This window comes from Rousettus aegyptiacus, unplaced genomic scaffold, assembly GCF_014176215.1.
Source record: "Rousettus aegyptiacus isolate mRouAeg1 unplaced genomic scaffold, mRouAeg1.p scaffold_m13_p_1, whole genome shotgun sequence".
Lineage (NCBI taxonomy): Eukaryota > Metazoa > Chordata > Mammalia > Chiroptera > Pteropodidae > Rousettus > Rousettus aegyptiacus.
This window is the reverse complement of record NW_023416284.1, coordinates 153947656-154236013: the sequence shown is the minus strand read 5'-3', so window position 1 is coordinate 154236013 and position 288358 is coordinate 153947656. Positions and strand designations below refer to the sequence as shown.

The 288358-nt window shown below is 34.3% G+C and overlaps 4 protein-coding genes, 1 long non-coding RNA gene and 1 pseudogene across 12 annotated transcripts in view; 2 read left to right on the top strand and 4 right to left on the bottom strand.

Moving 5' to 3' along the window:
* Positions 1-61918: 61918 nt before the first annotated feature.
* SMPDL3A (sphingomyelin phosphodiesterase acid like 3A) lies at positions 61919-74277 on the bottom strand. 3 transcript variants are annotated; one of them, XM_016153957.2, is made up of 8 exons: positions 74079-74277; positions 72402-72615; positions 71322-71466; positions 67197-67293; positions 66251-66420; positions 65614-65794; positions 64216-64340; positions 61919-62436 (listed from the first exon to the last, which is right to left on the bottom strand). In XM_016153957.2, the coding sequence occupies exons 1-8, from the start codon at positions 74188-74190 to the stop codon at positions 62119-62121; spliced, it is 1362 nt and encodes a 453-aa protein (XP_016009443.2). In that variant the 5' UTR covers positions 74191-74277; the 3' UTR covers positions 61919-62118. The 3 variants fall into 3 exon arrangements, with proteins under 3 accessions (XP_016009443.2, XP_016009453.2, XP_016009463.1); XM_016153967.2 differs by lacking the exon at positions 74079-74277 and adding an exon at positions 73256-73804; XM_016153977.2 differs by lacking the exon at positions 72402-72615 and having other exon boundaries at positions 74079-74176.
* Positions 74278-79679: 5402 nt separating this feature from the next.
* Positions 79680-83309, bottom strand: FABP7 (fatty acid binding protein 7). The gene is made up of 4 exons (XM_016153988.2): positions 83144-83309; positions 82524-82696; positions 81800-81901; positions 79680-80024 (listed from the first exon to the last, which is right to left on the bottom strand). Exons 1-4 carry the CDS (start codon positions 83214-83216, stop codon positions 79974-79976), a joined length of 399 nt encoding a protein of 132 aa, XP_016009474.1. The 5' UTR covers positions 83217-83309; the 3' UTR covers positions 79680-79973.
* Positions 83310-87117: 3808 nt separating this feature from the next.
* Positions 87118-121105, top strand: LOC107515345. The gene is made up of 5 exons (XR_004951008.1): positions 87118-87392; positions 116277-116488; positions 119049-119077; positions 119444-119617; positions 120614-121105. It is a non-coding gene; the product is annotated as an uncharacterized LOC107515345 (long non-coding RNA).
* On the bottom strand, positions 112668-206010 carry PKIB (cAMP-dependent protein kinase inhibitor beta). Of its 6 annotated transcripts, none has more exons than XM_016154001.2 (6): positions 205898-206010; positions 188393-188490; positions 158002-158062; positions 121104-121223; positions 116265-116441; positions 112668-114089 (listed from the first exon to the last, which is right to left on the bottom strand). In XM_016154001.2, the coding sequence occupies exons 4-6, from the start codon at positions 121126-121128 to the stop codon at positions 114013-114015; spliced, it is 279 nt and encodes a 92-aa protein (XP_016009487.1). In that variant the 5' UTR covers positions 121129-121223; positions 158002-158062; positions 188393-188490; positions 205898-206010; the 3' UTR covers positions 112668-114012. The 6 variants fall into 6 exon arrangements, with proteins under 6 accessions (XP_016009487.1, XP_016009510.1, XP_016009517.1 ...); XM_016154024.2 differs by having other exon boundaries at positions 121186-121223; XM_016154031.2 differs by lacking the exon at positions 158002-158062 and having other exon boundaries at positions 121186-121223.
* Positions 132283-132401, bottom strand: LOC118605023 (annotated as a pseudogene).
* Positions 206011-267453: 61443 nt separating the features above from the next.
* The window catches only part of SERINC1 (serine incorporator 1), a 23357-nt gene continuing 2452 nt past the window's right edge, over positions 267454-288358 (top strand). The window contains exons 1-9 of the mRNA XM_016153927.2: positions 267454-267624; positions 273633-273794; positions 276104-276273; positions 283380-283459; positions 283670-283807; positions 285443-285612; positions 285722-285812; positions 287132-287276; positions 287386-287616. Coding sequence (XP_016009413.1) covers positions 267586-267624; positions 273633-273794; positions 276104-276273; positions 283380-283459; positions 283670-283807; positions 285443-285612; positions 285722-285812; positions 287132-287276; positions 287386-287616 — 1226 coding nt within the window. The 5' untranslated portion in view covers positions 267454-267585. The remainder of the gene's footprint in view (positions 267625-273632; positions 273795-276103; positions 276274-283379; positions 283460-283669; positions 283808-285442; positions 285613-285721; positions 285813-287131; positions 287277-287385; positions 287617-288358) is intronic.

The following is a 288358-nucleotide window of genomic DNA, read 5'->3' as shown; positions in this document are numbered from 1 at the left end:
TTTATCTTTGCATCTTCCACAGGCACAAATAAATGGTACTCTCCAAAGAGACAAAACTCAATATATTTGTGTCTAATTGAACCGAGTTTACCTTAACCACTTCCAAAGTAATCTTACTTTTTAAAAATCATTTAGGGAAAAATACAATTTCTTGCAAACTGCCAGTCACTGTGGTTACCATGTAAGACCAATGATCAACAAGAGTCCGTGTAAGAGATCCATTTAGTCACCAAGTGAGGCAGCAATGTGCCCTAAACACACAGGTTATAAACCAGATGCAAAGATCTGAGCTTTAACCTAAGCAGTAATATGCAAAACAGCATTTTTCTTGCTAATACTACATAATAATAAAACATCTAAATCAAAAATAAAAATGTCTGTCAGTTATATGGTGTTTTATTGACAAAAGACTAAAACGTCAAGTGGTCTAAAGGCATACATTATATACACTATATTCAATTACTATTTCTAAATAGCTACCTGTTCAATGTCAGCTGAGCAAAATATTTGATGAAGTGACTCAACTTTATATTTTTCATACAACCTTGTATTTTTTACATACTGTCCTTCCATTTAACACACATTTATTTGGTGCTTACCAGGCTAAAGTCTCTATAAAAGGTGCTTTAATACTTTCTATTTGAGGTTTACAAAGTCAATTTGCATTCTTTATATATTGCATCCTTATCACAACCCCATATTTGTCTCTGAGGCGAAATGCATTTTAAAATTCCCGCTTTAGAAATGAGAACTGAGGGCACAGAAGTTAAGATGCATGACCAAAACCCCATTGTCAATACGTGCCTGAGCCAGGACCCGTAACTCAGAACCAGAAGCTTGCCAAGGCTCCTTTCCACTCTACTACACAAGCTTATCTAGAGGGATAGCTGTGATTGTTATATTCATTTGAATATTTTTCTTGCATAATTCTTACCCTTTAACAAGGGCTCCATGCAAATGAATTTATTTACAGGTAAAATGACATAATATCTGGGATTTACTTTAAAACATTTTCGGTGGGGTGGGGGAAGGGGGAATTGAGTATAGTGGAAATTTTAAAGTCAGTTGGTAAAATGTTGACAATTGTTGAAGCTGGGTCATGTATGTTTGAAAGTTTGTTACACTGTTCTCTTTGATTTTGTGTATGTTTGAAAAGTTAAAGAAAATACAGAGAATTTTAAAACACTCATTTGAGGGCATAGCTAATAAATTACTTCTGATGCTGGCAGGAGGTTAATTCCAGAGGAACCCAAGATACAATTCTTAGAGTTTTAGACCTGGAAATTCTAAATTCATATCCATTCAATAAACAAAACTTACATTTTTCAAAAATATTTACTGAGTATTCAGATTCTTCTATTGACTAACCAAATAAACAACCTAAGGGGAAATAAAGCATAAATAAAACAAAATTAAAATACTTTCTCAGAATAATGAGTAGAAGAACAATGTGAAAGGGGGAAATAATAAGAAAGTACCATTGAATATGTTATTTTCAAATTCTGTACAATATGACTTAAAACACTTTAAGATTTTTATGAAACTTGGAGTATATTACTATAAATAATACAAGAATAAGACCAAAAATATATACAAATTAAATATAATTTAAAAAATAAAAACAAAGTTTGACTTTGAAAGTCATGATGTTGGACTAATACTTTACTCTGATATGGCAGTACAGCAGAATGGTGACACAAGATAATGACTACAGATTCTTTATGAATGCACCAGAGTGTAGGTGTGACAGCCCTGCCTGTAGCATGCCACATGTGAGATCACTTGGGTTTAGGCCGCTGAAATTCGAAGATAAGGTTGCTTTTGTTGGAGGATTCTGGAAAAGTCTGTCTTGTTCTTCTAGGAGATCCTCCAGAAGCAGCGCTCTTTCTCACTCTCTCCGTATATAAACGAGGAAGCATGAAGCTCAGTCATCACTGGCGGGCATCCTAGAGCCGTGGGGAGCTTGTTTCAGGTTGAAGTCCAAACTATGTATGTTTGCACAGAGAGACCAAAGGAGCCTGAGTCCTTCATAACATATTTGGTTCATTGACTCAATCAGTGCTAAGCCCACCTTTAGTTTTGGATTTTATGCAATGAGAATCCTTATGTGTAAGTTTAAATCACATTTTCTGATAGTTCCAGATCAAACAAAGCAAGTGGGATAAAACTGGAGAATGTCATTAATATCTCTAAAGCTCAGTTCCTTGATCTGTTAGATTCTTGTCATGGTTAAATGTCATGTTTGTAAAGCTTCTATCATAGTGCCATACACATTCAGTTCCCAATAACTTTTAGTTCCCTCTTCTTCCTTGTATACTGAGACTCAGCATTTTTTCCACATATCCTAGACTTACCAAGGAAAGTGCTTTCTGTTTCTAATTTCCTAAGGTAAAAATAAATAAATTTCATATGGTTCCCAGGAGGAAAGAGTATAATTCCACCACCAGAAAAATGTTTTTTTTTCCCTTTTGTTCCCAGTAACAAGACTAGACCAAATCCCTTATTAATTTCCACACACCTGGCCCAACCCCAAATTTTCTATAAGATTTTAAATTTACATGCCTGAAAGAGCTATTGTTCATTTTGGTATAAGAAAATTAGAATATAGAAATATAGGATTGAGAGCAGACAGTTCATGTCCCAAGTCTAAGACCAGAAAGAATGTTTCCTCAGTAAACTCTATAGGCTATATGTAGGCAGTAAATTTTACATGAAAGTGAAGGAGGAAATGTACTCTATGGTAGGCACTAGACTTTGGTTTAAGACAGTAAAAAACATATAAATGCATATGCAAAAGTAGTGGGAGACTGGAGGTTCTGTAGATTACTATTTGTAGTTCAAGGAATCAATTGGTTCAGTAACTTCCACTCTGCAAATTGTGATCTAAAGGTTCATCTATTTTCACAGAGACCTTGGAGTATCAATCAGATGGACACTGTGCTGGGTAATAAGCTAGACAGACTTAAGCTGATACAATAAAAGTTTAGTATTTCATATCCCCTTGAGAAAGATTTGTACACTTATGAACTATATCATTTATGTGGTTTGTAGAGTCATTGGATAAATGACAACGATAAAAATAGTGCCCATTGTGTAACATAGAGAAGGTTTTAATTTTGTGTGCTGTCAGGCAGTGTTTATGATACTTTAAAACTTTCACACAGCTAGTGACAAACTGTAATTTCAGAGACAGCTAGTTCTAATATAACTCGACTATAGTTTTTGCACTCAGAACACATTATCAAAGACATTTTTTCCCCAACTTAAAACACATCACTGCCCTTCACTAGTGGATTTAGCTTCCTTTGAGCTGTTTTCACTTCTCCTGCTTGCATTTTCTTTTAAAGCAGCAGTTAGACTACTTTAAGCAGCTTCAGTGATGCATGCAGTTTGGGACTACATGGTTTCAAGCAATATTGACCACAATGTTTTTAATCCATCAATGTCCATAGCTTTTAAAATGGACCAAAACCCCTGTGGAAAAGAAGCACAAAATCTAATAACACGGAAAGTTCTGATTCAATAATACATGGATCTAGCTACTTCTTATGTATAACCTTCATTGCTAATAAGGCACTTTAAGAAGTTGAAATCTATGAAACTGCTTAATCAAAACTCCCAAAAGATCGTATACTTGTCCTGCATGCAAATAGCTGTTCTGGCAATAAATTATTGATTTATATTTGTACCGCTTATTTTACTATCATACCTGTCTTCTAGATCTCTGATATAAGCCTTCAAATTAGGAACAAAAGGTTACAATGGTTAGTAGGTAAAGAATTAATATACCTTAAATAATTTTACAGAGATTCAGTATTTATTAAATACTTTAGCATCAGGCTAAATTGGAAAAGAGTAATAAATTATAAGGCATACTTTCAATTTTAGAATTTAGGTGACAAAAGACAATAAAAGTTGTATAGATGTATATATATTTTTATGTACACATATATGTATTATATAGAGTTATATAGAGCTATAGTGATGTATTATATAATTGTACATAATTATGTATTATATAGTTATGTAATTATATTTTTGTATATTATATAACATGTTTAAATATGCATCTAATATACATATAATGAATATTACATTTACATACATATGCATTTAATATACAATGTATATTGTACAATATATATTATCTTGTCTATAATAATATAACTACGTGATAGAGTACCAAAATTGAGTTGTTTTGTTTATTCGTTCAACAAACATTTTTGGAGTAGAACAGAGATTGGAAAACTTTTTCTGTAAAGAGACAGACAGCACATGTTTGAGGCTTTGAAGTTCATATTGTCTCTGTTGGACCCATTGTACATCCAGTTCTGTAATTCATAAATAAATGAATGGGTGTGGCTGTGCCTAAGAAAACAGCAGTTTTTCCTATAACCTACAAAACTCTATATGACTTGGCCTCTTTTCCGCTCACGGTCATCATTGAACCCTTGCTTGCTCATAGACACAAGGTCTCCTTGTTTGTGGCCACCACCACAGGGCTTATTATTTATTTCCACCTGGAATTCTCTTTCCATACATATCTCTATGGTTTGTGTTGCATCTCCAAGATTTTACTCAAATAACACCTTCTGAATGAGGTCTTTCTTACCATGTTATTTACTATCATGGTATGCAATATTGAGACCTCCCCACAGGCTTGTCTAATACTTTGTAATTTGCTCCAAGGCATTGATTTAACCCAGCAGCTGGGAAAAGCATAGACTTTGGAGCAAAAATGTCTGGGTTGAATTCTGGTTATTTTACTTACTGACTGTGTGACTTTGGGCTAATTATTTAATCTATGACTAATTTTCCTTTATTCATAAAATAAGCATAGTAACAGTATATAACTCATAGTGCTATTTCAAATAGTTAATATACATTTAGTTTAATACATATATAATACCAAATTAATATTGAACTGAATGAAATTTCTAAAATAATATAGAAATAAAAAGTAATATTCAACAAAAAATAAGGAAGCAGAAAAGGATATATATATATATAAAGCAGAAAACAAAATAAGTTGCAAAAATACATATCATTAGTCATTAATTATAATCATTAGTTCCAGTATATGTAAATGGATTATTTCTACCTATCGAAAAACATTGGTGAGATTTTTTAAAGAAATACAGTTCTATGCTGTTGAAAAAAAAAAGCACCCAGAACACACACACACACACACACACACACACACACACACACACACATAAAATGATAGCAGAACATATATTTTGCAAAAACTAACCAAAAGAAATCTGAAGTAATATATTAATTTTAGACAAAATGTAAGTTAAGGCAAAATCCATTAAAAGAGATAAAGCAGTACATAAAAATAAGTACAACTCCATTAGTAAGATATAATAATGATGACCTAGTATGCACCTGTCTCAATCTGTTGAGGCTGCTATAACAAAATGCTACAAATGGGTGGCTTATATACAACAAACGTATTTCTTACTGTTCTGGAAGCCAGGAGTCTGAGATCAGGATGCCAACGTGGTTGGGTGAAAAATTTCTTGTATCTTCACGTGACAGATGGGGCCAGGAAGCACTGGAGGGTCTCTTTTATAAGGGCACTAATCCCATGACACTGCCACTCTCATAACCTAAGCACCCCCTAAAGGTGCCACCTCCTTATACGATCACATTGGTGTTAGGATTTCAGCATACGAAATGGGAGGAGACAAAAACATTCAGATCATAACAGCATCTAAGATATATGTGCAAGAATTTTTATTGTAGCACTATTTATAATAGCAAAACGTATGACATATTAACTTATTAAAAATTGTGAGATAAGAAAAAAATTTACATTGAAAATATAGCCTATATGCCACACTTGTAAAATCTGTATATAAGTTTATATTTTCATAAACAAAGAAAATAGAAAGACATTCATCAATCATTTGCAGTAGTTATTTTGGATAGTAGAATTCCAGGTGATATTAATTTTTAAATTTTTTTCTTAAAAAATGGTTTTCTTTTATTTTATAGAATGGACATTACATTATCGCATAAAAATTTTAAAACCAGGGAAAGAAATAATTTGTTATTCAAAGGTTTACCAGAAACTGACAGAAGTTTAAATATATGTGCATCATGACATCAACATTAATTTATATTTTCTGGAACAAACTGCTCATTAGAGTGCTTGCAAAACAATTATTGTCAGTTGAATGTTGGTCACATCCAGATGTTTTTATTTCCTGTTGCTCTAACCTTATTTCAGTACAGCAATTTAGCCATACAACCATAGTGAAAATTTTTCACACATTTATTGAGAACATAAAATGCATTAGCATGTCTTATTTCTCTCTAGGGTAACCTCAATCCATATCATGACCCAGCAACTCCAAGTTCTAGGTTTCCACACTTCAATTTTCCAAGGATGAGGATATATCATTTATGTGTTCACACATACATTCTAAACATTTGAGATGATACGAAAACCCCCTGCTCTCATCATCGCTCATTTAAATCATTTTGCACAATGCCACAGGAGAAATAGCTTCAGAAGAAATAAAATAGATTTCAGTTGTTACATTTTAAAGCTCCAACCAAAATTGTCTGGCCTATTTAAAAACAAAACAAAACAAAACAAAACTATATTTTATAGGCCATTCTATTGTCATACTAAAGGGAAATTTTCTGCACCTATGTGTGGTGCTTTCTTAAATAGTGACTTCTACTCATGTGCTTGCCTAGGCGCTCTCTCTCTCTCTCTCTCTCTCTCTCTCTCTCTCTCTCTCTCTCTCTCTCACACACACACACACACACACACACACACACACTCTCTCTCTCTCTCTCTCTCTTTCCTATCCCGGTTGTTCTTAAGCCTTGGTTTAGGCTTAAACTAAGAAAAAGAGATAAGCATCAAATTATAGGTAAAGTTAGAATTTTGATTTTACTAGATTTTATTTTTAATATCTAAAAATGACTAAAAAATTTGGAATCTTTTCAAAATTCTGAGAAGGGATAAAAAAGATTGATCCTGAAGAGTGTGTTTGAGTGGTGATATTGAGGGGGAAGGGGGAACCTGTTTCCTGCTTGTACTGTACCGAGTCGAATCCATTTAAATAACCGATTACAATGTATTCCTAAAGTCTGGATTATCTGTCATCGGCCCAGTCCAGGCCATGCTCACTGTGCTCCATTCACATTTTTGCTTCATGAGTGCTTCCAAGTTGACATGAGCTCTGATGGCCTTTCCTGCAGTCTTAAAATAGCTGATTTCCACTTAGTCTCCATCAAAGGAGCTGCCTGCCATCTTCAAAATGCCAAAGTTCCACAGTAACCTGATGTAACATAAAGAAAAATTTACTTACTTTTTTTCTTACTAAGTCATTTCTTTTATGCATTGTTCCTTCTTCTTAGAATAAATTACCACCTATAAAAATGGACTTCCATATGATTGTTCCACCAATCTCCAGAAATGTCCATATATGTCTGCTTCTCAGATATGAATATAGTTTGAGCTCAAGCCAGAATTCCCATTATATCGGTCAAAATCAATACCTCATTAAGTTACTCAAACTGGGTGTTTTTATACAAAAGAAGTTACCAAAAAATAGTTCAATGCACACAGTATGGCTAAAATTATAATTGAAATAATTAAGCATTTAAATATATGCACACATGTCAAATTATAACTATCTCATCTCACTAGGTTATATACCATATATAATTATGATTTTTAAATTTGCATCTTTCTAGAAGTGATGTCAAGACAACTCTTTCAAAGGACATCAATAACACTAGTTCTCTTTCAATTAACACCAACAACAAATACTCTTTTCTTTTTTTATTGACATTTTTTATCCTTGGGACTAGCAACCAACATATTTCTTTATTTCAAAACCTCCCATTTATAGTTCTGTGACAAGCACTTGATAGGCTGTAATAGAAAATGGGATGTCCCAGGTCATACAGGCATAAGATTAGCATATAAACTGAAAATCAGTTATATGTAGAAGTAGATAGAATGCACAGTTAAAAACAATTCCAAAATGAAGACCTAGATCTATCTTTTCAAAGTACATGCCTGGTGACATCTGTATTGTAATAGAAAAGTGATTCTTTATTTAACTTTCAGCCTTTGATACTTGATTTTCTGCTCATCTTTGGTTCTCACATTGTAAAGAAAACTTCTTATTCCTGTCTTTCTACCTATTCAGTTATTTATTCATACTCATAAAATCCTCCTCAAAAAATTGAAGTGCATATATTTATGTCAGAATTTGCATAATTTGGGTATATTTTTGTATACATATAACTGCAACAGTGTAACAACTGTGCCAGAAAAGACTGATTTCCAAAGAGGAGAAAATGGGTATTTTAAGAATCTACTGTCTGATAAGACTAAAGTACCATCAACACATTATCTCATTTAATTGCATAGTCTATTAAGATTACTAATATATCCTTCTCTTGCTAATAAGGAAACTGAAATTCAGAGACATAACTTGCTAAAATGTACACATTAATTAATTACAAAAATGGGATTCAAGCCTAGGTCCAACTCTAAAGTTTCTACTTTTTAAATTATGCAGCAATTCTCTTTTGTGCTTTTATTTAGATACAGTATGGGATATGTGTGTTTGCCTGAATGCGTTTTTTTAAAAGACACCGTAATAATAGATGTTTGCGCAAACATGAACTATGTGATCACAAAGGCTGACAACATTAATTAGTCTGTCTGAAAACACAAGTCTTATCTAGTACAGCTATGTTTTGGTTCCATGATAATGAGTTAACTGAGGGAAAATTCAACTAAAGGAAACCCTTTGGCTTTGGGGTTTGTGCACATGTGTATCATGCTAGTCATGGAGCTCTGCTCTGGCTATATAACTTTCATTCTTCAGTGCAGCTCTGGCCCATATATTGCAAATTCGTTTACAATAAACAAACTGAACAACCAGATATACACTTCAAAATGCATTCCTGGGTCAGTAATCAATACATAACACATGCAACACCCTTGTTTAACTTCTATCTAATACATTCCTTTAATCAATATTAGAAAGAACTTTAAGTTGTAGTCAAAATGGTATTAGATATTTTTGAGAAGGAGAGAAAACCTAAAGTGTAAGGACTCCCTGTTAACTCTATGTCTCTACAGACTTTATTGTGTAGAGATTGGTATAATTTGTACCGAAATCTTTAAAAAAAAGAAAAAAGAAAAAACAGACAGATATATACCTACCTGCCTAAAAAACAGAGTATAGTTATGTTTATCTAATAATGTATATGTAGATTTATAGCAACCGAATACACTTACAAATCACTTTTGGCATTATAAAATTTCTTCAGAATAAAAGCATTAAATTGCTGATTACTGCTCTGGTACAGACCTTTGAGACTCTGCCTAGAGAAAATAAGAGGCCTTGGAAGGGCTCTCAGAAATATCTCCCTTCTTAGTTATGCCAATTAAAGATTAAATTTTCAAGACCTCTCTTTAAACCATCATTCACATCTAAAAACAAATTAGCCCATTTATTTTGATATGTTTCTTACTATAGATTAGTATATTTATTTATTTTCCCCCCTCTTTAGTTCCTCCCTCCACTTCCACCCCTGACCTACAGATGTTGCTGTCTCCCCTCAAAAACTGGATCTCTGAAGGTGGGGCATCTCCTCCCACATGCTCATGGCGTGCACCTGGGGCCTGGTGCACCCAGGGTATGGTCCATGGGTCCACCTGGGGCACGAACCCAGAACCTTCTGCATGTAAAGCAGACATGCTAACCATTACACTATGGAGACACCCCTTAGATTAGTATATTTAATAGAAGAAGAACAGTATGAGTAAACTAGATGAAATTTGAGGAAAGAAAGGCTTAGTAGGATCTCAGAGTGGGCACAGTGTGAGAACAGTGACCAATTTGGGAATGGAGAAAATTGGAAAAATGACAATACAGAATATATAAGAGAAGAAAACTAGGAGAATGCTCAACACAAATCCAGCATCCTAGTGATTTTGACAATGGCAAATTTTGATGTCAACTGGATGTCACATGTTTTTGGTCCTTGCATACATCATTCTCCATTCTACCTGAATCAGTCTTATCAGCCAAGGAGTAATAACTTTACAGTCAATATTTCTGTATTGAAATAGAGAAATTAAAGTTTTCCTTAGATCCTTTTGTCAATTCAGAATCACAGGAAATACATCATTTGCCTATTCATAGTAAATAATGAGAAAAGTCTTTAGCATAAATGCAGTTTAGACTGGAGGAGATATATTGCATTTATAACTGAAACAGAACACTCTGCAATGAGAAAGGAACAATGTGAGTAAATAAAAAAATTATGAGAATTAAAAATTAAATAAAAATTCAACTGAGAATTAGATGATAAAATGGAGATCACCAGTGAGAAATCAGAACAATTAAAACAAGGTGAAAATGGAAGAGAAAATATAAAAAGAATCTTAGAAGACCAATTTATGCCATCAAACATGTAATTAATAGAAATTCCAGAATAAGAAAAAAATCACATTATGAAACTGTAGCATACCAAGAATGAATAGTATATCCTTAAAACCTCCAGAGATTAAACTATTCACTTACCAAATTTTGTATAAAAATTCTCATCACTGGAACCTGATAAACATAGAGCAATCCCTTCAAAGTTCTGAAGCAATACTTTTTCTTTTAAGGCATCCAAACTAGATGATTAACGATCTTTCTGAAGATAAAATTGAGACGTTTTCACACATGAAGGAACTCAAAAAATTTGCCTCCACAGCCTTTTTCTTAGGACACTACTTACAGCAGTGTGCTCCAGATCAACAAAGGCCTCCACCAAAAAAAAAAAAAAAAAAAAGTACAGCAGACACATATCGACAGCCAATCTTTCCATTCTTGTTTGTTTGTTTGTTTGTTTGTTTATTTATAGGAGGGGTCATGTCTACCTCTCAGATGATATTGGAATGTTGATCTTAGCTCCTACCTCATGGATAAATTTTTATATTAGTTTCACTATCATTAACAATAATTGGTTTAGGAGTGAGACAAGAGGAAAGTCTGCACAATGGCTTCTAGGGAAGGTTTTGTTAATTTTCGAATAAAGAAATTAAAAGAGGCTCTGGCATTTCCATGTCTGTGTGTGATGCTTAGAATTGTGGCAGTGATGTTGCCGCACTGACAACAGCAAGACAGTTGGACAAAGATGATGGGGCGAGGTTGGCAGAGCAGAAAGACGGAAAGTAATGACATTCTTGTTTTCATTTAGTTGCTGAATTAAACAAACCTGGAATCACTACATCTCAGGTTTTCTCTTGTGTGAGTAAGTAATTATTTTGGTAATTACTTAAGTCATCTGGGTGTGGTTTTCTGTTACTTACAGTCCAAATTATTCTAGTGATATAAAGATAAAGGCATGGGACTCAAGGAATTGTGGGATGAAATACGGAAAATAGAGGAAGTCTCAAGATAGTAGTTGTGTAATAGGTGTACATAGCAAACAAAAATAGAAAATATTCAGCAAAGAGCCTCTAGGGAAAAGGAGAAGTTAATAGAATGCTTGATTGGTAGAGAGATCAAAAAATGAAAATATCATCAATCAAATAGTGCACAGAAAGGTAAAGAGAGAGAGAGAGAGAGAGAGAGAGAGAGAGAGAGAGAGAGAGAGAGAGAAACTTAAAGAAAAGCAAACAACTGCACACAAAAGAGAAAAAGCTCATGGCAAACCCCTCGTTCTTCAAAGAGGAAGATTTTGCTATTCATAAATAACGTATGAAAATACTGCTTTTCTTTTGAATAGTTAGAACTAACTCATGGAAAAATTAAATGAATTAGTTTTGGCTACAGAGCATAAAAAGATATTATTAACATTAACAGTATAAATGTTTAGATAAAACACTCTAATACGGACAAGATGGAAAGGAAATTTGAAAACACCAAAATCCTTATCTTATATATTGAAAAATTAAAGATAATAGCTATCTGATATAAATGGAGCAAAAACAATTGTACAAATATATAAATGTATCAAAATTTATGTAATAGCTAACTGATCTGGATAGAAAATTCTCACCTTAGGGCCTTTGGCTCTGCTGTCCGTACTGTCTGGAGTGTACGGCCCAGATTTTCACATGGGCGTCCCTCTACGTAGGTCCCAGCTCAACATCTCCCCACTGAGCCTTCCTTTACACACCTATGTAAAGCTGTACCATGATTCCAAACACTTTTCCCTTCTAAATATCCATGTTTTATTGTCTTCATTAATATTTGAATTGTCTCTCTGTCCACTGGACAATAGACTCTTTTTGAGTAGGGACCTTAGATGCTTGTTAATTTCTGTATCTGCACCACCTGGGTCACTGGATTCCCTCGGTAAACCCTTCTTAAATGAATAGATGAGGGAAGTGGATGAAATTTTGTATATAAGCTAGCATAGCAAAAAAATTTAAAATGAACCATAAAATTGATAACATAAAACATATCAATATGAAGATATGATTTAAAAGACAACCAGAGAAGAAACAGTTAAAAGATTTAAAAGTGATTAAGCTGCTTCTGGGAGGCATTATTAATAGTCAAATATGGATTTTCTATATTTAGTGTTTCAGACTATATTTATAATATTATAATATTTTCTTTTTTCTTTGTAATAACATTTAATATCCTCAATCTATTTTTTTTTTTAAGCACTGACATTTATCTTTCTAGTCCTTCAGGTTCTGTGCCTTCTCCCAAACTCACATAGCTATTCTGGGTACAACAAGCCGCCTGCCCCTTTTCTTTGTTCTTAGCTGCCTCTATCAGTATATGCAAGTTCTGTCAGTCCTTCAGGCGAGGCAAGGCAGAATCTGGCCCCTCGGCAATGCACTGAAAAGCTAGGATCATAGAGGTATGCACCAGGAGTTTCTCCCCTCCAGGTTCTCCTGCCTCCTTTCAATCTCACAGAGCCATGCCAGCCACAATAAGCCACCTGCTCCTTTTCCTTTGTTCTTAACTGAACCGAGTCATCTGAACCCTGTCAGTTCCAATAGTTCTTGTGAGGTGAGACAGAAACTGGCCTTTGGGCAGTGCACCAAAAGACCGGGTTGTCCGAGGCCAGTTCCACTCCTTTCCCAAGTGCCGAGCTGTGCCCTTCTCAAGGAGTGGCTAGAACAGGTAAAATGGCTAACTCTTTGTTGCTTAAATGCTTACCTTTATTTAAGCTCATCTAATACAATTACTATTATAGTATTTACTTGTGTGAGTTATGACAATAAATAAAAACTCTGCTTCTTAAAAGCATAACTTACTGAACAACATACAATTCAAACAAGTGCCAACATCCAAACAACTCAATTCAGAAGGCTAAACGCATATGCCAATGATACTACAACCATTTTTAGAAATCCTCCTTTGAAATGTTCTTCCAAGTCAACTTAGAAAACTGTCTTGACCATCGTATAGTTTCATATTTTATCTGTAAATCAGAATTCCACATCTAACAAACATAACATGAGATGCAGGAAACTATTGCCACTGTCTTAAAGTATAGAATCAACAGCAGCACAGATGATATGGATAAACGCATATTAGACAGATGGAGAGCAATAGGTGGTCACTGTACCTGGAACGGTTCAAGGAACAGATGGTATTTGTCTGTGTTTTTGAACAAGAATGGAGAGACACATTTATCTTATATGAAATGATCATCCAGAAAGATATGAAGGGACAGAAAATCACCTGAAAAATGGCATGGTGAGCAAACAATGAAGATAAATTTATTTTATGTGTTACAAAACAAAATGTCACTTTTTTTTCAGTTAAAAGCAGTACAATCTAAAGAAGGTTGATTCAAAGCCCAAATAAAAATATAGGAAATACATATTTTGAGATCTTAATCTTTTTATTAGATCAATTACACAAACACAGATTTATGTACAACTTATGGTAGAATCTATTATGTTTCAGAATGCCTTTTACTTAGCATTCAAAATCTCTTTGTCCTCTCATTCTCTCTGGGTTGCGTAAGTAACAGAAATTAATATGATAAGCTATTTGGGCTAAAGCTGTAATGATGGATATACAGTGTTATTTATCCTTAAAAGCCTTCCAGAACTAATAACAAAATAATAAGATATTTTTTAATGCCAAAATCTTTTACATGAAATTAAAAGTTATCTTTCAGAGTTTCTTCACCTTGGAAAACTACAATATATACCCATTTCAGTGAGACTACTGTCAGTAGAGTAGGAAGAAAAAGAGGGACAAGTCAGAAAGATTTTTATGTCCAAAGTAAAATACAAGTAAAACATTAATTTCATTGTTCAAGTGTTATATTGAGAACATTAGATATGGAGAGTGTAAATTCAAATTCAGCTGTCCATGTGCACTGAGAAGCAGAAGAAGATAATTTACAGAGAGTAAGAATGAAGCTCACCTGCTTGAGAAGCCACCAAGAGACAGAGAGAGAAGCCCCAGGTCATCACTGTCAGGTTCCTGGCTTCGGGTCATCCTGAGGATCACCTGGTTTTAGTTAAGCTAATTTTAATGAATTTTTGTTCTTTGAAACAAAAGTCTCCAGACTATAACAGAAAGACTCATAGAATGCAAGCTTATTGGAATTTGTAACACACTTTTGGATTCAAACATACTTGAGTTTTAATCATAGATCTACCAGATATCATTTTTCTAAGAACAAACCCAGCATGATAATACTATTTTCTAAGGCTCTAGGTAATGAAGGTGGAGAAGTAAGCAGAAGTCATACCTTTTAAGAAAGACCTGGAGAAGTCAAGCAGGATAAGTTTAGGAAACCCTACACTGACTTTAAAGGAAGGAGGGAAGGAAGGAAGGAAGGAAAGAAGGAAGGAAGGAAGGAGGGAGGGAGGGAGAGAAGGAGGGAGGGAGGGAGGGAGGGAAGGAAAGAGCTCAATGGAAGGGTAGAAGGAGAGGGCTGAGAGCAGAAGAAAATATTTAAAATGGCACCTGTAGAGAAAGAGAGTAAACTGACAAGAGAAACATAGTGGAATTCTTGGACAACCTTGAAGGCCTGGGGGCTACGATCCCCAGGGCCATTAATTTATAGTAACAATGTCTGTTTGATAGTGTGATTATTTTCAACAATACTGCACAGCCCCTATGCAGACATAAAAAAAATATAAATAAATTTGTTCAACATTAGGTTTGTCTAGGTGACAAAATAATGGGTCAATGGAACTCAACATACACGTAAGGGATTGATTAATATTGTGCACCACGAAATCTAACCTAGCTTGGAGATGATACGAAAATGAAAAATGTATAAATACTGTAGATGTAGAGAAATCTGTACTAGAATTCATGATAAGGCAGAAATAATAAGAGTGGCAATTAATATAGTAGTTATTTGTAATATTTTCTGGCTTTTAAACACCTATGTAATATTTGAGTACTTTCTGCCTTATGAGTCCTGCTTACCCAAGGTAGACACCAAGAAACTTCCTTGGAAAACTTTTCTACCAAAGTATAGGTATATGAACAATTATCAAGTGCATCCTCTTAGAATACCAATTTTAAGAGGTGAGCAATGTGAGGAACTGGACAAGAGCAGTTCATTTCCTAGCAACCATATCAGCAAAGATGCCTGACTCTTCAAGAGAACTGTCTGGGAGCTTTGAGCATCCAATGACACCAGTGGCATCAATGGTACTGAAGAATGACAACAGGGGTATATTCACTAGAGTAGCCTCTAATGAGGTCAAACACCATTCCTGATTTCTGGCGTTTAGGCATGGCTCTCTGGTTTCCTTGAGCTAACCAGTATACTTTAATTTTATTTATTTAATTTTTTTTTTTGCCTAAACTATCTAGGTCAGATTATTTTGTTTGCAATTAAAAATCCTGACTGATACTCTGAGTGAGATAGGAAGAAGGATTAAAAGGGGGTGATAAAGTTGAACAGTTCTGAATGATGTTCTGATCCTAAATATGGCTGCGGAAGTGAATGACTGAGAAGGTAAAGAGGTCTGAGAAGAGACACACAAAGGATAGGGCAGCCTGGATGTTGGCTGTTCTTCCAGAGACATTGATGTCACCTTGACTCCTGAAAGGGAGTGAGAGTAGAACATAAAAGAAAAAATGATGACAACATCTACAGATAACACAAAAACACAACTTACTGCATGACCCTCGAAGAAGGAAACTTACATAAAGGAGGCTGATTTATGGTTCCAACATGATAGTGTGGACTTAGAGCCAATTTGTTTACCCTAAGATTTGGGAATAAGATTTATAGTTTTATTCTGAAAGGGATGCAGGTGACAGGATGTCCTCTGGGAGAGATAACTTTCAAGACAGAAGAGGAATTTTGAGAAAATGCCAGCAAAGAAATCGAGGACATAGGATATTTGTTAACAATTGAACTGTGGTTTATCAGTGCATAATCAAAAGGTATTCAGGGGGAAAAAAAAGAGTAAAGAAAAAAGAATAAAATGGCTAAGAATAATGTGGACTTATGTAATCAAAAATATGCATGAGGTTTAATTTCCATCTCCATTGGCTTCTGGTATATAGGGCACCTTCAGCTCTCATTAGGTACAAATAAAGTCTAGACAGACAACCCATCTGAGGGTAATTGTCTACCATCATGTACATTGTATGTGATATCATCCTGAGTATTCATGTGTACTGAAGTCTGGCTTCGAGAGAGTTGAGGTCTCTGAACACTATAGGCTTCTCCAAACTACATGAATGGTATATGAACTGAAAAAATAAAATAAAATAAGAGGAGATACTGATGGCTAAAAGGTGTCGACATCCAGACTTCCAGGGCTTATTTATAGGCTATGTTGGGAGATGAGAGTCTGGAGGATGGATGAAGACCCGATGGTATCTAAGGTGGCATGGCTGGAGGTAAATCCTTCCATGTGTCATACATGACAGTCAGAAACCTCACACTTATATTAATAGAACTTTGTTTCATGATCATTACAGTTATTGGTAATTTCAACCTGCGGGGTCCTATAAAAGTCACTTTACAATTTCTTTTAAGCAGGAGTCATTTCAAGTATATTAAGACAACCTCTGTCTTCCTAGAGGCTCCTTTTCTTTCATTTTTATATCTCATTTTCTTATACTGTTTCATAACCAAATTTCTTTATTACCACCCCCAGTTTTGTTGTATTTCTTTTTTAAAAAGCTAAATGAAATAGTCATGTTTTTAAATTAAATTTATTGGGATGACATTGGTTAATAAAGTCATATAGATTTCAAGTGTACAATTCAATAATACATCATATGTATATTGCATTATGTGTTCACTATCCAAAGTTAAATTTTCTTCTATCACCATATATTTGACCTCCCCCCCCTTTACCCCTATGCTTTATCTTACCTCCTTTGCTCATGGGTCTAAACTGTATAAATGTAGCCTAAGCTTTTTAGCCAATCATATCCACTGTCAATTCTTATAGTTTAGTATCAACTGAAATTCTTAAGTCTTTCTGACAAGTGTCCCTAAGCTTAAATTATGTTTGTTTATTGGTGGAATAGACCTTAAAAAGAGAGCCTTATATTTATTCTTTTATTTGAAAAATATCTATTGAGTACTTACTTTATGGCACTTCACTAGGAGCTGGGGATTCAACAATGATCAGAACAAACCCAAACCTCTAATTAGATGAAGCTTAAATTCTACTTGGGGGAAGCCAAAAATAAATAAGGTAAATATACATCAATATTACATTAGATAACATTTGGCATTATGAAAAATAAGACATGAAAAAAATAGAGACCGCTAATAGTGGGAGGTACAATTTTAAATAGAGAGTCAAAAAAGAATCTTACTGAAAAGGTGGAATGTCAACAACGACCCCAAAGAGTTGAAGGAATAGATCATGATTGTACCTGAGGGATGAGCATTTCAGTATCAAAGCTCTGAGGTGGGGCTCACCTGGCCAGTTCATGAGACAACAGAGAGGCCAACATGACAGGTGAGGCAGGAAGCAGGAGATTAAAAAAGAGAAATAACAGAGTAGCATATTGGATAGGGCCTTCTAGACTATAGTAAGTACTTTGTCATTTACTCTGAATGAGATGGGAACTGTTGGAATGTTTTCACCTGAGGAGTGATTTGATATTCTTTCAAAAGAGATCCTCTGACTCCACTATGTTTTGTAAAAAAGTTTTTTGAAAGAACGAGGCCAGTTAGGAGGAGATTCCTCCAATTCAGAGGCGATATGATGGTGGTTTGTTCAGGATCGTAGGAGCAGAAATGATGAGACAAGGGTATATATTTTTGTTAATAGCCTGAGCATAGATGCTATGGATTGAACTTTTGTGTTTGCCCCAAATTCACATGTTTAAATTCTAACCCCAGTATGATGGTATTTGAAGGTAAGGGCTTTGGGGAGTCATTAGATGATAAGAGTGGAGCCATTTAACAATGCATTTGTTCATGTGTGTATTTCCATGCTGTATTTTCCAATTTAACAATTTAAAAAATAAGAGAAACTTCAAGGATCTTCCCTTACCGCTCCAGCCTCCTCCTTCTTAATATATACACAAGGTCTGAGGAATTTACAAAGTAGAGTAGGAGATTGAAGGAAGGTGAAAAAATTAGAGACCCAGCCCAGTTTGTTTTTTTGTTGTTGTGGTTGGTTGGTAGAGAACGTAGGGAAAAGAGGAGGAAGAGGAAAGAATGAGGCATCTGACCTACTCTATGAGATTCAGGGAGAAAAGAATAACATTCTGCTGTGTATCAGGTGGTACAATTCTTCATTTGAGCAATTTTAGTAAATAATCAGATAACTTTTCAAGGGAAAAATATTAAAGTGTTAGCAGTCAGCATAGTAGTGTATTCTTCACTGACATTTAGCTGAAGGGAGAATTACTGGAGTGATGAAGTTAAGAGAGAGAGGAAATGGGATCTAGCACACAGAAGGGAGGTTTGCCTTCAACAGGGCACAGAGAGTTCTGTGATAATGGGGCAGGGTGCAGACTCTAAGAGGACAGAAGCTAAGAGGTGGGAAGATGTGCATGCATGTGGCAGTTTGCTGAAATTTTCTTCTGATAGAATCAGTATTTTTACATATGATTAGGAAAGCAGGATCATTAGCTGAAGTTAAGATTGGGGTGAGGTTGTTGGAGGTTTGAAGGCTGGGTAAAATGCGTATTTTCCACAATTTCCTAAAGATCATTAGACATTTTATTCTATGATATAATTCAAAAGTTAACATCTATAAGCTAGAATCTCAAGGAAGAGGGTTTATAACAAAATCAATGAGAAGGAATAATTTAAAGTTTTAAGAATATATACCTATATAACCATACCTCCATATTTTATACTAGCATAAATATTCTTATAGATAACTCAGATAATCTTCAATTATAATTTAACTTATTAGACTAGAGTCACCAAATTCACTAGGCCACCTAGAAGCCCCCCACCAAATCTTGGTCAGGGAAAAATACATACATACATATATACATACATGTGTAATTTAATTTCACTGTGTCGTTGTCATTGGTTCATTACCTGAGCTTAAATTTTATATGAAGAACATCAAAAATCCAAGGGTGTAAGATAGGGGCTCAGGAAAAAAAAAAAAAGGAATAAAGTAAAAGCCCAACAGAACCTTTTTACATCAGAAATACTAAAGTTTCTTTCTCCTTTTGTCCTCATTCTGAGAGTTTCCTGAGGTTGACAGTCTCAGTTTTATAAGATTTTATATAATATAGTGTCAGCCTAACATTCAATTTAGAGATCATAAGAATGTGCACTACACCAGTAAATGGGTGATGTGGGATTTATGGAAAAAAGAAGATCACTATTACTTTCCACCAAATAAACTTCTGTATTGTTTGCTGTTTCCACAATAAGTATGTCTAACTTTTTAAGTTAAAAAGCCAGTAAAAGGTTTATCGTCATTTGTTTCTTTAAAAGAAGCAAGTCTTTTCCTCAGGAATCAGTAAACTCTAATGATGACAGCTTTGGATGGGAGTGCCTGGGTTTGTAGCCTAAGTCTGCTACTTCTACCTATGTGAACTTGGGCATGTTATTTAAACATCTGATGCCTTAGTTTATTAACCTACAAATGAGGTAAATGCTCTTTTTCCTCCACAATTAATAGAGATAACATATGCTGAATGTTTAGAAGAATGATTACCATGTAAAAACACTTAATAAATGTTAACTATTATTATTATTCCTTTGAAAAGTGATACTTCTTCATTCGTGGGTTGTTTGTTTGTTTGTTTTGTTTTGTTTTGTTTTGTTTTGTTTTAAGCTCAATCTCCTCAAGTCTCAAAATAGTATATTTAATGTTTATTTTTTCTATATTCATATGTTACTTTTTCTGTTCATGTATTAGGACATTTTATAAAAGTCCCTTTTGACATAGGTTATGAACACTTGTACTTTTTTAAACCACCTATCATTTCAACTCTTTCCTATAATTTGGGAAATTAATTTATATCTTACTAGTCTTAGTGAGAAACAGAGCAGTTTCTCTGTGATGAAGCTGAAAGCTCGTTTCCCAGCTTCCTTCGTAGCTAGGGTATGCCAAATGTAACCCAGAACTGATCAGTCAGATTTATCCAACTTAAACTATGAACGGGAGTTAATGATTTTAAGATGCAGGAGCCACGCAAACTCTATCTGGTGGCAGAGAATGGCAACAATGGCAAAAACAGTTTTGGGGGACATCTGGGGCAGCCAAGCTGGGTAGTGCGTGGTATCTGGTGCCTTAGTCTGGTGCTGTGAGCCTTGACGGTCAGTGTCAGCGCCAGAGGCAGCAGTGTCTCCACAGGACTCTTTTGGCGCATGCTACTACCTCCCTAGCTGATGCCTGGCTTCCTCATTCTTACTTTTCAAATCCTACAGTCAGTAATATCCCAAATATCCTCTCAGTAAATTAATTTTCTGCTTAAATCTGTCAGTTGTTTTCTGACCTTTGCAACTAATGAACCTTGACTGACACAATTTAGTTTCATGTACATACAAATGCATGGTTAAATGTATACTTCCTTAGCTAGCCTTTCTCTCATAGCACCCTGCAAATATCCCATATGGAAACAAATTATCCTATACTAGATTTATAGAAAGAAGTTAATTAATAGAAAACATACAGAATACTGTGTTAGTTTCATATCACTGCTGTAACAAATTGCCATAAACTTAGTGACATGAAATGATTCAGGCAGCAAAAGTTGAAAATGATTTGATTTCACTCATATGTGGGATATAAAACTGAAAGCAACAAACAGACATGACAAACAAACAAACACTCATGGACACAGACTGTGTATTAGTGGTTACCAGAGGGAATGGGCAAGTGGGAGATAGATAGAGGCAAAAGGAGTCAAATATTTGGTAACAGAAGGAAATCTAACTTTGGGTGGTGAACATGCAATGCAATATATATATGATGTACTGTTGAATTGCACACTTGAAACTTATTTGATTTTTATTAATCAATGTAACCCCAATAATTTTTATTAAAAAAAAATTAACCCATAAATTAATTTTCTTGTAGTTCTAGAGCTCATAAATTCAAAATGTCTTACAGGCTACAATCAAGGTATTGGAAAATTTTGTTTCTTCTGCAGGCCCCAGGGGAGAATGCGTTCCTTGCCTCTTCCAACTTCTAGAAGCTACCTGCATTCCTTGTCTTATGGTCATACCCCTTGAATCTCATGCTTCCTTTCTCACATGTGCTACTACTGATTCTGATCTCTTGCATTCCTTTTATAAGAACCCTTATGATTATATTTAGGGCCCACCAAGATAATCCAGGAAAATTTCCCCATCCTAAGATTCTTAATCAAAAAAAAAAAAAAAAAAAAAGATTCTTAATCATATTTGTAAAGTCTCTTTTGCCACATAAGGGAAAGTTTACTGGTGCTAGGAACTAGGATGTGGACATCTCTAAGGGGCCATTATTCATTCTATCACAAGCACCTAGACCACCTATTACTGAATACAGCCTAAATTAAGTAATCCTAGGTTCTTGGGGAGCCTTTGACCTCCTCTGTATTAGAAGTCCTCAGTCTCTACCAGCCCTCAGTCCACTTCCAGGGATTAAGAAGAGTCAACTTTGCCTAAAAGAAGGCCAGTGTGGCTGCATAATGGTGGACAAGGAGAGAAGAAATGAATCACACAGGTACCTGTAGACCATAGACATCAGTGATTCTGGTTCTTGGGCTTTTGGACTCAGATTGTGACTTACACCATCAGCCACCCAATTTTCAGGACTTTGGATTTAGACTAAATTACACCATCAGCTCTCCTGGTTCTCAAGCTTGCAAATTAGAGATCATGGGACTTCTCAACCTTCATAATCATATGAGCCAATTCCAAACCTCCTCTTACATAAAATAACAACAACAACAGCAATTATAATAATAGACAGAGACACTTCCTGATGGTCTCACTGGTCATATAGTTGCCTTTACACGTTGGGTGCCTTTACCATGGCAGGACATCTCTTCTTGTGGGACAAACAGACCTAGTATCATTAAAACAGTGGCTCACGCTCTCTATGGTCACTTTACTCTACCTGGTCACCTTTGCTTTCCCTTAGACATCTCAAGTAGCTCTGCAGAGCTCCACACAGCCCATCCTTCTGAAGGTCAAGTGTCATTCAGTGAATTTAAGAATTCATACTGTTTTTTTGGTTTCAGTGCATCAGAGTATCATCTGTCTTTATTCTTGCTCTGAAGCTCATTCCTTTCCTTTCTTTTGGTTTGTCAACTCATGCCTTTGTTTCCTTCCAATTATTAGTATAAGGTACCTCCTTGTTTTACATTATTATATTTCCTTTGTTTTCTCTAGAAATGTGAGTTATCTTCAAATATTTGAAGGGTGATCATGTGATCGAGAGATTCAAATCATTAAGGATAGCTCTAGGGGAAGAAGTAAGGAACTAGTCACTAGAAATAATGATGAAATAGATGTTGGTTTATTTAATAAAAAGACTTTCAGACAGTCCTCTTTAGAGGTAGAATAAGCTGTCTTACAAGTGAATAATTCATTAGAAGTATTCAGGCAAAGGCCAAGTGATCATCCAGCAGGAACAGTGTTTTAAATAAATGGCAGTGGTGCCACCATTAATGCTAAATAAATGGTTGAATCCAATGATCCCTGAATTCTTTCAACTGTATATTTTATTATTCCAAGTCATATGGTATAGGTATTAAAATGTGGTTTTTCTTGTGTTTGATACTTATTTTATATTTACAATACTTTTTTTATGTTGGTAGTGGCTCTTATTTTGTTTAAAAGTAGATATAAGCATGAAAATAAAAGTATATGTTCAATTTGAAAGTAAAAGGATAAGAAGACAGAAAGAAAAAGTAGTCATTTTTATCCAGTGTGAGATTTTCTGTGAGGGCACTTATGAGACTAGAGTTGCATTAGTGAAAAGAACCAGGAATATATACCTAATGTGTGCTATCTAAGACTTTTAATACCAATTATTGTGTGATAATACATATACTACCAGGAGCTTGGATAAAATATGTGTGATATTTGAGTCCTAGTAAGTCTGCCCCTGAGAAAATGTAGGTGCAGTAAGTTGAAACCTGAGCACAAAGAGCCAAATTTGACTAGGGAATTGGAAGGTAAAGAAGCCAAGAGAACAGATGGCAGAAGAGGCAATGAGGGTAGCAACAGTTTCTGCGATAGGGAAGCTTCTGCCAGTGGTGCCACCATTAATGCTCGCCACCCAGAAAGGTGCACTATTAGCTTTTATTAAAGTTAATTCTTGAAATTCTATCACATCATCATAAAAGATCCAGTTCTACTATCACTCATTTTACTTGGAATGCTATTCTAGTAAATATGCCTGAATTTAACTTAATAAAGTTAAGATTAGGGAACTTTCTAAGCCATGTGCAATAATCAGAGAAGTGCTTATTGAGTGGATTATTCACTTGGCCAGAGTTATATGTGTTCCATCTGGAACTGGTATGAGGCATAGGATTAGTTCTTACAGTAGGTGTTAAAGAGAGTTCGGAGAGTTTAGAAGCTAAACTTTTATTGGAAAAACCTATTTTAAAAATAGAGCAAAATAGATGTTAGGCCTCTGGAGAATGAGGTGGTCTCCCCTGATGTCCCTTGAGAATGACCATCAGAGAGATACCTCTTGTAATCCTGTTACCAGAGAATTCATACTGTATTCTTTGAAATTAAAGGACATCTATCATTTTCAGGAAGTTCTATATGTTTGGAGTTCTGTCTGTTTTTAAAATTCAGTTTTTTCTAACATTTTCTTATTTTCTGGATAATTTCTTTAAGTTAAGATAGTCATTCAAATACTTACCTATGACTAATTTTCAATACTTTATAACCAATTAATGGTCTCTCATGTTCAAAAATCTAAAGAATCAAACTAAAAACATATAAAATACATCAAGAATATCCTTCTATTATTAAACCCAACATTAATTATTTAGTTTCTGCCAAATATCATCATTGTATAATATTAATGTTATTTGAATTCTCTGGCTTTGTATTTGATTTATAAATGTTTTAAGGTTTTAATTTCTAGTCATGTTAAAAGCATTAAATATAAGAAATATATACCTAGTAATATGTTTATAGATTTTTTAAGTAATATTTTGATAATAATCATAAAGTCAACATGGGGAAAATCTATTTTAAAAAAGAAATCTGTGTATTCATTATGTGTGAGTAATCTGGATTTGTGCTTGTTATAAATTATAGATATTAACTTGCTTTTTATTGATAAGGAAAGAGAATCAAAAGAATAATCTTAAGGAATAGAGTCCTCATGAGCGCTTAGGGCTCACATGTTTGATGCTCTGGAGAGAGATTCAGAACAGCTCATACACCTCAGAAGAGAACCACAAGGGCCCAGTTGAATGAAGATGAGACAGAAGAAAGTATGAGGGAATGTGGAATTTCCTGTAGACCCATCCCTGATTTTTGGTTTCTTCTATTCCCTCTTCTTATGATAACAACAAGAACGAGAAAAATTGCGACATACCTAAAGAACGTGTCATGCTAAATATGTTTTCATAAAGTGAAAAAAGAAATCAACCAGATTGTTATTTTCTATAGAAAAATGTTCTACCAGTTCCTAAACAACTAATTTATACAGAAACTTTGGGAAAGTAACATATTAGTGAGTTAGAGACTACCTATAATGTTTTATTTGTGTCCTTATGTGTCTCAGATGTCTTAATATCTAATAACATGTATATATTACATGATATGTAATATAACATATAATTGATATATACTAAATAATACATACGATCCTGTAGGTGTTATTAGAAAGACAAAATTCTCAAACATTTCAGCAAAAGTTCATTTTCACATAAAAGCATAGCACTGTCTACTTTCTACTAACCTATGTGTTTCATGAGGGGTAAACAGCATATTATTCAAATAATGGGAAATGATGAAAAATTATTATCCAGAGAGATCATTCTTATGGCAAGGCAGAGGAAGGTGCAAGCAACCTTTGCTTCACAGTGAGAGAAGTATCTAGATTACTGCTCCAGTTCAGTATTTTACCTTGGAAGTAAAATTCTGGACTCAGAAGGCTCTAAGGCTACAGCGACTCTACCTTCAGACCCAGAAACCATGGTAACCAACCACCACAGTGAAGATAACTTCCTGTGTCGCTGTGTATTTTTTAGATATTTACAGCTGAGACTTGAAACACTGCTGCACAATCAGCCAGTCCCACAGAGTCTGCAGTGAGCTTGTTGCCCTTTATTGATATGACTGGTATCATTAGTTTCTGGATGGATGTGCAGATAAGGCAACATTGTGAAAAGAAAAGATTAACTTTATGCTGTTCTGTTTTACTGTAATCATTATGTGACAAACTATGGTAGCTCTATTGTATTATTTTAACTAAATTCCCAAGAGGCAGAGAAAAGTGAGGAGATGTAATGTTTTGAACATAAAAACAGATGCTCTTATTTTTTCAAAATATGACATTTATATTTTTCTCATAAAGAAATATCCCAGATATTATCTGTCTCATGGACTATAAATAAAATTAAAAGCAGGCTTCAGGATATGTTGCGTGTATATATGTTGGAGGATAGTGGTAAAAGCTAGAATACTATTAAATCAAAAACCATTGAAATGTAGAAAGCTTTATTATTTTGGGGTTTCACATTTTTTAAATGTATCATTAAGTAAACAACACTAATTAGCATGTAAGTCTTTCATTCATGGCACCTAAATTAATATACTGAAAGAGTGTTATAGTTTACTTCAGTCTTCTGTCACAGACTAGCTGTGTGACCTTGGGCAGGCTACTTACCATCAATACCATGTCTCAATTTCATCATCTCTAGAATGGAGGTAATAATAGTTTCTATTTCTTTAGACATTCGTAAAGAGTAAATGATTTAATATATGAATATAATTCATAAATACACCTAGAATTTAGTGTTTCATAAATGTTAGCTATTGCCATAATTATCATAATTATTTTACTATTATTGACCTATTTAATATAAAATTGGATTTTAAAAATAAAACAAAAAGTTGAAGACCAAAAAGTTAAATAAATAAATACTAGAGAAAAGATCATAGATACATAACTGCTTCGAATTATTAAAAAAATAAAATTATTGTCTTTTTAACTAGGAAGGGTCTTAGTGATCATTCAATGAGAAAGACACATTCAGTGTACAATTTTAACACTAAATACAAGAGGAGTAGTCACTACACCCAGTGTCTTGGAGCTGGTCTGGGAAATAGAGAAAAGTTGGGAGAGGACATTGACTCAAATTTCCTAATTCCTAGCCCATTTCTACTCCACTACACTAAATTCCTTTATAATTCTTATACTAGAGATGAACTATATTAAACTCGGCTTTTAGAAGATACAACTTAACTTGAAAAGTTAAGAAATCTAGTAAATAAGGTTTTTCTATTACTGGGTCTGTTTATGTGTGTGTGCACGCCTAAGTGTAAGTGTGCATAAATGTATATGTTGTGTTCTTTAATAGCTGATAATGACAAAGTAACTTCTTAGCTTGCTAATTAATAGTGTTATTACATGTTTCAAAGTTATCAGTAGGTACATTTCAGAGGTTAAGTACATTAGCTTCTAATCCTGACTCACATTTTAATCGTTATGACTCAGTTTCCTTATTAGTAAAATCCGGGTAATAATAACTCCCTCATAGCTTTGTTGTAAGGGTAAAATGAGATAAAAAAGATATAGCTCTTAAAGTATCTACAACAGTAAATATTAGCTATAATCATTCTCAAAACTGAGGACTTCTGATTACAGATCTGTTGGTAATCAATTCCTTAGTGCTTTCCTAGTATTTCTATGTCCAGTTTTTCACTGCTAAATATTACACATGGGTGAAACAAAATCAGGAATATTTGGTAAAATCTAAGGGTTTTTGGAAATACCAAATTTTCTAGAGCTCTATTCACTCCTGAACATCTTAACACATGCAATGTCTAAATTGATAACAGAGTCTCTTTCTTAGTTACATAAAGAATCATCTGGGGAACTTTTAATTTCCAAGTCCTCCTGCCAATTAAATTGGAATTTCTTAGGTAGGACCCAGGCATGAGTAGTTTGTAAAGCTCTTTGGGTTTCCAGTGTCTAGCCAAGGATGAGAACTGTTTATGATATTAGGTATGATTGCAAGTCCTTTGGATGGCAGGACACAACATGAATTCACTCAGATAGATGAAAAGCAAATTCTTTTTCACTTACTGCTCCAAACGAGAGAAGGCTGTCATGCAAGGCTACATTGGGGGTTGTCCCCAGTGACGTGGTAACAATAAACTGGAACTGTAGGAGGAGTTTTATATATGGTAAGTGGTGTGGGATTAGCTAGGGTTGGGGGAGATTAAGAAGGTTTCATGGGGTTCCTGGAGATTGGCCATTTTGAAAAATTCCTCAGACCCAAGGAAGAAGGGCCATTCCTAGAAGTTAGGTATCTGGGGCTTTCTCATAGTTGGGCATATGTGTACTGTAACGCCATGGTGTTAGAACTTGACAGGGGAAGTAGTTAAAGTGGGAGCTTAACAAATTGCCTGCAAAGAGAAATTGAGAGTTTTCAGCCATGATTTCAAAACCGAATCAAGATATTACTTGTGAAATATTACAAGAACCAATGCTCCAGACCCTTATATAAAATGCTCTGCTCTGTCAATGTACTCATACAGTAGTGCATTAAAAGATGACATCATAAAAAGAGCACCGTATTGTTGATCAGAAGACTTGGGTGCTGGATAGGGCTCTGTCACCTAGCAAATATGAGACCAAATCAATTAATCTGAGGTTTTGTTTCTTTATCTATCAAATAAGTAGGACGTCTGCCCTGTCACCCTCACAATGATGTGATGAGGATCAAATAAATCAATGCCGATGAATAAGAGCTTGGTAATCATTAATGTTCTCAATGTAAAAAAAATCATTTTTTTATTAGGTGTTAGTCTTCTTAGCACGAGATAGGAGGGAACTGAGATGAGCAGGTAAGCGAAAGCAGAAGAAAAGAGAGAAAGAAGTTGGTAATTGAAAATAAACATAGCCTTTTGGCCAAGTCTAATGCTAAAAGCAAGCCCCTTTCTTTTGTCACATACCTGGGAGGAGTTAAGGGTCCTTTCCAGTACTGTAGGAAAACAAGCATTCTTCCCTCAAAGTGGTTTTCCTAATCCATTCTTTCCTTTCAATGCCCCTGCATTTTCCCAATCCCAAAATACAGCAGGCAAGGCCTCAAACTGCCCTTTACAACCCTTCTGGAGAATCCTGTCCATTCCTCTCCCTTAACATGCCCTCCCACCTCATAGCCACACTTCTCCTCACTTGCCATTTGGAAACCTCCTGACGGACCTTCCAGCCTCTAAAGCTTCTTCCAAACCAGCCTATCCTTTGGCCTCAGGCTGATAGTTCTGAAGTAGAAATCTGTCCAACTCAGTTCCTGACTTAAAATTTTTACTTCAGTTTTGTGAGAGGTACCACTCAGTTTCACTCGCGATACCTTCTACGTGTTGCTTCCTCTGCCTTGGAATCTCATCCTACCCTACCTGTGAGAGAACCTATAGTAAATAGAAAACAATCCCTTACTTTAATATTTATAGGAGATGAAGATCAATTACTCTTTATACTTTAAAAATTAAAATAACCGACTTTATTTTATTAAAGAAATTTGCTCTTTATTCAGCATACACGAAGCCTTTTAAAAATACTGCAATGCTGCTCTCAGAATTACAAATGGAATATGAAATAAAAAGCTTCCAAACCAAAAATGAATCTTGAATAAGATGTAGTAGACAAAATTTTATGATAGCTCTGAGATTCCCAATCCACAGTATACACACAACTTCTCCCGGTTAGTCAAACATTAATCTAAGTACTGCTATGAAGGGATATTGTAGATATAATTAAGTTCCCAAGTCAGACCACCTTGAGATAGGATTTATCAGATGAGCCTGATCTAATTGCATGAGCCCTTTGAAAACAGAACATTTTCTTTGGCAAGTGGCAGAGAAAGAAGTCAAAGACCTGAAGTGAAAAAAGGATTTGACCAACATACGATTACTGGCTTGAAGGTAGAGGGAACCCAGGTAGCAAGGAATGCAGGTGACACTTAGGAGCTCAGAGCAGCTCCTGGCTGACAGCCAGCATGAAAATGGGAATCACAGTCTTACAGCTAAAAGGAACTGAATTTTGCTAATGATTAATTAAAAATGAGCTTGGAATATTTTTCTCCAGAGCCTTCAAATGGGAATTCTACCTAGTGGACAACTTGATTTCAGCCTTGTGCTATCTTAAGCAGAAAATCCAGCCATGCCATGCCAGACTTCTGATCTATAAAACTGTGGGCTATTAAATGGGTGCTGTTTTAAGCCACTGAATTTGGTAATTCATTACACAGCAATAGAAAACTAATACAAGGGGCTTTTCAATATATCGACAACTGTTCTCTCTTATTTTTTCTTTAATTTCCTTCTTTTCCCTTTGTGCACTTGGCCTAGCGAGCCCTTGTTTTTGTCATATTAATTGAAAGTACATAATTTTATTTATTAGTAAATTTATTTTAAAGATAGCAGGAGCGACCCCTAAAAAGGCAGTAAGACTTTCATGCGTGACCACGTATCCTTTTGGTCTCCATCGTGCCAACTCCCACCGCTTCCCAGTGAGAGGACAAGGGGTAGGTATAGTGACTCAGGACCATTAAGAAACTTACCTTAAGTAACACAGCAAATGATAGAACCTAGACTTAAATATAATGCTAAATTTAAATCCAGCCCTGTTTCTAACTGTTTGTACTTGTGTAGTCAATTTACAGAAGGTTTAGCAAAATAAACAGCTATTATTATACCCTGACATTGAAATGTTCTTCGGTTCACTATCAGGGCTACATCACTATCTATTTCTCTGTGTGTGTCTCTCTCTCTCAAAATACACATGTAATTTTTATGCTTTCCTTTTTCTTCTTCCCCTACCCTGTCCCCACCACACAAATATATAATTACCTTTCCTTCCTTTCATCATGTACTCTATCCTTCTTAAAGTCATGCACTTAGAAGATTAGTTTTTACATCTCATGTGTTCTATTAAGGTGGTTGCTAAAATAATAAAATGGACGTAGCCTCTGGATTGAAATTATGCCAACTCACTTAGGAAAATCAAGAAAAAAATAGTTGTTTTTCTTAGCTTAGTAGGCAAAAATTAAAAAAAAAAAAACAGCTCTTTGAAAGGAAATGCTATTAAAATTAAGATCTTTACAAAAAAAAACATAAAATTGGGCCCAAAAGTTACCATGTGAAATTAAGTTCTTTGGAATTTCTGGCAATCTTGAGGGGAGCATTGGCATTTCCAGAGAATATGGGTTGAGAGATCTAGAATTTATGTCACTCTTCTTGGTGCTTCAGTTTCCTAATCTGTAAAATGGATTCAATAATGGGATCCATGTCATAGGTTTATTTGAAGAGGAAATGATTTAATAGTTATAAACCACTAAAAATAATGTTTAGCACATAGTGTTATATAAATGTTTATTAGAAAAAAATGAATAAGCTGAAATAAATAACAAAAGATAGTTAAAGCAATATGCAATTGGCAGAGAACTAAGTAGATAATCAGTAGAACATATTCAAAACTACACAGAGATGTGGATATGTAATACGTCAGTATGTGATGAAGATCACATTTCACCTCAGTAAGAAAAGAATGGAGTGTTCAATAAGTGGTGTTGGCACAACAGCTCCCTTCTGATTTTTCTTCCAATTTCTTGGTGAACCAAAGCTGCGAAAAGAAGACACTGAGTTCATACTGACCTTACTTTTTCCTTCTCTTAAGCATTGATCTAGCTGAATAATTTATAGTTACAATTCAGTGTATGGATTGTGATATCTAAGCTCCCAAACTACATATTTCAACATTATTAATGTCTATAGCTCTTTCCCTTGTGTTTTCTCATAGTTGCCTTTAACTCTATCTTTAGAAGTAGAAAACTGCTTTAGACATAATTAAATATGTGACTGTATCAAGACATATTTCTACACAATATGTCCCTGGTCTGGTTGTTTTTAGTGTGTTTAATGTTCAGATGTTTCAGTGTGAGGAGTAAACATTCTTCCTTACACAGTCTTGCTTTTTCTAGTGTGGAGAAAATGTAGCTGGTAACTGAGCAGTTTAAGCTGACCACACATTCAGTTAAGCGGGGTTAGTGGTCTGCTGAGAGCATCTGCCCTAAGCCAAGAGGAGCCTGTACAGTGCATGGTTTGGGAGTGTGTTCCCTTCCCCTGGCCTCTTAGTGCACCCTGCTGGACTCCCTTGGGAATGCCACCTGCTCTTACAAGATTCTAACACTCACAAATGAAACATAGCGTCTAATGCTATGATCCCAAAAATACTTTCCTCTTTTTCCTTGGTTCACAGACTGACTCAAATAATAAAGATTTGGGCATCAATAGTTTCTGAAAAAGATTTTTTAAAAAAATATTTTAAGTACACTTATTTATTTAAATTAGTTTCAAATATACATTGGTTAGACATCTATATTGTTCATAAAATGATTCCCCCAGCTGCTCCCTCCCTTCCCTGGCCCTCCACCTAGCCAACATATTAATGCTAATTGCATTCCCTATCAACTACTAATTTGTATTTCTTTAATCCTTCACCCCATTATAACTATTTTTTAATTTATTTTTATTATGGTGACATTGGCTAACGAAATCCAGTAAGTTTCAGGTGTACAGTTCAACAGTAAAAGGCATGTATATAAAAATCTAGTGTTCAAATTGGTTATGAGCTTAGTCATAGAACTAGTTAAATGTCAGAGTCTGGATTCACATTCTGACTTCTAATCTTTTTTCCTTCTTTTTCCTGATATAACCAAGGTGATCTTGTTCCTTTCATCTACATAAACTCCTGATCTTTATTTGAGTTGAGGTTAAGGACCAAGACTTTTAACCAGCACCAAGGAATTGGTCCAGATTCACACTTAGTTCACTCCTAGGCCCAGGTGGGTTATTAATTGTTTCCATAGGTTAAATTAGGATATCCTGGGCTTTGGTTTTCATTTGTAAAGTACAGTGGTGGGTAACAAACACATGGTGAGCACTCTTCGTAATGAGATATCCAGTGCAATCTCTGCACAATTCAACAACATACTGCTAAATGTATCAACCCCCTATTTTTTAAATTTTCTTTAGTGTCTAGAAATTTAGAAGTATAATCTATGTGTTTATTTCACAGAAACTTTCTGTCACTGAGAAATAAATTACTTTCTGAGGAAAGCTAATAAAAATATTCTGCAGGTATTTATTTTTACCCATGAATTTTTAGAAGGAAGATTATGTAGGACACAGAAGGAAGCCCTAATACAAATTCTAATTGTGACATTTAGAAATTTCGGTCTTGCCAAATAAGGAAATGTCATGCTAACATAATGTTTTTATATGTATGCTCTGGCTACCGATTTTTATAATACATTTTATGAGGGAGAGAAAAAGTTCTCCCTGTGTTTTCATAGACAGATGCCCTAACTGGACATTACAATAAAAGTAATGTCAGCAATGACGGAAAATATTCTAATTCCAGAGACAACAAATAGAAGAAGGAATGCCCAGGCACACAGAACCATGTTGGTTGGGCAATAGACAATACAAAATAAATTTTAACCATATTTTATAAATTAAAGGTAACTGGGTTGTGCATAGAACTTTTACACCTAAAAAACTTGTAATTATAAAAAAAGCAAAATTGATTTTCTAAGTCACCCTAATCTATTATACTTTTTCTTATTGAATAAACATTTTTATTCAAGTTTAACACATCAAAGACAGAAATCACAAGTCAATAGCTCAATGAATTTTCACAAAATGAGCATATTAATGAAACAAGCACTAAGATCAAGAAACAGTATTCCTGGCAACTCCAAAGACACCTTGTGCCCTTTCAAGGGATATACTACCTTCCAGGGGTAGTTGTTCTAACTATTCTACCTTCTAACACCACAGAATAGCTTTGCTGATGCACTTTTAAATAGAAACGGCTCTTCCATTTTATATTAGTAGTATTATTACCAATTAGTATTAAATCAAATATACAATAATTAGAGATATTTGTTTTCCTGAGGTCTTCTTAAAGAGAACTCTTTTTCTGAAAGTACATTATTTTGAATTATCAAAATCTGAAAGTGCCAGGTCTGAAAAGATGACTTTTTATCTTAAGGCCCTGAGACAGAAGAGGAATGATGCTGAAACAAGTCATTGTCAGGTGAGCAAGAGCATCTTTACCGCAACACAAAACACAGTATGGCTTCAGCCATAAATTCAGAGTAAACTTCTTTTATGTGTAACACTTTATTATTTTATTATTAACAAGAAGAAATATAACTTTGCCTTTAGCCATATTCAAATATTCTGAGGGAGAAATATTAAATATATAAACATGTGAGGAATAAACTTCAGCATTGTAATACATTATGAATATAGTTGAGGCATAAAATCTATAATAGATGGATAGAAACAGCACTAGTACATTTCATATTTAAAGAATGCCTTCTAATACTTCATTCTGGCTGAACAATTTATAGATTGGGGATTTGTTTTCCTTACTCTTCACTCAAATGGTCCATCAATTTTCATGTTCTTTAAAAGTTGGATGATGAATTAATAAGATTTCCCTATTAGCAATTTTTTTCAAGGTAGAGAATGGGAAAAATAAATTGATTTATAAACCATCTTTATCCCTTGGTAGTTTCTTCCATGAACTGAGGCCCTTATTAAGCATAGCATGAGAAAAAGGGAGAAAGAAATATTATTGTATATATTTACTAAGCAATTGGGTAGATATAGTACTTTATTGGTAGCTGGTCACCTTACAAAATAAATATTCCTACTTACTACAAATTTAAAGTTCGGACTTAAATTATATCAAGCTTTTCTTCTATTGTAAATCCATAGGCGGTCATGTTTACATTTGTGTAAGAATGGAAAGGAGCAGCCACATGGATAATTCTGAATGATGGATATTATTCAAGCTTTTATCATTGAACTCGCTTCTGCCTATGTTTATATGTGGTTCTAATAATTAAGTCACAGCACTTCTAACAAAAAAATGAAATAATCTTGTAAAGACCTAACTCATCAAGATGGAGAAAGTAACCACCATTTCTAGTAGATCCAATCTCAACTGTTCCTTAAATTCTACTTCAAGCTAATATATGTAGTCACTTCTCTGACTAATAAAAATGTACCATTTCCCATTTCTTTGAAGTTTTCACTGATGTAAGAAAAACAAAAGTTGTAGCTTCAAATTATTTATTATATAGTACAGGAATGGGGTCAAGAGCTATAAGAGTAAAACAAAAGGAAAAGATATTATTGATTAGAGTAGTTGCTAATTCTTAAAAAGAAGTGGTTGCCAAATTTTTAACATATTTTACCTCAGGACAACAAGAATATCATCAGGCTTGTTTTTAAAATAAATTTCCCATCTTAAAGTCCTGAGCAGAGAGGGAGAATGCAAAGAGAAAGCCCATAGGTTAAAATGAGGTTTTATGAGTAATATAGTCCAAGCCGAGTTAGAAGCAGAACCTGAAATAACCCCTTGAACCTGTAGCGAAGGCAGTTTTTGCTTTAATCCAGACACAGATGTTCTGAAGGCTTAAATTTACTATGAAAAACAGTAGTTCTCAAAGTGTTGTCCCTGGACCAGCAGCATCAACATTATCTGGAAACTCATTAAAATGAAAATTCCCAGGCCTCACCCCAAACCTACTGAATTAGAAACTCTCGGGTTAGAACCCAGCATTCTCTGTTTTAAAAGCCCCTCCAGGGGTGTTGATGTGAACTGAACTTTGAGAACACCTGGTCTAAAGCAGAAGTCAGCAATTTTTTTCTGTAAAAGTCCAGAGCATAAGGGTTTTAGATTTTGCAGTTTGTACTATCCTGTCATAACTATGCAACCATGCCATGTAGTGAAAAAACAGCTATAAGCAATATGTAAATTAATGGGCATGACAATGTTCCAAAAAATTTTTGTCCACAAAAACCGGTTGTGGGGTGGATTTGTCCTAAAGGCCATGGCTGAAAATTGGTGGGAAGAGGAAGCAGCAGGTTGCTCATTACTTCTCCACTTTTGCTGGTCCTGACACCTAGTGGTGAGCCTGTATGGCAACAAAGTACCTTCCAATGAGCGTCCATGTCTCTGCTTCTACTTGAGAACTTTGCACAGGAAGTACTCAAGCCATCTAGTAACTGCCGGTAAGGCACAGAAAGGAAAACAACAGAAAGGGATGAACGTAAGCCACCAGTCAGTCAGTTCCAAGGCTAAGAAAGAAAGAGTAGCCATCTGAAATATAAGCTCCATAGCCATCATTTATTGTGTCACTTTCCTAAAGGAAATGTTCCCTGTGATCCTATCTGTTATTCTCCAGAAACAGAAAGAAAGGAAGAGAGAGAGAGAGAGAGAGAGAGAGAGAGAGAGAGAGAGAGAGAGAGAGAGACTCTTGACATCTTCATTTACTAAAAAAAATATATATGGATGACTGACCACAGTGAGACTGATAGTAAACTTGCCGCTTGAACATCTCCACGTGTATGTCCTACTGGACCACTCATTAAGTCTCAGATGGAAATTATCACCTTCCCTTCAAAGCAAAGTCTCTCAAATTATATCAAACATCAGAATCATTTGGAGGACTTGTTAAAACAGATTTCTGGGCCCATGCCCAGAGTTCCTGGTTCAATGAGCTAGGTCAGGGCCTGAAATTTTTCACATGTTACAAGTTTCCAGGTGATGCTGATGATGCTAGTCTGGGAACCACGCATTGAGAACCGCTCCTCCAAACCATGCTCTTCTCACTGTGTTCCCAGTCTTAGCTGGCAAAATAATCACTTTAAAAATCTAGGCTCCTGAGCTCATCTGTCCTTGACTCATCTTGATCTCTCACCCTCACAGTAATTAATTGCCAAGTCTAATCGAGTGTTCCCCTTCAATATTTTTACCATCCTCATTGTCAAGAAATTCATTTAGTCCAGCGTCCCCTACTTTTCACATATTTTACATTAAAAACAAACAAACAAACAAAAACCCAAAACCTATATCTGTAAGGCTATGGAGTAACCAGATCTAATTGCAGTTTGCTAGGGACGGCAGACCTGGGGCCTCTTCCACCCATCCCAGGGTTGAGGGATTCATCTTCCTACACAGCTATTCCCATTTATTCCATGGGGAAAATTTATTCTAGGCCTTTGTAATCACATCATGAATATATCTGTAGTTGTCTAGGCATTTTACTTAATTTCACCTTCAGCACTTCAAACACACCTTCTACTAGCCAAAGTGAGTTTTTAAATTATAAGCTAACCAAATACTCTAAGACCAAATACTTGTTATCTCTCTTTGCACCTTATAAAATGAACATTAAGTTCATTTAGCTTTGCATATACTGTGTATCAATCATAATCCCAGCAGGACACAGATATCATACTCAAAGTAGGATAATTCAAGGAGAGTTTATTTATAAAGGTGAGGATGTAGAGCAATGATTCTTAAATGGCACTGATTTTATTCCTGGGGACATTGGGTGATGTCCATTAACATTGTCAAAACCGAAAGAGGGTGAGGGTAAATACTACTGGCAACTGATAGGCAGAGGCTGGGGATACTGCCAAACATCCTACACTGTGCAAGACAATGCAGTACAAGAAAGAATTAGACAACCCAATATCAGTAGCGCTAAAGTTGAGAAACCTGGTCATGGACTCAGTTCTCATTAAATGTTTGTCATATTGAACTAAACCTGAACTGAAAACACAATTTGCTAGTGCAACTAACTCTGCTCAAATCAACTAAAGAGGCTGACTATCACCTATGATAGATGATCTGTGTAGAATGATGGAATCTGTCTCATGTGGGTTGTGATATCTAGGTTAAGTTCAGCTTTTTGAAAGACTGATCTGCCCCAGTTAGTAGCTTTTATGTAGCTGAAGTTTCCCAACTTCCCTGAGATGCTTTGTGAGTCCAGTATGTCAACATTTTGCCCCAAGGAAAATCCTCAAAAATAAGTTTACACATCTATTTAAGGTAGAAAATGAAATAGTCACATTAATGCATTTGTTCACAAAATACTCAATGAGAGCTTGCTATATTCCAAATACTATTCAAACCAAGCTTGAAAATATAACTAATATAATCAAAAGAAGGTTTACCTAAACTTACAGGTAAATCTTTTCTTAACACTTAGGTTAGAGAATGAGATTTGTTCTTTTTACTTTGCCCCTTATACAAGAAAGACAGTGAAGTCCCAGTGATAAGCCCCACACAATAGAAAAGAGAGAGAAAAGATTTCCTTAGCCTGTTGGCACCACCGTCTATTATGTCAAATATTCTATTTTCCAACCACATGATACTAATGAAAATGGAAAGGCATTTCTGTTCTTGACTAATTAGAGCTGGAGGTATATGCTTATGAGTTATTCCTCAGAAATAATTAACTAATCTCTATCTCAATGAAAACAGGATAGCTGATAGTCTGTATTGTGTCATTTGTATGTCCCTTGCCCAAAGTATATTCATTTACTATTTTACGGTAAGACAGGTGGGGTAAACACATGGCACAGTCGCTTCTATTCTCTCTCCTGCTTTCGCACCAGAAATCAGTAATCAATCATGGCACTCTTTCCCCCTGAGCCCGGGCCTGGTCTCAAATTCCTTCTGTATATGACACTTCAGGAGGCTACTATTAATGGATAGAAACTGGCATTTCAGGTAAAATCTGCTTGTGCTTGCTTGGCTAAGATATTAACCTGGGCAGCCTTATTAATGTGTAAATATATACCTAGAGAGAGTAACTCAATGACACTATGTTATTTTATTTATTCTGTCTCTTCCTTAGTAGAGAACTGATAAGATAGAACATGGAATAATTTAGTTCTGATGAGAGATGGAGCCAAAAGTGGGGAGAAATTATCTAAAGCAATAGGTGATAAATTGATATTATAGATGTATATCTCCAATCTGAGTCTCTTTCCTGAATTCCAAACTCGTATATCTGATTACCTACTTGGCATCTTCACTTGCATGTTCAATGGACACGACTCAAAATCAAAATTCCGTAGACTCTTCTGCTTCCTGCTCAGATAAAATGACAGGGACTGGATTTAATCACTACCAGTAACAGCCCTCCATCACTAGCATTTCAAACAAAACACATGAAACGACAGTTTTCAGGCATTGGACAACAGGCTGTGTGGACAGTGACCCCCAAGAGAAGAGAAACAAACAAAGCAAGCCCTATGCTGTCACCAGCTGACTGTCCAGAAAGAGCCTCCAGACTGTAGAGCAAGGAGAAGGAACCTAAACAGAGTCAGTGTCTCACTGCATTGAGAAGACAGAGATCCGAGTTCAGAGAGTCAAGGAAACTAGAATTTATAAGGCAGATCCCAGAGAGAAGAGAGCTACACAGAGAGACTCTAAGTACTGCCATGAGCATAGGTGAAAGGAAACTACCTGAGACTAGAGAAAAACATCTTCCAAAAGCAACAGCAAAACAATTCTAGTAGAAAAGGACACATAGTGTTAGGAATAGTTGATATTTCCACCAGCCAAAGGAGAAAAACCTTACTATACATGAAGCATTGGGTAAAATCCTCAGAAGACTATTATCTTAGTACGAGATATAAATTAGACCTTGACTAAAGGGTGCTCTGGACTCAAACTAATAAAACTTAAAGCAGACCTCAAAAGGATCAATCTGATCTAAGGTAACTTAACAGTATGCCAGAACAATGTCTACACCATTTAAATAAACACAATAAAATCTAGCATTCAACAACATAAAATTCATAATGTCTGTCTTCAAATGAAAAAAAAGCAGGCTTCAAAGAGGCAGATTATATGAACCATTGCAAGGAGAGAAGTCAATCAGTAACCAGAAATTACAACAGAACCAGAAATTAAAGAGATGGTGAAATTAGTAAACAATGAATTTCAAACACTGTTATGTTTCTACTCCACTTACTCAGGGAGGTAAAAAAAAAGACATAAATATTATGAAGAAAAAAATAAAAGCTATAAAAAGAGTCAAATATAATTTGTAGAGATAGATGCGTGATATCAGAAATGAAAAATGAGAAAACATTAACCACGAGTTAAACCCTCTAAAAGAAAAGATCAATGAACTTAAAAGTGTTGAAGTGAACTTAAAGGAATAGAAAATGTCCAAAATGAAGCATAGAGAAAAAAGTCTTAAAAAAATAAATGCACCAGTGACCAGTGAGACAATATCAAGCAATCTAACATTGTATACTTGGAGACCCAGAAAGGGGAACTGACAGAAAAAGTACTTGAAGAAATAATGGCCAAAAATGTTCTACATTTGATAAAGACTATAAAACTACATATTCAAGAAGCTCAAAGAACCTCAAACAAAAGAAACATAAAGAAAACCACACCAAAGCACATCAAAATCAAATTGCTAAAAACCGGAGATTAAAAAAAAAAAAAGATTTAAGAGAAGCTAGGAAGAAAAGGTATAATAAATTCAGAGGACTAAGTCTAGCATGACAACAGAATTGTCAGAAACTATGAAAGCCAGAAGACAATGAAGCCACTAAATGCATTGGGAGGAAGGGCAAAGACTGCCAACATAGAATTTTATATCAAGTGAAAATATCTTTCAAAAATAAAAGTGAAATAAAGATTGTATGAGACCAAAAAAAGTTGAGGCAACTAATCACCAACAGATATGTACTCAAAGAAATATCAAAGGGCGTTCTGCTAGAAGGAGAATTATACCAGACAGATACTAATTTGGCTCTACATAAGAACATAAAGAGTCCTATAAATTATAAATATATAAATATAAAAATTAAAATGCCCAAACTGAGTTCCTGAATTTTTTCTCAAAATCACCTTCCATCCTAAGGTCAAAAATTCTGTAATCGACATTGACTTGTCTTTTTTGCACATTTGCTACAGCAAATCATCAGCAATTGCTCATGGCTCTAACTTTGGAATATGTCCGGAGTCTTACCTGCATGGCTATTTTTTTGGTGCTCACCTCCATCATTTTGCCTCAAATTTCTAATCGGCCTCTCTGCTTCTACCACCAGAGGTATTCACAGTGAAGTAGTCAGACTAACCCCGTAAAAACATGATATACCATGTCACACCTCAACTCACAAAGCTCCAGTAGTTCCCTAGGAAAGCCAAACTCTTGCTATGGCCAACAACCCCGATAGGGTCTTCCTTTTGCCATCTTTGCACCTCTCTGTCCAGTCTCCTGTGCTCCCCTGTCACTCAGGTCAGGGTGCACTGACCTAGGTACTAGAAGTACTCTCTACCTTTGGCATATTTGCATTTCCTCTGCCTGCTCCACTTCTCTCCATACACTAATGTGGTTTATGCTCTCACTTCTTTCAAGTCTTTTCTCAAATGTCCCATATTCACCAAGACCTTCCATGAACACACTATTTAAAGTTGCAACTTTCTGCCCACACACTCCTACCCTCTTCCCTGATTTATTGATCTCCATAGTCCTCATGTATTATATAATGTGTTTACTGTCTTGACTCTCTCCACTAGTACACAAGTTCCCTTAGGGCAGAATACTGTCTTTTGTTTTTACTGTTGCAACTACAGCATCTAGAGCAATGGCAGGCATTTAGTAGACCTTAATAAATATATGTTGAACGAACGAAGGAGGGATGTGCTTGATCAAGTCTGCAGCTTTAGTTCATAACCTCTGTCACCAGAGGGCAGCACGAAGAGCCTTAAGGTTTTAATGATGCAAGCTGGAGGCACACTGATACCTAGGTGCACACATAGATGAGAGGATTTTTCAAATCCAGGTCATGTAGTAGAGCCTACATAGAAGGGGAAATCTAGTAGTTGAATCGACATCTGTTTTGTTACATGTGACTTTGAACATCACTCTCTGAGCTTCAATTTAATCATATTTTAATTCAAGAGCTAGCACTATATTTGTTTAACTCTAATTTACTTCTGGCCCTAATATTCCATGATTCTAATTCAAGCAAGACCTCACACGCACTATTCTATCCCACATATTTTAATTTTATATTCAGACTGGATGGAAAAGCAATGCATTTCCCATAAAGTTGTGCTCATGCTATTGGGATTCAATTAACTACCCACGAGTTCAAAAGAAAGACCCTTTTGTGTGAAGTAAGACTATATCAAGTTGTGAGCTTGACTCCATTTATCTATTCCCACATCTATTTTTCGAACGAGACCGAATAATATTTCCAGAAAGGGAAGAAAGTTAGCACCACTCTGGAGATCACAGGGCTCTGAGATAGTGTCAATTAAATGCTGTGGTTTTGTTCCTTGTTATTACTTTTGGGAAGAAGCTAATGCACAGTAATTTGAGACATGGTTGATATTACCTGCTGGAAAACAGGACATTTAAACTTATCCATTTGAGGAAATAGCTACATTTATTTTTTTAATGATGGAAGAGTTTAATTTTCTCTGTAAGAAGCAGCATTTCTAAAATTGAACAGGGGAGGGCAGTAAAGAGTTACATACTGCTAGGCAATAAAGTACAATAATTACATTTATGCTAATTTACTTTAAAATTTTTACTGTCCCCTGGCAAAATCACTCACCATTTTGTCAGTTTGAATAAATTAAAGTGTAATCAAATGGTTTGTGAAGATTAATTTAATCATTGAGTTAGCGTAGCACCTCAGAATAAAAAATTCCTCAAATTGCATGTTACCATTGCATATGATATCTACTACTGATAGCAAGAGAAATCATTTTTCATGATCGAATACTGAAGTGACGTAATTAAAGCCATCCCTTTTACGGGATTACATGCAGTAATTTCTATTTTAGGGTAATTTCTTTCTTCGTCCTGACATTTGACTTATTTCAGAATGTCTAATCCACATTCGTGTCTTACGGAATTTTATTTTCTCATTGGAAAAAGAAGATATGAAAAGATTCAGGTTGTGCTTCTTAGTACTTGTTATTTTAAAGCAAAATCAAACGTAGATCTTGATTTCTTTGGCCTAATTCCACTGATCTATGTGGGTATCTCTCATTGGAAATACATGGGGCTGCTAAAGGAAGAAGGAGAAAAAAGTATCCATACCATTTGTCTGAAGAGCACTAAATAAACACATCTCATTATCTAATTTTCTGACAGAACAGTACATAAGGATATCCAAAATGTATCAAGCCATCCAACCTAATCCTGGCTGTGTTCTCATGATACCTAGTACTTTCCTTTGTAGCACTTACCAAAACTGTAGTTATCCAATGATTTGTGTTTTTTATTCTCTGTCTTCACCATCTAAAACTGTACCACAGCCCCAAGCCCTATCAAATCTCTCCTCAGTTAGGGTTTTGTCCCTGGCAATGCACATAATATTTATTGATACAGCAGGGACTCAGTAAATATTGGTAAATAAATAAATAGATTCTGCTAGATTATAAACCCCAAGGACAAGGATTGTCTCATAGTAATCTTCAAATTCCTAGTATTTAGCACATAGCATGATAGAACATGTAAATCTAATAAATGTTTCTTGAATAAAGAGTAGTCTAATTTCTTATTCTTTATAAGATACCGCAATGAATGGAACAAGTTTTATGCTCTCATGAAATTATTCTAGTAGGAGGTGGGGAAAGAAAGGTAGCAGACATATTTGCATGAATAATTAAATAATTAAAATATTAGACACTCTTAGCATGTCAAGAAAGTCGGCTTTGGGTAACTGACAGCCGAGTGCAGAGCTGAAGGTGCCAAAAGAGTCACCCAGGCAAAGGACTAGCTTGTGCAAAGTCCCTGCATGGAAGTTTGGTAGGTTCAAAAGGTCAGTGAGGCCATAAGGAATCGCTGAATGTAAGCTTGGCCACCTTATCCATGTGACCTTGGAGCTGGGACTGAAGAAAAGCAGCTTAAAAAACATGACACAAGAAATGCAGTAACAGAACAACCATTGAGTAACACACTCAAGGGAATCCTGTTCTAAGTACTCAATAGCATAGTGCTCGATTCTCTAAGCATCTGATTTTGTAACCTTATATGAAGAATCCCTCATAAAAGTTTAGTGAAATATTATGTTTATACAAAATTGCTTAGACAGGATAAGTTCAACTGGGCAAAGAAATAAGATGATATTTATGCTCATTTATCAATGCATTATTTTACAAATATTCGGTGAGTGCCTTCTAATTCCAGAATTCCAGGTATCATTCTTGGTGCTGGGGATATAACAGTGAACAAAACAGAAAAGCCACCTGTCCTTGTGGAGCTTATATATATTACTGATGGAGAGATAGCCAAAAATAAAAATTACACAAAGGATGTGATCATTTCAGCTGTGACAAGTGCTACAAAATAAAAGTGTAAGGATCAACTTGGATGGTTGGATGCCTTCCCAGGTCACATTCATAAATGATCTGTCAGGCAACCAATAAGGCAAACATTAAAAGAGGTTTTCTTTAAGCAGTAGACTGATAGAATGATGGAATGCATTTTCTAGGTGGATATTTTTTGCCATGAGAATGTTATTTGACTTACATAATCAAATTAATAACATAATATATAATACATGAAGATAATCTCATTAATACTTTAGCTATTAAAAATAAAGTTAGAAATTTCTTTTGCCAAAGGAAAGAAGACAAGTATAAAATAATATTAAAAATAAGCTTTATTAAAAGAGATAAAAATTTGTAGTCTGTAATTTGGTGCCTCTGCTTCTTAACTGAAACAAGTTTTCTCAGACACCAATCTCACACAGACACTTCCTTCTTTAATTTAGAAAGAGTGTTATCACTGGGAGATCATTGTTCGTCCCATGTGATCAAAGAGATAATTCTGCAATTCTTTCATGGATAAGCAGCAAGAAATGCTTTCAGGAGTTTTGTCCATGTGTTATGGAGATATTAGTGGAGTTCAGCAGAAGGAAGCTCCTTTTTTAAAAAAACTTCTTGATCAAATGTTCAAATTCAGAGTCAAAACACTGTTAATTGCTACAAAACTAACTACAGAATGAGTAATCAATAGTGACTACAATTGCTTCAGCAGGACACACAACAGGTTACTGCTCCACATATCTGAGAAAAAGGAACTTCTGTGTTACAGCGCTCAGACGATGGCATTGGTAAAACCAATGTGTCAATAACTTTAAAATACACCTCTCCTGACCAGCACGTGACATTAATGAGACATGATACGAGTGAAGGGAATAGGGACTAGGTCACTGATTATTTAAAGCATACAATCTGCTGGAAGAAATGAAATACAAGGTCTGAAGGGATAATATTCAGAACAGGAAGAAACATCCTGTTTAATTTTATTAAAACCAAAACAAATAGAAGTGTTGTTTTCTTTGTCTCTTCTCTGTTAATGCACACACACATTTCTAGATAAAAATCAATATAACCACTAGAAACCGTACCAAAACAGATAAAGCTGATACACTGGACCCAAGTATCACTAAACTGTAAATTATTTTTGCCTCCATCTTCCATCTTGCTTTAGTTCCTCCCTCCTATCCTAGAAACAATTTTAAAAATTGTTGTTATAGTGAATAGCATTCAGCAATTCTCAAGGAAAAGCAGGCATCTCTTGCCATTTTCCCAGGCTTTCTTCTCTTTCCTTGAAAGACAAAAGAAAAAAAAAAAAGGCAACAAGGAGAGACTGTTTGGCACTGCCTTGTTCCCCACCACGCGATGCTGATGTAACAGGCTGGGGCCACACTGACTGGCTGCCTGTGAACTGGTCATGCTCTCTTCACACATGGAGCCACAATCAGATTACAACTAAATCACATCTGAGCTCAAGCTGTCGCCACAAAGGCAACCGAAGAGGCAGCATTCAAAGTCTGACAAAGCATCCCTAAAGCATGAAAGAGAAGGAGACTCCAAGGCTTCTGAAGGGAGGGGCTTCCAACATTCATACCCACTGCATTAGGGCTCTCTGCAGACTCTGGGAGAATGACTGATGGGACACCCTCGGAAGATCATACTTGAAAAAAGTGTATATTTAACATCAGGAGTGAGAGTAAAGTGCTGATATAGACTAAAAAGAAAATAAAGATGAATAAAAAGAATAGAAGGGAAATGCAGTGTCATGTGGTTAACTCAGAACTGATCATGTTTGTTACATCTTAGGCATCCAGTGAACATTCTTAATCATCCACAACCAGAAATTTTGTGATGCATATATTTTGCGTATTATTTATTTTATAATGTAAACATTAGGAAGAGAGTTATTTCTTGACAGTGCAAATACTTTTTGTTAGAAACACTTTAAAAATTATAATTCTAACCAAAGATCATTAAATGATATCTAAAACATAGTTAAGTATAATAAATTTGTTCTTCTTGGATATTGTTAGTTAATATTCTACAAGTTATTTACAATCATATCACTGGTGATCTCAGAAATGGGTTATACCGGAAGAAATCTACCAGTGCTCACTTCAATCTGAAATGAGATCCGAACCACCTCTTATGGAATAGCATAGCATCTCTTACAGTACATCTACCTATGTTACTGACACATTTCTCTACCTATCCTCAACTATGCGTCTTTCTATGCATCCAGCACTCACCAAACAGCTCACACATTGTTTGACTATACTTATCTCTTTGTTACCATCTTCCTCTTCTGAAATAACTTCAACAATACCAAGTTGCATTCTTTTATGATAGACATGTTTATATTGACAATTGGTAAGATCCATACATGGAAACTCACTTAATTCCAGGTTGATAACATGTATATGTTGATTTCCTTTTAATGGAGCTAAATGGGATAATCAAAACATTGAGCCTACTAAAAACTGAATGTGGGGAAAAAAATTAATGTATAATATTGAAATTTTAGAATTAGACGTGAATGAAAAAGAAACCTAAGAGATTAGTTAACATGTATGTATAATTTACCCCACTTATGTAACAAATGCAGTTATAAGCAGTGCTTACTTTTTATCACTTTTCTAAGCACTTAATGAGAATTAATTCCTTTAATACATAAAACAGTTCGTGATATCAAGTCTACTAGTAATTGTATTTTATAGATATGGAACCAAGGCCCAGAAACTAGCAAGAAAGTAGTAGAGAGGAGGTTTGAACCCCAGTAATCCGGATCCAGAAGCTGAGCTTTAACCTCTTCATTACACAGCCTTTGTTTTAAATTATGTTTAAGATTTATTTTACCAGTCCTTTCAAGAAGTTTTAACACCTATTTTTAATTAAAAATAAATGTCAGTTGATTAACTTGCAAAAACAAACATAAGCATTAAGCTGATCAAAGTGCTTTTTATCAGCTTAGACAGTATGCAATTCCAGCTACCTAGGAAGTCAAATCATAAGAAGGGTGCTTAATAAGGAAGGGATTAGAAAAAAAAATGGGGTTCACTATGTGTCTTAGTCAATTTGAACTGCTAAAACAAAAATACCATACATTGGGTGGCCTAAATAACAAATATTTATTTCTCACATTCCTGGAAACTTGGGACATCCAAGATCTGGTACCTGATGAGAGCACTCTTCTTGGTTTGCAGACGGCCATTTCTCACTGTATCCTCACATAGTGGAGAACAGAGGGAACGAACTCTCCTATTTCTTCTTATAACAGCACCAATCCCATTCATGAAGGCTCCACTGTCATGGCCAAATTACTTTTCACCATCCGCTTCCCACCTGCTAACATCATCACAGTGGGAATTAGGATATCAACATAGGAATTTTGAGGAAACACAAACATTCAGTTCATAATACTATTTCAAATGTAGAACAGGATCATATACCAACATCCTGAAGCATCTGCACCAAAGGTGGAATTAAGCCTTGTGCCGATCTGATTCCAGAACCCAAGAGTTGGCCTTGAAGAGTCAAAATTATCCTCTGAATTTTGGATTGGGATATTTCACATACTAGCCTTTTTATTTTTATTTTTTTAATTTTTTATTAGGTGACTTTGGTTAACAAAATCCAGTAAATTTCTGGTGTACAATTTAGCGTAAGTATGTAAAAGTATATATATATATTCAAAACAATGCAATATATATATATTGTATTGTGTTCACTACCCATAGTTAGATTTCTTTCTGTCACCACATATTTGACCCATTTTACCCCATTTTCCTCCCCTCTCCCCTTCAACCTCTGGTAACTGCTAGTGGATTGTCCATGTCCATGAGTTTCTTTTTTTTTGTTCTTTTCATTTGTTGCTTTTAGATTTATATCCCACATATAAATTATATCATGTGGTTTTCAACTTTTTCTCTCTGGGCTATTTCACTTTTTATTAGGTAATTTCACTAATTATTAGCATGATTATCTCAAAGGTCTATCTACATTGTCGCAAATGACTGTATTTCATCTCTTCTTATGGCTGAGTAACATTCCATTGTATATACATACCACAACTTCTTTAGACAATCATCTATCGTAGGGTGCTTCAGTTACTTCCACGTCCTTGTCACCATGAATAATGCTGCTATGAACATTGGTGGGTTTTTTTGAGGAACTTCTATACTGTTTTCCATAGTGGCCATAACAATTTGCAGTCCCACCAGCAGTGTATGAGGGTTCCTTTTTCTCTGCATTCTCTCCAACACTTGTTATTACTTGTCGTATTGATAACAGCTATTCTAACAGGTATGAGATAGTATCTCATTGTGGTTTCGATTTGCACTTCCCTAATAGCTAATGATGTTGAACATCTTTTCACATGTTTGTTGGCCATTTGTATGTCTTCTTGGGAGAAGTGTCTTTTCAGGTCCTCTGCTCATTTTTTAATTTGGGTTTGTGATGTTATTGAATTCTATGAGTTCTTTGTATATTTTGGATATTAAGCCCTTATTGAAGGTGATGCTTACAAATATCTTCTCCCGTTTGGATGGTTCTCTCTTTACCTTGTTGATGGTTTCTTTTGTGCAGAAACTTTTTAGTTTGATGTAGTCTCATTCATTTATTTTTGCTTTACTTCTCTTGTCTTTGAGGTCAATTTCATAAAATCGTCTTTAAGTACAAGTTTCTTGAGTTTAGTTCCTATGTTTTCTTCAATGCATTTTATCGATTCAGATCTTAGATTCAGATCCTTAATCCATTTTGAGTTAATTTCGGAGTGTCGTGATAGACAACAGTCTAGTTTCATTCTTTTGTGGGTGGCTTTCCAGTTTTCCCAACACCATTTATTGAAGATCATATCAGCCTTATTAAAAGTAAGCACACTATCTTCATGTGTGTCGCATTTTCATTTGGAGGCCATCATAAGACTTATGAAGGCAGGATGCATATTTATATTTAGAGTATCTACAAAAAAGATATTGAGGGCAAACAAATTAAGGACATACTAGAGTATAGCTTCAAGCAACATGGACTATAATTTTAATGCTCTGAAAGTATAACAGTAATTTCAAAATTGATTGTATTTTAATTGAGACTAGGATAAATTATTTTAAAAGACTGTAGTTATTGTTGAAATGCCTAGAAAAGTAACAATGACTATAACAATGCTATTATTGAGAAGTAGAAGCTGAATCTATGTAGCGATCAACTGTGTTTCAGGTAATTGTGCCTACAATAACTAGTGCAGTTGAATTGAATGTGCAAAAAAGGAGTTAGATACTTTCTGTCCAATTGAGAAATGGAGGGTGGGAAAAGAGGTTACCTCAGGATTTAGAATTTATAATCCTTCTAATATATAATCTAATATAATCACCAGATGCAGACAGCCTTCTAGTTTGTGTATGAATTTGATATGAAGACACACTTTGCACAACATACACAAATTTAACCCAAAGTAATTCTTCTTTTTTAAAAGAAATTTACTACTCAATATATAAAAAATTTAACATTACTACTCAATATTCAAAGAAATGCCTAATATGATTACATTGTCATCGATCACATGGTTGAAAATCTTTAAAAATGATAATAATCATTGTCTGGTAAAGTGTGTACTCTCTGCTAGTGAGAGTGTAAATTGGAATATAAAATCTTATATGGAGAAAAATTGATATCAACAGCCCTAAAACTTTTTATATTGTTTGATCCAGTCATTTCATTTCTAGAAGTTGATGGTAGGAAAATAACAAAAAATCTACTCTAAGATTGATATGCAAAAATATCCCTCATAGCATTATTTATAACAGTAAAGTATTAGACATAACCTAGATTTCTAATTTTAAGAAATGGTTAAACTATGGTTATATTATTCATTTTAGCTGATGTGTCAATGGTTACTTATGTTTTAGAGGACATTCACATCCTCAAGAGGTTGTGCCAGTTCTTTCCCCTCAGCTGTGTGCTAGATGGGCTGCACTCAGCTTAGTGATCTGGCACTAAGCCCTGTGTCCTGTCTCAGGCCGTTGCCTAGTCCTGTCCCTCCAGTTTCCTACAGTGACTCAGATTTGCATCTCTCCTCAGAATGTTATGCTGCAAAATCTGCTTCCAGTACTGAATCTCTCAGCTGTCTTCCTCTCCTTTACACACCTCAGGAGGGAGCAAGGTAACAAATTTCTCAGTCCTGAATCTGAAAGTTATTGGTACCTAGAAACCCAATCAAGGAGGTGGGGTATGTCATTTGGAATCCAAGCAGTATTTGACTATTGCAGAGCCAGACATACAATAGGGGTCACTTCTGTCTGCTGGGTGCAGAACCCCCACCAAGGAGGTAAGGAACAAAATTGGGTCCAGAAGAATTCAAAGCAGCTGCTTGGAGCTCTGTCGATCTTAATAATCTGTCTGTTATTTTTAATAATCTATCAATATGTTGAAAAAATATTAGAAACCACCTGACTTACAAAAATATTTGTTATCCAGTCATTACAAGTATTCACTTTTTCAACATTATACTATTTCTAAGTGTCTCTTTATTTTCTATGTAAGAAATTTTTATATAGTGGATAGATCCTTGATGTATGAGAAGCATATCTTTCTTTGTAAAGTCAGAGGAAAGTAGTTATGAAAGGGGCAGTAGGAAAAAAATGGCTTGATGCTTTTATCATAGATTTTTCCTTTCAGAGATAAATTTTGGAAAGAGTGCACCTCAAAAATTTTTGTCAGCATTATCTGAGCATGTAACTACTACTGTTTTCAAGCTCTGAAGTTGCTATAATCACATATTTCTGGAGATAGAATAAATATTGGGAATTTAATCAATTCTTCCATCTAAATTCAGACAGACAAACAAAAGTAGAGCTAAATATTAAAAAAAAAAAAAAAAAAAAGTCACACCATTCCTTAGGCTTTGGAGCAAGTCCCCAACTTCTTATTACAAATTACAAAGTAAGTCTTTTTGCAATTACCCCCACACCAAAGAGCTTCATTTGCAACAAAAGCCAGATTTTCAAACTTCCTCCTCCAAATATAATAGCATAAACCACTATTTAAAAATAAATTCAAGATGCTTGAAAGAGAAATACAATCAAAGAGAAACATGCTTGCAGAACTTTGATAGTAAAAGAGAAACAGTGAAGCTGATTAAATCTGGCTTAAAAATCTGCATCGATAAGCAGGTATGACAAAACCTCCTATTGCTAAATTGCTGTTGTTCTTTCAGTGATAATGACTTAATAACAGCAAGAAGCACCAGGTAATTATGTGAATATTAATATTATAAAAATATTATTTACAGTATTGCTGGATTATTTCTTTAATTATAACCTTCTAGTTTTTAATCAGTAAAAACTTAAAATTTTGAAAATATAAAATTGAGTATTTGATCAATTTTGCATAAGATTTAAGGTAATCACAGCCACATACACAAAAGAGCTTTATGTTTTCTTTCTCTGAAAGCTTCAAAGAAAAGCATGAGAGAAACATTTTCCTCAGGAAAATGTAGCTTACAGTCACATAGCTTCCAGCTACTCAGTGCTGAATTAATATATGAAAGAAGTATTTTCTTCAGGACCATTTAAACAGAAAGATGAGAATGCCTTACAGAGATGTTGAAAATGGAAAGAAGCCATACTAAGAAAAATTATCCATTTTAAAGGCTCAGAAAGGAACTAAAAATGGCTGTGGGAAAGTAAGAAAAATAATTCATACAGATCTTGAACTTGGCCTTTTGGGAGAACAGATATATTCTGCCCTGTGCTTACAACATCTAATCCCCATCACCTCCACAAGAAAGCCTGTAATGAAAGCCGATTACCTCACAACACACCACAAGAAAGAATGATCCCTCTACTTTCTGTTGCTTACTGAGTTACAGGGGGTTACCATGGTTCAGGCAGCCTCATTACGAGCAATGCTAAACATGCAGAATGTGAATGGAGATTACATAAAGGCATCAGGGAACGGTGCTGTAGGAAATCCAATGGTTCCTTGTTTTATAGCAACAAAACAGTCCGCCTAAATGGTGAGTACAGTAAGAGAGAGAAAAAGTTCAAGAAGACATATTTAGATCATATTTATGTAAAATTTCATAAACTAACTAAAACAATCAAGAAATAGTGTATGACGCTTAAGTAAAAAAAAAAAAAAAAAGGAGGGCGTCATTTTAGAGAGCAAATAAAACACATCTCACAATATTATCTCTAATCTTATCACTTGGTTAAAGTATACCATTATTTCTCAAGCCGCATACTGCAAGGAATAAACCATTGTTGTTTTGATAACTTTCACTTTTGTTTTGTTTTGTGATCTCATTTACTTTTATTATTTATTTTTTTATTTACTTACTTACTTACTTATATTTTAGGCTAGGCAACCCTTGGTTGACCTCACAGATTGCAAAGACCTTGTCAGTTTACAATCCCTTATTTTTTTTACTCCTACAGCACTTAGTCTTCGTAAGTGGTCTCCCATCCAAGTACTAACTAGGCCCAACCTGCTTAGCTTCTGAGATCAAATGGTATCAGGCTTGTTCAAGGTAGCATGGGCGTAGACCTTGTTTTGTGATTTTAACTTGAAATTTTCCTTGAATTAACTTTTTCATATTTTATTTACTTTTTAACATTTTATTGCATTTTATCCATATATATGTATATGTATATGTATATACATATGTGCGTATATGCTAGTTTTTTTCCTAAACTATATGACAGTTAGTTGCAATCATCATGCATTTTACTCCTAAATACTTCAGTGTGCATTCCAGGAATAATGACATTTTCTTACATAACCACACACAATTATCAAATTCAGGAGGCTTTACATTAATGCAGTATTAAACAATATATAGCTTCTTTTCAATATTCATCAATTATCCCAATAATGTTATTTATGAAAACTTTTGTCCCAATCTAGGATTTACATTGCATTTACTTGTCAGTTCTCTTAATCTCCTTTAATCTGAAATAATTCTTTAATCGTCATTTTTTTTTTTTTTTCAATAACATTAACCTGTCTGAAGATTGTCGGCCATTTGTTTTATGGAACATCCGTCAATTTATCTGATGGTTCCTTAAGTGTATGTTCATTTTTCACATTTTAGTATATCATTAGCACATCACAACAGGAAGCTGTTATTTCTTAGTGATATTAACTATAAAAACTTGGTTAAGGTGGCATCTATCAGATTTCTCTACTCTTGTTACTGTTTTAATTTGTATAATTAATTTGTCATCTCTAGGGAGATATTTTGAGATACTGTAATATACTGTTCTTCATCAAACTTTCTACCCAATAGTTTTAGCATCCACTGATGTTATTTGCTTGAAATAATTATTATGTGATAGTTGAAAAATAATTTCAGTATCTTTTGAAAAAAAGTTATATTATTAGAAACTAAAAAAGAGATTTGGATTTTGTCATTTCTTATTTTTATGTCCTTAGAAGAGATAGATACCTGTGCAATTTGATCAAACATGCAATTTCATTGACTTCTTAAAACACAGATATTTCTTTCCCACTCACATTTTCTTTGAGTGAAAAGTCTTTCCTCTCATGAGCATACTTTACTGTGTGCATAAGTCCTTGTGTGTATAGCAGTTATTATGTATTGCTTCCTAAGAAGGTTTTGCGGCATAATATATAAAATACATTGGTGTGGTTTTTCCAACACGATTCTTAATTTTTTCATGCAATTATAGAATTTTTCCCCTTCTAAGCAAAAGGACTGGTGAATAGATTTCTCAGGGATGCATTCTCTTTGAGTATCAGGTGCTTAGAGGGCCCAAAACCATTCAAGAAACTTGAAAACCATTCCATCAACTGAAGTAATCAGATATATAGGAACTGATCTTGTGTTGTGCGTAAAACTGATGCACAATAGACCATGTTAATAAATAATTAACTGAGCCCCCATTAAGTATATGATGAATTGTTAAAATAAAAGATAAGAGAAAGCTTTCTAGCAACATATTGAAAGTAATGATGCATTTACTATGTGAAAATGAAAATTGAAAAAAATTATCTTATATTTGAAAAATTACATTTTATCTACTCTGATGTAGATAAAGAGATAAACCCTTTCTTGCATGATCCCTAAATTATGTCTTGGTCAAGGGGGGGGGGGAAGAAGTCAAGATAATAAACAGAAGTTTCAATTTAATAGAAGCCAGTGTTGATTGTGTTGTTTTCAACTCGAAAACAATCATGTGAGTTTTCTTATGAGGAGACATGCAGTATCATCAGATGAGTGTAGATTCTGAGCTCTCAGAGCAGGACAAAGAGGCAAAGAGGCTATTGTATTTACTGAATAAACATGTTTTGAAATATTGACAACCTTAGAAAAAATTCATTATCTAACTCAATTGTGAAACACATAACTAAAATTATTTTGGTAGAAGAGCTTATTATCTGCCATTCTGTGAACGTATTGAATTATATATCTATGCAGAAAGTGCAGAAAACTGCAAACTTAACTAGTATAATGGAAATAGTACTGAACTTGAAGTCAGAGACTTGGGTTTGAGTTTCAACTTCTTTACTTAATTATGTATATCCCTTAAGAAGGTTACTTAATCTTTCTGAGTCAACTCTGCCCATAAATAATGTGATAGATAGGCTAAAATGCTTTTGAAATAGTAAAGTACTAAAGGAATTATTATTTTGAAAGCCCATGTAAGAAATTCATGCAAATGCTATACAGTTTTATTCAATAATTTCAATTTCCTTAATGGACAATTTATAGATATTAAAATAGATTGAATAAATAATGACCCTAAGAATTGAAGTTCGCTAGATAAGCCTAGAGTGTTTTAGGTTGAATTTAATGTTAAATGACATCTGTCTAGCAGTTCATCATACTGATATTCCATGAATTCACAGAATAAGCACAAAAGGCACAACAATAATTTGAGCTCCATAAATTCTGGGATATTTTTTCTTATATCCTCAGTGTCTAAAAGAACATCTATCATGTGAGTGGAATTCCATAAATATTTGATAAAAGAATAAATTTCATAAATACTTGATGAAAAAGAATAAAATTTATAAGTTTTACACTGGGACTAGGAGTCATCTTATTGTTAGAATCTGAAAAGAATTTCAACTAACAACTCTGTGGGAAGAACGATTACTGATTTCTCCATAACATACAATCAAGCAATGCAAATCTGCTGACTTTAAAGAAGAGAAACATTTGTACGCTGGTTTTTATTAGCTCAGAAGCACAAGGCATTGACCAACCAGAATCAAGGCATTTACCTCTTGGTATGCAGAGACCTGAGTAATTGGTTTCCCTCATGTTTAAAAGGTCTATCTATCTCTACAAAAAAATTAGACTAATACTCCCAGAAAATAAGTAGGCAAAAAATAGGTAGAATTCTAGGAGATGTAGTCCTCATAAATAAAATTATATGTACATATGGAGGTAGAATGAATCCAAATTCTACCACATGTGGAAAATTATGAGTTTCTCCATAATTTTGAAGTATTTGCATCTCAAGCAACCAACCAGTAGAGACAAAATAAGATATCAGCTCATGTTAAGCCAAGCCCTATTCACTATATGTCTGGCATATATTTAAATTAGCCTGGGAGTAAAGCAACAATTCATAATCTAACTTTAGATCTAAGAACATATTGATTAAAATTCAGTGTTGCACTGTTTGCAACTTACTCTAAAATAGACCATCAGAGATACTGTATTACATATGTGCAAGTTAGAGCACACAATCTTAAAAATAGATTTTTAGGGGTGGAAAAAATAGCTTGTGGACTAGCATGATGAATATTGAAAATGGACTCTCAAAGGTGAAATTAAAGAGATGCAAAATGTGTAGATTAGCTAAAGTGGCATGGATAGACAGATAAATGGATAGAGAGACAGATCAATAGATTGATAGGTAGACAGATAATAGACAGACAGACAGACATAGGCATATACAAATTTTTTAAAAATATATTTACTCTTCCTAACATGCAAAATAGAAGAGTCCTCAAAGGGGATATACTTAAGGGATGATGCTTTAGACTAAATCTCTGCTGTCTCAGGCTCCAGAGGTGAATTTCTGAGGGCTTGGAGCAAATCCTGCCAGCCATATTGAAACTTACGCTCAGCAAAGGAAAAAAAAAAAAAAAGTGTGTGTCCTTTGATATACTTACCAAAATGTCTTCCCATATTTTGAACCAAATGGAGAAAATTAATAAAATATCATGAAAAATGCAGCCACATATAAAGCTCTGCATTACACCGTGTTGCCCCATGGGATCGATGTCATTGTTCAACTTTATAAACTGTTGCGGCAGGCCAATAACAACCAACTACATGGAATCAACTTTTCTAGTTGCACGATGATGCAGGAACATAAAATAAGCAAACAGCAGTTTGTCTTTATTTCAAATTCTGACATTTTGTTCAAGATAAACTATTTTGCATTTGTTTTTATTTTTTTTAATATAACTTCTCTTGATTACTATGTTTTTTGGTGCCCCCTCCTCAAATTTTGCACCAGAGGCTAGTGCCTCATTGCCCTGATTTTGAGCATCTGAGGTTTTTCCAAGGCTGAAATATCTGCATCTAGAATGTCAGTATTTGACTCCAACAAATCTTTCATTCAAGGTAGTGCTCAAAGTACCTCAATGGATGATAAATTGTATATTCTAGAGACTATAAAATAAATAGCATAAAATATATGTTTCATCTTTATTTTTTGTTATTTTATTTATTATCTTACTAATAAATAGTTAATAAATGTCCCTATGTGTGGTATAATTTAGCTCAAACCTACTTTGATTTTAACTTGACATCCAAGAATTTCTAGAGGGTTATACCCTATCTGCCAAAAAAAGCCAAGAGTAAATTGATTTAGGTCAGTCAGTTCACGACACTCAATGAGAAATGAATGGGATCAATGTTAAAGTATATTTAATTTTATTTACCTACATTTTCGTAGCACTTATAATGTGCTGGACATTATTTTACACCCTTTACTAACATTGACTCACAACGACTCTCTATGTAAAGTATTATCACCTCTGTTTTACAGATGAGAAATTTCTCTCTCTTGGTAAAATTTAGAACTAGGTTTAACTCATTTAAACTGTTTGACAAAAAAAAAAATCCACCATGGATATTGTACAAAACTAATACAGCAAAAAGAAAGAAAACACTGTCTTCAGACAGAGAGGGGGTTATATGTTTAAAATAATTCATCATAAAGAAACAAACAAATAAATAAATTTAGAAACCTTGTTTAAAATCCTAATCGAATGTAAAAATGGGAACTCATAACTACAAATGATCAGGGAAAATGAGACAGCAAAATCAATAAGATTTATCTACTATAATAATTTTTTTGAGGGAGAAGAAAGTTTTAGCATTAAGTGAAATGTAATTCCTCTAAAATCCTTCATTAAAAATTCTTCTATTCCACTCTTGGTTCAAATCCACTTAAAACTCAATTGCAGCACTGATTGGCATAAAAAAATCTGGTTCAGAAAAATGTCTCAAAAGACATTTTATTCTGCCCATTCTCAGAGTTTGTGATATGAATTCTAAGGATTGGTATAGTTTCTGGATTGAGATTCTCTTAGCCCGATAATCTGTTTTTACCTCAGCTTTATTGAGATAAAACTGACATATAACATTGTCTAAGTTTAAGATGTACATGTTAATTTGATATACTCATATATTGCAATAAGATTACCACCTTAACATTAGCTAGCACTTCTATCATTTCACATAATTACCATTTTGTGTGTGTGTGGTCAGTACAATAGTTTTTAATTAACCATTTATTGTGTGTCTTCCATTTTGTTCCATGTTTCATTTACCTTTGTAACTCCATACCTAGCACAGGCCCTGTACATAATAGGCGTTAAGATAGTGTTTGATGAATCAATGTATGAATCCATTCCTCTCTTTTCCATAAAATAAATGAACATGTGAGTAACTTAAATAAGCACATCATGACTTCTAAAAAAAGGAGCCCCTAATTTAATACTTATTATTATTTTCAACTGAAGAATAGCATCTTAAATATACTCTTATTAGAAAGATCCTGTTTTGCTTCTAAAGCATAAAAATTCCAAAGGGAATATTTTGGTTCTTTCTAGTGTAGCAAACATATCTATTAAAATATAACAATGCATAGATGGCATTTTAAATTTTTTAATGATTTCTTAATTTTCAAAGATTTTAATATCTACATGTTCTAAATTTAATGCTACCAGCCCTTCCCAAATAAAAGATTATAAGAAACAACATATATTTCAGCTAAAGATTCCAGCTAGATTTTAAGAGAAAAGGTGACTAATGAATTTTCAGGTGAATAGAAACTATCTCAGGCTGCTGCTATGGCTCTTTGACATCACATGGCAGCAATAAGTAAGCTTAACAGGAAAGAACACAAATGAACACTAGAGCAAAATGCTCCATGTAACTATAGTCATTGTTCCAAGCAAAATTCAATTCTGTCTGAGTGATCTGAGAATAAATGCTTTTAAAACAAGTGCATAAAAAAGGATTTTGGAAGTGTCTGGCAGGCACCTTAATATTGATCACCTAAACAAGAAAGTCTACCTGATAAAATAATCAGTTCTTTTTCTGTATTGTGATGGTCATTTCCATGTTTATGTAAGTACATAGTTTTAGACAAAGCCATCATTTTAATGACTTCATCATTCTTCCCGAATATTGAGGGCTTAAGTGGATCTTTGTAATATTGTTGTCAATATTTCTGACACTTGTTTTGTGACATGCGTCATGGTCCTCCACTAATTAATTCTCTGGAAATGAAGTCTATTGTAATAAAGGTAATCTTGTTAAATTTATTTTAATTGTTAAATATGCTTTAATTATATGTGATGTAGTTCAAAGGTGATCAGTGTTCCCAATGAGATGTAGACATGCATGCGCACACGCGCACGCGCACGCGCACACACACACACACACACACGTCACACTAATGAGTGTGCTAGAATGAGCTCCACAATGTCTTGCCTCTTAGTGCATTTTGTTCACTGCTGTAACCCCAGCACCTCTCCACTGCCATCACCTCAGCCTGCCTACAATTACCTCTCAACTGAACTACTTCAAACCTTGCCAATGTCTCTATGCTTTTGTTATGAACGTTCTCTACAGAAGAGTCAAAATAATCAACTTTCAATGCTGGATCTCTATGTCCTCTTACAGAAAGTGAATATGTAATATTTAACACATAAAAAAATGTATTTAAAAAGTAGAGAAAACATCTATAGAGCCACTGACTACATTAAGAAATAAAACTCTATCAACATATTTAAATCCCCTATTTCTCACCCCTCTGTTAACTCTCATTCACTACCCTCCAATACTCCTATATTTGATATTTATTTTAGCAACATACCTCTTTTTGTTCTATTACATATATCTCTAAGAAACATATCCCATTTCTACATTTTCAAAATTTGATACAAATGGTATTACTTTGTATTTATTCTTTAGCAACTTGTTTTTCACTCATTATTATGCTCATGACATTTATTCATGTTAATTTTCACTTCAGTATAATATTACACATTCTAAATAAACTGTGTTTATTTATCCATTTTCCTGTCGATGTATACTTCAGGAGTTTACAGATTTGCTATTGTTATTACAGATAATGCTGCCACAAGTATTTCTATACATGATTCTTATTGTATACTTTTGAGAGCTTATTCTTAGGTATAGTCCTAACATTAAAATTGTTAATAGAGAATTTCATCTTCAACTTTGTATTGTAGAATTGACCCAATGTAGTTATTTGCAGCGATTTGGATTTTGGGGAAGACATAGTAGCTCCAATAGTTAGAGGAAAGTAAAAACTATAGCCTTCTGCCCCCACAACTTTATTTGATGATATTAACAGTGAAAGCAAGTCTCAAAGATTTTATTGAGCAAGCAGGTCCAGAAACAGTCATGTTACCTATATATACTGTTGGCCCAGTGAAGTTCCATCTTCCTCCTTGGGGCATAAAGCTCATTGTATAAAAGAGTCACTCAAGGTAGATGTGACAATGTTCTAGAGACAGGATTCAGGCCCCCTTGGTAATTCAGGATTCAGGTGATATCCTAGAACTAGGCACCAATAAGAGGGCTGCTGAATTCACTAAGTAGATTTTCTACTGCACAAATGCAAGACGGGAGATGTCTGTTCAGTTTAGCCAAACCATCCATAACATGTGAGTACTAGTATTGTAAATGGAAAAAAAAAATCATTTGAATGACTATTTCTTAATATATATAGGCAGGTATGTTTTACCCCTAAATATCTCTACCCACTTAAATAAGTGGCTCTTATTTAGGATTCTCTTGTATTTCCCTCGCTTTTAGTCCCCGACCTTCCTATTTATGTGTGGCCGAATGTTGAATCAAAACTGGTTTCAAAGCAGCAATTTTTAAAATGTGAACAAGATGTATTTTATGAATTTACCAAAGCACTATCAATAAACAGAGGTAAATCAAGACAACTTTTACTGTGGACATAATAATGTTTATTATATAATTGAACATAATTTGAAATAAACCACAACAAATAATTGTAACATGCTCTGAAAAATTCTCTTAACTACTGATAATGTATTTAAATGTTACTAGAACTCTAAGATCATTTATTTCTATTTTAAAGTAAAAGTAAATTTAATACAAAAAGTTAGCATTAAAATGTTAAACTGTAGTAATATGAGAAGGACCCTAAATGTTCACTACCATAAGTCCCCAGAAGATGCAAGACTTTGATCCACAATGATTATGTGACCAAGCTTGTTCACTTTCGGTGTTGAGATGCATTGTCTGAGTTAGCTCTGGCCATCTTTGGTTTCCAACAATTTTCCTTATTTGACGTAAATGCATTTTCTTAAAACTTGCATCCATTAAATATAAGAATATATAAATACATAATGTAGTCATTTGACAGTACCAACTTTAAATAAAATTACAGGTAGGATGATTATTAAAGATCGTGATTGTTTTATAACAATGAATTTTTGCTTCGTTTCAGCCTTCTTACATCTAAAACATACTAATTTATTTCTTAAACCTAAAAATTTTTTTAAATGTTTACCTGAAAATATTAATGGTGTCTTAGAGATAATACTTTTATTTTGTAATATTCACGTTCTCAGACCTCTGGAAATCAAGATAATTTGATTTCATCATGTTGTCTCATGTCATTTTTTACATGAAGTCAAATCAGTCACAAGTATGAGTTCCACTCTCTTACTGATTATCCTAAGGCTGCTGATTGTATGTCTTCTCCAGTAAACCAGTGTACTGGGGTGTACAATCATCTCTTTCCCTAAATCTCTCAGCCTCCTCCTCTTCTTTTCTACTTTAATTCTCTCACTTAGCCTGGAAGCAAACAATAGCTTAAGAGAAGCTGGTCAGAGGAAAACAACCATGAGAGAAGCCTAAAAACAACCCCATGGAATGAAAGCTTATTTTTATCCTAAGAATATTCTGACCAAAAAAAAAAAAAAGCCACTGCTGTATCCTAATATACTTCTTCAAGAAATAGTCAAACTTTTTCAATTCATTTCAATGTGTATTTACCAAGTGTCAGGCACTGGACTAGGACCTACTCCTTGTTCTAGTGCTGCAGTTACAATAAGTGCAACTGCGACATTGTCTTTCTTAAAAGTTAGCAGTACTAATGAGCACTCCTATTCACTCGAAGAGTGAAGATGGGACACGAGTCCCATGATATTTCAGACTCAGAGGCAGCCCTAAAGAGACCTCGTTGTTTTCCCAAGAGGAAATAAGACATGTAAATAGTGTTAACCTCAGTTTACACATGAGATTTAAATAGTTTGAACGTAAGTTTACACACAAGGTTTTAACATGAGTTAATTAAAAGACTGAAAATTATCTTATTAAGAATAAGTCATCATACTAGGAAGAAGTTATTTGCTTTATTGTAAAAATGACAATTTCAACAAGAGTATAAATTAGATATATAATTATATCAATTGAAAGATAGAAAATTTATATCTGAACATTATCCCAGTAATGAGAAGTTTAAATACATTCATAAAAATTTAGAATATTAAAAATATCTACATTTGGGCATCCTAAAAAAGAAAGCAAAAAAAGGAATTCTGGTCCCTCTCAGTGCCTTTACTCTGTCTCGCACTGTCTCTCTCACTGTCTCTCTCAATCTCTGTCTCTGAGAGGAGACCACACTCTGTGGAGTGTTACCCCTTTTCTAATAAACTTTCCTTTTGACTCAAAAAAAAAAAAAAAGAAATTAAGAAAGAAAGGAATTCTGCTTGCCCACTCAGTAACTCACAAAGATGTAACAATTCCCACAGCTGATCAGAAACAGAGCTATGTTACATTTTCCATGAACACAAATTGTGAAATACTATAGATGATCCTCCATATAATATTGTTGGAGGCAATCTGCATAGGAATTATGATCAAGGCTCGTAATTGCACAAATTTGAAAGGGCTTACATTTATCATCGCAAATTACACTGTCGTCATAACTCACAAAGAAGTAATTGTAGTATTTTATAAATTTCTTACTGTCTAGAATTGCAAATTGTTTAGCTAATCCGTATAAACTTTCAGGTTGCAAATCTTCAATGTCATAGGTCTGGGTCAGGATATATTCCAGTTTCCAGTTGGATTCTCCCTTTAGATTAGCATCTGTCAGGTTCAAATAATACTGCAACATATCCTATAGTTAAAAATAGTAATAAACCCTAGTTCATTTTTTGGCATATAATACTGCACAGCAAGAAGAGTTCTTATTGGGATTTATGTAACATAAATTAAAGTCATAGTCATTTTAAAAAGTGAGCATTGGTTTTAAAGAAAAAGAGTCCTGGTAGAAAATCCATGAAAAAACATAATAGAAAATCTAAACTATACAGAGAGATGTACAAAATAAAAAGCCTTTAATTCACACAACTCAAAACTAATAACTGTGAATAGTGGTATGCCAGAGGTGGCTCATACCAGCTCACAAAAGCCAGTTGTCATATCTTCAGGAATCTTGTGAGTTAGATGATACTATTTTGGCAGCCTGAATAGGTCATGATAAGAGTATTTACATCATGGAAATCGGCAAACACTACAAATCAAAGTGACTTTTCCCCTAGTGAATAGGTCGTTAAACATTTACCAGCACTCTGGAGTATGTGTGTTGTTCTAGACTTTGTGTACAAAACGAATATAAATATTTAAATATATACAGCTATTTACTGTTTTTTTTGGGGGGGAGGGGGCTTTTTTAAAACAATAAAGTTGTACTAAGCAAACTGTTTTGTGCTTTTAAAAATTATTTAGTGTGCTATCAGGGACATTGTTCTATGTCAGTTCTTATACATACATATACATATGTGTACATACACACACAAGTGTGTGTCTGAGGTTTAGATCCAAAAATAGGCAACAAAAAATTGTAAAAGAATTCCTTTGGACTAGGTTATCAGTCAATTCTTTTACTTCCTCATTTAATCTAATGTCCACAGATTAAACCACATTTCTCTAGCCCTACCTTCTTTGCAAACATATGCTCTAAGGAATAACAGAGCTACCACCAATTCAATTTATCTGGGGAAAAAAAAATGCAGTTAGATCAAGAGAGACTTTAATTCAGAAATTCTTTTCAAATTATACTTGTTAAAATGGGCTTTACTAATAAGCTAAATGCCCAACCTTTTGATGCTAAATTGATCTAAAGCAGAGTCATATACAAGCTCTACAGAGCTTTCGTTGCAAAGATAAATGTTCAATTCGGCTTATTTTCTTTACAATTTTTTTGCCAACATTTATTCATTTATTGAGTACTTACTACGAGCCAAGCATCTTTCTAAATTCTTTACATGTATTTGTTTGTGTAATCCTCACAGCAACTCAGTGAAGTCAGTGATATTTTAATCCTTATTTTGCAGAGGAATAGACCGAGACAGAGAAGTTAAGCAACACAGTTCATGAGAGAGTATGAATTCAGAACCTACACTCCTTCACAGCATGTTCTGAAGAAGAATATTTAATGACAAATATGGCTTAATGGAAAGTTTTAACATATATACAAGACTACAGATAAAACACTACCCAATGAAACTGTCATCTTAATAAATGTAGTTTTCAGAAGAGAAGCTTTAGAGAAAAAGACTTCCAATGGCTGACCTCATAAACCCACATTTAAAAAATACTAACATTCCAAATATAAAAAAGAAGAAAGACATCATAAGATTTTAACATAAAATACAACTCACATAGCTGCACTAAAAAGATTTAATTAAACTAATGAAAACTACAAAGACATCCATAAGTATGGGGTCAATTCTGAAATTATTCCAGTCTACTGTCATGCTACCCTGAACGAGCCCAATCTTGTCTGATCTCTGAAGCTAAGCAGGGTCAGTCCTAGTTAGTACTTGGATGGAAGGGAGACCATCTAGGAAGACCAGGTGCAATAGGCATGAAAAAAAAAATTGTTCCAACTTACCAATAACTTATAATCATGAGGATCATACTGGAATAGTCTGATACCTGGATTGTTGGTTTGTTTTTGTAAAGCACCCTTCACTGGGGTAACAGCAGGAGCGACAAACAAAGAATTTATTGGACTACCTGGACAAAACATGTGCACATAAACATATTTTTTTTTAGAAACTGAGTTTGGCTATATTAAAATTATGAACAAGTTCCAGATTAAGAGATTAATAGACATAACAGCTACATGATATATGATCCTTGATGGATCCTGACTTGAAACAACTGCAAAGAGACACTTTTGAGAAAATAGGAGAATTTTTGTTAAGAACTGGTATTAAATGATACCAAAGAATTATTGTTATGTTTAGGTAAGTTAATGGTATTACAATTATGTAAGTTACCTATATATTTTAGCAAGGCACACTGAAGCATTTAAGGCTGAAACTAATCTGATGTTTGAGATTCACTCTCAAATAGTTAAGAAAAAAAAAAAAGACTAAAAAATAGACAGGTAAAGCAAATGTGGCAAAATCTTGATAGATGTTAAATATAAGTGATGGTACTTGGGGGTTTGTTTTATCATTATCTTTACTTTATTACATTTGAAATTTTTCATAATAAAAAAATCAAGTTATTACAAATACACACACAAAAACAAAAACCTAGTTTGTTCTGTAACTCTACTTGAGACAATATTCCAATTATTACATTTTTACATAATAAAAATTTGATTAAAGTGTCATCATTCTTTATATGTATCATAGAACCTAATTTCTTTCTGAGTAAAAAAGCTATCGAATGCTCATTTTAGATAAAAGAGGTAAAGCAAAATTGTTCTCTTATTACTGAAAAATATATATACATATATTGATTTTTCTCCCTGCTAACTACTATAAAATCAGAACTCTCATTTTGTTAACGCTCAGTCTCTGCCCTCGTGCAGAAGTAATTTTTAAACAGATAATCATTTTTTGTTTGATGTTAGAGTTTCTTCTATTTTTTTCGTTTAATGATGAGTAGATGGCAATGTCAATAGTACTTAAAAGAGCATAATATGTTTTCTTTTACATCAATGGTAAATTGTGCTTTGCTCTTTACATTCAGAGAAGTAAGACAAATTATATCAAAAGAAACTTGAGTCTAGCAGGTAAATATCAAACAGTAATATTTCTCTAAACTCGATGACAGTGGCCCTGTGGAACTAACAGGAAAAAAACCCAACTTCAAGCCTAAATATTATTTGGCCACTCACCATATAATTATGAAAGATAATTAAGTAAAAGTTGGTGTTGGGAAGGTTGATTAAATAAAACATTTAATTTTTATTCAATCAGTAAAAATTATTGGAGATTCTTTGCTTTGCTCTAGAATCTTGAATTGGAGAGATACAAACAAATATCATTATTACCTGTTTTATTTGAAAGAACCATAATGCTATCTCTGTGAGTGTGTCCATAAAATTGTCCTGCGATGACATTGCTGTATTTTCTAAAAATATCTACCAGTCTCTCATTATAGTATTCCCTTATGGCTGTAGTGCTCATTGAATAGGGCAGATACCCCACCGGAATATGAGCTATGATGTATACCTGAGGAAAGAAACACAAGGACTAATGAAAATCTTCTTGCACATTTGTCATAACTAAATGACATTTACTCAAGATAAAAAGTATATTAATTATAATTTAGAAAGCTAATATACTATCTCTCTTATTTATTACCAAAAAAATAAGAAATTAAGGAACAATTTCACTATATTTGCACTTGTCTCATTTAAATTACACTGTTGATGATATAAGGTAAGTCTGACACCAGCCACAATTTGTTTTTATATCAGCTTATTTTTATACGAACTGATGTCAATTAATCCTTAAAACATTAAAAACAAAACAAAATAAACAACAGAGATAAAATATAAGGTGTTTCATGTGAAAATATCTTCAAATTTTAATACATTTATAAATACCTGAACCCCTTCAAATTTAATAAATACATGAGTTTAGCCCTCTGTTTATCCCTTGATAATTTTGATCTATGAAATCTACCTTCTCCTTATTTTGCTGAGAGATATTCAGTGTATTTTCCAGCCATTCAAACTGATTTGCTGGGTCAGTCTTATTCAGGGTCAAAATATCTCGGCTGTAGTACAAGTTTGTGTTTAGACTGATGATCCTAAGGTTTAGGTTAGTTGAAACTTTCTGCGTATAAAAGCCACCTACAAAAACACATATAAAACATATTCTAGAAAACACACACACATGGATATGCAGTCACTGTGAAAGCAAATTCTTAATTAAGGTTTATAAACCAGTCAGGATGGTTATATTTATTTCCTATTGTTTTGTCTGCACATACATAAGTTGTCATTAGATGAGTCAGTTTTAACAAACATTTATTGCAAACCTAACCATGTGCCAAGTCCAAAGCTGGCACTTCCATATACAGAGGTAACAACATGGTATCCAATATTCAGATGAAAAAAAAATAATGAAATATTTTGCACTAGGCATCAAGGTACTGAATTCTGGAAAAGAAAGAGTAATACATTGACTCCTACTTTTGTATGATTGGGGAGTTAATAAGTACACGAATTTAGACCTCAGAGAATTATTGTAAAATACAAAATCTAAAGAAGGAAACACACATGGATCATGCCAAGAATGACTGAAGAAATGGGAGACAAACCAGAGCTGCTACAGTCTCCATCAGGATGTAGCTTAAAGACATAACCCCACTCACCAATGAACCAGTAGTGATGGAACACCCAGGAGTCTACTGTCATCGCTGGCCACTGAGATCTTGGCCTCGCTTCATTTACCCTGGGCCCACTCACCCTCCATGCCTCTCCTCAACATGATTTATGGCCTCCAAAAAATCTGGGTACACAAGCATTCCAGAATTGGCACACACAAATAAACATTAAAGATCTAAGTCTAAACAACATGAATAAAATAAGAGGCAAAAAAAGGAATGAGTAAATCTTTCACTTACCTTTCCTTAAAGTATGAATAGCTTCTTCATCTAGCCATGGTTTCCAGAGTTTTGCTACTGCATTGTACACCTTGTTGGTGACTGTAGGCAGTTGATCCTGGCCACAAACAACATCAATCACCATTGAAACTCTAAAGATATGTGGGTTAATTAATTTAAACTGCTGTGTAAAGCATCTGGAAATGCAAGGATGAATATTAGATAGACTTAATCTTCAAGGAATTTATAAATTAATTGGGGAGACCGGGACAAAATATAACTAATCACCTGTAAGACAACATGCTAGGTGCTACTGCAGAGATTCTAAGAGTATAGAAGCAAGAACAATTAAGTCTGGTCCAAAGAGTCAGTGGACCAGAAGAGAGAATTTGAACCAGCCCTTGAATAATGATTCATCAAGTCCTTTATTAAATACAATTTCTTTATGAAGTCTTTCCAGTTCACCTTACCAGATGCAATTTCTCCCTCTCTTAAATACACAAATCATTTTTTCATTACATGTCATTTGTCTCTTTTCCCCTATGTTATGGTGAATTGAGTACTTCTCTTATCCCTCCAGTATAATATGGAAAATCTAAAAACCAAAACAAATGAACAAAACAAAACAGAAATAGACTCATAGGTATAGAGAACAAAATGATGGTTGCCAGAGGGAAAAAAGGTGGAACGAGAGAGAAAGGTGAAAGGAAACAAGAGGTACAAATTTCCAGTTATAAAATCAATAAGTCACAGGGATATAAAGTACAGCATAAGAAATACAGTCAATAGTACAATAATCTTATACTGTGTCAGATGGTTACTAGACTTATCATGGTGACCACTTTGATAGAAATATAAATGTTACCCGTGGGAGTAATATAACATTGTACATTAACTACATATTTTTCTAAAGGCATCAAAGCAAAAACAACAGTCACCACAAACACAGTGCATATACAGAAAAGAGAACTTGTTTTAGTGTGGCTCAGGTACAGGATGGATGTGGGAGTGTGCTCATTAAAGAGACATTGAAGGCAAGTTTGGGCCTGAACATGTAGGGCCTAGTTTAACTTGTGGAAGGAATGGGGAAAATTTTATCATTTCAGAATTAAACCAAGTCCTCCGAAATGTTAACACTAACATAAAGCTTCTTAACTTCTAGAATGAAAATTTATAACCACAAGCTTTTGATCTGAAGAAGTTTTTTATATCAGCCTAAATTATATCAATATGTTCTTATTTTTTAATACTATGCTAGATATATAAAACATTATTTCTATTATCATAAAATATCTTTTATCATCCTATTTTATCATAAGACAATAAAGTATCTTTATGGTGATAAAAGACTTGGGAAGAAAAAAACAAAACTTTAAGAAAATAGATACTGAATAAAAACCCAGAAATTATTTGTAAAATTGGATCACTCCTATTTTTTGTTTTAAAAAGTTAAATTAAAACTCTAAAGCCATTTGTCTCACTTTCCTCATTTCCATCCATGTATTAGTGATAGATACCTATTTCTTAAAGGAGTTTCCCTATTGGCATTAATTAAAATGCTTAGTTATTTTTCAAGATGATACTCAAGTTGCATTAGTTTCTAATATATATGCCTAATACATGATGAAAGTATAAATACATTATGGGCAAGTAATAACCAAATGATTTGTTTTAACTGGAACTAATTATCCAAAGAATATTTTCAGTTTGTTAGAGACCAGTCATCTGTCTGAAGATTACACAATGGTTTAGGCCAATATAGATTCTGATTTAAAATAGGTCATCGTCATCATCATCATTATCAAAAAATTTAAGTCTTAGCCATTTGTTCACTTTGGGATATATGCCAAGATATTGGTTAGTTATGTAGAATCTTAAAATTATATAAAAATCATTCTAGACTTTTCTATTTTAAATATGAGAACCAGGGAAGTTAAGTGATTAGTCCAGGAACAACTGGTTGGTCCCAAAGCTGGGTCTTTGCACTATTACTCTTACATCCAATTATCTATTGCGCCATACTATCATCTCAGTCTTTTAAAGCTGTGACATGACCACTGATGAGACATAAGGTATACAATGTAATGGGAGGTGACCCACCCCTAAGTTTCGTGGCACCTACCTTACCAGTTCAGGAGTAAATGAAGACCCTAGCCCAGACTGCTTTCTTGGGTGGCAACTGGAAAAAATCCGTGGGCTGCCCACACTTCTGATGGAATGGGTGGAGGCATACATCTGTATATGCGTGTTTATGTAGCTATGGTTATACATGTTTATGGAGTTTTAATGGAAATAATACTTGTCATATGTATTTGTTATTGACATTCACCAGTATTTGATCTCAGATATCAGTCTTTAGTAAAATTTGTTGTGGGGCTTTCATGTTACATTTGATAGTCCTGAAATATAACATGTGGGGTGGAAGGATGGCAGTAGAATAACATAAAGATTTTCAGACATAAAGTCATAGGCAAGAAAGAGAAAAAAATTAACTGTTTAAGGTATACAGGCTACACAATTTACTTTAGCTGTACATATAATAGGATATAGTTTAGAAGGTGGATAGTAGCTATATCTTTTAATTATGATTAGATGTGACTTCATAGAAAGAAGATGGAGATAAACATAGAGTGAAATAAATCCTCAAAGGAGTTAGGAAAAATGTACCATATGTCACAGCTTAACATTATAATAACCACCATTCCACTTAATGAGGGCTTATTATGTGCCAGGTAGGAAGTTATGCCTTTTCAATACAGCGTCACTAATTCTTACAAACTTTGCAAGGTAGGTATTATTGCTCCTATTTACAAATGAGTGGATCAGGGACATTAAGTGAATTTCCAAATTGTTCATGTTTATCTCAAGACTGGAGGCCAGTGCCAAGAAGTCACTTAAAATTTAAGCTCATCATAGAGTATAACTTTTCAAGATCACTGTATTTAAATTAGATTAACCATTATAATCAAGATTTTCATAAAGAATCCTTTTGACATGAGCTGGAAAAGATTTTCTAAGCAAAAAGAAAAATGCATATAAAGAGATCTGCTAAAGTAAACATCATTGTTGGAGATACTGATTATGTTATTCTGGCAAGAACAAGGGGTGTGAGAAAGAATGTTGATATAATTGAACACAAAGGATCCAGGACGTGGGCTCTACCTCTAAGTGGTTGTGGGCACTTAAATGAACAACTTAACATTCCCAGGACTCAGTTTTCTCATCTATAAAATGAAAAATAGATCTAGATAAGAGTCAGCAAATTTTTTTCTATAAAGGGCCAAATAGCAAATAGTATAGGCTTATGAAAGATATGATCTCTGTCGCAGGTATTCTACTCTGCTAATACAGTGCAACAGCCATAGGCAATACAGAAAGAATAGCCATGGCTGTGTCTCAATAAAACTTTATTTACAAAAACAACTGATAGGCTAAATTTGGACCAAGGGCCATAGCTTGCCAATCCCTGGACTAAAACAACAATCTCTGAGATCTCTTGCATCTTTATAGATCTAAGATTCTATGCTGTTATAACAAGACCCTGCAATCAGGCTGCTATCTGGCTGTTATGCACAGGCTGCTTAACAAACAGCCACTCTGATAAGTTGAAGCCCAGGTCTATATCAGGCATTAAATATTCCAAATACAGTTTCACATCTTAATTGGATAAATTGGACTTGAACATGGACCTCCCTCTTTAGGTCTTATGATAGTTTGCTATGTTTTTAAAGTTTTTAATTACAGTTTACTTTAATGTGTAATTACCTTAATGAGCTTTGTATGCTTCATTGAAATTCTGAAAAACTTAACATTTGTCAACATAAACTTTCCTTGCTAGCCTTATCATGGAAATGCAAATAAATGACAAAATTATTCAAAAGAAAGGAGAAATTAAAGATTACAAAAGAAAACAAAAATAGTTCACAAACTAGGTAAAGTGCTTCCAAAAACCCACTATGGACATAACAGTTAATGGATTGTCACTTTAAAGTCACCTTGCCATCCTCACTTGTTAACATTAAGAGCACACTCTGCTTCGATGAGTCCCACTCACTTGTCCCATCATCAGCTAGTTATTGTCATTGTTTTGACACTACTGATGGGAAAAGTCCTTTTAGCGCTTTTGGAAGTTGAGGTCATATTTACCTGTGGCCAATAGTCGTGATTACCCAGTGCAGGGAAAACCTGGAGATTCGGAAAGAGACTCTGGATGGTGGTTGTCATATTAGTAATCACATTTATGACGATGTCTGTTGAGAGTTCAAGCACTGGAACATGAGGTGGGCTGTCCCTGAAAAGGACACAGAACCACAGAGAACAAAATTAGTTTCTATAAAAAGTCACTAGACTTATGTCTGCTATGTTGCTGTACTATCATTGCAGATCTCCAGCAAAAAAACAAAACAACTACAACAACAAAAAAAAACAGATGATAGTTTAAAAAGTTGATAAACTACTCTTCATTTATCTTTCTCCTACAGGGAATTCTATGAAAAATTTTGTGTAATTATAAAAGGTAAACTAGAAATCTCAGACAATTTCACTGAATGAATGAAGATTTATGAGAAGTAAAACATTTTAGTGATTAAGCAGGGATTCCAGAGCCAAAATTGCCTGAACTCAAATCCCAGCTTTGTCGCTTACTAGCTGTGTGCCCTTGAGCAAGTTAGTTAGATGCTCAGTGCCTTCATTTCCTGCACTCTGTAAAATGAGAATAATAATAATTAATAATAATAACAAAACATACACTATAGAGATTAAATGAGTCGCAATATATAAATTAATTAAAATAGTGCCATAGGCATTATTGCAGGTACAGGAAGTATGAGCCTCTTCACTCTATCGTGATGGAAGGAATTAATTATGCTACCAGAAGATGATGTTTACAAAATTGCTATCATAGGTTAACTCTCATTGTTGCCATTTGTTTTCAATTATTTAATCATTTATCACATTAGTAAATACCTCAAAACACTGATACAAATGTGGTGTTTACGGATTCACGTCTTGGTTAACATCGATATATTTCTAAAGCTTATATTCTAAAATAAAACAGACAAAATTTTTATTACCTTTAATAATGTTGATTAATTTAACCTAGGATTTTTTTTTAAGCCCAAATAATTTTTAAAACATAATTAATCTTATGGAATTCAGCATTCTGATGAAGCTTAAGACACTGTAGATAAACACTGAATAACTAATGGTCTTTATAAAATCACTTACCCTGTCCATATCATGAAAGATGCTTCCTGTCCTGAATTTTTAATAAAATCAAATGCTGACAGAATAAGATAAAATGGAGAATCACACATAACATCTCCGAAAGGGCCCGGATTGGAGGCATTTGTGCCTTTGGATGAAGCACACACTTTTGTGTGGTCATCTGTGATGTGGTAAGTAGGGTCTAAGTGTAAGTCAGTCACGTGCCAAAACTGTCCTGTTGATTAGAAAAGAAATGGTGTTTAATCCACCTTTTTGGTATTCCCATGCAAATATTTACGGTAAGACTACACACAGTGATGAAGGAAAACCTTAGTAATTTAAATGTTTATATGCCCTGAAGTTAAATATAATCTATTCCTGTAAGATGAGGATTCTAAAGTCAGTAGGAACAATGTACTAGAATTTACTACTTATATGTGTCAGAACTGAGAAACTCAGTGATAGTATGACTATATAATAAACATAAATTGCATAATGATATATATGGAAACATCCTTCTGGGAGGCCAATAACAATATTCTATCGCCTTAATAGAATGCCACCTTTCTTCCAAAATTTTCGCAGAGAATTTCCTAAGTCGCGTGAGAAAGCAAGAGTGACAGAGAAAAGGTTTCAGGACTATGCACTGCGCTGAGTTTCAGAAAAGTCTTTGCCCAAAACACAGGACAAGAACCCCACCTACCTAACTCTCCCTCCTCTAAATAACAGAGCAATTACTTTGTAAAGAGAGTCTGCGAGGTGCAGGTATCTTGATTTTTGAAACTGAAGTCTCAAATGGCGTCGTAAAATCTCTCATCTAACATTTACCTATTCTGCACCAGAGGTTCTCAAACTCCAGCGTCTATCAGAATTACCTTGAGGGTTTGTTAAACATCTTGTTGGGCCCCAGTTTTCAGATCTTTGGATTCGGTAGATCGGGATAAAGGTCGAAAACTTGCATTTGTAATAAGTTTAGATGACTCAGATGCTGCTGGTCCCAGACCACACTTTGAGAAACACCACCGTAACAGACACTGTGTTAAGTGTCATGAACGGGGTCGGGAGGCCGGGGGGCTGGTCCCGCCTGCTGAGAGTTCAACATCCAGGTAAAGTGAAAGGAAGGCCCCCATGAGTTCTACCATAGAGTAAGGGGTGGGTAGCACCGAGACTGTGACTGTACTCTGCCTAGTGGAGTAGCAAGAAAAAGCCACCAAACTCGGTGAACAGGACAGCAGATACTCTGTGTCCTAATGAAATTTACACCCCTGAAGTGTGCCGGGAAGTTTGCTGCTCCCCCTCCGCTCTGGGCAGCTTCGAGGCCGCTGGTAGTGCGGGACATCCCACTTCCAGCTTTGTTCCTGGAGGCATGCAGCTTTCCCTCCCCCAGGAACAAACATCCCGAGACAAAATGTTAAGCCACTGCATGGGAGGCGGAATCCAGCTGCCGCGCCCTCTGCAGGCGAGCCTGACCTCCCCGAGGGTCGACCTGGCTGGCTCCCTGGCCCCTGCGTCGCCCTCGCCCTCCGGCTCCCGGCGCCCAGCAGCGGGAGCTGGCGCCCTGCGCGTCTGGGGTCCAGTTCGCCGGAGTGCGGGCCAGGGCGCTCTGCTGCCCTTGCGCTTTTCCTGACTTTGAGCCGACGCTTCCGCCCCAGCGCTCTCCGGCAGGTCCCAGGAGAGAAAGCGTAGCGTCCGACTCACCCACTGCCGGAGCGGGGCTCTGGCCGCCAGCGGGCGCCAGGGGCAGTCCGAGTCCGGGTTGGCAGTGCCAGACGGCCAACAGGCAGCAGAAGAGCACGTCTAGCAGAGCCATCGCGGGCCACGCACAGCCGCAGGCCTGGGGGAGCCTGGGTTTCTCCTGCGACTCTATTCGGCGGTCAGGCCCCGGGGATGAGGAGGAGGCAGAATACGCAAAGAGGTGTAGACGCCCAGCGGTCACGTGCGAGGGCAGAGTCTGAAAGAACTCGGTTAGCCTGACCTTCAGCCGCTGTCTAACGATTACTTGCCTTTTGGCTTCTTGGCGTCAGTGATTAGCCTGGGAAGGAATGTGTTTGGGCCAGCCCCAGGCAGATCATCTTTCCCTAAATGCCACCTGTCTCTAAACCACAGAAGTGATGCAGAGAACTTTGAAGTATCCCGATTTGGAGGAGGTAGGCAGAAATTTTGGGTAGCACTGTGGCTCTCAAGCTGTTGTCCCTGAGCTAGCAGCAGCAGCATTACCTGTCTCCCAGCTCCATTGAATCAGGGGGTGGAGCCCCGTAATTTGTGTTTTTACAAGAGCCTTGGGGTGTTGCTAAAGTGATGATGATGTTCCATAACCACTGCTCGAATACACTAGGTTTCGAAGTTTTGTTTCTAAAAAAAAAAAAAAAAAACAAGTAAATCGAAGATTAAATTGGTTTTATTAAGTAATCCATCAATTGGGCAGCGTGCTGTCTAACAATTAGAAGGGACCCGGAGGAGTTGTACAAAAGTAAAAGTTTTTATTAGAAGAAGGGTAGGGCAAGGAAGCTAGGAACAAAAGAAAAGAAAGGATGATTTTTTAGAATTAAATTGGGATAGTGGAGAAGAGCAAGGGTTTTTATCATGCAGATTGCGTCTTCTTTCTAGGGGTAGGGTGGGGTGAAGAGAGTTTAAACGACAGATTACCTCTTTGGTGTTTACCAGAAAATTCCAGATGATTGATTAAGAGTGTATTTCCAGAGAGACTGAAACAATAATGGGTCTGGTATTAAATCTAAGCTTGGTATCATGAGCTTTAGCGCAAGTGAGGCCATTTTGGGCCTGTGATTTTTTTTTTTTCTATTTAACAGTTTATTTGTTTTTAACAACTGAATTAGAACAATAACTCAGAATCATGCTTTATGCATTCCAGAGATGCATGAAAATCATAAATAGAGCCTGTTGATTTCACTCTTCCAAGGAATTTTTGAAGATACTGTTAAAGACAAAACCCAGGGCCCAAAGTGGTGTCTCATGATAAAAGCCCATGATACCAAACCTAGATTGATATCTGATCTAATTGCAGATTCAAACTCTCCTAGAAACAGAATCTTAATCAACTAGTCTGGAATTTTCTGGTCAAGCACCATTAAGGTAATCTGTCACTTGGGCCCTCTCCACTCTTCCCCATTCCCCGCCCTCAAACCCCTAAGAAAGTAGAGAAATCTACATGGTAAAACAAAACAAAACAAAACAAAACAAAACAAAAACCCTTGCCCTTCCCCACCCTACTAAAGAAGTCTGCTCTAAAAAGGATCCTTTGTTTTCTTTTGTTAATAGCTCTCTTGCCCCACTGGTATTCTTATAAAAGCTTTTTGTTTTGTACTGCCCCGTGGAGAATGCTTCTAGTTGCTAGGTGTGGTGCTGCCCAATTTATGAATCAAAAAAGCTAATTAGAGCTTCAAATATACTTGGTTAAATTTTTAGTTATTTGTTTGTTTTTTTTTTTAACAATATTTAGTCTTACTAAGGAGCCAAGATTTTCGAGCTGCCTCGAATTCTGTGTACCTTTCAATACCATTTATGAGAATGCTAACCCCTTTAAGTAAAGAAACACATAGTTTACATTTTTAGGCTATGGAATTCCTCTGGAGAAGAAAATACCCTCCAGAATAACTAACCTCGTCATAAAAGATGTTGTAAAGTGTATTTGTTTCCTATTAAAGAAAACCTTATTCTGTGTCCTGTGTAATAAAAAAGGAATGTGTGTCATGAAAGGGACTTTGAAATGGGAATCAATGTACCTGTGTTTTGTTTCAAGTCCTGCCAGGTTAGTTCAAGTCCTGTCTCAGCTTTAAGATGACTCAAAAGTCTTTGGAGAATGAAAGTACTTTCCAATAGTGGACAAAATGGTCCTTGTGTAACTGCAGAACCAGCTCAAACTGGTCCTAGTCTGTTTCTAACAAGATGCTGAGCTGCTTTTCAGAGATGACAGACCAAAATTGCAAGTCATGCCAAAAGTGAAGCCTGCACAGAGGAGAAAACTTTCACCTGAACCAAAGTCACACTCCCTGCCCCCTCCCCATGCCATGGAACCAAAGGACTGGGACATGACAAGAACTCGAACGCCAGAACCCTTTCAGAAGCAAAGTGTCCATGTCCACAAGATCTGGTGCAGAAGCCCCTTACCGTATTTTACCATAAACCATAAACAGTCAAATTCCCAAACCCTCAAATTGAAATCAGCTCCGCCAGCACTTCCGCATACCAGCCTGTCCCAACTCACTGTTTAAAATTCACCCTGAGCCCTGGATCAGGGAAACCAATTTGAGCCTTGCCTCACTGTTCAGCCTCGCAATAAGGCCTTTTCTCTTCTCAAAAACCGATGTCGTAATACTGGCTTCTATGAGCGATGGGCAGTGAGCCCTTACTAGTTTCTCAGTCCACAACCACAAGAGTATGGAGGAAAACAGCAGGGGGGAAAAAAATGATGGACGGATGAGAGAAAACAACTGTGAAGACAGCAAAATAACTTGGTTCTAGTCCAAATATTTTGAAAAATAGAAAAACTGTAAAAAATAACAATTTTCACTTCCCAATAAGCCAGTAAAAAAAAAAATGCTTGTGAAATAATTCTTAAGTAAGCCTAAAAATGGCATACATATGTTGAAATAATCTAAGAAATGCTTGAAATCCTGAAAGTACAATATACTGAAATTAATGGGTAGGAACACCATTCTCCCTTCTACTCCCTCTGCTTTTTTTTTTTTTTTTTTTTTTTTTGCTTTTCTTTATACCCACTCTCTAAGAAGCACAGTACCTCAACATCTCTAGGTATCTCAAACTTGGGTTTTTGTGGGTCCTTATGTTCTGGGTGTCTTGAGAGTATATATCTGGGTGAGAGAGAACTCCTGTGAGAGTGGGGAGCTGCTCCTTACTATCAAGGTTCCATAATTAAATGTCACAAGATAGCCTTTAGCCTAGTTTCTATATTTGGGATCTTGGAGTCTCAGAAATGTTCTTCCAGAGCCTATTGGTCAAATTGCCTTTGGTCTCGCTTTTTTTTTTTAACAGAAAAGGAAAAAAAAAAAGTGAAATTAGCACATTGACAGGTTACTATATGAGATAGAAGAATATGGCTTGAAGAAAAATGATTTGCAACTGTCCTGTGAACATTTAGGAAGCAAATGTATCTGTTAATTATCTTCCCAGAAAAATACATTTGTCCCATCACTACAACTCTTCATCTTTCAGCCCATTATAACTTTTTTTCCTATTTAGGCCACCCAGAAACCTCCATTCTTTATTCCGTGAGACAGCTATTATGGAAATAAATGCCAGAAAGGTATTATTTAGCCTAATTATAATGCCCTGAAGCTGAATCCCCATCCTTGGCCTTGTATCTTTAAGAATTAGGCAGGCCAAAATCTTTGCTTCTACCAGAGCATAGGCTGAAATCAACCAAGAGAAAGTAGTCCTCTAGGAGAAGTGGTACTGCATAGTGGTTAGACATTTATATAACTTAAGAAGTGATCCTTCATAAGTCCAGTATCCACCTTGCACTATGCATAGTTCTTATAATATTATTGACTACACTCCCTATTCTGTACCTTATATCCCCATGACTATTCTGTAACTGCCAATTTGTACTTGTTAATCCCTTCACCTTTTTTTACCCAGCCTTTCAACCCTCTCCCTTAATCTGGCAACCATCAGTTTGTTCTCTGTAGCTATGAGTCTGTTTCTGTTTGTTTGTTTATTTTGTTTTATAGATTCTACATATAAGTGAAATCATATGGTATTTGTCTTTCTGACCCATTTCATTTAGCATAATACCCTCTAGGTCCATCCATGTTGTCACAAATGGTAAGAGTTCATTCTTTTTTATGGCCAAGTTATATTCCCCTATATATATATGATATATGTACCACATCTTCTTCAGTCATCTATCGATGGACACTTTGGTTGCTTCCATATCTTCGCTATTGTAAATGATGCTGGAATGAACATAGGAATACAAATATCTTTTCAAATTAGTGTTTTAGATTTCTTCAGATAAATACCAAGAAGTAGAATTAAAAGGTCGTAGCTTTCAAAGACAACAGTAGGCTATAATTTTAGAAATGGAACCTTAGCTAGACAATCCTAATCTTGGCATTCAGTAATAATTTCACATTCCTATGTTAAATCCTATAACTGCAATTTAGATTTTTCTACTCTCCATTACAGTACTTAAAGTAATAAAGTATCATTGTGGTGGGTGAATTGTGTAAATTAAAGGAAGTGTACATATATATATGTTAACATATACATGTTATGTTAATTAACATAACATAACATGTTATGTTAATAACATGTATATGTTAATTGGACTTTGAATTAACTTATAAAAATTTACTGAAATCACTGGGTTGATTGAAAAATTAATGTTGCCTATTTGTCCTGAAAAATATTTACACTTTCCCAACCCCCTACCCCTGGAGGCTAATAGAGAAGACTTACTAAGAAATTATCAGAGAATATAAAATCTTATATTTTTATTTCAGAAAAAAAGCTGAAATATTAATTTTTGAGAGAAAATAAAGGGGAAAATTTCAAGATTTCCAGTTCTTGGTAATCACTAGTCATGAGAACTTAGGCATGTAAAGCTAATCTTCAGCTTCCTCATTAGTAAAGTAAAAATAATAATATCTGCCTTACTTGCTTCACATTGTAGGTTTGAGAAAATATATAATAAGCATTTTGTAAATGATGCAATATAAAATAACATGTTTGTACTTTACAAATGCAGATCCTAGCTAGTTACAGATATTTACCTGATTCCCTTTGGTTAACTCAGTTCCTACAACTCCCACACAAAAGGAATGTGAATGCCTTCACGCACACTCTACATACACTCCATTTGAGCATTCTTATGGACTTAGTTCACCTCAATGTACTTGTCTGAAGACACATTTTCATAATCCATGATAAAATTCACTCCCTTTTCCTATTTACCTTTCAATAAGAAATTTAAATTATATGACACTTTAATTACATGATACTTTGATTATATTTATCTTTTACTAAGACATTTTCATGTATATCATTTTGCTTCTTCAGGCTGCCCTTTTCTGATGGCAAGAAGTCATTTGTGTTATGCAACCCACCATAACAATGTGTCTTTGCATCCTAGCCTAAAATTGTGGCTTATCCACACTTCTAAGTTTTCTGCTTATTTTTTTAATTAGTATTTTAAACAAGGTGCTAACTTTTCCAGCCTCACTTTATGCCAGAAAAAAAAAAGGTTATTTTATTTAAAATTCTAACATACAATTTCCAGCTAGATTAGTGATACTAAAAACAACAATATTTCTCAGGAGTATAAGATTTTTATTCCAATGAAAATTATAAAATGTATTCACTTTTTAATTTTAAAAATGTAGCTTAAAATTTTAATACAAACTATAAAACATGAGAAATTTGCAGATCAAAATTGAGCTAGTTGCTTAAAGTAACAGGTTTTTAAAACAAGTTTTTAAATCACCATTTCCACATTCACACCAAGGATAACCTTCCAATTAGTAATCAGCTGTGCTGTAATTGCAGGATAACACTGAGTCTTGAGTAAACAGAAAAATTGTAGAGCTTCTCCAGCCGGGAACAGGAACCTTGCTATGCCTTCTCATAGTGGCGAACAGCAACCACTTCACCAAAAGTAAGAGTCTGAAAGATTCAAAAGATAATCAAATCTTTTACTCAGGAATATACGTAACTGAAATTTTTAAAGGTTTTCATATGTATGATTTCAATATTATGCAAAAGAATAATGGCATTTACAAATACTAAATGTTGCATTCACTCTTTATTTCTTAAAACAAAAATAAAAAACTTTATATTTATACAATTCATGTCTCTAAAAGGGAAATGAAACAAAAACTTCGATTAACTATCTAGATTCAGGTCAAAAGAATTCATTTTGCCTTAGATTATCAGAGTAATTAGACCAAATAAGCTAACTGCTTCAAAAGTGAAAGAAATTTGTAGTAGGTTTTTCTAACAGTTTTCAATTTATGACTTACATAACTTTTGAAAAATTTTTAGAAAATCCAAATCATCTGAGCAAGTGGTATCTGCAATAACCTATTCCAAAATCAGTGGGAAAAGGTAAATGCACGTGGCCGTCATGCTTTTGCCTATGTGAACTTTGGTAGTTAGGTGGTGTATAACATGAAACATGGGTACTTATGTAAAATTCAACTTGAAGAATTGCTGTAAAGCCTCTTTTAAATATTTTTGATTTCTTTAGTGTTCATTATTTTCATATAGTGATGAGTATACTGAGCTCTTATCATACATTGTTTTAATCTCCTTTTTTGAACTTAATCCTGCCTGATCAGTCATATAGCCAAAACTGAGTTACCCAATTTTGTGTATCAGGGAAAAAATAGAAGTTAAAGCATAAAGGAAAATTCAGATTGAATCTTTTAGAAAGGAATCCTTTCTTTTGATTATCACTGAAGAAAAATGTGAGCAAATATTTCCTTTATGAAAGAAAAACTGTTCCTCTGCACCCTACCACACTTCCACTCGTGAAAAGACGTATGAATATGTAAGCCCTACATCTCAATCTACAACAGCTCTGGTTGCAGTAGTTGAGGGGAAGAGAGGAAACAAGTCAATTTTCTAAAATAACAAAAGCCCTTTCTGCTATTTTTCCAGTTTATGATGTTGCTCATATCATTAGAGAAATTATTTTTAATTATTCTCTATTTTATAATTTTTACATGACCATCAGTGTTGATAGGTACTTGGAAAAGGTACCTTATGCATTAAACAAAAGACTAGAAGGAAATAATATCAAAATTGTTCTCTTTGAGGGGAAATTAAGATTTTTATATTTTTGTTATACTTGTATGTTCTATTCTAAGTTATCTACACTTCCATAACTTTTATAAACTAAAATATAAAATGTTTCAAGATATCCTCTTTATTACAGGAGCTATAAAGTAGTTTTTCTGAGATCCAGCAATCTTGATATTCTTATAGGAATATCAATTATCTTTATATATTTTCATGATTATTGGCTTTATATTTAGATTTCATTTGAGGATTAGCATTTGCAGTAATCCTATAAACATTCTTCTTTTGACACACAAATTCTAGCTTAAATTAATGGCAACTTTTTAAAATTGCACTAAGAATATTTTTTGCTATAATTAAAGAAACAGAGCCGAGGAAATAATTAGCTAAGATCTTTTTTATCTTTTGTTTTACACTTAAGGAATCTTGCTAATGAGTTAATGTTATTAGAAGGAAGGGAGAGAGGGAGGGAGGGAGGGAAGGAGGCAGAGAAGGAGAGGGAGGGAAGGAGGCAGAGAAGGAGAGGGAGGGAAGAAGAGGAAAGGGAGTGAAATAGCAGAAGGGGAGAGGGGAGGAGATTGGAAAAGGGGGAGGAGTAAAACCCAAGGAAGGAGGAAGAGAGAATTGTCATTACTTACCATAACCATTTTGCCATCCTTAATTTCTCTTACGAAATTTGTTTCTTTGTCATCCCATTTCTGTACATGGACAAGTTTGTCTCCATCGAGGCTAACAACAGACTGAGAACAACAGCAAAATGAAGAACATAGCAATAGGTACAGATATGATTTCTGATATTGAAGTCAAATGATTTTTGAAAGAATTGTATGGTTGAATAAATCGTGATTGGCTAATTATCATGTTAGTACCATATCTTCCATTGCTTCTAGAGTCATTATTATGTGAACTTTAATAATTCATAACTTGATTAAAATGTGTACATTTAGATGCAAAAACTTCATATATTAGAAATCAAAATCCTGAACAAGTGCTTTTGGACTAGTCCCCCTTCTCCTTTAAACAAAGCCTTAGAATGAGGCAAACTGTTTACTTAGTCAATATGAGGCAATCAGAGAGATGAAATAAAATGCAATCATTCTTTTAAATGAATACTTTCTGAAATACAGGTTTGATATATGAAAACATACAGTAAGATATAGATTCAAGATTTAAACCGTAGCCAAGTAAGCATTGTACAGATCATAACCTATGCATGCTAGAATGCAGAATTAACCTTGATGACCTTCTCTGTGCATTGAAATACTGAGAACGTTCTCTACTTACCATCTAAAAAAAGTAGTATGAAGAATCTCTCTTTTATCCCCTCCTCCCTATCCTCATCCCAAAGAAATGACTTCTTACCTTACAGTTTCTATCATCTGCAGTAGTTTCATCAAACTCTTCTCCCAGATGAAAACTAATCTCTGTGTTTTTGAATGTGCTTTGAGTCCTGATCACCACTTTGTCCCCTTCCTGACTGATGATCACTGTTGGTTTAGTCACATTTCCTACCTGCCTAGTGGCAAAGCTCACACCTAAAATAGAAAGCAATACAGTCAGCTGCAACTTCCAAAATAACTCACAAAGCAAGAAACTGTTTTCCTATTTTGGAACTCAGGTCCTAAAGTGTAAGTTTCACTAGAGCATGTTTAGCCCATTAATCTGCAATACAACTACTGAGTTGTAATAAGTGGATAGTTATTTGGATGCACAAACAATAAGTGGATGCTGAAGAGAAAATGGCAAAAGCACAGAAGCTTCATATTCTCCAGGCTACCAAATGCACCATTATTTGGCCCTGGGCAAGAAAGCAGCAACTACCGCATTAAAAATCCATTCCCTGGGAAATACATAGCCTAGGATCCAATTATGACAACATGATCTGTCTTTGTCACTTGCCAATCTAATGGGTGAAAAAAGGAATCTGCAAGCAGATGAAATGGTAGGTTAAGAAGCGAACACCATATTTTATTTTTACCCACCTAGAGCCTTCATGTATTCATCAAAGTTCTGACTGTCTGTCAGCTTCCAGGTAGCACAGAAAGCCTCCACCATCCTTGTTCTTAACCGTTAGCTTTGAAGACAGATAAAAGAGACGGCAGCAAAGATCTTAGGATCCTATTGCCACTGAAATTTAGAAGACCCCTTTGCACCTTATAGCAGCTCCTGCCTTCTTATTTGGAAAAGAGGTGGACAGCAAGCCAAGGATTTAAACTGCAAACACACCCCTCCAGAGTCTTTTCTAGGAGGCTGTTGCGGGGGAGGGAAAGAAAAGGAGGCTCAAGTGAGGTTCCAATCCTCTTTGTGATTGGCTCAGGCCACTGGGTTAGCGGAGTAGGTCGAGTGCCTCCCAGTCCTCACACTGCAGCCCTTCTGCCTGAGAAAGCTCTGTGAGGATTCAATGGGGCTGGAGGCAGGGAACAGGAAAATGAGAGGGTCTTTCAGGTTCAGCTCGAAAACTTGGCAAAGGCAATTTCAGACTGTGAGGAAAGAAAAAAGATGCACAATAGGACATTCAGATTGATTTCCGTTAATGGCAAAGCTGGTTACAAATGAAGACCCCTCTTTAAAGAAAACCACTGAAATGCCAAACTTTTCAGACAAGGAAAGCTGAATAGTGTCTTTTATTTTCTCTCATATTTATCGGGAGAGCAAAACACAAGCTCGAATATGCCAAACTAGGAAAAGAGGAGGGGAAGAGGGGTAAATGCCTTCCTTAGATGGTACTGCTAGAAGGCTACTCTGACTATCAATGGGACACTAACTAATTTTGGCCTCTTTCCCAACACAAACTGAGTGAATTTAAAGATCCCGTTGTTCTTTCTAAGAATGTGAGAACTAGACTGGGATGGAAAAGGGATCTAAAGAAGGATATGGTTAGAATTCACTAATTAGGTAAAAAAGAAAGAAAATAATGCTTTTTTATTTTTACTTCCTTCAACAGATTATATAATCCACATGGAAAATTGAGCAGATTATTTAGTAAGATTTTAAATGACCTGCACTGTAGAATTTTTTTGATTTTCCGAGGCCACAATTATAAATGCAATCTACATATAAGTTGGGAATTAGCAACGGGGGGATGTTAGGAAATGGAGGAGCAGTGAGACTCAGAAGAGCTTTGGCTTCACTTTGTCCAAATTACCTCAAGATTGGTAAAGTGCCTCGAGGTTTCCAAGTAGAGTATTTTCAAAAAGGCCTTTGAACCTCCCCTTTACCAAGAGGTTCTTGCTTCACTAGTTTAGACCACGGACGGATGGAAAATAGGTTCCTTCCCTTTCATGGGGACAGAACAGGGGAATCTGATTTGACAAACTCTGCTTTTCTCTTTCTTTTCATTTAAACCTCAGCCCACTGCCTTTCAACTTCTGTCCACACCGAATACCACGTCTTACTCCAATTGTCTGCTCCACGATTCTACTTTGGCTTACTTTGGTACCTCAAAGGTGTTTATTTAATATAAGCTCAATCTTTCCTCATATCCGGTCTTCCTCCAGACTTTCCTATGTTTGTGAATAGCACTATCATCCACCTAATCGAATAAGCTAGAAAATGTGAAATCATTTCTAACATTTTACTCTCTAAAATCAAAGTCAATGTCAAGGCCTATCTATTGAGCTTCCTGAGTATTTCCCTCATTTGTCATTCTCCCCCTATCTCCACAACCACCATCCTAATTCAAGCAACCACTCTCTTTTACTAGTCCTATGGCAATAACACCTTGACTGTTCTTTCTGAAGCAGTTCCTGATCTCTAATATTTACACTGAACTGAAGGCTAAGTAACCTTTTAAAATACAAATCTGCATCTTCCTAGTGACTTATGGTGTTGAGCACCTTTTCAAGTGCTTCTCTGACATTTGTATATCTTCTTTGGTGAAATGACTGTTCAAATATTTTGTCCATTTTTAATTGTATAGTTTGTCTCTTTATGGGAATTTTAAGAGTTTTTTATACAGTTTAGGCAAAAGTCATTTGTTGAATATGTGTTCTTCGGAATTTTATTCTCTTATTTTTTTATTGTGATGATGATTTCATTGATCCGTCAAAATCTATCAGGTGTACACATTAAATATATGCAATTAATTTTATGTCAGTTATACCATAGTAAATCTAATTTTAAAAATCTAAACTTTACCCTGTCCCTCTCCTGCTTAAATCTAAATGGCTTCTTCCTGCTCTCAGGTTAGAGAGCAAAATATCTAACATTACCTAATCCAGGCTCCAGACATTTGCAAGATTTGGAGTAAGAATCCAAACATGCCATTTGTCTAAACAATGAAAGTTAATCAAACGATGCTTACAGCCTGGCCCATCATCTCAGCCAGGACTCCCCCTCCACGCCTTCCCAACAGAGCACCCTATCTGCAGGCTCGAGCCTTGATACAGATCTGCTGGGGCAGGCAGGTGCTGATCTGGAACCCAGGGTTTTCAGTCAGTGACCTTAACTCTGGGATGGGGACCAACTTGGACTTGATGTTGTGCTGACACAAGTCTGAAGATGTCAGAGGCCACTATGAAAAGCTTGACATGAAACCATTTATACCCCTCTGACAACATTTGAGGCCTTGAACCAAAGTCTCTGAAGCTATGAACTTTTTATCAATTCTTTTTATTGCTAAATCTAGATGACTAATTAATCCATTTATGCAAACATTCTCTGTGGTAAAGTTTCTCAGACCAATTTATTTTATTACATCAAAATATTCTTATATGTTCTTTTTAATATAACATGTTTAAACTGTAGAATGTTTAAGTATTATTTTAAAATATAGTAATCATTTATTTTTCTGTCCTAAAATGTAAGATTATTAGGAACAGGTACTGAAGAGCAGGTGCTAAGATTGTGGTGCTGAAATATGTGTTCATACTCCTTTTTTTTTCCTACTCTTTAGATAAAATATATGAGCTGGTAATATATATATTCTAACCTAAAGCATATATTTCAGTAATTCTGATTATTTCATACTTATGTCAAACATAAAAGCCCAGATATTCAGAGACAGTTGTCTCTGTTGTATATTAGTTTAGTAATAAGCAGAGTATTGTTTATACAGACGTCTATAGTAGAAATTTTTTCAAAAGTCATTTGACTATTTTGTAATTTTCTAAATCAACATATTTAAATTTACTATTTTTAATTAGTCAGGATGTAATATATTTATACCTAAGAATGGTTGTTTTCAAATCATAGGCTATATGCTCTGATTAATGAAGATTTAATAAAAGAGAAAGTGAAAAAATAAAGGAGACACTATGTTGTGCTCCAGCATAGGAGGATTCAACTAATAGATATCTTTTTTCTAATTTTCTTGAATCTAAGAGTAATCTATGATTTTGCTGTGGCTTTCATTATACAAGTATATCCACAGACTTAAAAAAAAAAGGAAGAGTGTGACAGATTCACCCCTCTTTAAGAGCTATCACTTTTTGTATTAACTAATGTCAATAAGCACTCTAAAGGATACATTACAAAGACTTTTTATAATAGTGAAATAAAAAGAATAAATAAAAATTGCTTTGGGAAATCTTGATGAAATTTCCATGTACAGCTGAATATTCTGGCATCTGCTTTAGAGCAATTTTTCCTTCTTAACAGAGGGTATTAATAAATGTTTATCACTGCTCTTGAGCAAACTAAGCCAATCAAAGCCATACATTATATCTCATAACATATCCAATGATCTGTTCCAAGAGAGGATAGATAACATTCAAATACTTGCCTGAGGTTCATTTTGTTACTAGATTACACAAAATAAAATGGCAATGAAATATTTCTGTATTTGGAAATAAGTAAATACACAATGTGATTGCAATCGATCTCATGATAGGTAATAGATAGGATCAGACAATTCCCTTTGCTGTAACAGTGGTACAAAGTTCCCTAGGAGTTCACTATCTTTCATGTGCACACCTATCACCATACCCCCCTACCCCCAAGCAACCAGCCAAATAAGGTATAAAGTCCACAGGTTTAGGTGCCAGGAATGATGAAAATTCCAACCTTCAAGCAAGAATTAATGCAATATGAGTAGTGGAATTTGATAGGGGGTGGTTGGGGGGAAAACTGTGAATTGTACACCCCTCGGTGTTGTGAAATTTTTATATTATTGCACTTTTTAAAATGTGGACTAGACTAGAGAGAAGATACACCTCCAGGTGTGGCAGACTCTTGAAAAGAAGTGCACTCCTCTGCTGGAGAATGAAAGGCTAATAGAGACCATCTGATGAGGTACTGACTATCTTTCCAATGTCCTAATTTTTTTTCTGTTTTTTGAAGTTTTTTCCCCCTTTACCTCCTATTATTTAAATATTCCACGCTTCATATTTCTGGGGGTTATAAAATGTAATCCCCATATCTTACATTACTTCCATATCTGACAAAGTGACTTAGGAAAGAACTTTGTTTCAGGTCTGTTATGAAAGTTTTGAGACCCTTCTCTTCTCAGGCCATTTCTAGGCCACAACTCTGCCAAGAAAACACTCCTCTCCAGCCCCCTACTTCACTTATACTTGTCTTTTAGAGGTAATCTCAAATATTATTTCTTCAAGGAAGACTGAATCAGAATACCAATTATGTCACTCACTGGTTTTATTATTTAAAACATACTATAATCTTAATTAAATACATTTGTAATCAATTATTGATTATCTCTCTCCCCCATTAGAATACAAGTTCCCTTAAGCATCTATTTTAGCATTTATATTCTTTATTCTCCATTGTGCTCTGTATTGTCTAGCATAGTATAAAGTCCACAGTGCTTGTTCAACAACCGTTAAAGGTATGAACATATATAGAGAGTGTACATGGAGAATCAGAGAACTTCAAAAAAGTAAAAAATTTGAACCATTATACATACGGTCTTTTCCCAGTTTCTATCCAAACTTTGTCTCTGCAATGCACATGATTCTCCAGGAAGGATATCTAGACTACCTCCTTCTTTCTGTCATGTTAATTTTGTGAGAAAAGTTATGCTCATCGTTTTTAGATTTTTTTTTTCTTTAAAGTAAATGCACATAGTTCAGCCTGAGAAAACATTAAAATGCACAATGGATTTACTAAATGAAAGTGTAGGAGACTTTTGTGGAAACCTGGTGTCAATGAGTGTACATGGAAATTGTTCTTTTAATGGATCCTCTGGTCTGCTTATTGTGGGTTATTATCATTTGTGAGTCATAAATTTAGATTTTCTTTTTTCTAAGGGAGTGGATGTCTTATAATCCTTGAAGCTCTCTGTTGTTAACTTTGCATATGAAATGTCAAAGTAAGCTTAAAGTAATGATTATCAGACAGGTAGCTATAAAAGGAAGATATTAATATGAGATTGACTGAAGATCAAAGAAATCATTCTAGCTATTTTTAACAGAAACAGGGCAAAATATAGGGAATTTGACGCTTACAAAATTCTTGGAATAGTTGAAGGACTACGTTTTATGCTAAGCTGAGTTTTCAGAAATACTCCCGGAATACACTACTTAGTCCTAGAAACTGACCTATGAAGGAAAAGTTATCTTTACTTATAATCACAAATCTGAGGAAATAGGAGACTGTTTTCCTACCCCCTGTCCAAAAATGTCCTTCTTTAACACTGTCATTCACGAATGAGGGAGCTTCACTCAGAAATGTTGAATCCAGAGCCATGCCAACATGCACTAGATGTCAATAACAAAATAGATGCCTTAGATGCATTCCTTTTCACCACTTAACTAAATTTTGAATTCAGGTCTTACACAAGTACATATAATAGTCATAACCTAAATTAAGTCTAGGTATAAGGGAGTTGGGGAACTGTTGTTTCATTCCCTGTTGTCTGTGCAAAGCAGAGAGGGTCATGGAAGGCAGTGGGAGCAGAGGTCAGGTGAGTCAATCTACCTTACCCCATTCACTACTCTGAAATGGCTGGATATGTTCTAGGGGTGTTTGTTAAAAAGGGAGAATTTTAAAAAACAAAAACAAAAAACCATAGAGGTCTTGTATGTCTGGAAATATTCTAGAGTAGTAGTTCCTAACATTGATTAATAATTAGAATCACCTGGATTCATAATAATGCAGATTTCAAGGATTTCCAAAAAATTTTAATATAGGTAGTCTGTGGTAAGTCTGTACTTTGTAGCGAAAAACAGAATTTTAGGTTGAAATCCTATGTATGCTAATGAATTTAATGACTTATAAATAGTACATTCCAGTCTGTCAGAATCATATTAATAAATTTGCATTCTAATATTTCTTCAATGTTAAATACAAAATAAGAATAGGAGACCAGAAATACTACTAGCTCCTTGATCCTACCGATGATTCCAGAAATTGAATGTGACTCATACCAAAGGTGTCTCTGAATTAAACATAATGTGTTATTGCATACTCAGCAAAGAAGAGACATGACACAACAATCTTAAGAATGAAATATGTTAAACCAGTGCTAACATGTAAAGTTCTGTGTTGTGATAGGGTGTATCCTCAATCATAATACAAATTTTCAGGACCCATAAATTTAATCAACGTTCTGTTAATTTATACTGAGACATTTCTGAGGACATAGAAAAGTTTTATCTCAAAAGGGCAAATGGTCTACATGCGTCTTCAGATGAACGACATTTTTATACTCATTTTATAGAAGAAACAGAATTCTTAGATAAATGTTTTCTATCTAAAATTTAAGTCTTTGCAGCACATTATTTTCAAGGTATTGGAGCAGCTCTTAACATAGTTTGATCAATAACACCATTATAAATTATAAATGGGTCATTGAGATTTGTGGTATTTTTCACCTAATAGCTGATTGGAAAACATTATTTTAAGCATATCTTTGAATGCTAACGATATAAAATTTTAATAAAATAATGTTGGGGTAGTAATTCATATTCTTTTCATTCTCAAAGCATCTTTCTTAGTATGGAAAAATCAGTTGAAACTATTATTATGATTATATTATTTTTGTTGTTTTTAAGCACATGGAAATAACTTTACAAACGTTCATACTTATCAATTTGCTGAAGGGTGAGCCTCCATTTGAGATTGTTAAGAATATGCCAGAATTTAATAAGTATTTTACTTTTTATGTTAATTTCTTATCCATTTGGAAATATTTAATATCCTAAAAATGACATTCGTGATATAAATACATATGAAGGATTCTATGAAGAAATTTTGGCAAGGTAAGGTGTTTCTGGATCTTAAATACACTCACTGAATTTATTTTTTTCTTGCCATTTTGGTCTATATAAGAAAGTGCTCATTATTAAATATAGACTCTATGTAAAACATATACGATAATGAATTTTGTGTGTTTACATGTTTTTACAAATAGGGCTTGCAAAAAGATTTAAGTAAATGATAAATTATGCATTGTAATTTTTCTTATAATTTATAAATTATAAATGAGCAACAGTTTTGGAAGACTGTTAAATCTTGGGGAGTATATGCTACTTTTATCCCTAATCTGTAATATTTAAATCAAAATTGAAGGTGAATAAATAATATTATTTGGAAAACATTATAATTTCCTCTGGAAGTCCTTGTCATCATCAGGATATCATTAAATTTCCTGAGATGAGTTTTTGTGAGTCACTTTCACATTGTTATTGCCAACAATGGAAAATTTCAGGGTATGGCCTTGCGATTCTCATGTACTCAAACCTGTTTTGTACCACACCAGACAGATGCAGAATACTCTGCTTCATTTCCACAGAGATATTTGGAAATATGGTAGACAAAGTTTACATTGCAAAAAAAAAAAAACAAAAAAATCTTTGTTTAAATGGTATAACATTCTCACTCTTTTCCCCATTTTTTTTCCCTACAACCAAATTCCTGTTCATTTATAATCCAGAGCGCTTTAATCATCTCTTTTATTTCTTTGGCACCTGTCAATCCATAACTACAGTGTTAATTGATTATTAAGGTATTTCCCCAAAAAAGACAACTTTTTTCTTAAGAGAAAATTCTAATGCAATCTGGCTATTATTTAGAACACAAAGTTAGTTTAATCATATTCCTTGGTTAATGTCATAATTTTATCATTTGTCCACACAAGGCTAATTTTTATTACTTGGTTATCTACATAATTAATCATTTGTATTAATTGATAATGAACACAAATGAACCTTTTACCCAAAACAAAGCCTAGGACTTTGTCAGCGACCATATGCTTTTCCGCATCCATTTACCTGCTTCCTCCAACCCAAAATGTCCATCTTTCTGAATATAATGTTCATTGTGTACTTGCTTTATTTAGTTTCATTGTATCTATATATTTTCCTAAAATATATATTACTATAGTTTTCTTATCTTTATAAAATGTTTTATGCCATTATATAATATCTTGAGAATTAACTTTTATAACTGCAAAAGTTTTTTGGGAAGTACATACCTTGAATTGAAATCATTGAGACATAGGTTAACCTTCAGTTTTAGAAGATAATGCCAAATTGTTTTTCAGACTGGACTCATCAGTTTAGGCCTTCACCAGTGGATTCAGATCTGCCCTCAAACTTAGTATTGGCAGATTTTTAATGTTGATCAATCAGAAGCATAAAAACTGATAATTAATTTTGTCTTGATTTGCATTTTTGTAATCACTTATGAGGAAAACATCTCTTTGTGTGTTTATTGGTCTATGATTTCTTCCTCTGTGAAATGTGTATTAATCATCTGACCATTTTTGAGTAGGTGTGCTTTTCTTATTGCACAGTATTGATCCTAATTGTTTGTGGGTGTGGGTGTCATGAATATCTTCTGCCCATTTGTAACTTTTAATGGACAAAATTTCTTACTTTTAATATTGCTAAATTTATTAATGTTTTATTTTATGATCAGCGTGTTTGTGTTTTGTTCAAGGAAACAGCCTATCCAAGTTACAAAAGATAATCACCTATATTTTTAACTAAGAGTTTTAAAGTTTTAACATTTGGGTTCTTAACCATCTGGACTATTATAATTTGGTTCTCTCTTTCCTGCATTTTCTGTCTTCTTCTCTAAGCCCTTGAAATTCGAGGACAGAAGTAGCATATTGCACACTAATAAATATGATTTCCTTATACTATCAACTTGAAGATATACTTAAAAGCCACTCAAAGCAGTAAATTATGAATTGGTAGTTATTCCTGCATATAATATATTAAAAGCATCAGAGAGTTAGGCAGTGAGGGCAGAAGAATATTCCAACTCATTTCAGTTGATTTACAACTGGTAGCTGATCTTAACAACCCATCTTCTAGGTGAGCTCAGCTAGCTCAGATAGCTTCTCTGTCTGAGAAGAAGAAGTTCTATTAGTCACAACCTTGGCAACAAGTTTAGTAAAAAGAAAAAAAAAATCACTTCTATTGTCTGTAACAAATCCCAGGTCTAGATAAATATTTCTCTTTATTTAAAAAGGAGAATAATCATCAAATTCAGCATGAAATCTGTGGGCATATTTATCAAAAAAGTAGAGGACACAATATCCTGAAGACAGAGAATAAGAGTATACCTTTAAAAATGATTGATTTATCAAAGCAAACAGAAGGAAAAAAAAACAGAAAAATATCAATTTAGCATGTCGATAGGAGCAAATGGCTTCTATAGAACAGGAGCAAGAAGCCATAGAATAGAACAGATTGAAATAAAAAGATGATTGAGAGGAAAACAACAAGTTCGAGATTCAAAATATAAACTTAATGTAATCAAAAGACTCAAGGAAATTAATAACTTAATAGAAGAAATTGGATCAACCAAAAATACAGTAATAAATAGAATATTTTTTGAAGAGAATTTTTAGAATGCAGAGGTTTCATGAATAATAAAAGTGGAAATTTTAAACATAAAAAAGAGTGAAAATACAGCCTAATAATTATAGAAAGATATCAAAACAATTGAAATAAGATATGTAATAATTAAAATTTTAATTGAGGAAACTTTCTGTAGCTGAAACAAGGCATCAGTATACAGATCAAAATGCCACAACATTTGATATAATGAACTTTCTAATTCTATTGATATTTTTGAATTGAATATAACTCAAATAAATATTAAAAATAACAAAAAAAATCCAATAAACATTCAGTTAAAAAAAAGATGAATAAAATGTTCTAAGTATAGCTGACCACTGTCTTTTTTATTGTAGTATTTGGATACCAAATAAATATAGAGCAATGTTACCCAGTTTTTGAACAAAACTGTGGCTCAAGTTTTTTTTCATTATATGTGACTATAGAAGAGATTTTTCTCTTTGAAAATCAATCTGTCAGCATTCTCATAATACTGTTTTCATGTATGACTTGTCTGCAGGATGAGAATATATTTGGCAATGGACTTGGAACCCAGTTTACCCTATAAATGTATATCTCTTGCAAATTAGTAATTCTGATTGTTTACTTCAGCCTTCACAGCCTACTTGACTTGTGTTTGCCCTGGGACAAGATCAAAGTTTGCTGTCAAATCTGTTTCGAAATCCTCAGGATCAAGTCAGATTCTGCAGAATGACAAATACTTTAAGGCGCTGGTTTTCATCTCATAAAAAAAGATACACACACACATCCCTTCCCTGAGGGGAGGATCTGAAACCAAGGTCAAAATTGTCATTGTTTTGACTTACAATGTTAAAGGAAAGTGTGCAGTTTTTGTCAAAGAAGAGATAGGTCATAAAGATTGAAGTAATGCCTCAATTTGGGATTTCTTGGAGAGTATTGTCCTGTTTCTTTGAACATCTTCCTTTTTAAACTTTAACAGCTCAGAACTAAGTTAAAATTTATAATTTTTTAGAAAGAATCGAATCATTATTACTGTAGTGTTTCAATTTAAAGACCATACGTTTTGAACTCCATTTACTCAAAAGTGTGATAAGTCTTTCAATAACATGTTTATTTTCTCCATATAATTCCCTTTCTTAAAACTTTTACTCTCTTAAAGATAGCCTTGGGTTGCAAAACTATTTAAAACAAAAACAAAATGTTGCCAAACTCCATAACCCAAGGATTAGCATTCTTAATCTTAAATTTATTCAAATCCGGTACTTAAATAAATTAATATAATCTTTGACTGCCCTACATTAAAATCCTATTATAAGAAGATTTTCTTGTTTTGATTTGAAAGATTAGTATCAGGTTCAAAACACAGGGTTTCTTCCACTGACTCCCTGTATATTTATCCTTAGATGAATTATATATTTACTTTAGCATTTGAATCACAGTCTGGCAATGTTGGTTGTTACTCTGGATCATCAATTAGGTTCCTTCCTTCTCTAATGTCCTAGGGTGTTTTGATATTTCTACAATTATATTGGTTTGCTTTCAGATTTAACTTCATGAAAACTCTGTCAGAGAAGTTAAGAGTCACCCTGTAGGGGCCTCATACATCATACCTCATGAAGCAATAACCAAGATGCATTCGAGATTCTAATTCAGGGCAATAAATAAATAAATAAATAAATAAATAAATATAAGCAAATCTACTAAAGTAAAACTTTAAGATAAAAGACACTTTTATTCTTTTTCTAAGGACAGAATTGGGAAATGGAGAAGGAATTAAATAGCTATGTTTGAGTTTCTCGGCTAAATCAGACTAGATTTCACCTGGAAATCTCACAAATTTTACTTTAATGTGCTTTATTAAAAATCTGTTTATTAATTAATTAGGAATAATATACTAATCATTTGCAAAACTGCAAAAACATTAATTTTAAGTTGCTATAGTGACATACACTCAATTCGCTCTTTCAGATATCATGGATAACAAAACAGCTTTAGTTGAGATCAAAGAAAATGCTCAGCAAAGACTTATTTATTGTTTATATACATCTTGAAACAGGTAGAACATTGAGGAAGCCACACTTATAGATTCATCTTTCAAAAAATCTATCTTCTCATTTTTTGCATTTTGTAGCTTTCATTATATCCATCTTGGCAACCATAATGATGTTATTTAAGTAAAATTATTTTAATATAATGTTATAATGAATTAAGATATTCACTATTGTTAAAAAAGAGTCACTTATATAAGACTAGATGTTCAATTGTCCATTTTAATAATTAATGTAAATTACTCCTCAGTCATATTATCATAAGAAAGCTGAAGTATTGTGTTATTATGTGACAAAATAGACCAGGAAAAAGAAGCTTACTGAGGATAAAGAGGGATGTTTAATAATGATGAAAAGGTCAATTACTCAATTACTATTTCTTGTAAAGGAATATGAGAGAAGTCCATCTTGATTAGTTTGTTGGATACTTGGATATGCACATTTGTCAAAACTATCAAACTGTGTACGTTAAGTGGATATATTTATTGTATGTACATTGTATCTTAATAAAGTTAAAAAATAAAAGGAAAAATATTGACATTTGCCAACTGAGCCATAAGTGGGCTAAAGTATTATTGTAGCACAATGATGCAGAGTATATTCTCTTTGACCAAACTGCGAGGGGTTAAATCTTGCATCTACTTCATATCACATACAAAATTAACTAAATTAGTTAACTTCTCTGTGCCTCAGTTTCTTTTTTAAATGGCAATTGTTGTAGTTAAAAGTTCCTTGTAGGGATTACATAAGTTGATACAAATAAAGTGCTTATAATAGTTTTACAGCAGATGTTCAATAGATGTTAGCTATTATCCTATACTGTATCCTCTGCTAATCATGATTAACAGTAGATGCTTCTGACAATCTGTAACATTATTTTAATGCAGCCAAAGGACAAAAATAAAAGTAGGAGGAGTAAGAAAAATAACTCTTTACTGGAAATCAGTTTTTAACCTATTAACTGGAATTAATTTGCATGTCTAGATTTTTAGCTTGAGCAATGACAAACTACTTGTAATTTGATTTACATAGTTGGCACACACCCTGTAGGAGAAGATGGCAACCAAATACATCTTAGAATTGTTGCCAAGAATTCTTGTTACTTGATTTGGAAACTTTCAGGAGGAACCTATGACTCTGTCCTGTCACACGCTACACATAGGATGTGCTTAATATGCATGTTTGAATAAATTAATGAATGGGACAGTGTGAGAAATGATTCTGAGTATGAGGCACTAGAAGTGCTGCTTTTTAACTTTACAAAAGAAACACCCAAGAAGAGAATGAAATATGATATTGGTCTCAAGGGAACGTGTTTCTTTATGAAACTTCTTAAAGTATTGTGTAGCTCTAATATTTTCCACTATAAGATTTGGAAGCAGCTCTGTTGTTCTAATTGCTGTTCTATTGAGTGATGTTCTCTAAATACATTTGTCAATAAAATGTTTTTGTCAATAAGATGTTTGTTCATCTTAATTATATATACTTAGTTATTCATAACATATGCATACATCACCATATTAACATCGTATGACTTATAATACTTATAAAATGTAAATTGAAGAAAATGAGATGAAAATAAAATAAATTGTCTTGCTCATTGTAGATGGCTCTTTATTACTTTTAACCTACTATTTCAAATCCAAATATAAACATACACTTTGGGTTGAGGATTATCTTCCATGGTAATGGACATCATTTCAAGTGGTCTTACAATTTTGAGCTTTTCTTAACCAACTTTTTCCTGTAAAAATTATTTGTATGTTCCCAATTTACACCTTAGAATGTGTCTGATGAGAACTCACAGTAGGAGTAGAACACATATTGCCAATCATTTTTTCTTGTTAGGTTGTACATCATTAGCATTGTCCTAAATCCTCAGCTTTTTAAAGACATTTTGAAATCTCTTTATCTAATTTTATAATGCTTAATTTAAATAAAAATGAATAGCATTATTTATGAATTCACCTTTTCCTCAGGATACCTCATGACAAGTGACTGTCTGACATATGTGTAAGTAAATTGACCAATGTCAATTCATATATAAATCTTAGTAAAGATTAATTTATATTTTAATTATATAAAATTAAATATAAATGAGAGTATTGATAATTTCTTCTGACATCTCAATAGATCACCTTGCAAATTTACTGGGATTCATGTGCTCTCCTTGAGCAAACAATCCAAAAGGGCCCGCAAGCCACATAAGGAGAAGAGAAGCCTCCAGGATCACGGATATAAATTTGCAGTCCAGACTTACAGATAATAATGTATATCTTTGTTTTTCTGTAAGTGCAGAACCAAATCATCTTGAGGTGATAGATAGGAGGAAATTAGTGTGGGGGGGATGAAGCAGACTCCAAAGTCAATACTAATTTCAGATAAACCACTGGATGTGAGCAAATTACAGAATGTTTTAAATTTTCCAGGTAGAGCATGGGAATCTATAGAAGGAAAGACACGAGAGTCAACAGAGCCTTATAAATTGTTGCAACAGATATTTAATTCTCTAAAGCCCTGCAGAGCACCTAGGAAGAAGTGGAAGTTATATTTAGAGCTCATTTCTTAGCTTCTGAATTTCTTTAAAAAGCTCTGGCCTGGGGTCCACATTGGGAGACAGACTGTGCTTTGGGAGAGGAGTTTGGACTTGTTGTAAAGTCAGAGAGAGCCACTAAGTCCCAGAGAGAGAAATGCTTCAGAGCATTTCGGAGTAAGCATTTTTCTTTCTCTTTGCTTTTATGAAAACATTTTGTTTTTAGTTAAGATTCTTAAAAAGAAACCATAGCTAAAAACAATAGCAGTTAGACAGGCTTAGGAGAACTCAACAAATCAGAGCGGGGCCACTGACCTTATACAGCCTAAGTTCAGTCAATATATTTCTTGAACTGGAAAATTGATGGCACAAGACTAGGCAATCATCATGAGGAGAGAGTGAATATGGCTAGATCTTTGGTTTGGGAAACTAGCTAGATTGTCTGTAAACTCTGAATGCTATAAACTTTGGTTTGCAGGGTGGGAGAGAGACTGTTCCAAATCATACTTATTGTTCTGGCATAACAATTAAGTGACCCTTTTCACTTTTAAAAGTGTCAGAAGCTTAGATAAAGGGTACAAAGCACCTTATCTATAAGCGAAGCCCATCTTCACCTATAATGCAAGAGGTTTTATGGGAGCTTATTCACACAGAACAGCTTCAGTCTATGTCATGGTCAAAGTCCCAGAGGAGGATAAGGAAGAATGGAAGAGATCTAGGCCAGCACCAGAAGGAGGGAAATTCCTTACAAAATGGCAATTCTAATCAAAGAAGTTGCATATGGAACCCACTATTTAGGCTTAACCCTGGAGAGGGCAAGAAAATGTCACCCGGAGAACCACAGGCTTCATTGCATAATGAGGAAGTTGCTACTCTTGTGAGACAAAGGCAAACACATCTAAATGAGAGGTCATTTTTCTTTCTCAGAATACTAAGAGTTACTAGAACGAACTAATATTTTCAAATATAAATCATGAATTCTTTCTTTTTGCTCCTTGGCCTTTTTCTCAATCAAATCTGTACATTGTCTTTTAGTCAACTAAGTCACCAGAAGAGGAGGTTTGCCCAGAGAAAAAAGCAGGAAGTGGGACTAGGGGTTGAAACCTGGGGTGGAACAGTGGATTTTCAGTTAGAGAAGTCAAATGATTTGATTTCGGATCTCAGCTGAGGCCCAGTGTCCTCCAGCAGATTGAGTCTTCATGTTTGGTACAGGACAGAAATCTTGCACGTTTGTAAAGAACTGAAAGATGAAGAGTTCGCACCTCAGTTTTAAAGTGCGGTAAAAGGAGGTAGCAAGTTTTGTTGGGTTCCCTTCTTACCCAGCAGCATAATAAAGCATTAGAAGAGAGGTAGCTATTTGCCTTCCCTAAATAGGTACGTCGGACACAAAATTTTCCTGAGCTAAATGTGCTCCAATTGTGCTCAAAGAGGTATGGAAATTGCTAAGTGTGGAGTTAAACCAGAAAGGCCATGGAGACAGCATGTGGTAGTAACCTGAGTGAAAACTTTAAGGAATATGGCTGCTTAGCAAAGGCACCAGTATGCAGATGATAAAATCAAAGAGTGATGCACCTGCACCATGCTTTCTCCCTCTTGAGCCATTATCGTCACTTGGAATGTGGCCCAACAGCAAGGATTATGGTGGAGATGGTAATAATAGTGGCAAACATAAAGGGCTTTCTACAGACCAGACGTTATTCAATTAGTTTAATTTTCACAACAACCCTGTGATGTAGGTACCACTATAAAACCCATTTTACAGGTGAGGAAACAGGCATACAGAGGTTAAAAATCCTGAATTAATTTAGATTAAGTAGAATTGACTGACATCAATTTTATACTTTCTAGATTAGTGTGCTCAACAAAAATTTAGTATACATATATATTGTGTGTGTGTATACATGTATATGTACACACACACACACACACACACACAAATGTATTAGGCATCTGAATTTCCACACAAAGATTTAAACCTACTAAAAAGATGTCTAATGGGAACTTTTAATTATAAGTTTGCTATATATACCAGACCATAGAGAATCAAAGTAATAGCACATTTGTCACAAAAACAGGAAAAGTCAGAGTAACTCCAGCAACCCAGAAAAATAGGAAAAACTCCATAATCTGTCCTTTCTTCTTCAGCGTAAACCGATGTCTTTCAACTTCTGCTTATTCTCATTTATCAGCTACTTCTTGACTTCATTTTTTTCTTTCTTTAAGAGCCTTTCCCTTGAGTAAATCACTTCAGTGCTACTTTTAGCAACACTTAAATTCTTTCATAACATCCAGGTTTAGACCAAGTTTTTTATCTTTTCTGACTTTAACACTAGTGGATCCCAGAGTCAGAGTGAAAATGGAGGCCTGCATACTGTTAAATGTACATTCTATTTCCCTAACTTAACAAAAATATCTTCAATCTGAAGACAGATTGAAGAACACTACAATTGTAGTATAACATTACAATTTCACGAGGCTGAAAACTAACAAAATATTGAAGCCAAATTAATTTAGTTATTATTGAACATGTCTGATTGAACCATTAATGAACTATTAATGCATGGATGAATCGTAATAACAGCATAATTTATAAGTTATTGTACAACTATTCCACAAAATGTATTTTATTGCCTTCATTTAAACAAGATAATTACATAGTAATAATTGAGATTTTTCACCTATTTTGTGTCCTATTGCAGCAATTACTGTAAAGGATTAGAAAACAGCATGTAATTATGTTCATTGTGTACAAAGCTTGAACATAGCTTTATTTAAAAATTAATTTAAATTAATATAAAAATTAATGTCAAAAATTAAATTTATTTTTATATGCTTTCAAAGCATTTTTCTTCTGCAATATTCACATTATTTATTAAATTTATAAATCAAATACAAATTAAAATTAATTAGTATTAACATTAAAATTAAAACTACTTAAATTTACATAAATCTTATTATATATGTCAATAAAATTAAAACTACTCAGAATTCTAGCATTCAATTTTCCTCTAGTTTGAATTATTAAATTGCTTAACATTATGAAGTGTTTCTCAACCATCATGTGCAAATGTTCTAATTTATAGTTAAACTGGAACCACAAATTGTAACATGAAAAGAAGCATGAAACAGTATGTCTGATATTATGGAAAATGATGTTTCATAATGCAAGAATGCATTGCATTCTAATTGCCTGTAAGAAAGAATTTGAGTTAATTTGTTTTTTATCTTATCTAAATGATCTTCCTGCTCAAATATTCCCTGCACTCAGAAGCATTGTCTCTGACAGTGGCAAGGAAACAGTTCACACAGATTCATGGCAGTTAAGCATCATAGCCTTTCAATGTAATAATATAGGCTATAGGGAATAATAATAATGGAGAAATGATTTCCTAGGGCCCATATGATATTAGCCCTGAGAGCGATATTTAGTGCTACAAGTCACGTTACTCCATCTAGGAGCATCAGACCCCTAGAAAAAGAGGTGTGCTTCTTTTTCTTAACTAATGTGAAAATGTTCACATATACACAGATGTAGAAAGAATACTAGTCATTACTTAGCTCTCAGTATTATCAACACACTTAATAAATGTATGCAGTATCATACACTATTCTTTTTAATTCAGGAAAATAAGGTGTTTGTCTATTTTTGTTGATTTGCTTCTTCGATAAGTGTAGGTATCGAATTCTTCTACAGTTGAATTCCACTTGGTTCAGATGGGGCTGACCCTCTCTGTTCCTTGCCATAGGAGGGAGAACAAGTGTCAGTCACTGCCAATCTAAGTACCTTCTTTCTACAGCTAAAATGTTCAGTACAGGAGCATGTCTCAAGTCAGACTAACCAAAGTATTCCAGAAATTATTTGCTGGAATTGTTGAGGAGCAACGGTCTCCCTTGTAGTACATTTAAACTGGGACTTAGGAGTCTGGGGTTGCTGGTTGCTGTCTTTCTTATCAATCACATGTCTAGTTCTAGGCAGAGGCAGGCAAAACCAAGGGTGACATAGCTTGAGCTCCTGGATACAGCCATTAATAAACCAAACAGACATAGAGGGCGAAGAAATGCAGTCAGAGACCAACAGCATTATTGAAGGTCTTGGATCTCCTTTCAGAGGTTATACCTCTGGAATTACAGTTACATGAATCAATAAATTATTTTTGCTTAAATACAGATTGAGCATCTTCATCTTGAAATCAAAGAGCACTGATGAATACTTTATAATAACTTAATTAAGATAATTAAATATGGATTTATATAAGAGTTACTATCCACACATGGCAAGCAGGCATCGAGGAAGGCAGAGCAGGGGCATGTGCTCTGTCTTTAGTGTGATGTGGATGATATGAACTGCACCAAGTGTGCATTACATACCTTCTCCCAGCTAGTAATATTGAGGGATCTATGAAGCAAAAGTAAATTAGTTTACTGTCCTCAAATAACAGATATTTAAGAGTTGAATTAGAGGTTTGAAAATAGTGAAAGTACACATGGTGTGAATGACATTATATGACACAAAAAAGATCACCATTTCAGCATTTCTATCTCTGCTGCCTAAACCTTCTTATTGGTTCACATTTTCTAAAGAATGCGAAATTGTGGGCTTATGGGATAGATTGCAAGATTCCAATTATTTTATTTTGAGAGATGGACATTTTAAAAAATTGCAGTAAGAGAACTGAGGCAATTAATAATCATTATGTAAAGCAAAAAGAAAAATGTAGTACTTGGAAAAAATCATTTTAACTTACCAAGCTTTATGAACATTAGCACATATGTAAGAAACAGTAAAATAGTTAAAATACAGTGTTTTCTCCTTTTTCAAATGTACTTTACTACAAACATCAAATTTAGAATAACAAATCATTAAATTTTAAAATCCTGATAATCAGTTGCCTAAAAGGCCAGGTGGTCCCAACAATAAATTAGTTCATTACCAAAAAGCCACCAGAAAACAATAATTTGATTAGTGTTTTGCAATAGTATATTAGAAATCAAGAATTAAGTATTTTCATTGCTTTAAAGAAATTAAGAACTGCCACAGGAATAAGGTTTTACATGTGAGAGCATTATGATAGTCATTTTTTTTATATAAGTATACTGTCATTCTTACCAAATTAAAAAGCTTAGGCTTGGTAAATTTTATTTACTGGAAATATCTTATTCTGAATATATTCTCAAAAAATTCTGGAAGATAAAATAAAATATATAGCTATAGCTAATATATATTTATGTATTATTACATGGCGGTTTTGTTTTATTGTGCATAATTCATCAGATATAAAAATATTTTCTTGATTAAAAGACTTGTTTTTTGCTTAATACCTCTATGTTTTTTGGAGATTAAATACTTCAACTATAGGAAGCTACATATTTATTATAAATATATTGAATGAAGATTCTCTGAAGAAATTTATACAAAAAATAAACAGTGGTTAAATCATAGTTATTTGACTAGTGAAAAGGTCAGTATTTTTGCAAATAAATATGTTTATTGAATTTAAGCATAAACTTGCAGGTAGTTGGGCTTTTAAAAATATATGGCTAGGAATTTTAGAGACCTATGAACATTACCAAATTTAAAAATATATATATTGTACCTCTGAAAAATTTACTTGAAATAAACTTTAGTTTCCATAAATAGACTCTCATGTGCAAATTTTCAAAATAAGATACAGAATTTACTATGCAATGATGATAAAGCATACCCTTTATCAAACACTGATAAGTTTTTCAATTTGAATTTTTGTTGTTTTTTGTTTATATATATTCGTATATGCATATATAAATACATATATGCAAGTATGTGTATGTATATTGAATATGCACATATATGTGTATACAGGTATATTCTTTTCATATAATGAGGTATTGAGTTCAAACAGCCTAGAAATGAACAGCCTTTGCTAAAGTTTGGTTGCCAAACTAGGATTGCTAGATCTATTTTCCAGTGTTATTAAAAACTACTTAAAACATATTAAAGACTACTTAATATGTCATCAGTACATTATCCAAATTGATTGTTAAAATATGTCACTGTACATTTTCACCAGCATGAGAGCCACGATAGTCGATTAGGATCAAACTCTTAATATATGCTAGGCGCTGTGCTAAGCACATTAGAGTAATCTTATTTAAATCATCATTAATCATTCTATGGGTAGGTGTTATTTTCCGTTTACAGTGGGAAAATGGAGATTTGCCCATGGCTGGTAATCTGTGAGACGTGCAACAGCATTTCACATCAAGTTCATCCGCCCCAGAGCTCATGTTCTACACCAGCATACCAGAGTGCTTTATTTTACCTAATTCAATTGTCAAAAATAAATTTGAATTTTATTTGCATTCTCATTATTTTTTCAAGCTTTTTTTCCTTTTTTATGAACTATTTTCTGATAATGTCTTTCATTTATTTTTTAATTTGAATACTAATGTTATTCTTGTTTTAGTTGTGTTGTTTAAATTGTGTAATAGTAAATATTTTCCCCAATTTTTATCTCTCCATTATTTTTTAGACAAAGAATTCTTTCTTAAATAGTAAACCTACAGATTTTTTTCAGAATGGAATTTTATTTTATTTTATATTTTTAGGTGAGGCAACCCTTGGTTGACCTCACAGATTGCAAGTTTACAATCTCTTATTTTTTATTTTTTTACACCTACAGCACCTGGTCTTCCTAGGTGGTCTCCCATCTAAGTACTAACCAGGCCCTACCCTGCGTAGCTTCCGAGATCAAATGGGATAGGGCTTGTTCAGGGTGGCAGACTCAATTTTTAAAAGAACTTCTAGGCCAATTCCCTTATGTAATATTTGAGGAGAATTAATGTCATACACTCAAGCTAATTGCTAATCTCCGAGCATGACGGGAGGCAGCAGGTAAGAAACATACTATATTAACATTGTAACACCAAATTTAATTGGAACTTTCAAAATTATTTGTTTTATTACAATCATTATTCTTGGGTTAGTTTTTTTTTTTTTTTTTTTTTGGTAAGATTTACTTAGAATTAAAATGTATGGTTATTTTGCTCAACTAAAACTATTAGTCCTGCTGTGAACTTCTTAGATTTTACTTTTTTTATGCCAGAGGAAAGTAAAGAGGAGTAAACAATTGACAACATGAATTCTAAGGAGGAAATTCAAACATTTGTCAACAGCCAAAGGTATATATATATTTTTTGTTTTATACTATGCCTTTCCAATTTGTTATCCATAAGCATAAATATTTACGACCTAGGATTCATTTTATCCCAAAGGATAGAATATGTTTTTCTCTTCTAGAAAACTTGTGTTAATATGAAGGAAAACTAATGTGACATAACCAAAGCATGTATTCAAACAACAACAAATATCTCACACTCTGAACCCTTACATTTTGTCTGGGAAAAAGAGATGGTGTAAGAAAAATAAAGGCGTTTGATAGCTTTTATCTCATTGCTCCACTACTCACTATGAAAAAAAGAATCTCTCTTAATCTGTTGCCCCCACAACCTCCCACATTCCTTCAAACACACATACACGCTATACTCACAGACTGAGAATTCAGCCCCAGATACACAAGAGTGACAACTTTGCAGAGATGGGTTTATTTATAGCAATGTAATATTGACATTTTCTGGAGAATACCATAAACTATAGGAAAGATAAATTCAAATGCGAGCAGTCCAGCACTTTTTATTGCTTTTTGTTCTTTATAATTCTTTAATTAAAAGGAAAACAGTGGTAATAGGATTTCTAAGAGCTGTATGTTAATAGAAGATAAAAAAATAAACTGCTTTGTAATGTAAAACTTCCTTTATCTCTGTATTGTATGACCTCAAATGTACCAAAGCTCTTTACATGAAAAATGTTTTTCAACAGCATACTTGGCAAACGGTTCAGATGGTCTCGCATTGCCAAATGGACTTTGAGCTACTTCCTAATTTACTTTTCCACGGTTTGTTATTCAATGTTACACACATTAATGTGCCATCTTAATCTGACTTTTTAAAAATTTCACTATGCTTGAGTTTTATTCTTACTATTCCCCTTCAAAACTGTTGAAACCAAACACTTCTACTGTTAGGGAAAAAAGCATAATATAGAAAATACGGTGCTCATAACTAATATGTCTGAAACGTGTTTTGTTTCCCAGTCAATACTGGCAGAGCCAATAAACTTTAAATTCGGTGTGTCCTTCAACATTTTTCAGTACAGAGAGAACCACTCCTAGTCAAGTTTCCTAGGCAACCATTTGGTGAAAAATCTGCAGTTATATTTTTCTTCTCACTTTTTGTTTTTCGAGAACTGCCTAGTTTGTTCCCCTTATTTTCCAATATCCTCACATTTCTCTTCATAAATTATTCTTTCTTTCTCTTTTCTTTCTTATTCTCTTTTCTTCCATTAATTACTTAATTTCTTTCCCTTAGGAAAGAGATCAAAACAAATACTTTCTTTTAAAGCTGGCTTGTCAGCTACCATCTGGTTACTTTTTGTTTCTTTTTCAAGAATCAACAGTGGCCCCTTGGTGAATGTGGAAATTCTGCTTACTTATGCTACCAGAGCATGGTTGTTAAAATGGTTGTTAAAATCCTGCTTATTAAAATGCATAAGTTTTAATGATAGAGACAATAGTGGTTCAGATTCTAATTTTCACATCTGCCTGCTTCTCTGAAGGCTGAGGGCATTTGAAATGCTATTTTTAAAACAACACCGACAATGAACAGAAAGGGTGAAAAACTTCAATTTGAGGAGAGGTTGCTTTTGTTAGCAGATTACCAGCTAGGGTCAGTCAGATATACAAAAAACACAGGGTTCTAGGAGGGGAATATGGAATGTTGAGTGGTCATTTGTATGGAGTGAGATTTCTTACAGCGTCCATACCTTGTTCTCTAATTTAGAAATCTTTTGACAGAGTTGCCTAGTTTTTGTTCAATGCTACCTATTTCCCATTTATTTACTACTAATAAGGTATAAAATGTTTCACTTATATAACTTAGGAAAAATAAAGTCATTTGATAGATTTCACCTCACTGCTTCACTGCTCAAAGAAAATTTTTTTGATAGTTCCTATTGCCTACATAAGGTCCAGATGCCTTCACCTGCTTTTCCAAAGTCTCGAGAACCTGTTTTGAAACTTATTTCCAACTTATTTGCCATTATTTCCCACTACTTTAATGCCAACCACACCAGCCCATTTCTCTCCAAAGATACCTGAAGCATTTCTGCCCCCTCTCAGCCTTTTAATCACTGTGAAATGCACTCCTAGTCCCACAAATTGCATAGTCCATCACTTGTGACTGGACCAATATTCAGAGAGGAAGAAAATACCTCAGAAAGGCAGCTCCTGGTGGTTTCCCCTTCTCCCCTTTCTGACCATTGCTGCCAGAAGGCCTCAGATGTGGTACCTCTACGAATGGGGACACGATGAAGTGAGGAAAAACAGGAAAATTATTTTGAGGGGTGAAAGTCTTAAGAAAGGAACTTCAAATGACTTCGAAAGGCTTGTTTTTTAGCACACTTTCAACATCCATCACTATCTTAACCTTTTAACTGACCCGTGCCTCAATTTTCTCAGTTGTAAACTGGGGACAATACTACTTAGATCATGGGGTTGTGAGAAGTAAGAGTTAGTATGGGTAAAGCACTTAGGACAATATAAGTATCTGGCATACAGTAATCACTGTAGAAGCATTTGTTCTCCTTTAAAGAGATGATGAAGCTCAATTATTAAAAGCACAGATTCTGGATTCAATTTGTTTTGGTTTGAAACTTGGCTTTGCCATTTACTAGTGTGACCTTGGGCAAGAACTTCCCTGGGCCTGTTTTTTCATGTCCATGGCTATTGTGAGAACTAAATAAATCACCACACATACAGCACTGGGAACAGTCTTTAATGCATATTAAGGGTTAGCTGTTAATGCATATTAAGCATTATCTGTCCCTTCCCATTCCCACTGACCCACATGTGGCCCATCACTGAATACGGGACTTCTTGTCCAGTGACAACACTTCGAAGATATCAAGAAGCTGTGCTCAGGGCCTCTTGCCCCCAACAGGTACCTTGCCAAGACTACTTGGCCAGCATCCCCTTTGTGCATTCAATTTTCCCACACAACACACAGCAGGATTTGTGGGAAAAGATTTCTCTATTTCTCTTCCTGCCCTTGGAAGACCAGGAATAATCACTTAGTTAAGACCCAGTTTGTTTTCACAAGACCCATCTTTCTCCTAAGTGGAAGAGGAAACCGTTAAGTGATAGAAGATGTTTTTAATTAGATTAAGAAAAAGCTATGCATTTACATACCATTTACTTGGGCTCAAGCTGCGGGGGCTTTTCAAAATCTCAAAGTCACAATTGAAAATAGAACTTATAACTTGAAAAACATCAAAGGTCAATTTTGAAACTAAGAGTGTAGGGGATTCAAAACTGTTTTTAACTTGATTTTAATGAATAAAATATTTGTGCATGACTAGCTTAAATTTAGAGATAGAAAGAAATCCAGTCAACCCTGTTGTACAAAAAAAAGGACACTTTGTTGCATGAAGTAAAAATTCTAGCCTTGTATTCCTAAGTCTATTTTAAAGATGCATTAGAGCGCCCTCTTTAGGTACTTGAGAGCATAGGGTACCCTAAATAATAATCAAAGATAAGTACACTTTCTATTTCCTTTCTAAACTGTCTCACAGGAACATTGTGTTTGAAGTACTGTAGTTTTTGTTTGTTGTTACTTTATTTTGTTTTTTTTAAATAATTCTGATCAATGTACCCAGCTGAATATAAAACAAAAAAAAATTGAAAACCTTAGGAAACCTGGTTAATTTTGTGTGTGTGTGCGCTATTAATGAGATGTGTGATGCCAGCACCACCTAGTGTTCATTTTGAGTAAATCTTGCAAATTAAAATAAAATAATTTACCCAAAGGTATACAGTCAATTTAGATTAAATTAAAGTCGAATCCTGGAACAAAATTCACATTTATTGACTTATAGCCCCATGATCTCTTTTGATTTTTTCCCCAATCTCCTAATATCAAATAAAGGAACTATTTAAAAAGCAAATTCCTTCCACTAGTAGATATTTAGGTGAAAATTTTATTATAAAACAAGAATATTTGTTTATTTTATTTTTATTTTTTAAATGCATTTATTTATTATTTTTAATACTATATACACATAATTTTTTAACATTTTATTTATTTTTTCATTTTTCTCCTCTCTCTTCCCCCCTCCCTTCTGGGAATCACTAGTTCATTGTCCATGTCCATGAGTCTCTGTTTGTTTGTCCTGTTCATTTGTTGAAAAACAGGAATGTTTGAATGTCTAATATGTCTAAAGCATCGTGAGAGCCTTCACAGAGCTTCCAAAGACAATTTCGTACATTGTAAGGTGGTGCAAGATTTTTTTCTAATTTCTTGCTTCGAGAAGAATGGTTCCCCGAGGTCTCTGTAGGTAATGTTTATCTAGTGCTTCTGGTGCTTCTTTGCTCTCAGTCCTGCCAAACATTGTTCAACCTCAGAAATATATCTACATGGAACAAAGAATATCATTTCATTTGCCTATGTGGCTTTACTTTTAAGATACTTATAGCTCGTTCATGCCAGATTCGTTTTGTGGAAACTTTCCCACGGAACGTTGATGTGCCCTTTTCAGTCAAGGCCAGCCCCAGGACCAACATGAAATGAGCCCAATTTGGTATGATGCCTCTCTTCTTTTCAGTAAGGCTTTAATTTCTTTTGCCTCACTTCCAGACACTACCTCCCAGCCAAAAGAACCATAAGCCTCTCATTACTTTTCCATTCCTTCAGGATCCTGCAAGTGAATGGCAAATTGAGCTCACCATAGAAAATCTTTTCTGAAATAAGGTAAAATATGTATGAATGAAAGAGTAAGGGAATAAATACCAAACGAATAAATAAAATTACTATGCTAAGATACAATACCTCGTGATGGTTTATGTGCTATCCTGTCTATGTAAAATGTTTCAATTTTCATAGGAATCCTCGGTGGAATCCAGACAAATTTAACATGACTCATGGATGAGATGGTTTTGGGCAGAAGGAAGGGGATTTTGGGTGAAAGAGAGGCAGTACACATTCTGGCTCTGAGAACCCTGTCTCAGATCACTGTTGACGCTTTTTGGACAAGTGTGAATTCTCAAAAGCAGTCCCTAAATCCACTTTCTTTATCTGTAAAATGAGAAACATGAGCAACTATTTTGTACGGTAATTATCACAAAACTTCTAAAGGATCTACTGTGGTGCTCAGTAGTCACCAGTCATTCAAAGTATGGCTGTAGTAATAATAATTATTCCTGCCGACCTGTACTCAAAAAGAAATCTGTTCTAGGATTTTAACGAGTAGCAATAGTACCTTCCTTAGCCCTTTGTTTGAGCCAATGCTTCCATTTTAAAAAGCTGTATTTTTTTTTTTTTTGAGAGTTGTTATCAATACTTCTGAGAGAAAAAAAGAAATCCACTCCGATTAATCCATTCCAATTTGGGTTAAGGAGTTGATGCTCATAGAAAGAAGAGAAAACAAAGGAACAGTAGGAAAATCTACTTTGGCAAATAACAGAAAAAAAAATAAACAGAGGTAACACATTCACCTTAAAGTCTCTACCACACTTTATGCTCAAAAATTAATAATAATAATAATAATAACTTTTGCTAAGTATAGGCACTTTCCTTAGCAACTTATCATTATTAACTAATTTAATTTCCATAATTTACCATTTTTCACATAGAAGTTGAAGCACAGAGTAGTAAAATAATCAAAGTCATAACAGAAAATGACAAAGCTGTAATTGAACTTGAGGTGTCAGTTTACACAGATAAAGCATCGGGCTAATGTGCAGTGGTAATTCTTCCTCTTGTTCTCTCTGTCTCTCCACCATCATCTGCCCAAGCCACCTGAGCTAGTAAAACTAAAGCAAGCACACACACTATTTCCTTTTGTTTGTGATCACTCATATTCTAAGGAGGTTCAAAACTTTCCAGCTCAAATCGCAAAAATATCTCTCGGCACATGACACAGAACAGTTTATTTTTGTTCTTCTTCCTCCTCCTTTGTACAGAGTCAAGTTTCCAGACAGCTGCTTTATCATCTCCCTTTCGTCCTGCTTTATCTCACGGTTAATTAAGACTCTGAAGCTATTGACTAAAGCAAGAGGCTTGTACAAAGAAAATGGCAAAAACGGGCATGGAGACTTACTTTAATGAGCCCCAACTAGGTAGCCTTGTTGAAAGTGTCTATTTGCTATGACAAAATACTGTACCATATGTTCCCCAAAATAACTTGATTTTTTGAAATTTGTAGATTAATTCCATTTTAACTTTAAACTAGTATTGAGCTCTCAAACTCTTTTGTCTGAATTCCTTCTGTTGGCAAATATTCAATAAGGTCGATACCTTGTATAATACAAAGCACTTATACATATGTATGTAATGGGACAGTTATGTGGACTTTGTGATGATTAAGTGATTTAGTATATACATCATTCACAATATGTCATCACTAGCAATAATGAAGAGGGACATGGTTTCATTTCTGGACTTCTATGTGAAAGATAAATACCATAACCCAAGAGCTATATTGCTTTTTTTTCTTCTACATTTTCATGAAACAAGTTACTCATTTAGATACTGAGTCAAAATTCTGTTTTATTGCAGTAGCTGTCATAAAACACTAGGGAAGTGACTCATCGTTAAACAGTAATGCTTATCCCTGTCAGCAGCTCATTAGCATGATTAAATTGACACTAATGTGGTAATTACCATGAATTGTCAATTTCTATCAAACCGTCTTCTCTCAGCACCAAAAATTGGGGATATTTGTGAAATTGCAGAGGAAAGAAGATAGCCAAATTAGCAAAACCAGCTATGTACTGCCTTCACTACCAGACAATAATGGCAAAAGTGTTTGGAATAAAAATGATGGTGATGATAGATAATATTTATTAAATAATTGCTCTTTGCCAAGCATTAAACAAATGTTTTACGTATATAGTAGGTCCTCAGCATCATCAATAGGTTCTTGGAAATTGCAACTTTAAGCAAAATGTAGTATAATAAAACCAAAATTCCTAGGCTAATTGATATGAACAAGAGTTAAGTTCCTAAGGCCTATTTCTGCACATAAAAACATCACCAAACTTCTAAATCAAGACCCAAAACACTTCTAATATTAAACATTGAAATAAATGTGAGCTATACATAAACTTAAGAGAGATTAATAAAAACAAGTAAGCTTATTTCAGTTCAGGGTTGTGGGTGGCCAGGACCTATCCTGGCAGCTTAAGGCACAAGATGGAAACCCCCCCTGAACAGGATGCCATTCTATTGTAAGATTTTCCCCCCTAGCGCCTCCCCCCACTACCCCACAACACACACACACACACACACACACACACACACACACACACTCACACTCTCACACTGGGACAATTAGACATGCCAATTCATCTAATGTGCACACCTTTGGGATGAGGAAGCCAGAGTACCTGGAGAAACTCAAACAGTCATGAGAAGAGAAACATGCCTACCCCACACAGACTGTGGCCCCAGTCATGAATTGACATTTTCTCATTAACGTTATAATGAAATAATATTGAATACAATAACCTTATTGGAAAATCTCATTTACTGCCTTTCCTAGCCCTATAAAGTATGTACTACTATTAATACCATTTCAAGAGGATAAAACTGAGACTTAGAGACGATGTAAATTGCCCAAGATCACACAGTCATGAGTAGCAGAGCTAGAATTCAGACCCCAGTCATCTGAATGAAAAGTCCATGTGCTTAGTAGTTCAACTCTATTCCTGGGTTTCTCAGCCCCAGCACTGCTGAAACACATGGCCAGATAATTCTTTGCTGTGAGGGTCTGCCCTGTAGGACTGCAGGATGCGTAGCAGTTTAGCAGCATCCCTGGCCTCTGCCCACTAGATGTCAGTAGCGCCTTCTCTCCCAGGTCCCCTCCGTTACTTGTGGCAGCCAAAAATGACTCAAGACATTGCCAAATGTCCTTCAGGAAGCAAATTGACACTCCCCCCAGATTAAAAACCACTGTTCTACAATAATCTTTCTTTATGCTGATTATGTAACATCATGTAATTAACTGAGAAATATCATTTTAATGGTGACCACATCTTTTATTAAATATTGAATTAGTCTATACTTAAAATATTGCTTTTAACTTTTTTATAAAGAAAATGTTATATTTAAGAACCTCAAAAAATCAGGCGCTTTGAAATCTATTCCTTCGGTTTGTATTGAATATAAAAGTAGCCTTCATCCTAGAAAAAATAAGCAGGAAGTGTTTTATATTGCAAAGACTGTTAAGTTTCCTCTTGAAAATATGTTGCCATTTTTTTCACCTGGTATACTTCAGAAGATAAAATGGAGACATGTCAGTAACAGATTTAACAGTGAAAGAGTTTATTTGATTACTGTCTACAGACATGGCCTCAATTACAATCAAATCAAATAAAACTGCATGCATACATATCTGAAAATGAAAATAAATTCATTAGTCATTTTTAAAATTCAGAATTCTATTATTTTCCTGAAATATCTATAAATCAAAATTTACTAAGGCTTTGGTTTTGTTCTTTTTAAAATATATACTTAAATATATATTAAAAGCAAGTATTTTGCTATGTCAACCTACATATCATTCACCAAATATTTAAGTGCCTACCCTTATGTTAACTACTTTAGGAAATATATAAAAATTAAAATCTGCATTCCTGAGGAAATTATCTTAAAAACAAGTCATATATACATAAAAAGCCTTACAAAAAAAAAAAGACAGTGTAAAGCAACTAGTAAGGTGTTTTAGATAATTCACATTAAAGAAAAACATACCCACACACATACAACACGCAAGTTAAGGGAGATAGTAAAATTCATTTAATAGGCATGGTATATATAAATAATTTGCCACAGGTTTTGCATTTTAAGAATCCACATGAAAAATTACAATATGCATGGACTAGAAGCAATGTATATCAGACAAAAACATCCTAGAGATGTTCAGGTTGTCATGCTTTCACAAATCAATTTTTTCCAAATCTTTTTAGGGTTTGGGGAGAAATTTTTGGTTAAAACTGAACACTCTATCCATGTTTTTGACTATTCAATTATTCCTTCTCACCAAGAAACATAATTTCCTACAAATTCCATAAAGTTTTCAGTTAATGATGTTTGGTTTATATTTATCAAGAAATGTTTTACTCCTTACCATAAAAATAGAATTAAAAACACACCTGGCTAAATAAATCCAACAGAGAACAGTGGGTTTTGCTGGGTTCATAGAGACAGTGATATGTATTCAAGTGACCATACATTCTCAACCTTTTCCTTGGGTGCAATTTGGAAGTAATCTGCCTTTTAATGATCTACACTGGACATCACGGTTGCAATCCAAGTGAGTAGCATCACAGCAAAACTATCTAACACGCACATATTGCTTAGGGCTGCAGTGGTACCATGGTTACGACCAGAGCAAACATCTCAGGAAAGGAGAGCCACTGTCTTTCAATGTGCAGAAATCCAGTACTTTTGATAGTTTACGAGCTTTCATTTTTCTTCACTTCGGGGCTTTCCAATTGGTCTTGCGTTGTTTCTTCATCTTTTTTTTTTACATCTAAAAAAATAAATAATTTTTATTTATATATAGAGTATACTGAAATATATTTTGTATTATATCGGAATAAAACAGTTGGTTTTTCCTTTATGCACATTAGTCATTTTCTACTTGATTAGGACATACCTTTGTCATCGGTCCAGACATGGGAACTACAGGAAGACAAGACAGACTCCAGCTTTTTGTTTTTATTAGCATTGGAATCTATTCATTTGTAAATTCTTAATAATATTTGTACTTAGCTAATGAAGAATAATAAGCCTTAAATCTACTTCTTTATAGCTTTGTTAATAAAACATTGTCTATGCCATCTACCTTTAAAAATATATTTTTTGTTTATTCTTTAATATCATTTATTCCAAATGATTTAAAGAACATATAAAAGAGTAATAATCAGATAATAATTTCTCTAGTGACCAAAATAAAATGGTGAAGACTACTAACAATCCTACAGCGTATTTGTTCTTTTCCTTAACTAAGTAATGTCAACAAATATTAAGGTTTTGTGTGTATATTTAGGTATATAAACTTTAATTTGGCCTTTTATATTAACAAGTAACTTCTCTATCTCGCTAGTTGAGGGAGATTCTTCAACAGCTACATCATGTTCTGATAATTGTACACTAGCCCCACCCCCACCATTACCTGTGGTTTCACCTTCTGTGGTATTACTCGCATGTAGTTAACCACAGTATAAAAATACTAAATGGAAAAATTCTGTAAGTTTTAAATTGCACGTTGTCCTGAGTAGTGTGATGAAATCTCATGCTATCCTACTCCTTCCACCTGGGACATGAGTCACACCTTAGTCTAGCGTCTCCACGCTACACACATTCCCTGCCTGTTAGATCACATCGACTCTTGCTTTGTCACAGGGCTTGTGTTCAGGCAACCTTTATTTTACTTAATGCCCCAAATGCATTCACACAACTTTTATTACAGTACGTTGTTGTAATCGTCCTTTTTTGTTATTGTTGTTTTTGATATCCTACTGTGCCTAATTTATAAATTAGACTCTGTCACAAGTATGTATGCTAGGAAAAAACGGTATATGTAGGGTTTGGTACTATCTGCAGTTTCAGGCATTCACTGCGGGTCTTGGAATGTATATCCTGCACATAATGGTAAGCTAATATATGACATTTTCAAACTTAAAAGGTCAAAAACATTATATGAGTTTTTATTTCTCTTTTCTTTTTATTTCTTCCACCTTCATTTCACCATATAATAGTTTATGTGTATACTTTTTTACTTTTACTTGTAGTGTCTCATATGAGAAATTCAATGACCTTTGGAAAAAGATGGTATAACCATGGAACTCTGGGATCTGACCACAGCCTTTGGCCTAACTGTGTTTCACAGGGATCAAACCAGGAACACTTGTAACTTTACCAAATAATAAATAACCTCCTGAGGCAAAGAACCAATAGCCCTCCTCTGGGGCTCCCATGAATATGGAAGATGTGCAGAAGCTTAGCAATCACTTGGAACTAAAATTATCTTTAACATCTATGAATGTTTTTAAATGAAGGGACTTTTAAAAACTTTGTTAAAAATATCATTGTATTTACTTTCAGATGACTAAATTCTGGAAGAACTATATGTAAGAAATGAGGAGAGAGAACCAAAATTTTCCTTTATTGGTTTGACAGTTGTTCTTTTTCTTAATTCAACTTTCCTACTGGTTGAAGAATGATCACCTTTTATACAAATTCCTTAAAGGTTTCATCTCTAGTTGATAATAAATTTATTCTTAGAGGAATAGAGTTATAGAATACTGCAGTGAAGGAGAAATTCCCAAAGTGATTTGTCAATAGATGACAGAAGGAAAATTATTTCATTTCTGAATACTTCTCAATAAATTTTGTAAGCTCATCAAGGGAAGAGACCGTATTTGTTCACCTTTTATTCTCAATCACTAGCACTGTGTATCCAATGAATTATAAATGTTCACTTTCCATGTACACACCATGAGATAAAAAAGAACAATTGCCCACTTTCAGAAAGCCTGAAAAATCTACTTAACCTTAAATAACAGCTGAGAGGTTTTAGTAAACAGTGAGAAAAAAAAAGAGCATGTATAACTAATTAAAAGGAAGATTGTTCCAGAAGAAAGGATTGATTAAGAAGAGAGAAGTGCTGCTGCTGATGATTTTAAGAGAATTGTACTGTTACCTTCTTTTACAGAGAGGGCCTCCAGTTTGAGGGGCAACTCTGAAGTTTCACCGGTCACAGCTGGGTCCTGGATGTCTATAATGGCATTCCGGCGGCCAGCCCTTGCTGAAGATGCAAAATCATTGCCCATAGACTCCACATCAGTCATTTCTGATGATTCTGTCCTCATTGCAACATCTGCAAATAGAATGTGCACATGAAGAAGAGGATAAACCTATTCTGAGGTAAATATGCTCACAATGGTGTCTAAAAGGCATGGTTTGATCAAAAATAAAACAGGCTTGAGAACCTAATCATTGATCCCACCCTGCATCCATGTCCACCGTTACAGTCCTGGAGCTTTCATTTGCACATTCTCACATTAGCTGAATAGAACAGGAAGTTCTCAGTGTGAGCCAGATTGCTATAAATAACCCCTGAGCCAAAAGAGCCACTTGGATGCTTTAGGGTGCTGTAATCTCTTGCCTTTTGTTCTGTTTTTTCTATGAATGGATCAGACAAATGAGGGTTTGGAAGAAAATGAAAACTGACTTGTTTGGTCACTGCCTTAGAGGCTCTGCCTGCCAGTATTTGCTTGTGGTACTTGTTCAGGCTGAAACCAAATCGCTGTAATTTGTGGAGACCAAACAAAACACATGCTGTTGCTACTCCTTAGAAATAAGAAATTCAACTTGATCTTAAAGGCCCCCCCCCCACCCCAGTGACAGCTGTGTATTTCTATTTGTTCTCATCTCAGACCTAATTTTCAATACTGCATGTTCATATTGGGGAGAGTAGGGCCCGTTTTACCTTTTGTCACCTTCCAATGGATATGGTAATTACTAGTGCTTTCCTAAGAAAGCTTTATCTTTCTAGCAATTATCTGTCTCTATGAAAGGATTCTCAAGAGCTCATTCACTATACAGGGAGGGAGGTAGCAGATATTGCTTATCCTAAGGCTAACCCTCTTTCATATGATGTCTTTTAATGAATCTTTCCTAAGAAGTCAACACTGGAAAGTATTGCAAAAGAAGCAGGATCAGGAGCAAGCATTACTGAGAACCTATTAAGCGGTAGGCTCTCAGCTGGGGACTGAGAGTTCAGAGGAATGATATATTTTCCATATTTAGGGGGCTTGCACTCTCGAAGGGGAGAAAAAGAAATACATGCATAGATAATATCATGATATAGAATGTGCGGAGTATGAACCAAGGTAAGGAAAAGATCATCACTGGTGGCTCTTGGGGGCAGAAATACATGAAACTTGGCCTAGACAAAGTAAACCAAACTTCTCACTATAGTTGAAAGGGATCCTTTTCCAACAAGTTACCTATAATTCATAAGATGCTAAAAGTGAAGAGAAATAGTCATAAAGCATGGTGCATTTGATATTAGAAATGCAACTTTTTGGCTCACAGAACCCAAGACATGCACGTTGAACATGGTGTGGGCCACGGGAGGCCAGGAGCAGTCTAGGCTACTTCTCCAGATATTTTCAACTTTCTAGGAAACATGGAAAATTTGAGAAAATACTACATTTTTAGATGCAATTTTGGAATCAATTAGACTTATAACTTCTTAGTACTTGCCAAATACCTGGCATTGGCAGACAGCAAAAAAGTAATTAAAGAACACTGGGTTATTAGTCAAAACAACAACAACAACAACAACAACGAGAAACTCATAGGCTTGCAAGGTGATAATTGGTTAATCCATTTAATTTCTCTGAGTCATGGTTACTCTCCTATACAATGGGTATAAAAATAATCTGATTCACAGTATTCTTGTGAAGAATCAGTGAAATAAAGGATATACAAACTCTTTGTAACTATGAAACCAAATGGTTGGTTATTGGCATTTTTATACATGTCTCATTAAGTTTTATTTTCTCTACCACTCTCTTATGTATTCCCTTTAATCCAAACAAGAAATATCTTTCTACTGGAAGACCTCTTGAGTTTTCTAAGGGGAAAACCAGCATTTATTAAATATAGCATTAACATTCTCATATCTATTATCTCATTTAAACTTCCCACTAATCCTATGAGGTAGTGAGAAATAACACTCACTATATGGATGTGGAAGTTAGGGCTTAGAGAGGTAAGTGAGGTATTTAAAGTTGTTCAGCTGCTAATTTAACAAGCAAGTTTGCAAATCCAGTTTCAGTTCACTCTGAAAGCAAGATGACATGGATTACCACAAAATTAACTCTCCAGATCTCTGTGATATGTTTATACAACCATACAATAGCTAATTTAGATTCTGCCCTTCATTACTTTTTAAATAGAGGGAAATTATCTGTTTATCTATCTATCTATCTATCTATCTATCATCTATCTATCTATCTACCTACCTATCTACCTACCTACCTACCTATCTATATCTAAATATATGTATAATGAACGTTTGGTTATTGTGAGCACCCTCATGATACATGAATTTCGATAAAAGATATCTTCTCTACTTGTGAGATTTCTAGCTTGTAAGAAGTGCCTACATCGGTTTGGAAATGGACCCCATTTACAGGCCTCCACTCTGTCCTCAGACAATTAATATCACATCAGAAGCCATGACCATGATCAAGTGTTTATTTCTGTGAAGCATCTTCCTGTATAACTACAAATAAGTTAACTATGCTAAGCATGGAGAAGCGGCTCCACAAATACCTTATTACTGGCCTGATAGTCTAAAATCTTAAAATTGAAGAAATGATAAGTATAAAAATATTAAGGTAAATAATTAAATGCTATATATTTTATGTTAAATAAAATGGATAAACTTTTTTTTTTTTTTTTTTTTTTTTAGTAAGATGGGATATGTCAAAGGAGTATGGGGTAAGTATGTGTGTGTTAAAAGAAAACTTCCAAAAAGTGGCCTGTTGAGTAGGCCATTAATTTAGAAGAAGAATTTCAGGGATTCCAGTTTATTTTAAAGATTCTTTGCTGCTGGCTGCTATTTTGGAAGTTTTTGCTTTTGCTTTTATTTTATGATTTCAGGCATATTCTAAATTAGTTCTTTTTTATTGATGTTAGAAAACAAGCTTTTCACGAAACTAAAAGTTTGTCAAAGTTATACTCATTAACTACCACTTAATGATGAAGAACAGAACTGGATACATAGGGATGCCAAGAAACAGGCTGTTTTACTCTGGAGTTTTATTTACTTAGTCATTTCTCAACTTGACACCTTTTTCCTTACAGAGCCTGCAATGACACTGAGTGACGGGGTGTTATGCTCCACCAGAAGACAGACAATTTACCCAGCTCAGCCTCACAGGGCCATGGGGAGAGGGAGCTTTCTACATTCATTATGGAATGTATTGGCTACTTAGAGATGGCTAGCAGGAAGCAGGAAGGAGCATCTGAACCCACAGGGTGATTCTCTCTCTCTCTCTCTCTCTCTCTCTCTCTCTCTCTCTCTCTTTCCATTCCCTTCCCTTTCTTTCTTTCCTTTCTTTCTTTCTTTCTTTCTTTCCTTTCTTTCTTTCTTTCTTTCTTTCTTTCTTTCTTTCTTTCTTTCTTTCTTTCTTTCTTTCTTTCTTTCTTTCTTTCTTTTATGATATATAATACCTACAGGGTGATTCTTATCTGGGCTCTTTTAATTCCCTGGTGAGGAAGTCTATCTCAGCATTGGAAATTATCTGCAAGCCTATAAAAAATGGTTGAATAACTATGTATATTATAGAATATTATACAGCAATTGTAAAGAATGTGTCAAATCTAGTTAGATCCACCTACAGAGATGTATCCATGACACATTGTGAAATATAGCAAGTTTAAAAAGCAATATTTACAGTGTGGGGGGGGAGGAGAAAAAGTAACAAATATAATGTGTTTCAACTTTGTAAAAAGAACAAAAATCTTTGTTGCGAATGTAAGAGAGAACAAGAAGAATATTAACCATTTTGTGTTCCTCCTTATGTATTTTAACTTGTAATAATAAGCACATATCGCTTCTGTAATTTGGAAGAGTTAAAACATATTCACCTAGCAAAATTATGAACGCTCAGTCATTCTAGCACAGAAAAGCTCTAAAAATAACATTTTGATAATTTAACTCAAAATTGCATATCTTTAAGTGAAAGTCCCTCTGTCCTCCAAATAGCCATTTTACTTATCATCATTATCCTGTGTAACGATGATTGTTTATGCTTGATTTATTAAAGGAATGAAATATGAGAATTGCTCTCTTCAAATGCTTTGTGACATTTAAAAAATATATAACCTATAGACAAATGAGGAAACACTGCTAAGAAAAACAAAAGAGATTAACTTACTGGTTCTTTTAATTTCCTGGGCTTAAAAAGCTAATTGTTCATGTTTGCTAACCAAGGCAGCTGACTCACGAGGACCTCTTCCTTTTTCTTTTAGCAGAGAAATCCGGATGAGTTCTGCTTTATCAACTGTGGCTGCTTACAGAAGCTGAAACCATTTGAACATTTGGAAATTTTACATAAGTCCTTGCATGCCCACAGCAACATAATGCGATTTACAGGCCTGGGACACACTTCCATTGCAATTGAAAATAAACAATTTTTCAGGATGCCGTTAAAAGACTAATACATAATCATATATCTACACACATGCCAGTATCTTTCCAGTCTCTGAAACACTGAAAATGCAACACCAGCACCGCTGACACAAGGACAAAGATGTTTAAGCTAAAAAGGCGTATGAAAAATAATCAACAATCAGCTTCCAGTGGGCTCAAAAGAGCCTGCCAAGAAAAGAGTATGTTAGTATGTTATAAGCATACCCAGAAACAGAAGCTTTTGCAACCTCGCCCCCCTCCCACCCCCATCCCCACCCCAACTGGCTCAAGCTTCCTCACTTGAAGCTGAGCCTGTAAGGAAGTGAATACCTTCTTTTCTAACTTCTGGCTCCATCTCCTACAGTAAAACCACTCCCCATTCTGCATGTAGGATTTGAAATAAACTTCTTACCCACTATATCAGTTCTCTGGAAGTATGGGTCAAGCTATCTGAAAAAAAAGAGAAGAAAAAATACTTAGAGTGCCAAATAAAAAAAGGACAACAGGCATTTTGGAAAGTCAGTGTTTTTCCTGGCCAGAGCTCAGAAAAAGACAGAGATATACCCTGCTCTCAGCTGATGACCAAACGCCTCACCTGTCTCTCTCTGGCTTTTGGTATCTTCATATCTTATGCTAGCTTTCTTTAGTTATCTGCCTATATATTGTTATTTTGTATTTTCTGTCTGGAACATATAAACTTTTTTCAAACAAGACAAAAAAACTGTAACAATTGCCTCTTAACGTGGACCAATAGAAACGGATAATTATTTATTTATCCAGTCAATATTCACCTTGTTTCTACTAAATTATTGTCAGACCCTGTGCTGCGCCCACAAACTACAAGGAAGAACCCACAATCTGGTGAGATTACACATATTCTGATTTTTTTCAGTTACCTTTTAATTTACCTTGAACTCAAATCCTATTCTTTGAAAATTAAGTAAAAATATCTACCTCTGAAATGTGAATTCTTTAACATGCCATCTATGTGCCTAAGTATCAAGACCATTTTAGGCTAAACAGAGCGTACATGAAATGTGTACACATGTCTAAAAATTATATTTTTTAACTTAGAGAACCCACATATGGTGTTTCTGTGCCTCAAATATAAGCCAAAGAAAATTCTATCTTTTGTCTGTTGACACACATTTTTTTTTTATGCTTAGGTTCTTACTTGATATTGATTTAAACAAACCCTTCAACATATAATTGGTAGGTACATGACAGCTATTTTTGCCACAGAAAAATGTTCAGAGTTTAAACTTATGAAATTCAAAATGCAAAGCCAATTGATTTTCCCATAATCTTCCAGGTACAGTAATGAACAAATTCAAATATTTGTCCAGCACAGTGATACTTGTTATATGAAGTGTGTGTGTGTTATGTATAGCGAGCAGTATCTAGGACACATTGATATTTTCAGTTCTCCTTTAGATGACCATAATTCTAAACGGTTATAAGCTACAGCAGTGTTATATCTTATATAGTTTTGGCCTTTCACCTCCCACTTTTTTATTTCTATCTTTCTGAGTGATCAGAATTGAGAGGATTTAGCATGAATTAGAAGGAACCATTCTTACGCTTTTTTTTTTCTTGTTACCTTAACCCTTGCTTCGACCCCTTCATTCTCATTTATTTCTCACAGTATCCTTTGAATCAGTGACTCAAATATCATTGTGCTCTTATTTTTTTAAACTACTTGAGCTTAATTAAGGAAGTATTTGGATTCAATTTAAAAAGTTTTTAACATCAACTCTGTGCAAAACACCGTGCTAGAAGTACCGTGGGATCTGCCACAGGACTTCCCCTGCCACACCTGGAAAGCTAGGAAGGCTGCATGCCAGGCAGCTCCCCTCACGCGCGAAGGCTGAGCACAGATGAGGGAGAAAATGGGACAGGGTCGCCCAGGAACACAGCATGTGAGTGGGGTCTGGAGAAGGTGTCAGCAAAATTGCAGTGAGAAACTGCTCTCAGTCACCTACTCCTCACCATTGCTCTTTTCTAAGCGCTTTGGATACAAACTGTCCCTAGATTTCAAAAGGGACACAAAGACTATCCAAGCTCACAAAAGCCCAAGAACTGATTTTAAATTAGTGAGAAAATGATATAATTTTGAGGTTCATATGGCCTCCCACCTCAGAATGAACACAGCCTGTCTGTGCAGGGGTTTTTAAAATGCAAGTCCTGAGAAGTCGGTTCCCTTTTTGATGAGACCCTGCTTTTAAAATGCCAAGTGACTTTTGATGACATCAGTAAGAAGGAGAGAAGGGGAAGTTAACTCTGACCAGTGTGGTCACAGTAGACATGGTTTTATATCCTTCTGCCTGGTACATGGACTGGAATGTAGCTGCCTAACAAATTTCATTAATACATGTTGAACCTGAGGAAAGAGTGAAGATAAAATAGAGTCATTTCAACCAAGCTGCTAAGATTAACATTATGAAGGTAGAGACACAAGGAAAGACTCCATTCTTGTTCTGCCTTGCCTGGAAACTTAAACTTTTTTGGACTTTCCAGTCCTGCAGCAATGCCTGGATACACATATGGACCTCTGATTGCCCCCTGAGGGAATCACATATATATCCACCTGACATCTATTATTCAGACCACCGGGACATGACCGGGCCTCCTGGACATGACCAGACCTCCTAGCACCCATCTTCTGAAATCTCTGGTATTCGTCATTCTGACTGCTTGACATCTAATAACCATCGTGGACTGATACTAGGTAGGGGGCTAAGAATGCAGGACTGATTATTCTCAAAAATGTAATTAAAAAACATTTTTTCTTAATTCACTCGATGTAATTTACATAACTTCTGATTTTATTTATTTGACCCTTTTTACCCCATCTACCTCTCCCTCCCTTCCCCTCCATACCCTCTGGTAACCACTAGTCTATTGTCCATGTTTATGAGTCTCTGTTTGTTTGTCCTGTTCATTTGTTGCTTTTAGGTTTATATCCCACATATAAGTGATATGTGGTTTTCAAATTTTTCTGTCTGGCTTATTTAGCTTAGCATGATTATCTCGAGGTCCATCCAGGTTGTGGCAAGTGGCAGTATTTCAGCTCTTATGGCTGAGTAATATTCCATTGTATATATGTACCACAGCTTCCTTAGCCAATCATCTATTGTAAAACACTTCGGTTGCTTCCATGTCCTGGCCGTGTCAAGAATATAATTTTACTCTAAGAACTTTAAAATTTTTTTTCTCCTTTGGAATAGTTCTGGCTTTTTGCCTAGTTATGTTTCCAGTTTGCAAACTTTAAGAATAAATCTCTATCATTCATTTCTAGCAATGCTTCCAGACTCCTTTTAAGCTTGTTCGACAAATTAATACCTGATTCCTATAAATTATAAACAGGCAAACATAGTCAGTAAAAGTACTTTTAATTATTGATATCCTTAATCAAAACTGAAAGTTTAATTATTAAATGTTAACATGAATTTTATGTTAACACTGAAATAGCTTTGGAGATAGGATATAGACTAGTGGCAAATACAATGCCTTACAGGCGTGCATGACATTGATTGTCATATACAGAGATTGTCATATGCAGAGTGGTAGTTACTGCAAAAACTCTTACAGAAACACCCTCACCCAGGGCATCTGGATAGTTACACTGACCCTCTCTGGATCATAAACATTAAACTCCACACAGACTTGGCACCTAGTCATTACATGCGATTCATCAGCTTTCCCCTGTATAATATGCAATTCTTTAACACTTTAAATAAAACAGCTCCTATAGTTTTAACTTATTCAGCTAATCTTCTTTGCCATTTTCATTCTCAACAAAGGGAAAAATAAAGCCCCTTTTCTCTGAGCTTATTTTCTTTGCCTATGATGATTATTGCAAGTGATACACCTACAACAAAAGAGCCCTGTAATTACTCTTCCAGCATAAAGGTAATGTAAAGCAATAGCTTAAGCATAGACACTTTAAATTGCATGCTTTTATTTCGGGGAACATTTATAACATATATGCTCATCTGTTTTCAAAAGGAAAAGTGTAGTGTGATACAAAACAATAGAACTAATTTTACTAACAAACATAATTTAAACATATAAATGTGTACCATATCCATCAAAGCAATTACTTTAGAAAGCTACATGTTTATTCCACCTCTCAAAATATTTTTGTGACTCCATCAGTGCAACTAACTTTATGTTCACATACAATATAATGGTAGAATAATACTGTTTTTAAGACATTAGGTGGAGATTCTGGGAAACATGGTAGAGTGAGAAGTCCTCAGATCTCTCCCCTTGAAACAACGATAAGCTAAACATCTAAAACTGAACAAAAAACACCCAAACCTCACACCACTACTATGAGCATGGGATCTGTGCATATGAGCTACCACAGGTTAGAATCTCAGGTGTTGGACAGTGAGCTGGGAGAAATAAAGAAGCTGCCTCTCGCAGCCTCTGGAGATCTCTCCAGAAGGAGAGAGAGGATTGAAGGTGCAGCAACTTCCCTGAAGAGCCCTGCCTGAAAGTGCTGCGAGTTCTACACAGCCAGCAGCAAGGCCCAGTCAGCAGAGCAGAAAGCAGAGACGTGGGTCAGGACCGCAGAGAAATAACAGTTGATTTTTACCAGCCCCAGTTGCAAAACCAAGGCTGAGCTGCATCCTCTAACCCCAACCCAGAATGCCCCTCCCCCGATGCCCTCCAAGACTGAACACCGCAGAGCCCCAGGGGAATCTGAGCTAACGTTGCTGAGACTATCACTGACACTGACAGTGACTGAAACTGAGGGTAGCGAGCATGATTAAATATCTACAAGAAAATTGAAAAGGCATTATTTAGGCTATATATAAAGCAGGGATCCAAGAAGCTTAGATATCACCTACTGGAAACCAAAAGAAAAGCACCTTCTTTGCAACAGGCTAAAGAGAGATCTTTATATAATAAATCTTCTTTCTGGAAAAACAATAGAATACACTTCCATTAATGCCCAGGTGGAGAAATGGTCCATTAAACACCATGAACAACCAAGGGGGCAAGGCATCTCAGAAAGAAAAAGAGAAATCTCCAGAAAATAAGCTTACAGACATAGAAATATTCGACTTATATGACAGAGAATTCAGGATAGTACTTCTGAAAAAACAGAAGAGTTCCAAAATGAGCCATATCAACAATTTCAGGGATTGGAAAACAACTAGATGAGCAGAGCAAGGAGATTGAAACCCTCAAAGAGAATTGAGTAGACCTTCTGGAGATAACAACAACAACAACACACACACACACACACACACACACACACACACACACACACACTGCAAGAGTTGAAAAATGAAATATTAAGCTTGGGGAATAGAGTTGACCAAATGGAGGAAAGGATCAGTGACATCAAAGACAGAAATCTAGAAATAAATCAGAAGGAAGAAGAGAGAAACTAAAGAATAAAAAATAATGAAAGAAAAATACGAGAACTAGCTGATACCATCAGGAGAGGAAACATAAGAATAATAAGCATTACTGAAGGCAAGGAAAAGGAGCAGGGATCAGAGAGAATTTTCAGACAAATAGTGGACAAGAATTTTCCAAATCTAAGAAATGAGCTGGAGCTTGGAATTCAAGAAGTTAACAGAACGCCCAATTATCTCAATCCAAAAAGGCTTTCACAAAGACACATTGTATTGACGTTATCAAAAATCAATGAGAAAGAGATTTCTCAGGGCAGCCAGGAAGAAGAAAATGGTCACTTATAAAGGAAAACCATTAGATTATCATTGGACTTCTCAGCACAGACCTTACAAGCCAGAAAGGAATGGAATCAAATATTTAAACTATTAAGCGAAAGGAACTACCAACCTAGAATAATGTATACAGCTAAGCTCTCCTCTAGATACGAATGAGAATTAAGATCTTTCCAGACGTACTAAAATTGAGGAAATTCTCCACTACGAGGCCTGTACTATAGGAAATACTGAAAGGGGTCAACTCACCTAAAACAAAATGACAAAAAAATCTATATATATACATAATTAGGAGTAAAGTGACTATCAGGCAATAGAAGCAGAGGAGTACAATCCTTACTAAAAACAGGGCATTATAAGCTTAAATAATAAAAAGAGAATTGCTATAGCAAGATAGTAATGAATGTTCAGCATACAAAGGAACAAACTAAGATAACAATGCTGAAAAGGGGAGGATTCAAAGATCCGAATTCACAAAGGGGAATGGAGATAAGGTATGTGCAGAAGAAAACAGATGACTGTATATATAATTCTCCTTTTCATATTAGTAATGGTAACCACAGGCCAAAGATTCACAACTGACGTATATAACATAAAACAAGAAGAACCAGAGGGAAAACCCACAAAGCCAACCAAAATTTAAAAACAAAAACAAAAACAAAACAAAACAAAACAAAAAAAACAGAAACGCAAGGACAAGGAAGCAATGGAAATACCAAGCTACCAGAAAGCAAAAGATAAAATGGCTATAAGAAGACCTTATATTTCAATAATTACCCTAAATGTAATTGGATTGAACTCACCAATAAAAAGGCACAGAGTTGCAGATTGGATCAAAAAAAACAAAACAAAACAAAACAAAACCCTACCATATGTTGTCTCCAGAAGACACATCTCAGTTCTAAAGACAAATATAGACTCAAAGTGAAAGGGTGGAAAATGATATTTCAAGCAAATGGCAATCAGAGAAAAGTGGGAGTAGCAGTACTAATATCAGATGAAATAGACTTCAAAATAAAAAAGATAAAGAAAGATACTGAGGGATGCTTCATAATGATAAAGGGAATCATGCACCAAGAAGACATAACACTTATTAATAGCTACGCTCTCAATCAGGGAGACTTGAAATATGTAAATCAATTACTAACAGAACTAAAGGGAGAAACATACCAAAACACTATCGTAGTAGGGGACCTAAATACCCCACTGCCAGATATGAACAAATCATCCAAACAGAAAATCAATAAGGAAATAATATCCTTAAATGACACATTAGACCAACTAGACATAATTGGCATTTACAGAGCCTTCCATTCCAAAACAGCTGCTTCTACATTCTTCTCTAGTGCACATAGAACGTTCTCAAGAATCAACCACATATTGGGACACTGAAATAGCCTCAACAAAATAAGAGGGTTGAAATCATATCAACCATATTCTCTGATCATAATGCTTTGAAACTAGAGGTCAACTACAAAAAAGAAATCAAGAAGAACCACAAATACACAGAGATTAAACAACATGCTATTGAAGAATAACTATGTCAGGGAAGAAATAAAAAGAGATCAAAAGATACATAGAAACAAATGATAATGATACCACAATGTAACAAAACTTTTGGGACATGGCAAAAGTGGTCATAAGAAGAAAGTTCATATTATTACAGGCCTATCTCCAAAAACAAGAACGAGCCCAAATAAACAACCTATTGCTTCATCTTAAAAAACTAGAAAAGGAAGAAAAAATGAAGCCTAAAGGCAGCGGAAGGAAAGAAATCATCAAAATTAGAGCAGAAATAAATGAAATTGGAAACAAAAAAAAAGATAGAAAAGATAAATGCAACCAAGAGCTGGTTCTTTCAGAAGGTTAACAAAATTGGCAAACTCCTGGCTATACTCACTCAAGAAAAAAGAGAAAGGACACAAACAAAATCAGGGATGAAAGAGGGGAAATTACGACTGACATTGCAGAAATACAAAGGATCATGCAAGAATGCTATGAAAAAAGTATATAACACCAAATTTAATAACCTAGAAGAAATGGACCAATACTTAGCAAAATGCAATCTTCCTAGACTGACTCAAGAAGATCTGGAAAATATAAATAGACCAATCAGCAGTATGAAAATTGAAACAATAATCAAAAACCTACCAAAAAGCAAAAGTCCAGGACCAGATGGCTTCACCAGTGAATTGTACCAAACATTTAAAGAAGATTTAGTACCTAGTCTCCTCAAACTCTTCAAAAAAATTGAAGAGGAGGCAATACTTCCCAATTCATTTTATGAAGCCAATATTACTCTGATACCATAACCTGGTAAAGATAACACACACACAAAATAACTACAGACCAATATCTCTCATGAACACAGATGCAAAATTCTTAAATAAGATACTGGTGAACTGAATACAGCAACATATTAAAACGATTACATACCACGATCAAGTGGGCTTCATCCCAGGGCCACAGGGATAGTTCAACATATGCAAATAATTAATGTGATATACCACATAAACAAATTAAAAAATAAGAATCATATGATCATATCAATAGATGCAGGAAAAGCCTTCGACAAGATACAACATCCATTTATGATCAAAACATTTAATAAAATCGGTATAGAAGGAAAGTACCTTAACATAATAAAGGCCATCTATGATAAACCCTCAGCCAACATTATACTTAATGGTGAAAAACTAAAAACCTTCCATCTAAGATTGGGAACAAGGCAAGGCTGTCCACTATCACCACTCTTATTCAATATAACATTGAGGATCCTAGGAAGTACAATCAGGCAAGAGAAAGATATAAAAGGCATCCAAATAGGAAATAAAGAAGTCAAACTGTTACTATTTGTGGATGACATGATTTCCTATATAGAAAACCCTAAAGACTCCACAAGAATACTGCTAGAAACATTAAGTGAATACAGTAAAGTCTCTGAATACAAAATCAATGTTCAAAAATGTATAGCGTTCCTATACTCTAATAATGAAGCGTCAGAAAAAGAAGTGGAAAAAATAATTCCTTTTGCAATTGCAACAAAAAGAATAAAATACCTAGGAATAAATTTAACAAAACATGTGAAAGACCTATATAATGAAAACTACAAGACCCTATTAAAAGAAATTGAAGAAGATACAAAGAAATGGAAAGATATTCCGTGTTCTTGGACTGAAGAATCAAGATAGTTAAAATGACCACATTATCTAAAGCATTAGAGAGATTTAATGCAATCCCCCATCAAAATTCCATCAGCATTTTTTAAAGAAATAGAACAAAAAATAATCAGATTTGCATGGAAGCACAAAAGACCCCAAATTGCCAAAGACATCCTGAGGAAAAAAAAAAAAAAAATGAGGCTGGAATCATCACTCTGCCTGACTTCAAATTATACTACAAAGCAACAGTAACCAAAACAGCATGGTACTGGCAGCAAAACAGACACATAGACCAGTGGAACAGAATCGAGAGGCCAGAGTAAACCCATATTTATATGGGCAAATAATTTTTGACAAAAAAGCCAGAAGTATACAGTGGGGAAAAGAAAGTCTCTTCAGTAAATGGGGAAATTGGAAGGCCACCTGCAAAAAAATGAAACTAGAATGTTGTCTATTACCGCACTCCAAAATTAATTCAGAATGGACTAATGACCTGAATATAAGACTGGAATCAATAAAATGCCTAGAAGAAAACATAGGAACTAAACTCAAGAACCCTGGACTTAAAGAGGATTTTTTATGAAATTGACCTCAAAGGCAAGGGAAGTAAAATCAAAAATAAATGAATGGGACTACATCAAACTAAAAAGCTTCTGCTCAGCAAAATAAATCATCAACAAGGTAAAGAGACAACCATCTGAATGGGAAAATGTATTTGCAAGCAACACCTCTGATAAAGGTCTAATATCCAAAATATACAAAGAACTTATATGACTCAATAACGACAAAAAGACAAATGATCCAATCAAAAAATGGGCAGAGGACGTGGACAGACACTTCTCCCTAGAAGACATACAAATGGCCAACAAATATATGAAAAGATGCTCAACATCGCTAGCTATTAGGGAAATACAAATCAAAAACATAATGAGATACCATCTCACACCTGTTAAAATAACTATAATCAACAGAACAAGTAATAACAAATATTGTAGAGGATATGAAGAAAAAGGAGCCCTCATACACTGCTGGTGGGACTGCAAATTAATACAGCCACTATAGAAAACAGTATGGAAGTTCCTCAGAAAACTAATAATTGAGCTACCAGATGATCCAGCAATCCCTGTACTGGGTATTTACCCCAAAGACTTGAAAATCCATATCCAAAAAGATATTTGCACACTGATTCTTTTCAAGTCTTCTTAAATAATTTAGATTTACATATATTCAGTAAAAAAGTATTTCAAGTGAAGAGTTCAAAGCAGAACTTTGAGCAATGACAAAACTGAACTACATTAACACATCCTTGGGATGCTGGCCCTTAAACTAGTCTTCAGGCTTGTTAAACAGTCCATATGGGGAAACCAAGTTTGGTCGACTAAAAGTGAACATTCTGGAAGGTGAATTCCTCATTAACTTCCAATACACCCATGATTTCCAGCATGACTTCTCTGTTAATTAAATTTCCACATTTACCAAAAGTAGGATTAATATTACTTGCTTTACTACCTTGGAATCAAGCAAACTAATGGATATAAATGTGCTTGGTTAACAAGCATGCAAATGAAGTTTGTTCAGAATTAGTCATAATGATTTACAGGCACTGTAATAGATTATCATTATAAACATCAATCATCCTGTTAAATTCAGGTATGGTGGCTCTAGAGATAGCCTCTGACATTGTGTTAAAAGACAAAAAGAGATTAATATGGAGATACTGCTAGAAACTTGGTGTTGAGGAAAAAAAAAGAGCATTAAGAAAAAAATAACTTAGAACGCCTTATACACATGCACACACAAATACCTCAAACTTGGCTACCTTTTTGCATCATCTCTTCCAGATAAGCCATCTGTCACAGAAGATCACATCTCTTACATGGTTCATCAAAGTTTCTCCCTAAAGGTGAAACTTTCATATACTTTCAGCAATAAACTATGTTGAAGTGTTTCTTTAATAGTTAAAAGGAGACTGACATTCTCTAGAGTAATAACATAGTGACGTATATGGTGAGGAAAGAAGAATCACGAAATATGGGAGAGAACTCTGCTTTCTCAGTCAGGCTCGCCCTGACCAAACCATTTAAAATAATGTCTTCTCCCTGTAGCTCCCAATATCCCTTACCCAGCTGTACGTTTTCCCTAAGATTTAGTAGTTTTAACACATATTATAACTTATTATGATTACACTATTTTTACTGTCTCCCTTCTTCCACTAGAACGTAACTTCCACAAAAGCAGAGGTTTCTGTAGACTGTTTCACTGATGTATTAGTAGTACTAAAGGCCATGCCTGGCACTCATTTAGTAGGTACTCTGTAAAATTTGTTTACTGAATGAAACAATTATTGTTCCATTTTTCTTTTTCAAAATGAATTTCTGTTTGCGTATGAAAATGATATATTCTCATTATTGGAAAAAAGTTACAATTCTGAAAGGCATAAAGAGGAAAAAATAACTGCCTTATATTCCTTATATTCCATTATCTAGTGACAGCACTGTTATAATTCTGGTACATATCCTTACAGAATTTTTTGAGGGCTCACATGTACAAGTATATCACGTACATACCTTACATGTGCGTATATATATATATATATATACATATATACATATATATATATATATATATATATATTTTAAACGCCTACAGCACCTGGTATTCCTAAGTGGTGTCCCATCTAAGTACTAACCAGGCACGACACTGCTTAGCTTCCGGGATCAGAAGAGATCGGGCACTTTCAGGGTGGCGTGACCATAAACCACATGTACATATTTTGAAGCTAGATTATAGTCATTTTATATCATTGCATTACATATTAAAATATAATCTTTTGTAGGCTAATATAATTCTGAATTTTTAACGAAGATTTTGAAAAATGAAAATTTTCTAGAAAGTTAACATTTTAGGATATAGAATGACTATGTAAAATATGCATAGCCAAAGGCCAAATGCAATGGCAAAAGTAAGGAACATGGATAAGGGCTGAAATCATTCACAAACCTTTTCTTAATTAAATTGAATAAAGGCAATGTGTAGATAAGATGCTTTTTTAAAAAGGTGTACAACTTTAAAAGTTCCAGTAATTTTTTTCTTCTATTTTATTAATTTAAAGAAAAAATATTTGAGATGTTCTTCATCCCTTTATGAATAAATTTAATTTTCAGCTCTTTTTTTTCTTCCACCTGAGGAAAAGGAGGGAATGATTGAGCTTTTTCAAGCTCTGCTTTGTTTTCTAAGTTCTCTTCAATACTTTATTTTTCTTTGCAGGAGAAGAAATCATTTTAGTGTTTCATCAAGCACAAAATTCAATCAAAATCACAGTAGCAAAAATTTTAAAGTTGATTTGAGAATTTTCTGGGTCATATAGGCAAAAAATTTTCCAACCAAATAGCAATTAACTTCAGAGAAGTCATACCACTGAAATATTTTTGTTCATAAAATTATGTATATTGGCATTAACCTACAATTAAGTAAGTTGAAGTAAAATTAATTATATGAATGCATTTAACTTTTACAGATTCCTTTTGTAAAAATAAGAAATTCTGTTACCATATTTAATATTATATAGGTTGAATAGAAAAAAGAGACAATGAAAAATGATATGTGAAATATATTCAATAGACATAGCAAATAAAAAGGAAGTTCAAAACCAGAGTATACATATAATACTAATTTAAAAAATATATACATAGAAAAATATGTTAAGGAAAATATACAAAAATTTTAACAGTAGTTCTTTCTTGGTAGTGTTATAAATTAGTTTTATTTTCCTCTCTGACCTTTAAACTTATTGTTTTCCAATATTCTATAATGAAGTTTTTATATATGAAAAATAGTATTAAACATGTGTTGAGTACACACTGTTCTAAAAAACTTTAATAAGAATTAGCTCATGCAATTCTGCACTCTAGGGAAGTCATTACTTTATTTCTTTTAAAGGTGAGGAAACTGAGGGTCATAAAAATGAAATGGTTTAGTTAGAACAATCCAGTTACAAGTAAAGAGATGTGACCACAACCCATTTCATCTGACACCTCATTCATTGCTCCTTCTATCACATCTCACCACATATCTGTTGAAAGGATTCAGTCTTCATTCAACCGATTGTTATTAACATCTACTACATCCTTCATTCAGGGTCAGAATCTGAAGGAATAGTGCCAAATAAGACTAACTACCGTGATGGAGAGAGTGGAGACACACACACACAAAAAGGATAATGTATGGTCTTTACTCCGAAAGTATGTGTGATCTAATTTTACAATGAAATACATGCATATTAAAGAAAATGTAAAAATAACATAAGATATATTCAATAAATGGTATAAATGAAAAATGCTATAAAAATGTAGACAGGAAATGGTTATTGAATTTGGAGGCAATAAAGAGAGACGTCACAGAAGCTGTAGAACATACATTGGGCCTGAATATTTGGAAGGGATTTATAAAAGTAGAAAGAATGAAAAGTCTTAGAATCCAGAAAAATACCTTGAGCTGAATCATTAAAATGGGAGTGTAAAAGGCAAGATCCAAATAAAGGAAAAGGAAACATCTAGATGTAATCGAATGCAATATCACATAGAATTGGAAAAATAAGTTGGACCATGGTCATAACTGGAACCCAAATTACAAAGAAAATAAATGCTATTAAAAAGGAATTGTATTTCTTCCTGTGAGCACTGGGGCACCGTGAATAATTTGTCACACAGTAAAAGTGTATATAAGATGCATCGTCTGAAAGTAGAGACACGAAGGAGGATCATTAAAAGTCTATTAACAAGGGAAATTTTGTAAGCAAATCCACCATAATAAGAGTAACAAGCTGATTACAAAATTTATAGGTAAATGCAAAAGACCAAGAATAGCTTCTTATTTAAAAAGGAAGGAAAAAGGTAAAAGGACTTACACTAGCAGATGTAATGATTCATAATAAAGTTTGAGGACCTAATACTTTCAGATATGAAACTAATTTCAGAGTATTAGTAATTAAGATAGTATGGTATTCTTCAAAGACAGACTAAAAAAAAAAAAGAATAAAATAGAGATTCCAGAAACAGACACATTTACATATGACACCTTGATTTGCGAAAAAAAGGGTATAACTTCTAATGTGGTCACTGAACTATTATTGCTGGTGGTCTTGGAAAATTCATAGAGAAAAATCTAGATATCAATGAGAAGACTGCCAACCATGGGGAAAAAAAAACATGGAAAGCATATTTATGACTAAATTCTAGAACTATTAAATAAATAGCTTCAAGTTATAGTGTCTTCCCTTAAATTTTATATTTATTTTCAAAATTAAACATTGAAAGAACAATGTTTAACCTCCACTTGATTTCAATAACTGTTAAAAGTTTGCTATATTTAACTTCTTTCTCTAAACACACACAAACATACACACATACTCTCACACAATTTTAGTTCAATCATTTGAAAACGAGCTACTGATAATATAATCCTTCATATCTACTTTAGCATATATCTCTTAAAAACTACACTCTTCTATATATCTATAATATTATTATATTTACAAAACATTCTTTTTGGCATTTTGTAATTTTCCCCTGGAGTACAGCCTTTAGAAATTCCTTTGGGTAATTATTGTTTTTTTCCTATGTCCAAAAAGATCTATTTTATCTTCATTCTTGCAAGATATATTACTCTAGGTTTATGTTATCTTCTACAAGCATGTTACAATACTATTCTACTTTCTCCAATTTTTGTTAAGAAGTTTCCTGATTGTGATGGTTAATTCTATGTGTCAACTTTACCAGGCCACTGGGTGCCCAAGTATTTGCTTAAACATTGTTCTGGGTGTGTCTGTGAGGGTATTTTAATCAATAGATGAAATAGAACAGATTGGCCTTCCGAGTGTGGATGGGGCATCAGCCAGTCCACTGAAGGCCTGAATGAAGGAAAAGGCTGAGCAAGGTAGAATTTATTCTCTCTGTCTTAAAACTAGAACATTTGTCTTCTCTTGCCTCAGACTCAGACTCAGACTGGAATTTACACCACAAGCTCTCCTGCTGGTCAGGCCTTCAGACTTGGAATGGAATTCTGCCATTAGCTCTCCTGGGTCTCTAGCTTGCTGACTATAGATCATGGGTCTTTTTAACTTCCATAATAAATAAATAAATAAATAAATAAACAAACAAACAAACAAATAAATAAATAAATAAATAAATAAATAAATTCTTTGGTTCCATTTCTCTGGAGAATCACGACTAATACAGTAATGGTATAATTGTCATTCTATGTAGTTTCTGAAGACTTTTTTTTTTGCGTGGTGCATAGTTTGAACATTTATGTTTTTTGTATTCTAAATGTCATTACAAAATGCCTGGATCTTTTTGTTTGTTTGTTTATCTTTCTTAGGATTTGTTAAGGTTCTTAAATTTGACATTTTTATTAACTAAAATTTTTAGTTATATTCCTTTGAATATTACTTTTGAATTTTCTCTATTATTTCCTTAGGAATTCCAATTAGACTTATGAGATATATACTCTCATTCTATTGACCATATCTCTTAACCTTTCTTTCATATTTTCCTTCTCTTTTATTCCTCAGTGCAGCATTCTGCATAATGCCCCTAGATCTGTCTTCTTGCTTACTGGTTCTTTCTATCTTCATCTGTGTCTAATCTGCTGCATAAACTACATACCAATTTTTAATTTCTAATTATTATATTTTCATTTCTAGATAATTTGGTTCTTTTTCAAGTCTGCTTAGTTGTATTATAGTATCTTATTCCTTAGCCATACATAATTAAATACTCTCATTCTTTTCAAATATGTTAAGCCTATTTTTTAAAATTCTATATAAATAATTCCAACATCTGAATTTTTATAGCCTGATTTTATTCTTTATTGTCTTTGTATAATCTCTCTCATGGTAGTTTATTTCCCCCACATGTTTTGCAATTTGTAAATCTGAGTTTATGTTTGTTTGTTTTTTTTTTTAAATTCTTAAAATTATCTGAGATGTGAGTTAAACTGTTTTTCTTTACGTAGGCTCTAAATGAACCTATACTAGGTGTCTGGGGGCATTACCAAATTGGTTAGCCTTAAATTCTCAGCATGGAATTTTTCAGACTACACAGACTGCATAGTTGAAACCTGTAAGGTTCTGCTTTTGGTAATAAATAATCAGTAGAGACCTTTTTCCCCTTTTCCATCCAGGACAAAGCCAAGACTGGCAAATATCCTCAATGTCTTTTTTGAAGATCAGGATTTTGCCATATTACCCTTTGGCTGAACATATCACTCTTCAGCAGTCTAAGGCTTTTGCTGAGGACCTACTCTGATTTCCCACGTGAGTGGGTCCTAAGCTTCTTCCCATCTCCAAAGAACATGGCTCTTTAAAACAGAGATTGTGAGTCACTAGGGAACTAGGGGAGTCTCTGGTTATAGTATTCACTTGCCTCTCAATTTGTGATTTCTTTGTTCTGGGCTTACGAAGTATTCTCTTACTTATTTGCTAATAATACAGATATTCATTTAAAAAGAGTTTTGAAAATAGTTTGGCCTACATTTTAGAGCATTGTGTACTAGAGCTTTTTAAAGGACATTAGTCTTCCTTGGTGTCAGAAAAGGAAGTTCTGGCAAATATATGAAAAGATGCTCAACATCGCTAGCTATTACAGAAATGCAAATAAAAAACACAATGAGATATCATCTCACATCTGTTAGAATAGCTATAATCAACAGGACAAGTAATAACAGATATTGGTGAGGTTGCAGAGAAAAAGGAACCCTCATACACTGCTGGTGGGACTGCAAATTGGTATAGCCACTATGGAAAGCAGTATGGAGGTTCCTCAAAAAACTAAGAATCGATCTACCATATGATCCAGCAATCCCTCTACTAGGTATTTACCCCCAAAGACTTGAAAACCCATATCCGATAAGATGTTTGCACACTGATGTTCATAGTAGTATTATTCACAGTGGCCAGGACATGGAAGTAACTGAAGTGTCCAATGATAGATGATTGGATAAAGGAGCTGTAGTACATATAAACAATAGAATATTATTCAGCCATAAGAAGAAATGAAATATTGCCAATTGTGACAATGTGTTTGGACCTTTCTGATAATCATGCTAAATGAAATAAGCCAGAGTGAAAAAGTTGGAAATCACATGCTATCACTTATATGTGGAATATAAACCTAAAAGCAACAAATGAAAAGGACAAACAAACAGAGACTCATGGACACGGACTATAGATTAGTGGATACCAAAGAGGAAAGAAGATGAGAAGGAGGGAAGGTAGACAGGGTAAAGAGGGTCAAATATGTGATGACAGAAAGAAATCTAACTACAGGAGGTGAATACATAGTGTAAATATATGTATGCCTTACTGTTAAAGAGTACAGCTGAAATTTGCTGGATTTCATTAACCAATGTCACCATAAAAAAATAAAGACCAAAAATAAATAAGTAAATAAATAACACAAACAAAAAAAATAAATAAAACAAAACAAAACAAAAGTTTTGAAAATAATTTAGCCTACATTTTAAAGTGTTGTGTATTAGGGTTTTTAAAAGGATATTAGTTTTCCATAGTGCCATAAAAGGTGTTCTGTCTAGGTTTTAATGATTTTGTATCCAAGGAATAGTGAAGATATCCATTTCACTGAGTCATAAAAAACAGATATACAATAATGTGACTGCATTATTTTTTAACAAAACTCATTTTAACTCATAGATTCCCCTTTTACCTCCATGGCAGAAAACAGTCTTATGATTCAAAATAAAATCATTCATTTCCACATTAAAATCTCCTCTCTCTGAGGTAAATTTTCAATTAACACAATCATCCACAGAATTCATTCTTCCATGTGGGGTAAAGGCTAAAATTAAGGCTCAGTATTACATGCTGCCCTGATATCTAGTAAAATTAGGAAGGCTTCAAAGGGCCTCATCAGAAGTTTTCCCTCCTCTGGATAAGGTACCCGAAGCAAACAACCCTCTTCATCAAAGGGTTTAGGCACAGTTCCTACATATTCCTGAGTAGTGGTTTTCAGTTCTTTGCCTGTGGAATTATTCAAACAAACCAATTACATCTTCTTATGGGAAACAGGAGGTACTGCACCCTCTTGTTACTACAAAGTTTGCCTTCCATGGCCCTTAGTTATTTACTCTGTTTCTGAGTACAGTCCCCATGTGGCCCTGCATGATCTTCATGGGCTGTGAGTATATGTGACTAGTAACTGCTGTTGATCTCATCGGTTCAGGGTCGAATGTTGTGTATTTAGCTAACTCCATATCTCCAGGGCAAGAATCTCCTAAACCTTTTCCTGTAATCACCTAGAAGGTCTGTACCACAGGTAATTACGCAAACAGAAACTGAAAGCTACATATTTACATTGATAGAAATCTAAAATATTCTTAGGGAATTTGTACAGAGAGAAAAGTAAATAATAAAGCTCACATGACGGAAAAGGTGGGGCCTTAGTACAGGGTGGTGTTGATTCATCAAGTCTGAGCAGTAGGCCTAGCACTGTTTCCCTGCACCACTCTATTATCTATCTCTGTTGCAACAAAGATCCTAATCTTCAGAATTATAGATAAACATGCACCTTTATGGCACCATTAGGAGGTGCCACATTAATTTAAACCCAACGTAAGCCCAGAGTCTTTAAACCATATAAATCAACCACTGCTATGGGAGAGACCTCTAATTCTGATAATACTAATTGAGGTTCTTTGAAGGAAGAAACTTATAAATATAATAGGGATAGAGAAGGTCATTTCTCCATCCCTGCCATGGCTCACTCAAAGCATATCCAGTGACTAACAACAGCAAGATAAACAAACAATAAAGAAAGGAGGAGAGAGAGAGAGAGAGAGAGAAAGAGAGAGAGAGAGAGAGAGAGAGAGAGAGAAATGAAACAAACAAACAAAAAAGACAAATAAAAAAATTGGATACAGAGAGAGAAAACTACCCCCCCCCAAAAAAAAACCAACTTAAACAAATGCCCATAATTTGACCCAATTGGAAATTGATAATTTACTAAAAGAATTTCTATAGTAAACAATACCCCTACAACATAGACTCTGAATTAATTTTGATATCTGCTGAAATTCATCAATTGGCAAACCTTTATGGCCTTATACTAAGGCTAAAATTAGTTATACCTGGGAAGATTTACTTAAGGGAATTACCGAACAGAATACAAATAAGTATGTCTTACTTTAACTATTAGAACTCTTGTCTTGCTTAAAATTACTTATGGTTATTGCATTCATTGCCCTAAAATATCCTAGAGTGAGCACGGACATTCTGATTCAATGAAAAATAAATTAAAATTAAATTAACTCTTTAACACTTACAAATTGGCTTGGCAAGATGGGAACCTATGACCTTTCCTCTCTTCTTCTGTTAAAATAGTTAACATGACTCAATGTAATTTAAAACAGTGATTAAAATTTGTTATATAACAGGTAACGAATGAAGGTCGATTAATCCTACTATTTCTCCATTTAACAGCCCATTTCAGCCTGTTCTTAAACTTGGAACAAATCAGTGGTGGCCCACAGTGGACTGTTGCAACTGTAAAGTCATGGTCTCATCCCATTAAGGACTTTACACCCACAAACTTAATTACTGAAGTTGCTGACTTCATTCAATTAGCAATTAATAAATATTTTGCTACTATAAATCTGGCTAATACATTCTGATTAATGTTTGGTTTCAAGAGCCTCTCAGCTATAGTTTGCCTTTATCACTGAAGGGACACAATACATCTTTACAGGGCTACTCAGGGATACCTCAGCAGGCTCACCATTGTACACAATCTTTATAGACAAGATCTTAACTACATCCACCTTTCTGCATGAGCACAGGTATGACATTGATAACATCTTTCTCTAAGGAGATTTGTTGGACATGCTCATTAAGGACATACAAATACTCAGAAAAGGAGCTCAAGGAAAGGGGATTGACCATTGTTCCACACATAGTGCAAGGCCCTGCTACTTCCATTAAATTTCTGAAAGTTATTTGGTAAGCCGAAGGTTGCTCCATCCCTTACACTGTCAAAAAAAAAAAAACAGACATTGGCCTCAAGGTTAATACAAGTACAACATCTTTCTGTACCTTCCTAAAGGGACTTTAGTTCTGGAGATAACGTATTCCTCATTTACCAATTTTACCTTATGTCACAGATGTTGTTACTTACAAATTAGCCCAACAAAAGGCTCTAGAAATCTGTTCAAGTTGAAATCTGAAATCAACAAGTACTCTGGTTCATGCTCTCAGGAACCTCTTCACCACAGAGGCTTCAGCAACCTTTTCTCATGCCTCCTGGAGTCTCTGGACCACCTATCATGCCCATAAGTTAGTTGCCCATGGGCTTCTAATGCAAGAAGCTGCCTTTCTCAGCCTTACGCTATACACCATTAGGGCAGAAATTACTGGCCACATACTAGGCTCTTTTGAAAAGAAGGGCTCTTAACAAACCTTGAGCCTGTGATCCTCTGTACCTACCTATCCATTATGCCTTGAGTTATTAAAGCAGCACCTCAATAGCTCGCCATGGCTCCTAAGCCCTCCTATCTACAAGATGGAGTCAAATTTGGGCCCTCTGGCATATTCCACCTGTAGGAGACTGTGGCCTCCCCTTTCCTAAGTCCTTCAACAGCCCAAGTCTACCTGAGGAGTCCCTTAGTATCAAATGAACAGCAATGGGAGTTCACATATCTTACTGACGATATCACCACCATCCTACATGATGGAACTTGGTGGGAAGCTACTGCTTTAATCCCTGAATCAGAATGTCCCTGATAAAGGAGAGCACCTGGAGTCAGCACAATCAGTGCCCTTCAAGCAGTCAACAATTGGCCCAGTCTGTACATTTTTACAAATTATTAAGCTGTTACTTTATCCCTTTAGAGTAAAGAACTCTGAGAATCTCTTGCTTCACAGATACCTAAAATGTAATTCAAGGTAACAGATTTCTCTTTATATATGAAGTCCTTTTCAGGATACTCTGCATCCCCTTTGGAGTTCTAGACACTACTGATAGTTACCAAGGCGTTCATCCCACTTCTCAGAATACCAGGTGCTTTAAAGATGGCATTCAATCAAACTTCCACCTTCCCTGGGGGCCATAGGGAGCCAGCTCCAGGCAGGCAGCTAGTTTAATTGAGAGGCTTAATGGACTCCTTAAGGAACTTCTATTTAAGTCACAAAATGGAAAATTCATGCCCACCCCCTGGGGATACTCATACCATACACCAGTGATACTTAGATCTCTCAATTGCCTTTATTGGCTATAAATGGGGACGGCACTAAAGTTCATATTTTTGACAACCACCTCACCTTGTGGCCCTCTCCCTCTTGGCAGGTACTTACTTTGCCCCTAAAAATCTTAGTCATCTCAGTTTAAGTTGATGTCAACATTTCAAGAGATTAATTGTGGCATAAGGCCAAAAATTAAGAATTGGTGTTATGCCTTAACATTTGATAAAAAGCCTCAAATAGCATCCAACAAGTTCCCCTCTCCACTCCGCTCCTATGGATAATGTCTCTTAGCCAAACAATCCTCCTTATCAAAGGCACCAAGCACAATTCTCACTCATACCTGAGGAGCAGGTTTCAATGCCCTGACTGCCTGCATAATTACTCAAACAAGCCAATCATATTCTCCCACAGGAACCAAGAGTCACTCCACCCTCTTAATACTAAAGCCTATCTTACACCGTCATGGTTGTTCACTCTGTTCCTGAGTACAGCCTGTATAGGGTCCTCCTCCCCAAGGCTGTGAATATACATGACTAATAAATTGCTGTCAATCTCATCTTATCAGACCTTATCCAGTGTCAGGTGTCATGTGTTTAGCCATCGCCATAATCTTAGGCTGGGTATCCCTCCTTTACCAATTAAAACACATCCTATCACCAATATTACTTTTCTTTCTCTCTTGAAAGGGGGCTTTAACTACAGGGCAGATGAGGCATCAGGTTTATATATGTCCTGTGTCCACGCTGACTTTCACTGAGTTGCAATGAGGGTTGTCCTGTTTCATCATTGTGCACTGGGATCCATTGCTGTTGTCTCAGGTATAATCATAACCTCAGGTAGAGGTATATGCATCTGCATCCTCTTTGTTCCAACCCCAGATTATTTAGGGTCAATGGTCTATTTAAACTACTCATTGCCCTTCTTGAGGTCATTTCAGTCACTTCCCTGCACTCCTCTGAGAGCTTGGGAAGTCCTGAGGTGTCACTCAGGCCCATTTGCTGGGGCACTTCTCTTCACCATTGCTTCTCTATCTTTCTAGGTTATACTAAATACACAGCTTCTTTGAGATGCTGTTTCCCTGGCAATTAAGACATAGACAGTTCTCTCTACACTTGGATTTCCTAAACTCGTTAAAATTTTTATTGTTGAATCCTCCTCCAGCTCAATACAGTGACCTGAGGGCTGCTGAACACCTTTACAGAAACTCTGACAATGCCTAGGGCTTCACTACATTTTCAATGCTTCTCCCCCCAGCTAGGCAATGATTCAATTCCCTCCCAGAAACATAAAACTCTTAAATACTTCTTTCCCATACTAAGGTTTGTTCTCAGTTCTCCAGTCTCAGACACTTCGAAATATCTTTTCTCTCAAAAAGTCAGGATATTTCCAGAGACAACTTTGATTTTAAGACACTGGCTCTTTGTTTGCATTAAAAAAAAAAAAAATCAGAAACTTAAGTGAACTTTTGTTGTAGATTATGGGCACCATGCCTCAATGAAGAGTGTCTATTGAAGGCATTAAAGGGAGGGTAAAGGAGTAAAAAAAATCTTAGTTAATAACTAAAATAATTATTATCTATACAAATTTAAAACAGCTACTCTTAAGAAATAATTATTATCTATACGAATTTAAAATAGCTACTTTTAAGTGGGCCTTTATTTAGCTAGGTAGCATTTTGCTTTATATACATTATTTTATTTGATCTTTATCACAAATTCCAGATATATGAGGTGGGGAAGGAGGGTTATCTCAATAATTCAAATGAGATGACTGAAATTAAGTCTTCCATATATTAGGAATTTGCTCTAAATTAGAATTTAAGCCCTGTTTATGTGTGATCTTAATCACATTACATTGCCTCTCTTCTAGAGTCATAGACATTTATAAATTTAGAAGATATTGAAATAGCGTGGAAATACCTAGATATAAAGTTAGGGACCCAGAAGCCACCTAAAACTCACTTCTTATGTCATCTACCATAGACATGAATCATTTCAGCAAGAATATTTTCTTTTGTTAAACCACATATTTTCCATAGTGTTGAACCAAACTCAAAACATTGCTCAAGCATTTATCTAATGTAAAAACTGTAATTTAATTTTGAACCTTAAAAATGAAGGTCACATGATTGAAACAATATGCATAACTTTGAATAAAAATTACTTTTTGTTCTTATAATTCTTATTAACTATTATATAATACACATGGAAGTATAATTACATAATCTGTTAACACACACATATTCAGATGCCTTAAAATTCCTTCACAGAATGGAAACAAAGTCCTATTGCTAGTGGTAAATTCTTATCTCTAATTGAACTATGGCTTTTTTCAGGTGTGTCGATTTTACCTTCCAACTTATCTTTCATGTCACAATAATTAGCAGAATTTATTGAAAATAGTAAGAAGTCAATACAAACTTTTGTTCAAAAATTCTAAGATTTTTAAGTCTAACTTAATGTTAGACTTTAGTGATTGCTTGCTGAACTATATCTTTCAGGTTTTTTTTGTTAAAATATGAAAAAGAAAAAAGACATTTTTTGATAACAAAGGAGAGAAAGGCTGAAAAAAATGCAGCAAAGGAAATCCACTATTACATTTCATTGGGGATAACTGCCAGTTGGCTGCACTGTATTTACCAGATCTTTGCCATTTTTATACAGTAAGACAAATAAATATGCATTTTACTGTAATATTCTGAACTTTCACTTTGAAAACCATGATTACAATTCGGTGACCTTCTCCAAGCTGCCCTAGCTATGAACACCTTGGGCTGAATATCCTTTTAGTTCAGTAGTTGCTAAATGATCAGGCACTCTGCTTCATCCATGTGCTCTACCAGTGACCTCTTTCAAATTTTTTTTATAAGCTTTGGCTATTTTCTTTTTATAGCTTTGCCAGCATAATTATATTACATCCTGACACCAGGCAGTGTAAATTAATTCCTCTTCTGTCTTATGAGCCACTCCACAAAGAAGAACAAGATTTTTCACCTTAACACTTGATTAAAATGTGAAAAGACAAAAAAAAAAAAAAAAAAAAAAGATGAAGTCTCTGGAAAAATTGTATCTTACCTATGCCAGACTGGAAATAATGGAGTAAATTAAAAGCAAGTTAGCTCTTCCTATGATTTTTTAAAAAATCTTAATGGAGGAGAAGGTGAGAAATAGACAAAGAGAGATAGCAAGGACAGGTAAAAGCCTATATACCTAAAATTAATTTTATTGCAAATAAACTAGATTAGTGTTTTCCAAACTTGCTTGCTCATATAGGGCTCACCAGGGAACCCTAGTGCCTTTCCCAGAGCCTCCAATTCAGCATGTTTGACACCTTATGAATTGTAAGTGCCCTAGGATATTCTTTTTTTGCTACACAAATTTAAGAATAACTGAATTGTAGTAAAGGTTAGGTCAGATTCTCCTCCATTTTTCTCCAACAATATGCTGAGAAAAACATAAAGTCATAAATTATATTATTTCAGAGTATAACAGCATATCACCCAAAAGAATGGACTATTTACTGTTTATTTTCCCAAGGTATACCAATACGTACACTTGAAAAAATTCTCCCAAATTCGTCATATTTAAATAACTGAAGAAAATACTAAAAGACTGATCTCATTTATAATAATAAAAAATTAGTATAATTACAAGACATTCTCAAAGGTCCTCATTATCAGGGGTAGGTGAGGAGGAAAGGAAGCAAGGACACACTGAAAATAGCGTAAAGAATTGCTCAGCAAAGCTTGTTTATCCTGGAGAGTCAGCTAGAGAGGCCAGAACATCCTTGATAACAGTGACAAAGATCTCTCCAGTTATCTCAAAGAGATTGTAAAAAAAGTGAACCAAGAAAAACATGATTGAAAAATCTCATTTAATTCACCTAATATTTGGGGGCATCATTTACATAGAAGTTCATTTTATGAATTAAAAAAAAAATCCGAAGTAATTTTTAAAAATGCAATCAAGGTAAAACAGCTGTTTGGTAATAAGACAAATATTGAGAAAGAATATACAAAAGCAGTGATGTAAGGGAGACAACACTGCATGATCACCTTAGAACGCAATTTAGAGCACAATTTCATTACAACAACATGCTCAGCCTCTGGTCGACTGCAGACACTCAGCTCTTTGCACCTTCATCGTCATCTTTCATTCCTCTCCTCCTATTCCCCTCCCCATCCCCACCACCCTGCCTGCCATAGACCTTCTAATGCCCTCTTCCTCTTCATCCTAGCCCGACCAGCTCTAGGAAATATATTAACTTAATTCATTCACAGGAGTATGCTCTGTGTGGTTCCCTACAACCAAAACTCCAGTCTTAGACCAAAAAAGCAAATTTTTAATGGCAACATTTCCACAATTAGCTAATGGAAGAGGAGTGTTAATGGGAAAGATTGGGGATTTTCCTGAATTATCAGCATTTTATCTTCTGCCTATTTTTAAGGTTGGTGGGTATGTTGGAGTCAAACTTGCATTCCCAGCACCACCAATTACATAACATTGGGCTGACTTCCTGATTTCTTTGAGCCTCAGTTTCCTCAGTCCTCATCCTGTAATGTTCTCTCAATAACTAAAATATTCCTTTATTTTCCATTTGCAGTGTAGGCAGGAGAACCTTGATTTTTATAATTTTCTATTAATTAAGTAGCTTTTAGTCATCATTTCTTTAACTCTTCTTACACACAAATTGCTTAAATCAAACCCACCTAAATTTCCCAATCACTCATCAAAAACAACCAGAAACTAAAGAGGAAAGTGGTGATCAAAGCATATTCTAATATGTTTATAAGTATTTGAAAGCCAATTTGATTCACTTTTAAGGCCTATGGATTAGGTATATTCATTGCAAAACCTTCAAAACTTATAATTTTCTCAGCTAGATGGATAAGATGTACTTAAAAAATATTTTACTTGCACTGAAAAGTGTGATCTTAAATAAAATCTAATCAATTTGCATATGATAGCTCGTGTTTCATTTGAATGAAGAGTGTGCTGGTTCAACCTACCCTGCGTCACCAGGCAATAGTCCCTGGGCCTTTTAGTCTTGGAGGAGTTGACTCTTAAATTCCAAGCTACCCACTCCAGCCTAAGTTAGGAGGTTTCAGAAAATCTCAAAATCTTGTATTCAGGGATCTGCAGGACAGTGAAAATAATCAAACATTACAGGGTACAGAGAGAAGAGCGTTCTGTCATTTTCAGAAGCTCCTACTACAAGTGTGGAAATAATAATAAAAAAAAAATAGAAATGTTCATTGTTTTCAGTTTTTATATTAGTTTTTGGTTTAATCTATTCATGTGTGTCTCAGCAAATCCTTAATGGAGAATGGAGAGAAAATAGAGAGGCCTATCTTCTGTTAGCTTCAATAGTCTTTGTATTTTTAAGTATTGTTAATTGCTAATATTAAAATTCAAAACCTGTTTCCTAGTAAATTCTAAATCAGAAGGCTTTCTATAGTCTAAAGAACCACATTTCTGTGATGTATTTTTAATTTAAGATAAGCTAGGCCAGTCATAGCGGAATATTATTACTGAATATTGTTCAACTGAGGCCAAATATCCTGGCTATTTTGCTTCTGTATTTATGTATGAGGTAAACTCTTTTGAAGTTAAGAATCTTCTCTTTTGTCTAATCCTTTCTATAACTTGCCTCCGGATTTATCTGAGAAACATATGTTGAGTCATTCTCATCTCTATTTCTCATATACATAGTAGTAATTATAACTATAAATAGAATTTTAGTCTTTTTAAAACTGCAAATTTTTAAAAAATATTTTTTTAAAAAAATTACAGTTGATATATAGAAAACTACAATTTAAAAAAAATTACCTGCACTCTGGCACAATCTCTCCCTTTAATTTATTTCAGTGGTAACTTCCATTCTTTAAATTAAAGGCAGTGATGAAAACACAATTCGAACATGATTCAGCTTCTAATTCTATCTCCATCTATAATTGGGGGCAGGTGACTAACTTTCATAACATATTTTTAATGACCTATGAAGTTCTGCAGCTGGATGACAATAAATGTGTTTTATGAACTTAAAAATATATAGAAAGATTTCAACAGGCTAATTTTTAAGGTGAAGATGTAATGCTTAGTATGAGACTCAAATGTCTGTCTAACCTTGACCCCAGCAAACATAATTCATTTTTTCCTTATTTTTTCCTTTTTTTATATTTTTCATTTATTTTCTTATTTTCCTATTTTTTCCTATTCTACAGCGGAACTAATGCAAAGTCAAACTAATAAATGTCATTAAAGACAGTCAAGAGAAAAACAAAACAATTAACCATACATAGGTAACTTGGAGATATCCGTAAATTTTGGAACTAAGAGGAAATTTAGGCATTAGCATTTTAATAAACAAAAAAATCCAACAAACGAATCTGGATTTTAAAGATGAGGAAAAGGATACCAGATTGCTGGTATGATGACTATCTAGTTAATTTTAGAATCGAGTTCAGACATCGTGTTACTGGACATCTGGGCTAGTTCTTATCCCACAATAATGGTGATTTCTAATTTTTTTCAAGGATAAAAATCACTTTTTAACATCAGATCACTTTTGATGTAAAGTGGATTTGTAAAGGGAAAAGGCCCAGTTTCTGGGGTAGCCGGGGGGTGGGAGGAAGGTAGATCTTCTGCCAAGTCTTCACATGCTTTGGGGAAGGTGTCTGAATGTAAAATCTATTAGGGAAAGACATGTCCATATCTTAAGTTGGGCCTTGGTTAGGGGTCCATCCATATTCTAAGTTTTTATTTAAAAAAAAAATCATTCACTGCTTTAATTGGCAAAACTCTATTATTTAGGAGTAGATTGTTGGGGTGGAGGAGGCTTAGTTAAATGGAGATCCCATTTTGGAATGATGAGATTCAGATAATAACAGTTACTTGCTGTTGAAATTTAAAAGTTGCATTCATTGGGATCTGGATTGCATAATTGCCAGACTATACAATCAAAACATGGGCTAATTTATTCATATGTAGGAAATGGGATTTTTGCCTAGATTCCAGGGAGACAGGCCAAGGTCAAAGCCACCTTACCTGTAGAAGATAGGTAGACACCTGAAACCAACTGACAGACTGGATCTGAAGGAGAAGCCAACCAGTAGGGGATCCTTGTGAATGGGTGCAATTAATGGACTCTGGTAGTAACAATGTCGAATATTCAATTCTAGATTTTTCATTTCTGTACTGTAATTCTACCATAGTACCCTCAGGTTTTTGGTAAAGTTTACTATGCACCATAACCATCTGAGTGATATCTGGGTGTAAGCGACAAAGGGAAGACCCTGAGGGCAATCTTAACATGATGCAGGCTGCAGAGAGCTACCATAGCATCAAAAAACCTTAGGAGACACCTGAAGGTGTTGAGCAGAGAGACCAAAGCACCAAATCAGAGCAAGCAACAGGTTAATTCTCAGGATAGATTCATTTTACCTGAAGATTCTCTGTAATATTAGGTGTAGGGGAAATGAAAGAAAAAGAAAAATATTGTACACCCTGTCGTATGCGAACTATAACTACGTTTATTGAAGTTTAATGGCAAGACCATCCCTCGAGGTTGAAGAACCTACATTTTTTATGTTTCTGTTGAGAAAATATATAACAAATGAAAATTTATTGTAAAATAAATATTTTTAAAAAATTAATTCTTGTTTTTATAAATATATATATATATATAAAATTTGAGAAATGGTAGTATATATGGGATGTCACAGTATTTATTTAGACACAGATACATGGTTTTGTGGACACCTCTAATAACTCTATGGAATCTTAGGAGACCATAAATCATAGCCATAATGGCCACAGCCATGTCCCCTGTAAAAACCATAACTTTAATCTCTAACATATAATTCGTCCTCCACCTCCTTTTAATTTCTTCCTTCATCCATTTAAAATTATGGATGATTGAAACTTAGTGAAAAGTTTAGCATTTATCTAATCAAATTACTCAGTTCTTAGAGATTGAAAGACTAGATAACTATTATGGTCAATGTTTAATAGACAGTTCCAGGAGATCTCAGCAATATATCTGGAGAATAGAATTTAAAAATCTCTCACACTGAGTTCTATCCCACAGTCCAATCATTTGTTCAACCCAGCAGCCTGGGAGCCAATTTGAGTGCTGACAGCCTATCTTCACTTTACAATTTATGCTGACGTATTGGCGGCATCCTTCCTTTATCTAATGAGGCCTTAACTAAGCCTCATTTGATAGACTATGATAGTCACATGGCAGAGAATCACCCTTGAAAGGAAAAAAATGAAATATCACTCCTGAAAATTCCAAATTATTTTCAGCAAGGCTAGGATGGAAAAGTCTCATTTAATTAGCAAGTGAATTAAAGATGTGACACTTAAAAACAAATTATAACCCATTTCCATCCTTCATTGGTATGTTGAATGATAACATATTGTTCTTTTATAGTTGCCATTTTCAGGTTTTATAATTTCTTTGGCTTAATTAGTTTAATCCAAAAAATGTCAATTTAGTAATTATCCCATATGCTGCTGGAATTAGCTTCATTTATTGAGCAATACAAAACTGACTTTGGAAAGGAAGGGAAAAAAATTACACATAATACCACAGAGGAAATACTATATCATCAAAGTATTATAAAACAATATTGTATATAACTGAAACTCAGCTTATTTTGTAGAAATAAAAGAAAATGTTCTTTCTTCATTCTAAATAGGAACGTACCAAATAAATAATCAGATATAAATTAATTACGATCACTTTCATTCATTCATAAATTTTTTAATTTACTTGGAAAATAACTGTTAAGTGACAACTATGCGCTTTGCAAAACAGTATATAACTGCTTTCATGGAATCTAATGGGTGAGAAAAAAATAACCAACATAAATCCATGTATGCATACAAACTGTTGTGTTAGATAAACAATTATGAGATATTATGTGAGTGTATCAGAACCTGACTCTGAAAATATGAGCTGAGATATGATGGAAGAAAAGAGTTAGCTGGTATAGAGACAAAAAAAGAGTATTTCATACAGAGGAGAAGAGTACAGGATGTTGCAGGAAATGAAAGAAAGCCAGAATGACCCGAGCATGGAGAAAGAGCTAGAAAACAGCACAAGATAAAGTGGGTCTTTAGTTAGCAGGGGCCACATCACTGAGGCATGTTAAGGATCTGGCCTATTCTGAAAGCAATGGGAAGACATTGAAGGTTTTTAAGTTATATTATAGTGATCAAAATTGAACTTTAAAAATATCACTTTGGGAACCCTCATACACTGCTGGTGGGACTGCAAATTGGTACAGCCACTATGGAAAACAGTAAGGAGGTTCCTCAAAAAGCTAAGGATTGATCTACTACATGGTCCAGCAATCCCTCTATTGGATATTTACCGCAAAGACTAGAAAACCCATATCCGATAAAATATTTGCACACCGATGTTCACAGCAGCATTATTCGCAGTGGCCAAAACATGGAAGCAACCGAAGTGTCCTACGATAGATGATTGGCTAAGAAAGCTGTGGTACATATATACAATGGAATATTACTCAGCCATAAAAAGAGATGAAATACTGCCATTCGTCACAACCTGGATGGACCTTGTGATAATCATGCTAAGTAAAATAAGCCAGACTGAAAAGTTGAAAATTACTTGATATCACTTATATGTGGAATATAAACCTAAAAGCAACAAATGAACAGGACAAACGGAGGCTCATGGACATGAACTATGTAGGCTAGTGGGTACCATAAGACTATAAACTAGTGGTTACTAGTGGAGTGTGGGAGGAGGGGGGAGGTAGACAGAGTAAAAGGAGTTAAATATAGGATTTAGGGGGAGGGTGAAGTGGGTAAAGGGGATCAAATATAGGGTAGCTGAAGGAAACTGGACTTTGGGTGGTGAATACACAATAGATGTCAAATGATAATGTACACTTGGAAATTATATAATTGTATTTAAACAATGTTACCCCAATAAACTTAATTAAAAAAATTTCACTTTGGCTGCAATAAATGGTGTAGATTTGAAAAAGAGTAGATTCAAGAGATGAGTTGGAAGTCAATTGTGGTATTCTAAGTGAGAGATAATGATAAATTAGAATAGAGTTTATGCCTTCTGTTTAACACTCCATTAACTCTAAAGTTATTTGTGTTCTACAAGTGACCTACTTTCACAGAACTATGTGTGTCAGAGCTAAAAGGGAAGCAGAATGATATAATAAAATGTATGGGTGCTATAGAATGAGATATAGCTGGCTTAGCACTCTTATCTAAACTTTTGGCTCCACTACGTATTAGCTAAGGGAACTTAAGGCATTAAGCTTTCTGAGCCTCAGCTTCCAGATCTTTTGAGGACATGTAATAATACCTCCCACAGTTGATAAGATTAAGTATGACAACATGTGTGATATTCTGAGCATGTGAAAGCCAATTAATACTAAAGAAGCCCAGGAGAGATCAGCTGGTCTCGTCCCCTCATGTTAGACCTTCTCGACTTCCTTTTTAAAACTGTTCCTCTTACTGGGTTTTCTTCCTCAGTGGACAGCACTACAATCCACCCAGTTGGACAAGTCAGAAACCCAGGAGGTATCCTCCTCCCTTACCCTTCATGGTCATTGTATCATATGAACTCTATCTTCAACCGATGAACTGACTGCTCTGCTCACCCTCTTTCGCTATTCTATTAAGGCTGCCAGGCTCTCTTGATTAGTTTATCCTCTGCTGATTACCTTGCCTCAGTCTTGTCGCTCTCTGGCTCATTCTTTATATAGCCAAGCAAATTTCACTATACAGCTCTTCATTCACTCCTCTTATGCCAGGAAAAAATTACACTGTTTCTTAGCCTGACTAATACCCCTCTACATGATCTATCCTCTGTGTACTTCTCAGGCTCACTTTTTGACATTCATTCTCTTCTCTCTGATCCAATAGTTAAAGGAAACTGCTCCCCATTCAGGATTTGTAACTCTCAGACACACTTCTCTTTACGTTGAGGCTCAGGCCAATGGATGGATGTGGCTCCTCCTTGCTGGAGGGTTCTCCTTCCAAAGCTTCTCTTCACCAGGTCAACAATCACTCAAAACTGAGGCCTCAGTTCAGACAGCACTTTGTCTGGGAAACACTTTTCCTCCACCTGACTATATTCCAGTATGTGGGATAGTCTATTACATGAATTTCATTATTTGAATGAATTGAAAGAGTAGTTGAATGAGGCCTAGAGAGTCTGATTGAATTGCCGACAATCACACAGGTTGAGGGCGGTAGCTTCAGGAGAAGACTTAGGTCTCCTGCCACATGTCGTAGTGTCTCTTTCTCTCATCATGATGCTACCTGCCTCATAAATATATCATTTGCAGCAGCTCTCTTCATTAAACCTAGAAACATCCACTTTGCGTGGTTTCAAAATGTTATATATTTATACTGAAGATTATGACTTTGGCTATGATCCAAAGCAGATCAATGTCACTTCCTCACCAAAGTCACTTTTGATTCCCCTAAGAGTGTCTCAAGGCTCCTGTGGCTTTCTCAAGTGTTCCTGCAGCTTTTGCCATACTAGTCTTCTTCCTCCATGATACTGTGAATTCTTCTGAAATTAGGAGCATTCATTTTGCATCTCTGGTACCCAAGACTGTTCTTGGGATAGAATCATACTTAATATTTGTTGAACTTAATGACACTCGGAGATAAACAGTGTCCAAATAAGAGCAACTAAAGTGAGACAAGGGACACCGTAAAATATAATGCAAGAATGAAAAGATAGACATAATGATAAGGACTCCGTCACTGAGAGTTATAAAGTTTGAGAAAAGGCATGGACATCTCTGGCTAAGAAAAAGAATCAAAAAAGATAGAGAAGATGATGCCACTGCTGGAACAGTCTGCCTCTTCTGGTGAGTAACTTGTGTCTCTCAGTAGTCTTCTTGCCTCTTTTTCTTCATGGCAGAGAACTGGAGTTGGAAAGGAAGAAGGTCTAACTTTCAGACTGCTGAACAGTTAAATAGAGAAGCTGACTCATAGAGCACTTTCTACTGCCAGGAAGCCTACAGCCAGCATTAGAGATGCTGGTTTCACAGGTGCTGCAGGTTCTTGAACTGGTGGAGTCAGAGCCAGCCAATTGTAATGGAAACAGAACTGAGCTAGGGATAGAAATCCAAGAGCAAGTCCAGGTCTTGCTCTGAAGTTTTGGACAAATCTCTGAGCCTCTCTTTCCTTTTTTGTGCAGTAACAGGTTTGAAAGACATGGCCTCTAACAGCCCTTTCTTTTTCAGGAATTCTGCAATTTATGGGCTTGGCATTTAGATTTATTTAAAGCCGCACCACAACCAAAGGTGAGAAGACTGCCAGTCTGGTTAATACATGCAAATGAAGACATTGAAACATCCTTCTCACTCCTGTAACTCAATCCGGAGCACATACCCACAATGATTTTTCCTCATCCACCTATTGTAAACACAACCAAAACCTTTATCAATAAAAAGTTAGATATACAGTGAGGCTGTAAAGCAGTGGTTTTCAAGTGTCAAAATCAGCATGGTAACTTTTTGGAAACATGAGTTCTAAAGGCTTGTTTCAGATCTGTCAAATCAGAGTCATCCAAGGTGAAGCCCTAGTGATACATATTTTTTATAAAGTTCACATGTGACTTTGGTAATCAACTACTGTAATTTGGGGATCATTTTAAAAGAAAAATTAGTGTTTTTCAAAGTGTATCTTGTAGATCACTTTAATGTGAATTAACTAAGATGCTTGTTAAAAATATCTTGGAATGTGGCCAAAAATGTGCATTTATATGATTTTTTCAGTGAGTTTATGAATAACTTCCTCCATAAAATAGCTTATATATGCTGACAAATGAAATAAATCATTATGTGAACAAAACCTCAAATCTATGAAACAATATAGTAAAGAAAAAATTATTATTGCAGTATAGGTTTATTACATTATTATTTAGATTGCATTGTTTTATCATTTTATATAATCCCCATAATAAGCCTGTTAACATAGTGACAATAATGCCTGGTAACATAGGCATTTTTACTCTCATTTTACTAACAAATCGAAGCACTAGAGAGTTCAGGACACTTGCCCCAAACCACCAGATTCATAAACAGGCGCATTAGAACTGAAAACTATTGCCACATAGCTAAGGAACAGCCTATATTGCTACAGAATATGTAATTAAGAGTTCAGTACACGTTCTCATTAATTTGCTGAGATCTTATCTGATGAAGCAAGTCAGAAATACTGTCAGTTCCTGTTGGTTGGTTTTATTAGCTACTACGCAAATGTTAATGTCATTATAATAATCACATATTAACCAAGATAAAATAACTATTGACTACTAAGGAACAATGTTGCAGGGATTTCCTGGAATCATAAAATCATCTACAGTAGTCATCATTTCTAGTTAACAAACTAGAAATGTAAATATTTATAGTTGAAAAGCCCGGAACTATGCTGTCCAAGGTCTTACACACCTAGTAAGGAACCCGTCCAGCTTCAGACCATAGCTACCTAACTCTGCTTCTCTAATCTGTCATTATATCACAAGCCTTAGACTTTATGATGTTCAGCTCAAAATGCTGGCTATTTGCTTTAGTGCTAGAATAAGACTTAGACTTGAAATGTCTTTCAAAGAATAAAATATAAAATGGTATTACTACAGATACATTTTTAGGACAAATGTCCCTCCCACACTGGTTCTTCTCAATTCATCAAATAAAATTTCTGTTTGTGAAAAGATGTGCTTGCCTTGATCTCTTGCTAAATTGAAATAGGAAAGGTCTCCTAGATTTCTCATTACCGAGTTGACAATTTGAGGGGTTAGCACAATAATAAGCATTTCATAAATATAATAAAACCAAATGGACCTAGCTTTAACATTTAAAAAATTTGCTAAAAGTATTAATGGAAAATACAAGGTTGTCCAAAGCCATTTAACTTTTAACAGAATATAAATTCTTTCTTTTCCTGTCTGTGTTCACACCCTACCCTTTTCCTCTTCCTTCTAAAATATATGCACACACAGATATTTTCACAAAGAGGAATAAGTAATGAAAATGACATCAAGAAAAAGAAATTCCCCCAAAATAAATCGAACCTTTACTAGACAGATGTGGGAAGGTTTCTTGATTGAGGTTTGTTTTCTTTGTTTTGCTTTTTGAGGGGTGATTTTTGTGATTTTACTCTTATTCAAATTTTGCATGCCAATCAATATAAGCAATTGTATAGCTTAGCTATATCCTGTCAAGTGTTTAACTAAAGGAGCCATGTTTTCCACGAAATCATATGTAATTTCCTAAATTAAAAAGAAAAGGATACTCACAAATCTCTAATTAAAATACATTATTTCTAACAAGTTTAGGAAGAAACTGATAACATTTTTTCTTGTAAATTAAAATATATATATATAAATATATATAAATATATATATATATATAAATATATATATATAAAGAATCAGAAAAGGTAAAAATCTAGTTTGGCTATCAAACTTTAATCATTTTGTCTTTTTTTTTATTATTGAATTAAAACTAGTAAACACCATGACTTGTCTGACTCTCTTGGGAAGAGTAGAACCTCCAATTCTACAATAAAATACTGAATTAAGAGGCAAAAGGATCTCATTTCAAACAACAGGTTTTATTGCCTAAGAGTACCAATTATAAAATGCAGTGGATAATTACTTCATTAATGCTTTCAGAGATTAATGTCAAGTTGAGGAAGTCATCTCCTAAATTATGACTAAACATTATAGCAAATATTTGTAGCCATAGAAAAAATGACCATAAAAAAAAAAACTTGGTATGACTACATCTTTGAGAGGTTATAGAAACATATCACACCTTTGGAATATGACTATAGACAATTTTTGCATCTTTTGCATCTTTCGTAACAGCTACCAAAATTCCCAGCACCTACACTATCTTGTTCCTAGAAATCAAGATAAACTACATACATAAAATTCCTGTTCATGGGATGGGCCCTGTGTCCTAGGACTTAGCACCTGACGCAAGAAGGGTGAAAAATACTAGGAGTACGAATACCATCAGTTTCATATTAGCCGCTCAGAGAAATAGTACACTTTGTAAAAAATTCCCTCCGCCACACTACACTGCCCTAGTCAGCCTGCCATTCTCTCTTCCTGAACTACTTCAACACTGTCCTAAATGATTTATTTTTGTACTTAATTCTTGCTTCCTATAAACCCACTCTTTATATAGATTGCAGGCAGATTGTTTGGAAGTAAATCTACTCATAATCATTCTATGATTAATCCTTCACAGCCTCCTCTATCATCTATACAATCAAGTCCAAGCCCCTTTCACAGGGTACATGGTGGTATACTCGAGGAGTTGGCAGAGTCTTTATTTTCACACCTTTATTTTCACACCTGCTGAACCTGTGACTTGCACTAATCCTAAAGTTCTGCAGGCACACTTAGCCAATGTTAATATTGTGTCTTGTTTATATTTTCTCCGTGGCTGAGGTTTATTGCCCTCATTTCTCTCCCTATTTCCCAATGAACATTCATTCATCTTTAGGGTTAACTTGAGTACACTTTTCCCAGAAGCTTTCTTTGCCCCCACAGGCTAGGTAGGTTCCCTCCTCTGGGCTCTAAAACACTGGCATATCTCTGTTGTTGAACTTATCACATATATTATTAATTTCTGATTAGTGCCTGCCTTCTTGTCCCCACCTCACATAAGTTTTTGAGGGCACGGACTGTGACTCATTCTTCTTGCACAATGCTATGCACATGGTAGAAAGAATATGACAAATATCTGTTTGAATGTCAAGGTGTATGAGGTGCTTTTCAGACTTAGAGCTGCCTGAATGTACACTTTATCATCTTGGAAGAATTTAAAATCAAAAGCAGACATTTTTTTAACCTTATTCCTATATGCGGTTTCACATATGGTTTTCATTGTTCCTCTCACTGTGTATCTATTTGTTCAGGTTGAGTATAAGGAACTGAGAAGAGGAAGAGAAAAATAAATGAGGAAAAAAAAAAGATCATAGAGAAAGTAGTAGTAAAAATCAAATTTTCTAAACTTCATAATTTATGTAATATAATGAAAATACGCACCTCTAAAATACAAGCTTAAGAAAACATACCTTTGTAGTTCTAAGTTTTTCAAACACTTGCATACAGGGCTTGGAAAAGATCTAGTAGAAACTGCAAAGAGGAGTCCAGTTTAAAGTCAGTTAGACAAAACTTAACATTGTTATTTGCGTCTTTAAAATGCACATTAAAAAAATCCCTTTAATTTGTGTATCTCTTCTATGATTAATTATTTTATTTTATGAATTGCCACCTATCTCTTCTCATTACTATAGAAACAAAAAAAAACCAAACAAACAAAAAATAGAAGACAAGTAACATAATTATTTTCCCTATCCATTTTTTTGCAGCTTATGTTACATCCCAATATACTTATGCATGGACTTTGAGAATAATATTCCATACATATTTTTGATGACTCACACACATCGAAATTTGGATTTACAGAGAATATGCTAAACCCAAATATGTTAAAGATTAAAACACAGAGAATCTCTACTGATCCTTTAAATTATCAGTTATCAGAAAGTTTACTAATAAAAGAGAAGTAATTTCTAAACAGCTTTAAAGAAAAGCCACACGTCCCTAACTAAAAAAAAAAAAAAAAAAAAAAAATGTTTTGACCACACATCTCCTATTCATGAATGTTTCTTTTTATAAATTATAAGTATTACTCACTATACTAATATAATTTATTATTATAATTATCACATATGTTAAATACGTTAATGGAAATTTAAAGTAAAATAAACATAACCAGGGGTTCTACTATGTTCTTCCTGAACTTCAATATAGGATGCAAGATTTACAAGATGTTGCTATTATACAAGGTCTAATTCTGTCTCTCGTCTCTCTCACGGAGCTACAATTAAATCTAGAGAAAAGCTAGTGATATATATGACAACTGAGATATCCAAGGCAAAAACACCAGTGGTCTCACAAAAGGGTGGTTCAAGACTTGCAAGGGGAGCAGATCAAGGTGTGGGTAAATCATCAGAAATCCATCGTATTAGAAACATGTGCATACTCAGAGCTGAGAATTATAGAGCTCTTGAAAATCATCTAGTCCAGTGATTTTCAAACTTTTTTAAAGTAAATAAATTATTTTTTCCCCCAAATAAACTCTTTAGCAGATGGCCAATACAAAAGATGTATACAAGCAGAACTGCTCTGCCTAACACAGCTTCAAGCCTGAGGCTCTACCTACTATCGCTTCCTCCTCCTCTCCTCCTCTAAGGATATAGTTTGAAAACTACATGGTCACATTGCCATTTTGGCGATGAGGCTCCCAGGCTGCAGATGGAACAAGAGCAGCCATGTCAAGACAGTGTAATAAAGTAGCTAAATTATTCATCCTGGGTGCTTGTCTATCTTCCCTTTGGATACTCCTGTCTTGTTTACATGGACTGGCTTCCTTGCATATTCCAATCTGATCTCAGTTGTAAATGTAAATACTTAAACTATGATCTGATAGGATTTAAGGTAATGTTTGCTTCTAGGTTTTGGTAAAATAATGAATACTTATTTTCTTTTCAAAATATATATTTTTCTGACTTGAAATTTTTAATGATTCAAGCAGTCAGCCATGTCGATATGCAAATATTTTGAATAAAGGATCAGGATCCAGTGCATCTTAAATATAAGATTTCAGGAGGTCACTGAAACCTCAGAAATCAAGATAAATAATATTGTAATATAAAATTTTTATGAATTTGAATTACCGTAAAAAATACACACTAAACAAAATAACCAAATTTTAAATAAAGATTTGACCCTGCACTTGTACAACTCAGCCCCTTGTACCTCACTGTAATGCTAAACTTAGTCTAGTGACTTCTCTGAGAGAAGGAAGTACAAATATAAAAATGATATTAAATTAGTTGTGCTATGTAAATGCCTGCCTCTATAATACCTAGGATTGTGGAAGGAGGGAAAAAAATGTATCTGGAGAACAAAGCCCAGTCAAGGTGCATGGTGTGACATAGACCTTCACACCTCAGTCTATAGGACTGAAAATGAGGTTACACTGTTTGGAAACAAATAAGCAACTAGAGAACTATGACACATGAGGTAATATTTAGTTAGTTTGTTTGTATTTAAGCCATGTTACAATTTCAGTGAGCTACTAAATCTAGTTATAGTTACTTCAATAAGCATTCTTTTCCATATTTGTTTTGTTTTTAAAGGCAAATCATAGTTTTAAAATGTGTAAAAACCTGAAAGTTCAAAATGTCAGGTGAACATCATCTGACTCCTAAAAGCAAATTAATCACTTCACATTTTAAAGGCATCTTAAAAAGCTTTCTTAAGATGCCTTTAACCTCTCAAGCATTTAAGTGGTGAAACCCACTATCAAAAGATGAATCAGGGTGACGGTAGAGAGCATGGACATTCCTGAGAATGTTTTTTATCTGTCCACAGAATTCAAATAAACTAACTTAGGAAAATGAATGATTCCATGCCTGACATATAGTATGACATATATGGATAAGTAAATAAATTAATGAATAAACGAAGGTTGAAAAAAGACTGGAAAAGGTAGAAAAGGACTAGATTATAAAGATATTTGAAGCAGACTTTATGCTGTGAACTACTGAGCAGAGGTTTAAAAGCAAAAAAAAAAAAAAAAAAAGCAAAAAAACCCCCAGCTCTTCAAAAGAAAGAATGGATGAATCAATAGTGAGTAAACAAAACAGTAAATCCAGCTATTAGTTTCCAGAAATAATCTTCGCATTGGGCAATAAAGGCTGACCAAAGGGCAATGACGGTAAAATTAGAGAAAGGAAAGTATGGCAGAAACTGCTGCTTGGCTCCCAAGAGTGTTTCTCTCCTTCTCTAAAAATAGAAAGTTTAGCCAGGTACATAGCTAAGGACCATATTACCAAGCCTCCCATGCTCCTAGATATGGCCATGCAAGTGGATTTTGTCATTTAAACATGAGCTATAAGCAGAAGTGGTGTGTTCTATTTTTAGGTTGTACTCTTAAAGAGAGGGGAGTATGGTTTCTCCCTCCTCTTTTCCTCTTTCTGAATACTGGACTGAAGGTAGGTGGTGAGCCATCATTTCTCAAGGGACAAGGACAATTCCTTGGGAGGATAAAGCAACAAAATGGAAAGAGCCTGCACCCATAACTTAGTCAAGCCATTACACCACCTCTGGACCATCTACCTGGGCTATACATAAGACAGCACTAAACTACATTGTGTTTAATCCACTTTTATTTTTGTATTTCGCTATAACTACCAAACCAAGGTCTTAATACAGGTGAATATTAAAAATATTTTTTAAATGAAAAAATTCAGAAATGTGGTTGGTGATAGCTATAGTGAATGAAGAAGAGCAATGAGCTGAAACAGTTACACAGTTTTATGTTTAGGAAAGTAGGATAACAGAATGACTAACAAAACAGATGACGAGGAGGCTGCGAACTAACATAAGAGGAGAAAATTGAAAATGGAACTTTCAGTTAATTTGTATAGTTTATATAGTTGAAAAGATGAAAATTGATCGAATCTCACAATAAAAGACATCAGCGTACATAAAAAATGAACGATAAGGTAGTCTCACAGAAAGCAGGAAGAGGAGGCAGTAATTAGCAAAGGGAGAAAAAACATTATCTTAAGAGAAGACTGGTGATTGAAAACACGAATGGAATTAACCTTAATCTTTGATGACAAACAAATTTAAAAGGAATTTGATGTGGTCTAAACTTTTTAAATCTGTTTAAAGCTCTCATGAAAAATTAAAGCAATCATTTCTTGAAATAGAAAAGCATTCATCAGAGTTCTGAACAAGCCAGGTCTAAATCATACTTTAGTTTCAATTAAATTTCCAGAATTCTCAGAGAGCAAAAAGCAATAGGTACTTACATCATTTTGTCCTTTCTTTATTCTCACAATAGGGGGAGAATGAGGTGAGAGGAATAAAGAGAAATTGAAGAAGTGTTTTGTTATTGTCCTCATCCTTTCAAAAGGCTGATGTTGATGAGAAGAAATAACAAAATGAAACAAAAACCTCCTCGAATTTATTAAGTTACATTCAAAGATGAAGGGGAATCTAAATTTCACATTTAAATGCTGAAGTCAATATAAGACTGGCAAGATGAAAGTTATAAGAAGCAATTATTTGGAAATCTGTATCATTTGTCAGAGACATTCCAATTACTTGAAGGTCACCAGTCTTCCAGAATATTCAGGCAACATCGCTGTACCATGCCCTCCAACGATCCTTCCCCACCTGGCCTTGGAAATCCAACCAGGAGGACATTTTTTTGGGAAGAAGACAGACCAAAGATTTATGTTAGTCATTCCACTGTCCACTTCAGATTGATTAAGCTCACTACATTGACGTTTTCTTAAGGTTATTTTCTCTCTATCTTTTAGACTGTAAAATGTACTTTTGAGTTACCCAAGGGACAACAGGGAAAATTTCAGGATTTTTTACCACTATGTGTTCATGAAACCAATCATACTAATTCACTTTGTATGAGAAATTGATATTCCCCTCCTTTCCTTTGAAGGGAAGTCTTAGTAATCTTTTCTTCATATAGTGAGAACATTATCCATGGTCTTTAAGCTGCTTTGAGAATAGTTTTGTCCTTGTTTCCAGCATTATACTTGAGTTTCATAATCAATACTTTTTAAAGTTATTTAGTACTGACTTGAATTTTAGAATTCCACGCTCCCTCTTTTTTTTTCTTTCTACGCATAATGACCAGACATCACTATACATTCCTCTAAGTAAATCAAGTAATTCCTCCAAGTAAGTCTGCCCTAAAATGACCTCTCCTTTATAATGGTTGCAGAATACCTTAACAAAGGTTGCTGTGCACAATTGAACTAGCTTGAGGGGAAAAAATGCTTTTCTTTCTTTCTTTCTTCTTTCTTTTCTTTCTTTCTTTCTTTCTTTCTTTCTTTCTTTCTTTCTTTCTTTCTTTCTTTCTTTCTTTCTTTCTTTCTTTCTTTCTCTCTCTCTCTTTCTCTCTTTCCTTTCTTTCCTTTCTCTCTTTCTCTCTCTTTCTCTCTCTTCTTTCATTTTTAGTTAGTATAAGGGGAGAGTGTCCAAATCTCGGGGTCTCAGGGGTGCAGACAAGAGGGATTGTGTTTCATGGCACTTAGTATTCAACTTGCAGAATTATTACACTTCACCCCCATCTGGTCTGCCCATCTCCTCTGGTGTGGCTTGTGTGAATTCTAAAATTCCTGGCATTTAGCATATAATCTGAAAGCCACTCTGATCATTCAAGAAAGCCCCTATACTCTTTTACTATGTGTCATGTAAAAACCACAAAACCAAAGCACCATATGAAAATTTATTATAAGCTACTCATTGCTTCTTTATGTTTGCTTGCAAAGCTTCCAACAATATTAAACATCTTAGCCTATATTACTTTCTTGCCTATATCGTAATTCTCAAACACCAGGAAATCAGCTCATAGGGCTCAAATGTGTTCTATGGGACTCAAAACAGTTTAATAGGTATATCTGGGGCTAAAAAGAAAACTATGAGGCGTTATAGTTAATAAAGGAATATTGATGTTAATTAAGAAAATAGAGTTAAAATTTTAAGTACTAACCTTTATACTGTTATATTCATACTAGCAGATTTAGACCTGGCATCTACACATTTATGCTCACAAAGGAAAGCCAATGAAAGCTACGTAATATAGAAAAGCGAATATACCAGGTTATTGGGAGAGAAAGAAGCAAACAATTGCTGAGTGCTCATGATTTCCAGATGTCTTAAATACTCTCTCGCTGAATCCTTACAAAAGCCCTCAGAAGTAAATAGTAATACCATTGGATGCCTAAGCAAGCATGAGGTTATCAAAGAGACAGCACCAAGCAGTGTTAAGATTTGAACCCAAGTCTGCCTAACACAAAGTTGTAATAGTAGTGGTGCTTGACTAAGTCAACCCATAGCAACAAAGAGTACCTATGTGGGAAAGTAGAGGTGATGAACAATACTTTAGAGGTCACCTTGGATATGCCACATTTTTTTCAAAGTAGTTTTTTATAAGACACCCTAGTGGCATTATATTTTAACACCAGATGCTCCATTCCCTGTTCGAAGGAGCCTGATCTGTTTTTTTAAGGAGCACAACAATGTCCTTGAAGGCAGTTCAGGACTAGCATTAAATGCGTTGTCATCTTGCATATTTTCCAGAAAGTGATTTGACACACTCCCAGAGTACCAGGTAGGAGATGGGGGAGGTGTAAAAAAAAAAACCATATTAGATCCCCAATTCTAAAATTTGTTTTTGAAATAGATATTATTATATTATTATATTATTATATTATTATATATCATGCCTCTTTGGGTAAGGCAAGATGTTCTTATGAAATGCACATAACAATCTAACACAACAATACACCCTTCCTACTTTAGTTTCCCTCTGCACAGATAGCCCGAGGGAGCTTTAAGAGCTTTGACAATGTTAACCTCAAGTCTGGTTAAGATGCAGTGTCAATGATGAGGACATTGGGAAAAGAAAAGCAGACAATCATTAAGGTTTGATCAGAGAAGGCTAATGCTGGGAGAGATTCTAACATAAAAACAGTATAATGTTATGCACACGAGCATTGAAACCAGACTGGCTCCAGAACATAACAGCTATAACTTGGACAATTTCAGCCCAACTTTTCTTATTTATAATGTGGAAATAAAACTTCTGCCTTAGTATAATGCCTAACACATAAAGCTTAATAAATAATAGTCATTATTAGGGTGTCTGGGTTTTTTTTGTACTAAAGGAGGAATTGCACTTTAGAAGATTAAATGACTAGCACGAGATAATAGGTCATTTCTTTATTGGAGAGAAGTGAGAATAAACTCAGCTTCATCGAAAGACAAATTTCCTCTAAATAACCAATTACAACACAGAATCAGAAAACATCTGTGAAATTTTCAAACGCACTTTAACTTTTTTCATTAATAAAACTGACTTTATAGTGACTTTTTTTTCCTCTTCCTGATATCCATTTCCTTTCAAAACTAACTCTGTATGAATTCCTATGTGTTTTTGACCTTATTATTTTGGGAGGTTGAAGGTCTTCCTCTTGAATATTTGTCATGATATTCTCGGTCATTGCTATTTCTCTTGTAGTCTTAAAAAAATATAAAAGAGAAATGTATTAGAGGAATCTTATTCAGAGGCACCTATCTTTGCTAACTATTTAACATGCTGGAGATTTAGATGCTTTTGCCTAACATTAAGAAAAAATCTGAAATAGCATTTTTGAGAAAAATTCATTCTTAAAGAGTCTTTTGAAGAGTGATCATTGGGCACTATCTGTAAGAGCAATCTCTGGGAAGTAAACGAAATTAAGTTTTCATACTTAGTTCCTCAACGAAGACTTACTTAGTTCATCCATACAGATTCGGCTTACATGGAAATACTCATTTCTGATTTTCCTATTTATCTTCACTAAGGGTTGCAGTTTAGCTGTTTCTGTTTACCATTGTTGTCATTGTCATCATTTTGAGGATTTAAAAAGTAAAAAAAAATCCAGGCAAATGGGTCAACTAAAAAAAAAAAAAGCTTCACTTTTCTAATTCATGATCCATTTAGAACTGGAAAGGCATTTATAGCAGGCCATAAATGCTTTTAGATGAAGCTTAATTTATACTCATTTCCCTCCAATAAAGAAATGACCTGTTATCTTGTACATCAAACTGTACAGACTATGCACTTCACAACTGCCATTTACACTGTCTTCCAAGCAACACTCATAGCTGAATTTAAAAACTGTTACTGTCACTAAAGCCCAAATTTAGAATTTAAGAAAGTCTTAATGTACTTTTTACAGGAATGTATTTTTCCCTAGAGTATTATTTACCAGACACACTAAATTCTTTACATTAAACACATTTGCTTTTTAGAGATGAACTAACTTATTTAGAGATGCTTTACCTTAAGATTCAAGGCAAAAGGTTATGGACAAGACAGAAAAAGAGACAAAACTCAACAAAAATATACTCAATGTCAAAATCATCTCCTTCTTTGAGTTTGAGAATGACTACATATCTCATACGTAGGCTACTGACATTCATTACTAGCTGAATTTACACCTCCTATAGCAGCACCTTGTTCGTGTCAGGATTTATTTGGCTCAGAGAAAAATGGCAGCTGCAGTGGTGATTCACTAAAACCAATTCTCAGTGAAGCAGCTGCTGCTGAAAGCTGTGCTTCACACATCAATCATTCGCTGAATGTCGCATCCAGTTCAGTCACATCATTTGCTCACTCTATTGATTTTGTGGTTGTTGAAATTTAGGTTGCAATATTACTGTTGTCGTATCATGCTGCATTATTTGAAGCAACATCATCTTGTGGCCCCTCCAATATGAGAAAAATCCACATAATAATGAAAATGCAACCTTTTTTTTTTTTTTTTTTTGGTGAAAGAGGTGGTAAAAAGAGCGTTCGTTCTAAATGCTAACAGAATAAATGATTTTTCAGGAGAATGATTCCACTTATCTCTGTGTTTCTCTTAGGAACTAGCCTCAATCAGTCACAACCTAGCAGTATCACAAATACCAGATTTGGTGTTATGGGTTGAATTGTGTCCCAAAAAGATATGTTGAAGTCCTAACCCCTAGTATCCATAAATTTGTCTTATTTAGATTAGAATCTTTGCATATATAACCAAGTTAAGATGAGGTCATATAGGAGTGGGTAGGCCCTTAATCAAATATGACCGCTACTTTATAAAAAGAGGGAAGACGATATGAAGACAGAGAGCCCAGAAAGAAAGTCATATGAAGATGGAGGTATAGATTAGAATAATGCTTCTATAAGCCAAGAAATACCTGGGGCTACCAGGGGCTGAAGGAGACAAGGGAGGATCTTCCCCTACAGGCTTTGGAGGGGAGCATACCTCTGCCAACACTTTGGTTTCAGACTTTTAACTTCGAAGCTGTAAAGAATAAATTTCTGTTGTATTAAGCCACCCAGTTTGTGGTACTTTGTATGATAGCCCTCTGGGGGTATCCATTTGGCAATAGTGAAGAAGTATCAGCAGTTCCTTAGAGGTCATAGGTATAAACTGTGTTGACCTAGAGAATCTTAATGACTGAATAGGCTCTTCTTTCAGGCCACATTTACTCAGATTAGAGACTTTCCTTGAATTAGAGCATCCTTAAGTATGTAAATAATTCCTAAAATAAGAAAAATTGGGATCAGATTAATAGATTATAGGTTAAAAAAATACACAAAAATGGCTTGAGATGAACCAAAAAGTCTATAAACAGTTTGCATTTCTAGGGCTTCCTGGTGCTCTCTCATGACCTGTTGCTGTTAACAGACACAAGGAAAAGCAAGTCAGCCAGTCACTAAGCCATCACCACATTTATTTATGCCCAGAATTTGCAACACACTCAAAAGAACAAAGAGATGTATTAGAATCCATGAAGTTTTTTAAATTAAAAGGGAGTACACAAGAAATGGTACAATCAGGATAAGAGGCTTAAGGTACTGAGCCATTAAACTAAACCTTCATGATTAAACTAAAACCTTCATGATTCTTTGCTTAAGCTTTTTTCTTGGAAGGCCACCATAGATAGAAGCTACACTCAGACAACCTTGAGTAATGCCAGCTCTGCCATTGACTAGCTCTGTGTCTTTGAGCAAGTTACATACCCACTTTAAATTTCAATTCACTCATTAGTAAATGAGACTAATAATTCTACCAATTTTATAAATAAAGCATTTGGTTATTATTAGCAATTATTGTCATTATTAATCACAATGCCATTTCACTCATGGAAGAGATGTTCCTCCACACCTCTGCTTTCTGTTTTTAAACCAGAAAGAAAGAAAGTTACCTGCAAAATAGGTCAGCTTTAAAAAGTACCCATAGTGCCACAGCTTCACTCTGACTATGCAAAGGGACAAAAAAGAGTAAATCCTTTGCAAAATTGTTGATAGGAATCTTTCTAAAATGTTCTAATCCCTTTCTCCTATTTGGTAAACAGAAGATACTGGACATCACATTATCTTTTTAATTGTTGAGTTTCTTGCCATTTTTGATAATTATTATCCTAAAAATCAAATATTATTAGGATAATCTTTCTTACATAATACTTTAAACTAATAAATATACCAAAACAGTATTTTATAATGTATAAAGCAGGCTCAGAGTGCTGAATCTATATCTTTATAATGTCATCCTATTCTTTTGCTTCATTTTGTTTCATCTTCAATATGTAAAATTTCAAAAATCTAAAAACCCAGCTTTCATGCCCTGAATCTTTTCTTCTCAAACTAAAAAAAATATCAATTATACATAATCTGATATTTTCAAAACCTTTTCCAAGCTTGTTAAGCAGTTAAATTTTTGAACCTTAATAGATATTTACTTTTAAGGCTAACAAATTTCATATTGTTAGCTTCAGTTCATCAATCTGGTCTGAGATAAGTATCAATTCCACAAATCTTGTCCATTCGAGTCTTGCGTCATCAATGGAATTGAAAAAAAATGCCTTCTAATATTAAACAAAGCTCTGCCAAGAACAATACTATGGAGAATGTCACTAGAGATTTTCCTTTACCTTGGAGTGGGTCCATTCAAGAAAGAAAGGTATAAATGGATTTTGGGTCTGGTTAAGATGGCAGTATTTCCCAAATTGATCTATAAATTTGAACAGAAGCCACATCAAAATCCCAGTTTGCTTTTCTTCAGAAATTGACAAACTGATTCTAAAATTCAACTGGAATGTAAAAAAATGTAAGATAGCAAAAAAATCTTAAAAATCTAACAAAGTTGTAAAACTCATATATCTGATTTCAAAACTCGCTACAAAGTTATGGTAATCAGATAGTGTGATGCTGACATAAAGATATACATGTAGATCAATGGAATAAAATTGAGAATCTAGAAAAAAAACATATACTTATAACCACTTGATCTTCAACAAGAGCACCATGACAAGTCAATGGGAAAAAATAGTCTTTTCAACATAAGGTGCAGGCAACTGGATATCCAGGTGCAAAAAAAGTGAAAAGGTTATCCTTACAAGTGGAGAAACTATTTGCCAATCATATGTATGATAAGTGACTTGAATCTAGAGTATATAAGAGCTACTATAATTAAATAAAAAAAAGATAAATAACCCAATTTAGAAAATGGGCAGTGAATATTAAATACATTTCTCCAAAGAAGGTATGCAAATGGTTAATAAGTACATAAAAAGATGTGCAATATCAATAGACATTAGGAAAATGTAAATTAAAACCACAAAGAACTACATTTCACATCCACCAGGATGGTTATAATTTTTTTAAAAAGTGATAAATGTTGGCAAAGATATGGAGAAACTGAAAGCCTCATTCAATGCTGGTTAGAATATGATCTCACTTTTATGTGGGATATAAATCTGAAAGCAACAAATGAACAAGACAAACAAACAGAGACTCGTGGACACAGACAACAGTTTAGTGGTTAAAAAAGGGGAAGGGAGGAGGTAGATAAAGGGGGGTCAAATATATGGTGACAGAAATTTAACTTTGGGTGATGAACACACAATGCAATATGTAGATAATGTATTATAGAATCCGACACTTGAAATCTATATAATTTTATTAACCAATGTCACCCCAATAAAATTTAATTTAAAAAATGAATGAAAAATGATGCAATCTTGTTGGAAAATAGTTTGCCAGTTCCTCAGATTGTTAAACACAGAGTTACTATATGACCAAGCCATTCTACTCCTAAGTATGTACTCAAATGTCCCTCATTTGATGAACATATAAACAAAATGTTGTGTATCCTTACAATATAATATTATTTGGCAATAAAAAGGAATGAGTACTAATATGTGCTACAACATGGCTGTACCTTGAAACCATTATACTAATGAAAGAAAAACACATGTATGGTTCCATTTATATAAAATGTCCAAAATATTCAAATTTATAGAGACAATGTAAATTTGTGGTTTCCTAGGGCTGGTGGGGTGGTGGTTTGGGGGGAATTAGACAGTCACAGCCAATGGCTTTGGGGTTCCTCTTTGTGGTGATAAAAATGATCTAAAGTTTATTATAGTGATGGAGATGAATATGCTAGGAACCATTAAAGTGTATACTTTAAATGGATGACATTTATAGTATGTGAGTTATATGTCAATAAAGATATTTTTTAAATGTTAAATAAATTTACTCAAAACATCTTCAGAGGATGTTGAAGTTCAGTGTGAATATCTGGAGGTTGCAAACTAATGTGCAATATGCTAATCAAGTTATCCATAGAGCCATTTATTTATAAAGCATTTTGAAAAACACTTTGACTGCAGATCTCAACTTGAGCTTTTCCCTTTCTTCTAAACACAGATTGTAGAATTAGAATGCCAGCATGTTGCTTTTAATTTATCTTGTATATATTCTACTTCTTGTCATTCTAAAATATAAGAAATATCTATGTATGAATAGTCAATCCATAAATATAAAAACTTTGTATATAGGAAGGTTTATTAAATGGATGAGTTTTTTCAGATATATAGTAATACTGATTGCAGGAATATGTCAATCATAGAAATTTTCTCTTCTATTTACATCTCAGTTCTAAATCTGTTACTGAAGAAGCTGCACATTTCTATATGAAAACATTCTCTCATTGACCACTTAACAATAGACACAATCATCCTTTGGATCATCAAATGTCATGGAAAGGGAATTGGCTTATCTTATCTGATCGAGAATATGTGCTTAATTCCAAGATATTCATGCCTTTTATGCTTTCCAGTGATTAACATTCTAAACATATAGTAAGCTCTCTTGGACATGAAGTCTAAGCAAGGAGAACATGACCATGTCTATGGTTTAGTTTCTAAGAGAAGAACAGACCTGAGCTATAGAATTCTAGAGTTGGAAGGAGCCTTAAAGAAGGCTCCTCTGAATGAGCTGTCAAGATGAAGCAGAGACAGAATCAGAATCCAAGTCTTCTGAGATCCTCTCCAGTGTTCTTTTTATCACATCACATTGTCTTTCAACAAGGCAACATGGGCTTCTTCGCTCTTGACCATGTTGTCAATAACAATGAAAGTGCATACACATGTGATAAACCCACCATGTTTTGTAGGGCTTTTCTCATGTATGTCAGAATCATCTAGGCTCTGCTGTGTTCAGAAAACATCTGCAAATGATTCAGTGCTTAGTTTTCTCATTCATCCAGATATTTGTTTGACATTTACAACTCATTTATAAAGGTAAACAAAAGTAGATAATTAATTTTCATGTTTTTTCAGAATATTTTAGTATCATGCTGCACAGGCCAAGTGTTTTCATTTTTTCTTTTTTGTGTTGTGCAGATCTTTCTACTGTTGGCCCTCATTCTCTATATCTTTTTATATAAAAGATTTTTGGGTTTTACATTTTTCTTTGTGTCCTTTAAAGATAGCATAAGCAGAAATCTCTCAGCTAATAGATTTACAAATTACTTCACTTCTGCAATTACAAATTCTCCTCTTGCTACTTCATTAAATTAATGCTAGTCACATACAATGACAACTTTACCCCTAAAGAGTTTGAGACTGAGAATTTACTAAATTAGAATTTCAAATGTTAGTTAAGAACATGCCTCCCTTCAAACAGTGAAATCCTTGCCATGAGCCTTAGGGATGACAGAATAATATTCTTCTTTACTAAGTTAAAACTTACCCAGTGCTCATGTGAGAAAAAGAAATCAAGTACCTAAAGATAAATGAGGTAACAACCAAATAGTCTTGCAGGATAATTTCAGACGTAGTTTATTTTATGAATAGAATCATGATTCACAATGTCTTTTAAAAGCATAATTAAATTTTGCATCATATCTGAGAGAAACAGCATGGTAAGGGCTGAATATTTCTGATGCCAACACTTTTAAAAATATATATTAATGCTCTAGGTAAAAATTTAAGAATACACTCAAGTGTATTTTATGTGTGTTTATAAATCCTCATTAATCTTATTATGTAAATTAACAGAGTAAATAAAATTCTAATGAGACATCTTCAAACTTGTCAAAAAATTATTTTAAAGTATTTAGAAGTATCCATTTCCATGTAAATAATATGACTTTTATTTGGTAAAGTCTAGCTTTTGTTTCTCATGAAAAAATTGTTTTTATTAAAGATATTTAAAAAAATTGAAGCCTACTGTTGAATATTATTATAAAATGTTAGTTCCATTAGGCTATGATTCCATTGTATTAAACGCTATGTCTCCAGTATCTTGAAGAGTGCCAGGTAGATGATAAGTAGGTGCTTCATAAAAATTTGTCAAATGAATGTTAAATAAATGAATAACTATCATTGCTAACATAAACATCTAACATACCAAGTGCTTCAAATGTGCCAGGAACGATACTAAACTCTCTATTTTGTTGCTTTTTATCCTCATACAGCCCTGTTGGAGAAGAACCACTATCATCTCCATTTTACAGATGAAACTAAGTTCAATGAGGCTAATACCCAAAGTTGCCTTTTTAGAAAGTTTGGGGATTTAAGTCCAGGTCTCCCTGACTGTAGAGCCTGAGCTTAATCCCTATTTTACAATAATAGTACTAATTATACTAGCAATGATATAATGATGATGATGATGATGATGATAACAATAATAATAATAATAATATTGTTGAGCCTTGCTTGTGTTCTACAGATGGTTGCAAGTCTTCATATTTATTAACTTATCTCATCTTCACAACAATCTTATAAATCAGATACTACCACCCTCAATTTACAAATGAGCACAAAGTATGCTATTCTGGTTTTCCTTCAATTACTTCCAATTATTAGGCTTGTTTTTATGATTTCCATAATAAGCCAAAGAAGAAAGTATTATTTATGGTCTTCCTCAAATACTTTGTTCCAAGTCTTGCTCCTGGTAGAACCCTGGCTAAGCCATAAACACATAATAAAAATAACTTCTATTGAGCAACTGAAATATGCTTGGCAACTACCATGAATTATTATGTAGTCCTCCTAACATTCTCAAGATAGATATGATTATCCTCATTTCAATGATGAGAAAACTAAAGCTAGGAAAGCTTCCCCAAGCCACAAGCTGTTTAGTGCCAGGGTTAAAATTCAAACTCAGATTTGAGTCCAGTCCAAACACACTAACCTATTATTACTAGTACTTCTCATTTTCTGGAGATAAAGATTTTCCTAGACCTTTGGCAAATTAGAATTAACCCACTCATGAACCTGCTCCCTAAAAGTAGCCTCTTCGCTACTGAACCCTGCCACTGTGGTTTCATTGGCACATCAAAACAATAAAGACAGAAGGGCCACATATTATTGGGGTTATTTTCAATAGAGAACCTAGAGTAGTTCCTGGACAAAAAATCCATTAATGGTTACCTGGTTTATTTTCACTTCATATTCTCATAGAATATAAACTCTTCCATTTCCCTTTAATATTAGTGCTGTATGGTTATGATACTGCATTTTTCATATTTTATCATATCCAAAGTTGACCAAATCCACTCATAAGAATAGCTCAGTAATTCCCACAGCTTTTCTGAGATAACAATACACTCTTTATTTATTTTGTGATGATGGGAAGAAGCAAAGAAATAATTAGAATGAATGCTGAGAACTTATTTCCCTATTGAAGAGACCCGGGTTTCCTCCAGATACTTGTTTTCCTTCAGTGACCCCTGGTTCAGGTTGACAGTAAGAGGATGTGGCAGACAGTGATGGTCCTGAGTCAGGTCTGCCCTCACTAAGAACATGAGACTCTTCCCTGGCCTTAATTTAGAAAGAGTCCTGCACAGAGAGGGTTCCTACTACTAAGGAAAAGTCAAGCTTAAACTCAACCTTGTTAAACTTCCATAGTGATATGCACATTGCATCATGAGAGCAATAACTGTAAGTTAGAAAAAAAGGTAAAATAAGTGTATAAATGAATGAAGGCAATTAATGAGAAGTTAAAAGTCAGGTGATTGGATTTATTTCATCTTAAGGGATAATATTTAAGTCACAATCTTAAAGCATTCAGCAACCTAAACCAATATATTTCTTACTCCATTTTAGAGGAAAATGTGGCCAAAACATATATATTATTACTTTTCTGAATTTGTAAATTGAATCCGACTTATCATTTATTAAGGATAACTCAATTTTCATAATTATATAGTTATAATAATATAATTACATAGTGCCCATATGTGTAGATGTTGTCAAGGCATAATAATAAAAGACTTAACCCAAACCGCTTTTGCAGATATAATACTATATATCACATAGTATTATGTATTATATAATATTATATAATACTATAATATTATATCTACTATTGCCTACTAATTAGTACAAAACCAATTTATTTCAAAAACATTTTAGAGACCTTCAGAAGATTAAAAGTATATAATATTTCTAATTATACTCAATTAGTTAATTAAGGATCCTGGCAAGTTTTTCTTTGAAATTTATATGAAAGATTAGTAAATTTAATTTTAATGTATGTCCTCATCAGCATGATGTAAAGAGATTAATCCAGAGATTCAGGTCAATAGAACAGAACTAGAATTTGTGAGTGTTTCTTTAGAGTTATGCTACACACCACCACATATCTGATATTTGACAAAGCCTTAGCTTTAGTTATGTTCCTTAATTGCTCTAGCAAGATCTTCATGATTCCTGCATCTGTGAAGCTATAGTGAGAGGGTTTATTGGTTGTATTAGTACTTTGAGAGGTGGGTGAAAGCCAATATTTAAATTGAATTACTCCCTAATCTTTCAAAACTTAGAAACACACAGCTAAAAAGAACTCAATAAATATCACTGCAGTTTTCTGGAAACATCAATATACAAAAGATCCCACACAGCTCTTGCTTAACTATAATGAAAAAGAAAGCAGCCCTCAGATATCCCCCAAACAAGAGAGACAATCCAAATACTTCTATAATCATTCACTCATAAATTCCCCCACTGATTCTACATATTACCCTGAAAACTCAAGCTAAATTAGCTCCAAAAATCATCTTAACATCAGTCATTGATATCAATAAAAAGTAACTAATGACATTAACATAAATCATGATACTAAATTATGATGAATAGCTGCATTTTTGGTGCGAATAATCACCAATGGTAAGCCAATTGAATAACCACTCTGAAAAAAACCCACAGATATTTGTGAGCATTTTTGTGAAGTTCATGAGAGCTCAAAGGAATAAATAGACAAGAGCAGCAATTTAAGTCTCAAGGTGAAAAAAGGGGAAAGCCAAGAGAAACCAACTGAAAGCTTTCATTGCCATTCATTCATTTAACAAATATGTATTGAAATACTAGAAGCTAGTGGGTGGGTAGGGGGGTAAGTAACATGATAAACAAGAAAGACAAAATCCTAAAGACTAAGGGAGATTATAAAACATATAAAAATAATCAAATACATAATTTACAGTTTTAATCAGAGCTATGAAGGGGAAAAATAGATTATTAGAGAATTATGAGAACTCAAGGGGGATCCAAATTAGATGAAGAGATTGGAGGCAGCCTCTCTGAAGAGCGAACCCAGGGGAGCTGCACATGCCTTGGAGCAAGCATGTGGATTGCCGGTGACCTTGTCTTTATTGATAAAGTGATTTACCTTTACCCACATGCCCATTCTGCTTATACACCCTCAGTCCCACATCTACAGTTTAGGGATGCCCTTGTTTCCCTTTCTTCTACTCACAGGAGTCTCAACTTCTCCATCAAGCTCCTTGCCCCCTCACTCTTCTCAGCTCAGCTTCTCAATGGCTGGCTGCATGTCTAAATCTATAACTTGGTAGTCCTCTGTATTATGGGGCCAGGGTCAGAAGAGTGAGAATCAGCTAGCTGATATGCATGGGGACAATAATAAATTAGTTTGGCTTAGAAGCTTTTCGTAAGATTATAGGAGTAATTTCTTTCTATAATAGCTAAGCAAATTTATTTTATCAAATTCAAAACTATATTTAAAATCTATTCAAGTAAACAAACTTCATTTGATTCCCTATAAATCTATTCTTTCCAATTATTTATTAACGTGCTTAAAGTTTCAGTGTTCATTTTACTTAAAATAAAAGAGGCAACTAGCTGTTGGTGAGTCTATCATGGTGTCCCTGGAAAATAAATAGGTGTACAATTTAAAAATTTCTTACTTGATCTGTATAAGCATAAGAGTGTTAGATCTAGCGAACAGATGTCTATTTTGAATCATTGAAATAGTCATAACTTTTCAGTCAATTCCTAGTCTTACCTAGTTTACAGAACCAGAGCCCCTTGAATGATGGGGTAGCTAGCTCCCCTTGAGAACCTGCTATACTGTCAAAAATTCATATTTCTGATCTTTCTCCAAGCCTTCTCTAAAAGAACTTAAAACCATTTATCAGGGCAACTATGAGCTGGGGAAAGGAAAATAATCACTCTTCACAGACTACTGGACACTGACCTTGAAGTGACACTAATATCAGGAGACTCAAAATATCACTTGGTCCACCAGTCAGAATATGGGTTTATAGAAGTCAGATGATCGGTGGAGTTTTAACTCAGGTTCATCTCACAGTGGGTCCAATGGGTCCCTGAACTCATTCTGTGGCTATTTCCCTAGTTCTAGAATGCATAATTGGAATAAATATATATAGCAACTGGCAGAATCCCTACATTGTGATAGTAATAGTCAAGTGGAAACCGCTAGAACTATTTCTGCTTAGAAAAATAGTAACCAAAAGCAAAACTGCATTCCTGGATGGATAACAAAGATTAATGCCACCATCAAGGACTTAAAGGATGCAGGAATGGTGATTCCTACCACATCTGTCTTTAACTCATCTATTTTCCCTGTGCAGAGCTCTCTATCTCAGTGAAATTTCAAAGGGCTCTAGTGATATGGAGCATGTGGACATGCTCTTTCTAAGATGAAGGTTAAGCTATTGCATCTGGCCTTCCTACAACCAAAAGAAAAGCCACAGCACTTAATGGGCCTCACTAGATTTGAGAAGCAACATATTCTTCATGTGGATGAGCTACTCTGGCCCATTTACTGAGTGTCCCAAAGTGCTGCTAGTTTTGAGTGGGGCCAGAACAAGAGAATGTTCTGAAACAGGTTCAAGCTGCTTTGTAGATGATCCTGCAGATTCCATAGTACTTGAAGGACTGGTGGCAGAATAGAGATGCTGTTTGGAGCCTCTGTCAGGCCTCTATAGATAAATCACAGTGCAAACCCTAAGGCTTTTAGAACAAAGCCCTACCTTCCTCTGCCCGTATCTACTCTACTTTGGAAAAACAGCTTTTGGCTTGTTACTGGACCTTAATAGAAAATAAATGCCTAACTACATGCCACCAAGACCTAAGATGCCCAACACAAACTAGATGTCTGACCTACCAAGCCATAAAACTGGGTCTGTACAACTGTACTCCAATATCAACTAGAAGAGATATGTATGAGATTGGGCTTGAGCAGGCTCTGAAGGCAAAAGTAAATTGCATGAGGAAGTGGCCCAAATGCCCTTGGCCTCTTCTCTTACTTCATTACCTTCTCTCTGCTAGCCCATACCTATCATCTCATGGGGAGTTCCTTAAAACTAGTTGACTGAGGAAATGAAAACTTGAGCCTAGTTTACAGATGATTCCTGGCACTACCTGGAAGTAGACAGCTGTTGCACTCTAGCCCCTTTCTAATATTTCTATGAAGGATGAATAGTGAAAGGAGATTCTCCCAGGGGGCAGAACTTTGAACAGTGCTGCTAGGTGTTCATTTGATTGAAAGGAGAAATGGCCAGAGGTACAAAACTGTACTGACTTATAAGCTGTGGTCAATGATGTGACTGGATGGTCAGTAATTTGGAAAGAAAATAATTAGAAAATTGGTGACAAGGACATTTGGGGAAGAGATATATAGGTCAACCCTTCTTAATAGCAAAGGGCATAAAGATATTTGTGTCCTATGCTCACCAAAGGGTCACATCAGCAGAGGAGGATTTTAATAATCAAATGGATAGGATGACCTACCTATTTTGTGTATACTGTGCCTTTTCTCCGGTCACTGCTGTAATTGCTCAATGGGCACAAAATGATGGCCACGATGACAGAGATGAAGATATACATGGTCTCGGAAACATGAAATTGCTCTCACCAAAGCCTACCTGACTACAGCCGCTGCTGAGTGCACAATCTGCCAGCAGCAGATACACTACTAAGTTCCCAATATGGCACCATCCCCCAGGGTGATCAGCCAGCTATCTGGTGGCAGATGATTATACCAAAATGCTTTCATCATGGAAGAAACAAAGCTTTATCCTTTCTACAACAGACACTCTGGATATAGATTTGCTTTTCTTACATGAAATATTTCTGCCAAAACTACTATCCATGAATTTGCAGAATGCTCTATTCATCATTATGATAATCTATATAGCATTGCTTCTGATCAAGAAGCTCATTTCACACAAAAAAATCTAGTAATGCTCATTCACCGATATTACCATGTTCTCCTACTCTCTATAAGATGGGCCTCTGAATGTCAGGCTCCAGCCCCAACCCCATCCCTGGGCTCCCATTGTTTGTGATCATACCTCTCTGTTTATCTGCCTGGATATCTATCACCTGCTTCCAGACTCTGTGTCACCATGGCCCGCCCATCTGCTGCGATACCATCTGTTATATTTTGCTGGTCTTCCTGGACTCCTACTCTCTGCCTGTCAGGACTACCTCCGCATAATGTCATCATCATTCTCTCTAAATAATAAGCCCACTAGCCTGGCTGGACTTTTTCCCATCAGCTGAAATGAGTTCCAGTTTCAATGGCCTCATTCATGCTGGTAGACATGTCCTGTCTTTAACAAACAAACTAATCTGTCCTTTACCACCAAGCTCTTATTCTGATGTTAGACTGCTCTATGCTCTACAAAATATTTCAATTTAATAAGTTTAAACCTCAATTAAAAGAGACCGTGAATTGTTTAACAAAGAGTTATGGGCGTGTGATAAATCTAAAAAGATAAAAGTCATGTACCAACCTGTAATAAAGAAAACTGATAAACAATGGAATATTTTCACTAACATTACAGAAGTAAAATGCTATCATAAAATTGTTTTCCAAACAGCCTGCCATCCAATAGCATATTTTTAGAGACAAAAATTGAAAAATAAATTAAATGATATTAACTCTTTAGAAGGTAAACAAAATGTCTACACAATGTGAAAACAAGTTCCGAGTTTAGTTATTAGGGACTGTTGGAATCTACACAGCTATGAGGTATTGTATATAGATATTTTGCCTAGATTTTAAAGCAGTTCTTTAGTTATACATAAGTGCTTTAATTTAAAACAAATGACAAAAAATCATAAATTGTTGACCATACAGCTACTAACACTCTACATAGAAGAAATATTTTCATCAATATAAGTTTAATAAGTCAAAGATGTGTTAAAAAAAGACAAGAAACAGAAACTTAAAACGATGCAATATTCAAACTGGATTCTTGTAGACATCAAATTCAGTGAAATTCAATCACATTAAAATTTTATTAATCAAGCATATGGGCACTATTCTAAGTGCTTTACAAATATCAATAGATTTAATCTTCTTAATAACTTCTTAAGATAGTTATTATTGTTAGTTCCATTTTACAGATGAGAACCCTGAGACAGAGAGGTTAAATAATTTACCCAAGGACAAACAGCTAATAAATGGCACAAGTGGGATTCAAATTTGGCAATCAATGATTTAATCCCCTGCACTGTGCTGAACCTCTGAATTACTGACTTACTAAGATTCATGCAGCTAGATAGTGGCAAAGCAAGGTATGGAATACAGATTAGATTTCCAACGTTCAATGGTCTTTCCACCAAATCTTTTGTGGTGTTAAAGACAAAATCTAGAGTCATAAAAACTGTAATTCCCTATGATGAGCTAATAAATTGCCATAAGTAAAACGCTGAACTTGTTTGTAAAATAATCAAGCTACCATAATTTTATTAGGAACATAATTTGGTAAAGCTTGATACATAACGCATACTAAATCTTTACTTTCAATGTATCATTTATCTTATATAGGATACTTTAGCAATTAAATTAATCTCCAGCAGATAGTTAATACTGGCTTTCTACTGCATAGAAGTAATGTTTTCACCAGCATAAGTTTAGAAAGTTAAAGGTATGTTTATACATTTATCTTATAAATGTGTAAAACATTTTGGAAAAATGAAAGCAAATTTGAAACAAGTAAAATTTCAAAGTTATTTGCAAGCTTTTTAATCCTACTAGTTCTACTAGCTTAGAAGTTTAAAATAAGAAATGAAATGATGAATTATTTGTCCTAACTCCATGTACTATAAATGACATAACTGCAATCCTACACTGCTATGAAGAACATCTGAGATTAGGCCTAGTTAAAGAAAATTGCAGACCTGAGCTGAAACTGAAAACCCTTGGATAATTAATGAGTCAGTTCTCTGTCTCTCATACAATCTTGGCACATCCAAACCTTCCAGAAACAGATATGTTGCGTTCATTAACTAGCCAGCTGTTAACAATTCAACTAGGGCAAAACTAAGCTGACAAGTGACCTAAAAGAGATGACTTCTGATCCTCAGTGAAACCTGATTTACCTGGCCGTATCCCACTACCTATTGGAATGAATAGAACAGAGTGCTTTATCCAGTGGGAAGAGGCAGTAATCAGGTTTAAGTGGACAGGGAGAGAACAGCATAAGGAAATAATGATGGATTAAAGCCATACTATAACTAGCCATTCTGAAGGTAGGATATCAGGCATTACCCTGATAAAGTGGCCCTAAGAATCCATTATCTTACTTCTCTACATCTTTTTTAAACATAAGAAGCAGCATAATGAAAAGAACAATGGACTGTAAAGCTATATATCTTTTATATGTTACTGCATGCAATTGTCTGCTTTTGAGATTTGGGCTGAGTGTTTTATTTTTTTTCAAATACTGCCATTAAATTAGCTATGTAACCCAGAAAGTCATTTTACTCCCTTAGCCTAGTTGTCTTCACATGCAGGCTAATCCTCCATTGAGATTTGCCTAGGAAAATTTTAGTTTATTTATATTTTCCCCTGACTTCCCTGCTGGCTTAACTTTTGCCATTTTCAAAATACCCCAGTGTTGCCAACATATAAAGATGTAAATTAGAATGATGTTTTTCCCTAACTCTTTCAGCAATGACATCCTGTCATCCATGGGCTCAATTTAGGAGTAGGGAAGACCACCAAATGTAAATAGTAAATGTCTTTTCAAAGAAAATGCAAATTTCACCAGAGAGAACAGAGCTAGAGCTATATATAACTATATAGATCTCAAAAGCTCAGTACTGTAAAAAGTAGTATGATATTATTTTTGTAAATTTTAAAAACACAAACCAGGATTAAATATCGGAATAGTTACATAAATGCATTGGTGAAAGTATAAAATGGATTGGAACAATATACACTAATTTATAGATGATTATAAAAGGAGATTTAACTAATTATAGCATTTCATTTCTTTAAAAAGACAGACTTTCAACAAATATTATAAAATAAAATAAGTGTCAATTCTGAGGGGTGGGAGTTGATTTTATTTTTTTGTTTTCTGTATTGTTAAATATTTCAATATATAAATATACTAATAAAAAAACAATATGGACTACCTAATAAAAAATAAGATAAAGCTAATCAAAGATAGGCCTGGAAAAGTGAGCACAGAGTATTAAAATGGCTCCTTTATTGCAGCTGGTAAGCATAACTTGCAGCCAACTACAGTTTGTTGAGTCGATGTTACAGGCAATTACTAATTGTTTTATTGGATTGCGTTGGCATAACCTGGTTGTTGCACAAACACCTGTGGTCCTTTTGACCTTCTTAATGGCTAATTCAAATTATTCAATGGTCAATACCAAAAACATGACTAAAACACAGGAACTGATTGCAACACAGATATTTAGTCATAACCAAAGCCCCAGCAACTTAAATTCATCTAAGCGCACAAGTAGGCTCTCTTTGAACAGATCATAACATATTGTCCAAGATCGTTTTTGATATAACAAATAGAGGTTGAGAATATTGGTCCCCTAACATAAGCCACAGACTGAGCAAAAAAAAAAAAAAAAAAAAAAAAAAAAATCCTCCAGCAACTAAGAACAGACAAATAATAAGTAAATGCTAACAAAATGTAACAATTAGCTTGATGTGTTTTGTAATGTTCCAAGTTTGCTATTTCACACTGCACATTTTAGAAAGATTTTGTTTTTACAAATCCCAGGATAGCAAGAGAGAGACTTTCTATATTAATGGCCATCATTTTAACCTTCTGGGTTGTTTATGGCAGACCACGTGTTTCCCAAGATGAGTGTCTGGGTCCCCATAACAGTACTGTTTATCGAGTGCCTATTATAGGCTAAACATTATAAGTTAGTTCATTTAAAGGAAATTTGGCCAAGGTCTAAAAGTTAAGTGCAAAGCTGCTGGGTCTGACTCTAGAGCAGCTGTAGAGTCCCTCATTGTGTTGTCTGCAGGGGAGCCTTTCTCACATCAAAGACCTCAATAACAGATCCTGGAATTTTTGTCTTCATAGATGAGTCAATTACCAACCCTCCATCCTCAGTGCCTCAGCATCCCATCTATGAATCATTTGTGCCACATTCCTTCTCGGTAGTACCAAGCTTCTGGAACCATCTCAGTTACCAGAGGTAGCTTGTTATAATTTCAGGCAGCCATTCCTTTGAATAAATAAAAATATATCTTCTGAGTCCCATCCACTCAATCGAGTTTTGCCTTCTCAATCATTTAAAACAGATATTTCTCACATAATTGAAAAAAGTTAGCATGTCATCCCTAGGACCTCTCCAAAATACTAAATATCAGCCTCTCCTAATAAGATGATCTTTCAGGTCTCCTTATAGTCTTCTAGTTCATGGGTCCCCAAATCCCAGGCTGTGGACCAAAACTGATCTGTGGTTTGTTAGGAACTGGGCCTTAACAGCAGGAGACGAGTGAGTGAAGCTTCATTTCTATTTGCAGCCACTAGCCAGCGCTAGCATCGCCACCTCTGCTCTACCTCAGATCATCAGGCATTAGATTATCATAGAAACACCGATCGCTGATGTCAAAAAGGTTGGGGACCGCTGCTCTAGTCTAGTCAATTTTTCACTAGATCAGCATTTCCATTCTGGCAGTTCACAAACCCTGGGAAATTGCAGTGTCTACACCTCTGTATCCTTGGTGCTCACAAGAGTGTTTGGTTCAAGGTGAATAGGGTAAGTGCTAATAAATACTTACTTAACAAAGGAATGGGAAAAATTAGTTTTGCAAACATTATGAACATTAAATGACAATTATTTTGATCACTAACAATTAGTGCTAAACTGTCAACGATCACCTCATTGACTGTATATATCCCCTTTTCTCTCCTTTAAAAGGGTGTGTGTTTACTCTGCTCTTTTGTTTGTTGGTTGTTTTATTTGTTTTGTTGCCCATTTTTTTTCCTCCAGAACTCATCACTTTCAAATAGTTTTTTAACAGTCATCAAAAAGTGACAGTCTGGCTAGCACAAAAGTTAACAAGATTAATGTCTTTATCTTTAGGGTTGTGCGTATTTGACGTTTTTACTCTTGTTTAACACAAAATAGCTAAGCCTCTCTTTTGCTTTTATTACTCATGAGAAGAAAACATTTGAAATATCTCTTTTGGCAACTCCCAGAATTTTTCCTGAAGAAAGTCAATAATATATATCTATGAACAAATGAAGATACACGCTTAAAGCAATATTTGTTTAGAGTCTAAACTGTATTATTATTACTATTATTATTATTATTATTATTATCATCATCATCAGATTCAGACATTTCCAGGCATGTCTCGTGACCTAGTAGGATGGAACTGTCAAAATATAACTTCATGAGTACATAAAAGTCCTCAAAAGAAAGACACTGATGATAGCTATTAGCTAACCCCCAAGATCAAGACTTAAGCTTCCTGAGAAAAAGCCACCTATGAACAGTCCTAATGCTTCTGTCAGAGAGGGAAGAACATCTTTAGAGTTAATGGATAAAGAGTGTTGAAGAAACAAATCTGATGCAAAGACAATGGCCAGGTTAGAAAGGAGCGGAAAGTAGCTGAATGTAGGACATTGAGAAAATTGAATCTGGAAACAAAAGTGCACCACAGAAGAGACAGAGGTAAAGGTGGGGGGAGTCGATATGAGCTGAGGGACCACTAGAAAGGCATGGAGCAGAATGAATGACCTCAGGAGGAACAGCCTTGGCCAGGACACGGAGACAGACTAGATGTGAACAAAAGACTAGGAAGTTTGTGAGCCTGACGGTTACTCTTTCTCACAAGATATTTGAGTCTCAGAGCTTAGTCATTTTCCTAATAGGGCCCAAGACAAAAAAGTTTCCATTTTGTTAGTATTCATGTAAATCAATTGTCATAGTCCAGGATGATATCACCTGGAATGTTTTAAATAAATTAAAACTTTTTCCTTCATTTCACTATTCATGGATTATAATAAATTTTCCTGTCCCACTTGTGGGGCCCCAGCTTTAAAGTGTTACTCTGGAGGGGGATGAAAAAATCAATCTTTCTTGTACCATACTCTACAATAAAACAGGAAATATACTTCTCTCCAAATTTTATCATGTGTTACTCCTCTGCAATTATCCACTGCATAATTCAAGACAAGAAACTGGAATTATTTTATTCTTATTAGTGATAACATTATGAATATTCAGACATTACTCAACTTCTATTGAAATGTAAGAATTATAAAACTGTCTTGTTGCATCCCTTATTCTCTTGAACGTTATAACTCAAATTTAGTCGACTGTTTTTGGCGGAACACTATTTGGTCTTCTCTAGAACTCCATCTTTATTTTTAACTAGGACATACAGTATATTCACACCTACAAGAATTTCTGTGATGCTCTATACCTGCAGTACCACATGAGCACTAGCCCAGGATGGGCTCTGATTTTTTAAGCCTTCAACATTAGTGTATTTGGAATGTAAATCAGAACTTACTAATTTATTAATTCTATCCCCGCAAACATCAAGAAAAGGATTTTCAAATACATTGTTAGGCATACTGCTTGAGTCTCCTTTCTGTTTGTATGTATAAAAGTTTTAATACGTCTATATTCAAAGTCTGTCCATCCTCATTTTTGGTTTCTGTCTTTGATGTCTTATTAGGCAAAGTTATAAAATTATTCACCAATATATTTTCATTCAGTATGTCTCATTTTTTCATTTTTTCTTCTTTAATTAATCTGATATTTATTTGTATGAATAAAAGATCCAACTTTATAATTTTTTCTAACATACACCGATTATTGGAATTGCATTCACGTACTAGTACTTTCCTCACAAACATAAAATGCTGTCTTTGTTATACATTACCTTTACATGCTTGAATATGTTTTGGAAATTTTCAAGCTGATTTGGCTCCTCTAAGTCTCTACCATATTGTCTTAGTAATTGTAACTTTAAAGTATTTTTGAACACTTGGAATTAGAAGTTCCTTCTAAATTATTCTCCTTTTCAAAATTTTGCTATTCCCAAGCTGTCTATTCTTCCAGATGAATTTTAATAATCTTTCCACCAAACTCTCCATAAAAAATCTCTATGGTTTTAAATGGAATTGCATCAACTTTATAAATTAATTTGTGGAAGCTGAACTCATTATTATAATATTTACTATTCTCATGCAGGAATATAATATAGATCTCATTACTGCTCATCTTATTTTGTGTTTCTCAATAAAATGTTTTATTTTAAACCTATGCATTTCTTATATAGTTTATTCATAGATATATGATATTTCATTGCTATGATAAATGAGATTTTTCATGATGTTTGCAATTTGTAGCTATTATAGAAAAGTCAATTCATTTATACACATTTATTTTTTGTATGGCCGCTTAAGTGAAGTCTTTTATTCTAATAGTTATTCAGTTGATTTTCTTGGGATTTTTAGTAAAAAATACATTTTTAAAGGAAAAGAAGATGTCACCTCTTATCTAATAATTGTAACTTTTGATAGGCAGCATACCTTACTATTTAAAATTAAAGACTTATGAATTAAGCCACTTCAGTTTTAAATCAGTGCTACCATTTATTAACCATGTGACCTTGGCCAAGTTATTTAGCTTCTCTGGGCCTTGGCTTTCTAATTGGTAAAATGAAAATAATAGCAGTCCATATCTCCTAGGATTGTTGTAAAGATTAAATGAGTACACATTTGTTAAGTGTTTAAAAGAGTTCATAGCACATACAATAGGAATTTTTAAAATGTTAGTCTTTAAAATTCTTGCATCGACTGTAATTCATAGAATGATATAAACTAGAGGTGATGAAGCTGGGCATATAGTAAGCCTCTAACATTTTTTTATTTTTTTTTGAAATTGATTTTTCAGAATTTAATAACATCTCTCTATTTCTAAATTACTATGTCGTGTGTATGTGTGTTTTCTTAAAATATAGTTTACTTTATCAAATATTATTTAGAATCTATTATAAAATAAAAAATAGGGGTTTTATTCTTTAGTTTATTACTATAAAATAGCATAATTTTATATTTCCCAATATTGAATCACTTATACATTCCTGGAATAAACAGCATTTGTTGTATTATTATATTTTGTTGATTTCTACATTCCTATATCCATCATTTGAATTAATTTTTGTGATTTTCTTTTTTGTGTTACTTTTATTCATTTTTTCTTCTTTAAAGTATTATGCTTCTTATTAAATGAATTAAAAAAATATTTTATCTCTTTCATAGAGTTTACAGAGTATGGGATAATTTGTTTCTTAAAAATACATATTTTCAACCACCGATTATAAATACTTATTGAAAACTAGATACTTCACTCATCTAAACAGAGTATTTTAGCTCCTGCCAAATTTTCCTATCCAAGCTGGTCAAGGACATAGGCTTAACCATCAGATAAATTAGGCTCAAATCCTAACTTCATCACCCACTAGCCAAATATGTACAGTTGGCAAGGTGCGCTTTTCTCACAGGGAATAAACATACCTTTTTTACATTCCTTATAAAGAGTTAGTATGAAGACTTACATGAGGTCATGTTTATAAAGCCACTATACATTCCACTTGCAATAAAGATTCAATAAATTATTTTATAGGTTAGTTTAAATTTTTTAAAAGACAAAATTAAGTTTACTATTTTACTTGCCTTTTTTCTTGGTGTGGAAATTTTAGTTGTTTGTGTAGAAATGTGTTTTTACTAAAATTATTTGTGCAAAATTACTTCATAAAAGGTAGATTTCAATTAAGACATGCTATTCCCTGATAACATAAATTTAAAAGTTGACATAAAAGTAAAAATGCTCTGTTAACACATTAAATAAACCCATAGTCATTGTCTAAATGAAATCAGAGAATTTATAAGAAAGTCATACTGGTTTTGGGAAAACTGGGCAATGAGCCTAAACCAAATTTGATGTTTTCCACTCTTTCCTGTTCCCTTGGAGCTTTGTTCTCATGGGAATCCAAGAGGAGGAGGAGAATGTGGGTGCCTTTACATAGACTGAGGCTTACTCTGTGTTTTTTGACTTGCCATCTAAACAGCAGTAGGAGAGCAAATCTCTCAATCTGGGTGGGAAAATACAGCAGTAAGAGATTGGAGTGGCCTCAAATACAAATCTATCAATGTAATAGAATTTTTGTGAAATATTATTAAGATTGCAATATAAATGTAACCTCATTTTTAAAGGACACATAAGGAGTATATACAGATATATAAATTATATATAGCATATATAGTATACAGTATATATATACAGTATATATATGCAGTGTGTATAGTATACATATATATATAGATGAGTATAAACAGAAATCTTTATATATTCATATTCACCTACATAAATGGATGTCATTTATATATATTATGGTCACATATATGCCATTTATATATATGAAATATATCTGATATATTGGTATATATCTCAGTAGACAGAAATCTCAAAAAAAATTTGAGATTTATGTCCATCAATCGATGTCATCAATAATATTTACTTGTATGTACTGATTATAAATCTATTACTATAGTCTCTGTGGAGATTAAAATTAGAAGACTAGTAAGTTTATAAGACCTGATAAATAATATCATAAGTTTCTCTTCTGTTTTAAAGGCTATAAATTTAAAATATTATTTTGGTGGAATGGCTGCCTCTGCTGAAAACAATTTAAATAAGCACAGCTAAGAAGGTAAATATCAAACTAAGCTCAGTCTCTATACAATCACTGGTCCTATAGGATGGAAATGTGTTTCTGAGGTTCTCAGCATGTGTTGTTTGCTATTAGTTTGACATTAATAAATCTATCAAGCTTCAATTAAACTATATCAATTTGCTTTCTGAAACAAAGACCTCCCGTCCTACCTTTTCTTTGTTGTTCTCTGACTTTATAGCAACAAAGGTATTTTCAAGGACATCCTCAATAGCAGGATAAGTGGGTCAAAGTGTACCTACCTCTGTCTTGTCTGCTCCCTGTGTGACCACAATGACTTGAGGGTTTCCAACTCCCCCCAGATTACTTGACCAAGGGCCTTTTCAGTATACCATGACCCCTGAAAGAAACAAAGGGAAAAAAAAGACTTATTGAGATAAATATCTTTCATTCATTTATCTCTTTTAGAAGAGAACAAATGCTCCCTTGGGCAATAACACCTAATTTAATGACAAAATACCACATAATTTTAAAACAACTTTCATTGCTATTTTTTCATTACTCACCCTAATTTCCTTTTCTTTTACACTTCTCTGATTTATAGCAGGAGCAAGATAAATTTCCATGAGTAAGCAGCTCAATGCTCCCTTATAAATGAGGAGTGTGTTTCTTTTTTATTATTTTGTTCGTATTCAAACACATCAATTGTATTCCAAGGAAACTTTCTCACATTTCACTCCAAGACCATATATCATGAGCAATAAGACACATTCTTTAAATAGTAAAATCAACAACATAGCAATATATATATATATATATATTTTTTTTCTTTAGCTTTTCAAATTTCTATTGAAAATAGGTTCACTAGTTGAGTGACAGCTTTTCTCGAATGTATGATTTTAAAAGCAATAAGCCTCTATAGCAGTTTATCTTTGAATTTCAGTGCCAAGGAGCAAGGAGAAAGGGCGTTACATCATTTTTCTTAGGTATATGATATGGTTTTTGGGATTCTGGAAGAGAAAATAAGCCCAATAAAACCCAGCCCACATGTAATGCCTCAGTTGCAAGAGGTAACTTAAAAAGTTGCTATGAATAGGTACCCAACCCACTTGCATGATTTACCTGTTCATATCTTTTTAGGTATTTATATATTCAAAGCCCCATTTTAAGACTAATAATATAGAAAACAACTTAGTTATTTTAATTTTCATATATGCCAGCAGAGGTGGTTACAATTGATCACTGGGTAAACCAGGCCCCCTTTCATTTGGGTAGTTTACATATCTTGACCATACACATAGTCAATGCTTAGTTGTCCTAGATAAGACAGCCCTGTTTCTTTTACATAATAGAAACCATCTGTTCCTTTTTCTACTAAATGTGAGCCAGTAATGTTGATATTCCTATGCTTATACGTGCTAACTTTACTAGGGTTATTCAGAGTAGGAGCAAGTTCAGTGCTGCCTGCTGTTTTCCTATCTCCCAACTTTTGTCTATTCCAGGCTCATAATGTTCCTCAGCTCACTCTTCCTTCCATTTCCACTCCCCCAGGCACCGTTTAGTTTGACCCCCCCTCATCTACACCTACTTTCACTCCGTTAATTCTTACACAGATTAAGACATCTCTCACTATTCTGCCTGGTTTGAGGCATCCTCCTTCCAGTCCATGTTTCACAGAACATTCATGTTGGAAGAGTAAATGAACTTTAAATGTATATGAAACCCAAGAATTGTATGTGCTGGAAATATTTCACTCTGATTCTCAAATAAAGTATCTTTTCCCCAAATGCCAACAGCATTACGCTAGCTGTCTTTTACATTAGTTTTCAAATGACACCATTACTCTTCTCTTTCTTTCAGTTCTCATATTTCCGCATAGCTTACAGGTAACTCAGTAAAAGAAAGTCCTAAGTGCATTGTGATATAGAGGTGGAAGCGCTGAACTTAATTCTAGTTCCAGCTCATCTATTTATCAGCTGTTGACTTTGAGGACTTATCTCCTCTCGTATAGCAAATGACAGAGCCTTGCTTATCAATTGGGGAAGAAAATATTTATCCTACTTATCTCTCCAGGTTGCTCTGAAAATCAAGGAAGATCACATACAATAAAATGCCAAATATACGGTATTGTTATTATCCTTCCTGAAGAATTGCAAAAGTAAAAAAGATGCTTATTGTGTTTAAAACTAGATTCTAATTGGGATCTTAGAAAGGTAGTTGTGATCACACTCATAAGTCTCACAGATTCCTTTTGGGATTGTGATGTTCTAAAGAGTTTTGTTTTGGCTTCCAAGAGAAACAAAATACTAAAGGAATCATACTGTAATATATTTGAATTTCCAAGACATACTGAATCTAAAAGGCAGATTAAAGGAAAAATGGCTCAAAAAGAGACTAATTTTAATTGACTGAATCTGCCATTTAACTAAAATAACCCGACTGCCATAATGCAATCTCCTTAAAACTAAGGTAATTACTCCAGGTATTATTAGACACTTTCCGATAGGAAATACAGGCCTATTTTCTATCATTGTGCTGCAGATTTTTAACTGGAGAGTGTGGAATGTGTATAATAGGATAAGCTTGTTTTGCTTCTAAAGAGAAAATTAAAAATGACCTAAATATTACTTTATAATAAGCAGCACAATAGCCTCAGGAAATTTGTATTTTAGATGAAAGAAATCAGAGGAATATATTTGAACTCATGCATCTAAACAAACCAGTTAAAATATTGAAATTAAGTGTAGAAAGAGAAGGACAGAGTGCTAAGAATAAAGACCAGAGCTATATTTTCTTAAAATTTGGTGAGATGAATGTTAACCAGAATTCAGTGTTTAAATTTTCTTCTGAATTGCATAGGTATAATCAGGTAAAGAAAAATAATCCTCAATGAAATATAATTTTTTATTTGAAAGTTATTGTCCTATATTAAGAAAGATCTGTAAGTCTGTTCATTTATTCATTCATTCATTCATTCATATATTCAAAAACTAGTTCTGAGTGCCTCCCATGCATGAGGCTTTGTACATGATGTGCTGGTTTGGACCCCTTGGCCAGATAAGGGTAGCAACAAATGACAAAAGAATTTCACAAACAGACCATATAAAAACACTATTTCTTCTGCTTAGAATCCACATCATCACCTTTACTCTCATTAAGTAGGCTATAGGACATCCATAAAGGCCTAATTCTAGTGCTACTTCTTTCGTAAAGCTCTTTGGAATTGCTCCAGTTTGGTGTTCATCATAATCCCTGCCCTGAAGTCACGGTTCAGAACTCTGAAGCACTTATCATGGTCGGCTTAGCAACCTGAGAAAGTCTTGAATGGCAATGTTGTTTTTTTTTCATCCACCTATAGGACTCAGTACAATATATTGTAGATACTCAATTTGTGATTACAGAATGGAAAATTTACACATCTTTACTTGCATGAGCAAAAGTATATCATAACTTCAAAAGGATGACCTGCGAATATTTTATGCTCACTCTTGCTCTGTGTAGTTCTAAAAAGATGAATTTATACCATGAATTTATACCTTTGTGAAAATATGAAAATCTGTGGATTCATTTACAAATGTGTTCATAACAAATCAGTACGATTCTATTCAAATTCTTTTATTTGCTTATCCTTGTTTCCCTCTCACTGACCTATATTCTTTCCTATTTTTTCCTACTATATATGTTTGATTTCTACAATTGTGACAATTTTTTAGAATTTTTTAGAATTGACTCAAAAAGAATTCACTTACTTTTTGTCTAATTTTTCTTTTAACCATTTCTACTTCCTTGGCATCTCATATACCAAAGAAAATATACCTCGCATCTCATACTAAAAAGAAACAATTTCAGTGCTAAATGCCTGCTGAATTTATTTTTCACATTAATAGAATGTGAACGGATGTAAAGAAGCTTGATTTAAAAGGGTTCTTTTGTGAACTATAAGCCCAAAGAATAAAATAAGCAAATTTAGTTATGTAAATAATTTCTTATTTTTCACTCTCTTGCATTTTCACATACCTAAAAACAAGACTGTGTTGCCCTCACGAAATCATGTGGTACTTAAAGCATACTGTCATGATTGAGAGCACAGATTCTAAAGACAGATTTTTTTATTACAAATCTTTTTACTGCATAAATTTAATTTAGTTATAACCTTTCTGGGCAGGACTAGATTTCCCTATATGTAAAATATCCATAGTAATAGTACCTATCACATAGAGTTGTTGGGAGATTCAAAGGACATAATTTAAGTTGTATGGAACAATGCCTAAGCACACTGTGCTTTGTATGTTTTAGATGTATTAATAGTCTTACATTACAAGGATAAATAGAATGTTCCTACCAATGATATATATGATAAAAACAGTAAAAAAAAGAAGGTCACTTTTAAACATCAAGTAGCTTTAAAAATGCATGTTAGAAAAGTATTACATTTTCTATTACTATTGATATATTTTAGTAGTACTTTAATTGAATGGCTTTGATACGTAAGTAGGTGCGCGCATGTTTGTAACACACAAATCTGTGTGCAATTCTTAAGAAAAATTTTTAAATCTTTTTTTTTTTTTTTTTTAAGAATACAGGTCCCTCAAAGGGTGCAGACCATAGTGCCAACAAAGGAGCTTTTCCTTTGCAGCCAGAGCAAAGCGAGCCTCCTGAACCCTTTAGATCAGTAGGCAAACAGTTACTGCCCAAGGCCAGAAGTACTGGAAGGAAGGAGATAAGAAAGGTTTATATTACTTCTCTCTAGCTGGCCAATGTTAATTATTTCTCAAATCTAACAGTTACATGTTTCTCTATTCTACACTTTAACCTCAAATGCAACTGTGTGTTCCAAGATACTGAAAGAGCTTAATCTGGGCTGTTAAAATATGTGCCTAGGTCTTTAGGAGAAGTCATTGATCAATACAGGAGACCTTACGTCCAAAAAGCAGAACTCAAGCCTTCTTACAGGAGCTTTTGACATTTAATTGACTTTCCTGGAGAGTCATTTATAAACTGTGTAAATATTAAAAATAAAATAAGATGTGGCCCTGGTGAATTATCATCTGACTTTTCTATACAGAAATAAAATTCAGAGCAGTATCTTTAATATTAATAGTAAGTTTTTGCATTGATATTGAGTCAAATACTTTACCATTTCAAGCCCACTTGATGAGACCAGAATTGTCTTGCTGATTTTTCTCAAATGCAAATATTTGCTTTGGCTAAGTGTTAATAAAAAAAAAGTTACATATTTAATATGGCATAAAGGACAACTACTTTCCATTCACCCAGAAAATTTACCTTGCAATTATGCCTGAAGGAGAAGAAACTGAAATGAAAGTATTTGAGATGAGAACTCTAGCTGCCACAGCTCCCTGCCTTGCTCCAAGTTCATGTTTAATTGAATTTACATCAATAATTCCATAAATTTCCTTGCATGTTCATAGAACTTAAGTTATTGTCTTTGATTTTAAGGTCAAATACTTACTGCTAGCAACCTTTGTGCCTCTGAGGGAGGCTTGTTCTCTGACAGATTGTACTGCTTCGCCCATGGGGGCGGGCCCACAGCTACTGTAAAACTCCATGGGAGATGATATGCCACCTTGAGCCCCACCCCCACCCCCAGTTGCTTGGCAACAACCCCTTATGACTGCTCCTCCGGGACTGCTAGGCAACAGTGCTGAGTCTGATCCAGCTGCTCCCAGAGCACTGCCTCTCAAGAGGGCCAGGTTAACAGGAGGCCAGGCACCCTAAGTGACTAGTTACATAAGTTATACACATTTCTCAGAATGCTCTCCAACTATCACTAAATAAAAATCAGAGCAGAGCTAGTTCCTACCCTGAAGGGTACTCTTGAATGTATCCTTAATTTAAACTCTATCCTTGGATCTTTAGAGAAGCTGACAGAAAAGTAATGTATCAGAGCCAAAATCTGTGGCAAAAAAAAAAAAAAGGTGTTAAAGTACACATACAAATAAAGGAGGACAATCCTTTTTAAAATCACATTTAAAATATGACTTTCAAAGTTTTAATAATTCCAAAAAATTTTCTACTTAGATATTTTCTGTTAACAGACAAAAAAATGTGAAAAAAGAATTAGACCACACTATTCTTATGGAAAGGCTGTTACAACAGTCTTTTAACACAATGTCATTGAAAATAGCAATTTCTAGGAAAGACCTTCAATTCCTATCTATAGTTAAAGCCACATTTACATCTTCAGTCTCAATGTCTTCTTAGAAACTACACTTAAAAACTAGACTCAACTCAAATTTAACAAATCTAAATTAGTCATATTTTTCCATCCATATCCAACCTACTACCTCTTAGAGAAAAGTCAACAATTTAGTCGAACAATCTGAAAACTTACCCACACATCAAAACAAGAGTCTAGCCTTACTCCATGCCCCCCTACACTCCCTTGGAAGAGATATGTCCTCCAAGATACATGAACTTATTAGTACACCACAGTACAAATAAGATTCTACTACTCCACTAACTCAAAATAGTCAACTTCAAGTTATTTAGCATGATATACAAGGCACTTGTGAAACTACTTCTTGTCATACTTCCAGCCATATATGCTGACGTCCATTATTTAGCATGATATGCTAGGCACTTGTGAAACTACTTCTTGTCATACTTCCAGCCATTTATGCTGACGTCCATTATGTTGATTTAATTATAGTTCACTAAACACAACATTTTAAGTCTCCTCTTTGTAAGACACATTCTCATCTGCCTGGTAAACTATTGTTTATCTTTCAAGACCTAGCAATAACAACAAAATTTTAGAATTACTTATAACCAACTCAGTCTTTACACTTGATTGATACAGCTACAGTAGCATTAGTCACATTGCTTTACAGTCATTTACCTACTCAATATTTATCCCATGCTCTTCAAGGGCTGGGACCATTTTCTGTTCAACCTCCTTGGTGCCCGGCATATTCCATAGAATTAAAGAGGTATTTATACAATGGTTCATTAATGATTAGAGAACTGTACTCCTAGGCAAAATTATAAAATACATAAGGACTGAGCATTTTTAATTTCTTAATTAACCATGGATGGGTAATAAAGCAATTCACCAAAAGCAAAAACTTAATCTCCTGACTCTGGGCTGGTCTTCTTCTCCCTAAACTATGGTGAATCACAGAGGAAAAATAACAGATACCTTTGCGGTGATCCAATTTATCCAGTAATACAGCTAAAATAATCAGATACCCTGTGCCCCTTTTATTATAATCATAATAACATGAAACTCAAGAGAGCTGCATGGTCAGGTAACCAAATCATTAAAAGCTGGTCTGGAGCTGGTCTCCAGGAAGATAATTTGCCATTCAGATTAGCAACTCTTAAAGCAGTTTTTGTAGGAATCTTGGTGCAACTAAAGTAGGAAAGAGAATATAAAAGAAACAAACAAAAGAAAAATTAGGGCTAAATAAAAAACGAGAAAAAGTTATTCTAATTTTAAAACCTCAATAATATTTCACAAAACATCATTTATTTAACATCTGTCTCCCTCAAAGTACTAATTAAAAAATAAATAGAAACATCAACAAATAACACACAAAAGGCCACGGATGCAGCAGCCAAGTGTAATATCACCAAGCTACTCAAACTTTTACTTAATTACCTCAGGAGCTAGAGATACTGACACTGTCATTTTCAAATATAAAAATGCTTCTATGCTTTTTCTATAACTTCTTAAGTTCACATATATGTTTATGCAACTATATTGACAAATATTTTGATATTAGCAACAATCTGATTGTTTAAATTAATCTGTGGAACACAAATTTTAATCAATGGAAATCTGAATTATTAGCCTATCTGTGTTAAACTGAGAGAGAATTCATAGTCTATTGTGAGCTCGTGGGTTCTATATACTGTTAAACCTGTGTTTCTTCAACTAGTAAACCTTGCACCCCTTGGAAATACTTGACTGCATGAAGAGAGTACTCACAACCAGATGATAACTTTTGTATATCAAAGCAGTCTTACTTGATAGCATATATATTAAAACATATTTATATACTAAAACAAAATAAGCACATTATTAGGTAGAATACCAAATTTATACAAATTTATAAGATGAATATGAAATTACAAAGAAACTTTTCACTTTTCTCTGGAGCATTTTGAGTTGTGCCTCTAGATTTCTGGGAATTTTTTTGGTAGAAAAGATTGAAATGTCATTCTCTTAGGGATTGCCTCCTAGCATATGCTGAGAGGAAAATTTCTTCATTTTCCCGTCAATTTATATATAGTCTTGGTTCTAGCATACCACCACCATTGAACTCAAAGAGTGCTACTCTATTTAAACATACCATAATCTTTTTATGGCAGCTTAACTTTTGTAGCCTTTTTAATTTTGTGGTAAAAATCCTTTTCTCTCCAATATTAGTACAAATCTTTCTGCAGGTACCTCACGGGGCCAGTGTAAAGCCCTAGATATGTAAGATAATCCTTCAAATAAAATGGTCACAAGTAATGGAGGATGTATTCCTTCTGTGGAGGATGTATGCCAGAAAATATGCTGGATAGTTGACAATCATTGATCATAACACAAAATCACAAGTAAATAGTATCATCTCTATGCTACAAAGGAAGGAAGGAAGGAAGGAAGGAAGGAAGGAAGGAAGGAAGGAAGGAAGGAAGGAAGGAAGGAAGGAAGGAAGGAAGGATTTTTTTTTTTTGCCAGATTCTATTAATTACCATTTCTTCTCTATCTGGTTTCTTTTTAAAAATGTTTACAACTCTTGTATTTATTCACATGTAAACAACCCATCAAAATAATTTTGACTCATAAAGTTCAGCATTGATTATATGACCCCCTACTCAAAAACATTTAAAGATGCAAAGAAGCTACAAATTTAAGTCTAAAGTCTTCCTCTCTGCATTTAAGATTCTTGACTATAGTTCCAACGTATCTTTCCACCCATTTCTTCTTCCAGTCTCTAAAATTCTACACAGCTGTTGAATTCTTTTCTGAATTTGTACCTTTTTCCATGTTGGTCTTTCAATTAGGAATGTTTCACCCACTCATTGAAATTCCATCAGTTCTTTGAAGACCATCCCAATTACTATACACTCTATAAAGTCTTTTTTGATTAATTTCAAACTTTATCTCTCTTTTCTTTGAAACCCCACAGTACTGTTTAGTTCTTTTGTGGCATCTATTACAGTCTACCTCAAAGAAATGTTGTGTGTGTTATTTTCCCTCACCTCCTCCCAAAAGATGAAATCCTCAGCTTCCTATAGAAAGGAAGTCTCACTCATTCCTTTATGCATTATATCACTAACACAAGTACCTGAAGCCAGGAAGGTGTTTTTAAATAGATATTTATTAATTTGAATTTATTTAACTATTCATGTCAGAGATGAATGTACTGAGTTCCAAAATTCATGAAAATAAATAAGGGCCATCTATAACCATCCATAGAAATTAATATGAAAATGTATGGGTGTATGTAGCATTAAAATAAATATTATAGACCCTATTCAGAATAATGCAAGCACTTTCTTCAATGTACTGATTTCATGATGAAGAACTGAAATTATCTCGATGTAATCATGGTGCCAAAAAACTGAAATCTCTAGAGATTAAGATTTCTTCAGGGTCACATGACTAATTAAAAGCTGAGTTAGCCTCACAACAAAGCTTTTTAACTTCTAGCTTATTTTTTCCACTATCACCTCCAAAATTATATGTTGATATATTTTTAAATGTCAGCTACAAAAATATTTATTTCAAAAAGAAATATTCCCTTCTTTCTTATTACTGCCAAAATATTATTTGAAAAGGCAGAATTTAAAATAAAAACCACAATAGTAATTAAAGAGGATTATATTAAACAAAATTTATTTATACAAAGCTTACTGATTTTGCTACTTAACTCTAAAAAATACAGTCAAGAATTAGGTTATTAAAAAATACTGCTGTTCAGTCAAATAAATGTAATAAAACCTATACACTAACAATGTTCACCTTTTCTCATAAGACAGTCCTACAGGTTTAATCAGAGCCTGTTTATGTGTCTGCTTTGTTTTTAACTTGTTTTGTCACCAGTTGGAATGTAGTCAAAATTTTACCTGCCCAACATCTATTTCCCCTTTGAGGAGCCTTCCCTCCTATACTTTCTTGATATGATTCAGTTGTTTCCAAGAATGAAGTTAACAATTCAGAGTTCCAGATGCTCCCTAGCCACAGTGATTAGTTCAGAAATGACGTGTGACTCAAACCCATCCCAGCAAGATATTACCTTTTTCCAACCCAGCAAATGCTTTAAGAGTGGGTTCATGATGTATGTTAGTCCATCTTAGACTGGTGCCAATGAATCTTTCCACCCCTATCTTCTCCCAGTCCCTACAATTCTACACAGCTCTGTTGAATTCATTTCTGAATTTGTACCTTTTTTGGTGCTGTTCTTAACACGTAAAGACACTTTTTAAATTTGAATTTAAACTTGAGAAGTTAGGTCTGGAGCTGTTGATAGCTATTTTTTCACCAAGCAGAGCCTGAGAATGAAGCCAAGTTGAAAGAGAGAGAGTAGAGACAAGAAGTAGAAGAAAATTGGGTCCTTTCAAAATAATTTGAGTTCTAGATTGTGTGACTGAAGTTTAGGTTACATAAATGAAATAAATTCTCCCCATTTCCTTAAGCCAATTGGATGCAAATTTTCTATCATGAACAATCACAGTATTTCTAACTAGTGCACTTGGTCATCTGAGTTTCTCAACCCACAACAGATTAAAAGGGTCACACAGAAAGAGCTATCCTATATAGACAGTAAGTCCTCCCTTTATATCTATTAATAGGTTTGTATAATGAAACCAATTTTACCATAGGTTAACTGATATAAATAATAATTATATTCTATGGCACCTCATCATTATAATAAAACAACATTATTCAAGTGTCTGGCATACTTTGGATGAAATAATAGCTTATAGCTCGAAGGTGAAGATGAAGACAGGTGATGTGTAAAAACAAAATAAGGAATTTTGAATATTTCAAAAATGTGAAGTTTTTTCACATGGCATTCTGGGAAACACCTCAGTTCCAGGAGCACCATGACAGTTGGTCATGCTACTTGGGGAGTTAAAGATTTTTGTAGCAATTTGCATAAACAGAAGATAAGGGGTCATAGGTCATGGAAGACTCAAGGCAGGTAGTGGTACATATAAATAATGGAATATTACTCAGCCATAAGAAGGGATGAAATACTGACATTTGTGACAACCTAGATGGACCTCGAAATAATCATGCTAAGCGAAATAAGCCAGAATGAAAAGTTGAAAATCACATAACATCACTTATATGTGGGATATAAACCTAAAAGCAACAAATAAACAGGACAAACAGAGACTCAGGGACATGGACAATGGACTACTGGTTACCAAAGGGTAGGGAGTGTGGGAGGAAGGAAGAGATAGGCAGGGTAAAGGGGATCAAATATATGGTAGCTGAAGGAAACTGGACTCCGGGTGATAATCACACGATAGAATATATAGATGTCAAATTATAATGTACCCCAAAATTATATAATTGTATAAAAAGAAAAAAAATAGAATATCCAATATAAGTGAATAGGTTGAGTATTTTGAGTTGAAATAGAAGAAAGGTTGTGAATGACTGTGAATTTAGGCACCAATCAAACCTTATTTCTAATCTCAACTCTTGTCACTTTCTATTAAAAGACTTTGCATAGATACTCTCTTCACCAACTTATCTAGAAAATGGAGAAATAAGACCAACTCCATAGCTTGGAGAATAAATGTCTGAGCCTAGTATGTTGCTCAGAAAATAGTAGTTTCCCTTCTCTTAACATTTACAGTCATTTCCATAACTACTGTCCCCTAGAAAATTTTCAAGCTTCTTTTACAATTTTTGAAAAATATTTTCTAAATATTTGAAAATATTCTATCTTTGCCCTAATCTCATTTCCTCCTTTAGAAATCAGTTCCATGAATTATTTTTTCTGTACTTTCACCCTCTCCCACACTGATCACTCCTTTATGGTGCCTAAAGAGAGAATTAAGGCTGTCCTTGAAACATTAACTAAAAAGTAATTTGACTCCGTATCCTGACCCCCGACTACTCACTCAACTTTTTATTCTATTTTTCAACTGTAATGCTAGGATGAGTACTCGACAATGGTTGACTCCTTTTCCTTATTTTCCATTTCTCATCCAATAGTATCTGGCTTCTACCTCCCAATCATAAAGCCATTACTCTTCCTTTCTACTTATCAAATAAAATGTCCTTTCAGCCCTCTCCTACTGGGCCTTCTAATGACTATGACCTGTTGATTATGCTGCACATTATTTGAAGTGCTACTTACACTTACCGCTATGGCAAATCTCTTTCCAGATTTTCCTCTTGGGGTCCCAATAGGACTCACTTCCCAGGATTCCTTTTTCCTTCCATTTCCCTTCTCATTCTATATGTTTGCCATAGGAGGCCTCATCATTATGTTTACTTTCTGGATGCCAATATCAACTAAATCTATGTCTGCTGAGCTTTTGAAAAAACAGCTTCTTGGGTATCTTCACCTCTGGTTCAGCCTTTACTCATCATTTTACCCAACACTGACTGTACTTGTTTTCTAGGGCTGTCATAACAAATTGCCACAAATCGATCACCTTAAAATAACAGGAATCTATTCTTACGCAGTTCAGGAAGCCAGCTATCCAAAATCAAGATGTCAGCAGAGAATTGTTTCCTCTTAAGGTCTCAGAAAAAGAATCCATTCCGCAACCCATTCCTAGCTTCTGGTAGGGGCTGGCAAATCTTGGAATCTTTGCAGCTGCATAACTCCAGTCTCTACCTCCACCATAACATGTTTGTCTTCCCTCTATGTTTCTGTGTCTTTTTTCCTTTTCTTACAAGGACACCAGACATATCAGGTTAAAGACCCATTGTATTCCAGTATGACTTCATCTTAACTAATTATGACTGCAATAACCCTATTTCTAAATAAGGTCATATTGTGAGGTTCCAGGACATACACTAATTTTGAGAAGACATTATCCAACCCAGTAAATCTACCAAACCTTGTATTTCCATCTTTATAAACAGTGCTAGCCCTCAAACTAAAGCCAGGAATCTGAGAAGTGCTCTTCATTCCTACTTCTCCCTAACTTTATAGCCTAACTGTCATCAAACCTGATCATCTTTGCTTCTAATATATCTAGACCTTTAATACCCTTGTTCATCTCTAATTCTTCATCCATAATTCCTGACTCACTCTTTAGCATCTCTTGATTGGCCTACTACAATAATCTGTCCACTACCCCACCAATCCAACCTCCTTAAAACTACTAGAGTAGATATAGATACGTACAAACATCTTCTTGGTATGTTATAAAGATGCAGAGTTGTTTTTATTTTTGTAATTTTTTAAAACTATGAAAAATTCTGCTTCTTGACAGCAATGCACACAATTATGATAGACATTCTTCTGCAGGACTGGAGGAAGTGAGAGGCTGAGTGGTTTTTGTGGAAGCCTTGGCCTTTGTCACATCTTTTGGTTTCATGGATTCTTAACAAATCTTCAGAGTGTGACAAATCTACGATATCTATGACCTAGCTTTTTATTACATTTCAATGCCTCTTTGGAAAAGGATGTCAAGAGGGGCTTATGTCGGTGTTCTGAGATTTAAAATTATACTGGCTCCAGAGGCTCCATGATAGAAGTTCTTATTCTCATTTTTAAAATAAACAAACATAATAAACTAATGTAATTGCATGAAACTTAAGCCATTCTTATTTACACACACACACACACACACACACACACACACACACACTGACTTTACAAATAGGTTTTTCTTTTGAAACAACTTAACCCATCCATTAAATTAGTCTAAAAGTAAATTATTTTATAGTTATTTAAATATAAGCATGCTTGGAAAGATGGCTTAACTCTTGTCTTCCATGGTTTTATTTCTGAAACTACTGCACTGGACCTCAGTTTCCTCTTTTACTTTACTCCAACACTGAAAACCTACAGTTTACCATGCTGATTTCCACACTCTGAAATGAGGATTTTTTTTTTTCATTAGAATAGTAAATCTTAGGGCTTAGCAGGAAGTGGGGACTATGAAAAAGAAGAGATAGAGGAAGGCATTTAGCTTCATTTATCTTGTCTATAAATGCTCCTGCTGCTGATCTCCCAAACAATTGTCCAAGCTATCTTGGCTCCAGACTAAATAAACTACATGTGTTCATTCCCTTGGCCTTCTGTCCAGTCTGCGAAATCCTATTCTAACTAATCCAGGATTCTAAGTGAGATTACTTCTTCCTTATCAGGAATATATACAAATCCAAATTGCTTTATTCTTATTTAGACAGCTCTGAACTTCTCCAACCAAACACCCAACTCTTGGATACCATCACATTTTAATAGAAATGACTGGAGGACACAAATCCATTCTGATTTATAAAGTCCATAGCATGCACCATTCCTGAGCAGATGCATAAAGTTGCTATTTGCCATTGAGAGCTAGAATAAAATGTTGATCTCGCTTGAGTTAAGTAGACTATCTATTTGATTTCTCAAAATCAATTATACTTCAAATAAAAAGAAAAAATAATAACACATACTTTTTGTTGTCTGGGTATGTTCAAATGCTTAGTCTAAAGTTCTTTTTCTGTAATGTCAGTAACCTATAATGACCTACAGAAAGTACATAGAGCATATTAATATGAAAATTTCTGAGACTAACAGGATACCGAAGAGCATGTATTACATTAAAAAATTCTACATAAAAATGGCAGAAATTTTAAAACAGGAAGACAGAAGCCCTGGATTTATCCCTAATGTAATTTTTGTACATGTAAATCATTTATTCTTGAGCTTGAGACACCTACATCCAAAAATAGAATAGTTTAATTATTATTTAAAAGAATTAGTTTCATAACTATTAAGGAAGTTTATTTTAATCACAGGATTTATAGTAGATTTTTTAAATATTCAGGAAGTAATAATTTTTTTCTAACTCAATTAAAATTTTCTGTTGAAGGAATGGAAACCCACTGCATTTACCATCAAGCCATTCAGGTCTGAGTCTCATCATCATTTTAAAATATGGTTTTCAAATTACTTTCTCATTTTCAATGGACATTGAATGAAATTTAGTCTTGAATAAGCATAATTTACTCTCATTTAGAATTAAAAAAAAAAAGACAATGGGGGAGAAATAAATAGGCAGAGCACAGAGCATTTTTAGAACAGTGAAAATACTCTGTATGATATTATAATGATGGGAACATGTTATTATACATTTATTTGTTCAAACCCAGAGACTATACAACAAGAGTGAACCTTAAGGTACACACTATTCATTATAAGTTCATTCATTGTAACAAATGTACCACTTTGGTGAGTGATATTGATATTGGGGGAAGCTATGCATGTGTTATATGGAGTTATATGGACATTTGTATCTTCATTTTGGTTTTGCTGTTTGTCTGTTTTGCCTTTAAAAATATTTTATTTCTGAGAAATATTACATTTTTTTTCAAAATTACTGATTTGAGTTCTAAACTTGAAAGTAAGCAAAGTGTTTCTTCTCTCAAACTTCTCTTTACGTATATATCAAATCATATATGAAACATTTATTTCTCCAGAATTTTCTATATTTTGTAAGTATATAACTTCTATGTAAAAATCATTCTATAATGCTTTTAAAAAGTTACACAAGTTTACCATTACAAACCAGCAACTCTACTGTTAAATATCTACCCACGAAAAATGAAAACACATATAATCACAAAGACTTGGATGTGAATGTTCTTAGTGCCATGATTCATAATAGTCTCAAATTAAAAACAATCCAAATGTCCATCCACTGATGAACAGATAGACAAAATGTGGTATATCCATGGAAGGGAAAACTATTCAGTAATAAAGAGGAATGAAGTACTGATACATGCTACAACATAGATGACTCTCAAAAACATGTTAAGAGAAAAATAAATAAAGGAACACATATTTTATAATTCTATTATATGCAATGTCCAGAAAAGGCAAATCTGTAGAGACTGAAAGTAGATTAGTGGTTGCCTGAAGTTGGGGGTGAGAACAGAGATTAACTGAAAATGAACATAAGAGATCTTTATTAGGATGATGAAAATGTTCTACAACTGATATGATAATGGTTTCACAACATAAAATTTCCGTAAAAATCATTGAAAAGGGTAATTTCTAAAAATCTTAATTTCTAGTTTAATATTGACTCACAAGGAAAAATTATTCTTTCATAAAGTGAAATTTGACACATTTTTAAATATTATGCATAATGTATTCCATTAACTTTTGATATTTTATTGAAGCAAGTTGTGGTTAAGACTAAACAGTCAATTACTGAAGACTTTTTGTAAAAAAAAAAATTTTTTTTCTGAAGTACACTTTGCTTCAGAATCGAATCATTTGATTCTCCAAAACATCTTTTTAGAAAATGAACTCTCTTGAGATAGCGTCAGTAGAAGGGTGTTCACCAGCAGGGGAAACACTATCAAGAAACAAAGGAAGGTTTTCGAAATGCTGGTCTAACCAAACTTGATCCAGAACCTACCACATTACAGTACTTCCTAGGAGCCTTTTGACCGTCAGCTCTCATTTCGATAATCCAAATTCTGAGCTTTCTCAATATTAATTCCTAGAATAATTTTTTAATGTGTAGCGATGTCGATAAGAAGAGAGACATCTTGTGAAGAGACAAAGTTGACAGATGGATTTTGAATCTATATGTACACAAAGAGAAATGCAAGATTCAAAGTAATTCTAATACAATACTTTTTCAGTATCCAAACCATTAATACGAGTGTTTTAGTATGGTTTTGTTTTTTCCTCTAGGTGAAAATTTACGTGATCTACAGCTTTGAATCTCTCTACTTTCCACTCCTGCACAGAGTCTGACTAATAACACCACCTGCAGTTTTGGGGTTTGCTTATTTTTAAAAGTGTTCCCAGCGTGCCCCACTTGAGCCAAACGCTTTCCCAAAAGAACCAAGTCTGGCTGCGCTCCCTAGGATGAGCTCTAAGATGCGACTGGCGGGTCCTTCCCTGCCTCACTCAGCAGGGACTTACCAGCCTTAGCTGTGGCAGCTGGTAAAAGATTCATCCGCCCTCCACCACCCCCAAGTCATTTTCAAGAACTTCCCCAAGGGGTTACAGCAGCAGCAACAGTCAGGACGCACGCCCTCCATCCACTAAGCCCCTGAGATCACATTATATTCGGATCTCCCTCTGGCGCCGCCCGGGGTCGAGCCGCCAGCAAAATCCAACAGAGATCCTTGGGATCGCCTTGGGTTCTAATCATCCTTAGATTTTATTAAAGACCAGACGGAGACTTGTGAGGCGAAGTGATCTGCTAAAGGCACGCAGCTCGAGGCTGACAGAGCCTGTAAGAACTCTGCTGATCTAGTGGCCGCGAGCAGGTGCCTGGGGCTCGGAAAGCCAGCCCAAGGAAAACGACGTGGCATACCCTGCGTGAGAGGCGAAGGGCTCAGCAACTTACGACAGGAAGTCACCAATGTCCAACTCTCAGGTAGAGTGGGCAAAAAGCAGATGACCAGCCCTCTCTAGTTAGGCCTGCTGGCCTGGCGCCCCTTTTCACTCTAAAGGGACATTAGTTTGCGTGCGAACGACCTTAGCAAAAAGGGAATCCACTTTGAATTCCTCTGATACTTGTGCAGACAGGGCGGAAAATGGGGAAAGTTGCACTTACCAGTTTCTCTGGCTCAGTCCTTTCCCTCCATCCTCGCACCAGCGTCACCCACTCCCGCTGCCCCTCCACCAGGTACGTACCAGCCCCTCGCAGAGCTGCCCGCGTGCCTTGTCCAGGTGTCGTTTTGCGCTCGAGCTCGCCTGGCCTTTCTGTGGCCCGGAGCTGCGACACGGGCTCTTCTAGCTCGCTGCCGCCTCTACAGTCCGGGGAGGTGCGACCGCGTCTGAGCTGTCGGGCTGAGGTGCAGTCAGGCGGTAGCAGCAATTTCGGGGGCGGAGGGAGCGGCCACTGGGACCCGCCCCCGAGCGCCCAGCGCGGTTCCCCCTGCGGTGTCCTGCTCTCCGTGCAGCCCCCGCCCCGCCAAGCGTTTGCAGCAACCGCGACGGTCACTCTTCCCTGTTAACGCCTTGGTCAGGGCTTGTTTTCCTGCGTGCGCATTAACAACTAATTATCCGTGTTCATCTCAGAACCCACGTCCTCCCCGCCTGCCACTCTCAGTTCCCCAGGGTGACTGTTCCTGTTCTGTTAAGAATTTGATGTGACTGCGGGAATTTCGCTTCATTCGCTCATCCCGGGCTCTGCAACTTGTCAGTCCGACCCATGTGTGCGCGCCCCGAGGTTTTGTGCTCCAAGTATCATAAGGTTGCCTTAAATTTTTTTTTTTTTTTTTTTTTCCTAATCGTGGCTGTTTGGAGAAGGTAAGGGTATACATAGGTTTCTTATTTGCGCCCAGAATCTGGGTCTTCGCGTTTGTTAACTGATGGTTTTCATAGATTGGGAGTCAGCACGCAATGCTGACAACTTTTGGGCAAAGCAAAGCAGAAAACAATGCTTAACGAGTTTCACTTTCAGGTTCTCACTAAGGAAAATGAAGTCCTTACTATTAGGATCTCACTGTCCCCTTTAAAAGCTATATTAAATGAATGACATACCGCTGCAAAAATTAAGGTGCTCGTCTCTGGTTCCTGAGAAGGTGCTTCGCCCTCACCGAATTCCTGAGATCTCTTGTTTCCTGAGTCATTAGTAGTGTTCAAAGTCTTAACACCAATATGCTCATTGATGGTATGCTTTGGCTTCTTACTCAGGGCCTGTGATATCTACTCCACTACTGACTGACTCATTCTGAATTCTTTAGGGAAAGGCTATGTGAGAAATGAAAATATAATTAACAAATATTTTATACAAAATATCTACTAATGGTGCTTCAATCATACTCTAAATAATTTAATATTCCTACCCCCATGATGTAATAAAAGCATCTCTATTTTCACATAATAAAGTGAAGCCCAGAAAAGTTGGATAATTTGAATAAGGTTTAAATAGCTAGGAAGACTGTAAATCAGTTTTTGCAGCTTAAGTCTTTCTGCCTTTAAGGCTGATTGGAATTTTTTACTTAAAACTCTATTAATAAAGCTTATGATTTTTCTAAATGCCAACCAGTACATTTTATTTTCTAAAAACAGTTACTTGTGTGGTCATACAGATATTAATTAAAGAAACTGAGTGTTATTTATATTTTTAGTGTAACTTCAAAACTTCTTATTTGGAATTATCAAATATATTTCTAAGGCCTATTATCATTTTATTATACAATAATATATTATTGTCTAAGACAAATTATTCTAAGGCATATTTATTTTAGAGAGCCTATGGTAGAGAGTGATGCTAAAATGTTTGGATTTATGAGTTACACAGTCATGACTGGATTTTTATGATTGTGCAACAGTATTCTTATGCTCTCAAAATTTGTTTTATAAAACCTATATTTTGGAGTAAATTTGATAAATCATTAGCTTTCACTGAAACACTTTTAAGTTATATATTTGAAATCATCAGAATCACTCAAATATATGCTTCATGAAGGCTTCGTGTTCAGTACTTAGTATCTATACAAAATAGGTGCTTAATAAGTAGTTTTTAAATGAATAAATATAACTTCATTTCCTTCAATTAAGACAAAATGATGACTTAAGAAAACACTATTTATAGAATGGTTTTGTCTATTTATAGTAGATTGAAGAGTCTTTATTGTCTTTTCTTTCTATTAGGAAAGTAAAGGAGATGATACAATCAGGTAAGCAACCTAAAAGTTTGCCGTAGAGAGTACCTGACCATAAGTCCGAAAAAGCACTTTGAGTATGCCGGTGGAGTTTTGTATAACTTTGGGGTTTTGCTGAGTGATATGATGGAAAGACAAGGAGAAAGGTTGGCAGCCATTTTTAAGAGAGTAGTTGAAGGACAGGGATATGAAGACATAAAAGGGGAGAGAAAAGTTAACTATACATCTTGATCAAATGAGAGAGAGAAATCAGAAGTCGCAGTCAATGTGGTATAGCTTTTTTGAAAGTTTTAGTAGTAAAATAATGGCATGGTTTATGGAAGACCTGTGGGTGGGGTCGACTAACACAGAATGAAGATCAATAAATTGAACACTAGGGCACTGAAAGGGCTTTTCACGTGGATGTATAAACCATCAACAGTAATGACATGGATAGTGAAGGGTGATGAGTCAGATACCAAAAACTTCCATGAACGTGGCGGAATAACCTGGAATCAAGTAGATAACTGTGCAGAGTTGGGAGAGAAGGTACATATCCAGGGAGCAAGAGCCTAAATGGATCAATGGCTGATATAAGAGGTGGTACACAGTTCAGAAGCAATATTTGGGAGCTACGAGGATGCCAATACTGCCTCTCTGGTCCTAGGGTATGAGATAACGAAACTTCTACATTGAGGGAGACCTAGGAGAAACTGTTCTCAGGAAAAAGTTGGTTTTCACCTAAAGCCAGAAGATTGACGATGCATAGTATGAGTGGGTTATAAAGGTAGTGGAGTTTTTCATAATGAGCAAGGATTCTTCAAGGTCAGTGTGGATAAATTTTGGAGGCAAGCCAACATCATGGGTGTGTGACCTGTGCCGTAGCACAGGGCTCTACTTATAAAAAGGCTCTCCTTGGCATAATGCTCTTCTGTCCCTGCCTTGAAATTTTTAATAATATTAAACAAGCAACTCCACATTTTCATCTTGCATTGGGCCCTACAAATTATGTAGCCAACCCTGTTTGGAGGAAGTAGAGAAATGGGAGCTTTGTTGAAGCAGAAGCAACACAAATGCACTGGGGATTAAAGTATGAGAGACTAAATGCAGGAGATTGTTTTATTTTTTATGTGAGACCAAGAATAGTGGGAGGAGTGTGACTGCAAGGTTTCAAATGACATCTGGTTTTGCTCTCTTCTCAGCCAGGCTAGCTGAGACCTCATCAGGAAAGGTAAGTAAGCAGCAGTCACCATGAGTCTACCCTATGTTTCTGAAGGCTAGTGTATTTGTTTTCCTAGGGTTGCCATTAACAAATTACCACAAACTTAGTGACTTGGACCAGCAGCATTTTATTTTCTCACAGTTCTGGAAACCTGAAGTTCAAACTCAAGGTGTTGGCAGAGCAGGGCTCTCTCTCTCTCTCTCTCTCTCTCTCTCTCTCTCTCTCTCTCTCTCTCTCTCTCTCTCTCAAGGTTATAGGTAAGAATCCTATTTTGCTTCTCTAGCTTTTGATACCTGTAGGTAATCATTAGTATTCCTTGCTTGTACTTGTATAACTCCAACCTCTGCCTTCATCTTCATATATTCTTTGTTTTTCCTCTATCTATATTTTTCTCTTCTTATAAGGGCACTTACTGAACTTGGGATCCACCCCGTTAATCCATGTCGATGTCATCTGGATCTCCTGATCTCAATTACATCTTCAAAGACCCTTTTTCCAAGTAAGGAGGTCACCTTCACAGGTACCATGGTTAATATTTGGACATTTCCTTTTGGAGACCAGCATTCAGTCTATTTCAGTGAGGTTAGGTGAAGCCACAGGAGTAGCCAAGCTAGATGACAGGAGGAGCTGATAGCTTTTTAGGTCTATTTGGCAAACCAAAATATCTATAAAAATATGAAGTTTATGAATGTTTCTAAAGCTTTCCAAAAATGAAATTTAATATGAAATTTAGAAGATTAGAACTGCCCCAAGAGACTTTATATCCCTAGGGGTGACTATCTGCCCTTGGGGACAAAAAACCCTGGGGAGAGAGTCATGTACTTGGGAAAATGCCAAGTCCGTAATCCAGAGAACATGTGTGGTTCCTTGGTGCTAAATTTTCATCCCTCCCTATATTTTATCCTTCCCTAAAATATGGGATTAAAAGGGCTGGAGGAGTGACCCTGTGAATCTGTGGCAGAAGCTAAGCTAATGTCCCAAGCCATACTTTATAGAGCAGTGATCCCCAACCTTTTTGGCACTAGGGACCGTTGCTCCTATGAGACTCTAATGCCTGATGATCTGAGGTGGAGCTGAGGTGGTGATGCTAGCACTGGGGAGTGGCTACAAATACAGATGACACTTCACTCGCTTGCCAGTCGCTCTTCTCCTGCTATACGGTTGGGTTTCTAACAGGCCACAGATCAGTACTAGTCTACACCCCAAAGGTTGGGGACCCCTCTTATAGAGGATAATCTTAAAACCCCTCAGAAAGAGAGAAAGAAATGTCAAAACTGATTCTAACTATGCTACCCCACTCTCCTCCAGCTGATAGGCACTCTGAGAAATGGTTTAGTAGTCACCAGAGTCAAATGATCTTCTTAAAAATATCATACTCTGATTCTTTCCACTTTCTGCTTACAATGGAACAGGAGCCATAAAATCCATAAGAGGTTCCATCACTGTTTTCTGGGTGATGACTGTGAAGGGTTCCCAAAATGTGGCAGTGGGGCAGCAGCGTAAGTGGGCCGAAGTTTACAGCAGATTAGAGGAGCATCCATCCATCTTTAGGTGGCCTTGAAAGAAGTTGCCCTGAGACCAAGCTTGGATGATATAGCAGCCTATGGCAGAAGAGGGCGGAGCCTGAGCTGCCCAGCAGTGATCTTGCCCCTGCTTTGTGGCAGAAACAATGCCACAGACCCCCATCCACCAAAAGGCTGGGCAATGAAAAGGCTGGTGTACAACTCGCTTTCAGAAAATCAGAGGCCATAGAATGAGAAGCAGAGGGAATAGGAAGGGACTGCTTTCCTTTTCGTACTTAAAGTAGAAAAGAAATTTCCTAACAAAGTATTTCAAATGATCATTATACTCATATGTCTCTCCTGTTCCTTCCTGGTCAGTGGGGCATTGTTTTGCAGAGCAGTAGCATATATGAAAAGAACACCGAAAGCAGGAAATGTTGAGTTCTAATCCCAAGTGGCAGTGTCACTAATGGTATGTAATCTCAGTAGTCAGTTTTCTCTGGAGGGAAGGTATAAGACTAAAGGATTGTCCTGCTCTAAAATTCATGAATTGACGTTATCATTAACTCCAAACTCCTCAGCCTAACATTTAGAACACTTTACCCATCCATCTCCCAACTTGCCACTTCACCTGACTTCTTTATTCCAACATTCATAATTGGTACAGGGAGTATGCTTATTTTTACTACCTCCCACTCTTAAGCAATGTCACTTAATTTCATCAAATTCCTGTTCACAAATAATCTATTTTATGGAAGGCCTATTGATGAATTTTTTCCATCTCTGATTAATTCATTTAAACATATACCAAAGTGCTATCCAAATTTTATAGCCTTTCTTTCATGTATTTGAGGAATAAAGCAATTTTAAATTAAAAGAAAAATATTATTCTCTTAAGTTTTTGGCATGCCCTTAAAACTTTTTATATGTATTAAGTCTCCTAATTATACTGTAAGTTTCAGAGTATAAAGTTCTTATATTTTATAATAGTATTTTTTAACTTCTTCCAGTGAATAGGAAAACTCTGAATGTTTTAGGACCAATGAAAAAAAGTTACTAACCATCTAGCCATCCACTGGTATAGTAGCATCAACAAAGTGCTTGGCCAGAATAGGCATATAATAAATATTTTTTCATAAACATATAAGTAACTTAATCCACACTCCTCTATTCAACCATAATTGTGTACACACACGCGCACACACACACACACAAACACACACACAAACACACAAACACACAGGAAACCACCAACCATTCTCTCTTCCCTGCTCAATATGATGACTTTAACATATGGCAAAAACATTGAAAGAAATTAAAATCTAAAATTTAGCAAAGATATCTTTGTGATTTATCAGTATGTAGTAATTTACTTGCCTAAATAAGCTTTATTTTTAACAATAATTAATAAATAATTTAAAATGTTTTGGTATATTTTCATATGAATTGATTCTGTGTACAGATTCATAAAATCAGAAGTGAGAGCTTGAAGATTAGATGATCAACATAATTAAAAAATTAACTCATAACTTCTAAAACAGGAGATCTTGGGGTCTCTAGAATTTTATTTTATATTAATAAATGCACATTTTATCAGGACTCCAGTAAAATTTTTATGATATCTATTATAGTAGATATTATTTATGAAGCTTCTGAATTGCTCAATCACTATAGATAAATATAATGAATACTAAATTGTCTTTTAAAATGAGTTGAACCTTTTTTGACTTGGGCAAACTCTAATTTAACATAACTCAAGTATCATTGATGGAATTTAGAGTGGGTGGAGTCTTCTAAAAAAGGAAGCTTCTGAGATGTTCCTAGGGCATTGGACTTGAAGACTAGTCTCTTAAAAATTTCCTTGGGAACTGAAAATTTAAACTTAACCCATCGAGACACTATTTTTTAAGTTTTCCTTACACTGTACATGAGTTTGAAAAGCAGAAAAATTAAAGTATCTTAATGGTTGAAATATAATCTTTAGCATTAACATTTCTCTGGGTTTCCTGGATTAGATGCATCTTATTCATGATTCTCCTTATTAGTTGCAGCTCTAGACAAAATTTTAAAATAAGTAAAGCCTGACCCCTTTTCATATTTTTTTATCTTCTCCTGCCCAACCATTTGAGGTTCTTTTGTGAGTCTTGAGGAAGTTTATAAACATGCTGACCCTTTTAATAGCTTCTTGTATAATGCCCTTTGGAGTCAGAAGTGGGGGAGTGGAGCAAAGTAATCGACATTGCAGATGGGAACTTTAGGGAGAGAATAATGTCAGAGAACAAACACTTTTTAAAGGTTAGAGTTTAAACACTACTTTGACATCTAGAAGGGGGCGTCTTCCTTTACAAATTGGACCTGAGCATTACCAATGAATATATATGCATAAGATAAATCTTCCTAACCCTGTATTGAAAAAGAAAGTAAGGGAGAGGTTTGGAAGGAAAGAAGAATGGAGGTGGGGACTGCAGATTTGCCAGACAAGGCTCATACTTTCCTGACTGATTTCAAAATGTTTAATGAAGATTTATTTTCTTAATAAGGAGGACTTTGATACAGTATTTAAGTTGATAGGTTTTGCCCCCCAATACTTTAAAAAAGTTGTTGTACTTTATCCTATGTACAAAACATCTTTTATCCTGTTTTTAAGGTTTTCTCTTTACTGGTAATTTTAAGTGATTTTATTATTTTCTCTTTGGGTAGTTTCTTTATGTTTCATGCACGTAGGTCCATTGCATTTCTTGGGTTGGAAATATTTGCTATTTCTTCAAATAAGTTTTCTGCCGCCATGCCTTGAGGATTCCAATTAACACATATGTTTAAGCTGCTTGAAGATGTTCCACAGATCAGTGATGCTCACTCTGTTCATCTATTTTTGGTCTTTTTGTCTCTGTGTTTTATTTTGAATAGTTCTATTGCTATGTCTTCAAGCTCACCAATTTGTTTTACATTAGAGTGTTTAACCTACTTTTAATTCTATACAGTATCAGTTTCATCTCAGGTATTTTTCATCTCTAGAAGTTTGATCCGGTCCTTTTACATATCTTCCATTACTCTCTACTTAACGTGCTCAGTCTTTCCTCTACCTTCATGAGCATATGTGATATAGCTACAATAACTTTTACAATGTCTAAATTACCTACTAATTCTATTGTCCGTCAATTTTGGATTGTTTCTATTGATTTCTTTTTCTCTTCACTGCAGGTCATATTTCCCTGCTTCTTTATATTCCTGGCAGTTTTGGCTGGATGCCAGACTTTATGATTTTTGTCTCGGGTGAGTGATGGATATTCTTGTGTTCCTAATAGTATTCTTGAATTTTTTCTTGATCACAATTAAGTTACTTGGAAAAAGTATATCCTTTTGAGGCTTTCCATGAAGTTTATGAGGCAGGATTAGAGAGAAGTCCTTTGTCTAAGGCTTATTTTGCTCTACTTCTGCAGTAACAACTTTTAGAGTACTCCAACTAATGTATATCTTTAATTATGCCTAAAATCCCACATATGGCAACATGAATGACTCTCAGCTATGTGAGCTTTGGTGATTAGTCTTTGTGCTCCTTCAGGTGGTTCTTATTTTTTAACATGAATAAACTGATTTGTACCCAATGGAAAACTTGAAGGGATCTTCTGGAGCTTTCTCAGTGAAGTTCTCTCTACACAGGGACTCTGCCTGCAACCTCTCAGTGCTCTGCCTCCCCAAATGACCAGTTCCATCTTTTTCAACTCTGAGAAGTGGCCAGAGTTAGCATGGGTTCCCTCTCTCTGCATTATTACTTGGAACCGCTCATCAGACACTGAGCTAAGGGAATTTAGTGCTTCCCTCATTTGCTTCCTCTTTCTCAGGGATTACTATCCTGTGCTGCCTAATATTCAGTATCTGAAAAACATTGTTGCATGTATTTTGTCTGCTTTAATAGATGTTTCAGGAAGGAGGGTAAATCTGGTCCCTATTTTCCCATCTTGACTAGAAGTGGAGTTTATTTACTTTGTAATTTGTTTTTGCTTTTTGGTTTTTGGTTTGTTTTTCATAGAAATCTTTTCCCACAAAATGCTTAGTAATAGTTCACTGAACACAATGGATTTTTGTTTTGAATTGAATGGAATGAATCATAAAGAAAAAAAGGGAAATTCTGTTCACTTACATTTTGCTCAGAGAAAAATTTATCTGGAGAACTTAGTGGAGAACACAATTCCAAGATAACTAGTCCTATTCTCAGTTTTAATCCTGACAACTTCTGTGGCCTTAATTTTTTATGCCTAAGTTTTCATATAAAATGGTAATGGGTGTTGACCTTCTTGGATTTTTACATTAGATTGAAATAAGAACAGTCTTAACTAGGATTAAATTGAAATTCTATCCATGTTACCTCTGAAGTATTTGACAATTGTGAATGTTATCTGTTTATAAATTATTCATTTTTGATAAGTGAGCTAATTCCAAGTCTTGCTCTGGAAATCATCTGATAAAGTCACCATTAATAGCAACACTGAAGCTACAGCTCAGGGAAGGGGACAAATAAAAATTATTTCTCAGTTCAATGGTGATAAGCTCAGTTTTTATATTAACTAAATGACTTAATTAATAAATGTCACCTTTTTTTCCTACAAAACATTTCTATGATAGTTATATATAAACAGCTTAAGCAAATTTATGTTCTATTTCAAAAGAAAGAGCATATAAACTTGCTGCATCCAACTCTTTTCCCACTCTGTCTTCTGGTTCACATCAAGCCATCCGGAGCATCCAAAATAAAGAAAATTAAATAGCACAGATAGATGAAATAATTCTGTCTTTACCCCCAAACCCTGTGCACAGAACCATAGAAACAGTTGGCTTGATGTGTTAGAATGTTCGTTCCAGTCCAGTAAACAAATCCTCTAAGTAAAGAGACAATTTATGGCTGAAAATATTATCTAGGCACCACACACCTTTACCATCAATACTTTAGTCTATGAAAGTTCATGAGAGAAAGTGACCTCCAAACATTACTAGATGTCAAAACAAAAAATATTAACCTTACCTGACCCTAAGCATCAAGAGTTTTGTAGTTCATTGCTATGTTGAAATCCCCAGACTGGTAGAATTCGTAGTATCAGGGAGCTTGTTAGAAATGTAAGATTTCAGGCCCCACTCCAACTGAGTCACAATGTGCATTTAACGAGGTCTCCGAATAATTTGAGAAGCACTGCTGTACAGCACTTGAGTCCTTAACTCAGTGATTAAGTTTGAGAAGCACTGCTGTACAGCACTTGAGTCCTTAACTCAGTGATTAAACTCAATGTTTTACTCTAAACTGTTTTTTTCTTCCTTTAAAAAGGCTATGCCTCAGGTCATTGAACAATAATCCTAGTGTGGAAATGAATCTGACTTTTGTGATGATGAATACTATTTTTTTTTCCAAAAAACATCCTAGATCTTTTGATCCTGAAGTATCTAACACTGTACATGACTATACTATACAATACTAAAAATGTACTCCATGATTCTGTAAATGATGAGAATTTTCCAGAATTTACTCGAGCCCCTAATTTACAATAAAACAAATTTTGTTCTGATGAAAAGGTTAGATATAGTTGTTAAAAATCCCTGTCATAATAATAGAAATTTAGATCAAGAAGGAATGCTAGAGGTTATTTAGTACTGTTTTATACCACCTCTTCTACATTTAAAGGAATTTGCAATAAAAGGACTTATTATATATGCTTTATATAACATACTCTGCCAGCTTCCAAAAGGAATTTATTATTACAAATGATCACTATATAAAACAAGATTGTCAAATTAGATTTTAGAAATGTATAAAAGGAATTAAATAAAAATATCAAACACCTGACCCATGTTTACTAGGTTGAAATATTAAATTTGGTTCTTCACTTCCTGGAAATTAAGGCAAAAAAAAAAAAAGAAACAAAACTGACTGTATAGCTAGTTAGCATTTGGAATTCCATGTATAGAGTCCACCTGAGAATAATACCATATTGTTCATTTGCTTTTTTGAAACATTCTATACAGATGAATTTTTGAACCAGACTTTTATCCAAGGGGTTATATTTTTAAAGTAAATGAAAGATGCTTAAATTTGGTTCAGTGTCATGCTAACTGTTGAATAACATACAAGAAAAATCCAAATCCCATTGGCTAAATCCTGAATAAATGAAACTGGTAAGAATAAAGATATAATTTTAAAAAATAAAATATAGGTAAGTAGACGAGCAGAAAAATTTAAATCACTTCTTCAATTGAAAATATTAAATAATTAATTTAAAATAAAAATAAATATAAAAATATGAAAAGTACTTAGACTTCTTAATTTTTGATTAAGTTATATCTACCTGGTTAAAACCCTTTGGTTAGGTATCCATGAAACAACTGGTATTTTGGAATAAAGTCTTTGCCTGACTCAAATATTCAATCCTTTCCGAGATGAAGGCACTTTGAGAATCAGTAGTTTCCATGAATACTTACATTGGCTTATTTTGTGCCAATGCTGGTATTAATACCAGAAATATAATACTGAGTTTTTGGCTTGGATTTCAACTACTATCTGGACAATCAATACCGAATAAGTTGAAATCTATGTGGAGTTATTTTAGAAAGGATGGTGAATGGATAATTTTCACTTTTAGTAAAGGAAACAGTGGAAGTCAGTCTACCAATGCACAAAAAATAATAATGAAAAGTAATAATTTCCAGTAGCCTTTCGATTATTTAGAAGAAAATCATGTAGTAATCAAAAGTTTTTCTAACCTGACAATGTATGTGTACATGTTACGGAAGAGTGTGTTGTTATGTGTGTACTGAGAAATAAGAATAAGGTGAAAGATGTCTTCCCAGCTATAGAATTATTTAACAAGGAGAAACTGGAGCATGTGGAATTTCTTACCTTGAAGGTAACTTAAAGAGGTGGATAAACCATAATCTGTCCATATGGCTGGGATCTTTTTTTTTTTTTTTTTTTTTTTTAAGTAAAGCGTGTGATAGGCCCTTGAGGGAAGGGGCAGTTCTAAAGGAACCACACAACTGTGGATTAGTTTAACACTGGCAATTACCCTCAAGGCTTTTATCTATTTCAGTCTACTTTCTTCCCCAACCTTTGTCAATAGAAGTCGGTTATCTTCTGTGAGCAGAGGACGGCCCTGTGGACAGAAGACTGAGCATGCATCATCTCCCTGCTATCACCTTTATCTCCAGTCTCAACCTGATCATATTCCAACTTTCCCTTTTCTTGGCCAGCTAATGAAGATAAATGTCTGATTGTTTTTGCTCTTGCCTAAAATCTGAAAAGCTCACTGTGACAATTAAACTATCATATCTTTCATGGCCATGTTCACTAGATGAACTAGAGAGCTAAATAATTTGCACATTGTTTTGTAGAACACTAATAAAAGGCTATCATTTTGCTGTTTGCCTATATTTATAAACTTCTGCCAGAGGGAGGAAAAAGTAGTTATTCTGCAGCTTACCGAGTAAGACTAAGCAAGTGCTTTTCTTTCATTACCTCCTTAAAACATTTAAAGGTATTTCTGTGCTAGGAAGTTATTGTCTCCTTAAAACAATCTGTGAGGTATGCAGTATTATTGCATTTAACAAAAAAAGTAAACTGTGGCACATATAGGTTAAATAACTTACTCAAGATTTTACAACCCGTAAGTGCTGGAATCAAGTTTCAAAACTTAGATATGCCTAAGCATTAAGCCAATGATCTTAAGCTCCACACTACATAACTTCCATAAATAAACCTTGCAAAGTTTCATTGTGAATCATATTCAATACAAAATAGCTATTCATGAAGCTTTTCTTCCTAAATAACTTTCCATTTTAAGATGACATATTTGCTAGCAGCAGGCTCAGAGCTCAGAAAGATAAATATTTTAATCAGATTCTACTTGTCTTTACCAATAATTTAGCATTTTTGTATATTTTACTGTTTTCATCTAAGTATATGTCTAAATATCTCCCCCTTTTTCTGATCCAGATTTTTACTCATTTCTTCTGATTTCCACTGATGTCAAAACATACTTAATGATTAAGCAACAAAAGATATCTAAAAATATATTTTAGAATAGCAAAAGTCTGAAAATTCTGATCTTTTACAGAGAATCTGATACAGTACTTGAAGATCACTTATCTTGACTGAAAAAAAATATTTATCATTATTAACTAATTAACTCTTTGTTGATAAAACTATGAGCAAGTTTACTGTTTTCTTTCATTACTGTCCCCTTATTCTTTTTTCCCCCTATGATTATTAAATATCAATAACTTCTTGTCTTCATTATGTAATATGAGCTAGCCTGGAGTGACAACCTTCTCTTGCACATCTGCATATTCTCTCTTAGCCTCTGTGTAATGTCCAAATAGAGAGACATTAAGCTTTTAATTGAATAATGTGCTTTTGAGAATTTTTTTTACATTACACATATAATTAATGAATATATTAATTTTTACAAATTTAAAACATGGAGATGAAATCGAGCCACTTTTGAAAGCCACCTTCAACTTTTAATCCTGCTATCCCCAAAGGTAACTGTCTCCATCACAAATTAAACACATTTATTTCCCATCCTTTGTTAATGCTTTTATATAAACATCATTTGGATCCAGTATGTGTGTGTGTGTGTATATTTTACGTGTCTGTATTTACATACTGTAGATACTACGCAATTTTCATTTTTTATTGTACGATGTCTTAGAATTTTGTTGCTGTTACAAATTATAAGTATGACTCGTTTTTTAACTGCTGCATAGTATATCATAGAATAAAAATATTAAGATTCATTGAACCACTTCCCATACAAAAACATTTAGGTTTTTTGCCAGGATTTTATTATTACACGTTGCTGAAAAACATTTGTTTTTGTGAATCCTTTTACACATGCGTTGTTTTAGTTAGATGACTGAGTAGTAGAATTTCTGGGTTATGGCATTAGTCTTACTTTAAGAGATATTTCTGTGCTAGGAAGTTATATTAGGGTCATAAAGACTCAGGCACTAAAGTAAGAACCATATCAGTCTTGGAATCAAGAGTTATAAAAAGTCTATCAATTTAGCAGCAGTTGTATTTTTCCAATGGAAAACATAGTGGAAATCAAAAGAAATGGACACCAGCCCCTTGCGCTGCTAATTAGAAGTTAGGCAGCCTCTCTAGACTTCCATTTCCTCATTCTACAATATTAGGGGACAGCGTTGTAGCTGCCAGCCCTCGAAAGACACATGGACCACCAGAACTCAGTGAGTCATAGGAAACACACTCTTTATTCAGCCAGCTGGGTCTGCCAGGGGTACGCAGACCTCAAAGTAAGTAGCCACAAAATGTAGAAGTACGGGTTTTTAAGCCCCAAATCCCATTCTTCATTCTGTCTAAACACAAAGGTCTATTTTTCTTCTATTCATTAGCTGTTGACCCACAGATAGGGTGTACAAGCAAGGATACAGAAGCAGAAAGCTTATTATTAGAATGTTATGTTCCTATGGGCCATAGCCATGTTCTCATGGGCAATAGCCAAGCAGTAATTTCCTGCAAGTAATAAATTTCTAGCAGTCATTTTTCAGCCACCACAACAGAACTAGATTTATTTCTCAGAAACGTTTTCAGATCTACACAGCATATTTCTGTTCTTCATTTATTCATTCATTCAACAAGCGTAGACAAAGCATTAAAAATCTATAATGTTTCCATCAGGATTTAACAAGAAATAATGCCAGGAAACAAAGAAATGTATAAACAGATAGACATCATTTAACAAATGTATCTAAGCAACAAAATGTGTGCTTCCCCTCGCCCCCAAAAAAGTACAAAAGATAAACACATCATTTATTTAGTTTGCTTTGTTTGTCTGAATAAAGCAGCTGCTTAGTACAGGTTTATCTGCAAACAATAAAATCTGGAGTGAAGTTATTGCCCCCTCCCGCCACCCCACTAAGGTGGAGGCATAGGGTGATTTGTTCTAACATGTGCTTACATGTTCCTGTACCCCGAAGCAGTAATTGTCCAGAAGAGCTGTAGCCAACACTAAGACTTGGAGTTCTGGGGGCTGTTTCTTGAGTTCTCCAGATCCTCAGCTCCCCGGATTGTCTCAAGGCCCATCTGTTGTATTATTGTTCTAAATATAAGTCCTTTGATCTGCTACATCACCAACTGTACATAGTATCCACACACACTGAATAAAGAAGGAGTCAGGAAGAAGTACGGAGGAAGGACTACCTGAATAAGAGACTTGTGAATTCAATACTTATTAAAAAACAACAACAACAACAACAACAACAAATATAAGCATTTTTATCCAGATTTTTAAGATTCTTCTCCTTTAGCACTGAGCCTGAACATCTCTTCATTTATTTTAGCTTTTTTTTTTTTAAAGTTACAGTATCTTCAAAGGCAAAAGGACTGTGGGAAGAAACAAAAAGATAAATCAAAACACAGATAATGTGAAGTAATTCACAACATTGAATCATCAGTCTACTGAGAGGACAGTCAGAAATAAATTACTTAAAGTATATTAAAATGAGGTAAATGTATGACAGTATCGCCACCACATTTGGCAATTACAACACAAATAATGAAAAACCTAAGCAAGACAGAGCCGTAAATAAGTTCCTGTTTGGCAACGCCATCCTTGGTTCAATAGATCAGTTTACTTTCAATTTAGACAGTGTCTACCCACACAAAGTAGAAAATTGAAACGCTCTTTGAGTAGGTGATTTTAAAGTATGATTTCACTAACTCTTTGTCAATTGTATAAATTTGATTAAGCTTAATTTGTTTCAGAGAACATCGATTATGCACCAGGTGACAAAATGTGATCTCTACCAAAAAGAATTTATCTTTTATTGAAAATAGTTCGAAGTTCTCAAATCTCAAAACCAAATTATTTTCAGAATCTGTCAGCTAAAGAAAAACAAAGAGGGATAGAGAAACAAGTTACACAGATATTTTGCAAGGACTCAGCATGATTAACATAAGAAAGTAATAGCTCTAAAGACATTAGAAATTCCTGTTCTGGATAATTAAAGAAAAAACATTCTTGCCCAATTTTAATATTTTGTAACAGATTGCTTGGAAGAAGCAAAATGTAGCATGGAGAGAACACTTCTATAGACAAATTTCTTCAGCTGTGAAAGAGGGAAGGAATGTAATAATCTATGGCCCCTTTCAGCTTTAACCCAGCAACTGAGTCAGCTATGAGGCTTCCAGTTGTTTGTGTAGAAAAGTAGAAGATAAAGGCAGTCTACAAAGGTCAGTTCAACAAAAGCCAAGTGAAATTGGAAGGTATTCAATTATTCGGTAGACTATATGCTGTTCTTTGTGTACCTTACCTCATTGTATTGGATAAATACTCCACTGATCATAATACTTTACAAATAAAGTAATGAATTTAACATTTTGGAACAACAGTAAGTTCATCGAAGAGCTTATACATAGTCTCAACATTCCATTTTAAAATCTTTTACTAATAGACTAAGGCCACTTTTTTTGACTATGAATAAATAATATGGCAAATATAATTAAACATTTATTTGGTTCTATTCATTATTTAAATTTAAATATTCATGGTATAAAAGTAATATCTGAGATAGAAGATATTTTTACTTAATATTTTTGCATATTTCTTCTAAATGTGGAATGTAGAAAAAAATCCACTGAATTGTTAATCAGTGTATCACAGGCCTCTAGCTTGCTGCTATGCTATTTGTTTATTGAATTAATTTATGCAAAAATAAAACACCTGGTTAGAATTCTATTCATAGTTGAATTAATCTACAATTTATTATAATTTCCAAATAATTTTTCACTTACAAACTGACATATTTAACTTCTGATTTGTAGATGTAAATTTTAATTTAACATATATTTGGTGTTCTCTTAAGAAAAAAATGATACTTGTTTGGAAAAATATGTAGCAATAAGGGGGCCATGCTGTCCTAAAATCTTGTACACGTAACCATTCTGACATTTTTCTAATATTTACTGTAACCAATACTTTAGCAATACTTTAATGGTTATTCACAATCATTAATAATGTATAATATTTTGCAGGTGAAATTAGGTCCATTCAGTCTTAGTTCTGTGTATACTTTGTATGCTAAGTGGTTTCTCGTACAACATACTTACAAAGAATTCCATTTAAATCATTTATCTCCATCTCTTCCAAGTCCAGTGCTGGGCTCAGCATTGTACATTCAGCCAAAAGTTCATCTCAGGTGGACAAGTAAAAGTAGCATAGATAGTTCAAGGCATAAATTAAATCTAATGTCTGACAGGGGCAGGAGTGGTGATAATGGCGCTTCTTAGATCTATTCCAGCAGCATTTCCATCATTTCTCTCATTTCTTAAACTTTAAAGGATCCTCTAAGAAAGGACTTTCTGTTGGCTATAAGAAAGCTAAGAAAGGTTTAAACAGCTGGCACTCCTCCCTCTGTCAGATCCAATGCATTCATACATTTCAAAAGAGAGGGCAGGATACAACACCACCAGAAAAATAGTAGGTAAAACTTCTCTTCATTCCTCTGTGACTTCCCAAGTTAGAATCTCCCATAATACTGCAGACACTAAATACTAACTTTCCAGTTCTCCATCCAAGTGAAACATCCAAGTCTCATTTCCAAGTGAAAATCAGATAAGCCTAACAGTTGGCCTTTCTGCTCTATTCTCATTAGTCTCAGAGTAGCCTAATGAATTATTTCTCAAGAAAAATAATATAAAGTTGCCTATGAAAATAAACTAATTCAGAATATATTATTGTTATTCATACCATCATCATTATGATTAATGGTATCTATTAGAGCTGGCATCTGTGTCTAGAAGAAAACTGAAAAGAGATAGTAGAATTATAATTGCAGAACACATATGTATGTATACATGTATTTTTAAAGTAAATGGTAGGAAGGGGTGTGGTGCTAACGTAGCATCCTAAAGTAATAGCAGCAAATACCTAATGCAACAACGAATAGTCAAAGAAAAATATTAGAGGGGTATTTCAGGAAATCATTTGTGAAAAATTATATTCTGTAAGATGAATTATGAGTCTCATCTTAATATGTGCTATATCAGTTTATTACTCATGTCATCATTAGAATAAAAATTCTCAATTCTAGAAATAATTGAATATTACTATTAAGAATGTGTTAGTCCTTCCATATAAGCGCTTTGGCATGCCAGTCTTTTGCTGTCTGCATAATGTAGAAGATACTATTAATATTTCTGTTTTAAGGCTAGTAATAACATTTTTATGATATGTATTTTCAAATAAAATTAAATTTTCTATTAGTTTGTTCAAAATAATCTTTACCAAAGCTTAGCTTGTTTTATTTCTACTGTGTATTATGCAATGCAATCAAACAACAAACCATACAATCAACCAATTTAAGAATAGCAAAAAGGGAAAAAAATAAAACATTTGTGATGGAAGTGTTTTTCTATCTTGATTGCTAAGACTCAGTAGATAATTATGAAGTCAGGAAAACAAAATACAATTTGCAAAGCCAAAGAACAAAATGCAAGAATAATATGTCCATATTTATAATCTTTCATTTAATAACTATTTTATTTGTGACTACTATGTCTTAAGTACTGTTTTAAGTTTTAGAATACATAAGAGAACAAAACAAATAAAAATTCATGACCTAGTGGAGCCTATATTCTACTCTACTTAAAGATGTTTATATATAATAATATGTTGATATGGTCATCGGTTCCTTTATCACAGGCAGAACAAAGGAATAGCACCTTCTAGAAATACCACTCATAGACACAGAGAAAGTAGCTATCATCCCAGGAACATAGGTTAGAAAACACAGCTCATTATATTTCTGTCTGTCTAGCCCCTCCAGCAGGTACCACCACTTGTAACGCCAACCTCTTTGAAAGACATATTTACAAACATTAGTAAAAGTGGCTCTAAAGAAAAAAACATAAACAGACTCTGTATTCAGAATCTGCTTGTTTAATAACAACATATTATGGCATAAAACTGTTTTCTGGCCTTTGGACTCATTCCCAATCATTCTCATTTGAACGAAAGCCATGGCAAACAACTGGTGGGTAGTCAAACGGTGACCACATCTCCTTATTCCTCTTTTACATTCTTTTATTCATTTTTTTTTCCTGGCAAATAGAAGAAAGTAACGAGAAGCTCAGTGGCAAGACCGATGTTACTGAATAAGAGATCCCCCTGACATGCATAGAAGCCAATAATATGGTGCCAGCTTTTGAGAGTTGACTGGCAAGAAAACAGGAGGCAAGGCTGAAATCTGTCTCCCTGATTCAGGGTTCGGGGTGGGATTTCAAGGGGGTAGCAATTAAGGGTTTACAGGTGTTACTCTTAAGTGGTGTATACAAAGTTTAAACTCTAGTTCTTGGCCTTGTTAGAAACAGGATAGGACCAGTTTGAATTGGTTCTGTGGTTACAAGTTCTGCTGAGTGAAGCACATCTTTTGGATTCTGGGGAGACACATTGGGCTCAAGGATGATCTGGATTATTCTTGGACTTTAACTTTTATTATTTGGATGCTAATTTTTATTTTATCAGTTCCATGGAGATGACAGAAAATAAACAACCACAGAGTCCTTTCATCTATCAACAAGAGGCACAAACATTTTTTGCGCAACTCCCATGTATGGACCAGGAACCATACACTGAATGGTTTAGAGTGGTAAAAAACAATCACTACAACTCAAAGAAAAAAATCTATAAACATATATATTCTATGACTGTGAAAAATGTATGGTTGTTACATATGTATTCATGTGTGTATATATATATATATAGTGAATATATGTACATATGTTTATATATACACACATATATGTTCATATTATGTATATGTAAAAGGGCATAAACCTTTTAAATATACAGACTGCACCCAGTTCCCAGCCCACATTCAGCCAACTCTGGCCCATGCAGACAGCTGGAACAAAAATTTAGTAATTGTTAGGTAGAGTAAGATGGAAATCATGAAAACAAATCCTCATGGTTCAATCAACTAATATTTATTCAGTAGTCAGAGACATCTGGCACAATTAAAGATTTGCAGTGCTCCTTGCCCACAAAGGAGATTAACGATATAATAAGAAAAAAGGAAAAAAATACGACAAATGCAAATGCACATGGATAAATTACGGAATTATAAGAACAAAGCACATTAAAGGAGGGTTAAGTTTGTGTATCAAAGAAAATGAATTTCTTTTAAACCTTTAATCTTGATCCTTAAAATTTTAAAGATTTGGTAATTGTTTTTCAACATTTAAATGGCAAGCTAATTAAATTTAAAGTAGTCTTGCATCTTCCATTCCAAATTTATTAAAGTCCTTTGAGAAGCTCTCTGACCAAGTAATTTGCATTACTTCTTTTCTGTTCAGCTCCTCATGCTCAACATTGCCTAGTTTTAATAATAACTACCAATCATAAGTCAGAATGGAAAGGAAAATCTTACATTGTAAAAGAAATGAGATAATAAAACCTGAGATAACTCATAGAGAAAATTCTCTAAACAGAAATCTGCATTGCCCACCATAAAACTGTTTTAGACCTGACCTGAAAAGTCTATTCTATCCTATATACAGAAAAATGGTGATAGGATTATAATGGTTCAGTCTTCCAAATCACAGTATGATATAGTAGTTATTTTTATTTCCACAAAATAGCTTTTCGAGAAGTGAGTAGATATCTCGCTGTGCTATCTCTGAAGGTCTTTGGCTCTAGTGTGACCTGAGGTGTATCTTGAGTCTGTGATTCATGAAGGATCCTGGGCATTTGGCAGACTAGTCTGTAATACAGAATCAGCATTATACACCTAGTGGGAGCTGAGACACCAAGAACCGGTGATAATTGTTTTCCCATCACCTGCAAGTCACGTGTTTTCTAGAGGGGGTGAAAAAGCAGATTTACTATGGGTGGTGTCAGACAAGACATTGAGCACAATACAGTAAAAATAAATAAACCTTATTCTTCCATTTATCCATCAACTTTTCATTTTAGAGGCTCACTAAAATAGATTCAGTCTAAAGAGAAGAAAATTGTGGTAGGCCAGGAAACAAAAAGGAACCACACCAAATAATATTCTCTGCTGCTTGTAGTATATGGTGCAGACAGATATCATCCAGGAAATTCCCAGTCCCAGTGCTGCAGCAGCATGAAAGCCTGGGGCTCAGGGAGGTCTAACAGGGTGAAACTGGGCAAAACCTCACCCAGGCAAACAATGAACTTCATTAATAGGGTAATGAAGAAGATAATTAATTTTTAAAAAGAAGAGAATGAGGAAAAGTGTGATGTAGGAGAAATATATTTCTAATTCACTTAATTAATAACATATGAATGGCAATAGGCTGAATAATTGCCTTCATTTACTAGAAGAGATGAAAACAAATAACATCATTACATGCCAAAGTCACTTTCCAGAGTTCCCAATTTCCCATTGAAATCAACCAAATTCTAATTTCTAAAGATTTCTTTTCTGTAATTCATAATTTAAGATAGCAAGAGTATGCTTTTCCATGCTTAGACTCCACTTGAACTATTTCAGCCACTGAAGAATCTTGAAGTAAATGATTTTAGTGTTTGAATTAACTGCATTCATATTCTACTTTCAAAAAGAGAAAAACAAATTTTAAAACCTTTAGCATATTGGACTAGTAAAGCTGGTCAAATATAAAATGGTTGTTAAACAATCTTAGTGCAAATTCACTGAAAAAATATTATTGTACTTTAAAAATTAAAATATGTAATGTGTGAATTTTACTGTATAGAAGGCACTTTAACACCAATTTTTAATAATTTCAGAACAAGGCTGATTTTATTATCTGTCTATATACGATGTCTTTTTTTCACACCTGAATCTCTCTAAATGAGAAGCATTTAGTTGTGTTTAACACATATCATTTATTTAATGTAGACACTTGTGTTAAGAACAATTCAGATTTCCTCCAGCTGAACTATGGAAAAGTTGTCAGAATAAGAGAACTCTTATTTTGTTATATAGTACTTTTCATTAGGAAAGAATATGTCTTAAACTTAAAATTTCGAACGAAAGTTCAAATGAATCACATTTTTGTAAAAAGCACTTTGCTTTGTAAGTAAGTGTTGATTAATCCTCATTCAAGCAAGAAATATTTACTGAGTGTGTAACCTAATGTGAAGAGCCAGAAAGATGAACAATACATAAATCTCTTTTCTGGAAAAGGCTATAATCTAGTATGGGAAATAAAAATAATTTATATATTCTTGTAAAAAGATAGAGGGGAGTAGCATAAAATATAATATGAAGAGAATTCAAACTAGAAAACAACTCCAAAGAACCTGATATACCAGGAAGATCTTCTAGAGGGATTTGAAGATGGGTCTTTAAGATAGATTAGGGCATATGGGCTAGATAGGGATACAGATGGGACACAAATACGAAGATATGGAGATGCAAAAGCGTGGGTTGTTTCATCGCAGCAGTGAAAAGTCCAATTTGATTAGACTATAAGATGACTATAAGAAAGTAATGGAAATAACCTAAGAAAGTAGGTTGTAGGTAAATTATGGCAACCTTGAACTCCTGACTTTATTCTGAATTAATGAGGAGTTGTGGAAAGGTTTTGCGCAGGTAGAGTGATGTGATCAGATCTGGCCATCAGAAGATGACATTACCAAACATGTGCATTGTGGGAAAGAGCGAGCAGGCTCCGAGAGCCCAGGCAAGAAGTAACAGAGACCAAGATTAGGGTGGTGATCTTGGAAACAGGAAGGAAAGAGAGATTAGACAGTGGGAATCTGATCTAGACAAATAATTAAATGTAGGAAATAGCAGTTGGCATCTAGGTGACCAAAAAATTAGTATTATAATTAATAGTAATAGATAAGTCAATAGGAAAAATGGGTTTTGTAAGGGAAATTGAAGAGTTCCATTTTGAACAAGTAGAATTCAAGATTCTAGAAAGGTATGAATGTAGAGAGGTCAAAAAATTATGCTTTTTTACAATGTAAGTAGCAACCTAACCAATCATACCTTCACCATATGTGAAGTTAACTCACTTGCCAAATCCTCTGAAAGTTTCCTTTGTTGAACCTTGATTTTATTTTTGTCCTTAGCTCCCCAGTCTCATTTCACTCACATCTGAAGTAGAGTCATTCTCTTCCTGGATCTTATTGTTTCCTTCTAACTAATAAATGAACATTTGTTAACTTTGTATTAGTCATATTTCTCCTTCCTTTTAATCCCACCCTAAAATAAGGTTTTACCTTTTAACTTAAATTATATAAAGAAATTATCTTTCCTCCCTGCCCCCACTATGCTCTTTTCTGTCTCTCTTCAATTAATGCATTTAAAATAAATGTATGTCTTCCTCATTTAAAATGAAAAGAAACAATTCTATTTTTCCTCAGTGCTGGTTTCTTTTTTTTAAAAAAATTGATATTCGACAGCAAATAAACCCAAATTCAAGGTCCATAGTCAGGATCTTTTGACTTTATTGCTTTCTCTTTGGTAGCTCTCCAACCTGGCCTCCCTCATCCCAGGAAAAAAATTTATTTCATCACGGATTTCTTCACTTAAAGTATCATAGATAAGGTTTTAATCTCATTTTACTAGAATTCCTAATTTGAAATATACTTATGATATCATTTGGCTAAATGCCCTAATCAAACAATGCATGGCTCCTGCATTTATGTACCCGCAGCACTTTTTAACTATCCCCACATATAATGTTATAGTTTAGTCATTATTTTTCTTTCCATCAAATTATGAGGCCCTTGAAGACAGGCACTATCCCATTTTAATTCTTATATGCCTCATGCCTGGCACAGTACCTAACAGGTAATAAGTGGTCTAATGTTTGTTGAATAAATACATGAAGAAATATATGTGCAAATTGTGAAGATAAACCTAATGGCCACCCAGGCCATAGTACTTTAGAAGAACTCTACTTAAAATGTCATATCTATGTCCTCAATTCTCCTTCTGGTAGTTTTCAATTTGTTTAATTACACGTAGAGCCAAGAAAGTTAGAATTAATTTTAAAATGCATGAAATAATATATGCTTAACAAATCAATGAGATATGTTAAATATATCCTTTTAAACAGTTGTTAGTAATGCTCCTTATAATTTACTTATATTTAAATATAAATTACATTTATATGTAAGTTAAATGTAAATATACTCTTTTCCATCATATTACCTTTGTAAACTTTTTCTTTTGTGACTTTATGATTACGAAAATAATGATGACCATGGTAGGAGACATGGAAAGTATCAAAAAGCATAAAGAAGAAAATACCAGTATTAACTTGGGATGCATTTTCTGCAAACATTTTGATATGTGAGATCATAATTTGTATACAGCTCTTTATCCTGTTCTATTTTTTTTTAATTTAACATTGTATTGTGAGTATATTCTTTGTCAATAGACATTTTTAGAAAATATATTTAACAGCCAAATACTATTCCCATTGAAAACAGTCCCATAATATTTTTGCCTATCCCTCTATGTATTAGGTGTGTTGATAATGTCTAAATATTTAAGATTATATATACTGCTGTAAGAAACATAATAAAATGGCTATTGGATAAATAACTGAATGTGTAGCCCTATGCCAACTTGTTAATTACATTATTTAGTTTAATCTTCATGAATTTCTATAAGGCAGATAAAATTATCCACATTTTAAAGGAAATAGGTTCAGTGAGAAAAAAAAAAGTAACTCACTCTAAGTCACATGATCAGTAAGAAGTAGAAGAGGTATGTGAACCAAGACTTGTGTCATGTCCCAGCTTCTCTCTGATCAAGAAAACTATAGCTTTGATTGGACCTTTACAATTAAGTCTCAGAAAGCAAGTTATTGAGGCAGAGTTACCAACTTTCTAAAATGCTGTGAGGACATTTGAGAATGCGCGTCACCTAACCAACATAAGGAGTAATTAAGTTTAAATCTTTGCCATTTTTTGATATAAAAAAATAACATTTATTATGCTTTTATTGGATTACTAGTCAAGTTCACTAAAAATTGGTCAACTAGTTTCTTATATTTTATAGCTATTTTTATCTCCTGTTGGAGAATTGTGTGTTCAAATGCTTTTGCCATTTTTCTGTTAGGGCTTTTTATTTTTATTTTTTATTTTTATTGATTGTGTGACCTCTATATACTAAGAATATTATATTTTTCATATGTCTAGTTTAGACAATATCGTTTCAATCCTTTTACATATAAAAATTTACCATTTTTTTCATTTAATAAACTATTTTTTAGAACAGTTCTTACAGCAAAATTTAGCAGGAAGTAGAGATTTCTTATATACTTTCTTCCCCTACATATCTGTAGCCTCTCCCATATCAATAGCCCCCACAAGAGTGGTACATTTGTTAAAATTGATGAGCCTAATCAACACAGCATTATCACCCAAAGACCATAGTTTACATCAGGGCTCACTCTTTGTGCTGTACATTCTAAGGGTTTGGACAAATACATAATAATATGGATCCACCATTATAGTTTCTTAAAAATTTATATTTTTAAGAGTCAATTCTATTAGTTTTTATTTCTCTTTCATACTTGTAAAGTTTTTAAAATGTAAATATTAGGTATTTCTTTACAAATATTAGGTGAATTTTCTTCATAAATGTTTTGTTCACAAATATATTTATATAGTTTAGGTAATTACTTTTATAATAATATTTCTGACATACAAAATCATATGGAACAATATAACTACGCAGAGTTACAATGCAGCTTAAAAAATAAATACCAACATAACTGAAGCCTTCTATATAACCCTTCCTATAACATTCTACTTTCTTCTCTCTTCATCTCTTTTGACAATTGGTTTGGTGGTATAAGGAGCCAATACTGGCCAGCTTTCAGTCTTAATAACCAATTTAGTGAAACCATTATTGTCTCTCCTATAGAAATATTCCTTCCTTGAGAACTAAGACCTCCAAACCAGCAGAGTCAAAAGTTGCAGGAATAAGAAGAAAAAAATTCTGATAAATGACCACTCTTATTTCTACCTCTTGAATCCTAGCTGTGGGAGAAACAGTACCATCAGTCTCAGGCTCTGATGATATACCTAACATACCTGAAGGGGATCATTTTGACTCCCAAAGGTGTTTCTATCCATCTATCCATCTGACTGAGTTATCAAAAGGACATTCCACTGTTTTATAAGGCCAGCTGCTTCAGGGTGATAGGTAGAATGCCAAGATTAGTGAATTTGATGAACATGAGCCCACTGCCACACTTCATTTGTTATAAAATAGGTTCAATGGTCTGAGGTAATGCTGTGCAGAATTCTATGTTGAGTCCATAAATAATGGATTGCCACATCCCAAGTTCTGTTCTCCCTTAGTCATACAGAGTTCCCATGAAGCCATAGGCACAGGTTGAGATGAAAGAAGCAACTTAGCCAGAAATATGGGCTATGAGCATCTGTGACACTTGCTCAAACACTAACTTGTGCTTTCGAGACCTGCTTGAGCCTGATCTTATACATACTACTTTCATTTGACGATAAAGTACTACTGTATATGCCCAACATTTTGGCTCGATGCCAAATACTTGGTTCATGTTAGGCAGCTCAGGTAATTTACTAACTCGGTGGCGCATCATTCAGTTTGCAGTTATTTGTGGCTTGTCCAGTTAACAAGCCAAAAGCTGCTTTTCAAAAGCAGGAAAGATTTTTGCAGATAAGGCAACACTTTGCTCCAAAATTGTCGAAGTTTCATTCTATGATTCACTTGTAGAGACTTGCCAAAGGTTGCACACAGCATCGCTATCTCCCTCTGCCACTTCGAGAACCATTGCATCTCTTCAGTCTCATGCCCCAAGTTGTGGAGCGGCAAGTGGTATGGAAGCCTAGGCCTAATACAGAGCCTTCTCTTCCACTAGTCCTACTCAAGATTAGTAGCTTTTGGAGATACTTGGTAAATGGATTAGAACAGCCTGTCCAAATGAGATATATGTTATCTCCAAAAATCCAAAGAGGCCCATTGGGTGTTTGCCTCTTTCCTTAGTGTTAGGTGGGTAAGATGTAGTAACTTGTCTTTCATCTTCAAGAGGATATACCAACGTGTTCCAGACCACTAGACCTCAAAAAATGTCAAGAAGTGAGAACTTTTTGTATGGTATCTCTGTATTATACACATCCTTAGGTTTCCAAGGTGATGAGTTTTTCTCTTACATGTTATGCTGAGACTAACTTTCTCAAAATATCATCACTAATAAAGAAGAGCTAAATGATAGTGAGCAGGATCTTCAAACAAGTCATGAGTAATGTTCTGAAAGAAAGCAGAACACTAAGATAAGAAATGGAACCAGAGGCTAAAGTCCTAATGGCAATTTGAAAGGAAAAGAGGGCCTGCAGGGTAGGAAACCACAAAATTAATATATGAAATTATTACCCACCTACCACCCATCAAAAAGAGTATGCCAATTTCAGGAATCATTATGCAGGTCTTTTATCTCCTTTATATTTCTTCCTAACTTTTAGCACTTGGTATCTCCTCTACTCTCAACCTAAATGCCAAGTTTTATCCAATTACCTCTGGCACAATCTATCAGATTCCAATGCCTCCCCGTTGCCTACAAGATAAAACACAAACAACTTATAGTCAAAGGCTCTTTCAAATATCACCCCCGACCTTCCTTCCAGTCTCAGGTCCTTATGCAACCTATTCTAAGTTATGCTGAATTCTTCACCTTTCCTAGAATATGTTGTATGTTTTCACAACTTCCAGTTTTGCACACAGTAGTCTCCTTCCTAGGAATGACCTCCCTTCTATTCTTCTGGATTGCTCAATTCATCCTCAAGACTCAGCTCAAATAACGTTTTCTATGATTTCCCTGATTCCCCTAAACAAGCAGATCAGTCCTATCTCTGGGTTCCCCTCAGCATTTGACTCATTATCGTTAGAGATCTCATCACAAGAGATTGTTATATTTCTATCTATCTATCTATCTATCTATCTATCTATCTATCTATCTATCTATCTATCTATATGCCTATCTCAGTGAACGGAACACAGGAGGACCATAATAAATATTTGTTTTATAAATCAATAGATTTACTTCTCTTTTGCCCAGATCCTTCACCACAGCACACCATCTACTTAACCTGAAATTTGCTGTTGATTAAAAAAAAATCTTTAAGAGGGAATTTATCCAAAACAGATATGTAAGCAATTATCTGAAGTCACTAACAGAATGTTCCTTTGAATTGATATGTTTAGAGGCCACTTAGAAAAGTCTGGTAGTTAGTGTTTAATTCAATGATTTTTTTTTTTTAATTTGGTGATCAAGCTTTGTATGAATCTCTATATAAGAAAGAACTAACTGGTTAATTACAATGTTGATCTTCTTTTTATAGTTTACTCTGTCAAAGCTATATATTTATCCCAGAATAGTGGACAGAGAGAGTCCTTGATTAAAGTCCTATTTTCCAACATACTGTGTGACTTTTGATAGATAACCCCTCCGCTGCTCAGTTATCTTTCCACTGGAAAATAAAGATAATTCTTACCTACCATAGATTTTTAAAAAATGTCATTTTTTTTTTAAAGCCAGTACAGACACTAATCAAATGCAAGCATTAGGAACATTTTGTGTGACTAATAAACACATCACTACATTTAGTGAGGCATTTTGGAGACAACTTGTATACTCTTAAGATTTATTTAACCTTGCATTTCTACAAACTTGCATATCTGAAAAAAAAATAGAAACCTGATTTAACACATATTTAAATGTTTGCATTTCAAAGATCATTGAGACAGTATCTGGAAAATTTACTTCATAGTTGGAATTGATTTTTTTTTCTGTCATTATTATGGCAAATATCTTACTTTCATCAGAAAGAATCAAGTGGTTTGTAGTCACAGTAGCCTAGTGTAGCAGTCTTTATGTCTAGGTAAAATTCCAGCCCAAGTAAACCCCAATTCGGTAATATAGAATTTTAAATTAGTAAATTTAAATAATCTGTGACATGCTAATTTCTAAATTTTTTTAAGAATTGCAGAATCTCAGTTATACCTGTAGACCTATAAATGTAAATGTCCACCAGAATAAGGTAATACACTGACAATTTGTTTTATCTAAATTAGAAGTGTCACTTTGCTCCAATCTTATGAGTTGTGAAGAAATCTAAGTTGAAGCTGTCCTGGAAGCTGCTTTGAAATAGCAGGGTCATGCAGGTGTAGTGGTGAAGACAAGACTGGAAATAAGGCTACACATCAAGGGATCATTATCCTACCTTTTAACATTTTTCTCTCTCCTAAAATCTCACCTTGACTTTGCTTTATATTTGTAGTTAAGTTCTCTACGGCATAAATTGTAAATTAGATCTCTGAAAAATTAAACACATTCATTCATTTCACAAAGGTTATTGAGTTTTTATATGTGACAAAAGGGCAATGTGATAGTCTCAGAAAGATAAAGAGTTCATCATGAATTCAGGAGACAGAACTGTGAATTGCTTTTGCCCTAAGCAATCAAGAGGTAAAAGCTACTAATTTCAGGAGATAAAGGGTCAGGGAAGGCTCTTCAGAAATGGTGGCATTGAGCAATGCTGAGAGATGACTGTGCAGATAAATTGTTATTTCTAGAGTGAGAAAATTGGATGCATTTAAGACTCAGGAGTTATCAGTCTGCTTTGCGAATCCTGAAAACTACAAATAATTTAGTACTCTTGAAAAAGAGAATGAGTATTTGGAGATGGGAAACAGAGTACGAAGTAGTCAGAATAGCTAGGGAAATAAATAGATAGTCAGGGGCAGATAGAGAAGAGCACTACATACTCTGCTATCATTCCATGGATGCCAGACAGCCTCCTGTGGGCTTTAAGTACAGGCTCAAAGTGACTGTTGCAATCAGGACCAAATCATAGTAATTTGAACAGGGATAGTTTAATATAAAGAATTAGTAACTATAACAGGGGATTGGGAGTAACCAGGGATTACCTGGTAAATGTAAAAAGGACTCTAGAGAATATAAGAATAACAGATGTAAGGAGTAGCCACTACCTTAGAAGAACAAGAAAGTTGAAATATTCTCAAAGCAATAAGAGAAAATATTGCAAGACTTTATTATGATATAAAGGAACATTTGGGAAACAAACACAGACATGATAAAAAGCATGATGGCAGAGGTGAAAAAGTCAATAGTAATGATGAAAGATAATGTCACTGAAATCATCCAGAAACTAAGTATGAAAATATGGGAAATAAGAGAATGATAAGAAAAGAAGAAGACAGTTCAAGAGGTACAATATTTCAAAAACAGAAATTTTGAAAAAGAGAAATCAGATTGAACATAGCTAAGGAATCGTCAATAAAATAATTTAAGAAAAATTTCCAGCGCTGAAAGACAGGAGTTTCTAGATTAAAAGTGCCCACTAAGTCACACGTGCACACACACACACACACACACACACACACACACACACACACACACAATAAATCCATCTAAGACCTATTACTGAAATTTCAGAATAACAGAGATAAGCTTAAGAGAGAAAAAAGGAAGAAGTATGCCTTGCAAAAAAGGGGAACCAAAATGAGTTATCTCAACAGCAACATTCTTCTCTAGAAGAGAGAGTAGTAATACTTTCAAAATTATGAAGAAAAAAAACTTTCAACATAGAAATCAATGCCCAGCCTAACAGTGTTATGGTAAAATATATTTTCAGATATACAAATTCTCAAATATTATATTTCCCATGCACCTTTTCTTGGGAAATAAGTAGAGGATCTATTCCAATAAAACAAGAGAGTAAATGAGAAAGAAGAAAAGAGGGTATCAAGAAAACAGGACACCCCAATAGAAAAATAAGGGAATTCTCTGCATGATAGGGAAATGAAGTTCCTGGACAAATGCTTTGCAATACCCTGTCAGTTCAAATAGAAAATGAAAGGAAGTCTCCAGATTTCATTCCAAAAAAAATAATTGGAAAATAATTGGATTTCATTCCATAAAAAATAATTGGTACAGATTACTATTTTTCTTGGGAAAAATGGTGCTGAAGGCTATTGTGGAAAATTAGCAAAAAGTGTAAGTAAAGTCAATCTAATGAAAAACCAAGGCTATTATTAATGCCAAGAAAAATCAAAAGGAAATGTAAGTTTATTCAATTCCTAAAATGCTCAGCTATAAATATTTAGTCATAATAATGTAAGCAATTAATTACATCTGAACACAACTTTTAATGTATCTCTACTGTGATACATTATGGGAGAGGAAAGTAGAGGAGATGGAAGTTTCAGAGAGCTAAATCCTAAGCACCATATTAGAAAGTCAATAGATAATATTTAAAATTGAATAATCAAAATATAGGAGTATATGAATAGTATTGAGAAATATGGACCCATATGAAAAGGAATCTCTAAAAAAGTCAAAAGTGGACATAGTTCCATAGTGTAGCAGTTAGCACTTTCTGCTTTACATGAAGAAGGTCCTGGGTTCACGCCCCAGTAGAGCCATGGCCTGTGGACTATGGCCAAGCCACCCTGAACAAGCCCAATGTCTGATCTTGGAAGCTAAGCAGAGTCAGGCCTGGTTGGTACTTGGATGAGAGCCCACCGAGGAAGACCAGGTCCTGTAGGCATAAATAATAATAAATAATAAAAATATAAAATAAAAAAGTCAAAAGTGATTGCCTCTGGGGAAAGGAATTAAAGGAGTTTGACAGAAAATTACTGTATTTTGTTATATATATTTGATAAACTATGTGTATGTATTATTTTTTCAAAAATGTAATTTAAAAAGGAATAAAAGAATATATTAGTTAAAAAGGTTTTCACATTCACACTTTACTGTGTGCCCAGCTCAATGCTCTGTACTGGGAATAAAGTATGGTTCTTACCCTAAAGGAGTTCACAAGGTTAGAAACTGACAGAAGACTGGCAAGAAAACCATGAAATGAATCCATTAGAGGACTTTACCTTTAAGTGCTAGATGTAAAGTGTGAATTGGAGCAGGATAAACTCAGTTGTCTAAGAAAATATGAGAAAAAATTTCTTAAAAATGTTTTTACAGTTTGAGGTTACTTTATCAGCTCATCAATAATAATAGTAGTAATAAATATCTTTTTTTTTTTTACTTCCTCATAAGTATACTCATACTAGGTCTTTTACCTACATCTTTTGATTTAATCCTACTCTAATGAGGCAAATCTTACTAGCCTCATTTTATAGATGAGCAGACTAATGGTAGCTTTAAGGATAGAAAAGCTTCACATGTGATATGATTCAGGTTCAATGGGAGGGAATGAACTAGATTGTCTCGTTGGCTTCCTTCAAGCAATGTGATTTTACAGTATATATTTTTTTCTGTAGGTCGTAGTCAAGAAAGTTGAGAAGTCACTGCTGTAGGTTACCAGAACCTCACAATACTGTTGAAATGGACCTGTGTGCTAGGACATAGAGATGTCTTTATCATGCAAAACATTCCTTTAAAAATTTAATATTAACTATTGATCACTACAGATAAATGTCATTACCAAAGAATCTCTTCTTTCTGTTTAACTTCTTAAAATTTCCATGCGAATAAATTGAAGCACAATCAAAATATGCTGTTCTTTTCTAACTGCTAAAATGCTAATATTGTTAATTGTACTCTTAATATATTATGAATAAATTAAACTACAGCTACTTCATTTTTCTGCCAATTTAGTCATTGTGCACCTGCCATGTTTGTCTCTTTTCATAACCTAAAATAAAAGATGACAACTGAATAAAATAAAATGCTTAACTTTATATTTCATATTCATTCTGCCATCCTTTTATTGAAGCACTTTGAATAGTATCTACATATGACTTGTATAACTGTCACAATACTGTACTCTAAATTGAAACGAAATTATATACTATAAATATTTGATGTCCTTTCTCCTATTATTCTCTGTCTATGCTTTCCATTTTGATGTCAGATGACCATTCTGAAAAGAGTAGGCTATATTTCATATTTGCTAAGAGATTTCTTTTTTTTAATGCTTGAGAAATATTCAGGAAGTCAAGAGTTCAGCTGTTGAAAGTCTGTGAACAATGTGGCCGTTGAAAATCTGTGAACAATGTGTAAATTATTGAAGCTTTTAAAATTCTCACCAAAAAAAAGTCTCATAAAAGTTTATGTTTGTTATTTAAAATTCATCATGAATTTATTTTTTGACCAGAAAATTAGCTGAGAGTTATCTTTAAGTTCCTGTAATTCCCAGGTGTGTTTCCAATTAATTAGGCATGTCAGAACGGGTCTGTTGAAATTAAATTACCTTTGTTCTTCCTTTACAACAGATTTTCAAATCTGGAAGGAAAAGGATTCAGTAAAATACCTGCTACAAGGTTCCTATTCTCTAAAATATGAATGGTAAATAAAATCTAAAGGTACACATGGATCTATTTTATGGATTTAGCTTTGCTATTCACTGACCTGTATGCATAAAAAGTAAATAAAAACTGACGCAAGGCAGTAGTCATCCTTCTTCTTTCCCTGTATCTGTACAGCTCATATTCTGAGCCCTCACGTAACAGTCGCTACTGGAGTACTATGATGCATTGTGTTATATAAGTCTCATCTCCCCTGCTACAACACGATTCTTTAAGAAAGACTCCTTTTATTTATCCTTTTATCCCTGCTGTATCTAGCTCTATTTTTGCCCATATTTAGCATTCAATACATTATTAATGCTTTTAAAACATATTATCTGTCCATTAAGTAATATTTGAAGGACACAGTAAAGTAAAAAACAAAAGAAATAAATATAATCTAAATATACCAGAGATAACGCTTTAAAATATTATCCCCCCCTTTGCTTTTTTCCTATTTGTGGCCATTTTTACATAGTTATAAGCATAATGTCTGCATAATTTGTATATAAAGTTAGATGTTACAACATAAAAAATCTCCGTTATTTTAGCAAATAATGAAATAGCTACATGACATTTCATTTAGATGATATTAAAACAAAATTATTCATCATTCTTTTATTGTGAGACATAAAGATTATTGAAAACTTAGCTGATCCTCTAACCATTCATGTTTTTGAAATGCTGGGAGTCATTTTGAGGATAGTAGTATGGCCAGTGATCTCTTGATAAGACCACTTCTCAAAATGTAGGTTTTAGCAAGTATTGCACCCAACTAAGGAATCTTTGGGTTATTCACAGCTCTGATGTGTGAGATTCTGGGGTCCATCAGATAACATTGGAAGTTTTGTTCCCCTGATTTTTTACCTTTACCACCCCAAAAACTGTCCTTCTCAAGAATAGGAAGCAATTTGCAGCTTTTAGTGGCTGAAGACTTACACTGACTGCTTCAGTTCATTTCTAGTAGACTCTAAGTCACCCCATAGTTACACTGTTAATAAGGATTCTTCCATTAAAGAGAAATGAGCCTTTAAGTGCAGATCTCTGTTCCTGGGACTTCCATGCCCATAGACAACATCCCTTGAGTATATATATAGACACCCAGGGTGATCTCTTTAGTCTCTACTTTTTATCTACACATTTAACCCCAATTATTATTCTGCTGTCTCTGAGGCTGGTCTCAGCTCTAAACTATATGTTTACCTCTCTGCTTGGTCCTTTCAAAGCTAATGGCCCAGTTGGATAACATTTTTTAATTTGGGGATGGATAGGAAATCTCTACCCAAGTACTGCCATAGACAGTGCATTTTATGGCATGCTCCATGTCAACACATTCTTCAGGTCAGAGGCTTAGACTACCTTCTTGTGCAGAGGAAAAGATCAGACATTGATTATTCGGGAGATGACTTTCATATTTTCAAATTGTTGTGAGCATTGTTTTTAAAAATTTATTATTTTCTCAGGGCCAAGTACATGACTTTTTACTTATATTTCCTTAGACATTTGAAAAGAAACTGAGATATGTGAATTTAGAGTAAAAAAGTTTGCATACATTAATTTGAATACTTTAATACATAGCTTAAATTTTAATGCTTCATCTATTGTTGTTACTGCCTTGTTAAAAGTTATATCATAATTACATACTTTTAAATTTTCTTTCTATTTTAAAGTATTGCTTTTGTCTTATATACATATCAGTGTATTATTATACCCCCTCCAATATTGATTTGTTTATGGTATTTAAAAAACATTTACCACAGTTTTGTCATAGAGTAAGTTCTCAATGAATATTACCCTGCAATTATTTTAACAGAAATGAAATAGTGGTTTTGGAAAGTAGAAATGAGATGTTATGTGAAATGACATCCTGCATCTGTTTGGGATCACTTTCGGAGGCAAGTACTAGATATCTGACCTACAATGGGTTAACTATATATGAGTTAACTTTTTCCACATATCAAGTAGGATGTTCATCATCCACAGTAACTTCTCTCTTTTTGTTCTGCCATCCTTGGCTGTGGCTATCATGTCCATGGTCACCCCAATCTCTTACTTATGAAATGTAGTTCTGGCAGGAAGAAGAAAAGAGAAACAACAAGGAGGGAAAGGCAGCACCTAGATAAGGAAAAGAAAAATTCATCAGCAATACACAGTAGACTTCTGATTATGTTACATGGGACGGAACTGTCATATGGCCCCTTATATGCAAAAGAGGCGAAAAACGTAGATCGTTTTAGCAGGGTATTTGGGATCCCAATCAAAAATAAAGGTCCTATTTAAGGAAGAAGGGGAGAGAGGATATTGGGTAGGTAACAAATATTATCTTTCATGTGTGCTTTATTACTTGAGATGCTTTTTATTTTCATTTGTCTGATTTTTATTATTGCTCTATTTGTCTCTCTTTTTTTTTAAGTTTGACTATCTTCTCATGACTTTATAATTATTCTTGTTGTTGTTATTAATATTAATTTTGCTTCTGTTATTTGGCATGTAGTCCAAGTAATGGAAAATCTCTATTCAAATCAAAACTTCTCTTAGAAAGAAAACCCATATTGTCCAAAGTATTTTCAAGGTAGACATAAATAAGGGATCCTTTGGGAATCAATGCACTCAAACCAAAGAACCGTGGCCATAAGGTTCAAGAATTTTTATGTTTATCACACTCATTGATGGTCATAAACCCAAAGAATAGGCAAATTTCTTTGAACTTTAGTTTTCTTGGCATTCTGCAACTTAAACTAGGCCAAATGCCTACAGAGATGTCTTTATACAAAAAAATTAAGATGCATTTTTTATAATTCCTATTAATGGGAATATTTTCTAGAACTCGTACTAGAGCTGATTACCAACTGAATCTGATAATTAAGTAGAAGCATTTCAAATAGTTTTTCAAGTAAAGCAATGTCTTAATAACATGTTCCCACTGAATTTTATCTATAAATACATTTTAAGGCAATATAAAGGAAATTATAGTTTAAACCATTAAGGTATCATGGTCACAATACCTCTGAAGCCTGTCAATTGACCCAAACTGCCAAGTATAGTAGTTGTTCTTTATAATAGTAATTTAGCTAATCTTCAGATTAAAAACTTGACTGGTATCATGACTCTTTTTTTGAAGATGAGGAAATCAAGGCTTATATTAATTAAGAAATTGTCTCAAAGTGGCACCATTAGTGAGGGGTTAGAGCAAGAGCTTAAACCTAGATATGCCTTAATTTCCAAGCCTCTGTGTTTATCCTCTTGCTTCTCCTATGCCTAGGCAGTCCAGCTATCTTGAAAACAGCAACAGTCAGTAGTTACTAGTAAGACCAAGAATCTAAAATGAGAGAAAAAGCATCATGTTGCAAAGTTTGTACTTTAACCACACAAAGTGTGTTTGGAATACAGGTTCTGTCATACTACATTTATGAATGAAACAAAGCACTGTAAGACCGTGCAGTCAAAATTTGATTGTTGCCATTTTAATAATTAATTGCATAATCAAATCAAACTTTACTAATAAAAAACTAGTAAAGAACAAAAGCAAATATTGTTCGAATGAAGAGCGATTATATAAAAGAAACTCATAGTTGAACATTTTTTAGGGAAGAAAGAAAAAGGGAGTAGTCAATGATTTACAAAGTATGTTTTAAAAAACTAAATTTTAAATTGGGTACTTGTAGTCAAAACTACTTGAGAAGTTAGTGTCCCATAAGTGAACCTCCCACCTCGATTATAAAGTCCCTAAAGATAAAAGTTAATTAAAATTTCATTTTACAAAAAACCAAACTGGTTCTGCAGACATAGATTAATTAAAAACAGACCTCTAAATCTTCCAAATCGTTTACTTGGCATTCTGCAACTCAAACTAGAAAAAACAAAAACACAGGGTTGATTGAGCCTTTCAAATTTAGAGGGGAAAAAAGAAACTTGTTGAGGGTATTCTATAAATTATCCCTGAAGTTTAAGATGCATTTATTTTCACTAAGAGCTAACCATTTTGAATGTACTATGACATCTATGAAATTTCTGAATAAGGTTATATATGTGTGTTAAAAGGACAGTATATCACTCATTTGGAGAAACTATGAGTGAATGTTCACTGAAACTTTTGTTGGCATTCCTTTGTATTAATCTCACATATATAAAAAGAATATCAGAATTTTTAGTTGACAGTTATACTTCCTGAATCTTTTCCCTTATTTAAAAGTGGCTACAATAATATCAAGCAGGGTTACTGTTAGTGTTAACTATGGGGTGTGTGTGTGTGTGTTCTAGAATTGGAGCATAGATTAGATTATCAGTGAATGTTATTATTGTTGTTATAAGAAACAGAATATAAATTATTTGAAAAGAAGAAATCGGATTACAGATGAAATTCATATAAAATGGTTAGATTATCAGTGAATATTATTATTGTTGTTTTTTTACAAGAAGTATTAGATTCTTAGAAAAGAAGAAATAATATCACAAGTGAAAGTCATATATATTGGCAGTGGGAGGAGAGAGGAGACAAATGGGCAGAAGGTTGCAAAATACAAGATATGACAAGCACAAAAGGAGGATAGAGAAGATGGTTGATTGAGGGGACAAGAATTAAGCAGCAGAAAGAAGCTGTAGTGAGGATAAGAGGTAAGCACTCGAAGATTTGAGATGAAATTTTAAGGTACACCAATTGAAAACATTAATAGGAAGAGGTGGTAGACATGAAAAAGGAAGTAAGATTCAGACATTATCTTAATATGATCAAGTAATGTTTTCCTGAGTTAGTTTTATGGTTGCAAATTGTTCTTGTTACTTGAGTAATCTAATTCAAAATAAAATCACCTTAAAATATAGATGTTCTCCCAAGAATAACAATTTATAAATAATACATAAAACCTCTTATGCTCTGAAATTAAAATGCATTATAATGTGAAAGGATAGAGAAAACCATTTTTGTTTTTTTTTCCTTATTTTTACACACTATTTAGGTCATAAATTAGTATTGATGGTGGATATTTAAAAAACTAAATAAGAATTTCTACTCCTGGCTATAATAGAGAAATTGATATTGAACTTGCCTCCCACAATAAACAAATAGAAAACTGGATAAAATATCTGAATGTCTTCAAAACAGTGGTTAACAGGCAGTACAGGGCTATGATCCTTTTAAGAGGAAAGACAATTGAGGTCAGCTTTACAATCAGCCCAGTTATCTCCCTGGAGGCCTTGTCTAGATCACAGTTTGTAAAGGAAGACCCACACAGAACATGATGATTTCTCTAGCTGTGAAGACATATATTGGAATTTAGGTTGTCTTAGGCACTTGTGCTGAATGTTCAGTTATGCATGAATAGAGTAAAACTTTATGAGGTAAATGAGAATTGGTCATCTGGAAGTTAAACAATTTCTAGAGTTCACATGAAGCTGACAGATTTAAAGTTCTTATTATCTAGAATAAAGAATATCAAGGCATACAGTGTAGAGCCTGGAAGCACAACATCATAGTAGTAGGGCTAACTAGAACTAGCAGAGAGGCTACTGAAGACCCATCCTGTTTTTCAATGCTGAAAAACAAGTCTCTATCACTGATGATGCTGAAAATTCTTAAGCTGACTTATAAACAACTTTACCTACCAAGGTACAATACTCTCATTGGGAAGGAAATGTTCAGATACTAATTAACAACTTATGATGTCAGCATCAAATCAAAATTATTAAACATGTGAAGAAGCAAGAAAATGTGGCCCCTATCAAGATAATTATAAGTCAAAAGAAAGAGATCCGGAAATGATAGACAAGACTTTAAAACAACCATTATTAAAAAAGGATATTTGGAAGGAGCTCAGAAAAGTACGAAAACTATAGGATTGACAAGTAATTTTGATATTTGTGGCTATAAAATAAACATGTTAAACAGGTGTAGTTATGGAATAGGCAAATATTGAATTTAAACAGGTTTGAGGTTTTATCAATTTCTTCAGGGTAGCTTAAGAAAATGAGAAAAATTACTAATTCAAACTTATAATTTAAGAAACAGAAATATCTTACAATGGATGGTCACATAATTTTAATAAGCTACATGCAAGAGTTTTTAAAGTTGCAATTCGTGCAGGAAAATTGACTCTGATGGGTTGGTAGGACCCAAATATACATGGGAAGTGGCTTAGAAACCATGAAGTACCATGACAAGTATGACTGGCATTGATAATGAGGGCTCCTTATGACAATAACAAAAAAGAAGGATGTGCTTGAGTCAGAAGACCCATATCACTGTGTCTCTTTCAAAGTGTCACAACTACATTTAACATGTACACAAAACACTAGAATCTATAAACATCAGTAGCAATAACTCCCAGTAATATGACCAAAATTTTCTCTCTAAAGTTCAATATAGCCAGTCATGTAGTCTCCATATAACTAACCTTCTTTTAGAACCATAGCTATTATTATATTCATTTTACTGATATGAAAGAGAAAAACAATGATATTTAATGCAATCACCATCAAAAGCCCAATGACGATTTTGAAGAAATAGAAAGATTTATTATAAAATTCATATGGACTCTCAAGGGACTCTGAAGAATCAAAATAATCTTGAAAAAGAAAAGCAAAGTTGGAGGGCTCATTTACTCACTTTTAACCTTACTACAAAGCTACAGTAATTAAAACATGTAGTACTGGCATAAAGACATACAGATAGACAAGTGAAATGGAATAGAGAGCCAAGTAGTAAAACAAACCTCTTATATGGCCAAATAAATGATCTTGATAAGGATGCCAAGACTATTGAATGGAGAAAGGACAGTCGTTTTAACAAGTAGTGCTGGGAAAACTGGATATCTATATGCAATAAATAAATAAATAAATAAATAAATAAATAAAGTTGCACCCGCATCTTATACTATATAGAAAAAAAATAACAAAATGGATCAAGGACCTAAACATAAGAGCTACAACCATTAAATTCTTAGAAGAAAGTATTGGGGGAAAGTTTCATGATATTGGGTTGGGCAATGACTTTTTTTTTTTTTTTTTTGGATATGACACCAAAAGCATAGGCAACAAAAACAAAAATAGACAAATGAGACTACGTCAATTTTTAAAACTTTTATGCAAAGAAGACTATCAAGAGTGTGAAAAGGTAACACAAACAATGGGAGAAAATACTTGCAAATTGTTTATCTGATAAGGAGTTAACGTCCAGAATATATAAAAAACGGCAACTCAACAAGTGAAAAACAAACAATCTAAACAGTTTTTTGAAGATATACGAATGGCCAATAAATACATGAAAAGATGCTCAACATCACTAATCATTAGAGAAATTCAAATCAAAACCACAATGAGATATCACTTCATGTCCATTAGGATGGCAACTATCAAAAACCAGAAAATAAAGATGTGGAGAAATTGGAATACTTGTGCACTGTAGGTCGGATTGTAAAATGGTGCAACCACTATGGAAACCAGTATGGAGTTTCCTCAAAAAGTTAAAAATAAAACTACCATATGATCCAGCAATCCCACTTTTAAAAAAATTGAAAGCAAGGTCTCAAAGATATATTTGCACACTCATATTCAAAGCAGCACTATTCACAATAGCTTATGGGTGGAAACCATCCAAATGTCCACTGATGAATATACGGATTTTTAAAAAATGTGGTATATGCATACAATGGAATATTATTCAGCCTAAAAAAAGGAAGAAAATCCTGTCATATTGTACAACATGGATGAACTTTGAGGACACTGTGGTAAGGGAAACAAGCAAGTTACAAAAAGACAAAAACTGTATGATACCACTTATTGGAGATGTTTATAGTACAAAAATTCATATAAAAGGAAGAAGAATAGTAGTTACAAGGGACTTAGGGGAAAGGAAAAAGGGGAGTTGTTTTAAAATGGGTATAAAATTTCAGATCTGCAAGATGAAAAAGTTCTTGGGATCTGATCTACAATGGAGGACACCTAATGCTACTCAACTGTACACTTAATGATTCAGATGGTAAATTTTATGTTATGTATTTTTTTACCACAATAAAAAAATCACTTATTCCTACCCTGGACAGTAATGCATTTACTACCAATGATTCCTTAAAGGCAGTAGATGATGAAAAGGAAATTCGAGCCCTGTGCCTAAGGACAGAGATAAATTTCATATCAGATTTAAACAAGGAGCAGAAAAGAAACTTGTGGTCACAGTGAATCAACTTTCTAGCAAATAATTAGCCGTTGAAAAACATTTTGAAACCAAATATGGAATTCATGGAAAAGAACTCTGATGGGAGAACTTATGTTATTAACCACTTGTAAAACTCCAATGCAACAACACTGCTGGCACTTAATAACAAAATTTATAAATATAAATGCATGACAGTAGATATTGTAGTAAAGGGTACGGAGAAGAAGACCAAAGTCAAATCAGCAAATAGTGGGCCAGCTAGATGATTAAGGACATTTAGGGCTTAGGAAAGAATTCTGAAGGACAAGAGAAAGGAAACAAACCCAAAAGTCAGGAAAAAAAAAAAAAAAAACAGGGCCTGTGAAAACTGTATACTTACTAATAAAGCAGAAAAATATTTTAGAAAACTCCTTAGAGTTCTCACTATCATGGAAAAAGGCAAGTAGAACTGAAGGCAAAAGGTTCTATTTATGAGGCACCACCAACATCAAAGTTATAGAACATTAAACATCTCTGTGCTGAAAGCCTGACATCAAAATATATATAAGAAAATCTACTAGAAATGTGAAGAAATTGAAGGAAAAAATAACAGTTTTTCATATAAGGTTTTAATACTTCTGTTTGACAATTCAAAAGAATTTATTTATTTATTTATTTATTTAAATTCAGAACATTTTGAGAACCTTATTAATGCGGTTGAGTTTAGATAGGTAGATTATTTGTCATAGGAAATATATCTGTTTGAAGAATGCTCATCAACTACTAGGACACAAAACTTCAATTATGCCAGAGTAGAGATGATAAAAGACATATTTTCTGTCTACAGTGTAGTAAAAAACTATAATGTAATGACGATAGCTTAAACGAAAAGAATCATCTTTGTGGAAATGGAAAGCATGTCCTAAATAGTTATTGGATTAAAAAAAATCCAAAGCTACCAGTAAAGAATATTGAGAAAAAATTTTAAATAAGAACTCTATCAAAATGTATGATATGGAAAATCTACATGCAGGCAAATTCATAACTTCTTGTACTTAAATAATTTAAAAGAGAAAAATAAAAATAACCACTTTAACAAAATAAAAGATGTCAGAGCAATGAAAATAATAAAAGTCAAAGGGGAAACTAAAAGAAAAGATAGTTTGATCTATAAAAGCAAAAACTAGTTCTTTAGGGATAAAATTTATTTGAAAGAGTATCTCCTCATTCTGGTCCAGGAGGTAGTAGAAAAGAAATATAAATGTATTTCTGGAAAAGTTACTGAGGCTGTCTTTGGTCCAATATTGTTTACTGGGGGCTCAATGGTAAAGCCTAGACGTGGCTGAAAGCAGCACATGCTCTAGGCTTCCCTATAACCTTGATTCTATTTGTTTTTCTTTTGTTGAGTTTTTGTTCCACGAGCACCACAATGAACAACTGGTGATTCTCTCAGTGTGCTTATAACTGTTTCTTCTTACAACCGAGCACCAGATAAATATTTTTGTCTATCTGGATTGCCAAGACCAAGCTAGAACCAATATCCTCACTGATACGTTCCACACCTCTAACTCACTGTTCTGGTGGCCCTCTGCTGCCCTCTCTTGATTCTAGGCAGTACTCTCTCAGGCACTGGTACAAATGGCTTAAAGCCTCTAAATAGAACCTCCAAGTATTTCAGAAATACCTGTGTAACCAAAACACACTTGGCGAGTCTTCACTTGAAGTAATGAGATAAAATTACAAAGGGTTCTTATTACTCATAATCCTCACATATAACTAAAAGAAATTTTCCAACTGTAAAAACAGAACATTTTTACCAAGTAGTTTTTGGAATCAATTTCAGTTAAATGCTTTCTAGATTAATTTTGGTTTTTCTAGATAAAAAATATTAAGGTACAAACATAATGAATTTTCCCAGTAATTAAGTGATTCTTTACATTTCTGAGTCATGAACACCTTTGAAATAAGAAGAAGACTATAGCCCAGAAGACTGCATAGTCAGAGGACATCCACCATGATGTATTTCCACGATCCACATTCAAGGAAAGACTTCTCTCAGCTGTGCTGTGTTGTCTGCAGACAGCCTTCAGCTATAAGCTCCTTTAGGAAGATTTGGCTTGCCCAAGGCCACCATGTCCCTTCTGGAGGGGTATATCAACCGATCGATGCCAGAGTATAAAGGCCTGGCCAATTTATCCCCACTCAGGCAACTCTAAAGAGTCATTCTAGTTCCAGAACATCTCCATGGAGCCAGCTGAGGCTGCAGGTAGGCCTACATCATAGCATAGTCTCTCCCTCTGCCTATTTCCATTTCTTTCTCCTCCCTCCTGTAGATATTGATCACAAGGGCATTGAATAAATACCTTCATGCTAAACTCCCTCTCAGAATCTCCTTCCTGGGGAACCCAATATGTGAGAACTGTAAATATGATGACATAAAGCAGCATTTTCCCCTTCTCATAGGCATCATTTAAAAGTTACAAGAAAAAGTTTTTTAAGTTTGCATATCATTTTTGGAGAACTTGGAGACATGTATAACTCCTAGACTCCACTTTATATCAACCACTGCCAAAACAAGATGACCTTCATTGGGAATATAACGGAAGCAGTGGAGATAATTCCTAGACCAAAATATCAAGAGCAGGGGCTCAGTGAAAAATCTCAAACAGATCTCAAAAAGCACCAGAAAAATATACTACCTGAAAGTAGGAGTACATCTTGAAGTCAAAAAGTACTATTACTAGTTTATGATCTTTGGTGCAAGAATTAGATAAATTGAGATGAGACATTTTTCTTACTAAGAAGGGGCTGGGCTATAAAAAGAATTATATAGAAAGAACCTATTTGCAGGAAGCAGCATGATTATATAACAAAAGAAGAAAAAGCCTTTGCTTTATAAACACTAGCTAGCCTGAAACCTGATCTTGTCCTCTCCCTCCAAAAGGAACCTCTTACAAATGACCAGATCAAAAAATCTAACTTATTCAATGATGAGTAATATTTTTAAAGGACATAATTTAATATTTTAAAATATCACCTTTTGAGTCTTTCTCTTCTCTTTCTATTCTTTAAAAATATTTATTGATTCCTTTGTACTTACTTTTTCTTGAGGCATCTAAGGCCAGTGAAACTTGTAGGGCCCAGGAGACTAATGGGGCTGCTGAAGTGGTCAGGACATAGAAGGCAACTAGCTGGGTCTGTAGTTTGATTATAGACAGGAGGAATGAGCAAATAATAATGAGAATCAGAATTCTCCGTATTAGGAAAAAGCAGTTCCAAATATGGAAAAGCCAAAGGCCAGAATCAGCCTTGTAATATTGAACTGTAATTGGAGCTATCATTGTGAATGTATGGAATTTAAAATATAGAGGTTGATATACAAATAGACATAAACATTTGTGTGTCATTATGAATGGATGATGGATGGACGGATGGACAGATGGACAGATAGACAGACAGATAAACAGATGAATATTTCCCCTGCCTGGTGGGAAAGCCTAGAAGCATTTGCATTTCATGGGCAGTGAGAAGACCTAGTGTGTTCAGATCTTGGTTTGTAAATAGCATTCTCCACTATATGAAATGAGCGCTGCTTGAGGGAAATAAAAGGACAATATGAACTTGGAAGAGCTTGTGCCAGTAAGTATGGAAAAGCTAAAAAGAAAATGATGTGGAGATGTTAAAAAGACATACAACCCAAATTCGGGACGGAAGATCCCATTTGCCAATATGCAGCAAACTGAGCATTGGAATAAATAATTTTAACGGTGAATTATCAACCCATTAAGTAAACAGGAGTCTATAAACGTGTGTGTGTGTGTACAACCATAAATAAAAGAGAGAGAAGAAAGCTATTACTTTCATCAGAATGCAAATAAAATGTAGAAAGAACAATGAAATTAGAAAATCATATTTTGGCAATCTGCATAGTAAGGATATATTGAGGAAAGAACTTTCAATGGACACTGAAATGAGTAGATAAACAATTATTGAGGAACGAAATATTTACATCATCTCAAAACATCTCCCTTTAAAATACTTAATAATTACAAAAAGTAAAAACTTTACAATTGAGTTACTTGGCAGATACCACTTTAAATAGTAATAATAGTTATTACCACTGGTAATGGAATAAATCAACATCATGATACAATAAGAACACAGCATCGCTTTTGTAATATCCCTGCTTCAAATGTACAAGCTGAATCTAATCATAAGGACATATCCAACAAATCCAAATGTGAAAGACACTCTACAGATTAACTGGCCTGCACTCTTCAAAAAATAACAGTCATAAAAGAAAATGAAAGACTGAAGATGAGTCTCAAATTGCAAAATAAGATGCAAGACAACCAAATGCAACATGTAATCCTTCAATGGATCCTAGATCAGATTTTAAAAATGTATGTATCTATTTATGTATCTATGTATCTATCTGCTATAAAAAATATTATTGGGATAACTGGCAAAATTTGAATGTGCTCTATAGATAGAGAGTAGTATTCTACCAACTAATTTTCTGTTTTGGTGGTTGTATTGTGGTTATATGGTGAATTATCTTTATATTTTAAGAATATAAGAAATAAAATAATGTTTAATGAAGAAAAGAATATATATTGATGTAGTTATGTGAAAGGGGACAGCATGTCTGCAACTTATTCTCAGTTGATTCAGAAACAGTTGTATTAGACAGGAAGATAGGGAGGGAGGGAGGGAAGGAGAAAAGGAAGGAAGGAAGGAAGGAAGGAAGGAAGGAAGGAAGGAAGGAAGGAAGGAAGGAAGGAAGGAAAGAAGGAAGGAAGGGATGTTAAAGAGAAATTGTCAGTCATAGTACTGTCCATCTTAATTATAAGTTGTTTAAATCGTAAATATTTAAATATTTAGAATTTAACTAGGCCTAGCAATATCCACTAGATCTTTTCACCTTGAGATTCTAAATGTCTGTATACCACTGGAAACTCCTTGAAAGTAGGGACAATCTCTTAATCATTTTAAATGCTTCCAAGTATCTGGCACATTTAAATCATAGTCTTTGAACATTTACAACATTATTTCAACCATATCTGCAACAGTCCAGGCACCTGCTCTTTGTGGCATATTAATGCGTATCTGTAAATAGAGGTCACTTACAGTTATAAATTTAAATGATAAAAATGATAAATATAATAAGTTCAATACAAATACAGTCATTGAGCATTAGTAAATCATTATGACACTTAGCAGAGTAAAATTAAGATCAAATTCTTAAAATCAACACAGAGTTTATTAACAGGTGGTAGTTATCAGTGGCTACCTGAAGTTCTGCCACTGACTGGCTCGGTAGCCTTGGGCAAGTCACTTGATTTCTCTAGGCTTCATATTCCTCATCTGTAAAATATGAATACTAATAATATTTTCCTTATAGAGTTGTGATGAGGATTAAACAAGTTAATATATGTAAATGCACATAATAATGGCTTGCATACAGTGCAGATTTTGTATTATTATTATTATTAATGATGATGATAATGATGATGTTAAGAAAGAGTCATAGAAAGGAAAAGCAGTAAGGTGATTACTTTTTCTGCCCTGGAATAAATGTCTGTGCCTCCAAATTAAATATAAAATCAAATGACTAACTTAGAAAATGGATAAACAGTCAATTAAAATACTCTTGTTGGCTTTTACTTTTGAAACAGAATATCATTCAGGATATTTGAAATTCTTACTTTAAAAGTAAATATATATTACAAATATATCAGAGTCATAAATAGTCAAAAAATTACTCCTCACAATTCAAGCATTACCCAGATAAAGAAGAAAACAAATCTGGTTATAACTTAAAACTATGCTTCATGTCTAACTGTAAGATTTTAAAAGTGCATCTATCCTGGAGTACTTCATTACCTTGCCTTGGGTAGGGCTGAACCTTACTACTGTAGAGAGATGATATATACAATCTCTCTTAAATTGCAGGCATTTTGTACTCCATATATTTCTACCCTACCCCAGGACATAATAATAACCTTATAAACTCAGTCAGGATTCTCAATCTTAAATATTCTGACCCAAGTTCCAAGTGTTTTAATGTGTAGTTTCAAGATAAAATTCGAGCATCTATATAGAATAAAAATCTTATTTGGAATTAAAATACTAATTCTAATATAAATACATACAGAATCAACAGTCAATTTCTTGAAGAGAATCGGCTGTTCTACTTTCTCAGACAAAATATTGGTTTTATTTATATAAAAGCTACCATATTTATTGGTTGGCATAAATAATGTTTACACAAATCTCTTAAGCATTATAATGTCTGTATTTTATGAAGCCTACATTCTTCTTTTAAATACAGAAAGAAGGTCAAGCTGTGAAAGCGAAAAGAATTTGTGACATTGTTCCACTACTAGGGCCTACAGAAGAGGGTATTATTGAAGAAGCACTGAAAAACTCTTAAAGAATCAAAAGTCAATTCATCTGCAACTAATATTGGCTGCAGGTATTTCTGGAAAGAGTAAATGCACTTGAAAAATCTTACTTGTAAGTAAATACCCAATTAAAAATCTCCTGGGAGTTTTAGAAACAATAAATGAGAAATAAGATGTACCAATAATGATAGAATTCTTTGCAATCACACTGAGTGAAATGTTTTATTTTTGATTCACTTACATAATACAATAAAGATTTATCCTTTCAATTAATTTATTTTTCTGCTTCTCTCCTCAGTGACTGAAAGCATCTCATGGGTTTTGTTGTTGAAAGAAACCATAGTTTCTTCAAGACTTTCTTCCTTTCCCATATTTCTTTAATGCCAATTTTCTAAATCAAGACTTCTGAAATAGAGGATAATTTGAATGCTATGAACATTTAAATTCACTTAATATTTCTAAAAGCTAAAAAGAAGTTTTAAAATTCTTCAGGGTTGCAAGGTAATTCTCAGTTAAAATTCGTGGCATCTCATATTTCTAGCTTTCTAAATTAAATTCTAGGGCAAGCCATAGATTTAAGTTTTGATTCTAGGAACATCATTTGTTCTACTCACTCACCTATGAAAGAAGTCAAATGTTTTTAGGTCCCATACAGCAGACAAGTGAAGTTTTGTTGAGATATTGTATCATAATATACCACACTTACTACCCTTTTATTACTGAGGAAGAACAAAACAGAAAGTAAAATTTTGATTTGTGAGCTAGAGTTCAACTTAATATTGTTTTGCATTAAAGCCATTCTATTTTACTAGCATTTGGAGGTTGGAAGGAAACTCTAAGACATTTTCTCAATAGATAATGTCCTAGATTGCTTTTCTCTAGATTTGTTAATTTTTATAAGATTTAGCAGTAGCTATTCATTTAGGACTGCTCACATACTTGGTTGGATTTTTTTTTTCATAGAAAATAAATCAATATGAGAAGAAACATGGTTTTCAGATTTTAATATTATTTCCAATAATTTTGAAAGACATCAGAAATGTTTAGTCTCAAAAAATAATTTATTTGCAGTATCAAGAAAAGGTAAGAAGGGACCCTAAGGAACTATTGTCATTCAAATCCTCCTTATTTCCCCCTATCATCAAGTTCATTGTTAAATTCATTCATTTATAAATATTAAATTTATACGATATGCAATGGTATGCCCTGTATTATCGGAGCATATAAAATAATTTATGACCTTATGAAAGCTATACTTTAGTGGGGCATTCAAGCAGGAATGATCCATGGAAACAGAACTAAAATGAATTATCAAGTTCATTTCATACTAGCTCTGTAATCCATTAATTAATTTAATTAGCATTTATTTAAAAACATCAACTATGTAAAGGGCATGTTTTTATTTTGCAAATACAGTTGCATAGGTATCATGTAATCAAATGTTGAGTATAGTGTTTGGGGTATGGTGAAGACCACACATTACTAAAATAAAGTTCTACCTGTCTCCAGAGATGACCTTAAGGAAACTAACCAAAAGTTTCATTAAAATTTTCATATTTTTCAAATGTGTTATTTATTTTGAATAATTCTGAAATATCTTCATAAAAGATTGTTATTTTCCAATAAAAATAAAAGATTAGGGAGAATAAAAAACTCAATACCCAAGCAATGACAAACTCTGCAGTTATTGCCAAAATCATAGCATCTGTGGTAGGCTGAATAACAGCTCCCCAAAAGAAGGTCATATCCTAATTTCCAAAATCTGTGAATTTATTACCTCATAAGGCAATGGGAACTTTACAGGTGTGATTAAGTTAAGAACCCGGAAATGGGAAATTAGACTGGATTATCCAGGTAGGTCCAATGTAATAATGAGGGTCCTTATAAGATAAAGAGGATGGCAGGAGAGTCACAGAGATAGGACAACACAGAGGTTGGAGCGAGGAGAGGCTGCAAACCAAGGAATGTGGGCAACCTCTAGAAGCTAGAAAAGGTAAAGAAATGAATTCTCAAAGCTTCCAGAAAGAATGCAGTCCTGTTGACATCTTGATTTTTGCCCAATGCGACCTATTTTGGAATTCTGATCTTCAAAATGGTAAGATAAATTTGCATTACTTTATGCCACTAAGTTTGTGGTAATTTGTTACAGCAGCAATAGGAAAATAAAATAGCATCTTTTTGATCATTTACTGTGTGCCACTAAATGTTTTAGTTATAGTATATCATTTAATCATCATAAGAACCCTATAAAGTAAATACCATAATTATTCTTATTTCACAAACTAATGCAAAACTGTTAAAGTAATTTACTCAAAAGGCTGAACTCTTAATCATTAGATTTTCTCATGACCAAGCAAGGTGACATATATTCCCAAGGCAGGGTATCAACAATTTTATTATTGTAAAGTTCTATCAAAGTGCTCTTAGTTTCTTTGAACTTTATTTTGTACCTAGATAAAAATTCTGTAAATTTACACTATTATAGATTTAAATTATTGCATTTTATAAATTATATATTATTATTTATTCTTGATGTCTGAATTCCATTTCTAACATTTTCTATTTGTTTTGTCTCTGGGAATTGGGTGAGACAGCTGCCACTGTCTCTCTCCCTCTCTTAAAAATATACCAAAACCACCAAACACCTTATATACAAATGATAGTTAAACAATTTAAGATTAAGTGGTTTATTTAACTGAGGCTACTTGAGAGATGATAGAGCTGATATTGTTTAAAAATAACATAGAAGTGTGGGAACAGTTTAATAAAAATGTCAATTTCGTCATAGTAGAAGCTCGATTTTTTTGTTGTTGTTGAAAATTTAATCTTTTTCTAGGAGTGAAATACAGAAAAATATTCTCTAGCATATGTGTTGGTAAGCTTCTGTTTTGGCACTCTATATACTTAATCAAATATTACATAAAACATCCACATGTTTTCTATTTGTCCACACACAAATAAAGATGAAGGCAACTGTAAGCATATTAGAACTTATCATTTATAATTAAATATCATGAAACAAAATTTTGATTATTCCTATCAATAAGTATGTATTTAATTAGTTTTGTTACATCTCTTATTTGGTTGAATAATAAAATGTGCTCTTTTATAATCACTTTTTATAGCATGCAGTCTAGTACTATCTTCTCCTCAAAACAAAGCAAAAATAAAATAAATATTATATGATGCTGTTTTTCATGTTCCTGTCTTTATTTCCAAAAGGTTTAGAGAATAATTAAACAGCCAAGTTCATTGCAGTTTTACTTGTGCACAACTGAGGAAAATAAATTTCAGATTTATATTGTTAAATGTCAGAGATATATTTCCCAGGGGGTTAAAAGTGAAGCACTATACCCTTAAACTTGACATTAAGATATCTGATTCTAGATTACATGAGAGCGATACTTACTTTTTAATTTTACTAAAAAAACCTAACTTTTCCAGTTGTTAATCGTAGAAAGAATAGAATGCTTCTCTGCAGAATGAGAATTGTCAGCTAAGATCCAATTGCGAAAATTATTATTGATGAGGATAAAAAAGACAGAAATAGCACAGTTGCTGATAGATCACAGGTAACGAACGCATAGATTACTAGAAGCAACAAAAATCACACTTCTTCTTGAATAGCAAATTTGCTTTGAAAATCTCTGAGAAATAAATAGATCTGTCCATTGTTATCTTTTTCACATAAATCTCTATTTTCTAAACTGAACTGCTAATTTTTTATAGTTGTATCTATACAATTATTTATCAAACTTTCTAAAAACTTTAAATTCTAAATGAATAATTTAGAGAATGTAACATTACTAATAAAATATCAGTATACCAATAGTTTGAGTTTTTCCCCTCTAAAGAATGCTTTATTTATTCAACTAACTTTATTGCTTGCTTATTACAGGCCTAACATTTTTCTAGCCTGAGGATACAAGACATCACCGTTCTCAAGAAGCCTAGTATGGCTTGGGAGATTATTAAAACAAAACAGAGTAAGAATATAATGAGTTAAATGCAGTCCTGCAAAACTGCACAGGTTCATGGAGTAGTTAAGTCATCACATTTAATCTTAGGGAAGAGCCCAGGAAAAAGTGGAGGCTGTCAGGGAAATTTTATAAAGCCGATGCACCTAAGCTAGATTTTAGTGGATGACTTGGTATCAGCTAGATAAAAATATCTATGGGGAATAGTGCTAGTAATATTTCAAGTAGAAATATGTACATGAACAAAGACAGGAAGTCCAAATTCATGGCATGTTAGGTAAACTCCAAGAAATGTAGTGGTTGTCCTGTTTATCTAGAGAGGCCTGAAGGGCCTACCCTATTCCACCTTCAATTTTATTGAGGAGAAAACCAGATAGAAACATTTGACTGAAAGCCAGACACAGAGTTTCAAAGATTAAGAAAATCTGGGCGGAGAGGTGCAGTAGAGGACAATACTAAAGAGAACAAAATCCTTGATGTCTACCAGCAATAGCAAATGTTTATTGAGCACTTACCATGGGCCAGATACTCTTCTATGCACTTTATTTATTTAATTTAATCCTCACAGCAACATTATGAAGAAGGTTACTCTTCCCCATTTTAAAGTTGGGGAATCTGAAACACAGAAAATGGAATTTGCCCCAAATTACACAGTTAATTTGAGGTGGAACTAACACTTAAGCACTGGCAGCCTTACTCCAAGTTTAAGCATTTCTCTAAAACACTTTCCTCTACTGCCATTAAATCCCAGGTTGTTTCTGTATAGATAGCCAATGGGAAAAGTCCATATTTTGGACTCCATTTGTATGTGAGAGCTACTTCTTAAAGCATATTCCCCACATATTATTATGATAACCGTCTCTGTTTATGTTTTTTTTCTCTCTTACTAAAGACTACCATTTAGGATTGCTGAACTGTGGTGCAATATCCAACTTGGATCAAAGTATATACCATAGAACTGAACCAAGGAGAGTACTTTTCATACCATCTAAACAGCTGGATGAGTATTGCTGGGATGGAAAAATGTGCACAGCCTTATATCTATAGTGCTGGAAATACTCTCTGCAGGACAGATAAAGTAGGTGGAGGGAACTCTGCTTAGCCCTACAGACTCTGAGAGCATTTTAAAAACTGGATGATTCTCGAAAAGATGAATTCTACTATATGGGGTAAAGAAGACAGGCCAACTGAAGCAGGAAATTCTCTTCAGGAGATGTCAACAGAAGACGGCTTGTGGTTGTTCATACACTAGCTTCTGTTGACACTAAATATTCAAAGAAAGTAGGGCTGTTTCCAGAGGAGGACAGATCTATGACCAACATGGTGGAACTAGTGTAAGCCAGGACAAGCTATACCAGGACATTGAATGTTAAGTTTAGGAAAAAGCAATAAAACAAATGACACAGCCAGACACTACCAAGCAGCTAAACCTAAGATTTTTGCAGGTGATGAAGAATGGGTTCAATCTATGAAGAATTTGATACTAGGAAATACTAGGATGCTTCATGAAAAATTAAGACCTTACCAGTTAGTTGCTGAGTTGGGTAAAACTTGGCAAGAAGAGTGTGGAAAGGTGTTCACACTTTTGTTCTAATCATTTTTGAAGTTAAAGCAAATGCCAAAAAGAATAAAAACTGTGAAAAAAATGTTGCCAGATTCTCGGAGAGATGGGACACGGAGGCTAGAAGCAGGAAGCGTTTATTGATGCTGGCTGGCACTGGCTCAGCGGATTCTTATCCAAAGGGTGAGCCCCGATTGTAACATAACGGGAAGTTTTATACAGCCTTGTAATTCCTACACAGCTTCAGATATAAAGAACAACACTGATTGGTTAGCAAGCTATGAGGAAACATAGTCATCCAGAGAGTCCTTGGAAGGGAGGGGGCACAGTCAGAAATGAACTTGTTTGAGCAGGAAATGGCTAGGCAGGGTCAGGCTGCCACAAAAAAGGGTATCCAAAGTTCTTGATCACTCAGCAGAAAGCGAACAAAAAGAGATCAGTTTAATGAAAGAATCTGCAGAACTGTTATATGGGGTAATTGAGAATACAAGCAGGCAGTGGTATGAGATGTAGCAAACTGGGAGAGAATCAACAAGCCCTGTCTGGAATTACTTGAGATCAGGCTGCTTAAAATGCCAAGGGCCTCTGGGAGCAACCTGTCGTTACAATTAATTCTGGAGGGGAGAAAGCTAAGGCCAGAGAAACTCAAATGATAAGCTAGTTAAAACAGAATTACGGAATATTTAGAATACTTGAAAACCAAATCTGGTGAATTTCGTACCAATGATACAGCAGTAAGATGGCATAATTATAAGAACTTAACATTTATCCATCTTACAAGTCTCTCAGATTTGATTTTTATGCAAAAAATCAGTTGGATGAAGCTGATTCAATACCTGAAGTTAAGTGCACAGGCTTAAAACTACATTTTCCTGAAATATCTATATAATTTATGTAAAAAAAATTATGTTCTCTATTTGTTAGCTTGTACTGGATCACCTGGATAATTGTCTCAATTTTCTCCCTAAGCATTTAGCTATACCTTGCCCAATATGGGGGCTATTGAGCACTTGAAATGTGGCTAATCTGAATTGAGATGTGCTATAAATATATAATACAAACCAGATTGAGAAGACTTGTCAAAAATAATATAAAACTTCTCATTCATAATTTTTATATTAATGTCGTTAAAATCATATTTTGGATATATTGGGTTAAATTAAATATATTGTTAAAATTAATTTTATCTTTTTTCTTTTTTTACTTTTTAATGTGGCTACTAAAATTTTTTTAATTGTAAATGTAGCTCACAATATATTTCTATTGGAAAGCACTAACTTAGTCATTGCCTTAATAACATTAATAATAATAGGATTCAAGAACCTAATGAATGGAAAAATAAAATAGCTGACTCCTTCCTGTAGCATACTATATAACATTTTTGGCAAATGAATACTTGACTTTAATAGTTCTTTGCTATATGATAACATTTATTTTATCAACTCCTATGTGAGGTCAATAAATCCTAAACATATGTTAGCTAACTGCCTTTGAGACTCAAAATTATAAATCCATTAGCATTTCTCCAATGTTTCATTGAAACAATATATTAAACATTAGAAACATTTAAATTTTCTACCCATTTCATTATTTAAATGGTGAATATTTGCTTATTTTTCTTAAATTTATATATGTTCTGTCTGAAATAAATACTACATTTTTGTAGCCATCCACTTCACTGGTATAAACATACCTGATGGTCATAAGAATTACTGGCCTAGATTTGGGCAAAAAAAAAAAAAAAAAAGAAAAGAAAAGAAAAAGAAAATCTGTATGGAAAGAAAATTGTTCACTTGCTATTTTAATTACTACGGTAATAATTAAGGAGAGTATTTGTACCTTTGACATTATATCTTGGCTTTTTTATTTTTAAAAAAATATACCAAAATCTGTTCTCACTGACAAAAAAGCATGTCTTTAAATCAGGGTATGCTCTCTGAATTCTAAGTTTATACTGACCCCTATAGGTTATTATGTCCTAACTTATTTCTGGGTTAGTCTTACAGCACATATGGTGATATATTTAAACATGTTTACATTTAGGATTTAATTGTTTTAGGAATAAAGCCATAAAATACTTTTCATAGGCTCTGTCTCTCCTCATATCGTACAACATAAATGATGCACGAATTTTAGTGATCCTGAGGCAGGATGATTAGCCTGAGCATTCTCCTTCTCCTCTAGGATACAGCTCCAGATTTTCCTTAGTCCCTTACTCAGTCCTCTCCCTGTTTTGCCTCCAGTGTGAGAAACTAGCCAAGGCCAGGAGACAGGACAGATGGCCTTGGGGCTGTCCCCTCCCCTCCAAGTGGCCTGAGAGACTAGCCAAAAGTGGGAGGCAGGGTGGATCACCTTGGGACATTCCCCCACTCCAGGATAAGGATCCGGTCTTTCTCTTGCCCTTTGTTCAGCTTGGGGTAATAACAGTATCATTATAATATCACTTGCATTGCAAATACATCTCTAGGCCCTCCCCAACCCCTTACCCCCAAGAAAAACAGAAGCCTGTAATTCAGACAGCAGGTGCAACTCACTCTTGGAGTTCACCTGTACTTTTGTCTTGTGTGTACTTTCACTTTAATAAAACTTGCACTTTCTTGATTGCCGTATGTCGTATCCTTGAATTCTTTCTCGAGCCATAAGACAAGAACTTGATCACCAGAGCTCTGAGTCGGGAACCTTCTTTGGACTCTGGCCCTGTGGAGCTCTCTGGCATCGATCCTTTAAGACAATTTATTTTGGGGGCCCAAGATGTTTTAGCCCTCATTAGTTTCAGTCTTGTTCTACTGAGGAGAGGGGAACTAAGCTGAATAATTTCTAATTTACAGGAAAATAGGACTTGATTATTTTCCTTGAAATCTGTTTCTTTCTCATATTTTCATAGCTATAGTCCATTAAAAAATTAACCTTAAAGTTTATATAGAGATTTGTATAAAGACAGGAAGGACTTGGGACCAAAGTAAGTCTGATTTCAGCTAACCTTGGCGGAGTGACACTTATTCTTGGTTAAACTCAGAACTTTTAATGTGATGTAAAAGATTTTAAACCATTTCTTTATGGGTTTAGAGGGTAAAAGGCTACAGATTACTCACTTATGGGCACAGATGTCTTCAGCAACAAGTAAGGAAGGAACTGTCTATGGCCAATGGAACATACAGAAAGGAGCATGGCAGTAGCAACCTGATGAGGTATTGGTGAAAATTGTCTTATGAGTCATCATTGACAAACTGCAATAGGAACTCTACACATACCATACACTTTCTAAAATTCTAGCCCTTGAATGAGATATGGAACCAATTTCTTCTGTGCTTTGCGGAGATGGTAAGAAAAGAAAAATCTTAATCGAAGAGAAGAGTTTCTTAGAGAGCAGAAACTGGAGTAGCTCAGGAGTAAGGGTGGGGTAGCTCCAAAAGGCACAATGCCGTGAAATCCAGAATGCTGGTTCCATATTACTCTACAATGATAAACTGTTAATAAAGAATAAAACATTATTACAAAATGTCTGCAATCAACTTTAAAAAAGGTATTTTATTATTTATACCTGTTCTGGAAAGAAAAATTCGTCATGGACTATACTGTATGAATTCAATATGAAACCCAGGCTATCTTTGTTTTCCTTAAGCTTATACTTTAATATATCTGAGAATTAGAGATAATAGGAAGGACCTCCTTAATGATCTGATATAAATTTCCAGAGTATTACAATGCAGAGATGTGTTTTGACCCTTTATCTGACTCGTAACCAGGCATAAATTGCCATAGAAAATATAAAGCTAAATATTTTCTTTTACACTGAAGATATGGTTTTATTGCCATGTAGATAAGTTTTGAAATCAAAATTATTATTTGGGGTAGATAATCTCATAATACTTAAAGAGTGATAGTCAAGTCTCTATTTCACTGTAACTTACTCAGTTACATAAGGATAAATTTTTTGCCTAAATCATCCTGGGGATTACATTGGTTTAAACTGATATTTATGAACGTATTATTGAATTTTTTACTATTACCAGGATAAGCTTGATAACCCTGTTGTACATCTCAGATTAATGTGATCACAACTATGCTCTACTTGGGAGTTTCAATTCTTTGTTTATCCACATGTGAGAATGAATTCAGACTGCTTTCTGAGGAAAACCATACGCCTGTCTATAGTATTCCAGAATTTTCTCAGCCTACTTCTGTGCATGTCTATTTTGACTTGTGTCCTGGACTTACTCCTGAATTTCCCTAAGATACTATTAATTTTACGCTCCATTTATTTGTATGTTAAAAGTTTATACCTTGTCCTTAATTGGCGACATAGAAAATTCATACCAAAGATTCTTGCCAAAGAATATAACCTTGATCTCTCTAATGTTACACTCTGATCAAAAGCTCAGTTATGAAAAATGATATTCTAGGATTACCAGAAGGCTATGTGGTCCATCCTTTTCTCCATCAGTATTTCTTAAACTATATTCCATAGAATATTAATTCTGATACATATTAATATGTGTTTCAGGGAAAAGAAAAAAATTTTTCAAAGTCAATTAAGTTTAGAAAACATTACAACAGCGGGAATTCTTAGAAACTTCAAAATGTTAATGTGCAATATCAATCACAAGAATATAATATGCAGTGCTGCCCAAACTTACTTGAAACCTTTTTTGGATGGCTCCCTATTACTATCTTTAAAAATTAAATATTTTAATATTTTTGGAAACTGCTCACTCAAGGTATTCTAGAATTGATCTCTGAAACAGGTCACAACATAAAAGAACTGACTAATCAGCGACCGTTTTTTTTAAACTTTGAATTCATTTACTTTTACTAATTTGTGTTTTGGTATTATGACTTTGACTTGTGTTATAAGAAGTAGCCTGGAGAAACTATGCTCCTACTGAATAGCTGGTATGTATTAAAAACAAACAAACAAACAAACACACTATATTTTAGGTTGTGTTTGAGTTCAAATCTGAAAAAGCCATCATTTTAATTCTTTCATAGCTGGCAAGGAGTCACTCTATTAATTATAACTAATAATTAATTCCTTTTTTGCTTAACCATTGGTTACACTGTCCTTCCTGGGTTTTGCAATAATGGGGCTGGGAATAACTCTGACATTTAGTGAGTGGAGGTTAAGAATGCTAATAAATCTGCCTCATAAAGCATATCTTGCAAAATATAGTATTGCCTGACCTAAAATGCAAATAATGTCATATTGAGGAACTCTAGTCACTAAGAAGTTTATAGTCAAACTTAACACAAACCTCTAAAATATTATCAGAGTCTTATGATTACTGGGACCATATAATTTATCATGCAAACATAATAATGACTGTAAACATATACGGAGAACAAAGAACCTAGAACAGACAAAAAAGTTGAAGAAAAAAATAAAGCATAGAAACTCACCCTTCCAGATATCAAGATTTTAAAGCAACTGTAATTAAAACCATGTATTAGAGATACAAAGATTCACAATTCAACCCATAAAACAAAACAGAGTTTGGAAACAAACGTGTATATGGAAATGTGCAATATGACAGCAATGGTACTGCAGATGAGAGGCAGAATGTATTATTCTCTAATTCATAGTAGAACAATTGGTTATCTATAAGAAAAACTAAAATACTATTGGACCTAGTGCTATTTTGGTGCTTAATAAAACTGACCAGTTGCTGAATAGTCAAGAATTGTTAAACCATTGGTAGATGGAAATCAGCCATGGTGTACAAATAACAAATAAACAGTGTATTTATAAATAGAAATCAGCAAATGCTACATATCAGGGTTATTTCCATGCTCCCTCTGACCCCTGGAAAGCACATTACTGATTGGATTTCTAAAATTTTAGATTAAAAACCTAAGTGTGAAGAGCAAAACTTTAAAACCTAGAAGAAAATATACAGAAAAGAATATCTTTCAGATCTCGGTACTAGGTAGGCGTTCTCAACAACAAAATCATGTAACTTAAGGGTCAAGTTCGCTAAATTTGACTACATTACAATGAATTTTAAAACTATAATGAAGTATCATCACAGAATACCATAAAAGAGGGAAAGAGTCTGTCCAGAGTGAGGGATAATAATTGCTACACACATAACAAAAAATTTATATCCAAAAATACACTCAAATCATCTACAAATCAACAAAGAATAGGTAAATAGATCAACTTATAAATGTGTAAGGCTTGAAAAGGCACTTTATGCATAAGAAGATATTCTGATGGTCAATAAACAAAAGTTCTCAACTTTACTAGTTATTAGGAAAATGCAAATTGATACCATAATGAGACATTTTACTTGTGATATTAGCTAAATTAAAAATGACAAACTCAAATGCTGGCAAAGACACGGAACAACTCTCATACACTACTGGAGAACGTAAACATTGGTAAAATCACTCTGAAGAGCAATTTACAACAGTGAGTAGATGAAGACAGTGTAGCACAGATTGTTAATTGGTCCCTAATATTTATTGACTATAATCATCACTTGAAAGAGAGGGAGAAGTAACGTAATCAGGATAAATTCTATTTGTAACATTTTATTTCTTGAGTGGAAAGTTGACAGTTATGACATAATACTATTTACCTTTTTGTAGGTCAAAATATTTCAAAATTTAAAGATGTTTATTGTTTATTGGGTGATACACTTTCACTTTCTGACATGTTGCATTTAAGTGCCAGTGAGGCATCCAGATGAATTCCCTTATGGAGACAAAAATGTGTATTTGGCACTCTTTCTTGAAACTCTCTACTATATGCACACCACTCCTTAAATGCATTTGGTAGATCCTTTTCTGATCTCCCATAATTGTTGATTCCCCAAAATGCCTTCCCAAGGCTTGTGATGAAAGAAACTTGTATAGAAGCTATGATTTTTATAGTGAATGTACCACTCTATTACTGGGTCTATATATGAGATCAATTTCATACAAATTACTATAGGCCTGCCTAAGGAAAAGACACAGCTCTGGATCAGAAATTGAAATTGAGTAGGTGATGTTTAGATGATCAATGAAGATTAAATGCTATCTGGGCTTCATCTATAAAGGTATCAAGAATTCTGGGAAGTAAGCTTCCATGTTATGTGTAACAATATGATATCCTTCTCAAGAATATAGACCAGAAAATGTTATATAATCTGAGAAAATGGTCTGAGAAATTGAAGTAGCCCTTTGGGTATACACGATGTCTACTGCAACTTGGCAAACCACAAAAGCTAGTTAATCTTGATAGGAAAAAAAAAAGGAAATTAGCTTGTGTTGATTGCCTACAGTATGGTACACATGGTGCTATCATTTATAACACTACATAGTTCATCTTAACAACTCATTAGGGTTCATATACTACTAAAGAAGATACAGAGATTCTGATAAGTCAAGTATCTTACTAAAGGTATTTTCAAAACGTACACTGAAAGCAGAATCCATAATGCAGAACTTGGAAGGAGAATGTTGAGATGACATTAACAACCAAAGTGAGAAGGTAAAAACTAAGTCAATAGCTTCTCCCCAAATTAGATAATTCTTTCGGTGTTGATTTTTTTGGTTCCATATTAAAGTCTCTATAACATTTCTCTTTGGTTATCTTCCTCAATCCTGTATCTTCAGTTATAACCACAATGTAAATTATTTTAATTTTGTTATCTCGTTAACTCTTAGTTTTTAAGCTTGCATTTTCAAGCGCTGAGGGGTAGCATTTCGGAGACTTCAAGTTAAATATATCCAAACTACATCCATTATCTTTTATCCTTTCCTTTTTTCTACCTATCAGTTAATGGTCACAGTTCTACATCCTTGGTGTAACCTGACCTTCACCCAATCAATTTTTGTAGATTTTACGACAATTTCTTATTATAACAATGGGTATATGTTTGCCACTCTTCTACCAGAGTATCTTCTGAGAGCAATCACTATAAGAACTAGTAACTTTAAATGAACACAAGTCCGTGCAGATGTATATTATCACATAATAAGGGTTGCAAATGTCTCGATAAAATCAGTAATGTTGGTTTTTATAATTAGTATGTCTTCTTAGTGCAAACTTCAACATCTTAATAGGATAAAAAATTAAAATGCATGTCAACAGCAAACATAACTGATACAAAGAACTGAAATCACTCAAATGAATAGAAATGTTACAATAAAACTTGTCTTAGGCAGTGGGCTGTAGGAGTAAACTGAGGATGTAAGGAAGGGGGGAAGTGCAAAAGTAGGAAAAGAGAAGAGGGGGTACGACGGATGAATACCGAAAAACCAATCTCACAAATGAGAGGTTGCTCTGACGGAGGGCAAAGCACCAACTACCACCTTAGCTCTATCCTCTACCGATGCTCAAATGCAAGTAAAAAATAAGGTGGGTTTTTCTCACATCGTCTTCTTAATTTGGCAAACTACGGTCAGCCGTGCATTACAGCGAACACCGCTCCACGGTTGCGCATGCGCACTCCCAGCTCCACGGCTTCCTCCGCTCTGCCCAGCCCTTAGAGGAAGTGACGCATGAAGGGTGGGGTCGGCTCTGCACCGGAAGTGGCTCGTAAATCGTAAATAAGTCCCAAAAGGCGAGAGCAGCGCTGTCTCCATTTTGTTGGCCTCTGCTTTTCCTGCGACGTTTTGGAGATGGGGAGCGTCTTGGGCCTGTGCTCCATGGCGAGCTGGGTAAGGTGATTTTTGTTAATCTTCGGGGTGCTAGCGTGGGAGGCGGAAGAGAAAGGGACTTGAGTGGGGCTAGGTGAGCCCCGGCGGGAAGGTGGCACCCCACCCACCCAGCGAGGGATGCCTTCTGTCTCTATTTCTTCTTATCTCCTGTTGTCACGTCAACTTAGCTTCGGGGCTCTGAGTCTTGCTAAAAACTGACCAGGTGGCTTTGAGGAGCAGCGGCGATGAGAGGATGGCTCCGGTGGTAGAAGTGAAGAAGCAAGCTGGTACTCTCCTGCCCCCACCCGTCTTCCGTGAAAGCCGCTTCCCATTTTCCCAGGCCCCTTTTTGTTGTTGTTGTTTTTCTTGTGTCTGCGTAGGCTGTCTCTACAAAGGCTGTAGGCCTTTTCCTTTTACGGAGTACTGCATCTCTTCTCGTCATCTCTTCCCTAGCGATCCCAGACTGCAGCACTGTCATCCCTAGTGGCATGTCGGCCTCTTTGTTCTGTCGCGCAGACTACAATTAAGTGCCCGTTATTTGGGACAGCCTGGCAGTGATATTGATGTAGTAATATGTAGCAATATCCTTTTGAAATAAATAGCCCTTTTTCTGCATCTGGGTCCTTAATGCATGATGCATTACCATACAGTACTTTTCAAGTAATTTATGTATCTGGAAAAGCTGGTCAATTTTGCAGTATTAAATATCTTGTGTTTTGACATACTTATTCTTGTGTAATTTGAAATTTCATGTTTAATAATGTGTACGTTGCATTTTGATTAGCGTTGTTAGAGTGAAAATATTTTTCATTAAAGTGGCAAGATTTCTTGATTTAGATAGTACAAAAAACTTTATGATAACCACACACCTCCAAATAAAAATAGAGAGAACATTCACATAACAGTTAATAAAGTTATTTGTAATTTGGGACAAAATATTTGGATTCAAATTATATTTGTTTAACCCATGAATTCTAAATTCCACTTCTAACAATTGCTTGTCTGACTTCCCAAATGACTGCATTATATACATTCATCAGCATTTTGGTTATTTTACATACCTTGTCTTTACATACTAATTTCTTAATATGGCTCGAACTATAAATGCTAAATTTTAGTAAACTAATACGTGGACTTGTTAGGCCAACCGAGGTTTTTTTTTTATTATATTTCATGTAGATGGTTAGGGAAATGTAGTATATTTTTATCTCAAGAAATTAAGAGAATCTACCTGAGTCTATTGAGTTTTTTATGCAAAAGTAAATTTATTTAGTATACTAAAGTATTACAGAATAATAAATGATTATTATAAGATTGTTTTCATTGTTGGGGAGTAGATATATTGTAATTTAATTAATAAAGTCAGATTTTGTCCAGTTAGCAAGTGCACATGTTCTTTGTATGTAGTAAAGATTTAAAAGGAAGGGTATGTGTTTTCTCATCTTCAGATCATTGATAAGCAAACTTTATGACTTAAGGACAATTATAGTTTAAAAAAAAAAAACTTAAAGGATTTTTTTTCCCCCCAATATGTGTATGTTTTAAATAAGAAAGAAAATAACTTTAGGGAACAATATGGGAAAGATGATATTTCTATTAATGTTTTTCCAGCTTGGTTCTCCACCTTTGTTGACTACAAAACCTTTTAGTTACTTAATGTCAAGGTACATTGGGAAAGTAGTAAAGAGGCAGTTTTCTTGTAGTAGTTAGATCTCTGGCAGATATTGTGGCCAGTCTACAGTGGATTCTGTAGTATGCAATTCAGGTCACCAAAATTTCCCTTTTCTTCCTGGTGCCTCTTTCTCTTTATTCCTGAATTGCTGGATTTTAGAACAGTTCCACAGCAGTAGAAGGGAAATTTGCCTTGTGATATACAAATCTATTTCTTCCACAGTCCTGACAGTTAGTGTGCTTTAGAGGTTTTGATAAATTAAAAATATATTCAAATTTTCAAAAGTATTCAAATCATTAAATTAGATCAGTTAAGCCAGCATTAAAACATTTTTCCTTTGCTCAAGTTTCTTTAGGCTTAATTTTTGTAAAATTTTTTCTAATTTATAAAGCAAATGTAGAAAACTTCTGAACTATAGAAAAAGTATAAGCGAAAAATTACATGTGATACTACTGCGTAGAGATTGAAATGTTAAATTTTTTATTTCTTTTTTATCTTTTTGGTGTTAAGCGGCATAGAATTAGATTATTCATAATCCTTGGTGTCATGCATGATAATCTCTTTGGCATTTTCTTTAAACACTACCAAATATTTTTGGACCTCTTGCTTCATCGGGTACCTACATTACCAGCAATGTATGCCTGCTTAAACACTTTTCCCCACCCTGGTCTCCGTGGTGGTGTTAGTGACTAGAACTGATTTCTGATTTTTTTTTTAGATGACTGGACCTCGTATACAATAACTATATCATCTTTTGCCCAAGACATTTAATGTAGTAAAGTAGTTAATAAGAAATAGCTAGTTGTTACTGTTTTGTGCCAGCCTCTGCTAGATTTTTATTTTTTAGTACAATGGCTTGTTTTTGTAGAAATGATTCATAGTTGCTATGAATAGTCAGGCAATGCAGAGTACAAAGTTAAAATGTCACCAAAAAAAATCTCACTACTAGTAGAGTTCCTTCTCTTCCAATGCATACATACAAATGGATGAATGAATAGATGAAAATACTTTTTTAGGCATGGTAGCATGCTAAACATGTGTTTTTTAGACAAAACATTAAGTCTGATTTTTCCTTAGTTTAACAAAAAGTAATAAAAGTAAAGGAATTTCTGAATGGTAAGTAAACATTTCTTCATTAGGAGAGTTTCTTAAAAATATTTTTCTAAGGCAGCTGATTTATTTCTACCAAATTCCTGCTGGGATTGGAATTAGAATTGGATTGAATCTGTAGGTCAGTTTGAAAAGAATTGATGTCACAATGTAAGCCTAGTTTATCATTCCATTTGTTTAGGAATTTAATTTATATCAATATTTTCTAATTTTCATCATTAGAGATCTAGTATACATTTTGTTAGATTTATACCTAGCTTATTTGGTTAGTTCAGTTTTCAGTCATTTTATACTAGTATGAAGGAATATGATATGTGTACATTGACCTTGTATCATATAACCTTATTAAACTCATTTGTAATTATAGTAGCATTTTTTAAGTTCTTTGGAATTTTCCATGTAGACAATTATGTATGAACGGAGACATTTTTTTTTCTTCCTTTCCAATGTTAGACCTTTTGCTTTGTTATATGGGCTAGGTACAAGTGGTGAGAGCAGATAGCCTTGTCTTGTTATAGATCTTAGGGGTTATTCTATTTCCTGTTTACAGATTATTTTTTATTTCTTTTATCATGGAAATTGAATTTTGTCAAATGATTTTTCTGCACCTGTTGAGATGACCCATGTTTTTTTTTTTTTTTTAATTTTAATTTCACTTTTTCAGTCTGTTAATATGATAAATTGCTTTGGTTGATTTTTCAAAAGTGGAAGGGGGTTAGGGACACTGACTCCCAAGCAGTTGGGAGTATAACTTTTGACTCCTCTCTACCCACTCCCAACCCCTGGTCTTTTTGCCTTTTCCAGAATCATGTAGTCATTGCAGATTGGCTTCTTTTATTTAGAAATATCCTTTCAAGGTTCCTCCAGGTCTTTTCATAGCTCGATAATGCCTGCCCCTTTTTTTTTTTGAAAGCACTCAATAGTATTCCATTGCCTAGATGTACTGTAGATCATTTATCCATTCACCGACTGAAAGAAATCTTGGTTGCTTTCAAATTTGGGCAGTTATGAATAAAACCACTATAAACATTGATAGGTATGCAAAGCTGGCTTACTAATCAAAAATCAGTTATGTAATCCATCACATCAACAGCCTTTAAAAAAAAATCACATGATCACATCAGTAGATGGTAGAAAATGCATTTGACAAAATACAGCTCATTCATGATAAAAACAGTAAAGTAGGAGTAGAGGGAACTTCCTCAACTTGATAAAGAATATTAACAAAACATCTACAGATATCATCATACTTAATGGTGAGAAACTCAAAGCTTTCTCACTAAAATTAGATACAAGGCAAGAATGTTTCCTCGCACCACTCCTTTTCAACATCATCCCGGAAGTTCTAGCTAATGTAATAAGAAAAGGAAATAAAAGTTATACAGAGTGGGAAGGAAGAAATAAAATGGTCTTTTGTTTCATGGATGGCATTATCATCTATGTAAAAAATATAAAAGAATTGAGAAAAAACATGGAATTAATAAGCGGATATAGCAGAGTTGCAGTTACAAGGTTAATATACAAAAGTAAGTTACTTTCTTATATACCAGCAATTAAGTAATGGAATTTGAAATTAAAAATGTGATATTATCTACATTAGTATCTACAATACCCAAAATACTTAGCTATACATCTAATAAAGTAAGTACAAGCCTGATAGGAGGAAAACTACAAGACCGATGAACAAAGTCAAAGAGCTAAGTAAAAGGACAGGTATTCTGTGTTCATGGATTAAGACGACTTGATGTTTTTAGGATGTCAGTGTCTCAAACATCTGTAGGTTCGGTGCAATCTCAATCGAAATCCTAGCAAGTTATTGTATGGATATTGACACACTGATTCTAAAGTTTATGTAGAAAGACAAAAGACCAGAATAACCAACACAGTACTGCAGAACAAAGTTGGAGGATTGACACTACTCGACTACAAGACTTAGTATAAAGTTGCAGTGGGAATCATGACAGTGTGGTATTGGCAAAAGAATAGGCACATAGACCAGTGGAATGGAACAGAGAGCTTAGAAATAGGAAAAATATCATCAATCAATATTTGACAGAGGTGCAAATTTCACCTTGATGGGTGCTGGATATACTTGTATTTTAAAAACATATTCTTGGGCTTTGTTCTTGGACATAAGCGAATTACTTGAAGAAAATTGCATCTTTTTGGTGTTTGCTTTTAGACTTGATTAAGTGACACTGGAGTGGCCTTTAATCTTATGGCTGATTTTTTCCCTGAGTAATAACTTTATAACTCTATTCAATGCCTCATGGATTACAAGGAATTTTTACTTTAGTTGGTGGGAATACCAACTTCTCCCTCCTTCTGGGTAATTCTTTTCAAATGTATGCACTGGTCATTGCTCTCCTGAAGACTCAACTTGAAGATTGCAGATCTCCAGCACTCCCTCTGTAGCTTTCTCCTCTCTAGGATTCTGCCCAGTGAAGCTACTTTCACTTCCCTGAACTCCCAACTTTGTCTCAGCCCTGGTAGACTTTTGGCCTCTGCCTGGATCTCACTCCTTGTACTGGAAATTCCTCAGGCAGAATGATGGGCTAGTCATAGGGCTCACATTGTTCACTATCCTAGAAATTACCATCCTGTATTGCCTATTGTCAATTGTATGAAAACCATGTTTTATTTATTTTTTTTCATTGATTAAGGTAGTAGGGTAAGTCTAGTTACTGTTACTTAATCTTGGTCTGAGTTTATGTAGAGTTCCATTGGAGAAAGTTAGCTGGCCCTAGTTTTTACTTATCCTATTTGGCCTAATTCTAGCAGTAATTTTCAGTTACCACTACCACCAAGTTCTAAGAGGGAAAAGATATGGATACCAATTCACTTGTTTTCTTCTGGAGTATTTGAGAATTCTCAGAATTTTGTGAATTCATGGGTATGATTTCTGGGGCTAATGTACAGGTGCTAGAGATGGACTTATGATGATGAATATTGTTTCTTTTTTTTTTTTTTAGCTAAACTGTAGTTACTGCTGATTTTTTTCCCTTTTTTGTTTTAACTAATTTTATTCATTTAGCTTGATACAGAGACAATGTTTGATTTAGCTTCATCTTTACCCAGAAGTTACTAAGTTTCATAATTTAGAGATAATTATGTGAACCATATAGCTTTTACCCCTTTGTAATAAAAATTTTAACTTCAGCTTTCTTTTTCATTTTTGATTGGATAGAATGAAGATGTTCACTGTTATCATTTTAAACTATACTGGTTTTTAATATTCTTTTCACAGATACCATGTTTGTGTGGCAGTGCCCCATGTTTGCTGTGCCGATGCTGTCCTAGTGGAAACAACTCTACTGTGACTAGGTTGATCTATGCACTTTTCTTGCTTGTTGGAGTTTGTGTAGCTTGTGTAATGTTAATACCAGGAATGGAAGAACAGTTGAATAAGGTTAGTCTTTAACGATTAACTGAATGTACAGTGTGTATATGCATGAAACTGATTTTTGTGTATTAGAAACAATAACGTATGAAGTAAGATAATATGTAATCCCAGTTTTAGTAGCTTCTGTGATGGTGGTACAGAAAATATGCTGTGGTAATAAGAAGAAATAAGTAATTCTAACCAAATAAATGTCAGAATCTCAGGGGGTTCTGATGTTTCATGGAAAAAGGGACATTCTGAGATTGAGTGGAATTAATATATTCAGAGATTAAAAAATAGGAAGCAGCATAGAGACAAAGAGCTTTTTGACTAGAGTATATATGCTTTAGGAAGATCAGTCTGAAAATTTAGAAGTCAAGCAGTTAATTGTGGAGGCTGTTGGAATGGTGTAGTCAAGGAGTGTATAGAGGGCTTGAAATAGATTTTTGGACTCAATCTAGATTTAAATATTGGCAGTGATAGAATTTTAAATAATAAAAAGGTTCTGGTCTTAGACAACCAGGAGGAAACTTGCTAATCCAGAAAAAAAATAAGGTGTTTTATTTAAGAAAATATTTCAGGGAGTCAGATTTTAAAAGGAAATGAGGAAAATACAATTTATTTAGTTTGTAAAATGTTGACTTCGGGGTACTGTGTGTTGTGCATGTGCACACATGTACATATTTGTGTGTATGTTTAGTGTTAGAGGGAGGGAATGAGAGAGGAATAGAGTGGGGAGGAGGAAGAGAGAGAATGATTAGGAGAAGGGATAGAGAAGTTAGCTGTCCTCCAAAGCAAGATGAATAGAAAATTTAAGGTTTAGGGAGAGTATGTGTGTCAGAAAACTTCCACAGTTGTCTTTTGGGGGTTGGTTGGCCTTGAGATAAAGAAAAATGTTGAGTTGGGAAATGAAATTATTATGATTTTCAAAGTAGGTAGCATTGTACATGGCATATCTGGATGCTCAGTTAATGTTCAAGTCTCGATATAAGCCAAAGACATGCCAAGAAATGATTATTGATTTTTGTCATAGATCCATTTGACCATGTTTATGATTAGTTTAGTTGGTGGATGTACTACACAACCACCAAATATTTCTGCTTCTCTACTTTCCGAAGATCACCAAAGAATTGCATTTCCTAGAGTGCTTGTAATACATAGGTCCGTGTCCCTAGTACTGGTCAGTGAATGAGTTGTGAGCCTCTACTTGCTGATGCAGTATCTCCTTTTCTGTCACAACCTGTGCATCATTTGAGATGATGGCTTCTGCAGCATTCTGGATTCCTGAGTTGACTGCTCAGGACCATTTATGTACATGTTCAAAGCAAGAAATATAACTTCTTTTAACCACTGATATTTTGGGGTGGTTACTGTGCCAGCTTAACTTGAGTAATATAGATGGCTGAATTAACTTAATCATGGTAATTGGCCAGGTAGTATGCTGCTCAAAGGAGGTGGGATAATTAAGGGTGCTGGCCAGTATATGTTGCAAGTAATTATGGGTAAGGACATATTGCCATAAGGTTTCAACTAGGTCAGAATGAGACTAAGAAAGGGCTTATTGACTGTGTAAGAACTAACAAAAGGGAGTAGCTTCTTCATTAGCTTAACTATAATTTTAAGTTCTTGATTTTAAAGGCCAAATTAGCAAGTATATTTTACCATGTTGGTTTTCTCTAATGTTTTCTAGAGAAAGTAATTCATTTTCATACATACAAATAGTGTATGTAACTCTGAAGACTAATCCCATTTTTTCACTTAAAATTATAATTTTGTATCCTGAGTCTAAAGTGACTTTCTGAAGTGGTCATCAGTCTTTTTCAGGATTCTAAGTTAAAAAATAAAATCACTGCCACCAGTTATTCTGTTAACCCAAATCCATTCATTATCAAAAGTAACACTTCTAGAATAAGGGACCAAAACTCAAAATGAATTTAAGTAGCATGGGTTTTGAAAAGCCATCATTATTCTCTTTAGGATTTAAAAACTGAGTTACTTTATCACTATTAACACTTTTATTGATTTTATTTTTCTCTTTTATAGATAATTTAGTATATCACAGTAGAATGCAAATTTTTAAAAAATTTAGACTAAGTGAAAGTCACATCTAGTTTAGGATTGTTATTTATAGTTTAGTTTATCATGTGCTCACTTAAGTGAGAAAAGTTAAATTTCTATCTGATGAAAATGTTCCAGATTTAACTTTGATTACATATTCAGTATAAACTAAAGCAAATTTCAATTTTTAAACCTTTACTTAAACTATTTGATTACACAGCATTTTCATTTATACTTGAAAAAATTCTAGATCACAAACTCTTGTTTTGTTATTCTAGATTCCTGGATTTTGTGAGAATGAAAAAGGTGTCGTCCCTTGTAACATTCTTGTTGGCTACAAAGCTGTATACCGTTTGTGCTTTGGCTTGGCTATGTTCTATCTTCTTTTCTCTCTATTAATGATCAAAGTGAAGAGCAGCAGTGATCCTAGAGCTGCAGTGCACAATGGGTAAGTGTTTGAATACAGTCATGTTCTGCATAATGATGAAGATATGTTTTGAGAAATGGGTTGGCAGACGGTTCATTGTTGTACAAACATCAGAGTGCACTGCACAAATCTAGATGGTATAGCCTACTACACAACTAGGCTATATAATGTAGCTTATTGCTCCTAAGCTACAAGCCTGTGTACAGCATGTTACTGTACTGAATATTGTAGGTGGTTCTAACACAGTATTAAGTATTTGTGTATCTAAACATAGAAAAGATACAGTAAAAATATAGTATAAAAGATTTAAAAAATGGTACTTCTATATAGGTCACTTCCTATGAATGGAGCTTGTAGGACTGGAAGTTGCTCTGGATGAGTCAGTGAGTGAGTAGCAAGTGAATGTGAAAGCCTAGGACATTAGTGTACACTACCGTAGACTTTATAAACACTGTACACTTAGGCTTCACTGTATTTATAAAACAACATGAGATTAAATCAAACACGAGAGAAAAATGATGCAGTCAAGAGATGTAAACACAAGCTGTATGAGGCTGCCACTGGCATAACAGCATACTGTTTTACAGAAAACTTTTATGTAAGTTGAAAAGAGTGCACTGTTATCTTTTTTTTCTTGATTCAGGGGGAAAATAAATAAGTGCTTGCCCAACTAGTGAGTGTGGCCACATTCTCCTTCCTCTGAACATAGTTCAAACATGCCCTTTCATTGTCCTTAGCGTCATAGTTTTAGTAAAAGTGGCACGTACATGACATGTGGGTTGTGGCTGCTCCATTTCTTTAGCTGCACCTTGAAGCCACAGTAGACATATAGCTTACTCTTTACGCTGCAGGTGGGATGCGGTCTCAGCATATCCAAGATGGAGTTCTTGAAAGCACCGTTACTGTTAAACTACTGTCTAGGTTGAAAAAAATAAAAAAAATAATAAAATATTATAATATATTGCATACCCTGAAACTAATCTAGTATTGACCATCAACTGTAATTGAAAAAATAAGTTTTGAAAAAAGTATAGTATGTACATAAACCATTAACAATTGCTTATTAGCATCATTAGATACTGTGTACTGTACTAATTGTATGTGCTATACTTTTATATGACTGGTAGCACAGTAAGTTTTTTTACACCAGCATCATCACAAAAAAATGAGTAATGTCTTGCACTATGACATTACCACAGCTACAGTGTCATGAGGTAATAGGAATTCTTTCTTTCCATGGTAATCTTATGGGGCCACCATCATATATATGGTTCATTGTTGACCAAAATGTTATGTGGTGCATGACTGTAAAAGTCTGAGTAGCGTCTTAAGTAATTTTGAGTCTGTCTAAAGAAACATTAAAGTAAACATACACAATTTGCCAAATTATTTTGTTATTTCTGATGCTCAATGGTAAAAAAATCTTCATGTATACTTTAAAATGTCAAACTGGAAATATAAATGTTAAATAGCCTTGGATCATTTAGTGGTATAATCTCTGATGCACGATGTTTTATGTTTTCGTCCTAAGAAGGGATCTACCATAGATGTGACTAGTAATTTGAGCTATTCCTCTTTCTCCTTTTAGCTTTTAGTAGATCAGTCTAAGTACATAAAACAGAACTTGGTTCCTTAGACCTACAATGCAGACAAAAAGAAAAACTTTATTTCTAAACAGGGTGATTGCTTTTCTAAATGGTTGGTTGCACTGGACAACCTAGAAGGAAATTTCACAGTCTCTGTTATTAATCCCTCAATATAGAGCACCATTTTTGATACTCTTATTTGAATCTTCCCCCAGCCCATAAATTAAAAAAAAAAATTTCAGTGTCTGCTATTGCTTATTTATTAATATATGCTACCAAAGACAGGAAGAATGAACAAGTGAAATATAAATAGTAATAAAAAAAATATGCTGTAGCAGGTTGATTTTATTTTATCCCTTTAGTCATTGGCTTTATTTTTATTTTTTTTTTTTTAGCACTCGTAACCATCTTTATTAGATATGTTTTTAAACACTTTTCAAAATGCATTACAGAATGACAGTCACAGCTATATGAATGAACTCTTTTCAAAATAATATGCATGTAGCTCTAACTCTCTTACAACCATCTTTGTTACATGTGCTTTTTTGAAAAATTAGGATGTAATTGATACATAGTTGTATAGGTTTAAGGGATACAAAGCTTTTTAACATTTATGTATTGCGATATGATTAAATGTTATAATGTTAGCCAACACCTTTATCACATCATGTCATTATTTATTTATTTTTGTGATGAGGACAAATTTGGTCCAGTCTTTTAGCAACTTTGAAGTCTCTAATACATAATTGGTTCTTATAATCAATCACTAAGCTGTGCTTTAGAACTCCAGGACTTATTCACTTACTGGTTGCAAGTTTGTGCCCTTAAACTACATCTCCCAATTCACCCAACTCCAGATCCTGGTAACCACCAAGAATGGTGGTGGTTTTACAAGTTCAGCTTTTTCAGAATCCACATATAGTGATATCATTTAGTATATATCTATCTTATGTGGCTTATCTCACTTAGCATAATGTCCTCAAGGGTCCATCCGTGTTGTTGAAAGGATTTCCTTCTTATGCCTCTATAATGTTTTATTGTATATATATTACAATATGTTTATCCATTCATCCATTAACAAACACCCAGGTGGTTTTTATATTTTGTCGACTGTGAATAATGCTCCAGTGAACACGGAAGTGCAGATATCTTTCTGGTATCCTGTTTTTATTTCCTTTGGATATATACCTAGAAGTAGAATTACTGAACCATATGGTAGGACTATTTTTAATTTTTTGAGGAATCTTCATATTGTTTTCTGTAGTGGCTGAACTAGTTTACATTCCAACCAACAGTGCACAGGGCTTTTTTTTTTTTTTTTTTTTTTTAAATCACATTCTTACCAATACTTGTTATTGTCTTGATGATGGCCCTTCCAACATATGTGAGGTGATAGATATCTCATAATGGTTTCGACTTATATTTTTCTCAGCATTAGTGATACTGAGCATCTTTTCATATACCTGTTGGCATTGTATTTCTTTGGGAAAAAAGTTCACCTGACCATTTTTTAATTGGACTGTTTAATGAGTTATATGTGCTCTTTATGTGTATTTGATATTAACTCTTTAATGTTTTCTTCCTATTGTGTAGAGAATTCATTTTATTGTTTGTTTTGCCGTGTAGAATCTTTTTAGTTTAATGTAGTCTCACTTGCTTTATTACTTTTGTTGCTATGCTTTTGTTGTTTTATCCAAAGGCTGATGCCAAGGCTGATGTCAAGGAGAGCTTCTTTCCAGTTTCTTCTTCCTAGTATCAGTATCTTCCTAGTATCTTTTATGGTGTCAGGTTTTAGGTTCAAGTATTTACTCCAGTTCTAGTTAATTTTTGTGAGTAGTGTAAGATAGTCCAATTTCATTTTTCTGTGGCTATTTACTTTTACCAAGGTTGTCCTTTAGAGAGATTATCATTCCCCATTGGGTATTCTTAACTCCTTTGTCAAATATTAGTTAAATATATCTGTAAAGGTTTATTTCTAGGCTCTCTATTCTGTTCCATTGGTCTATATGTCTGTTTTTATGCCAGTACATACTGTTTTAATTACTATAGCTTTGTAGGATTGTTTAAAATTAGTAAGCATGATACCTCCATCTTTGTTCTTCTCAAGATTGCTTTGGCTGTTGGAGTCTTTTGTGGTTTTATACAAATTTTAGGATTGTTTTTTCTATTTATGTGAAAAATGCCATTGGAATTTTTATAGGAATTACATCAAATCTATAGATGTATAGTATGGACATTTTAGCAACATTAATCTTCAGATTTGTGAACATGGGATATCTTTCCGTTTGTATATTCTTCAAGTTCTTTCATCAAAGCCTTGTAGTTTTCATTGTATAGATCTTTTACTTTCTTGGCTGAGTTTATTAGTATTTTATTGGTTAACTGATTTCTGTATGTCGATTTTATATCTTGTATCTTCACTGAATTTGTTGATTAGTTCCAGCAGTTTTTTGGTTGAGTCTTTAGGGTTTTCTATAAATTAGGTCGTCTCATTTGCAAATAACAGTTTTTTGTTTTTTTTTTTTACTTTTCTTTTTCCAATTCGGATGCCCTTCATTTCTTTGTCTGACCTTATTGCTCTAGTTGTGACATCCAGTACTATGTGGTGAGTGCGAGAACTCTTTGAACCTCGTACCCGATTGTGAAGGAAAAGCTTTTATTCTTTCACTGTTGAGTATGATGTTAGCTGGGGGTATTGTATATGTGACCTTTATAATGGTGAGATATGTTTCTTTTATACCTAATTTTTTGAAGATTTTTATCACGAAAGGATATTTTATTTTTATGAAATAATTTTTCCTCATCCATTGAAATAGTCATGTGATTTTTATCTTTCACTCAATTATCACATTTACCGGTATGTGTATATTGAACCATCAATATATCCCAAGGATAAATTCCACTTAGTCATGGTTCTATAATCCTTCAGATGCATTTTTGAATTTGTTAACTTTTTGTTGTTGTTGTTCATTAGGGAAATTCGTCTGTAGTTTTCTTATAGTTTTTGACCTTGGCATCAGGGTAATGCTGACCTGGAAGAATTTGAAAAGTATTAGCATTGATTCTTTAAGTGTTTGGTGGAATTCACCAGTGAAACCATCTGGTCCTGGACTTTTCTGTATTGGGAGGTTTTTGATTACTGATTTAGTATTCTAACTTCTTACTGGTCTCTTCAGATTTTCTTCCTGATTTGGTCTTAGTAGGTTGTATTTTCTAAGAATTTATCCATTTTTTCTAAGTTATACAGTTTATAGGTATGTGTTCTACATAGCAGTCTCTATGATCCTATATATTTCTGTAGTATCAGTTGTAATGTCTCCTCTTTCATTTTTGATTTTGAATTTTTTTCCACCTTAGTCTTGTTAAAGGTTTGTCAGTTTTGTATTTTTGAAATACCAGCTCTTGGTTTCCTTGATCTTTTCCATTTTTCTGATCTGTATTCCATTTATTAATGTGTCTTGGAAAGGGTCTTTTCGCTTCAAAATGATAATATGATATATTAGCTTTGTGAACTTGGATCTGACACTCTCCAGGTTTGGGAATTTCTCAGCTTTTATTTCTCTGAATAAACTGTCTGCCTCATTCTCTCTCTCGTCTCCTCTGGTCCCCCAGTTACTCTCACATTTGAATTCCATAGATCATGTAGGCTTTCTTCACTCTTTCTATTCTTTTTTCTTTGTTCATCCTGACTACCTTATTTCAAAGTTCTTGTCCTCTAGGTTGCTTATTTTGTTCTTCATATGGTCTATTCTGTTGCACATGCCCCCTCCCCCGCTTTTTTTCTTTCTTTCAGTTTTCATTTCTTTCATTGAATACTTCAGCTCCAGAATTTGGTTCTTTTTTATGATTTCTGACTCTGCTGAATTTCTCCTTTTTTGCTCATGTATTTATTCCCCTAGATTTTGATTGTCCTTATTTCTTTTCTTATAGCTTGTTGAGTTTTCTCAAAGCAACTATTTTGAATTCTTTATCTGCTAGATTGTGAGATTCTGTGCTATTGAGTTCAGTTATTGAAAGATTATTGTTGTCTTGTGGCAGTGAAATGTTTTAATCCTTCATGGTCTTTGTAGTTTTGCATTGCTACTTTTTCCTTTGACGTAGCATACATCTCAAATCTGTACTAGTTGCCTTCAGATGAGGTACTGTTCATTGATCCTGTTATATCTGGGGTTCTCTCTGACCTCGTATTTATGTACTTGGCCCATACTTTCTGCTCCCTTTTGTGGCAGAATTCTTAAACTTCTGTTCTTAATTCTTAAAACCCACCTGGCTGGCTACTGGAAATCTCTTGTTTTCCAGAGGTGGCACTGCAGTTCAAGTTTGTGGTTTCTCCTTTGACTACAGATTATGTCCTCTTTTTCTTAGAACATTCTCATTATCAATCCGCTCTCACTGCTCTTTTGAGGGGAGCGCACACAAGGAACTTGCCACGGAGAGTTGAGAGGTGTGTAGATTTAGTACTCAGTGTGTTTGGGGTCCCGACCGCCTGTAGAGAGGTCTTTGGCTAAGGTTCTCCCAAAGGCTCGTGGGCAGATTTCCTGCTTAAGTCCTGAGCACAGTCAGCAGCAACTATGTTCCTTTAATGCTCTTTGATATTCTCATTGCCTCTTTCTCCATGGAGGTGCTGTGTACTCTGCATGCTGCTCGAGAGAAACAGGTTTCTCTAGGATTGTCCTGCAGAGCTGGGATAGCCAGTCACTCACAGCTCTCCTTTACCCCCAACAGGAAATGTTGCTGCCAGATAGTGTCCACACAGTCACAGTCACCTTGGTAGAGGGGTGGCACTGGCAAAGTTCCTTTTTCTCTTTCTGTTGCATTGAAACTCATCTTTTTTCTTGTTTTTTTTTTTCACACGTGGTGTGCTAGAATCTTCCCCCCAGAAGGGCTGGACTTTTACACATTCTCTCGTCTGTGCTTATTTGCCCAAGGTGGCACTCTCCAAGTTTTCCCAACCATGGCTGGGAGGCGTTTGGCAAGTTTGTTGGTTTCGCAGCCCATACCATGGTCTGTCTGCCTATTTCCAAATGCACATGTGGGAAAGACTCCTCCTGGGTCTTTTGACATGTTGCTGCTGGGTCTCACAGGTCCCACAGGAACACTTTTATGGATGGGTGCCTAATTATTTGTTAAATATAGGAGGGCAGAAAGTAGGGATGTCTTATACTGCCATGATGCTAATATCCTAAAAGCTGGTTGTTTTAAATTATTATCAGAGTTTTAGATGGCGTATTTACCATATATTTGAAACCTATGTAATTGTACAGTTCACCTTACGTTTTCACATATCATCACAAATATAAAATAACCTGTGAAATGGAATTGATATTCTCATTTTATTATAATGAATTAATTACTCATATATCTTACTTAAAACTGTCCTAAAACAGTTTACGTAGTAGTCTTTACTTCTCATTCTCAGGATATTATCAGAAACAATAAAACAGCTACATAAAATGTAGCTATTCTTTAAGATGCTTTTAAAATAGATGTGAAACTTATTTGTCGAATGTTATTAATAAAAAAATAATTCTGTTGTTTTAGATTCTGGTTTTTTAAATTTGCTGCAGCAATTGCAATTATTATTGGAGCTTTCTTCATTCCAGAAGGAACTTTTACAACTGGTAAGAGTTCTTTATTTTTTAATTGTGTGATATTTTATAAAGAAACAATTTCCTGGAACTAACTGTAATTCTACTCCCCCCCCCCTCCTAGTTGGCAGAATTAGTATTTATAAAAAGTTTTACTTTGCCTTTTGTGTACTGCGATTGTGAAAATGAAATAGTAAAAACTGATCAAGCCACTCACTTTTATGTATATTTTTTTTCTTTCAGTATGGTTTTATGTAGGCATGGCAGGTGCCTTTTGCTTCATCCTCATACAGCTAGTCTTACTTATTGATTTTGCTCATTCATGGAATGAATCATGGGTTGAAAAAATGGAAGAAGGGAATTCAAGATGTTGGTATGCAGGTAAGGTTTTGTTTTACAAAACATCTTCAGGATAGTTGAATTTCGAAGATGAGAGCAGGTAGGTAGACTAGGGAAGTCATGATTTTTATGAGGTTAATTTTCTGTGAAGAGGTTTTACTTTAGGAGTTTGAGTGGGGTTGTCTCATATTGTGTTGACAACTTGTTGAGAGCTTTTGGCAGATCAATTAGGAAGATAGACCTAAGAACCATGGAATACTCCAAAAGACCCCGAATTGCAAAAATAGATGTTCCAAAGCCTATTCTCAAAGTATGAACATTTTAAGCCTAATTTCATAGCCTACAGCATGTTAAAAGTAAAATATTAAAGGGACTAGGACTGCTAGAAATAGATAAAGAGTGGTATAATTCATAAACATGAACAGACAGAAAAAAAATATATAAAAAGCAGCTCTGGAATATTTTATTAAGTTCAAAGGATGCCTTTATGTGTATTAGTAACACTAAGGGAATTCTTAGAATGTAATTAATATTTATTTATTAATGATGAGCTTGAGTCCTGTGGTTACATTGTAAAACATGAAAATTCAGATGCTTAAACAAGTAACAGGAATAAGGGAAGAGAGCCAGGTTTAAGTTCATATTCAATCCTTGTGAAAATAATAGGGATTATGGTGAATCGGAGAGCATGAAAACCCTTTCTAAAGTGCATGGCTACTACTCATTTCTATCCAATAGTTGCCTTGTGGAAATGTGAACTCAGTGTTGCTTAATTTTTCTGATTTTTTTTTCTAGAAGTAGCCTTAAATCTAGATTTTTATATGAAATAATTTGAATTTCAGTTAAATATTTTAAATCACAGAGAAAGCTAAATCCAGCATATCTGCTAGCCTAATATTTCTCTTACACAACTAGTTTATGGTATTTGATTTTAATGGTTAAAATAAGGAAAGTTTGACATTCAAAGAAATAAGCTTTGGTCATTTGAAAAATTCACTTTTATAAAATACTTCAATCTTTAATGCAAAATTGAATGCAAGAGTTTCTGTTTCGTCCACTGCTGTATCCCCAGGGCCTGGAACTTTGTAGGCATTCACTAAATATCTGTTGGATCGATTCCCTGTCAGTGACACGCAGATACATAAATATATGTATATTGAGTCCACATTAGCACAAAAACTGAAATATATTTTGTATGTTGAAACTTACTTAGAAGAAACTTAGGTTGTCTTATTTAATAATCATGATTAACTCTTGCATACCAACAAGTTTTTAAAGATTTGAATTGAGTTGTTTTATGGGCTTAATGTAACAATGAAAATAATTTTGTTTCAAATGCGTTTTCTTTAAAAACGTCAAATAATTCTGGTTATTTTTATGTATTTTGAAAACAATGGTTAACGTGAATGTTTTGCAAACTCTGAATATAGATTATTGCTATTAATAAAAATCCTACCAGTACATTGCTAACTTGAAAATGTATAATAGTGAATTAAGTGTAAAGACTATAAAGTTCAGTTAATATTCTTCCCTGCTTTTTATAACCTGTATAATGCTGACAATGTTAGTTGCTTAAATATATTTTTAATAAAGTAAGATTACTTTTAAAACAAGGCCTAGGTCTACTTCCTAATATTTGTTATAAAATCTAATTGTCCAATTCTGTTTCTTTCACAGCTTTGTTATCAGCTACAGCTTTGAATTATCTACTGTCTTTAGTTGCTATCGTACTATTCTTTGTTTACTATACTCATCCAGCCAGTTGTTCAGAAAATAAAGCATTCATCAGTGTCAACATGCTCCTCTGCCTTGGTGCTTCTGTAATGTCTATACTGCCAAAAATCCAAGTATGCTTTTTATATCATTAGCTTTTATAAAGTTTCTATTTTTCTAAATTTTCCTATATCTTGAGTCATGTTAAAATATCTTTCTCCATTGTTTCATTATTTTTTGTAGGAATCACAACCAAGATCTGGTTTGTTACAATCTTCAGTAATTACAGTCTACACAATGTATTTGACATGGTCTGCAATGACCAATGAACCAGGTATGTTTTGTTTGATTGAGTTTTTTTTCTTTTTAATCAGTCCTGCAACTTTTATTTTTTTCAAAGATGGTCATTTTGTGAAATTAAGCTATTTGTCTCTAAGAAAGACATACCATATGATTTCACTCATGTAGAATATAAAAGACAAACAAAAGAACAAACTCACAGAGGCAGACTACAGATGAGTGGTTACTAGAGGGCAAGGGGTGGTAGAGGGTGGGCAAAATGGGTAAAGGGTCAATTGTATGGTGACACATGGAAACTAGACTTTTGGTGTTGTGTATGGTGTATGCAGAGGTGTTGAATTATAATGTGCACTTGAAAGTTATGAACTAATGTTACCTCAATTTAGCAAAAACTAAAAAGGAAAAAACTAAGCTCCTAGAGGATTAAGAGTATGGAAATAATACCATTGTTGTCATTGATGTATTGCTATATTTTTTTAACTTCGTTTCTTTTACTAACAAAATAATAAGAAACTTATAAGAAATGTACCTGATTTGCACAGTGTATATGATAGGTAGAAAGAAGTAAAAGCTGTTCAAATGCTTATTAATTTACTTGTAAACAGTATAGTTTTTTTCATATAAGTTATTCTTTTTTCCTGTGACTACTTTGCAAGTGAATGTAATTGGGCTTTGTAATGAATTTCTCTATAGGCCAATTACATTGACTTCCATGGGAATAGGAGCCAATATATGTCATTTGAGATGAAACAAATTAATTGAGGAATTAGTTTTTGGAAAAGAAAATCGTCTGTTTTCTTTTTAAAAAATTATAAAATATAATATCTGAACCTCATTTCATTGCATTTACAAACCTAGTAGGTGTTTTATCACTAATCAGAAAAAGGTATTTTTGTTTAGTATATTAGTGGAGATTCATTATTTTGTCCAGGTAAGTGGTTAGAAAAAAATAATTAGTAATTTGACTTAGAGATTATTCTTATCTAATGGCTTAAAATAAGAATAATTTTCATTGATAGGTTGGTGATTGACATAAACAGCTTTGTGGAAAGAGGAAACATATTTTGGACACTTTAGTGAATACCAATCCCCAACTTTCTTTCTTACAAGAGTTAAGAAACTGAATAAGCATTAGGTTATTAATGTTTATCTATCAACTCCTGCAAGAAGCTGAAAATAAAGTTATTTAATTTTTTCAAGCACTTCTGTAAAACTAGCACTAAAAAGTTTAAAAGGTCTCATTGTTAATATAAATACAAGTTGTCTTAAAGTACTTTTTGTTGTACTTGTGCCCTTTTCAAGCAAAACTTATACTAGTCTAACATTTTAATTTGACCTTAATTTATATTACAGAAACAAATTGCAACCCAAGTCTACTAAGCATAATTGGGTACAATACAACAACCACTGTCTCAAAGGAGGGACAGTCTGTTCAGTGGTGGCATGCTCAAGGAATTATAGGACTAATCCTCTTTTTATTGTGTGTGTTATATTCTAGGTAAGAAAAATTATCATTTTTTTTTTTTAACAAAAAGTCTAGCTATTCACTCATGAAACATTTTTTAAAATGTCTTTTTTCTTCTCTCTTCCTAAACTCTTTTATGCAGTATCCGTACTTCAAACAATAGTCAGGTTAATAAACTGACTCTAACAAGTGATGAATCAACACTGATAGAAGATGGTGGAGCCAGAAGTGATGGATCACTGGAGGATGGAGATGATGTGCACCGAGCTGTAGATAATGAAAAGGATGGTGTCACTTACAGTTATTCCTTTTTTCACTTCATGCTTTTCCTGGCTTCCCTTTATATCATGATGACCCTTACCAACTGGTACAGGTACTATTTTATGAAAATTGCATGTGGAAAATCTGATGGCTTTTTTTGTAATTACATTGCAAAGCATGGTGTTTTTATCCTCCCAGTGTATTTCACAATTTACAGCTAAGTGAATAGTGAGATCATTGTGAGAAATGTAGGCTTTACTTTCTTGCTTTTGCAATAACAAACACTGAAATATTTCCAGATCTTTCTTAAAAGAGATTAAAATAGAAATTTTCATGAAACTGACATTTCTTACAAAAATACATGTTGATAGTTGATCCAACAGTTAATTTTTCCTTATTTTTTAAATACTGTAACCAGTTCCTGACAAAATACAGTGAAAGATACCTCTTCTGTTTTGTTTAAATTTTGTCATTAACAGCTCTGAAGGTTTCAGAATTGAAGTGAGAATACATTAGTGTAGATGGATCCTTAGAACTCTTATGCTTTTTTATTATTTCAAAACTAATCCATAAATCTTTTTTTCTGGTAAGAGGAAGGTAGCAGTTATTATTTTTGAAAATTCTAATTTTGTCCAAATGATTACTGAAAAGTTTTATGTATGGTTTAGGAAGTTCTGTTTTTAATAATTATTAATATCTTTAACAACTTGTAAGGAGACATTGAATGCCAGCAAAAGATGTAGAAAAAAGATTACTCTTTGCCTCATTTCTTTGAGCAGCCCTTACTGGCATTTATTATTTAAAAATACACATTTTTTAAAATTCCTACACTACAGCTTTTATAAAGCTATAAG

Coding starts and splice junctions, on each gene's coding strand:
- SMPDL3A (XM_016153957.2), bottom strand. CDS start 74,190: ATGGCTCTGCTAGACGTGCTCTTCTGCTGCCTGTTGGCCGTCTGGCAC. Junction 72,616..74,078: donor GAGCCCCGCTCCGGCAGTGG/GTGAGTCGGACG, acceptor TCTAATCAACAG/GACAGTTTTGGCACGTGACT. Junction 66,421..67,196: donor TATTCATACTTTAAGGAAAG/GTAAGTGAAAGA, acceptor GTGTTTTTGTAG/GTGGCTTTTATACGCAGAAA.
- FABP7 (XM_016153988.2), bottom strand. CDS start 83,216: ATGGTGGAGGCTTTCTGTGCTACCTGGAAGCTGACAGACAGTCAGAAC. Junction 82,697..83,143: donor TGAATACATGAAGGCTCTAG/GTGGGTAAAAAT, acceptor TTTCTATTTTAG/GTGTGAGCTTTGCCACTAGG. Junction 81,902..82,523: donor CAGATGATAGAAACTGTAAG/GTAAGAAGTCAT, acceptor TGTTGTTCTCAG/TCTGTTGTTAGCCTCGATGG.
- PKIB (XM_016154001.2), bottom strand. CDS start 121,128: ATGGAGCCAGAAGTTAGAAAAGAAG. Junction 116,442..121,103: donor GCCAGAAGTTAGAAAAGAAG/GTATTCACTTCC, acceptor TTCTATTTGCAG/ATGTTGCAATGAGGACAGAA. Junction 114,090..116,264: donor GGCCCTCTCTGTAAAAGAAG/GTAACAGTACAA, acceptor TTATTTTTTTAG/ATGTAAAAAAAAAAGATGAA.